Source organism: Balearica regulorum, chromosome 2 (assembly GCF_011004875.1).
Source record: "Balearica regulorum gibbericeps isolate bBalReg1 chromosome 2, bBalReg1.pri, whole genome shotgun sequence".
Taxonomy (NCBI): domain Eukaryota; kingdom Metazoa; phylum Chordata; class Aves; order Gruiformes; family Gruidae; genus Balearica; species Balearica regulorum.
In genome coordinates, this window is record NC_046185.1 from 43,108,603 (window position 1) to 43,396,960 (window position 288,358).

Here is a 288,358-nt window from a genome sequence, read left to right on the forward strand (position 1 = left end):
CTCTGAATAAATAGACAAATAAATGAATGAATGAATGAATGAATAAATAAATAAATAAATTCCAGGTTTAAGCAACCAGAATGATTGAGAACAGCCTCGCTTTGATGACAGCATGCTGACTTCCATATTATGTATGAAAGAAGAAACTATTTCCTAGAATTTTTAAAAGGTTTAACACAGGATTTCTTAAATTTACATTTATAATTTAGAAATGGATGTCAGTTACCTTTCATGTTGCTTATATATTATTATATTATATTTTAAAATATAATCAAAGATAAACATAGATATATAATGAATGATAGCAGAAGACATAGACATATGGGAAGACATCACAGGAAGCGAGCTTGCAACCGGGCTTTGTACAATGCTGACAACTCTTTCATTGCCATTGTGCATGCAGAAACCAACCAACGACCAAGCACTTCACATTTTATGATAAATGGGAAAAGCATTTATGGAATGCCTAAGGGGATATTAGCATGCTCTGTGACACTGTATTTAGGATGTAATTAAGAATCTTCAAAAGTTTGAAGAAGAAAATGAAAACTACCATTTTCTTTCCCCTTTTGCTTCACCTGTTTAAAATTAATTCAAGCCAAGCAAAGAACTGTAAAACAAAGATTCAGCCACAGCCCAGAAAGTTATGACACTGCTTTGCACTGCTCAGTTTGGAAGAGTTTATGGACTTTTCCAGACTACTGCTTTTCTTCATGGAGAAGAAGTCCAAGGGACCATTTTAAATTGATGTATGAGCAAAGGATGTTTATATTCGCAAATACATTGATAAATACTAACAACCCACCAGGACTAGATGGTATTCATCCAAGACTTCTAAAGGAACTCAGAGGAGCACTTGGTACTTCCTTTTTTCTTATTCTCATCCCGTTTCCACAGCTGACAAACTACAGGATGGATAGATGCAATATAACTGCTCATATGTACTTAAGATGAGGGAATCCTTTATTTTGTATGATGAGTTTCGGCAAGACAGTACTTGGAGTTGCTGGGAGAATATTAAATGATCCAATGAGCCAGTCAGAACACGGTTATATTTTTTTCAAATCCTTAACATCATCAGCAAAAGAAAGTGAGACACTCAAGGGCTTAAATGGGCAGAAATATGTCACCTAGATTAACCTAATAATATATATAAAAGCACATCAGGAAAAGTGGATAAGGAAAAAAGAGTTAACCGATACTGGACCCTTAATGAACACTTTCAGACTCTGTTATACCTAAGAGTCTATGTTATGGTCTTCAGGGTCTATATTTTAGCACCCAGCTCCAGCTCAAGGCTTTCTCTGTAGTGCAATAATAACAATAATAATAGCAAAATCCTCTAGCCACTGCCCTCTCACACAGATCTTCAAGGACAGGATGCAGCAGGGAGAGACAGCAGAAGTCTTCTCTCCACTACAGCCTTGGCTTTTCCAGCTGATTGAGTTATCTCTCTGCTCCTTCCAAGGCTCCCATGAATGCCAAATGCCTGGGTTTTTTGTTGACCCGGGCAGTCTCTTTTCCATGCTGCATCTCCGTTCCCCGCGGAGGCATCAGTGATGTCAGTATCTGCCCAGGCTCTCCATAGGCAGAGCAGGGTGCTGGGAGGAAAAAAGCAAGGCAGCAACCTTGCTGTGCAGCAACAGCAGAGCGCACACAAGGTGGCACCTCTGTCATGTCTCTGTCTTTGGCAGCAATTTTGTCCAAAAATTGTCCCACTTGCAACGGATGGAGATTAACTGACTTCTGTGCCAAACACAGCATAGATCACTGTATGCCATGTGGAAGAGGCAAGTTTGGGGTTTGGCACTAGTCACAAGCTAAGTATGCTAACTGCCATGTCTTCCAAGCAAGACCTGAGAGAGAGATTCTTATGCTATTTCAGGTTTTCTTAACAAAGTGTAATCCCCCAGTAATACGTGCTGCAAGGACCCATGATGTGCTTGACATGAAGCCCTCTGCTGTGGTGGTCCTGTTAGTGAAAGTGTTGAGTTGTTTATACCTCAACCAGAGAAGTTGTGGATGCCCCCTCCCTGGAAGTGTTTAACGCCAGGTTGGATGGGGCTTTGGGCAACATGGTCTAGTGGAGGGTGTCCCTGCCCATGGCAGGTGGGGTGGAACTAGATGATCTTTAAGGTCCCTTCCGACCCAAACCATTCTGTGACTCTATGATTCCATGATACATGGCTCTAGATCCAGGGAACCAAATCCAAAACCTGATTTGTACACTGTATACGTAGAGAAAATAATTTTCAAATACCGAAGGCAGCTCCTGAAGGAGAGTATTCGCTGTTATAATGAAAAACAGATTAGGAAGGCATTATTTACACTTGATAAATCAGAAATGGCATCAAAGAGAGCTAGTATTACAAACTATTAATGAAAGACATAATAATGAAACAAATCACATAATAGATCACAAAGAAGTGATTCAGTGTAATGAATACTGATACTAAGTGAACTGTGCACTCTGGGGATACAATTTCAAATCCATTCCAGTGTGTGTGGTAGCAGCGTGAGCAAAAAGAGCACTTTTAGAAGAAATTGACTCTGTTCCATTGCTCACTCTGATCACATCCACACCTCACGTTAGCTCTCCGTTTGATGACGTATAAGGTAGATAAAAATGAAACTACCTGCCAAGAGCCATTATATGTGTTTATTATTTTTTGTGTCAAAGTAACAACTGAAATCCCATCACCCTTGCAGATATTGGCCAACATTCCTCATTTCACAGAATAATGTGAGTAAATAAACATTAAACATATTAAAAAGAGCGCCAGACAATATTTCATCAGCACAGATTAGAAATTCATTTAATTCTTGTAATTATAGAAAGCATGTTGCTGCTACAGAACATGGTAGTGGCTCGAGGGTGAAACAGGTCTAAAATTCAGATCTTCATGCAGATTTTAAATTTTGGACGAACTAAATGTGGAGCCTTTGATTAAACAGAGACATGCCCTATGTAGCTTATATATGGTATTTGTATTCTGGTCACACACATGAAACTTCAGGTGGTGTGCAAGTCATGATTTCATTTCAGACTTATCTGTATCCTAAACCCTTCCTGAGTCAATTCTGGCAACGTCAAAGCCTACCAAATCAAATAATAATTTATGCATTTATTGCTAAATATCTTTCTATTTATTGTGCATTCTCAAACAGATTTGGGCTTGCTTTTTTTTTTTTTTTTTTTTTTTTTTTTTTGGAAGTAGAGGCGTTCACACATACAGCCCTGGAAAGTCAGTTAGGTGGCTAAGAATGGGCACTGCAAAAGTCATCAAGCTGAGCAGGGAGCTGCCTAAGCCTGCCAGTAAGCTATTGCAATGTTACTGATAACAGCCTCTCTTAGGAGACCCTTTGAATCTAAAGGTTCTCAGCTGAGGTTCTGGCTCAGCTACAAGATTTTACAATCAAATGTCAGTGGGAGGCTTACTGACACAGGGTGAACTCCCGAATAACAAATTCTTTATTACTCTCTGTCATGGTCTTATAGAAAAAGGAGGCAATATATGGTAACATTGAAGAGTTGTACAATTTGTTTGGAAAATGATTTCAAGAAAGTCTAAATGTTAATAAATGTTGAAATTGAAACAGATTTACCAAATTAATAAATACTGACAGATTTGACCAAAGAGCTAAATTTAACTTTCCCACAAATTATTACTGAAACAAATATTTGAGTATGTTACTACATATGTCTACCATTATGAACGCTCAGATCAAGCCCACAGAGCCATGTTACAGATTTAAATTTCTGTTTTCTAAATTTCAGTCATGCAGAGTTTTTGAGCATCTGTAATAGGATTGGAATGCGGTGTTCACATTAGACATGTTTAATTTACTGTGATATTTTTAATGCATTGTTTTGACATTCCTTCACAGTAATTACAATACCTTCAGAATTATAAAATACAAGTAAATCAAATCATCATGAATTTGGTGAAGCAGCACACTCAGAAAGAATCAGAAATCAAGCAGCTATGGATAGAGTTGCACTACAGTGCAGCCATCACTTTCATCCTCAGCAAGCCACCTTAAGGGAAAAACATAAAAACCTGTCAGTGATACAGCACATATAAAACTTAACAAACAGACAAATCATGAGAGCCTGCTTCTGCACCTTTGGATTTCTAGGAGAGTTTTTACATTGGTTTATGCAGAAGCAGTAACCAACCTGAAGAAAACAGTGATTTTTTTTTTTTTTTTAGTATCTATATATGCATAATTTAAAAGTGTAATTAATTTTATAAATATATTTATGAAATATGCATTGATTTTATTTGTTGGTCATATAGGTGACAAGAAGATTGTTTCGCTGAGTGGCATAAAATCAAGATAATTTAGAGTAAGGAAACCTGTTCTGTGATAACAAGTTATTGTCCATGTATACCATTCCAGGGGCTGTTTATTTCTCGTATCTCCTTGTTGGCTCACAAAATACTGAGTTGTATGCTGATCCCTGCTCCATAAGAGCCTATGGAGGTTTTACTATTGACTGTATGGGAAATAGGCCTGAGTCCAAAGATCAGGTAGGTTGATGTTAACTGGAACCATGGAGGCAATGATATTCATTTCCAAGGAGAGTTAAAAAGCTTCTAACACTTTTGCAAGACTTATTACAGACCACCTGACGTGATGTCTACTAAAGAGCTAGTACGGGAGGGATTCCCTGCCAGTATAGTGTTAATGTAGCTCACATCTGAAGTTGCACTATTGAAGAGCTGGGAGATGTGGCTGATGCTAAACAGTTCCAGGCTGAAACACAACTAAACTTGGCAGATAAAATTGCTCATGGAAGTCCCAGAGCCAAGGAAAGGTGTGAGGTGTAAGCTAGACAATGGGCATTTAAATTAGTTAGTAAAGGATGCCCACCTCCTTTCAGGTTTCTCAGTGATGAATATGTTTTAGAGACAGCATTTGTATCAGAGTCCTTTCTTTGTGAATGAACCCATTCCCCATTTACACAGCAGGCTATGAGACGAGAAGCTCCATGTCTTGGCTGGAACAGTTTCCTGTATATGAAGAGTGCCCTATAACCTCTGAGTCACTGAGTACTCTGGCGTGGACCTCCTAATCTCTTCTACTGAAATTCTCCTATTTTGAGTAAGTAAGTCGGTATACATTAAGGTATACACATGACTAACCCACCAAGGTCCCAGTTAAATGTCCTAGTCAGCAGTCTGTAGAAACAATCTGTGTCAGTCACTCCCCCACAACAACATGATTCAAGTTCTTGCTCCAAATGTGTTTCCTACATTTCTTTGTGTATTTACCATAAGACTTTAAATAACATTGAAAAGAAAATCTCTGGAAAAAAAAAATGTTTGTTGCAAGCTGCCTTTTTCAAGAATTGTCCTCTGACTGGTGTGGTCTGAGAACTCTGACAAGTAAAAGTGGTGGAGTGACATCAACTGAAAATCCCATCATGGATTGTGTAGCGCACCTGAGTGATACTGTGGCCTAAGGACTTTTGGTCATGCCCACTAACCTAAATTTAGGTATCGAGAAGATTAGGTAGTACCTGAGCATGTGTTTGGAAGAAGTTTAATGTTGTTGAGTTTGGTAACAGCTACACATTCTCATGACTTAGAATCCAAGAGCTAAAAAAATGTTGCTTTTTTGGGTTGAGGATTGGGATTTGCCTCTATGAATTGTCAAGTTTACAGAAACATTTAAGGTAAGGATAAAATTAAATATTGTTGGCTACCATTTCTGTTTTCAGACCACCAGGCAACATCCCTCTTTCTAGATATAGGGAACTTGTAAATTTTCACACTCGTCTGTTCTCCAGATGCATTAAAAGCCTATTTTACACTTAGAAAGACATGAACGTGTTTGCTTCTGTTGTTTACTCTGAAATGCTTTAAGCTGTAAACTGTATACTGTAGTGAACAGTCACTCCAAATATACCTTTCGGTTTAATTTGCAACTTCTGAAGGTGTATTGCCTCAGTTTGGTGCAGGCTGAAGTGGATCTTCTTTTTGTACGTTAAAAGCCCTTTACCCCAGCACCTCTTTATCCAAATAAATGTCTAAATTTAGATCATTATCCTCTTACATTATGTTGTAAAAAGGTTTCTTTTATCTTTACCCCGTTTGCTGAATGTATCCTAGACCCATACTAAGCAGACATCAAAACAGAAGGATTTTAATGTTGCTTTTGCAGAATAAAATAAAAACCCACTATTTTTTCTTGATTTGTATCTATACTGCCATATCCTACCATCCTCCCACCATCCCATATTTCTATTTCTCTCCCATGCCTGTTTGCATACCCATGATATGCTCGTCAGGGCTACATATGCGTTAATATTTGTGTAATAGTTCACCAAACAGCTTCTATCTCTTGAAAATGGTATACTAATATCTTATCTTGGAAAAAGCACTCAACTGTGTCTCTCCCTCCTACAGTCATCCAGTTTTAATAACTTGGAAAAATATAGTGTCTTCCTCTAAATATTCTTTTGACCAATTAGTTTGAAATTGGCCAAAGGGTTCAAAAGTTACTGGGGATGGACTGATAGGAACACAGCACAGTTAAAAAATTGGTACGGTTCTAGGACACCCGAAAAGAAACAACTGAGAGACTAAAAAAACTACTATTTATTCTTGTTAAAAAGAAAACAGCACCTTCAGAGTGATGATGAACTGATCTACTGACCTGTTACAGTTGAAGCAATACACTGAATTCCTAGATGCATCTGTGATTTCTACTTTTTCCAGAAACCAGCCACTTGCTGTACAAGGAAAAAAAGAGCAAATTTAATATAACCAAAACACAAATAAAGCATAAGAAAGGTTTCTGATTTCATTTCCAAACCCTGTGTAGTTCAGTACTTTCAAATGTATTCAATATCAATAATAAAACTGAAATGTAGATAATTCAAATTACTACCAATTTCTCTCAGTTTTACAGAGAAGGTCTTTGATGTTTTTGACAGAAAATATAAAGGAAGATTTTTATTACAACTTAACTCATTTTTCCACGTGGAACAGAACAGGCAGTAAGACAACTGACATGGAGTGCATGGTAATATTGAATACATTCTGGAAATCCCATGATGCCCCTTTTGGTACTCTGAAGTACACCCCTCTGGGTGCTGATTTTCAGTGTTCACCAAACAATAAAATCAGATAGACTTTGTCAATACATGCAATTTCTCTAGTGATAACCCAAGCCCTTAAACAATAGGAAAACAGAAATTCTATTACTTCTTTCTAATTAATATATTTATGTAAACCAAGCGGTGAATCTGAATGCTGCTTATAGCCGTATTTGTTCAGCAGCAGTGATTCAGGCCAGCACTCATACCTGTTCTAGCTTTGAGAATGTATTTAATATCTGCTATAATCTCCTGTGTTGCTGTGTGAAAAATACCTTCATTACTGTGCTACAGAATTTTATTTCATAGAATATTAAAATATGAAGATTTTTAAAATAAAATTTTATTATAGAAATACAATGTTTGTGCTGGCATCTTTAGTCATGTTTGCCAATGCAAATACTTAATGACAACATTTAAAACTAATTACTGCTAGTAGCTGAAAACATTTTGGTATTCTTTGCATGTCCTAGAGATAAAATACTATATTCTAACAAATTATTTTGGTTTTCAAATATTTCAACAAAGTACTAAGTAGGCTAAACCAAATAAAAATATTTGTAAGTAGGATAAAAAATATCATATAAAAATATTTGCAAATTGCAGCAATTTAGATAAAAGGTAAAGGCATAGCAATGTTTCTCACTTTTCATGGACGTTTTTAAACAATTAGCTAGTATAACTAGGCCATAAAGGTGCCTACATTTTTCATCTTCAGTTCACAAGAATCATTTACTAATATTATGAAGTACTTTTGGAACTCTTTTAATGAAATCTTGTGAATGGTTTAATATATCATAGACCCTACTTAGAATATATCTGACCTTTCATGAAATCTCTGTAATTCAGAGTCAAGATTATCAGCAATAAAAATTTGCAGTCTCTCAAATTTACACGGCACTTTACAAACTAATATAAAGGCATGTTTGCTCTTTTGAAAAGTTTAAAACCTAATGCTCTGTCCTTTATTGACAAAACTCCAGCAGACCTCACTGACTGAAATCTCCAGGTATGGAGAAATCTAGAGGCAGCCAGGAAAGATTAGCAAACAGATGAAACATTTCAAAGATGTGTTACATTTGAGGATGCTTGTGAGGATTACAGCTCATGTGACGAAAGACACTTGGAGACAATTTCAGAGAAAAAATTAAGAGGAAGGTAGTCATGGATGTAAGATGAATCAACACACACCAGCTGTGCTAGGAAGGCAGTATTAACAGCTATGTGATGTTGATCAGGACACAGAGATGAAAGACAATCATGTTGTTGATAATTTGGGACCCAGGAAATACATGTTCAACCTTTATTTCCCCTGCAGACTTCTGTGCAAAATTCAGAGTGCTAAAAGTCTGCCAGTGTGGTCTGTGGTCTTCCATTCCCAGATCAGTTCTAAGTAGAATTGTGTGCAGGTACAGCAGCTAACATGAACGAAATGAAAGTCAGCAGGAGGATTTTACTTATTATAGGTATTTCAACAGGTTTAGTGTTTTTCTTTTTGAGATTTCAATACTATCATCACATGTACAACATGACTGGGTAGTTAGAAAAAAAAATGTTCACCTTTTGACTAAATAGGAACTGATATTTTCAGAATTTTGCTTGGTTCATTCTAGATACAACAAACCCTTGCCGCCTTATAGTGGCTCATGCACTTAGATAAATCAGGTTTTGTTAAACCTAAACCTATTTCTTTCAGATAGGTTAAGCAAAATTCACCTGACCAGAATATCTCAATACAATCAGACCTTTTTGACTCAAGCTGTACATTGCCTGCAAATTCCATTTATGCATTTGTATATCTCTAGGTTATTTTGGCACCACTAAACATAAGATCAAAATATTATATGCCCTAGTCTCCCATGTTAGTTTTTTGTAAAATTCAGGTTTTAGAGATTACGTGTAATACACTATACATACAGTTTCCATTGTCATGTGTGGGTATGTACTGTAGCCACATCCTAACTTAACATGAGGGGAAGATCTGGTGCACAGTAGTATTCTCCTCATAGTTTAGCTTTCACAAGAAGAAAAGCCGTATTTGTGTTGGTGGGAGCCACACCATGCTTTGACCAGAGTCCCAAACTTGCCTAAACATTTCTTAGATGATGTTCAAAGAATGGAAAGTTTAGCCTGCATTTTGAAAATTCAATCCTACATTAAGACATCTAATAGGAGTTTTGGCTGAGCAATGTTTGAAGGATAAAACCTTCTGAGGTTTATGTTAACTAGATCTCTGTTAGAAAAAAAAATCAAGATAAAGTCAAGGGAAATGTGATAGAGACAGAAGGAGCATAAACAAGAGCAGTCAAACTGACCTCATTTGTATACAGATTTGTATTAGCTAGCTGTAGCAGTAGCATGACTTCAAAAACCTTGCCAAACATCAGGCAGATCTTTAAGCAGAAGATTTTTACAAGGCTATTGAACACATGCAGCATACTCACCAAATCCTTTCCCATCATGACCAATTTCAATTGAATGTAGGCTTCCTAATTTTTTTGTCTTAATCTTGAATGTATCAACCTTCAATATGAAAATGCAGTTATTAAAAATAATATACCGATATCTGGAAACTTACACACTTGTTTAGGTCAGTTCTGAGACTAATTCAAATATAATAATACCAATTAAAATAGGTTGTTGACACCTGATCTGGTTTATTTTCCTTAAGGAAGATCTGTGGTATAGATCCTCTCCTAATAGGTCTCAGCTTAAACACGAAAGATTAACTTTTCAACTTATAGTAGGACAATCCCTACCTCTTTCCTGACTTTCATATACCAGAAAAATATTTTTGCTTTCCTAGGAATTCTCAACAGATACAGACTTCTAAAATGTTTTCAGTGTATGATACACAAATACATGTTCAAGAACATAAAAGATAAAGGCTTTTACTACACGTACCATTTTCTTTCTCAAATATTAAATATTTTAATTTAAAATATTACCTTGTTTCATATTACAGATTTTTTAAAAATGACATCCTTTTTTCATAAGACATTTGACATCACTGGCTACCCATTCACTTAGCTGGATTGCTAACAGGATTTCCATGTATCTACTCTTCTTTTTCAAAGACCAATGGCACCTCCTGTGTAGTACCATGCAAAATGAAGCACTACTCAAGACACTTTCTTACTTGCTTCTTGTGCCTATAGGTAACTAGATTTATTAACGTCCTCAGTATGGAAGACAATACACAAGTAAAGTTCTTTTAGAAGATATTCAAAGACATCCTGGATGAAGAAACTCTGCAAGTAAAAAGATGTTTAGGACTGCTGGAGATAATGAGGTAGATCTCATAAGGAAGATATTTTAACTGGACTTTTAATTATTCAGTCATTACCTTTCAAGAAATCCACAGGAGAGAGATATGGAAAATATATTTATTTCTTGCTGCATAAGTGTAACCATCATTATACTCCATTGCGCAGGTGGTGAGCAAACAGAGCAATTCCTTTGATGGAGTAATGTATTTATTAAAATAGAAGAATATTCTGCTAAGGTACTGGGACATCATGCAGAGAATCAGCATTCTTATGCAAATATCTGTATCTGAACTAGAGGTCTCTGGATAGCCTAAAGCATGATAGATATCAGAATCAGATTGGTGTGCATGGTTCCATTTTGTCTGGTTATAGGCTTATACATTCAGTGAGGATCAGAGCATCATTTTCCATGGCAAAGTAAAATGATGGGATGAAAGAGACTGATGTATTCTCAAGCACAATATTCAAAGTTTGTGCAACAGCAAGGGATATTGCAATATATATCACCTTGCTCCTCAACAGCAGCATGAAAGGGCTGCCCCTCTCCTTCCCTTCGCCTCTACAATAACTGCAGCTCCATGTTGAGCCCCTTCTGAAGCCCCCAACGGCCAAGGCAGACCATGCTGTGGGGCAGGATGTCTTGACCAGCCAATGAGTATGTACCCCCAGTTCCTGAAGGGGCCTACGGGAAAGATGGGGAGGGACTGTTTACAAGGGTGAGTAATGATAGGACAAAGTGTAATGGCCTTAAGCTGAAGGAGGGCAGATTTAGATTAGATATTAGAAAGAAATTCTTTACTGTTAGAGTGGTGAGGCACTGGAACAGGTTGCCCAGAGAGGTTGTGGATGCCCCCTCCCTGGAAGTGTTTAAGGCCAGGTTGGATGGGGCTTTGGGCAATGTGGTCTAGTGGAGGGTGTACCTGCCCATGGCAGGGGGGTTGGAACTAGATGATCTTTAAGGTCCCTTCCAACCCAAACCATTCTAGGATTCTAGGATTCTAGGATTCTATGGTTCTATGATATATGCACATGCACAGGTAATGCATGTTGTGTATTTCAGATCAAGGAAACGCATAACTGGGCAGATGAGTGGATGCAATATGATGTGTTTGGGACCAAGAGACAGAAGAGCAAAAGAGTCAGCTAGATATGATACAAGCAAAATGTCCCTTGGTTAATCTGATGAAAAGGCGAAACACAGAGAAGCTGAGACCGTATCTCATCTAGTGATGTGAAAACAGGATAAATGCCTTAAGTTCTGTAAAGAACTTGCATAAAGTTTGCTTTCCCAGTCCAGAAATGTACACATCCTATAAAATTCATGTACTCACCTTTCCTCTTTCAAAGGGGTTTCGATGCTCCAGTGGCTGAGAGAGCTGAAATACCTCAGATTTGTCCTCATTCCCAAATAAAATAATATGCACGTTGGCATCAGTCCCTGCTCCCCTTTTGTCACCTGTGTATATTTTAATTGTATACTCTGTCAGATTGTTTGCTTGACTTCCATCTTCATGTAAGTTGTTATCTATGTCATTCTTTTGTTTGTCTCCTCTAATAACAAAAGATACCGGGATTTCTCTCTGTATTTCTGGCTTATTTGCATCCACATAAAATGCTCTGAAAAACAAAACCACTCATGTTCTTGTGATAAGTAAATCATATGTTTAATCAAAAAAATCCTATGAATTTATGTGGGACAGTTAAAGATGGACTTATTTTTAAAATATCCATTGACTGAACTAGTCTGTGACAGTCATTTTAATTCAATGCCTGCTCAGTGCTTTCAACTATTAATTATACTATAAAAAAAAAAAATTAATGACTAGCTTTACATAATATACTTACTCATTCACTTCAAATACATAGATGGGATGCTCCTTTACAGCTTCTTTCACATGCAATTTTTTAATGTCCAGTTTGCAGTCTACAAAGAAGGAAATAAAGTATTGTGAAAATGTTGTACTGCATGTCAAGGAATTAGGCAGAGTCTGTTGTTGATATAATGGTGTCATTCCTACTACATTAAAACATCATTTATTAATTCATTTATGAATACCAACAATTGGGTTAAAAATCCTGGAATCATCATAACAGTCCTAATTTTGTTCCTGTATGAAACCTCAACTTAGACATTTAGGAGCAAGCATTTCTTTTGTCTTATTTTGTCTTAGCAAAGGAGTGTTGTCCTCACCGTCCTTGGACAGGCATGCAGAAAAGATTCAGCATGACTCAGGCAGGCATATTTGAGTAGGAAGAGCAGAAATATGTATCTGGTAGTGCTTCCTCCTCAGTGACTGGTTGACAAGAGGGTTGGAGCTCCACTCCATATGCAGCACAAAGAGGATCTCATGAGATGGAAGGTACGAATGAAGTTCAGCAACTTGCTGTATACCTCTGCTTATTTGAGAAAGGTGGTTCTCTAACACTTCCTTTTGAATTTTCTGCTGGGGACTTCAGCTACATGCTGTCTATAACACTGGCCTGAATCTCTTGTCATTAGTTAGTCATGAAGACTATTCATTTTACCTTGTCTTCTATTATTTGTCCCTTCAACCCTGTTCAGCAAACTGCATTCCAATGTCTTCTACTACTGTCCGAGACCCTTTAATTATATCAATAGGAGTCTAAGTTAATAGGCTCAGACTCCTGGAGAGGAATCCAGGACATCACGTTGCACTCATGATCTGCCCAGACAGTGCATGGAAAGAGTCAGAAGCTTCAGGAAGGGATTTCGAACCTTAAAAGAGATTTCAATCTTAAAAACCCGCTCAAATACTGGAAGAAACATAAACGCATTAAAGCAACACTCTGCCTGGGCTGACCAGTCCTGCAGCGTATCTCTGACTTTATACACTAAAGAGCTTTTGTGTTTGGGGATTTTTGGTTCAGAGCCTTGGTCCAAACTAGTCTCAGTCCAAACAAGTCTAGATACAATATGGACGCTCTTACTCATATAAAGTGCTTTATCATCTAAGTAACTCCTCTGGAAGAAATGTATTACACAGCTGCCCAATCCTCTTTTCATAACACACACAGAGTCAATGAGCCCTGAAGTCTCTCCTTTGTGAATCGTGTTTTCAATCCTGACCAGAAAAATCTTGCGTGTCATGCTCTCTGCAGTGCCCTTTGGCAACATGCAATTGCCATATTCAATGATTGTCAGTCAGACAGACAGCCGTAGTTAACTTGTACAACTGAAGCTGTGGGAAATAAAAGCAGTGAGCTCCATGCCTTGCTCCCCAACAGCGGCACGGCAGGGCTGCCCCTCTTCTTCCCTTCCCCTCTGCAGTAACTGCAGCCCCACATTGAGCCCCCTCTGAAGCCCCCAGCAGCCAAGGCAGACCGTGCTGTGGGGCAGGATGTCTTGACCAGCCAACCAGTACGTACAGGCTTACTGCCCAAATGTCTTTGACATCTACACACATTTTACAGATTTGGTTGAAATTGGGTGGTGAGTCTAAAAGGTTATTATGAGAAGCCAACAGATGGGCAAACAAAAAAGAGAGAGGGAAAGTGCAAACACAGAACCCTTGTTTTCCCAGAAAACTGTCTGAAAATGTTCAACTGTAACACATAGTAACAATTTGCAATTATACAAAAAATTTCATTAAAGGACTTTAATGAAAGTCTTGAATGTTCCTTAGTAGCATGATAGCCATCCTACAGATGAGGCAAAGAGATGTTAAATTACGACAATCTTAATGAAATTCAGTGACAAAACTGCTGACTGCCTAATAGGGATAAAATCCCCCTCCGAGTGTCACAAGGAGAAAACAGAACAGGTGGGGAAAACAGTGAAAATAACTGAATCACAGAAGGACAATTAAACAATACCAGTATCTTATGTGAGTTATTATTATTCTCCTAGATCACTCATTAATAGATCACATATTAATCGCAAAATATAATTATTTATCTTCATTTTCTGGTTTTCTTTCTTGTATGGAAAGGAATAGTTTACTTTCTTGATGCAATAATGATATAGCCTTTACATCCAAGGATTTTAATGTGTCAAGATGCAGGATTTTGCTTTATAAAATATTACCCTTTAGCAAAAATAGCCAAAGGAAATTAATCTGTATTTAACTCTAGCAGTGATTTCATTGCCTTTAACAGGAGGCTAGCTGTGTGATTCACATCACTGACTTTAGAGAGCAGCAAAAGTACTTTACCTGTTTTACTGCTGATCAAAAGAACAGCTTTCTCCAGTTCTCCCAATTCAACAGCATCCACGATAACTACAAATGACTAAAATAAAATTATTCAGTATTACTATCTTAAAGTGTATTACTTAAGTATATAGGAAGATTTGAAAATAATGTATAGAAAGTGCAAGAATGGATTAAAGGATACATTTTAAAGTACTTTAAAACAGAGTACCTCATTGTTCTCTCCCTGCTGGACATTCTGCAATGACCAGAGAAGGGATCTGTCCCCTGTGTCACCGTGAGTACCATATATACATGCAGTCATATGCACCAAATTTCTCTCACTCAAAATGTTTCTTGAAAATACTGTTAGATGATATGTAACCACTGCAATAGCAAGCAGGAAGAGATCTTGTTAAGACTGTGCCACAACCTTGCATAGCTACTTGACAACGTAGCAATGTGCAGCCAGATGTAATTAAACATTCAAACACTTGAAAATGATACTAAAATTCAATTTTTAAATTTTTTTCCTTAATTTTGTCCTGTAACTATAAACACTGGTGATGCTGACAACTTTACGTTAAATTAGAGACAAGCATGCTTTATCCTCTTTATAACAGTAGTACATTATGGAAAAATTACCACAGTCAGTTGCCTTTTTCTTTTTAATGGCAAATGCCTAATAGACAAAATCCTAATAAGTCTCAGGCTCAACAGTCCATCCAGAAGACAGGGTCAGAGAGAGGACTAGAGACAGACGCACATCTGATGTAGCTCAGGCATGATCTTAAATGGACATCTTATGCCCATCATGGCTGGAGGTTCCAGGTGAGTCTGGCCAAGGCAAGTAAGATCTCCTGTCTTATCACGGCCCTGTAGTCAACTAGGGATTGAGTTGAATGAACTTTGGATCAGATTATACAGTGGATAGAACCATCAGAGTACCTTGTACAAAGAAGGGGCAATTGCAGGAGACTAATGTAGGCAAGGGAAGAGGGCTAAAATGCTTAAATGGTGGTCTTTGTTCAGGTAGTAGGATCCGGCCATCGTAGGGCAAATGTGGGTAAGTAAGTAAGCTTTTATCTCCATAGTGTACTGAATAGATTGGAGAGGGGAAAGATGAAAGAAATATCTGAAAAGAAGTTACATGCAATAAGAATAACAAATATGAATGCTACAACTCCATTAATTTTATAAAATTCTGATTATTTCATAATCTCAGTGTGAATTATGGCTCTGTGTTAACTTTGTGGAAATAATCAACTATTTGAAAGTAGCATACTACATTTTTTATTTCACCTTTCCACTATTTAATTGTTTTGCCTTAAAAACTATAATAGTGCAAAATTCACCTTCTGTGCAGCCCTGTATGTGAGAGAGAGAGAGCGCGAGCGAGAGAGCGCACCGTTTCATCCCTGGGGATTCCTGAGGAATTTCAAAGGAAGATGCAGTGAAGAGAAACTATTTATGTATATACTCAGCTGGAGAACTCTCCCCATTAACACACCCAAAGGCACATGTGTGCACAGCCAGATCTCAAGGGTCTGCACTGTATTTTATCAACTGTGTTTTGATGGTTTCAATTAGCCATTAGCATATGCTTCGTCACAATCCCTAGTACAAAATAAAACAAAGGAAAGGATAACTAAGAGATGAAACACTAAGGCACTCTATGAATGACAGAGCTCTATCTGAAATTTAACAGCACAAAGCTTCTGGTTAGGGTGATTATGATCAGCTACTTTCCATTCCAATTAACAGAATACTGGGTTTGCTTTTAGCTGAGAAAAAGAAAACCAAGGAGAAGATAAATTAGATTTAGAAAGCTGACAGAAAAGCAGATCTCTTTTGCACAATAAATTGCAAGTATGTTTGTGTGTAAAGGATCAATTTGAATTCCACGTGTGCCGCCTGCTGTGGACCCGCTTAAAGGTCTTTTGGACATAAAATGGCAAAGATTTGGGGGAATTTGTTTTTTCACTGTCCTAGTTTTTTTCTTCACTGTGGTTACAAATCCCTCCTTGAAGACTTCTAAACCACACGTGGAAAGAAATAAATGCAACAGAGTTGAGCTATTTTGTTTGTTTGTTCTTTTACCTAAACAGATAGGTAATAGAATACCTATTCTTTTGTGTGTGTGTGTGATTATTTTTGTCTCTTGATCTCATAGTATTGTACAAAGAAGGAAAATATTAAAAAAAAACCCCAAACAAACAAAAATATCAAAAAAAAATACCCCAAAACCACAAAGAGTGGGAAAGTGATTTTTTTCAACCAAGAGGCCAGTGACAGAGCCAGTGTCAGAACCAAGGTCACGAGGGTTCCAGTCTCACTGCCCATTTAGCAAGCACACTGCATCTTTCTCTCACCATTTCTGTGTGCTTGTACATGTACCCTAAATACTTCTGCATGTGACAGCGATCAGTCTTTTGCAAGGGGCACACTCATGTCCTTTATGTTAATCTGAAGGTCCTCTTTGTTTCAACCTTGTGTATAGAAGATGAAAGCCATTAAACCCTGTTCTGTACTCACACTGTGCAAGTCTTCAGGTGAAAATAACACCTCTAAGCAATATAAAATCTAAAGCCTAAATACAAAATTTAAATTTTCAGTCCCAGCCAAAATATGCAAAAAACCTTCAGCCCTTGTTAATTCTACTGAGATTACTTGCATGTTTATGTTTAGACACATGCAAACACCTCACTGAAACAGGGCCACAAATTCCAATCCAAAGCGTATTGGGGTAGTTCGTTTAATACCTACTTCAGCTCACTTTGGATGAACTGACTTATTCTTTACCCAGGTAAAACTCATTTGTTTTCTGCATAAAACTCAGAATATTAAGTATCATTATTTGGTCTGTTTATTAAATTGAGAATTGTTCTGTTATACGGTGGCATTCAGTAAGCATCACATTAGAAGAATATGGAAGATATGGTGGATTTTAGGTGAAAGGGTTTCTTTTATTTTGCTGAACAAAGCTGACATATGTAAGACAATTGTTGAGGTAATTTTAACAGGCATAAATATTTGGAGTGTATAAAGGTAATAAAACTGATGCTTATATGTAGTTTTGCACTGTTATTTACTGAGCATCTTTGTTTGGAATGTGCAAACAAAAAATAGCTTAATAGTAAATGAGCTATAAAAATCATGTTGTTAATGTCAGTAATATGAGCAGCTGAGGACCAAACAAAGGAGAGTAGAAATATTACAACATTGCAAGAAAGGGATATCTCTTATAAATTGTCCTTTGTACCATATAATAATCGTTCCGTGCAATGAAATGAACATTGCGTTTCCTACTTTATGGTATAGAAATTAAGCTGAGTGGATAGTATTTTCCTTCATACATTTTAAATTCTTATCCAGACTTTATGAATCATTAAATAAAGACAATAAAATTTTCTGTTTTGATAAAGGCTTCAATTGTAATATTAGGACATGTTAACCTCCTGGACCACTCTACCGCTTTAAAGTAGATTTATACCTACCAGAAAGTGCTTCTTTTAACGGCCACTCTACAGGGAATTCAATCCATCTGTCTCCATTAAGAGAAAGAGGAAGTGTTTTATTTATGGTAAGACTAAAGGTATCCAGGGTTGATGTGTTCTGCATTTTAAAGTGACGAAGAGACAACTGGGATATGCTGTTTTCCAAACTCTGGAGACCAAGTCTCACTTTATAAAGCGTTCCCAGATCAGATGGTAAATGTATCTAAGAAGCAACAAAAACAATGAGTTAGCATCCAGAGATATACAGACATAGGCATAGCTAATTTACAGGAACAGGGGAAGTTTTCTCTAAAGGGGTCAGCGCAGACCTAGCCCCATTTGAGTCAGTCTTGGTGCTAAAAGTCCCATCGAGTTCAAAGGCAGCAGAACCAGATTGACTGTAAGCACTTATGGAAACATTAGCTTTATACTCCAGGGGCATTCATTGTAATTATTCTATCAAATTCAGATTACATACTGCACTGATTTCTAAATGTACCTACTTAATGTTAATAATGTACCTACTTAATGTTAATGCTATTTAAATTGATATGCATTATTAACTATGACTATTTGTTGACAAAAAAAAAAAAAAAAAGACAAAAAAAAAAAAGCTTGATCATCATGAACTTAGCCAAAAATGGAAAATGAAATCTGGTGTGCAACTTAAAATTTCAGTTCTGCTTTTCTTGACTATTTAAACAATAGTATCTGCAATATTTACAGCACTACATGATTATTTCTCTTTAAAAGGAAGCTCAAATAAAATTTAAATATAGACAAATCTCTATATTATTTTACATCATATGTTATTTGGTTCTTAGCCTGATGTTCCACTTTGTTTTCCATGGAAACCGGATTTGACTTGCCGTTGCTTCCATAAAAAACCATAACCAAGTTGGATATATTTTCTGACAACTTTTCAAAGTCTGTTTTTGTTTCTTCTTGATGTTTTGTGAAATAAATCCTCCATCTGCCTTCTGAACAAATAAAATAAGGAAAATAAAAAGGAAAAAAGAAGATTAAAGGTGTTTCTGTTTTCATACATTAACCAAGGTACCTGAGATAAAATTCCTAAGACATATACTAGTGTACATGGGGAGCATTAATATATAAGCATTTAATCTGGGTGTTGATCAGCTCCCAAAGTATATTGCCATTTCTTACTATTACAAATGGGAAAATATTGTCAGTACTACCAAGTGTAATGACGTATTGTGTTGAAAATGTTCTCACATTATTATTTCAGAACTGATGAATAAAACAGTCAATGTAATGGCAGAAGATATACCTGAATTCATTTGTTCTTTTCCTAAAGGCCAGGCAGAAGTGCTCCTCCTCTCCTGAATTTCTAATTAAAAAAAGATTGAAGGCCAAATTAATACTTTTGTAGAACAGTGTCTAAATGATAATAAATGCCTGTATTCATCTCCAGTGAGGCAATTGACTGAGTATTATATCATTTAGATTAACGATTTAACTAGGAAGTGTAGAATGTGATTTTCTACCTAGGCATCATTTCCTACATACCACCCTATTTAACGTACTGACTCTAGAGCTAGCTCTTTACTATGAAACAGTTATAACATGAAGATTCAAGTATTTTTCATTTTAAAGCATTTCTGTTTCATTTATACAATTTATGCCTTGGATGAATCAAAACTAATTGGATGGTTTTAATGCCCATTTTGGGGCCTCATGTTCCTCCCACTGATATCAGCTCCCATTGATTTCAGTGGGATTTGATATAGACCAAAACTACTTGTAAACATTATATAGAGGCCTGAACCAAAGATGAAAAGCCTTCTTTTGAGATCACAGCCAAGGTTGGACTTGCCAATCATTGTCTAAGAACACTCATAGGAACACTTTCTCCTTCTACCAAACCAATGCATTCTGGTAGAAATATATTTTTTTTTAATTATTTGAATAAAATCATGTTATATAACCTTAAATACACTCAATAATCCCAACAATCAATCTAAAACAAAATTGAAATTAATTGCTTTTGGCCAATAACACCTTCCTCTTTTTCTTTCCAGGTTTCAAATGATCAAAAGCTAGAGATGATAAAACAGACGAAATGGATTGCACTGGAATTCTGCTCAGTCTCAATAGGCTGCTGCTGGACAAGCACCATCATGCCAAGGTGGATGCTGTGAGTGTTAGGAGGAGAAGAACTAGAATATTGTCTGTAATCTAAAGACTCATCTATAATATCTATTTACTTCTCTTAGGGGCAGGATCAGTAGAAATACATCAGGCTTAAAGGTACATACTGGGCTTCAGTTGCCTGCTCATCTGGTTGGGGTGTGCTGTGGTTCCCTCCTGGCTTGCACACTAGATTGTGTTTGTATTGAAACCACGGCACAGGGAGGGAGGATGCACGTTTCCTTCTTGTCTTGACAAAGAGTGCAGTCACAGGCAGTGGGGTCAAAACTGCTCCTCTGTGGACTGATTACCCACGCAGTATCAGCCAAAAGTATGTTCAGTTTCTGGCAAAAGCTATCCAAACATTGTGGGATAAATAATGTAAAACAGTCTTCTTGAATACAATGGAGACATTTTCTCCACTGCTTAAACGTAGTTTGCCCTACCATTTACCTCGCTTTTACTGTGTCTCGAAAGTAACCAGCAGAAGTATTCGAAGCTTAAAAATTGTTTGCAAGTGGCAAAGTAAAAGACTTGGAGAGGCAGCAATTTGTAAAGAGAATGTACCAAATTCGTTGCCATTTATGCCACTGTAAATCTGGAGTAACAAAGCAGAAATTATCCTCTGGCAAATAGTGTTATTAAATAGTACTAAAACGCAACAGCGTTCAGACACACTAATTCCCTATGTAATGGCAATGGTCTGCTGGAATATTTTAAGCCATAGCTTGTTTATAGAAGCAAATCACATAGCTGCATTCTGCAGTTTGGAACAAATTTCTTAGCAAATGATAGTTTGAAGATAATATTGACCTGTGGCATTCAGAGCTACTGAGGCAGATCTTTTTCCATCGCGTCTGTCTTTTAGCCATGTTTGAGCCATAAACAATGTTTCTGCCCCTGCAGCTGCTGCCTCTTTCACAATAATCTTCTCCAGAAACCAGTCAGAGCCTTTTCCTTTTTCAACCACCACCACTTGCAGAATCCCAACATCTACTGCTTCCACTTGAAAAACATCCACCTGAAAAATTCAGAATCAAAAAGACATATGGAAATAGAACCATCAAACTGCACACAGCCTTTTGCTTTATTGAACTGCCTTTATTTTGATCACAAGGGGTTTTTTCCATCTTATTTTCTCCCCCATCCTCTCCGTCCTGCTGAGGAGGGGAATGATAGAGCAGCGTGGTGGGCACCTGGCGTCCAGCCAAGGTCAACCCACCACACCAGCTTGCAACTTAATGACACCCACCATGAATTAAAATATTGAGCTCAAAATTGCAGATAACGTATGATGACCTATTTAAAAAAAAAAAAATCTCTGGAAACAGAAAAATTTCAAAATTATTTCTTCAGCTCTGGTCTTGATGGGTTACCTTTAGCTTTTCTTTCTCATTTTTCATTAATACATGTACATTTGAATGTGTGCGTGTGTGTGTGAACTACACCTTTCACAGATTCCTAAAAATAATCACCAACCTGTCATTGAATTACTCCATGGCTTCTTCTAGACTGAAAGGTAGTGTTAATTCAAAAACTGATATAGTGCATCATCTAACCATCACATCTGCACCGCCCCCCTACATTTTCATGTCAAAGGGGAAAATGAGAACAGCAAGCTGAGAATAATTTTAAGGAAAAAGTGTTAAACAGGCACTTGAATAGCTATACTTCCTTATGATGAGCCACGGTTATTAGCTGCTTAGTAAATTTAGACTGGCAAAAGCATAAGATGGAAATGAAGGTTCTCAGGATAATGATGTCCTTCAGCAGAAGAGCAAATACATTAGAAGGGCTTAAATTCTAGATGGAGTGCAGGGAAAGAGGCTTCTCTTCACATTTTCCATAGTAAAGTCAAAAAAGTAATGTTTAGTGTCAATGCTACAATTATATTTTATTACCTATTGGACTAATTCGATGATTGAATACCATTAATCCGAACTCTTAATTTACCTTAATTGTGATATGAGGTTGATCACCACTTTATTCTATCTGTAATTGGATTGGTAAAGTTATAGCATCATGCTTGAATAAACGTAGAATGGCTTGTTACACTTATTTAATAAAATGTACTAAAAATGCACATGGCTAGAAGATGGGTGAAAAACGCAGATAAACTCAAGTAAGAAACATACAGACTCCTGTCTCTGTTAGTAAATAAATATTTCCAGTCCCCAAAATGTGAAAATGTGTCTTAAATTTACTGCTCATCCTTGCAAATGGTTATGTTTATACTAATGCATTATTTATTTTATTGGAAACATATGAAGAAGCTTTTGTCAGATTAGAATACTCATTAGAATAGATTTATTTTTAAGAGAAAAGAGTTTTCCAGAGGTTGACTAATTTAGTGACACTATCATCAGCATCTCCAAAAAAATCTATTGCCGGTGATCCACTTTTGGAAGGGAGAGAGAGTTAGGAATAAAGGAAAAATACAGACAATACTCTGCAGACTTCTAGACTTGTGCTGTCTCCAGAAGAAAGATAGTTGGTTTTGACTTGCACTAAGCTTGACAGTTAATAAAGTCTATTAAGCTAGAAATCTTCACAAAACCGCAAAAGTACACCATTTTCCATAGCGTGAAGGATTCTGAAAGCACGTAATAACTCAGGTACAGCATATACTATGGGTTATTCATAAACTGAATAATCCTGCCGCAGGTAACAGAAAGTTTGTATATATAGGTAATGCATGAAAGGTTTTCCAAATCCTTTTTCCTCTGAAAATAAGTATATTTTGGCTGAATAAACATTTGTGAAAACTGTGATGTTTGGTTTGCATTAGACACACTACTTCATCATTTGCCGATGTGCAATTTAAATGGGCCCATTTTAGATCACATAAAATCTCAGAAATCCATGGTCAAATTTGCAGATGATTCAACCATCTAATAAATTTCAAGGTGAAAAACTATTAACTAGATGAGGAATTGTAACAACTTGGGTAAACTCACTTCACAGGCAAGATTACATTTTCTCTTTATGTGTACATTTGAAAATCTGTGTGGTGTAATGAGCTTTATTGTAGTCAAGAGACCAAAAAAGAAGCAAAAGAGCAGCAACTATAATTGTTAGAGCCAGATGACCAATTTGATAGAGACAGTTTATTTGCCAATTTTAATCCACTTTTCTCCTTATAAACTGTCCACAAACAGACAGATTATGACATATATTTCATCATAATTTAAAGAAATTGAATAATTATTAATAATTTAGCTAATATTTTTGTGGATTAATTTCAGATTATTCATAAAATATAGGAAATATTTGAGTTGTTGACAGGTCTTGTATGTCACATGATATTCTATCTCTTACTTGATTTACAAATGGGGATGTTTTAAGTTACTGGAGGCTTAATTCTTCTGCAAAAAGAGAAAGAGAGAGGGAGAAAACACATAGAAGATAGGCAAACCTACAGAATATAAAACATTTCTTTTTCATTTCCCCTTAGGGAAAAATGTTAATTGTTTTTTAGTTACTACTAGCAAATTAGGTTTGAATAGAGAAAAGTCACCTTAAGTATTGATAATAATATATATTGTCTAATTCAGCAGAGCTTATATTGAATTTTCTCAGAATAGTATTAAAACAATTTGTGTGGATGTACAGCCCACTAAATTTTCTTAACTAACACTGTCTGGAGAAAGAAAGAGATTCTCCAAGACTGAGCAGCTGAGACTGATGGTGGGAGAGCCATGCATCCTCTATGACCCAAAAGAGCTCCCCTAGTAATACCAGAATTGACACTTTTCATATTTCTTGGATAAGAAAATAAGCACTGAAAAATTCCTTAAAAACGATCATACCAGCAACCCTTTCAGACTATTTAAAGTTTATTTTTTTGTTAACTCCTTTTCTTCAAAGGTTTCTTTTTATCCTGGGACCCATGTTTTGAGCATTTCCTTTGAATCTATGACCCAGTTTGACTTTATTCAGTACTCTTCAGTGTCAGTGCTGGGAACTGGCTGTAGCAGTTGCAATAGCTTTTGTAACAGAAGAAGCATTTGAACAGTCACTATGCAATATTTACCTTTATAAATGCCAATCATTTTATAGGCTCAGTACCGAGACTTGATGGTTGGTTAATGACGATATTCCCAGCAGAACTGAAAATGGCAAGTCAAGACACACCATATGCTTAATTTCATCAACCTGTATGCACAAGTGATTTCTCATACTGCTAATGTTACTATCATTTTAATAGGCTTTTATTGGAAAAGGAGTTAGAGTGTCTAGATAAAGGACTTTTTCTATTAAGCTTAGCAAACCTATTGATTTGCTGCCTGATTATTTTGATCTCACTTGTTAATCTGGAGAAACTCCACTGAAGAGAAGAGAGTTTTAGCTAGCACTGGGAGGCAAAATAAAAGCCTCTGTAATGCTGAGCTCAAATCAGAAACAGTCTCTGAACATTCCTGTAGAAGGAGATAAATGAGAAAAATAACTTTTGCTGAGACGTCCCCCTTCAGACTGTGGTCCCATGAGTTCTTCCAGTTGTGCTGAACTGAACTCCTCCACCCTGTCCCAAATGTTTGTCACATCACTACCTTCTCTTAGAGGGAAATTATCACCTTTTTAGCTGTGCCAGCATAACCATACAATCAGCCTCTCTCTAGCCAAATTTTATCAAGACAGACCAAGTAGAAAAGCCCAAATTATCGAGAATATTAATTGCTTAAACCAAATCAATGTTTGAACAGAGTGAATGTATGTCACTGTGCCAGCAGAGTGAAGGGGTGGAAACGTTAGGTGTTAAGCAGCAGTGATGACAAGCACTGGTAGCAGTACTGTCTTGGCCCAGCTCAGTGCAAGAATGAACAGTGCCTCTGACTATGGCCTCAGCATCTTGTAATCTGTGTTCTGTACAAATGCTTCTTTAGAAATAGGGGTTTCCATGCATCTAAAAAGCCAACCCCATATTTCGTCCTAAATTCACGTATTTTTGCAAGCGTGTTTTTGTTTTCTGTTAAATTCTCATCCAGAAATTCATTGAAAAAACTTTATCTTTACATGAAAAAATTAGATTAATTTAAATTGCAGTGAATGCATAATTAGAGGTTTCTGATAACCTACAATTATCATGGTTCATCCATCTTCAACAAGATTAGTGAAGAATAAATGAAAGAATAGGGGCAGTAAAAAAACCCATAATAATATTTGCCCTGAAATGACCTTGTGTTAATTTGCTTAGTATAACTGGAACAGAACCTTTTTGAAACGGGATTTGTATTCATAGAACAGCAACAGGAGTAAGAAAGAATAGTAGTACATTATAATAATCAGCAGCTATGAACATTCAACTAGCTTGTAAAAGACATTTCAATCAGACTTAAAGTAAAATACATTTAATAAAATGCAGAAGGACTGCTACAGAGACCAATATCATCAGCCACATCCAAATCTGTAAACACACATTATATTACACAATAGAAATGAAAAAAAAAAACCCCACAAACCAAACCAAAAAACCCTAAAGACAGACGTCACTTTGGACAAACTCAAACCCATTTGATACAGCCTGATTGTTGGACTGATTTAATAACAGTCCAAGTTTGAGATCTGGTTTAATAGGCAAAGAAAATAGGATGGATGTAATTTTCCTCAACTTCAGTAACACGTATAATTATGTAATATTTTGATTAAGACACTGTAATCCAATATTCAAATGATTCTCATGTGGGCTCAACCTGGCTGATAATGGGACAATAAAATGTCTAACTGGTGAGTACCCAAGTGCAGCTGTTAACAGAGAATATTTTCAAGCAAATTTCATTGTGGTGAGGCTAATGAATAAGCTTATGCTGTTTAGGATTTTCATGAGTTAACTGAAAGAAAACAAGATTTTAGAGATGATGCAAAACCAATTGCTAGCTATGACACTTGAAGAAGTAGGGTGCTAAATTGAAGAGTGCTCTGAAAAGATTTGTGAGAGTTAATAAATTACTGTAAAGCCTGCCTTCCAGTGAATCAAGCAGTCCAATCTGTTTAACTCGTCAAAAGCATACTGATTTGTTTATTGTCAGAAATATTGTCAAAGGTAGCAGAAATTTGGTGTGAGTGGCCTATCCAGGCTAACAGTCAAAAGCGTGACAAAATCCAGTTCCTAGAAGTTAAAGTTTGACAAATTTAGACAGAAAATAGCATGAATCTTAAAAAAAAAAAAAAAGGATAGTTTAGCTTTGAAAAAACCTTTCAACTAGATGAGCACTTCATCACTGGAAGCTATTCATTCTGAGTTAGATACATTTTCTAAACTATTTAACTTCAACTGAAGTTAATTCAGTTCTTACTGCGTATTTTACTGAATATTTTCTTTGCTGAAAAATGCAGACTTGGATTGACCATAGCTATTTCAATTTTTTTAATAAATCAAGCTAATAAAGTCAGCTGTATTTTATTTTAAAATTATCTTGTTTATTAAAAAACTGAAATAAATGTGGCATAGAAATCACTCACCCAGCTTTGCCTATCTAAAATAAGTCTATAGTCAGACAATTGGTTAATTTCCCTGCAAAATCTTGAGAAAGCAGTAGGTGTACTTGGAGGATAATTCATTTCATTCTAAGATAAATGTCCAAATAAAGGGAGAAGGTAACCACCTCCTGGAAGCATCTACTTCACTCCCTTTCTGTAGAAGAAGCTCAAACTGTCATGTTAGAAGAAATATGTACGTTACAGGCAACTAAAGCTAGGTGAGATGTATTTCAGCTTCAGAAATGTAATTTATGTAATTTATTTTTGAGCTCTATATAGACCACATACAAGTAATTAATTTTAGTGTTAATTTTGTCCACTTTTGAATTTTTGGCAACAAAGTTTTACACTTTTTCTTGCCTGCAAGAATATGTCAGGAAAGCAAAATTAATTATTCACACAGCTCTAATCTGTTGGCCAGTGTTATGTAGGCAAACTGGGTGATTGCAATGGTATGTTCTAGCTCTGCCTCCTATAAATCTATTACTAACTGACTCTAAGTACTGGTTAGGAAATACCATCCTGGAAGTATCACTGAGAACTGCACATGGCTCAGAAATTTGCCACTGTCTCCTAGGGTTATACAAAGCTTTAGTTATGTTCATTCTTGTGCTTTTCTTCTGAGCGTTTCTGAGAACCTCTACCAGTCTTTCCTTCACTATGATGGCATTCCATATTTTCCTAGTTTCCATCTGAATAATCCTTCTACTTCATGACCAGATCATTTTATTGTTCACTTCTGTACTACAATAACTTGGCCAGCAGCCTCCCACTATGATTAATACATTTGTGATCAATGACATTTTGCAATTATTTAATCATTATGTCAGATATGCTTTCCGTAAGAGAAGGTTTATCTGCAGTTACACAGTTATAGCATTATGATGTGGTGTGGATGCTGCAGACAAATACTGACTTCCTAATAGTGGCCATAGTACATTGTCCCACATTCGGCCCTTTTTAGTGCATTCTGTCACACGTGGATTTTTTCCTGAAGTTTTTTTTTTTTTTTTAAATTGCCAATGCTTAATCTATAAGTGAGTACTGAAACTGAACACCAACCATCACCTCTCGCTGACAATTTTTGTGTGTGCTGCAGTTACCATGGTACCAACCTGAGCAGTTGATATCTAAATATAGGGCAGGATAAAGGATCTATCTTTTTAACAACTAATAGAATGAAGTAAAAATGCACAGAGATTTTACTGCTTCAGTAACTTAGAGTACTTAAAATATTGGAGATTAAAATACTTAAATATCAATCAACATATTCAGTGTAGTTTACTGGCTTTGATGGAATTGATCTGAAAAACTCCACATTCCTAAAGAGGAAATTTATGGATAACTCACAGTCATATGACAGAACATGCAGCAAGTCTATCAAAGACCGTATAAAGAAGGATAAAGAATTTCATTCACTGAGAAATGTTGGGTGCCAGAAGCAATATGGAGATACCGTAAGGATTTCATACATCTGGGCCCTGGTTTTTACAGAATGTCTACATTGAGAATACTTGGTTCAAAAAAGTGTTTGTAGTGTGCAACATTTATCAGACTTAAACTGACTCATGAAGTATGTATAAATACTATTAGGATTTCATGAAAGCTGAACTGCTGAGATTGCTTTGTCTATCCTTACAGTTTTTAGGAGAACATCAAACAAGGCATGAATGTCATAGCAATTTGAAAGAGTACGGGTTTTGCAGCACTAGTCCTCACACTCATTTGTCTGAGTAGATCACCAGAAGCTCAGCTCTCTTGGTGACAGTGCTGCTCTCGCAGACATGGGGTAAGCTACAGGGAGCTTACTGGTGAATTAATGTTATCATGCACATTAGTTTATATCTACAAGTGCTCTGATGGGTTCACAGGTGTAAGGACTTTCGAAAGACACAAAGCAACTTTTCAGATGTAGGAAGCTAATTCAGTCTTTTACTATCATGTAACTCAGCTCATGTATATAAAAGACCTGTTAAATGAGAGAAGCATATCTTCAATCCACTGCAGTCCCGTGAATATTGTGGTGGGTTGACCCTGGCTGAGGGCCAGGTGCCCACCAGAGCCACTCTATCACTCCCCTCTTTCATTAGACAGGGGAGAAAAAGTACAATGAAAAAAACTTACGGGTCGAGATAAGGACAGGGAGAGATCATTCTCTAATTATCATCACGAGCAAAACAGACCGAACTTAGAGAGGGAATTCATCTTATTTATTACTAAGCAAAACAGAGTAGAGGAATGAGAAATCAAACCAAATCTTAAAAACACCTCCCCCCACCCCTCCCATCTTCCCGGGCCCAACTTCACTCCCGGCTTCAACCTCCGCCCCCCTCAGCGGCACAGGGGGACGGGGAGTGGGGGTTACGGTCAGTTCCTCACGCGGTGTTTCTGCCACTTCTTCATCCTCAGGGGGAGGACTCATTGTTCCCCCGCTCCAGCGTGGGGTCCCTCTCACGGGAGACAGTCCTTCACGGCCTTCTCCAACGTGAGTCTCCTCCACGGGGTGCAGACCTTCAGGAGCAAACTGCTCCAGCGTGGGTCCCCCACGGGGTCACAAGTCCTGTCAGCAAACCTGCTCTGGCGTGGGCTCCTCTCTCCACGGATCCACAGGTCCTGCCAGGAGCTTGCTCCAGCGCGGGCTTCCCACGGGGCCACAGCCTCCTTCAGGTGTGTCCACCTGCTCCGGCGTGGGGTCCTCCACGGGCTGCAGGTGGAATCGCTACACCCCCTCATCCTCCCTCCATGGGCTGCAGGGGGACAGCCTGCTTCACCATGGTCTTCACCACGGGCTGCAGGGGAATCTTGCTCCGGCGCCTGGAGCACCTCCTCCCCCTCCTTCTTCACTGACCTTGGTGTCTGCAGATGTTCTTACATCTTCTCACTCCTCTCTCTGGCTGCAAAAGGCGCTCTCTAACTGTTTTTTCTCTTTCTTAAATATGTTATCACAGAGGCGCTGATTGGCTTGGCCTTGGCCAGCGGCGGGTCCGTCTTGGAGCCGGCTGGCATTGGCTATATCAGACACAGGGGAAGCTTCTAGCAGCTTCTCACAGAAGCCACCCCTGTAGCCCCCCCGCTACCAAAACCTTGCCACGCAAAACCAACACAAATATTTAAACATTTCTGTGCATTTCTGCATTGCTAAACTCTTGTTTGTAGCAGCCCTGACATTCTGTGAGACTAACACCATATTTTGATGTGATTTCTAACAGAAACACCGTTCCAGTTCACTAGCTGTTACTATATGGTCAGGGGAAAAAATATTGCAAAGAAAAGCACATTTTAAAATGTCAGAACGACTGTTAAGATTCAGAATGCAAATTCTGTGCCTGTTACACTACAAAATCCCCTAAACCACCAAGTCCAGACTCTCTGACTGCAGGGGTGCTTGGCACAATATGTGATTGTGTTGGTATAGAAAGAGACATTCTACACTTGAGAGCCTTTTTGGAGATTACTTATAAAGGGAAGAAAACACTGGGAAATTTCCAAAACATGTCATGAACAAAATGTTGCTGCAAAGGCAGGAGTCTTCCTTGCAGTATCAATTTTCACTTTGTCAATTAACCAAATACCTTTGCTGTATTTTCACTGAACACGGAGCAAATCAAGACTTTTCTGTGTTTCTCTATTATATATCTACAAGGAATTTCTTTTTAGGGCCCTAAAATATTCCTATGCTGATATCTACTTTTAGAAATATAAGGATACTGTGTTACATTCACACACTGCTCCTATAAAATGTCAAATAAGTAATGAAGAGATGGGTACATGCCAGCTCTGATTCTTACTCCGTGAAACAGAAAAATTCTGTACCATACTGAGGTAGACGCCAGTACTATAAAAACACCCTTCAAATTATGAATCTTTGTAGTTCATTTCTGTTCTCTTAGGCAACATTTCTGGATATACACCCCTGGTCCCTCTTCATTAAAAACTACTAGTCTGGAAATCAGATTGCTCACTTGTGGAATTAGGATTTAAGGAGAAATCCAGTAAAATTTACATTAAACTAACTTTACTCCCTGAGGACAAAAGGAGTGCAGCTCTAAAATAAAATTACATCAGCTTATTAATAAACCATAATCTGAATTTCAACATTAGGGAAAACAGACATGCCTTTATCAAAACTGAGTACCCTCATCCACAAGTATTTAGTCCCTTAAAAATAAAGGTTTAAACTCTCTCACTTTCTTATGAATAAGCATTTCAAGTAGGTAAAATCCAGTAAGTTCATGACCTCCCCTCAACTCCCACTGAATTAACAAGGCTGGGGGTAGTTAGGAGCTGAGCTCCTCTTAATCCCACATATCATGCCTCTGCTCTGGTTATTAATCTAAACTGATTTACAAGCCCACTTCCTTAGAGAAACTCCAACACTAGCAGAAGAAAATAGTTTACTGTGTGATATTGCTAATTCAAAAAGGAGACAGGTTAGAATACCACAGTCACAGTATTCACTGAGATTTCGGAGAGGTAGAAGAGTGCACACACTGTAAGACAGGTAGCACTGTCTGTTGTAAAATATGCTCGGCATTTCTGGTTGCAAGACATAGGTGTTTCTTTTTCTAAACTTTAACTATTCCAACTCAAATTCTCTGTAACAGATGTTTGTTTCAGAATCTTTATTAAATTGTTTTATTCCTCAATTTTTTTTTCAAATAAAGATCTGCAGAAAATACAAAAACTTATTTCATTCCATCTTTAAAAAAATCTAGTGACCTTTTTAGCTGAAAATTTCACTACCTCTATCCAGAGCTTCTGACAGGAACTAGGTTTCGTGTCAAAAAGACATGCGTTTTGCTGTAAATCTGCCCATGTTTCTGCAGCACATTCAGTAACTAAATTCCCTCTAATTTCTGTCTATACTGACAAGGCTACAGGCAAATGCATCTCTGGCTGCTATGTTGGTCTTTGGTCTACACCTATGAGCTGCAACTCCTCCACAGTGAGTGAATGACTCTTCTGGGTAGACCTAAGAAAACTATGGAGGGTAGTGGCTGCCTGTCTGGAGGGAGATCAAGAGCCAGACTGAGGGGTAGACTGGCAGTGGAAAGGCAAAAGCCAGGGAAAGGCGCCTTAGCTTGAAGAATGGCATGGGAATAAAAGAGTTATTAAAGGAAATTGAGTCTCTTTGTAGCTCTATTGTGAAGCAAATACTCAGGAAAACCACTGGCATGTCACTGAAGACCTTCAATATTTGCAAAATTGAACCTAAAAGCACTTGATACAGCCACTTTACTACTTGTCAGTATTGTTAGCATCAGCTATATAAGTATCAGTATTTCCCACATAAGACAGACAGAGATATTGATATACACATGCACTTACAATCACGAAGCACTGCAACTGGACTTTGTAGACTCTAACCTACTCCCACTAAGTCCACATGAATTGAACTGGGTTCTAAAAGTGCAAAATATAATGCAAAAATTATAAGTATACCTTTCCTTTAGTGAAATTATCATCTCCTTTTCTGATTAACTTTCTTCTGCCAGTATCTCCCAAAAGGCCTTGCAGCACAACATACACATCTGCATCTGTTCCTGACCCAGGGGACGCTCCCGTAGTGATATAGAGAACATAGCTTTTCACTGTTGAGAAAAAGAGATCAAAGGTTTACCAAAGTTTAATCAGTTAAAAAATATGTTACGTAATATATTACTACTATTATATTTTAATTTTTGGTCCTGCCCAGAGTGATCAAAAGGCCAAACTATATTATAATGCTTAGAAAAGCACATAGAAGCATGTAATTAAAATTTAAGAACCACTATTATAATGAATAATAAGCTAAATAGTTTGTAAGTGGGCCTGAAACACAGGCAGAAGAGAAAATGAAACAAAAATAAACACATCACAAATTGTTATAAAAACATATAAATTATACTCTACCACACACTTGCATGCATTTAAATATGTAACACTCCTATGAAACAGTTCCTAGGCTATGGATGATACCACAGTACTCAAAAAGCACATCTCTGCTCTGAGCCTCACGGAGTTCCGGTGATGCTGAACTCTGTCAGAAAGATGGAAACTTTCCACTTGTTACTTGGGAGAAGAGACCCACACACACCTCACTACAACCTCCTTTAGGACAAGAGGAAACGGCCTCAACTTGTGCCAGGGAAGGTTTAGACTGGATAGAAGGAAATTATTTTTCACCAAAAGGGTTGTCAATTATTGGTTGAGCCACCATCCCTGGGGATATTTAAAACAAGCATAGATGTGGTGCTTAGGGACATGGTTTAGGGGTTGTACTTGGCAGTGCTAGGTTAATGGTTGGACTTCAGGATCTTAAAGGTCTTTTCCAACCTAAATGATTCTATGATTCTATTCCATGATCCTTTCATGGTAGTTGCAGAGAGCGATCAGGTCTCCCCTCAGCCTCCTTTTCTCCAGGCTAAACAACCCCAGTTCCCTCAGCCGCTCCTCATAAGACTTGTGCTCCAGACCCTTCACCAGCTTTGTTGCCCTTCTCTGGACACACTCCAGCACCTCAATGTCTTTCTTGTAGTGAGGGGCCCAAAACTGAACCCAGCACTCGAGGTGTGGCCTCACCAGTGCCGAGTCCAGGGAGACGATCACTTCCCTGGTCCTGCTGGCCACACTGTTTCTGATACAAGCCAGGATGCTGTTGGCCTTCTTGGCCACCTGGACACACTGCTAGCTCATCTTCAGTCGACTATCGACCAACACCCTCAGGTCCTTTTCTGCCAGGCAGCTTTCCAGCCACTCTTCCCCAAGCCTGTAGCGCTGCATGGGGTTGTTGTGACCCAAGTGCAGGACTCAGCACTGAGCCTTGTTGAACCTCATACAGCTGGCCTTGGCCCATTGATCCAGCCTGTCCAGATCCCTCTGCAGAGCCTTCCTTCCCTCAAGCAGATCAACAATCCTGCCCAGTGTGGTGTGATCTGTAAACTGACTGAGGGTGCATGCAATCCCTTCGTCCAGACCATTGATAAAGCTATTAAAGAGAACTGGCTCCAGTACTGAGCCCTGGGGAACACCACTTGTGACCGGCCACCAACTGGATTTACCTCCATTCACCACAGCTCTTTGGGCCTGGTCATCCAGCCAGTTTTTTACCCAGCAAAGCGTATGCCTGTTCAAGCCATGAGCAGCCAGTTTCTCCAGGAGAATGCTGTGGGAAACGCCATCAAAGGCTTTACTAAAGTCTAAGTAGACAACATCCACAGCCTTTCCTTCGTCCATTAAGAAAACAGTATATTTCCTCATGTTAAGTGCTCCTTGGAAAAAGGAGCAGCATTTGTAAAGATTTAAATACCTGTGGTCTTCCAGGGGAAAAAAAAAAAAAAAAAATTATTTAAAAGACAAAGAGCCTTCACAGGGAATACCCCAGCAGTACTCTTCTCAAATGCATATTCAAGGAGCTTCTGCCCAACTGGTTTTTTTGAGACTAGGTTTGAAAGCGCAGCAGAAAATACAAGGAATACACAGATTTCTTGTGCTATTGATCTAAACCCTTAACTCCTGGGAAACACTTGGAAGAGACTGGGATATTCTCATGGCAGAATACCCATTTAAGACAAGAGCTCTTCCATTGTTCACTAACTTTGGTTATAAAACCTCCTAAGAAACACAGAACAAAATTAAAAAACTCCAATCTTCAGGTGATCAAGGCACAACTCGCATGAAGGAGTTTTATGACATATAACTGCTAGGTCACAGAATAAGAATGTCTGAAATTCTAGAAACACAAACAGATGAGCTTCTGTTGTGAGGGGCCATGGATCTCCTTCTTATCTGAAATTACAGTATGAGAGTTATTTCCTCTGGATTTCCTTTGTTTCCTCTGGGAGACAACCAAATCATATTATTGACAAAAAGCTGAACTCTGAATACTGTTCAAAACTTTTTTAATATTTTCAGTGCTGTATGCTCACTCTTTTATGATGTGATACAAACTGATACCAATCAGGCTTGAATGCACAATGCTCAGTTACAGGGACTGAGATTTCTTTTTTTTAAACACTGGAGTGGATTGGACCTAGTCATGCCTCACTAGCTAAAATGGATAGAAACGATCTGCTAAATCCTTTGGACTGCTCTGAAAATCTTAGCTATCATCACTGACCAAATATTTTCCAGTGTTTCTGATTTGTGACCAACCTGCTGGAAAAGGAGAGCCAGCTGTGAGAACTGGAAGCTCAGCCACTCTTCCTCCTTCTTCATCTGCAAAGTTGCGACAAAATGGAAATTCTAGAATATTTTTACTTTCTCTGTGCTGAAGCTTTACCTTAGCAAAGAGCAAAAAGAAATACCTTCAGCATCTGTTGTGCTCTAATAGAAAATGTAGCAAAAGACATACTATTAAACAGCTATGACACATCATGTCAATATTAAGAAATAAGAGGAAATAAATTTTTCTAAAATGTTTTTGAAAGCAGCCTTTTAAAAGAGGAGGAATAGATGTCTTTCCCAATTAAAAATAATTAAAATGCTGTCAACATTATTGCTGTAGAGACTGCAGTAAGGGAAAAAAATATTTGGAATAGTTCAAAAAGGTTCCTTTGTGTAATCTATTCATCCGGCATATGGAAGAAAAAGAAGTGTTGATATGCCCATTTCAGCGTGTGAGAAATGTCAATATGCCACAACATTTTTCAGTGCAGAATGTTTTCTCATTCTAAGTAATGGGAAAAATAAAATGAAGTGTTTCTGGAAAAAACTGAAAAACAGAAATTAAGAATGGTTTATGGCACATATATATATCTGTACATATGTATCATATGAATATATAGACTACATTGCTAAATATTTTTAATCTCTATTAAATTCTGTATATAAAGTAATAAAAGGGTGATCCTGAGCTATGTAGCTTAGTCTTACTGTAAGAAAACATATTTTAATAATGAGGTGTCTTTCTTACACTCTGGTACTACCAGCTACACTAAGAGATCAAGTACCATTTTCTAAACTATTTAAAAGTCTAGACCAGACACCATATTTGAAAATATGTTGCAGAAAGTAGCCCTGCTTTAAAAAGGGCACAGAGAATACACTCATACATTTCTTCATGGCCTAACTCACTAAAATGACCAAACCCTTAACCCAGTAAGCTCAATCATCTTTTGTTAGCAATTTTCACTGGGATAGTAGCATTATTTTGTCTTCAAAAGACTCCTATTATTTTTCATTATGACAGACACATTGAAAAGATTTTTTAAAATGCAGTGTAAAGTATAATGTTAATACAATTTCCCTTTTATACTAAACATCTACAGTGTCTTGAAAATCAGATTTCATTTACTGGGCTTTATTTCTTCAAGAAGTGAAAGAAGAGGGAATAAAGATGTTAGCTATTACAGTTACCTTCAGAAATAAAACATATCTTAATTAATTTTGTTCTGGACATTAGTTCATAATTATTTCAATTTTCTCAAAAACATCAAGAGAATTAGTTTGCAGTTATGGTTATAAAAGTGAGTTCTGAATCTAAATACAGAATTCAACCAACTGCGTTTACTTCTGATAGAAAGGTGAAATCTCAGACTCTCTGAGACGTGCAATCTTATAAAATCGAAATAAAATATCATAGAAATGACCATCCTGGTTCTAACCAGCAGTGTAAATAAACTGCTAAGCTGTCTTTAATAACAGATATTATCCACAGCCTCTGATACCAACCTAGTTATTTCATACAAGGATTCAGTTGCTCCTGCTATGGAATCCATGGAATAACAGAGGAAATGTCTTCCTAAAACCCCAGTATTTTACATATAGCCCAAAGCAGGAAAATTTTATTTTCTGTCTAATCCCACCTAATGTAAATGTGCATCTTTTCCTTACTGATATAAATGATATTGATTTTTTTTCTAACTCAAATTTGAGTCATTGTTCTGAGTTAATGAAGTAAACCAGGCTAATAGATGTCACTGTTTTCAACTGCCAAGCTTCCATTCTGAAATTTTTACTGTGATCCACTGCCTCTCAGAATATCCAAGAAACAGTATTAATTAATTTTATCAAAAGATTTGTTAGATGACTATTTCATCTGGCTATGGTGATGAAATTAATAACCTGTCTGCCATTTAAATGTCAGGGGGTTCAGTTCAATAATATCACATATTGGACAGGAAAATTATTTTTTTCTCCAGTTTTTAATGAGAACAAAATACAAGCATTAATGGACAAAAGTGTGTCTGCAATTTGAAAGATGATTCTTTCCCTTAGACTTCTTTTTATTTTGCCAGCATAAGAGGATAAAGATATTTTTTTCTATAGTGAAGTGCCACAGCAATTTCAGTGCGATGTCTGATTTTAGCTTCAGAATCTTGGACATCCGAAGAAAGATTGTCACTTTTGCTATTCACTTCTTTTTTTCACATGCCAGCTTTAAAAGCAGGTATTTTCATCAAAAGGCATTTCTAGTGTCTGGCTTAATTATCTGCCTTTGATCACTGAGTCTACAACATGTAACAGCCAATTTGGAGTTATGTAAATACTGTAATGTACGCCGGTGTGTACAGTTCTGAAAAGACACCACTGGATATGCTATAGATGATGACACAATAGTATGTATGCCCTGCAGAAATTAATCTAATTTTACAAGATTTTTGTTATTCATAGCTATCCTAGTAAGTGTTTTGAGCAGTCTCTGAAGTTGTCACTTACAAGTCTTGTCAACAGGTGCACTTACTTTTGTAAATTAAAAATTATATCATTTCAGGCAGAACTGTAAATGGGAAGCAATAACAATAGAATAATAATAAAAAAAAAAAACAGGAGACTTTTACAATGAAGACACAATAAGTAATTGCTTTAGTTTTTCTTTTTTACCTCACGGCTATGCCAAGTCTCTCCTTCTCCAGCTTCTGCAATTTCTAGGCGAACTTTGAATATAGTGTTGAATTTCTTATTTAGTTCAATTGAAGTCTCATAAATCTGCTTTTTTTTAAGGGATCCTTTGGGGAATATGACTGAAGCACTGGTACCTTTTGCACCACATACAGTTAGAGACATTGTAGGATTCATGGAACTAGAAGAATTATCACTAGTTGTGACAAGGACATCCCAAGTCCCTGTTGAAACAAAACAGTAGAAAAAAATTAATCGGTTTGCTGAATATCCAAAATAATACAGCAATTTGTAACAGCCTGAGTGAGTAACTAGCAACCCATTCCCACCTTTGCATGGAGATAAAATTCACTCATTATCATTGATTTAGTGAGAAGCAGATTTGGACACCAGCCTTTCCGTAGTGGTAGCTGACCCTTTAGAAATGGGCCAGTCCAACAGCACTATGCAGGTAAGACTGCCAGTTCCCTATTAGAGACTTACAAAGAGCCATGCCAATCTGTCGATTTTTTTTCCTATCATAAATGTTTCCTAAGATGATTTAAAATGTTTTTTCTTACTAATCACCACTCAAAAGGAACATATTTGCTACTAGATAATACTGGTTATTAGGTTTGCCTTTGGTCAGGGGAGGGTATTTTTTCATTTTAACTTTTGAGGAGCTACTTAAACCAGAATGTTAAAATTTACTACATATCTTCTATAACAAGATGCTGATGAGATAAACTGGTTCAGAGCTTGAAATGTGATATTTTTATCACAGATCACCAGAATTATCGTGCCAGCAAAGCACAAAACTTTATCCATTTCTTCTGTGAAGAAGTGATGTTTGCTGAGAGATTTAAAATAGTCCTATATAGCAACTCATAGATTTGCCTACTTTAAGGACACAGAAAACACTCAAACCCAGCAGTTTCACTTAAAAATAAATTTAAAATTATATTGAAAAAGACTAGTGGGTTGTGTTCAAACTAAAGGTCTGGTTTGAAGCACTTAGTGTCTTAAACATTCCAGGTGAATTGGCAGTCACTTGAAGGCTCATAAGGACTGCAGACTGATATCAAGTAAGCTCCTGAGTAAATTCTGTAACTCTATACTGAACAGACATTTAGTTAAACCTCCAATCAGCAAGACAGTTTTCAGGATCAGAAACTTGTACCCATCAAAAAAAAAATCCCACTGATTTAGCTAGCTTTAACATTTTTATTCATGTTAAAAGAGTGTATGGACATTTCAAGGCTATCAAAACCATGTTTTACATTTTTCCATTTTTTTAAAAAATCATGGCTCCTACAGAGAGGCTTTGGTCACCTGGGCTGGTGCAGGTTTGAACATAACCATTTTTTTATTAAGATAACTTAACTCTATGCAAAGTGAGGCACAGTATGGATTTAATAATTTCAAGTAGCTATTTTGAACACAGTATTTTACTTTGAGTAACGGAAACAGTGACTTTCTGAGTTTATGTCCATAGTCCTGTAAAGTCCAGCTTCCTAACCACAACAGACAAATCTTTACCTCCTACTATAAACTAATGCAGATAAAGCTTTATTGCTTTAGATCAGGTGAGGATCTGTGTTAAAAATGCAGGACTTGGTGAAGGTAAAAGATTAGTACTCATCATCTTTAAAATAATCTAAAATAACTTTATGGATAATCATAAACAGCTACCATTTTTATGTCTATGAACATTAAATATAAGTGAAATCAATGATATCCATGGAAAAAATGGAAGACAACTGAAAATCTACCCTGTTCCCTCTGACATAATCCAAGATTTTTTAGCCTTTTAGTACTGAAATATTAAGCCTTTAAACTATCAATATATAGCTGCCTAGGAAGACTGAATGGAAGGACTATCTCTGTTGGATCATACAGTACCATACATTGCTATTACATGCTAACTATATTGTATAATCTCTGATAAATTTGTCAAGATCCAGTTTAAAAGCAGGTACATTAAGCTTCTTTCCTTTTCTTTAGTTAAGTCTAAAAGAGACGTATGATAAAAATTCATTCTTTCTTTCTCAGAAATCTTTTAATTTTCACAGAATGGCATTAAAGGACTGATGAAACCCATTTATTTTTATGGTAACTTTGTCCGTTACCTTAAATAACTCTTTTTCCCTCCTTGAATGTGTAAGCTACCATTAATTTGATAGATCATAACTGTGTCCATTTTGAGCATTTAATTTCCTAGTCTGAATATGTCAAGTTTTTTCAATGCCCTTTCACAACAAAAACTTTCCATATTCCCAGTCATCATGTCTTCTTTACAGCTATTCCAGCTTGAACAAGTCCTTCTGGACAGAGGTGACCACAGTTGCACACAGCGTTCCTGGTGAAACATCATTGTTTCTCTGCAGTGGCATTAATTCTTTTTGATCTTTTCTGATAATGCCTACATAGATGGTGGAATCACAACTACTTTACTCACAGCCACATCACATTACTGTCTCAAAAATTACCTTGCGATCATATAACAAACCTAGGTATTTCTCCTAGCCATGTCCTGCTGATGAAGTCTTGTAGCAGAAATCATTACAAGACATGGGGATACAGATCCAATACAGTTTTTAGTTCCAATACACTACTTAGTTCCTAATTTCAAAAAAAAAAAAAAAAAAAAAAAAAAAAATCAATGGAAATTAGAAACCTGTACCAGAATTAAGAGCTCAAATATTTAGTTGGGTTTACACCTAATTGTATTCGAGCTTTGTGCTACAGAATTCAATTCCATTGCTTTCTTCCAGTTCTCAGTTTATCACACAACCTCTTCATCTCCTGATAGTACTTCAGCTTTGTAGCACCAACAGATTTCATCAGCATATTCATTCTCTCTTCTCCAGCTCTTTACAATTCTTCCTTTTACTCCTACTTTCCACTTTCTTAATATTAACTAATAATTTCCCATAAAGAAAATAAAATTCAGTACTGAAATTTAGACAGATTAGATGCCATTACATTTCTCTCACTGGAAAATATTTCTAAAGAGTATTAATTTTGTTTTACCATCTATCTTTACTAAAGTCATGATGCATTCCTTCTTGTTTCCTATTTGCCTCTATTATCTTAACTATTCTTTTCTTCAAAGTACCTTATAAAGGTTTGCCTGAGACCGATTACTAGGTCTATAGTCACCTACATTATGCTTTCTGGTTTTCAGATGGAGGTATTACCTTTGCTATTTTCAAGTCATACCTTTTGTCTTCATAAAATTGTTTGAAATCCTTGCTATTAGACCTGCCATTTCATTTCCCAATTCCTTCAATATTCTGGGCTAACAGCTCCTTTGGTTGTCTCTATTTGACTACATGAAACTCAAAGTACTATGTGCATTTCAGATTTGGTGATTTCCAATAACCTCATTCCCATTAGTAATTTTGGTTTTGCTTCCCTTGCAACATTATGGTTCCTTAATGAAAACAGAGATTAAGTATTTTTTTTGTTTGGGGATTTGACATCACCTTCAGTCTGCACATCTTTGCAGGTTCTTTTTATAAGTAAATGGTTGAAGAACCTTTACTATTTGTTTTAATTCTTTTATAAAATCTGACTCAGCTTGACATTTAGTAAGTCCCATTGTATCCATATACTTTCTGACCTCGAAGGTATAGCTCTCTTTGCTGATCAGTCTTTTATTTCTCCATTCCTTATAGGCTCTCTGCTTACTTGTCATATTCTTTCTAAAGTTATTATACAACCAAACCAGACCAGAACTGTATCAATAGATACAGAGCTGAGTATTAATAATCACAGACTTGAATATATTAGCATGTCTGCTCTCAGATTTTTGAGGACTATGTGTGAGTAGGAAATAGGAAGGTAGATGTTTTCACATAGTTATGTTCAGACACTAATTAAGGTGCATAAACAAGGATGCAAGATTTCTCTCACTTTTCACATTATCAGTGACAAAAGATCTGTCAGACTCTGACCAGCCTTGGCCTTCTGCTCTGAATTACCCTCAGGAGACGCCTGCCTCGCTCTGTGGATGTAGGGCACCTATGGAATCTACTTTTTTAGAGAGCTGGAATACTCGCAGTGGTGCAATACAGCTATTTCTTATTCTGAAATTGTCACTGCTCTAGCTGCTCATCCTATGCTTATATTTCCATGGTATTCTGTCCTTCTGTTGTCTTAGAGACATTATTTTTCTATTTCCTTAGATGATAGAAGATATTTGCTAGTGGACTAAGCACAGGTAGCTAAATATGAGGATACACACTACTAACCGTGTCTGCAAATATGTATAATATAAAACTCTCTGAGCATAAAATGAAACATCCATGAGCATAGAAATTAATAAAGATCCGTTTACAAAACTGTTGATATAGAATGCAAATTCACACCTTCAGATTAAACTTTACATAGTTGGGTCTACCAGTTCTGATTCAGATTTCATAAATGGACCCAAACCAACATTTTACACCTCTTCAAAAAAAGACATGTGAGAGAGCTAAGAAATCCAGTACCCTGGCAAAGCATAAAAGACTTACCATGTTTTCAGTGTCTAAGTTGTTTCTGAATTTTGGTCTTTTTTTCATTAAACAATTTGCATAGGATATTGGGTTCAGGTCAACTAGCTGTTTGCAAGAACTTGTGCCATTGATGTAAGTAAAAAAGAAAACTGCAAATAAAAGCAAATGCTTTCTGCAAATATATGAACATATGGGAAAATCTCATTCTGCTAAAAGTTTTTGTATCTCTTCTTGTGATTTCATCACTGTTGCAAGAGCCTTCTGCTCTGCATTGAACGCCATATGGAACAACCTACCTCTTTCTGCTTCAGCTTTTTTCTAGCCTCAACTAAAAACATAGTTCCTTCATTGCTTCCATCACTTAATATCTCCCTTCTGTTCTAGTCTTTCTTCCCTGAATATTATAATTGTATTTACCAGCTCTGGAAAGTGTGTGGAAAGGCAATTTATGTGAGAGATGCAACTCATATTTCAGCTATATTATTTCTATGTTTTCATTTTAGTCTTAAAAATAACCCGAAAAATAATATGAATTACAATTAAAACAAAAGCTGGAGGGAGCTTTGATGATTTTGGACCTTACCATTAATCTTTCCTGTCAACATCCCATTCCTGACTTTTCCAAGAAGTTTCAACATTCGTTCCGTCTGTGCATCACCACCTCCACTGTCTAACCATTGCTGGCAAAGAAATGCGTATTGGCCATCAGTCTTGCCTGATTCATGGATGACAATTTGATCCAGGTACCATCCAGCTCCATAACCCACATTATGGTGCTCAACAAGCACTTTGCTTAACTGTCCAAGGTCTACTGCTCTCATTTCAGAGATACAAACCTGAGAAGGTAAAGACAAAATTAATACCAAACTGATTAAATCATATGTTTTCTCATCTGTCTTGAAGATTATGTTTGGAAAGACAGATTCCTTTCAGAGCTGAAGTATCTTTGCCTTTCTGATAGTAAAGATATTATAGGCTGACATTCATATTTGGAGACCCTGTTCAGAACATATGTGGACCCTTGAATATGTGCATTTTTCCTTGTTCATGATCACTGCATCCCAGGCTTTATTATGAAAAATGTCCCACTCTTCTGGGTAGAAAGAAACCTCTGATCATTAACTTACAGAAGTGTCATGAAAATTGAAGTTCAACCAATCTCTCATAACTGAAAAAAGGGATTGCTTCAAATAACTGGATATGCCTAGTAAATTGAACTTTGGTTTAGATAAGGCATTTTTTTCCTAAACATTTCAAGTCTTTTATATTCTAAGACATCTTATTTTTCAAATGGGAAACGTCATACTATTCCACTCTGAACAGAAATACCAACACTGTTGATGACTATGCAAACAAAGGAAGATACTGACATTAGAAACTATAACTAAGGCTGTGCACGCATACAGGCAAGAATTGATGTGCTCTTTGGATGTAAATAGACATCTGTTTAAATATTGCTACGGCTACAAGTAAACAAAAGCTAAATGGCAACTGCACTAGTGCATGTTGGGATGAATATATTATGTGAGAGAATGAATGTGTTCCGTGCAAGAGATAATATGAGTGGGTGGGTAGATACATGGGCATGTGTGTGGGTGACATTAAAAAAACCCAGATGGATAGTAGAAACAGACCCTATAATTTTTATTTGTTGCCAACCAATTTGCCACCAGGCAGGAAAAAGCATGAGGACCAGAAAGCAACAAAGAAAGAGATTATTTTCAGAAAAAAATTATGTCATCTGGTCCATTCTCTTGTCTGTGTCAGACTAGTCCCTACAATGTGCTCAGAAAAAAACCCATCAGAGTTATTATTCCTATCACAGCCTTAGGACTTCCAGCATTCTTACCTTGTTATATCCACGGTCTCCCCAAACAGTTACCATGGCAAGTTATACCCCTTCATGTAATGCATATGTAGCCCAAAATAGGATCTAGCTGTGAGGAACATCTTGTAAATAACTTTTTGGGAGGACTCGTTGCTTTTTAATTTTATTCTTTGTAGTTTTGAGCCAAATACAATTTTCTTGTCAGTCTACATGACCCTTGACTTAGAGGAAATAGCCTGTATTGCTAATATTCATGTTCCTTCACAGCTAACTCTATCTGAAAAAGGGACCTATCATTAGTCTCATTCTTTGTGATAATAATTAACAGTCATTAGACAACAGTGGTCATAATCACCCATTGTTATCAATGAATTCTCATAATAATACATTAAATTGCCTACTCCCTCAGCATTAGCAAGAATGTATTTTTGGTTGATGTCATTACATTTCTTTTTTTTCCCCTCAGTATAAAGACATTCTGAACTGCATTAAACACACTACTGGAAGTGTAATTAATGAAAGCCAAAAGGATTTTATTTAAATTGTCTTGCTTTAGATAAAGTGTTAGCTAGGCAAAATTACAATCCCCATTTATTTAACCCATTAAAATTGTGAAAAAGTTAGACATACAATTACCTAAACAAATACAAACCAGCCTTGCTTTCTGCATTAATTAAATCAAATTTTCCATCTTCCGAGCTTTTCCTTATATTCCAGTCCTTTATCAGTCAAGAGAGATCCTTTTTTTCACATCTCAAGTTTCCTTAACTTTGTTTTCTTTGCCTGTCCATTCCATATTTTCCAGGCATATTACTGATGTAATCTTCTCTCTCAAGACAGCTTGCCCTTTACATCCCTTCTTTCACCTTCTATTCTTAGATACGTTCACTAAAACCTCATTCTGACCTTTTAATTAATCTGCTTATATGTAAAAAGAATGTAAGGCTGGTAGTAGTACATCAGATTGCAGATCCATCTAGTCCAGTATACTGTTGCCAACAGCTACCAATAACAGATTTCTAGGGAAGAGTTGAAAAACAGGGCAAACATATAGAGATGTTTCTTGAATACAAAAATCTCTCAGGCTTTAGCAATTTGTGGTTCAGAGATTTCCTGACCCAGAGATTGTGTCTTTGCACTTAACAGCCCTCAGTGGAAAGTTGTCTTCCATGACAACGTGCAATGGCTTTTTGCACCAACATGCATTTTCCCATCTGCAACATCTGTGCGAGAAAGTAAAATAGATTAATTACGCACTGTGTAAAAATCCATCTCCTTTTGTTTTGAATCTGCCGCCTGCAAGTTTAATTCAATGCTCTTGAGCCCTTGTATTACATGAGAAAGTAGAATTACTCATTTTTTTTCTATACCATTTTATATTTCTTCTCTCCCTCTCATCATCCCTTTTCCAGGCCAAACAGTACTTGCTTAGTTGTTCCTTGTATGGAAGATATTTCATATCACCTGACATTCTTCTTGCACTTCTTAAGACAAGTGGATCGGAACAAAACACAGCATCTATTATGCGTCTGCACTAGAGAACTAGAGAACAGTGGCATGACTGTATTTTCTGCTTTGGGGTGGCTGGGTTTTTTCCTTTTTCTAATAATTCCTAAATATTTGATCTGTTCTGTTTTCCTTTGGTTTTGCTTCTACTGAGCACTGGGCTGACATCATTACAGAGCTATCCTAATGCCAAGGTCACTTTCCTATGGGTATAACCTATTTCAGAGCCCATCATTTTGCATGCAAATTTAAGGGGTTTTCCCCCTCACAGCTACTGCTTTTGATTTAGATACAATGAATTTCATCTGCAATTTATTACCTGGTCACTCTGCGTGACGTCGTTCTACAATGTCTGACACCAACTTGCATATTTATTACCTTAAATAACTTAGTATCATCAGAACACTTTACCATCTCATTGCTCAACACTTTCCCAAGAACCTATTGCACAATGAAGAATATGAATATACAAAATATCTAAGCTGAAGAAAAATTTCATTGTCCACAGTACAAAAATAGCTCACCTTAAAAAAGGATCTGCTTGGGAAGACACTCAGCACTCTATTTGCTCAATATAGGGGCTCTGATTTCTTTAACTCTAAGAGCTTTGTCACTGACTCTTTATTAATGCCAGGCTTGAAAGTGCTGCATAAATTATTTCTTTTTAGACCTCTTGTCCAGGTTATGTCACAAACTATGTACCTTTATGTCTTTTATTAAGTCTTCTAATTGCATATAAACATTTGCCCTCAAAAATGCCAAGAATTAACCTGTATTTTTAATAATATCATCCAGGAAATCACCATCACAAACCGCTTTTCATAGCACAGTTTGGACTAAGGCAACAGGATTCCACAAACAACAACATATTTTAAAAAAAAAAAAGGGGGCAGGTGGGTGTGGAAGAGACTATAAGAAAGAAAAACATGCCTAAATACTTTGGGTGGGAAGACTTTGGCCAAATTATTAAATATCTCCCGATGCATAATAATTTCACTAGGTACAAGTACACTAAACACTGTTATGAATCTAGAACTGAGTTATTGCTGTGAAAAGCAGAGATTAAGCATATTTTTAAAAGATGTATTTAATTTTCTTCAGTAGTAAATAAAAAGGAAAGTAAACTTCATTGAAATATATATGCTTACCTCTTTTCATTTTTGCCTAAACTATTGTTTATCTTCATTTTACAGTGGAAAATGAAGTACACAAGGAAGGTAAAATGATACATTCAGACCATCAGGTAAACCAGTGGCCGAGCCTAGAAACGAATGTAGGTGTCCTGCCTGTGAGTGCTCTATACACTACATCACACAATCCATTTAGAGCAACAGTTGTCTGAAGATGGTACCTAGACCTGAGCCAACAGAACTCTGACAGAAAGGAAAAAGAGAAGCAGAGGAGGTGATGGCAAATTTTTAAAGAGGTTGCAAATGTATTACTGAAGAGTTAGGAAAAGATACAGGAAAGTGTAAGCAGGATGATTAAAGAGATATTATTCTACACAAGGAACAATGAATAATCCAGCAACAAAACAAGTGTGCAGAGGATAGATGTCTATAAAATCAAGAACAGCAAAGAGCGGGTGACAGAGAAAAAAAACGTTCGCCGTATCTTCTAGTAAAAGAAGAAAGGAATTCAGATGAAACTAGTATGTGGAATTTGTCCATAGGCTGCAGATTCATACTACCACAGGAGATCATGGATACTCATCACATATTTAAAAAGAGTTTACACAAATTCATAGAAGAAAAATTATCAGTGACTATGGGCCACAAGGATGATATGGCTGGTTTCTATGTTTCTATGCTCGAGAAAATATTTTGATGTTATGAAGCAAATGAAGTAAGAATTATCTAAGGGCAAGGCTAGCAAAGCAGTGGAACAGGTTGCCTGGGAAAGTTATGGCACCTCAGCCAAGAGAGGTCTTAAGAAATGGTATGAAGTGAGTACAGAGGATCTTGCTTTATTATACAGTGATCAACTGAAAAGTCTCTTTAAAGCCTATCTAGTCGTATCCCCGCTGAGTCCAGGGTATGTGTGAGCACGTTGTGTATGTATAATCATTGATATGGTAATTAGCAAAGGCTGACCAGAAAATCTCTCCTAGGATTTATCTTGAGCAGTCACAGTATGTTTACAAGCAGCTTTACCTGTTTGCAATTCTATATATAAATGGATTAATTAACATATAGTAGCTAAAACATTTAAAACCTCTCTTTCAACTATATCTGGACAGATTTTTTTAAAAAGCAGATTTTAAAGGAGCAGTCACAGGAAATAGCCCTGATATTTCTATATCAGCTTCACAAATAATGGAAAACTAAGCCACGGAATTTTATAAATTGTTGGATTCAATTCCAGTTTCTAAGAACAGTTATTGATGGCTTGTGGGTTTAAAATGGAACTATTCTTAAACCATAATCCTAATTCAGGTAAAATGTCTATATTTAGTAAGCTACACGTCATTTCTGCAGGTTATCATGGCATAACACAAATGCTTGCATTTGATAATTGAAAAGAAATATGGTATTGGAAGAAAGTAATAAAATAAAACACATTAAGCAAACATGTAAGGGAAATAACTCAGTACTAACCTGTCCTCTTTCAAAATTTGAGTGTCTTAGTCTCCTTTTGCAGGAATCTCCCTGCTCTCCAAATACTGTGATAAATACATCTGCATCAGTCCCTGATGCAGGCAATGTTCCTGTACGAACACTGATCGAGTAAAGAACTTCTGTCACGAAAAATCAGTGATACAAGACATTACCAAGACTATTTAGTAATGTAGTTACCAAACATTATAAACCAATTTATTTTAGGTAAAAGATTCATTTCAAGACCAAGGAATGAAGTTATAGTCATTGATGTTAATGTTCTCTCCTGAGTTTCATACAGATTGCTAACTACCTCACAAGAGCACAGTAAGGTGTTAGAGATGAAATGTCCCTTTATGAATCAATGTAACAATCCACGCTTACATTACAGATGTTGTAGTTCTGGAGTCTTGTCCAGTGGTCACTGAAATCAACTGAAAGAATCACACTGATTTTATCAGGCTTTGTAAAAAGATTTGAATTCTTGCAGGAATTAAAGGTCTTAAATTGAGTTAGAATTTATTATCAACTCTAACATTTCACCAGAGAAAAAACACAGATATAACAGATGAAAATCACTTTTTGTTATGGATCAGCTGAATTCTGTTTTAGTCTGGCATTTTGATAATTATGGCCAATCTCAATTAATATATTCAGGAGAAATGGCTCAGCTATTTATGCAGATATGCATTGTACTATTATTTATACAGAAATGCATTGTTATTATTCTTCACCACAAAAGATGGCTTGCCATGACTTTTAGCTTATGATATTCCTCAAGGCAGCATCACAGATTTTTTTTATGGGTTCTGTAAGATCTGTGAAGAATTAAATGCTATAACAGACTGTTAAGATATATTTCCATTTGCAGTCTAGCCTTCAGTTAGATATTGAATGCAAAACATTTTAAATATTTTAACTAAGACTTCTGTTTATAGGCTATAATGAATGACAATTCTTTACTAAATATTTTATAAAATACAATCAGAACAAAGGAAGATGTTATCATGTTTTAAATATAATGATGAAATGAAACAGAGCTTCTGGGGCAGATATTTATTTTTTTTAAAAAATCTGTGATTTAGTCCCTCACCAAGTGTAAATCATTCAATTTTTGAAAATTTCAACAGAAATATACTAACTGGGCTTTGTGCATTTTTCAGACTTTCAAGTTGGTACTTAAGCCTAGTGAAAACAATACATGCTAGTTTTTTTAAAACAGAAAAAATCTTGAACACTACACATTATTAAAGACCACACATGATTTGCACAGGTATATTGAATGAATCTTTTAAAATCATTTTGAGTGGCTTTTTTTAATATATACATAAAATGCTTGGCAATCTTGCCCATTGTGTTCATCCCATTAGGCAGCTCACAATTTTGTGTGTGTGCATTTGCTCATGCATTTATATTTTAGTTCAGCAGCATACCCCTGAGTGGTGGCTTGTCTGGCCTGACCACTGCTAGCTCTGTCACAGTCTCAGATCCATCTTCTCCAAACAGACATCGTGCTTCAGTGTGAAAGCCCAACTCTTGTTTAGTGTCCAGGTCTTTTAGCCGAAGCTGCAGGCAGAAGCAGAAGAAACTAATTTACCTGAATTATTTTGTTTCCTATTTCCATCCCAAGAGAAACTGACATTCCTTCCTATTGTTAACACCTGCCCACACTTTATAAAAGCTACCTGATTCTGCATAACATGAGCTACAGTAGTTGCTGCAAGCCACTGATTCTGCAGCCTGATGTTTATAGATGTATTCTTCATTGCATATTGACACAGGCATAGGACCCATTTGTAGGGAACCAATGAAGGATACGGATTAAATTGATCTGTATATACTTGCAATTTCAGAATGTGAAATGAATGAATACAGTTACATCAATCTTAATAGCATATGCCCATTTTGCAAAAGCATTTGTTTCGCTGATTTTTATTTGTTTACATGTGATTTGCTATATCCCAGCTAGGATTTTCAAAGTTGGCAAAAAATTATGTGTCCAGTGGCCTTTGGGGCTCCATATGGAAATAAGTTATTTGAAGAATTAATTCGAATAGAAAGTGCAAGCTTAGATCCAGCTTCATTCCACCTGACTTTAAATACTCAGCGGAGACTGAACAAACTAGGTTCCAAATTTGTGAACTTAGAACCTCCAAACCAACTGATGAAGCACACACAGCCTTGGGAGCCCATCTCTCCTAGCTACTGAGACAGTCAATGTGGAGATAAGATTCACAGGAGGGCAACTCAGATCATGAACTTTATCCTAGGTCAGGTTAGAAAACACAGAATGACAAACTATCAAGCATATGCAGAAACATTTCTGGTTACTTATATGCAGTACTGGACTTGACACATAGCTAATGACTACAAGTTTGCAGAAATGGTTTCTTCAGGCTTTAGAATCTCTTTGTATAGAAATATTAGATCCAAGACATTAAAAACAAAATGAAACAAAGACTTAGTTTCATCAAGGAATAAAGTTATTGAAATACTTAGGCAGAGATTCCCAAAATTACTATGGTGACTTATTACCACTACTGACACCAGCAGCAGCAACAGAAGTTTGTGGCTCGTTGTACAGGATACACATACCACTGTTTGGAAATCCTGAGTATAGATTTCCTTACATAGACTTCAATACAAGCTTTGCAAAGCATAAATATTTATATAATTGAATTATATAATTGAAATTATTAAGAATTTGACAGTTCCACTCTTAAAAATTTTGTCACACTGTCTTGCCCTTGAGTTCCTAGAAATGTAATTACTGAACATTTTCCATTCCTGCTTATGCTTTGTGCCCAGTGCTTCACAAGATCAGGCACAAATCTTCCAGGTGAAAGTAAACAATTGCCCATGACCATTTCCAGAATTAAACCATTAATTACTTGAATAAACAGTGGTTTTCTTTAGGTAATATAAATTCCACTAAAATTTCAGCCAGTTGTTAACCCATTTTTTGCACTTGAAATAACTGAATTTTCTCACATTAAATGTCTAACTTCTCATACAAAAATATCCTCCCTAACTTCTGTCAATATAAACATCTCTAAATATCCATAAGTATCACAAATGCCTATCCATATTAAAATTGGACTAATGGTTACCTGCCTATGCAGGCAGATGACCTGCAGAAACTGGACTCAAAAAATGTGATGTGTAAATTTATGCAGACTTTGGTCTTAAAAGAAAATGTACCTGACAAATTCTTGTTAGATGTAAGATTACATCCAAGTGTGAACTTTATCTCCAAATTATATAGTGTTTCTATATTCTATACAAAAGTAAAAATGATTTTGTACTTTATTTTGGAAAGGGCCAGAAACTATTTTTGAGGAAAGAAAATCTACTTATTCTATACTACATAAATCTTCAAAAGTTACAGAAAATACATAAATTTTAGCTAAGATTATATCATTTTCTACAGAAGTGTGCAGAAAACCATAGATCAATGGGAAAAACTGTTACTCTGAAGCTGCTATAAACACCACAATAGAGAAAACAGAGAGTAGCAAAAAGAGCGTAGGGACTTTATCTCCTTTTCGGCCTTTGTAGGTTCATCTGTGATCGGAAACTTCTGAAACTTTGCCTATTACTTCTTTCATTTAAGGAAAAAGCAAGGAAGAGAATTCTTTTCGATTGGGGCTGGGTTTGACCACTGATTCATAGTGAGCTTACACATACTGACTGCCTCCTGTAGTCTTTCTATTTCTACACGGCATCTCTATTTTTTACAGCACTGTCAGAGTCCTATTAAAGCGAAATCAACTTGTTACATTTTAGATTATGCTTCCATGTATAAATAACTTATAAACAGACTAATAAATGAGTAATAGATGTTATAAACATATTACTGGCACAAGTAATATATGTTACTGTGGCTTTTGTTGTGGGTTGTAAGTGCACAAGTAGAAGAGACTACACAGGTCTACAGCAACCTGTTGACTTCCTGTTGGTTGTAACAATTTACAGCTACTAATAAACCAATTATTAAATAACTTTTGAAGTACTTAAAAGTATGAACAAAAATCACTTCGCCATTTGCAGAGGGTTGTCTTTTTGAAAAGAAAGCAGAAAGCAAACTATTACATGTATGAATTTTCTGCTGTGTTTTGAGCCACCAGTTCTGGAGGCTGCAATCTTATATTACATAATCACACTGTGAATATAGTGAGATATTTTTTGAATGCCTTATCAAATGGCCTGGAGATACATATTTAAAATGATAAATTAGTTTTACTCACATATTCTTTCCATTCTTGTAGCCTATTCTGAGACTACAAAATTGGCCAACAAAGCACACATTTGGGGAGAAAATATGAACAAGGTAAACTGCTCCTCTGTCCTCAGAGGATCTCATAAACTCAGACTTAATGTTCCTTTGAGTACCAATTCAATAAACCAATTCAAATTTTAGCCTGGAATGCAGCTATCTCTACCATTTCCCATCAGAACAATTTCTGGACTGTTTATTCATTTAGGGAATCACCCTTTCATCTTTTAAATCTACAGTAGGGGTAAGGTACTGTGTGGCCCAGTTCAGAAAAACATTCTTTTAGTATCTTCAGTATAATTCAATGCTATGTCCACAATGCTGTTTGGGCCCATGCCTACAGGCAGAGCTCATTACCACAATTTTTCTTTGCATTAACCTTCAGGTTTAAGTATTTTGCCAAAGCCCAATTATTATCAAGCCAAACACCTTTCTATTCAATCTTCCTACCCACCCTGGGGAAACGTACTCATTTAAAATCTGGTTGAATTGTAAGATTGACAGCATTAAATCTTTTCTCCATTCCTTTCTATGAGACATCTTAAGTGCGTATTAAGCTACAATCAGATGTTTAAGGCCCACTGATGACCGTGTTGTAATGAATAAATACTAAAGTATCAGCCTAATTGGTTTCCACAAATAGGTTGCTCTGTGTCAGGACACTGTTGGTATTTCCATGCAGGGATTAACATTTCCTAACATCAGAAGAAAACACTGCCTTCCATGTCATCACGAGCTATGCAGAATGGATCTGCGCATCAGTGAATAGGTATAGCTATATGCACTTCAGCAGGCTCAAACAAGGTAGATCTGGCCACAAAGAGATCTGGAAGCTGTAGGCAATCATCTGTAGATACCAGGTAACAGCCAAGAGATGCATGGCCTTGCTAGTGTGGTGCAAAGCAAGGTTAACAATCCACCTCTCCACAGAAGATATTTACTGGTATTACAAAGAATATTACAAGTTTATATGCAGTGTATATGGAATACCTTGTGAAGTTTAATTCCTCTTCCCAAGCATGGACCAGATAACACAAAGGAAACTTTTGTTATATCTCCAATATCACCAACAGTCAACTATTAGAAAAATAAAGAAAAACAAGTAACTATATGTTGTATGTAACAATTTGGATTACATACTTTAAGGCCAGGTTAAAAGATAAATAAAATAGTAAAAATACTAGTCAATGACATTAATGTTAGGGTGAGGAAGTCCCATTAAGAATGCAAGTTAATTTAGACTCACATTTGTATCACAATTTATGTTTATTTTTAACTGGAAGAATTGGCTGCAGAGGCTAAGCCAACGTATGACAAGCAAGGAAATGCATGACTAATTCTATATTTCCAAGACAAATTCATATTATTATTCTTTTCTCTTCACTTTCCTATTTACCTCCTCTCCATCACATCTTCATTCTCAAACTTGAACTGCCATTTTGAACTCAAGATGATTTTTAGCCCTGGCTTTTGGTTCTGTTCTCAGTGCTCAGAACAAAGGATGGCTGTTTTCCATAAGTCATATTGTATACTGCAGCTTGTAGCTTTTCATCTTACAGCAGTTAAGCAAGTGATGTTTATATTGCCTTTTTGCAAAAGATGGTAATGACTTTTTTTTCCCATGTTTAAGAATAAAAACCTTTTGAAAGGTGTGATCTGGGTTCACACACATGTCCAGAAGCTGCCATTAACTTCATGTGCAAACTATCAGAATTGATATTTGCCCAGGCCCAAGCTCATTGTAAAGAGACACAGGTTCTAAGTAGTGAAAACAGATTAATTGATGTTTGAGAAGCAGAACTTAAAGGAAGTATGGAATAGCTTCATTATTTATTGCTTTACTGTGAGGCCTACTAGTCTTAATTCAAAGTTAATGAGACTTTTCATGTCAAAGTTGGCATTTGCTCAAGAGAGCTTTCATAAGTTATATGCATGCGCCCACATGTGAGAAGTGCTATTTAAGGCATGGAGGTATAAATATTAACTCTGACAAACAAAAACACATTCCACACAACTTCACATATGTTGGCTACAACTCTTACTTTACTACAACTATTTGGTAAGATTTATGTGGGGGAGGGGAAAGAAAAAAAAGAAACAAACCAAAAATGGATTATCATTCAGATTCTGAACTTTCTGTGCAGGGGATTTCCCTTTTCTTCCAAATACAACGATTTGAATATCAGGAACATCTTCTGGTACTTGTGTACAGTGTACCCATGTTTGCCATTGTCCTCTGCTTTTATTATCAAAATTTTTTGTGAGAAGAGATGTCACAGATGTTTCTGCAATGAAAACAAACATATATTCAGAGCCTGTGTCTAAGTTATAAGGCAGTATAAGGAAACAGATACAAGATTACTTTGCCTGGTAGTGCTGGATTTAGCAGAGGCAAGTCAGGCAACAAAGCCACAAAACCTCCATTACTCATTTTAGCCCTGTGGAGGTGTAGAAAACCAGGCCAGCTGCTTCACGAATCCATGTCACACTCATGCAGGGGCCATGCCTATCTTCTCTGTGTTGTTCCAAGGACAGGATACATGCTGCCAGAGGATACTCTTTCAATACTACAATTTCCATCTTCTCCATCCCAGGCATAATTTCTTCTTTCTTGTGTACAGTAGGCGTGATTCACCTTGGTTCAGGCCCCTGCCCCTCACCACTGGGGTACCAATGCTCAGTTCTGCCTACGCTGCGAAGTAGCCTTGTACTGGCTCTGTTCTGCACTGCCATGCAGCAGTGATTCATGCAAGTGAAGGACATTTCTGCTGGTATTACCTTTAAGTGGAATTGCCACTTCCACAAAATCTTTCTTGGAGCGTTTATTGATCCAGTCATTGTGAACAAAAATATGTGCAGAGAAAGGGTAGAGGACTTCTTTTATAACAATTTTTTCCAAGAACCACTCATCTGATGATTGAAAATAAACAGAACATTATTAATTTATACCTTTTAAGCAACGAAATGTTCTGTGTATGCAGTCATAATTGTCTATCTTTAGAAAATCAATAAAATGTTTTCTGTTGCTGGACTTTTTAAAGAAATAAGACTTCTGAAAACATATTGCCTGTGTGTGTATGTCTTTCTGTCTGTTCCCCTACACTCCAAAATTTTTGACAAAGTATAGAAGTCTTAAAGTTTTTACACATCTTGTGAAATTAAACATAAGGATAGATTCGATTTAATGATCTATTAATGCCCCAAAGGATGGAAAGGCTTCTGAGATCTCTAGGCACAAGAAGTGCCCCATAGGAAATGTTATTATCAATGTCCTAAAGGAAAAAGGATTGGGATTTCTACCACATTAGTCACCAGAAAATCCACTCAACACACAACTTTCTTTCTGGTGAGGTTCTGTGCTACCTAATAAGGCACAAACTTCAGCTGAAGGTTTTCTCTTGATTGAGATCATTGTGTTGATTCTCCGGAAACAAAGCATTTGAAGATTCAGACTTCTGAGTCTTGGTAAACTTGGTTATACTGCAAGTCTTGGTGAAGTTAATGAAACTTTGAAGCTAATGAAGTTTTGATCATTCATTTTAATGTTACCATATAGGAAATATATGGGAAATAAATAATCTCCAAATCAGTTTTTATTTTTATGAGTCTGAGTTTAACCTACAGAGTCATCTTATAGTCTTGGTTTTTTGATAAAGATAAAAGAACAAGAGACATATCATATTCTGGAACAATCCTATCTCCATTATCAACATTATCTGCAGAAGTAGGATATCTGTAGAATCTCTGTTCTGTTGCCTCTAAAAAAACAATGGGCCAAAATTGTAGCCAAAGTATTGAAGAAAATATAAATTCATGATGCTTCTTGCCGTTATTTATTTTTAAGAAGTAAGCAATTTTCTTTAACTCCAACAGCTGCTGTGGAGTCGGAAGGAGGACAGGAAAAAAATGGTGCAGGAAGTGCAACCTTTTTATCTGTCATTCAATCTCACATACCCAGAATCCCTTTAAAAAAAAATACATTTTCTATGGATTAGAAGAAAAAAATCTATGAGGCCAGAATGGCCTTTCTTCCATGTTCCCCTTCCCAATCTGACGAACTGATTTTCTGTTCTTATCTTTACCTAGAAGCATTTAGTCCTCAAAAAAAATCTCTTTTAAAATGAAAATGTCCATCTTCTAAAAATGGAGAGGAAGAAAAAAATGTCAAAAATGGCAAAAGCGTGATGTCATATTGCTTCCCGAAAAACAAAAGCTTTGTTGACTGTACTCACACATATACATAGTAAATTTTATGGAGACAGCTTTTGCATATAATTTTACCATTTTACATTGTCATGACATTTACTAGGAATCCTTTGCACATTTTAGTAAATCCAAGCTGGATACTTGGCCAGTGTAGTCCAGCAGAAATAATGAACTGCAGAAAATGGAGAACAATTTCAAATTTTCTAGAACTTTTAAAAAAACACTTGTGATTTTTACGCTTAAACTTAAGACATTTCTGAAGTTCTAGCTTCTCCTAAATCTGATAATCTACATTATTACTACCATACATTAACTCAAAAAATTGCTGACCTTTTTTTAGACTCTTAAATCCAACAACAACTTGGTTCAACTTGCCAAGGTATACTGCTTTGATTTTGAAAACATCCACCTGCAATATGAAAATAATAAAAATAATTTAGTTGAACTTAATGTGTATCTGCTTTTGAATGTTTATCAGTTTAGTCTTGTGTGTCTGGTCATTGTTTTGTATCTCAATGGAAGCAAATTTATCTTGTTTATGCCATTCCAGTTTCTTTGAGTTCGTAATTAAACATTACATGCTATAACTGATATTTTTTGATCCAGTTAATATTATGAATTATGAATTTCAAAATGCTGCTGTATTTAATAGGAAGTAATTTTGGAAACATCAGATACACAGACTAGCAATAAAGTGCTCATTTCTAGTACCTTCATGGGCTGAAATAACCAAATCAGATCAATTACTACTTGTGTTGAAAGTTACTTTGATCCAGAACCTAACTCCCAAGGAAACTGATGAACAATAGATGTCTAATAATTCTGAAATTCTGGAGCAATTGCATTTTCACTAAAATTCACACTTAAAAATTGTGGAAAAGTGGAAATTAGGCAGGTAAATTGGGAATGAAGTGAATAGTATTGGGTTGAAACCTTGGGAAGGTTTCAACCGCTGTGCTATTTGGATAAGCATTTTTCATTGACATCATCTCAATAATACATCAAATTTTCCATGTACAACATGCTTGCATGATGAATAGATCTCATGGAATCTTTCCTTTTTCTCCTACTGTAAATCTTTGTAGTATATACACCTTCTTGCATATGCATGTTTGTCGTCATCTTTGCACAGTCATCCTCCTTCATAATCAATGGAAAAGCTCACATAAGTATGCACACTGACACTGGGGACACACATTGCTTAAAGTGCGCACTTGGTTTTTTTGAACTGGGCCTGAAGAAATGAGATTTGGAAATAAACTACTCATGAATGGATTCTTTTGGGAAACCAGCTGTGGAATAAAACCTCCATGAGTAAGACTGTTCTATTTCTTGTGACTTCAGGAGCTATCCTGTTGTAAACAGATGCAATTGTCTTGGAAAGGCTGAGTTGAAAATGCAATTTGAAGACAAAAGTTGGGGACCAATTTAGAGGCTTGAAAACAAACAATAAAAACATATTTTTCCCATAGTTGCTGCCAAGTACAATGACATACAAAATTTCATGCTAAATGTGAGAACCATATTGATCACAAGAGTCATCCAGAAAAAAAGAGCAAAGACTAAGAACAGAGAATTAGGCATTTGAGGGCAAGTTGTAGTAAAGAAAACTGTGAGAGAATTAATACCCAAACAGTTGTTACTCAACATCTTTTCTATAAGAAGAAGATTAGGGTGATATAGCCCAGGATATAGAAAAGCCCTTTAAAGTTTCAGATGAAGGATTTAGCCTCCTGAACAGGCCCATTCAAAAACTGACGCAGACTCTGGATTATCCAGAAAAAATCCTTGTGAATTTGCAGATGAGTTATATTTCCACTGGAGTGAGTATTCACAGAAGTCAGTTGTATTGCTGACATATTTTTCTCTACAAGTTTTATTCTTAAAGAAAATTTAACATACATTCTTACAAATAAATAAATAAATAAATAAACCTCAGGACAATTCAGTTTTTTTCAAAGAAACAGGAATACTTTATCCATTGTAGCAAGCAGTCTTGCAGTTTAGATTTCTATGAGGTATTATCTTTAAGATATATTCTATGTAACTATTATCTATATCACCAAAAAAGATTAATCTATAAAATTTCCTACATTACTCCTTAAAGCCAGATGAGCCCTACTGTTCTGTCATTATTATTTTCAGATTTATTTTGTGAAGTCTGAGCAAACAGTTTGATTAGTTCTTGACAAATATGACATTGGGCATGCATATTCTCTTCCGCAATGGAAAAAGAAAATATAAGAACACAGAGGACATAATGACTAACAAAGATTTAGTTTGGTTTTCATACAAAAACAACTGAGTCTTCTAGAATCTTTAGCAGTAAAAAGAAAATCAGATAAAATAAACAGAGACGTGTTTAAAGAATAAATGAAGCATATTGCAAGCAGATTTCTCTAGATTTCTGCATCAGAGAACAAACTAATCTGGGTTGGCTGACAACAATTAAATACTCCCTCACACCTCAAAAGAAGATTCCTATGTACTTTGCAGTGATTTTATGATTCTCTCAAAACAAAAATATAAAGTCTTCCAAATCTAAACTCAGAGCAAACAGTAGGGTCTAGTAAAGTATCAGCTAGACATTTCCTTTTGATCTGAAATAGATATTTCCTTTTGATCTAAAATTTGTTTTAGTTACTTTGTTCTTATGCCAATAAGTACTCCAGGAATTACTCTTCTAAGAAAAGCCCTTTAAGCCTCAAAAAGCAAAAATATGTTTACCGTGTTTAAAAGCAATAAATGGGTGGAAGAACTGGAAACATGCAATAATAAAACTCTGCTTGGAACACTGACATTAGTGTTCAGGAATGTTAACAAGAAAAGGTCATGGTCTAAAGTAGGTACAAAGGCAAGATATCCTGCAGAAATATTATCACTTCTATCAGTCAGGCATATTTTAACAAAGCATTGATACCTCCCTGGTCTTAAAAGTGTGGAATATTAAAATAGAGCTTTTAGAGTATATGTAGTCCAACTCAAAATTACTTCATCAACGTAACTGTTTCACTGTTGCACAATGCTGATGATGCTTAAAAGCAACATGTTACCCATGGTGACAATCACCTTTTAGTTACGAGAGGAAATTATGTCTATATGGAATACACACAACGTGGCTTCACTAAGGGCAAATTGTGCCTGACATATTTGGTGGCCTTCTATCATGGGGTTACAGCCTTGGTGGACAAGGGAAGGGCAACTGATGTCATCTACCTGGACTTGTGCAAGGTATTTGACACTGTCCCGCACAACATCCTTGTCTCTAAATTGGAGAGACATGGATTCAATGGATGGACCACGTGGTGGATGAGGAATTGGCTGGATGGTCGCACTGAAAGAATTGTGGTCAACGGCTCAATGTCTAAGTGGAGAACAGTGACGAGTGGTGTTCCTCAGGGGTCGGTACTGGGACCGGCACTGTTCAACATCTTTGTCGGTGACATGGACAGTGGGATTGAACGCACCCTCAGCAAGTTTGCCGACAACACCAAGCTGTGTGGTGTGGTCGACACGCTGGAGGGAAGGGATGCCATCCAGAGGGACCTTGACAGGCTGGAGAGGTGGGCCCGTGCGAACCGCATGAAGCTCAACAAGGCCAAGTGCAAGGTCCTGCACGTGGGTCAGTGCAATCCCAAGCACGACTATAGGCTGGGCGGGGAATGGATTGAAAGCAGCCCTGAGGAGAAGGACTTGGGGGTATTGATGGATGAGAAGCTCAACATGAGCTGGCAGTGTGCGCTTGCAGCCCAGAAAGCCAACCGTGTCCTGGGCTGCATCAAAAGAGGCGTGACCAGCAGGTCGAGGGAGGTGATCCTGCCCCTCTACTCCACTCTCCTGAGACCCCACCTGGAGTACTGCGTCCAGCTCTGGGGGCCCCAGTACACGAGAGACATGGAGCTGTTGGAGCGAGTCCAGAGGAGGGCCACAAAGATGATCAGAGGGATGGAGCACCTCTCCTATGAGGACAGGCTGAGAGAGTTGGGGTTGTTCAGCCTGGAGAAAAGGTGGCTCCAGGGAGACCTAATTGTGGCTTACCAGTACCTGAAGGGGGCCTACAGGAAAGCTGGTGAGGGACTGTTTATCAGGGAGTGTAGTGACAGGACAAGGGGTAATGGGTTCAAGCTGAAGGAGGGTCGATTTAGGTTAGATGTTAGAAAGAAAATCTTTACTGTTAGAGTGGTGAGGCACTGGAACAGGGTGCCCAGAAAGGTTGTGGGTGCCCCCTCCCTGGCAGTGTTTAAGGCCAGGTTGGATGGGGCTTTGGGCAATGTGGTCTAGTGGAGGGTGTACCTGCCCATGGCAGGGGGGTTGGAACTAGATGATCTTTAAGGTCCCTTCCAACCCAAATCATTTTATGATTTTATGAATATAAAACTTTATTATTTTGGATACTCTGTCCATGAAAGGTTTTATGTAAAAGACACAGATTTGGTTACATTTTTCCTCATTGTTTTACCTGCCCTCTAGCAAAAGTGATCAGGCTGTTTCTTGAATTAAGCCATCTTTTCCCCGAGTCACTCTTTTCTCCTTGTATACGAAGATAGGCCTCACCAGTGGCATCTGCTTTCTTCAAGTCTCCCGTGTGCAAATGGATTGCGTATTCCACAACTTCAGGAAAAATACACATACAAAAACAAAAAGTCAGCAGGAGAAAATGCTTCTTGTCTTCTTGCACAAATTTAATTTGAATCCCATACTGTGCCACAGAACAGGGAGCACAGGTCTCTTCAGTCCTGGTGACATACATAACCAAAACACATTCCTGCTGCATAACTCCGTGTTTGGCAACCCACAGAACACAGTTTTGTTCTGCTTTGACATGACTCCCAGAAAATCAGCACTTCTGCCCCAGCTGCTTGGATCTCCTATGTACTGCCCCCTTCCTTTAAGGTAGGGAATCCCTTTGTAAGAAACACTTCATGTTTACATGCTCTTTGGAAAGTTTATTCATATTTCTTTGTTCCTTCCTTCCCTCTGTATCATTTTCTCCTTGAAATGAAATGAGAGCTTACACTTATGAAGTGGCTTAGAAGAAAACTGGGACCTGATTGTCTTAAGCTTTAAACTCATGTAATTATCTCTTCATATTTAAAAAAAAAAAAACAAACCAAACTCTTCATATTTTGTATCAGAACCTCCCATATACTGTATAATAACCCACAAATAGAGATCAGCTAACTGAAATTTGAGTTTAAAGGAAAGCATTCCTGATTTTCCCAGCTGTGGTCATTGTACGGCAATTAGAAGAGACATCTGTGGCCACTATGTGGAACTTCTGCTTCCTTGCCTCTTTATGACAATATACAGGGGAGTGATGTAGATGAGAGCAGATTGTATTAATTCTGAAGAAACTTCATGGAAAACTCCTATGTTATTTTTTTTAATTATCTGTTTTAGCCCCTGAGTTTATCATGGAAACAGGGAACAAGGAAAACTTGAACAGAAGCAGGTCACAATCTTAATGTCGATACTTATTTGCATCATTTTAACAAGGAGCCCAGGAAAAATAAAAAGGGTTTTTGGGGGGGTTATTTTTGCCCCCTAGTGTTGTAAACCTGCTCTTACTGAGCTTACAATAACAAATCTGTGCTCAATTGTATAATGCAGGTGCTGTCACTTCAGGAATTTAACTTTGGTGGATATATTAGGAATATGATCCTTACATAGTCATCAGGGAAAGGCAGGTGCTGTAGAAAACACCTCTGATGGGTTCCCACATATTCTAGGGATAGATGCTAAAAGTTATGAGTCTAAACTTAGATGGTCTGAATGTTCCTCTACTTCCAACCACAAACATTATTTCAACCTAAGAAAAAAGCCATTATCTTGCAGCAACACAGGTTTGTAAAACACACCTTTCTAATATTTTTCACAAGGAGGAAACCATTTTTATCCACTGTAAAATGCAAAGTCACATTTAGGATGTGAGAAATAAGCAATGCACATGTACCAAGAATGTATTTAAGAATGCATATATAATCTCAAACTTTTTCATCACAAGCTTCAAGACTGTTTGTTTGTTTTTTTTAAAGGACTGAGCACCCTTAAAATCCAACATTTTACAAGTACTGAGCTATCTTTGACTACTCCAAACCATTCAGCCCCAACTCCCACAGCCTTCATCACTGGCACAGTAAAGCAGATATAGACAACATCTAGACTATGTGACAGTTACATGCTGGAGAAGGTCTTCCAGCCTCACTCTGCCACTTGTCCCTACCTGGGACGTGGCTGGTTGTCCAACGTCTGCTTTCCCAGGAAACGTATGTGTGCAGAGAAAGGAAACAGTGCTTTTGACAGACATGAAATCAAGGAGAAACTAAGAAGCATTTTCAGTCTCATAATTGAGGATACAAGCCAGAGAGCACTGAAATAAACATTATTCAAGTCTGATTTACATCCTTCAGTCTCAAGTACATCACAGGATACACGAATATCTGAGTATACATCTTGGAAACATCTGATATTTTCAGTACAGTTTACATCTTGAATCAAATTTATTCTAACATAGAAATGGCCCAATTTAACCAAACTGTACATCCTTTAAAAAGATATAATTATGAGAAATTTCTGGTAGGTTTAAGAATGATTGTTAGAACCCAGAAGCTAAAGCTGTCATTTATTTTCATGCGTAGGTGATTGATAGGAAAACAGGGAGAAGAAAAAAAATAGTGTTCTGAGGATATTTATTTTTAAGCTTTTCTTACAGCTCGCTTTTTTCACAAGTTGGTGCTATTCATATTGGGTGTTATAATCAAAAGACCTGAATTCAAATATTGTGACATCTTATACAGCTATTTCTTTACATGTTTAAAATAAAAAGGTCACATCACTGGAACAAGGGTTCTAGAGGGTGGGTTTGCATACTGATTAAAAAATTAATATCTAAAATGAATAATTAAATAATAAGGGCTGCATTGGTCTGCTACTAAAGGTATGCTCATTGCAATAAACTTCTGAAATATCTGTTTCTCTTCATCTTTTACTACATGGGGATGACATTAGAGAAAACCTGTTTTCTGAAAAGTAACTTTCACTTCAGCACTATTTACTTCAGGGACTTCCTCTGGGATTTTTTTTTTTTAAATATCCTTTAAACCAAGAGCTGAGAAAGTACTTGTAATTGACGGCATCACTCATGTTTAATAATAAGAATTAACCAAGAGTTTTCCTAGACTAGAGCCCTAACATATTTCATCCCTTTCTTCAAGGCAGTTAAATATGCACTCCCAGGTGAAAGACAAGGCAGCTGCACTAAATTCAGTGTGGCTACACAGACTTGCTCGTGCTGGGGATCCAGATAATTCAAAGTGCACGAGCTGTCCAGGTGACTCTTTGGCATTTAGCCAAGGACATTTTTGCTTTTAGAGGAATTAGGATATGAAGGCAAGACTCCGTGTTATTCATCTAGAGTGTTGCCTTGACTGTATACCTTGGTCATATAAGCAGATTCTTTGAAGTCAAAAGGTTATTTGTGTGAATAAGATCAGAAGAGTTTGATGCACAGATCTGATCACTCATATAGGATGGATTAGAAATCACAGTGCTCACAATCACCTTTACTGTTTCTGTCCAGAATCACCAATATACTTAATCATGAGCTTATATTTAATCATACAAGTAGTATTCAAACGAGATACACACTGAAAATTAGAAACATATCTAATGCTTTTGCCGAGTCAGTATTTTCAGCTGAATCTGCTGAATTTATTGATGCATAATTTAAAGCTGAGTGTAGTCACAGCAAATATTTCCCATTAATTTTCAAAGGTTTTGGGTCAGAGAAAGGACTTCCACTATTTAAGTGAAAAAATATACAAAAAGTAACGCCTATGAAGGAAGACATAACACAAAAGAGATGACGGGAAGTGGAGTAAAAGTTTTTAGGGTGAGTTTGGGACCATTCTGACTATCAGATGAACAACAAACCCCAAGCAAAAAAACCTACTAAAATAAGATGTTCTGTTCAACCTTGCCATTCTTTGTCTCTTCCCAATTCTATTTATAAAAGCTCTATTTCAGATGTAAACCAACATAGTACGAAACTGAAAGTGATCACCTAATGCTCATTAAAAAGGGGAAAAAAACCCATGAATTAAAGATAGGACAGAAGGTGTTACTTTGAATTTGCCTTTTTTGACGTTGTTGAATTTACTATGTACTATGTATTCAAATATAATTTATTGTGATAATTCAGTAACATTTGCCCACAGAACTCTCCATAGCCTTTCAAGGGTGAACACGTTAAATGATGCAATGACATCCTTTCCAAATGTAGAGTTATAGTTAAACCTTTTACACCATTGTGATTTTAGCTTTGTAATGAAATCAAGCAATGCAGGTAATTTTTCCAAAAGGAGAGGAAACAGTAAGAAAAACTGTGAGGGAGGAAATGAACTATCAAATGAACTCCTCTTCTCCTGTTGGAGCTCTCAAGACCTTTTCTTTACTGCTCTCCTCTGTAGCTTGTCAGGTTCTCCAGGGAAAGACAAGATGGTAGGGATAAGAATGCAAATGGGGCAGGGTAGAGTGCTGTATTTCAGAGCTGTTGGGTTTAACTGACAGGCGCTATTTTTTAATAGACTTCTGCAAAAATTCTACTCTACAAAATAGTAAAATAAATAGAAAAAGGCAACGTGGGGAATGAGTATGCAAGAGGCAATTGTCATGATTCCCCACTGAATCAGTTTTGTTTTTAAATGAATGTTAGGCAACTAAGAATCAAAAGCGAGCAGAGTAGGCAGGGACATTTTTAAAATGTTCAATTGGTTCTAAGGCAAAAATTGTGGAAAACTAACTTTGATGCCTAATCCTGCTAATTTATCACATAAGAAGTCTAAAAAAAATTAAAATCACCCTTTCTGTGAAATTAAATGTTCAGGACAAGATCCTCAGCTGATGTAGCCACACTACTAGTATGCTCAAGACAGTGGAGCAAATCAGTTTATGCCAGTTGAATATCTGATCTTATTAATCTAGTCAAAAGTGCAGGATTCATCTAACCTACATAACAGAGTATGGTAGAAAGATGCCTGAGTGAGCAGGAATTTGAATCAGTAAATGTAGGCAGAACAGTGTGATTCACTTCACCAGCTCTATGCCTGAGCCAGCATGGTACATGCCAGTTTGGTGCCATGCTTGAGCTAATAAGCCTAATAACTCAAAAGACGACACTGACTGAAGCATCTATAAACTACTTTCTTTTGGAAGATAACATGAAACTTACCATTAACTTTAATGGAAAAGGAAGTATTTGATAAATATGAGCCTCTGGACTGAGTTGTATCTGAGAGAGTTAAGTATCATGTAGTGAGCAACTACTTCTCCGTGCTCAAACACATCATGGTACGCTGCTACATAATAATGATCTATTGTGATTAGCAAAGCAGTGGAAATGTTATACTTTATCTATTAACTGTAAAAACATAAAGTTGGGTGAATTTTAATAAAGATCAATATGTTTGTTAATACAGATGTTTCTTACTATAGATATTAAGCACAAACTCTTCAAGTTCTTATGTTAACAGACTTGACTGGGGGAGGGAGGAAGAGCAGGATGTCAGTAGGCTCCATTAAAAAGAGAAGGTAACACCGATTTTTCAATATTTTCTTTGACAGATACCTATTGCAAAGTTCTTACTGTAGCTTCAAACAGCTCCTATTGCTATATAATTCCTGGTGCACGTCTTCAACTGCAGTCACAAATAATGGCATTCTAAAAATCATCAAGAAATTATCTAGAAATCATCAAGAAATATGGAGTCTAGCAGCAAGAATTTCTAAAATGTTCATTGTTATTGTGTGCAATGACTGTATGTTAAGATGCACGTCAATGTCCTGCATGGAATTACTGCAAAATTATCACAGAATTCATCAAATATTTAATCAATGTCTTTTCATCCGAAGTCCAAAAAGGTGCATGATAAATAATTTGGCCCAACATGCAGATAGACTACAATAATGTGCTCACAAATACTAGGATGGACAGACTAAAGAAAAAAAAAGTCAGAAAAATTATTTGCTTCTGTGATACCAGCTAATATCCAGAATACAAATTCAGTTCTGAGATAATCCCACAGAACCTCATGAAATTATGCAATAAAATAATTTGACCTTGTTTTTTAATATAATTGTATCTTGGAAGTTACCTATAGTCCAGGCTTGAGCACTCACTTTTAAGAAGAAATATTTCTACAGATGGAAGAAAAAGCAATTTCAGAGATTCACACTTAAATTTTACTTATTTTTGTTTGTTTGTTTTTAAGTATTAAGAATAGATACAGTGATAGCTGATAACTGTGGTTTTACTGGGCATGAAAAATCATCCTCATGTCCCACCAGATGAGGTGGGATATTCAGGAGACATGGATAGAGGATATATTTCAGCTAAGAAAGAGATGAAAAAAAAAGGAACAAATGTGTCTGTAGATGCAGGAAAACATTGGGAGTGGCCACTGCTTTTAACAAAGGAATTGCAATTTTCCTGAAGATTACAAATTAGTATAGATATGTATTTTTGCCTTCTGAAATCTCATGGAATCACTTAGTTTAGAACAGAAGTGATTATATTAGTATGGTCTTCATTACAATCAGGCAATTAACATTACTGATATAGGTTACTGTTTATATGGATGCTTAGTTTTTAACATTTACTTTGCTTCCTACAAAGTTACATACCTGTTGTTTGCTTTGTCTGAGGATAGCAGTGATTGATATAATTCAAAATTATTCCTTTGTTTTTATTTGTGTTTATTCTATCAAGACATTCATTAAAGACATTAATTTCATTTTTTCTCTAGTAATCAAACTGGAATACAAGGAAGAAGCTGACAGAAATTTTAGACTGTATTAGTATTAGGGCTACAAAGAATAAAACTGATATGAACACTTCCGGCTGTAGATCACTGGACTCCACAAAAAGGTTTGTAAGAAACTTCCTGGATTAGTAGATACTACCCATCTATGGAATAATTTTTGAGGAAGAGTATATATGCATCTTTCTCCTAGAAATTTTCCAAGAAAAACACCTTAACTTTCTAACATACCTCAAAACTGAATTGCTTTACAAATCAGGATAATGCTGCCTGACAGTATCTCCATTTGGTTCTTAGCACAATAGGGGCTTTGAGATGTGCCTTCTAGAAATCTTTTTTTTTTTTTTTAATTTCTGGAGTTTTTATATGTAGTTAATCATTTAGCAATTTTGAATTCTGAAAATAATTACCAAGACTTATAATTTTCCCCAGTTGTTCATAAATGAATTGGGGAAATAGAGCTTTTTAACAAGCTCTTATTATATTCAGCATTGTATTGGATGTATTACATCCAACATCCAATGTTATTTTGAATCTGACAGATTAAATTATTTTTTCTCAGTAAATCAGTATAAGACTACTAATTGTTTAAAATTATGCAAACCCACACAAAACCCAGAGATTTAAAAGGTCTTCAGTGTTTTATTTGTTCAAGTTTCAACCTTAAATGGGATGAAATATTTAGGAAAATCTCCTTAGAGAATAGTGTGCAGAAGTTCACATGAAATATTTTATTCCTTTTTCTGGGCTGCTTCCATCTTTTTCTATTAGTTTCTGTTTAAGCAGAACACTCTTTGTACTATAGCCTGTAGCAATAAACCTCTTAACTGTCACTAAAAGCTTCAATATATGATCTTTACTATCCCCATCAATCCTCTTTATTCTAATGAGCTGGATAGATGGGAAGCCTGTTCTTAAATAGCTAGCGATCAAGTTATCAGTATGCAATTGGTTGCTCCTCTCCATATTCCTGGGGGGGGGGGGGGTTGGGAGAAATCACTTTATTATCTCTCTGGCATCATACAATTCACATGTGTTTCTAACAACAGAGAAACGCGCGGCTTAGGATATATTTTTGTGGCATATTACTTGCTGTGCTATAAATTTCTCATCAACATCAATAAAACACTCATGCAATTGATATTCTTGGATATGTCTTTGCCAGCTAATTGCAACACATTTTAAAAATTCTATCTTTGTTTTGTATGGTGTCTTTGCAATTCTTTCATTCTTAAAAAATTTGCTGTGTTTCTAGGTCACACACATTTCTTTGTGAGTAGGAAGATTCAGGTAATATCACACAGTAGATGATATTTTGCACACATCTTCAGCTGACAGAGCGCTAATTTGAAGAGATAATAAATAATCAAGAGCTAAAACTGGAACGTCATCTAACATGAAATAAACCAAATCCTATGCTTGGTGCCAGCAGTTACAGCATCTGTCATAACGCTGATACCAATGATTTCTGTTTTCTCAGCTTTCTTTTGTGATAAATGCATGTGCAAAACCATCATTTTCCTTAATAACAAATCCTTGTGGAAAACCTCACACAGTATTTTAGACCCAAAAGAGATATACTGGTATTCCAGTGACAGATCCTGACCCCAGTAACAAAAAAGGACTTAGCTTACCGGGCAAAGGCTCCTGATCTGCATAGAGAGCTGGCAGTTCCACACATTTGTCTTCATTAGGGTTGAACCAGCAGTCAAAAGCTAAATACATTTCTTCCCTTGTGCCTGTGTGCTTCATGTGCAGTAAATCTAAGTGCCATGGCTGTTTTAGCTCGCTATGTGGGCCAGTTACCTGAACTTTGTATATGAAGCCAATATCTGCCAGTTCATCCTATGTGAGGGGAAAAAAGAGAAGATGAATGGATCTCGTTCTAATTATGCCAGATCCAATGTAGCTGACAGCTGTACACAACAGTTGAACAAACTTCAGTAGTTAAAGAATTGGGGCAGATTTATAGCTGCTACTACTTTTCCCCTTTCCAATCAATACAAAATTGATTTACTAACGTGAATGAGGAGATGGGATGCTTGAGGTTTGATATCAGGGAATGAGTGATGGCAGTCACCGATGAAATTTGTACACAAAATAAGGCACTGTTTTCATATATATTACACTGATTCAGTAAACTATTTGCAGACACAGAAGCTTTAGTCAATTTTAAAAATTTTGAACACTATTAGAAATACTTTTAATACAAAAACAGTGCAATTAACTATAAATTTGAGCGAGAATTATTCTGATTTTGAGGAAACATCCAAGAGATCCTCCATCTTCACCCTACATCATGTTTCCATATAAAAGCTCTCCATTAAAATCTTCCTTTTTGCATTCATGCCTGAGAAAAAAATCTAGTTCTACAGGTGATAATACAGCAGCTCTATGACATACCATTGTTTGACTAAGTGAAAGTAGAGAAGGCCTTAGATAACTATAAGTATTGCTTTTAAAGCAGTGTTTTTTTCCCTGTAAGCGAAAAAGAAGAGAGCAAACAGGAGTCTTTTCCTGTTCCTATTCTCTACTTCTTGTATTCTTTCCCCTGCTCTTTCATTTCAAATACTGCCCAGCTAGCAGAAGTGCATGTGATCTGACTTCAGCCTTTCCTCTGACAGGGCACTTCCAGTTTCATGCTATTTCTTTATATTTAACAGAGGTTATTGAAAATAACTTAGAAAACCTTTTGGGTGCTCCTCATTTTAGATCATGTTTATGGCCTAGGCTAGTCTGCTTAGTTCCTCTTTCATTAAAGAGGAACATCAAAAAACAGCCAATTATTTGTTTAGCTCAATTATTACGTTCAATTTACCTGACTAGCAGGAAGAAGAACCAGGAAGCAGTTTTTTCATTCACAACTCCAAGACTGCTTTCTGATGAACCCCAAAATTAAAAGTAACATATTTTCACTCACTCTTTGGGCTTTTTGCCAAGGCTCTCTTCACCTTTTTTTTTTTTTCTTCCCCCTGATTTTCTCTTGCTACCTGCTTCAGCTGTTCCAGCAGTCAATCCTGAAGAAACATCTCTCAGGATGTGCCTTCATGGGTATATTTCTCTGATGCAAGCTGGCTTGTGAAGTTCCCGCTTCCCTGTCTGCCCACTTGCTCCCATTCTCTCAGTCCTGCCTTATATTTGTTTCTGCAGCTGCAGGATGAACTGACCAAGATTAAAACTAAGGCTGAGGGACCAATCAAGGGTAAAATTTCCACTTTTCTCACAAGATTCAAACATATCCTCAAAACCCACAAAGGACAACAGAAGGATGGAACAAGCAGCACAAGAACAGGACAAGTGGTAGTCACACTTCCTTTGAATGTTGTCATCACTTCCAGCACTTTGTGTCTTCAGGGACTTCCTGAAGCAGAGGAGGTGTCTGCAAGTGTTTACTTTCAGGTCAGTTCCAAATTCAATTGAACTGGTCTTTCATGGAGAGCAGAAGCCAGAAAAGCGTAAGGGTAACACAGTGTTGTCACCGGGAAGGAATTACAGCTATAAGAGGGAAGTAATATCATCTGTCATTGGGATTCCCAATAGCATTGAGAAAAGAAGCAGACCACAATTCAATGAAAGTGGACCTCAGACGCTTGTTAACATTTCAGCTAATGGGCAATAGGAGGAAGTAAAGACAAACGATGGAAGGGCAGAAGAACTGAATAAAGAAGGAGAAAACTTGTGGGTAAAAAGGAGCTGATCAAGAGGAAAAAGAAAGTGATAACGACAGGCAAAAAAACCCAGAGAAACCACATAAGAAAAGGCAGTTAGCCTGGAGAAACATGGTGGCAGGGATAAATAAATTACATTAAAGAGAAAAATGAACTTTCTGCAAGTTTTGTCTCAGGTGTGACTCTTTCTTCTCCATCATCATTCCCCAAAGCTCTATAGTATCCCATGGCACAGTCTACATTTACAAAGTACTTACTCTTGTGAGATCAACAAAGCCTGTAAATCAGTACCTGCAGCATGGTATATACTGTGATATGCACCAAGGGACCAATTCACTCACTTAAGCATTCTCAGTATGAGACTTTGGGAGAATCTGCTCATTCAAAAGACATTGTTCAAGCGACAGTGTTACTACCTACAAACAAAAATGATGACCTGTGCCAAACTACACAGAGGACTTAAAAATCAATTTGGTAGTTTAGTTTAAAGAAACAATTTATCTCAGAATTAAGAGGGTTATCAGCTACATGATTCTTAGGTTTTTCTTTCAATAGAGAAAGGTTGAAGTACTTTGATTTGAATTGCTTTTCCTGTAACTTGAAGCGGCAACTTTTTGTGCTTCAGGTTGCCGTAGAAGATAAAAGAAAGGCATATTGGATCCACTTCATTGCTCAAGTCAGATCCAGTGATGTCCATTATCCAGAGACCTGATGACTTCATGTTGATTTCAGGCAGTTTAGGACTAGAAATCAATCTCATACCTTTAAAAATGATCAAAGAGAAAGAGGAAAGATGACAGCATGAGAGAATGGCATAATGTAACAGGACCATAGCCTTTATAGTACACAAATAAAGCTCTATTTGCAGGTTATGTTGTATCTATAGCAACAGTTCACTAAGAATAACACATCAATACCTTTATTATATTTTTTGCCAAGAAATTAACAGCTTAATGTTTTTTCTGTGTTTAGAATTTCATTTCAGAGGTATTTTCTTGATGCCAAGGTATTTCCTGTCATGTTTGGAAGTAATTTCTAAAAGAACATTCAGTCACCTTTTAGAGGTCTAATTAATTGTTTTTTAAAAAGCAATCAATGTTACTAAAACCAATTTATCTTTTACAAGCACCAACCATCTGTAGCATGTAGGCACCTAATGCAAAATGGATAATACCAATGAGCTCCACTTGTAACTAGATCTTCCCTAGCAATATAACATGTGCTGTAATAGTGTGAGACTGACAGGTAAACCTATAATAAACACACAAAAATATTTGCCAGATACTCAGAAGATCAATATTACTATCTCCCTCTCTTTTTCTTTATTAATTGCTGTCATCCTTCATTTTCATTCTGGTTTAACCATTCTATGGGATATGAAAATGATTTAATGGAAAGGAACTACTCAGTAAAACGTACTTTCAAACATACTTACAACTCAGAAAAAAAACCACACAACTGAGTACCTGCATATTTATCATGGGCACTTCATAGTTTTAATCTGGTTTGCTCCCTCTGGACAAACATTTACTTTACATGGAATTGTTTTCACAGGACTGAAAGAAAGAATCTTTTCTACTAGTTCTAAATGGCCAAAGGTCCTGCTGTAAGTGTTCTTTTGCCAAATACATCCAGGTTTAGATTTGCACAACTTGTGGCATAGTGGGCTTGAAATGAGCAGAAACTGTGCATACCAGAACTGTTGCTTTGTGATGTGGAATAATACCGCAGGTAAAGACTAGGCTCATTTCACCAAAGTAACTTTTCTCTGGATTTCAGCTGAGATTCTAAGCAACCTGACAAGTAGTGCATAAAACTTGAGCTATTTATCTCCACTGAGGCACACATCCCAAACTCTAACCTGCTTTAAATCTTTCATTGCAGTGTGCTATATTTAATTTGGAAGGCAAGTGTTCTATATGCAACACATTGACAGGATGGAATTTTATTAACTTTGACCTTACCAGATGTGTTTTTTCTGTAATAGTAAGATCAAACTGAAAATTCACATTTTCAACAAAAGAAAGATACTATAGAGATCTGAAAGAGCTGCAGCCAAATTTAAATGTATATATATACACATGCACAGATAGACCAGTTTTGCAGAAGAGCTTACCAACTGTCACAACCTCACAAACAGTCTCACATAACCCCAGATGAGTATCAAGCCAATTCCACCATGGGAAGACCCATTCTTTGTCTGAGTCTTGTGATTCCTTGACTGTTACCATCTTGAGGTACATTCCAGCCCCATAGCCTTCTCCATCATGTCCTATGACCACTTTTTGCAAATGACTCAGAGAAACAGCTTCTACCAAAAATGAATCCACCTGCAAAAAAAGGGAAATACTTAATAAAACATAGTTTGGACCCAAATATTCTTGAACTTCAGGGAAAATGTAGTCCTGGATTCAGCTGACGATTTAAAATTTGTGGGGTTTCTGGTGTGGGATTTTTGGGTGGGGTTTGGGTTTTGCTGGGTTTTTTTTTAATATTTAGCATAACATCTCCCCTCTGAGTCTAAGAAAGAACACGCTGGTTACACCTAACATTGAATTCCACATTTATCATTAACAATGCATTGTAACTTCATTTGCTCTTTGGACAATATGGATCATTTCAACAATCATTTCATGTTACATTAAAATGCATATACCTCAACCTTCTGACAGTCAAACAGTTATGACAAGATTTGAGTTCTAACAAATTTGTATCTTTCAGGGTACTTCTAATTTCTAAAATTTGTCATACAAACCTAGATATATATTAACAGTCCTAAAGAAAAGTTGGAAATCTAAAAAGAGAATGTTCACTCCAAGACAGCTTCTAAATTCTTCTCTAATAGTCAGAAAATCCTGTCTTTTTGTTTTTGTTACAAAATGAAAATAAGTGGAAACAGCAAATGGAGAAAAGAGTAAGCAACAGAAAATAGGAAGTTAAGGTGAAGGTGGAGAACAATTTAAGCAAAAGACAAGAGATGGGAAGGGAAGTAGAATGGAGAAGGCAGAGTAAGAAAAAAGAGAAGGGATGAGAATAGGGACAACAAAAATATCAAGATAAGGAAAAATGTGAAATGCAAAGAACTAAATTATATGCCACACTAAATTATTGCTTGTTCTGTAAAAAAGCCAGGTGTTCTGTATATGGCCCAGCCTAGGACCAAATGGACCTGATGGTAGCTTATGAAGGTCACCAAGCTTATGAATAACTGGAGTTTAAACAGCAACGTCTAGGATTATAATTAACATCATATAAATATTAATTCAATAGTAGGAATTTACCAAACCAGATGTCAGGGCAATTAAAAAAGAAGATATTAGCAAAGTGATCTCTAAAAAATTTAATACTTGCCAAATTCCTATGTGTTGTGTCTGCTACTTTTTAAATAAAAATATTGGAGAAGTAGATTTTCTGCTACTACTAATAAAAGTACTTTCATACAACAAAAATATTGATTTATTTTTTTTCTAACAATAGCCAGGACCCAACAGCCAGATTATAAGCAGAAATCATTAACTTTCTTAATCAAGACATTTTAAGAAATAAATTTTTATATAAAGATAGATTAAAATACTTATCATAGAGTTCTATCTTCTCTATATAGGCATAGCCCAGACATATACACAGAAAGCTGGAGAGGGACTGTTTACAAGGGCATGTAGCGATAGGACAGGGGGTAATGGCCTCTAAGCTGAAGGAGGGTAGATTTAGATCAGATATTAGGAAGAAAACATCCCTGGAAGTGTTTAAGACCAGGTTGGATGAGGCTTTGGGCAACCTGGTCTAGTGGAGGGTGTCCCTGCCCGTGGCAGGGGGGTTGGAACTAGATGATTTTTAAGGTCCCTTCCAACCCAAACCATTCTGTGATTCTATGAAACAAAATTTAGAAATTCTCTCCATTTGTTACTGATGCCACTTTAACCCTACCAAGTGTTGTGGTAATTATCTAATGAAATAATTTCACAAAAGTCTAAATACACAAGAGAAGAATTTTATTGTTATTGGTCATCTAGAAACACTGTTTTTAGGTGTATTCTCTTCTTTAAATGGAATTCTTGTCTTTTGCCTAAACTTACTGACTAGGCAATCAGTCAGTGTTTAATGTGGTATTGTGGTTACAGAAACATCATTGACTGCGAAAGTCTCACAACAATTTCTGTAACTTATTTCAAATCATTGATATTTATTTCTTTGCTACCTGTGCTGGTAGCAAAGAATTACTACTTCCGTTTGGAATGGAAGAAGTAAGAAGCATGATCACAGAGGTTCTCCCCTACTTTCTATGTGCTCATACGGAGCCTTTATTATCATGTGGGGATGTTCTTGTATGGGAAGGAAATCACACTGGCATTGTTCTGCTGTGAATATCTGAAAGATACATTCTGTTTCTAAATTCTTGCACGTTCTGAGCAGGCATTAAGTGACACTTAATATAGTACTAACCCCTTCACATGTAAGACAACTTTTTTTGTGCCATTACCTTATTCCTTTGAAATTTTCTTCCTTTTGCTAAAGATGTATGAAGTTTCCTGACACCTGTGTCTCCTCTTTTTCCATAGAGAGTGATATAAACATTTGCAAAAGTTTCTGCCTCCCAGTGGTCTCCAATATGTACAGAGACAACATACTTATAGACTGTACACACACACACAAAAAAAGTGTACATAAAGCTGATTAAGTACAAGGTGCACTTAAAAGAAAACAACAACACAGAGCATTTAGTAAGGCTACTGCTTGCTTTTATTTCTGCAAATACCAAAAAATCTACTACACAGATTGAAATAATCAGGTTACTTTTTATGAGGCTGATCTCTTCATGCTAAGCTCAGTGAAGACTTTCCATTAATTTCCTTAGAAATTCAGAGGAAATTGGACGCGGACAATTTAGACTTATGCAGCTTAGAGCTACTAATACTTAGACAAACTCTGCACAATTCTATTTTACTGTGAAAGATCTGGAAAATAAGAACTTACCTAAGTTTGTTCAGGGACTGTTAGAAATTGAATTATCTTTGCAGTAGATAATAACTGTCACAGGTCAAAGAATAAGACACTATGCAAAGTTTATGGAAATTAGAATAGCAGAGACACATAGCATAGCATCTGAATGCATGACATGACATATAAGTATAAAAATTTAGAAAATGCACTTATTAATTTAAGGTGCATGACAGGAGCTATAAACTTTTTGCCTCTATAGCGTTCCTGTATAAATGCACTTCTACACAGTCAGATTGGATTTTCTTCTGAGGAAGATAAATAAATTGCATATGTATTCATACTCATACAAAAAGAATAAACTTTTTTCAAATTTCTTCTTTAATGTACAGTCCTGCTGAATTCACATTTAACTAGCATAATGCTACAGTTTCTTTTTAGGTCACGAACAGGTTTGAAGTATTCAGGGACCAGAACTTCTGGAACTTTACTTTAGAAAAGCAGTCATGTCTCTAATTACTTTTATCTCATGTGTAACTGCTAACTTCTGAACAAATGTGGTACTTCTATAGGTCTTCACATTCCAAGGGCATCTCTGAATATACTCTGAAACTCTCAGCATGTCAAAAAATATTCCTTAGGGAAAAACAAATAAAAAACTTTTCTCGTACAATGAGGCTTACTTCTGATACTGGTGTTAGTAACTAAAGCTATTATAGGCTAAGTAATTCAACAGTAAGTCTAACATAAATCATTTCCATGGCTTTGAACATGTGCTTTATCTTTAAAAGTATAATTATATTGTTCAGTTTTGCACACTTAGAATCATACAGAAGATTTAGCAACTGTGAAAGCCAATATGTGACTTAACTGGAAAATTAAAATTTCTTAAGTGGTCAGCATTTTTCTAGTGCATTTATGAACGTAGTTGCAATAGAGCCACTGACGATATCACATCCAGACAAAGTGCTGTATTATACCTGCAGCATTGATTTCTTTTCAAGAGGTTAGTTTACATTGTTTATATCTTCTCAGTGTTCTTACCTGGTAAAGTTTTCTGGTCCTCATTGACTGCAGGGAATTCTTTCACCAGCTCCTTGTCTTCTCTATTAAGAGAGAGCCAGCAGTTACAGTCAAAGTTCAGTTCTTGTTTTGTGTGTAGCTCTTCTAAGTGAAAAGACTTCAAATGCCAACCCTCAAAGCTTGGCACATCATCACAGCTGACCCGAATCTTGTATACATCTCCCAGATCTCTAGTCTCAACCTGCAACAAATATCATGAGGAAGAGTATACTGTCAGGGCTGGTTCACTCATAGAGTTTTTTCCCATATCTCTGTAGAATTCCTAAACTTAACATTAACCAATGGAAAAGCTGAATTGGAGGCTGGGGTAAGTGTGATGAGAGAATCGATCCTTCTCTTTTTCATGGTATGATCATGGGTGAGATTGTCTCCCTTATCTTTCTCTGTTCCCTTATTAATATTGTAAGCATGATGCTCTACCATTAGGGTAAGTGAAGGTTAAAATTAGTAACATCTGTGCATTTAAGCTCTTTAGACAAAAGGTAACATGTAAAGCTTTGACCCTACTGGATAAAGAGAGCATTAATTTACAATTAAAGGTTCTGATATCAGCAGTCAAGTGAGGTATTAAAATTAATGATAATTACTACAAGCCTAGAAAGTTTTAACTAAATTCTCATTTGCAAAATGATTGGATTTAGAACATGAAATTACTTTATAGCCAATTCTTTGGAAAAGAGAAGGGATACTTCTGCATGAAAGTAAACCACATGAGAAATTCAATAGCTGGTTGTTGACGGTAGGCTTCCGTGACATCTGGTTAAACCATCCAACCTAGGACTGTGGGAACTAGGATGATCAACCTGCATCAAGCGCTAATGATCTGCATGGCATTAACCACGCAGGGTAAGTCTTCTGAGCACGAGGAAGTGGAGTGCTGCAGCCTTTCACTGGGCAACTGCAAGAAAGACAGGGTGGGAAGAGATTTTCGAGTGAAACAGAACATAGAACTATTCTTTTATAATGGTAATGATTATTTTTTCAAAGGATCAGACCAGAAAATGTTGTCAGTGGCCTTGTTCTCCTTTCATACTGTTGGGGTTTTTTTCCCAGACTAGTCACAACATAAGCTTTGGTGACTGTTGCGAGGAAGTAAATCCTTTGTGCACCCATTAGCTTCATAGTAAGATACTGAAGTTAGTCTTGCACAATTGTGCTCTGGGACGACCAGAGCTCCTAAGACAGAGTACAAGCTCCTAACAGATTAATTTATTCTGCTTCTCAACAGAGATCTGCACCTGACAGCCCTTCACTGCTGATCTAGCTTGCTTAAAGCTAGTTCATATGCCTTTGCACAGTGGAGACATACATCTAGGGAAGTATTAGGCACCTTATTCTTATTCTCACACTGATTCGGGAATAACCATGTAAAAAGTGTGTTTTTGTCATTTTGGGATAGAGTTGCCCACCCTTATTAATAAATGTTATGTGGATAAGAAATAGTAAAACATCAGAGTATGAAGAAGAACAGTTAATTTAAAAACTAGCAAGCTGCCAACATCATTTTACAGGAGCTTGAATTGTTTATTGTGTAGAACTTATGAAAAGAGGCCAATGGTAGGAAGGAATTGCACTTGATCACTTAAAAGATCCCTTCCAGTTTGAATTTCTTAAGGCATGTGTCATAAAGCGTTGCCTTCCCACTCCTACAAAATTTCAGGATTCAAGACATTGTTCTCTAAGGATCAGGGAAGAAAACCCTCCCACTGTCTATATAACAGTGCCAAGGCTGCAGGGAATCTCTCAGCTCCTGAGCTGTAACTCCACAGTACCCACAACAGTCACACAGAAGTAGCTTTACACTGAAAAGGCCACCAGACTTGTCCCCTCTCTAAGCCTTGCCTGCCCTGCGTGCCTGGATGCCATTGTGCATACAGAGCTTAAGGCTGTCCAAACTGCACATGTGAAGGGGGCTATGCCTCTTGGATCTACCAGGTACTCACAGATTCCTGACTTGGTCTCTACCATTGCACCATGAAAAGGGAAATACGTAGGCAGAATTTCACATCAAGAGTTTTTCATTCATGTATGTGTATGCTGGAAAGTGGTCTAATTCATCCTAAAATATACAGTCATCTCTTATTAAACTTAAAGGGAATTATTTGGGTTTATTGAGAGGAGACCACACAGGTTCTTCACCCATCTAAACTATGGTTCCTTCACAGGCAACAAAATAATTTCTTCGTCTCTTTCAGAACCAGAGTACTGACTTATAAAATCATTACCTGCAGATTTTTTTCTTTCTTGTAGATGGACCTCATGACTGTGTCACACAGCTACTTTTAATGCCGTGCACAACTTAATCCATAACGTTCTGTGGTTTAGAGTTGCAACATTACAGAACTTGGTTATTTTTATATTACAGGGCAAGCTGTACCTCACATTTTACTTTGTCTACTGCTACCCAAATTTGCAATTCTCTGGGCTTCTAAGTTGTCATAAAGACATACATTATAATCCTTGTAGGAAATGCATGGATGGGATATATAGGAAAATAATTTTCAGAATACAGGACAGACTATATAAAAGCTGTTATTTTCCCTTTTGTTTCTAGAATCACAATTTCAATCAATTCCATGAGTGCCTTTGAACCAGCAAACACTAGTAATCATACTGTCCATGATCCATTGAATTAAACAACACCAACTATTTTCAACTGAGTGTACTAGATATTTCCCCTCTTTTCATGGGTTTGATCCCCCCCCCCCCAGTTCTGGCCATTATTATCCTTTCTGTTCAGCTCCATCATTGTAACAGAGCATTGCCATGACATCACTCTTGTAATCCTTTTCTGAGCAATTTAATACAATCAGCTTCCCTTTGGAATATGATATCCTATCTTTGATCCCATAATTGGCTTTTCCCTCCATTGATGCCCATTAATTGATGCAACATAACCTTCAAAGCAGAGACAGGCAAATAATTCATCACAAAGTATACATCCAGTGAATATCCTGGGTTTTAAGCTTGCATAATGTTTGCAAGAGGACACTTTACCTTGTTTTTTATTCATGATTATAATTTTTTAATTAATTTTTCCACATTTATTTCTCCTAAACAGTTTTATGTAATATTCAGTACTTGAAATCTGAGCTGAATTGGGTGTGATTTGTCATATACTAAATAACACAGTATTTTTTCCATTACATGATCGAAGGAGCATAGCTCTTATAATCAAGAGGATGCCCTGGAAAAGCCACTGGGGTTTCGAAGTTCTCAAGAGACAGGCAAATGATGAAGATGATTAGAGAATTTTATAACATTTTAAATCTTTTCGTTTTTGACTCACGCGGGGCTTCTCCAAAGCCATCATGCCTAATGCAATTAAAGCTTTGTAAAATTTACTGTTTGGGTGTTTAAATTAAATTCTTTATCATTTCCCTGTACATAAAAAAAGTACATAAATACTTCTAGTTATAAAGGGTGCGGTCAAAGCATCCTAAAATTCAGCTAAGCAGCTTTCTGTCAGGAACTCCAGAAATCCTGCTACTTGTTGTTTGGTACATCATCTCATGCTGTGGAAAACACATGGAGTATTGCATTATGTGATTTAACATTTTCTGTGACCTTCATAGTCCTTAGCACAAAATACATTCTGTATTCGTTGTGTATTTATGAACAGTCCTCCTTGCAGAGCTCTGTTGCTTGTTTCACACTACCTGTTCTAATGCTACAGAGAGTAGTTTCAGGGATCCTAATCCCATGATCTATCAGTTGATGTATCTTTGCATTTTATGATTCTCTGGATAATAGAATGTGCACGATACACTAGGATTCTCCAAAGACATGCTCTGACAAGCTTACTCTGTAAGTAACCTAGAAATACTGATGACTGGGAAAAAGATATATATACTTTACAAATTTAGTCATTCCATGCTAGGTTAACAGTTGATTCTAGAATCACCGGAATATCAAGGAAAAAATTCTACAATTGCACTATCAGTTTACTTTCATTTTGCCAGTTATTTTTCAATGTGTTTGTTCATTGGAGATGGGACGGTTTCTTGCCATGCTATCTTCAATGCTAGAACTCCCAGCAGATTCGATAATATTGACACACTCACCTATTTCTCAATTTATGTGTTAGAACTAAGGTGTTCTAATTAAATTTATTCTTATTTAAGCAGTTCACCTAGTGTAATACAGGTGCCTGAGACCACTGAAACACAACAACTGTACCTGATAGCATGCTGCTATTTTATCTCTTACCAATTTATTCTTCACACTTGCTATGTGCAATTAAACTACACCTGCTCTTTCATAGGAGTTGGTTAGAAATATTTTGGATTGAATAATCATTCTGAACACGATACACATCTGTGCACACATTTGTGGGAGAGCACCTGGAAAATCAGGAATTTACATGCCTTCCTGTCCTCAGTGTGCAATAAATGTATCTCTGAGGTCAAAATTAAGCTTACTGTTTCAAAACGTGAGCTGCTTATAGCACGTAACTTGTCGTTCTTTTTACTGCATTACATTAGTAAGGACATTTGTCTATGACCAGGATCTTGGGGGGTTTTAAAAGTTCATTTACTGCTGCTTGTTGGAAAGCTGAATTCACAGCTTGTCCTCCTTGTGATATCATACTCGTGCCTCCAGACTGCTGCTGCAGTGGGAGAACATGAGCAAATCTTCTGCATTCTTCTGAATAGCCATAGTAAGAACAAAGAAAGGGAGAGTAAAAAGAAACTAGGTTTTTTAGCTGAACCAGCTAGAGAAGATATGAAGGTATTTATGGAGATATCTGTGAATCCCCAAATGCTTCTTTATATCAGACTTGCTATTCTGATTTCCTTAGAATGCCACAAAAACTGTAAAACACTGTAAGCAATGTGGCAAAGAGACAAAATTTCATGCACAGTAAACAATGCTCAAATAGTATTAACTTCTTCATACAAAGCAACAAAACAAGGACACTAATAGCTAAGGGGAAAATGTAGGCACTAACCCAAAGCCAATCCAAAGTATGAACAAGCAGTTAGAAAGCTGTTGGAGTGGAGGCCCAGTACGATGGATATAGTACCATGGTACCTGGGATAGTAGACTATGAGGGACAACCACAACTGACACATAACAACCCTAATTTCTCCAAGCGTAATACTCAGTCACTGAAATTAGGCAATCTTAACAAGGAACACATGCCATTTGGGAAACTACCAACAAGTTGGATGTAGCAGAGGTCTGCTTTATGGAATGACGCTTGCCAAAATTCAGCCAGCTGGTGTGGTTGCTCCATACATAGATTCTGCCTCTGTTGACCTCTTCAGTTTATGTCGATGGCTTAGGAAGCTCAGTGTGTTCCCTGTCTGTTTTCTGATAAGCAGCTGCTTTCTTGTCTTTAACAAGTGCCATTTATCTTTTCATTTACTCCTCGTAAAGTTCCTAAATTGCTTTAGCTTGTTATTTAAATTAAAAATTCAGCCTGTATCAGGTCATTATGATGGAGCTTTGACAACATTTTCTAAATGTAGTTTTGCCATTGTTTTCAGAATGTTTATTGCAGCCATTGAAAAGTATTCTGAGCTTTATAAAATTGCCTTGAATTGCAAGCTATTTCTCTCATCTCACTGGCTAGAAGCTGTGCTGCATGCCAATCAACAGAATTTGCAGTGACTTAACCTAGAAAGCCAGGACAGAATGTGAACATTAAAAAGATGCCTCAGATGAATCCTCTCAAAGCAGCAGGATGCGTGTCAGGCGTACAGGTAGTCAGGACTGTCTTAGGGTTGATTTTAATACTGGCCATGTATATGCTATTGCTTCAGGGTTCATCACACTTTGATATGCGTGAATGCATTCTCCTGTGGTTTACGATTATCCAGAAAAATCCTCTGCCTGCTGGCCTGAGAGACAGAACTATTTTTGGGGAGAGTGGAGACTGCTTTACAGAGACTGAAAGAAAGGAAAGAAACGCCCACTTGTGTCCTCAGAGAATACTGTCCAATCTCCATCTTCTGCATTCTCAAATAATTGTATACTGCCTTTTGTATAAACTGCGACTCAGGAATCTTTAGAGAATTAGAAAAAATGCAAGATGAGCTGATGAATGCAATAAATCACACAAAAGGAACCATTTTTCTCCATTATACATACACTTGAAGGCACTGAAAATCAGAGAGGACACTGCAGCTGGTTGCAGTAGAACAGGACTGCCAGCAGAAGATAACCCAAGATTTAAAGTTATATTATTCTATCTTTGTAAATAAATACGTCATTTCCTCCAGCCAAACTAACATTCCATATGTGTGTATATATATATCTTTCGGTTAGAGAGGAATGCCATTATAAACTTTGTATACTACTGTATATTTACGACTTACAATGAATTCATCTGTTGCTCTAGGTAGAAAGCATACATATCCTGGGGTTTGTGGCGAAAGCAGAAGCTCATCACTTTTGCCCTTTGAGCCATAAATCACAAGGGTCCTTTTACACTCCTGTGGCTCTGGGGAATCTCCATCTGTTTGAACCTGCACTCTCCACTGTTGTGCTAAACAAAATAAAACCATCACATTTTTAGTATCAATGGCAGAGAGTAATGGATATTTTTGTCATTATTACAACAAAGAATTTAAAGTTTACTATGAACTTATATCACGTTTTCTAAAAATAGACAAATAGACATTTCTTCTCTTGAAGATAATTATAACTTAAATAAGACTTGATAAACGTAAGACAACTGTTGAAGCAGGTACCCAAGCAGAAATTAACACCAAGGAAACAGCAAAAAGACTATTTGGCTAGGTCTTTGCATTCTTTACAGCAAAATAATTACTTTAATTGCAGTAATTAATTTAATAAATTTCTGTTCTTAAACTGTTCATATGTAACATGAAAAAGAAAATAATATTTTGAAAGACTTATATGTGATCCATTTGCAAGAACTGCTGGCTAATACACAACTAGTTAAACAATGAAACTTAGACCTATTTTCTCAGATTTGTCTAACCTAATTTGTCATGTTCAGTCTGCTCCTTTGTCAGATCGGATCATGCATTAGGGTTGAATCCAAAATTTAGGGAATTCCAAAGAAGTGTTTGCACTGACCTCAGCTCATGGCTTAGGCCTTTCAGAGATTCTTTTTGGTAGGTGACCTGTACTCATAACTTTTGAAGTCCAGAATGCAAACAAGAAGCTACAGAAAACCAATCCAGGTGTGGAAAAAATACTGTGTCTTAGATGGACAGTATAGATTAGAAAATTACTTAACTGCTTAAATGTGAATCTTCCCTTGCATTCAAAAGAATTATTTGTAAAAAAGATGCTTGATCCTGCATGGCAAAGGGAACTTAACAGTGGAAGGAAATCAAAAGCCTATGTTTTGCCTGTGACTGGTACTGTGAGAATATGGCAATTTGATAATGGGATTCATATAACAGAGAACTATTTTGTAAGTGTGTGTAAGCCTACAATGCAATGTCCTGACAAAATAAATTTTGGAATAGTTTAATTCAGAAATAAATTGGATGTGATTCTTTTTCTTATTGTACTGTGTACTTTTTTCCATACCTTTTATTTTCCTCCACCTTCTTGGAGATGGAGATTGGGTTAAAACCTGATCTGGTTTTCTTGATTTATTTTCCCCCAGTGTTTCACATTGTTTTCTTTAGTTAATTCTGCTTTCCCTCTTCTTATAGAAGCTTTTTCTGCATTACATCTGACTATTCCCTGACTCTTCTGGGCTCAGCTACAAAACAGCAGGCAAATACACATCTCACAGTCAGTCTGCTGAGTACCACACCAGTTGAAAGGAGCCTTCCCTCTGAACATTTTTTTGAGGTCATTTCAGGAATGAGTCAGATGTAGTATGTGGAAGATCCACACTTTGCCTAATGAGGAACTTTTGTTGTTTGATACGTGTGCCAGCCTTGAATTTTATCTCCTTGTGCCAGGCTGGCATGTGGTACCCTTCAGGGTGTCACACTTGGTGAAGTCAAGCATCGCTTGAGCTTCTGGTGTTCCTGAGCACTCCGTGTGTTTATGAGCAGATTCAAATTTTTACAAAGACTCCCGACATAGCCCTGAACTTATCCTCTCCAACCATGCCCCATTTTGAAGGCTGTCCCAGGCGCACAGCAGAGGGGAAATTAAGATAATGTTGTATTACTGTGTTTCCTAGGTGACCTTTTTTTTTTTCCTCTCTGTAATGTCCCTCTGCTTCAGGAGACAGCAAGCCCCAAGTTAAGAGAAAGCACGGATGCATAACTGTCTGTTTCTTGCTCATAGAGGCAGCATGTTTAGAGAAGGTATTTCAGGCAAGGTGATTTAATTAATTAATATCCATGATTGTGGTTTTAATGATTATTTCAGAAGAAAGGCTAAGACACCGGTTGGGAGTTTTCCAGGAAATAAATCAGTGTTTAACAGATTTAAGGCCTCTTAGCATCTGTGACTGTTTGTTCTCCTACGTTTACTTTTAATGTTTCTACAATTTGGTAACTGAGCTAACTCAGACTGACGGCATTTTCTGTCAATTCAGCAAATTCATTTAACCTGCTTATGCCAGAACAAGAAAAAAAATGTTTTGTCTGATATTATATTCACTTAGACAGCTACTTGGTAAGGATAGCTGCACCAGACGGGAGACTGATGCCAAATACCTATTGTGTTCAGTGATTTCTTTATCTCTTTTCAGGATATTCTGAAGTCCTCAGTAAGTTCTGAAAATCAGATAGCTGGGCTTGACTAGGTCATCTTCCGCTTTTCATAGGCATGACCACATTAAAAGAGACTTTTCCCCTGATACTACTGAACTGTGTCAGCTTTCTTTCAGAGTGACTAGTGTGTTAATGTGTTATTGTACTTTTAGCTTGTGTATAAAGGTACAGCCATTTTCTTTGAGACATCAGTATGACGACTGCTAAAATGAATGGTGAGGGGAAAACAGACTTCCGTGAAAAAATATCTCAGAATTCTCTCTTTTCTAAAATAATATAACCAAGGATCTGATTTCACATTGCAGGTACGTATCCAGAGATACATTTGAAGCAGGGGCCCTTTTCCTTCCAGAAAGTCTTTTAAACACCAGTTTCGAACCTGAAAGATGCTTGCAGCAAAAATGTGAAAATCAAACCTGCAATGACTTCTGCACATGGCAGACTGAGCAAGGTAAAACATAAAGTCAATATTTTCTAATATAATTTAGAAAACTGAAAAAGGAAAGCTTTTTTCCCTGTTTTTAAAATACTAACAATTTCTGTGTTTTCAGAGGATTGCCACCATTGTTTTTACAATACATTATTCCAGTTTTTTTACTCCAGTGCTTTTTTGGTCTTAAGATCTGGAATCGCATTCACACTTTGCTAGATGTAGGAGTAGGTTGCTTACTTCCCAGAGACTGTAGAAATCTGTGTTGTCTTGAGGCAGAGCGATCAGTCTGCTTATTTTATTTTCTCAGGAAGTCCAGCCTCCACCTGGCAATATGTACTGTCATTGCTTTTTAGAAGCAGGACCAATCCATTGACAATTCAGGAATTCTGTGATTGTTTTTACCCCATTAACAAATACTGGCAAAGTAGGGAATAATTTAAAACCAAAGGAAGTCATGGGGGAATTTACAGCATATTTTCTCTGTTCTTATGAATTTTCTATATGCCTCAATACCAACAACCTTGCACAACAAAAGAATAACCAACCTAGAAATATCTCTTAACTGAACTCCATTCATCAATGTTGAACCATATTTTATGGACTCCCCACAAAAGCCCACAATACCACAGAGCATGCTGCAGAGACCACATTACAGGAACCCAGCTCCTTTTAACTGACTGCAGTGTGGACAACATTGGAATATACTATGTCTTGTCTCCTTGCTATGAGAGAAAATCTTTTATTACGTGTTATTACGAAACTCCACCTATTTTGAAGCAGAAAAGGAAAAGAGAAAATGGAAGATGGAAATAGTAAAGTTTCCCTTCAGTGCAGGAAAGTTTTAGGGTGATGTAAAGTCAAAACAACTTCATCATTTGAGAGCTGAGAGCAGCTATCCATTTCCCCTACCAAGGCAATCTTTTTGTCTTTTTCTCTTGCATCAAACATGCAAGGTGGAATCAAGAATACAAATAAATCTGTCCTTATGCTTGACTTGCCAAAGCCTCTCTGTAGTCTACAGATGTACAAAGGTTGCTGAGAAAACTTGATATGGGCATACTGCATTTTGGCAGAATCCATAGCCACAGCCAGCAGCAGCATTCACAGGGGTCTGGGGTTTATGCTTCAGTAAAGCTGGCGTAATGCCTGCCTGCCCGCAGAAGGACTGAGAACCCTCAAGTAACCTACTTTGCAATGATGACTTTCAAAGTCTCTTCTTTGGCTAGGTGGTTGAACAGTTTACCAGCTTTATCCAGAGAATGAAATTTCTGACCTTTGGAGTGACTTCCTGTTTTGTTTTGTAACCTTTGTTATAGATCTTACCTAAACATATTGATCTTATTCTGAAAATCACAAAACACCACTGAACTATGCCAATCAACTTTTCATAGCTTTCCCAGAAGCCCACTTGCAGAGTGCAGCTCGTACATAATATGACCACATGAATGCATAAAACATTGGCTCCCTAACATCAATGCTGTTGTTGCCTCTTATTCAATAAATGTATATTAAATGGAAAGTTTTCACTTCCACTGTGAGTGGAACTGCTTATCACTACTATCTGCTCTACCACACTACAGCTGCTGGGAGAATTTAAGGCAATTACTTCTCCTTCCAAGACTATGCATCTCTGGAATTTTCTCTTATCGTCTGTAACCCTGGTACTGTGTCATGATGGATTGACACAGAACTGAGACACCTTTCCAAACCTCTTGTGATTGCTACCCTCCTATAAAGCTCAATCTTTTCACATACAAAGTCCATGAGATAACCAGTACAACACCACAAATTAAACTATGAACAATCCTGAGATCAGTCCTGCTTATCTTCTTTTTCACATAAGGCATAAAAGCACGATCTCTCACCTACCTCAGTTCCTCATTGGAATGAACCCCTGGGTAAAGAAAAGATGGCTAAAGAGCAGTTTGAGCTAAGCTGATGCATAGCTAATTGGCAGAATAGCTCCTAAAAATGTTTTTCTCCTCTATATCTTCATTATTCAGAATGTCTGATCTCAACGTAAGAAATCAGCAGACACTCTTTGGGTCCTCCTGGACATCTTGACAGTGTGACATTTCACAAACTGATTAAGAATAAGCCACTCCTTTCTCCTCATAATCAATATATAGTGCCTAACAGCTCTTGACATGCACAGACTCTCAGCAGTTTGTGCATCTGTGCCTGCTTATTATAGCACAATAAAGAAGCTGCACTGGAAAAAAAAAACTTAGATTAGTAGTAAAATATAGTCTATTTTCTGAACATAAGGTGAAATAGATATTATGGCTGCATCTCTGAACTATGCACTTAGCAGAATGCAGAATCCAATTCCAAATCACTCTTGTGAAAATCAAATTTCTCTGTGTGAAAGCTTTTACTTACCTGAGTTAATCAGTCTCCTCATGTCAAACTTCTGTTGCCATGGAACAATAAAGCTGTTGGCTAAACTGTTTGATTGAATGCAAATGATTTAATTTTCACTGGAACTGGAATTAGATCGAGAGACCAGGACTCATCCTACAGAAGGCAAGTCACTGTTTCCAGAGTCAAAAGTAAACGCTATTTTTATTACTTTAGTTTCTCCCATGCAGTTCCCAGACACAGTTATACAGAATACGCATTTGCAGTTAAATGTTCATAAAGTTATTTGAGTCAATCTGTTTCTCTTTTCTGGTTAGGGAGAAACTCAAATTTTATTTTTGAGATAGTATCTCAAATTTTAAACACTTGGGAGGTACTAGTGTGTTACAGTGATGGGGCTGTCTTTGTAGGTATAAAAACAAACAGCTGATTGGGTAGATTTTTATTAAAATCTTTTTACTAATTCAAGCAGATTTAGCCAACTGAATGCATATACTACACTTAGCTTCACTAACGGATCTGGAGTTTAAGCCTGCATTATTTCTGGCTACTTCAGGAATACCCTGATGGATTTTGACCTGAAAATGCTTCCACTGACACTTCATAACACATTTTTCAACTTGATGATGTTTGCTAGGGGACCTGTCCCCATGTATTAAATGACAGTGACACTGGGATAGACAAAACAACACTTGAATCTCTTCTCACAGGAATTCCTGGCTGATTTCAGGACAGAATAATGTAAATACAAAGAAAATCAGAAATGGTTTATGAGCAGCATGTTTTTCTCAATTATCTATAAAGGCCCAGTTCTTTCTGTAAACCACTGCCCACCAATTTGTCTTCATTTTCTCTCACAGTTGATAGTTTACATATACGATGAGGACACTTGCTCACATATTTGTCACTTAACACTGATTTGCAGATTAAATTCAAACAGCAAAAACAATGGTGTAGAAAACTACTCTTACCTTTAAGGAATGCCGTCTGTGAATTGCCATAGTCTAAAATATGAACAACAAAAAAAAATGTGAATAAGCTTTATTATCACTTTTCTTCTTAAGTTACGGTCTTATTCGGAAGGGTTCTTCAGTAATAACTAGGCATTAAGTATACACTATATTGTTATAACATGAATTTTCTTTAACAAAATACTTACTAATAGCAGTTAGCTCCCTCTCAGTTTTCCCATCATCTTGACATTCATCTAGCCATCTTTCATTGCAAAACCAAAAATAATCAGATTAATAAAAATTATCAGTATATTACAAGTAAGAACAATTACCTTCTCCCTCCCACAGCATTTTTTGTACTTTTTTATCAAATTATGCCTTTAAACTACTTCCTAGATTGAATTTTCTTTTATACATTCATCATAGTTGGCCTTATTCATCTTAAGAGATTTTGGCTCACTCTCCTGCAGGCAAACAGGAATTTTCATGGCAGCTGTATGAAGTACTATAGTACTGTATGAAATACATTATATGAAATGCTAAGTATTTACAGGATCAGAGACTCAATTGTACATTTGGGGCATTATATAACCTGCAGTAGTTACTTATAGTCATTGTACTTAAAATGATTTATAACCCCTGCAAGTCTGGAAGTTTCTAAAGCTTCTGTAGATCTGCAGAAATGAACTGAACTTCTCTTTTATTTTCCTTTTCTTTTATACTGACGAATTTAAGGATCTTTCCTGCAATATCATTTCACTACAAACATACCACCATACTCTTCAGTTGATCCCCCTTGCTGATATAGTGACACTTTACTGTCTTTAACAATCTCATTTATTTAAAAATAGATAAATTCATGCTCCCTATCAAATTCTATTTTATGGGCTCCTTGTTGATGTTGCAATTGTTTAAACCCAAGAGTCCATACAAAACTCTATGAATAAATCTCATATGCATGAAGTCTAAACTCCACTGTATTTCAACTATTGTTGCAATAAATAGCTTGATTAACTTTTGTGAGCTCTCTCCTCATTCCCTCCTAAGAAACAAAAGATCACTAGCAGTTTCTAAAAATAGGATGTAAACTTTGACACATTGGCAGCACACTTACACTGCAGGCAAACAATGACAGGACTCCTCTAGTTCTATATATAATGTCTGTAATCTTTTCCTGAGAGCTTAATAATTTTTTTTTTTGACAAAGCAGTTTTATAGAGAGCCCAAGTGTCTTCATTAAGTATCCTTCCCTTTAGAGAAGTCTCATAAAATCTCCCTGTAATTAAAGAAACAATCTCTCTCATCTACTCTTCCAATAACCATCCTTAATACACACCAAACCAATTTAAAAGCTTAATAGCCAAAAAGGAAAACTAAACCAAAAACCTGATGATTGGAATAATAGTTCTGAGTGGCGTAAATGGTTCTTAGCAACTCATTTCCAGGAACCTTGCTAACTGAAACCCTGGGGTTTTTGTAAACAGGTAGGATTCCTAGAGGAGGAGAGCTGTCATTACTGAACCCCTAAAGATTTTCAAGACTTGAAGGCACATTTCCCAAAATAACCTGGAAACTATTTCAGCCATGTAACCCAAACTCACAAATGCCAGAAACCATATACTACAGACTATAATTAGCTAGATCTAAATTACAATTCTTCATATTATTTCTATTGTATTAAATATACTAATATAGAAATAACACCCAGAAATCCTTACTTTCATCTATTGGCTTATTTTATGGGTTTGGGTGTGGTTTTTTTCTGTTATAGCCATATGATTCAACTCAATGACTGCCAAAAGTTAAGGTTGCAGTTGCCTCAGGTAATAAAAAATTTGGAAGAATAGGCTGTTTAGTAATTGTTAGAACTGAGAGAGTCAAGCATTTTCCAATATGGCTCATAACAGCAAAATTCTAGACCTAGTAAGACAGACAAGTAGAGGTTTACTAAATGAAAGGAAATATTGTATCTCTCCTTTAGGAGAAAAGTTACAGGTCTTTCCAAAGATTTCCAGGTTGTATATAAGGTTTTCAGTGACTGAAAAAGAGAAACTGAGCAAAATCAGTACAGCTAGATCTTTACACATAATACTTTTTAAAAGATTGAGAACTGAAAGCTTATTTCTTTTCATATGGTCTCTGTAAAATTTAAATAAAAGATCAATGCATCTTTTCTCCTATGCAATATTTGGTTTGGGGCATTAGGCTATGACTGCCTCCTATACCAATACAGCAACTTCGTTCTTTGTCTTCAACGGCAAAATTTTGCATTCCTTATATGTTGAAACACTCGGGCATTGCTCATACATCTAGGTGATATGCACATGCCTGTTCTGCGATTTTTTTTCCCCTAGGTTGCTGGCAGTGTAACAAATTCTTTTTCTCCATGAATGGCATACCTATTACAAGGAAATACAACCTCCTGAGCTTCCTTTCCTTCATTATGTTTGATGACAATCTTATCCAGGAACCATCCATTGCCTGTGTTAAAATGAAAAAAGTTTATCATGTGAAATAATGCATTTTTTTTAATAAATCTAAAGGAAAAAGCCCAGATTATCTTTTTCCAGCAGAAACATGTCATATTAAGACAGCTCAGCTAAATAGGTAAGATATATTAACAGAATGAAAGCTTTATTATTCTGTGTCTCTCGTGAGAGGTACAACGTTAATGCTCCTCTGCCTTGCTCTGTTTTAATTTTAAGAAGGGTGTTGTTTTTTTCCTTGGAGACAAGTATAAGCATACACCTGTGAACTGCCAATATCATTCACATCCCAGCCTACATCTTTTGATTCCTTGTGATCAGGTACAAGAATGTTGAGACAAATCTGTTTATGCAGTTAACTGAGATCTCTGTGAAAGCTGGAAATTTTGGTCCTCTGTGAGTGAAGTTTTTATTGCATATATATAAGCGCATTAATTAACAAATCATTAAGACTACCCCTCTTATTTGCAAGTGGACTGGGGCTGCAGCTTTGGAGAGGTTTTGTATGTCTAGGTACTGGCAACTGGGAAAATTGAGGATCCAATGATCCAGGGCCAGCAACTGGATAGGCTGAGCATCTAAGCCCAGCTACTGGAGGCCTTATACATCCATACTGTATACATATTTGCCACTGATGGACTGATCAGCTGAAGAAGGCACCAGGATAATGCCATTGGTGCTGTCTGTGTGCGTGTGAGTGCCGAGGTCCTGTCTGTGTTGATCTGTGTGGCTGGCCATGTGCATACCTATATGTGTTTTCTAAATGTGTTTGTGTGTGTGTCTACTGGGAACATGTACTCAGGCTTGCTACTAGTAGGACCTGCGGGCATGGAGCTGTGCAGCCTCACTTCTGTCAGGCTGCTGAATTCCTCCTCTCCCTAACAGCAGTAACCACTGCCACATCCACGCTGATCTCTTAGATCACTTCCAATAACCATCCCAGTGACTGGTACAGTTCTCCTGCGAAGCCCTTTTCACGTATACTGTTCTCACTGTGTCTGCACCACTCACAACTTGTCATATTGCTCACGAGGTTTTTCCTGACTCATACCATTATTTATCAGCACATCGTAACAAACCAGCATGAGGGATGTTTTGGTCAGAAGCAGACAACTGTCCTATTTATTCTCTTGCTCTGCCTCCCTGGCTGCATCTGAGTCTGGAAGTCCCCAAAAGGGGACTTCCAGCAGTCTCTGTCCCATAGGGGCTTGCCCAGGCAGTGCATGGAGCAGAATTGCATTTCCCCTTCAAGACTTCAGGCCCAGGACACTCTGCAAGCTTCTACTGTCACCCTCCTATACCTCAGATGCTCTTTCTTTGGAAGGAGGCTACTAGTCTGACCAAGATTCACCAGCAATCAGGCAGGTCACTTTGAAACAGGCCAAAAAAGATGAAAGGCACTGCTTCTGTAAATGTACAGGTATGTATGGAAGATTTCTACAAAGAAGGTTCTTTCAGCAGATAAGACACATCATCTAGTGACTCACAGCTGACCAATGTCAAAACCCTGCTGTCTAGGACAAAATTCCTTTTCTTTCCTCATTCACAGTGGCTGTGGGAGAAGATCTATGCTCTGCAGCTTAGGAACCCCAAAGAAAGCATATGCTCCACGATCCTTTCAAGACAGTCTCCAAATCAAGACTAAAGACCTTCTGCCCTGTCACTCAGGCAAGTGATAAGATTAGAAAAAAGGGCAGCCTCACTTCTAAAGGAGTCATCTTTTCTCCCTCTCAACCCCAAAACATTGGGTCTCTAGATGGTCTCTCTCCTGACTCACCATCCTTTTCCAGCTCTCAACCCCCCAGCCAGGCTTATCTTGAGTTAGTTTTGGATACAGTTCAAAAGAGGTCTGTGAGATCTGTCTGTGCTGAGGACAATGAACAATCATATTAATTACTGAGGCATAAATTTTTTTATACATAGAATTCAATCCATTGTCCTGGTTAGACAAAAACACAGATTTTGAACTTCTTTGTCAAAGAACAGTTTAAGATAACTGAGTCTGGTTGCACGTTTGTAATGCTGATCCTGTGATATGGCTATGATGCTTATTAAAGGAGAGATAAGAGAAGAGAGTATGGTATGGTGTCCTGGGGCACACAGTGTAGGTAGGCTCCACCACACTGCCTTCTGTGTTGTGTCTTGGCCTACTAGGATGGGAAACTCTCAGATATGCAATCATCCATATTGCTGAAGGCAGCAAACTCTAGAGAACTACAAAGATAAGAAGAATCAAGTTCACATCCTATACCAATGCTGCACTAATAAGCCTACTTCTGTAACAGTCACAACTCTGCTCAGAGCCTTAGACAGTACAGTCAGCAAGATGGCTGTTGCTTGAGGCCATTTCAGAACAGAGTAGGGTAAAAGTGCTTTTCTCATCTATTATCAGTGCGGCCCTGAACTGCTTTAAAAATCTTTCTCTTCACTTGGCTTCTTCATAACCACTAATCTGCAAACGTATTTGCAGTGTTCAATTCTTCTGTGAGAAGCTGCTAGAAGCTTCCCCTGTAGCCCCCCCGCTACTAAAACCTTGCCACGCAAACCCAACACGGGTACTTTTAAATGCGAGCTTTCTCATCACTTAGATCATTTCAGAGATGCACAACTCAAAGGCCTGTATCAAAAAATCATCTCATCACAAAATTATCTCTTCTTTTTCTGAAAAAATCTACAAGCTGAAATCAATGTCACTCACTGGAGCAGCTCCACATTGACTTGCACATATTAAATAAATAACAAAATCTTCTACCATTGCCCAAAGCAGCAAGGACATTATGCTACTCAAAATCTGATTGGTAGTAAAGGTGGTATTGAGTATCTTTAATTCTGTTCTGGCCAGTCTTCACTCTGTTTAATGAAGGACTGTTTTATCTGTGTAAGTGACACTTTTGTGAGTTTTCTATGTGCGAATAAATAGTGCTTTCTTATAAATAAACTTGAAAACAAAAAGTGGAATGACAGTATTTGACATTAAACTCGTGTCCTTTTTGCTGTCCATTACCAATGCTTTTCACCATCCCATCACAGTGACCAGTCTGTGGGAAGACTTTTTATCACCGCAAGACCTTCTGTCACATTTTGTATGAAGGATGAAGGATAAATAAAGTGCATTGTGTTTAAAAAGGACTTGAAAACAGATTGGTCTCTAGGAAGTTAAATCCTACCTGGACCAGCTCCATCATGGCTAATCAGAACTTTCTCCAAGTCTCCCAGTGAGACAGCCTTTATGTAGAAAATATCCATCTGTGGAACCATACAAGGAAAATGATAAAGGTCTTTAACACAGCTATTCCTTTGACTGTCACAGTATAAAATAGGGGTTTTTTTCTTTTTTTTTTTCTTTTTTTTTTTCTTTTTTTTTTCTTTTTTTTTCTTTTTTTTTCCAAAATGAATATTGGTCCTGGTCGAACAGAGAGCATCTTTTAAAGTTTTTTAACATGAAAAACACTTTAAAATTACTCCACAGAGACAGCACTTGATTTCTTTAGCATGACACAAGGTTTGGTTACAAAGAATTATTTGGTCATCTCTTTACTATATTTTCTAGTCCTATCTGCTTCATCAGGATTGGAAAACACACTTGGGAATAAGGATTTAGAACTTGAGTCAAAAATTCACAGTGATCTGTTCAGGAGAACAAAAGTGTTATTGTTACCATTTTACCTATATGTACAATATAAATAACCAAGAGTACTCAAATTCTACTATCCAATACTCTCAGTAAATGATTGATCCAAAATCAGTAGATAAAAATTATTCATATGATGTAACTCTGTAAATAATTTTGAATACATAAAATATGTGAGAAAATGGCAAACTGCTTGAATAAAAATTGTAAATAAAAAGATTTTTACACTTCTTGAAGAAACAGTTTGCTAACCATAATTTACTCCTATTGATCAGAAGCAGCAATGGTTTTACTTCACCTGTCCTTGTCGGAATTTTACATTATTATTCTTAGATCTATGGAGCTTCCTTTTGCCAGCATCTCCTCTTGTCCCAAGGAGGTTGATATAAACATTAGAATCTGTTTCAGCACCAAGTTTATCACCCGTGTATATGTGGACCTCATACACCAACACTAGAAAAAGAAAAAGCTTGAGATTATCCTTGTAGTTTGCACATGATTCAAAAGCTTTCTCATCAAAATTTTGCTGGAAGACTGTACTGCCTTTGAAGTTTGAAAGTACCAACAGCTATCCATGCATTTGTCACTTCCAGGTGCAAGCCTTGTAATTCTCTGCACAAAAATATGAAAATAACAAACTTTAAAAAATGCATTATGCTGAGTATAGCTGTGCATTGCTCAGCAAAGCAGCCCATCAAGCAAGTGTTCCCTAGTGCTCCATTTTCTTCTCTCACTCCCTGTTGACTATTCACAATTTCAGGACCTAATTCACAAAGTCTTTCTTGGCAAGTTATCTGCAGATCACTTAACTGTGCCTAGTCATGGTCTCAAGTAATAGCTATATTTCACTGGTACCAAGGCATTTTCAACCTCCAGATTTGTACAAACCAGAATTTTCTGGGTGGTTAACCTTAATTTCATCTTGAAAGGAGAATAGCAGTCACAAATCCTAGGGTTTTTAGATTTTCACCTCCCATACAATGGGCGAGCTGATGAATGGACTCCTTTGTTGAGAAAAATAGGATGCTGAACTTGCATGTGAAGGTTTCAACATTTATCACTAGTGGATGCCAAAACTTTTAAAACAGCTCTCTGTTAAAATATAGTTACAACTTTTTAATGTCTCTCCTTCTAGTCTAGACCAAAGTCTGACACACAAAAATACACACTTATCTTCAAAGAATTTTTTGGAATATAATTTTGCACCACATTAATATTATCTTTATAATTACCCAGATATGCAAACTTCTTTTAAAAATAAATATTTGTTGTAATCACATACTATTATATTTCATTTCAGGTTTTCTCATTATGACTTTTTTTTGAAAAATCTTGTTTACATCTGAATGGCAATTTTTCCACGCAGTGTTTCTATTCTAATCACAGCTGGCCATTTCTGCTGCTATGTAGTAGATCACAGAGGAGGTTACTGTTTCACTAATGGGTAATTTTAATAGTTCTTGGAAGTGATGAAAGGTAGTAGAAGCCCTAACAAACACAATTAAACACTACTTTTAAGAAGGAACTAAGATGAAAACACAAAGTTATAACAAAATGCTTGAAACTGGACAATATTCTACAAAAACTAATTAAAAGACTATTACTCTTAAACCATCAAATAGCTAGTAAAATCTGATATTTCCATAAATTTTTAATTCACTGGACCCTAAGACAGCTTATAAAACTCAAACATCATGTCATCCACCATCATTGAAGAACAGTTATTTCTGATTCCCAGTGGAGAAGCTAAACTAGTGGTAAAATAACACTGCAAATACTTAAAGGAGAAAAATAGCCCCACATACATTAAAAGATAGGAAGGAAATGTTGATAGATAGACTGTTGTATGCTTAACCAAATTAGGATGTTTCTTTTAATCTGTATAAAATTATTCTAAACTGGCAAAGACAGTGTATCCAACTCTTTATCACTATTACAGCTGTGACAATATGAGTGGTGTCCCTTGATTGATTTTATTATTTTCCGTAACTGCAAGCATTCATCATTGCAGCTCTCACATCCATGCATGAGTACACCAACACAGCCTGTGATATAGAATTGATCTCGATAATACACAAACATCTTCAAAAATTTGGCAGAGCCTTATAAAAACTAGTTTCAAGGTTTTTAACATAAAAACATCATGTTAAAACAAATGGTAGATATGAATGGCAAATAACAAAGATAAATGGACCTGATAATTAGCATAATTGAGCTATATATCCTAATGACATTTTATATCACAAGTCTTAGTGTAATAACCATGTGCAGATTAGCAGCAGAACAATATAAGACAAGAAATTAGCCAAAGGACAGAGGATAATGGGTGACAGCAAACTGTGAAAGGAAACATGCAACAAAACAACAAGCCACACTGATCACGAGGGGGCAGATTGTTTCACAGTGTGGAAGGAGAGAGGTCACATTTCCAAAAGAAAACCTAACAAATACATTCATCTGTGACCAGCCATTTGAGTAATGGGGCTGGACTGTCCATGGAGCAAGGGGATTAGTAAAAGCAGTGACATATCAACATGAAGTTTTCCATGGTTTTACATTTTTACATTCTCAATTTTGAAAAAGCAAAACTTCTGTGGGAGCTAAGGAAAGGGTATAGACTGTTTATGTTATGACTGCTGATATACAAAGATTGGTATCTGTATTACTTACACCTACAAGTAATTTCCATGATCAAAACTGCAAAATTTAAGTAACTATAAGCATACTATAAGCATACTTTTAAAGCATATTCGAGGCTTTTTTTAAGAAGCCCTTTAACAGTAAATGATTACAAGAAGAAAATACCAACAAGTTCTTTCATTTCTGGAGTGAGACGAAACCAAATGTATTAAGAACAGGACACAAGAACAGAATAAGAGATAATTATAACGCAACACAAAGATATTAACAGATAAATAAATGGTAGTTCCTTTTGTAGCACTGTGCATCTCTGTGGTAACCAGAGAGATGATAATGATCTAATCAAATACAGCTTTCTATTGCTACAAGCCTAAATAAATCAGTCTGAAGTAGAAAACATGCACATGTTGAAATGTGAAGAACTGGAAAATATTTTCCATAGCTCCTTGTGACTATACATCTCTCACCGTCTGGAAAATGTTAGGTCTGGCATTTATTTAGGCTACACAATCTGTGTTACATATAAAGGAACCTTCTTAACAAAAAGACCAGTTTGTGCTTTAAATTTTTGTGCAAATTAACAATACGGACTGCTATATTAGGATAATAAATGGAATGTTCATTTCCCTTAGCTCGGGTGTTTGTTACAATGTATTTTATAGGAAACACACAAAAAATTAAGCAACAAAAATATTCTCCAAATCCTACTGTATATGCCTACTTAGAACATGCCACTATACAGAAATGCTTGGTCATTCATATAAACATTCACTAAATGGATTGTGGAGGTTAAGCCTTTTCTGTACAAGCGGAAACCTAGGCACAGACCAGTGGATGCAATTTTTTTTCAAACTTTGTCAAGAAGTTCCTCTAGATCGCAGAACAGTTACAAAAGGTGCTCGTGATAATGGCTCCTGAGCTACAGATACCTTAAATATAAGAACAAGAAGGATGATGCACTCTGTAGCAGGAAAGACAAGGTGCACCAGTGGTTTGATGAGCACAGGGGACAGATACAACCAAATCTCAAGAATGAACCTACCAGTTGAATGTGCTGCTGAGACAGCAAGATTCACCATATGTGAAATTTGCCTGTTTATAGCTTTCTGTATATTGTTCACAAAACACATTTTTTGTGTATCGAGTAAAATAAAAAGACCTTAGAAAATATGTTCAGCCTCTGTGACTCCGGTTTAATTTCCTCTGATAAACTGACCTACTCTAAGGCCCCCACTGCTGCCACATCTGAAATGGAGAGCTGCTGCACTGCAGTAAGAAAAAGCCATCCCAAACCTGAGAACTGGAAATCTGTGGCCTGTTCCTCTTTTCTGTAGTAGCAATTTCATTTTACTGCACGCTGGCTTAGTGAAACCACACCAGCTGAAAACTGGGGTGACAAAGCAGAGACGTAGGCCCAAAGGGAAAAAAAAGGAAAGAAAAAGTTGAAATTATATCATAAAACCAACCACTCAACAGAAGTCAGGGAATATTGTTTAAGCATTATGAGGGACCTGTTTGACTCACATCTAGGCATCCATCTAATGTGGGGCACATCAAAGTAATAGAAGAAATATCTTGAAAAACACAATCACTTTGATAAAGGATGTAAGAGGATTAATTAATACAAAATAGGAAAAAAATCTCAGCTAGCACTCACTAAAAAAAGAAAATGACCTTTCAGAAAATGAGTGATTGAAATCTTCAAATTGCTAATAGAGTAACTTTATATAAGCTCTATAATCAAACAGAAAACTCTGAGACAAGGATGCATGGATGAAACAGTTAAAATAAGGGAGGTAAAATGTTTTCAGGCAGAGGTAGAAAGCTTGTAAAAGGCTCCATGCAACACAGACATTAAATCAGTATAATGACTATGATTAAAAAAAAGGCATATCAAACATACTATAGGAGTCACTGAGCAGTCAAGTGTACAAGTACCAAATTTATACTTGCTCAGTCCATAAAAATGCTACTACTGCTACCTCTGGAGATGTTATCATGACACTTTAGGTGGTTTTTTAAGTCCCAAGTCAAGCTTCTGGCATCTATTGAGAACATGAACTACCTGGAATAAAAAGGAGAGAGAAAGGAAGTTTTGTTTCTCTGGTTCTGAAGAAAAGGTAACCTAAGGGCATACTAAGGGCAACAGAATGCAAATGAGAGAACCCTTTTTCCAGACTTCTTACTCTGAGCACCAGAATCAGGGTTTCCAATATAGAAGGCTGGTGTATTCCTGATCATTCACCAATGAAAAGAGTTAGTCTGGCCCCAATGTGCAAGCACAGTATATAATTCTCATTTCCTTCTGAAGGAGCAATGTACAGAATTCAGTGACTTATGACATTTTCCTTTGGAAAATATAAACACTAAGCAAGAATTGCAGCTTGCTTTGCATTAAAGACTAAGTTAATATTTTGATATGTTTTGGGAGAAGAAAATAAACCTGGTAGAATTAAAGAAGAATTTATTGGTAAGAATAAGAAAATGAAAGTTTTCACTGCAGAAATATTGGTCTTTTTCTGCTGACTTAGTATAAACTACTGGCCTATTATCAATTCTTTGCAAAGTAATTCTACCAAAAGAAAAGTACAGTCATTATTTTAGAATTCTAGTTAAGAATAGATTAATTCAAGATAAATATCACCTATTACTCAAAGTACATTAGGTAAGCTTTCTCCACACTACAGCTGTCTGAGCCTAATGACACTAGTGTGCCTTCAACAGCATATTAGTTTGAATCAAGAAACTGAATCCCCTGGTGGGGCCTCCTTACCTCTTTCTGGTTTGCAGCATGGAGTGATTTTAGAGCAAAAAAATAGATTCTTTTTGGATGAAATTAGACCAGAGGATATGTTCCAGGAACACCAGTGATGACAATCTTGCCACAAATTGGCAGTCAGTCCATGGGAACATGCTAGAACAGGCCCAGAGTAACTTCCCTCTAAACGCATGTAAGGAGGACATTGGAGCCGTAGCTCATTGGATTTTTAGCACCAACTGCTTCACTGCACAAATCCACTCCCATCAGGCTGCTAGTGTAAACAGACAAATTGGCCAAAGAACACAAAACGTAGTGAGATGGTAAATGATATACAACATTAAAATTGTCAAACTGTTTCTACTTAGTCCTCCCTTAATGATAGTGATCCAAGATATTAGTACAGTATTACACGGTAATAAAAAGTTTCTGCCTTTTTTTTTCCATGTGACGTACCTGCTTGAATGAAGCTGTCATTTTGGCTCGATTTGTTAAACAGCAAGATTGAATCTCTGTCATGTGGTTTTATAATTTTTCTATTTACTATCCAGTTTGCACAAATAGTGTTTGGCATTTTGCTGTGACACAAGGGTAAAGATTCAGATTGGTGTGGCGTTAAGGCTAAAAGGGAACAATTTCTTACTGGTTTCTGAGGCATTATTTTCCTCAGAAGTGATACATACATTGAGGAGACATTGGCCCATGAGAACCTCATGAAGTTCAACAAGGCCAAGTGCAAGGTCCTGTACATGGGTTGGGGCAATCCTAAGCACAACTACAGGTTGAGCAGAGAATGGACTGAGAGCAGCCCTGAGGAGAAAGACGTGGGGGTGTTGGTGGAGGAGAAGCTCAACTTGACCTGGCAGTGTGCACTTGCAGCCCAGAAAGCCAAACACATTCATGGCTGCATCAAAAGAAGCATGACCAGCAGGTTGAGGGAGGTGATTCTACCCCTCTACTCTGTTCTTGTGAGACCTACCTGGAGTATTGCGTCCAGCTTTGGGGCCCCCAACATAAGAATGACATTGAGCTGTTGGAGTGAGTCCAGAAGAGGGCCACAAAGATGATCAGAGGGCTGGAGCACCTCTCCTGTGAGGACAGGCTGAGAGAGTTGGGGTTGTTCAGCCTGGAGAAGAGAAGGCTCCAGGGAGACCTTATAGCAGCCTTCCAGTACCTGAAGGGGCTTACAGGAAAGCTGGTGAGGGACTGTTTACAAGGGCATGTGGTGATAGGATGAAAGGTAATGGCTTTAAACTGAAGGAGGATAAGTTTAGGTTAGATATAAGGAAGAATTTTTTTATGGTGAGGGTTGTAGAACAGGTTGCCCAGAGAAGTTGTGGATGTGCCCTCCCTGGAAGTGTTCAAGGCCAGGTTGGATGGGGCTTTGGGCAACCTGGTCTAGTGGAGGGTGTCCCTGCCCATTGCAGGGGGGTGATGAGTCAATTCTGGAGTATCTATCTGACTGCTGGGGTTTGCTGCCTAGGGGTGTAGAACACAATATGGGACAGGGGGGAAGAGTATTTTGGGATTGCACAGGACTTATTATGGGACATTTAGGGGAGGAACCAAAGGCAGGGAAAGGGATGGATCTAGGTGATTTGGGGAGGAAAAAATGTGGGAAGATAGAGGGATCAGGGGATGAAAAGGGCTGGACACAACAGTTTGCTGGTTAGTATGGTTGTCTGGCCACGTCCTGCTCCTGATCAGTGCAATCTGTCCTGTCTTATTAATTTGCTTTCTAACTCTTTTCCTGTGTGAAGGACTCTCTGATCTATGTGTGTGTATGCATGTGTGGGTATGGGGTCTGAGTGCCAGCAACTGGACTGGGACCCACTTTGGGTGCCACATGACAGCAGTTGGAGAGACCAGAGGGAGTGAAATTGTCAGTGACTGGAGAGGGACCAGGGGTCAGAGGCCCATGTCTCTAATGGTGAGACCACATGAACAGCTGACTGTTGGAGGGACCAGGGCCGTCCCGACCAGTTGCCAATGACACCACTAGTGGACCTCCACCTTCATTCAAAATAAAGTTTCTATCTTATTTTCATTGAGTGACACTTAAGATTTACCTAGTTCAAGACATGATCACTGATTTCCAATACCTATCGCTTAGAAAATAGTTGAAAAATTTTTCTTTGATTTTGTGCATCACAATGTAACTAGGGGATGAAACCAAATCAACAACAGCAACAAATAAACAATCCAATACTTGTAAAGTTTGGTAAGCTAAAAACAATGTATGGAACTGCCAGAGAAAAAGTGAGACTGGGTAGAAGAATCGCACAAAAACCAGGTTGGAACAGACCTCCAAGGATCATCCGATTCAACAGCATGTTCAGATCAGGGACAACTTCACAGGCAGATCAGGTGAAGTTTTTAAAATCTCCAGGGCTGGAAAAGCAAAAGTGAAGATTGAATAGGAAGAGAAAAAGGAGCCACAGACCTAGAAGCCTTGGCAATGGGGAAAAAATAAGAAAAGAAGGGAAGACAAAGGCAGACATATATTAGAGGCCTAAGAAACCTGAGTTACGTATGAAAGTTGAGACTGGTAGGATGGAGAGATTGAGAGAGAACTGAAAGCATCTCTTGGAGTAGGGGACCAGATTAGTGTCAGATTTTTGCAGTGGCAGAGGACAGTCAGAAAAAATAAGAGGCGGTCATCAAGGTGATGAATTTGGATGGAAAAGAAGAGATTTCAAAGAGGAAGGTAAAGAAAAGCTAACAGAATCAGGAAATAACTTAGGATTTGCAGAAGAGAAGCTAGAAAAAAAAGACAAGGACTCAAGTATCAGCTTCAACAGTTTGGGTCTCTGTTGGGTGCATAGTAGAGGTTGGCTGGAGACAGGGAGGAAAAGTATAAGGAAAAAATTACCCTTTTTTCTAAGAGAGAATTTGAGTAATAAAGTGTTAAAGAACAGCAATTAAAAAACCAGTGCCTTCTGAGCTTAGTTTATATTTGTTCAAAGTTCACATCACTTTTATAGTTAAGCAAATTTAATAGCACTAGAAGATACCAGATTGAATTGAAAGTACAGGATACAAATTACTAAATCATATCAGATTATCATTAAGTAATAAGTAGTACATCATTTGTTCTGGTGGAGAAAGTGACTTGATGTGGTTTGTCCAGTATTTGTAAGCAATTAGCTTTTAAATGGGAAATGCAAATGGATAGTGTTTCATTTGCTTGTTCTTGAGAAACTAAATAGGAAATCCTTGGGAGGCCTTGCTGAGTTTATATTGATATTCAATTTCAATGTGCCTGAACTCAATAATTAATGTGTAAAATTTACAATTTCAGGAAATTTCCAAATCCTTTCTAATGTATCTTTTCTTACAAACTTGATACATATATTTTAATAAAGATAATGTTCCTGCAAAAGCAAGGAGAGATGCAGTAATATATGATTAGAAAGGAAATATGCTGTTTTAAACACATCCCAAACCTTTGATAGAACTGACTTGTTTTTTCACATACAAGTACATAAATTGAGTGCACCTATCAGAATATTATATGAATGGGTATTTCAGACTGCATAATTTAGATTAGAGTTATTGATGTTGAATTAATTGGTTGTACAATTAATTGGCTTTTGCACTATTTTTCTATTGCGCCACCATATTTATGTCGATGTAAGAAATGGCATAAGGTACTGTGGTATTTGTTAATGATCATAGGGCCTGGTTCATGCTGCTCAGTCCTAGGTTTTAAAATCTCTTATTGAAGTGACTAAATACTCTGCAGAACAATTAATAAAAAGAAAGGAGAGATAAAATGTGAGCTGGCACATCTGTATTTCTCAGTATCTTCTGGCCTCTGTAATCCCCTTTGACCTTAAAACCCATGGAAAACATTCACACATCACCAGTCTTCATGTATTTTCAGGGAAATATATTCCTTTAAGTTAAGACTTTTCACTTGTTTGATACTTTCTTCTGAAATTATTTGATTGTCACTAAGTGCATGATGACCCTTTTTTATGTTGAATCACCGATTCCTTGCAATATTCACTGCTTCATTTTGAATACAGTTTACCTGAATGACAGCACCAATCTATATAAGACCTACCACTGTCAGACTGTATTGTCTATCAGCTGCATCATTGTTATTCTGTTAATGTAAAAAGAATTCTATTTAAAAAAAAGCAAAAACATCATGTTAAATGATTACACTGGCTCCCTATTCCTTTGTCGAGGCCTGGGACTTTTTAAATAATAACTTCATATAATGGGCCATTTCCCACTTCCCTTGAAGAGAACAAAGTGCTCCAAAACTGTGGCAAACTTTGAAGCACCAAAGAGCCACCCTGCTGCTAACAATTTCTAGATTAATGGCTCTGACTTGAGTCTGATTTGGAAAACACGTGTATGATGATTCAGATCAAGGATTTCTGGTAAATAATATTTTAAGCAGCACAAGGAAGGGTGATACCAAACTTGCTAAAAGGAACTGGATGTCACATGACATTAAATACCTTGATAATTTCTTGATTTCCTGCCTCATGTGTTGCTCTAAAGAGCAGAATTTGACAGTGCTTTAGGGGCATTCTGAGAGACAAAGAATTTTATAGAGGTAAGATGCCCTAGCCACAGCTATTATTCTGATTTTGTGGAGGAACGGAGTGGGATAAAATGAGTAATCCCACCTCTGTGGAACTAGGAAGCATCTGGAAGGAATTGTTTCATGGTTATGCTGGCTTTTGGGCAGTCTGCCCTGGAAGAAACATGAAAAGCTGTCATATATTCACGGGATATGGCTACTGAACACATGATGTAAAATATTGAGCACGTACATGGCAAAAGCTCCTTTGCAGGGTTTCTTATTGCCACTTCTCTCCATGTATCACCTTCACCCTCGTCTTCTGCAAGCCAGCACTCCATGGGGAGACAAATCTCTTCTTCAGAAAGAGGGACTAGTCTTTCAAGTCTGACTTCCTCCAGGTACCAACTGGGATCATTTCCACTGTTGTCATGGCCAATGCGAATTTTATATAGCTGCCCAACATCCCTGAGATTAATCTGTAATGACAAAAGGAAAAATCCCAGATTTTAATAACAAATTATAATGTTGTCTTTTAGCAATCCTTCTTACACTGGGCATGCAAACTAAACGTGCAGCTAACGTAAGCTAGACTAATGGGGTTTTTTTAGAAAATGAAGCCTTAATATACAATGAAACTCAGAGCAATCAAGCAAAAGCATATAGAGTAGTCTGCAAGTGTAATTTTATTGACTTCAGTACCGTATTATTTAAAGTTACTAAAGGGCTCAAACAATCCAGTCTGGTTTCAGATCTCTTGACAGAACCCAGTTTGTAGTGATATAATGTAAATCTCTATTTCTAGACAAATACTTTAACAAACAGAAGTAACTTCAGTCATTGCTGTATGAAATAATATATTTTGCACTGTGCATGGTTATATCATCAGCAGAACCCTATTAACTATTCCTACCACTTATCAGTCTGCTATGGCCCACTTTTCTCTTTGTCTTCTATTTTTATGTGCATTGGTGTCAGGGTTAACTGTTTCTGTAAGTAAGTAAGTGCTGACACCATACTGCAGCAAATTTAAACAATAAAACATGACTGTGTCACATTGAATACTGCAGCCCTGGAATAAGAGACACTTTGTTTTGGGCTGCAGAAGGTTTTTTTGAGAAATACTGATGGCAGGAACCTAAGCGCAAAAGCAGGGTTAACCCCTTTCATTTTCAGTGATGTGTTTGAAAGCTCATGGTATTGAGAAAAAAATCACAGAGAAAAAAGGAAGAAAAAAGGAGTTGTTTCTTTTACCATTATATCAATTTTGTACTGTTTAGCATCAAAACAAAAAGCAAACAAACAAAAAATGGATTGACAAGTAATTAACACCCACATTGCCCCAGTAGTCAGAATCACTAAAAATTACAAACTAAGATTTGTGTTTAAAGGTCCATTGGGTCTGTTCTGGAAGGTAATATTAATCAGTCTGCCCCAGAGTGAGAGTTTCCCCTTCAATGTTTTTCGCTAAGGAAGACTACAAGGTAATGCTCCTTTTCTCTGTGGAGCTGGGAAACGTCAGAAACACCAGACACATATCCCTTTCGCTCTTTTGTTTAAATGTTTTCCTAGGCAATGACAGAGAGTAGCGTAACACTGACATTTCTTGGTCATGAGGACCATCACAAAAGAGAGTCTTGCGGCCCTAATTGATCACCATTTCCTTGCATCCCTGAAGCAAGCCTGGCACAATTCAGTCTCATAGGATGATATCATGACACATATGCCAGTGGTATAAAGTCTGAAAAGAGTCACACTTATGGCCAAAGTAGTAGGTTTTCCTACATTGAAACAGTATGTCAAAGTAAGAGGTGCTAACTGAAGGTATAAATGTAACATTAATGCAATAAAACCATGCGCGTCAAAAATATGCTGCTAACACACACAGCAGAACTACAGCAGCAGACAAAAAGCTCCATGAAACTATCCACAAATGTAGCCAGAACATAGGCTAAGCTGCCATAATAACCCTGTCACCCAGCCACAAAGTAGAGACCTCTGCAGTGGTCAAATGACTGCTAAGGCTGCCTTGCAAATAAATATAACAATATATTAGAACTCGCACCCTTTATTGGGAACTAAATCAAGTATAGTATTAGTGAACAACAAAGGTGGTGCTCTCCTGAGGTCTAGGCACTGGCTGCCGTTTGTGGTGCAGAAGTGTTAGAGGGCAATTTAGTAAATAAAACATTGAAACCTTGCGACCTCATGCCCATGATTAAATTCTGGCATAACTCCTGTTGAAAGAGGAGTGTCACAGCCATCTTTGCATACAGTGTTCATTCATTTCAGGACCAGGAAACTCCCTTGAAGAGCCTCTTTTGTCTTCTGAAACACCTAATCAGTCATTCGGCTGTGAAGCAAACTGAAACATTATTGATAAAAAAAATCCTGCGTATCTATAGGGGGTATCATATGAGTTGGCTGAAATGTAAAGCCATAACTTTCTTAATTATATTAATTTTATTATGCTAAAATGCACTTTTTTTCAGAAGGAAATTGAAGATGGGAAATATGATTCCAGGTGAATCTACAAAGGTTTTCAACATTGTAGCTGATGTTTGGCAGACCACTGGTACAACTGCAAAGAAGAGCTTACAAAAATAAGCAGAAGTTGGATAGTGGACCAAGTAATTTGAAAAAGGAGAGGGAAATGATGAAGCCCATTCATCACCATGCAGGGACTTCCTGGTACTGGATAGGCAACACAGCAATCCAAACCCAATCAAATGGAGTTTCAAGAAAAATCAGTACAGAACAGAAAGCCCTGTCCAGACTGTTAGGTTTCTCCAGGAGATGCTCCCAGATGCAAGCAGTTCAATTAGATTCACTAAAGTCCTGTTCAGCATCTCTAAACATCCCTGAGTTTGTGTCTTTTCTATACTTCCTATTCATCCCTAACATTTACACTCTTAAAAGAGGGCACAGTATAACTAAATTAAGGAAGTTATGCCCATGTGCTAAGTGGGAATTTGTTCAAAGTGGCAAGTCAAATGTATTTGCTTGCTTTCAACTACAGGATGGAAGAGTATAAAGCATTTCTGTCTACTAGATTCACAAGTTATTATTTTTTTGGAATGGTAAGCTATGCAGGACATACAGGTAATGGCATATTTCTGAGACTGAACAGTCTCAAAAATAATTAAAAACACAAGACTACCTAACTAATAACATGTTTAATGTTTCTGACTAATTGTTTATGGGTGTTCTTGGGGAAAAAAAAATCATGTTTCTTTTTGGGTGGAAATTAAGGCAAGAATGTCAATGGCAGAGAGCAAATCAGCTGTTTATGATGTTCTGGAAGACATATATAATACAATTACAAATTTAGTTTCAGCTCCTGTTGTAGTTTTGGGGGTTGGAACAATTTGTCTTGCTGTCAGATCAGATATCACATTGGTCTTTCAGCAGTATTGACTTGCTAACATGTTACTTTTTGCCAATTGGAATCCTGTCAAATGTATGTCAAATTTTCCTGTTGCAGTGAAATGCGGATGAAAATAGGTAGAGCTAATGGTATTTTTTTGCCAAGATAAACACTGTATCTTGAGGTTGCTTCTTCATTTCCAATATTGACTAAATCACCTTGAACTTCTGCATGACTTGAACATAAGCTGGCATTTATAAATCTACTTTTGCAGCCAGAATATTCTGTAAAAAGTTGTAGAGCAAAGTCGACTGTAGAGCAAAGTTGACTTTGTTGCCCTCATGAACAACATGCTTACAAAAACCTTAGTCTAGCTGTTCTCTATTAGGGCACCATGGCTGCAAAAGTAACATTCCATTTTACATGGAAACAGCCTTTCTGACAGAACTGCAAAAAATGGCCATGAAAAAAAGAAAGGATGGGTCCCGGAACTAAAGCATCACTCTGGAAATCAGGCAACTAGATTCTGTTCCTGGATCTGATTTAGGCTTCCTGAGAAACATTATATAATTCACAAGCCCTCTTTGCTTCACTTGCTTACCTATACAACAAGGACAATATTTACATGTCTCTCACAGGGACACTGCAAAGATCTCTTCATAAATTTTGAGATACTCAGAAAAAGATACAAGTCCAAAATTCTGTATTTTTTCTAAAATTTTCTGATCATTTCAGGTTAAATGCTCTTTTTCCATAAGTCACTTGACAAATAAAAAATTATCAGTGTACCAATACATATTATTGTAAAAACTGTCCACCACTTTCAAAAGGGCCACATTTTCAGAGGTAGCCACACCCATATTCTGAATGTTTGCAAGCAGTTAAACAAGATTAGCCTGCTACAATACAACTATATACTTTGCTCATTGCTACTCTTTATTTTTTTGTACAAGCATAGGACTAAATTCTCTTCTTACCAAGGCAGTGAGAACATTCCATCATTTATCAGCAGTCTTGGATAACCAGCAAGGTCCCAGTTGACTGGAAGTTAGCAAATGTGACACCCATTTACAAGAATGGGCAGAGGAAGGATTTGGGGAACTACAGGCATGTCAGTCTGACCTCAGTGCTGGGGAAGGTTATAGAGCAGATCATTTTGAGTGCCATCACACGGCACATACAGGACAACAAGGCAATCAGGCCCAGTCAGCATGGGTTTATGAAAGGCAGGTCCTGCTTGACTAACCTGATCTCTTTCTATGACAAGGTGACCTGCTTAGTGGATGAGGGAAAGGCTGTGGATGTTGTCTACCTAGATTTTAGTAAAGCCTTTGACACCGTTTCCCACAGCATTCTCCAGGAGAAACTGGCTGCTCATGGCTTGGACAGCTGTATTCTTTGCTGGGTAAAAAACTGGCTGGGCCCAAAGAGCTGTGGTGAATGGAGGTAAATCCAGTTGGTCACCGGTCACAAGTGGCGTTCCCCAGGGCTCAGTACTGGGGCCAGTTCTCTTTAATAGCTTTATCAATGATCTGGACAAGGGGATCAAGTGCACCCTCAGTAAGTTTGCAGACACCATCAAGTTGTGCGGGAGTGTTGATCTGCTTGAGGGTAGGAAGGCTCTGCAGAGGGATCTGGACAGGCTGGATCGATGGGCCAAGGCCAACTGTATGAGGTTCAACAAGGCCAAGTGCCAGGTCCTTCACCTGGGTCACAACAACCCCATGCAATGCTACAGGCTTGGGGAAGAGTGGATGGAAAGCTGCCTGGTGGAAAAGGACCTGAAGGTGTTGGTCGATAGCCGGCTGAAGATGAGCCAGCAGTGTGTCCAGGTGGCCAAGAAGGCCAACAGCATCCTGGCTTGTATCAGAAACAGTGTGGCCAGCAGGACCAGGGAAGTGATCGTCCCCCTGGACTCATCACTGGTGAGGCCACACCTCGAGTGCTGTGTTCAGTTTTGGGCCCCTCACTACAAGAAAGACACTGAGGGGCTGGAGCATGTCCAGAGAAGGGCAACGAAGCTGGTGAAGGGTGTGGAGCACAAGTGTTATGAGGAGCGGCTGAGGGAACTGGGGTTGTTTAGCCTGGAGAAAAGGAGGCTGAGGGGAGACTTGATCACTCTCTACAACTCCCTGAAAGGAGGTTGTAGTCAGGTGGGTGTTGGTCTCTTCTCCCAAGTAACACACAGTAGGATGAGAGGAAATGGCCTCAAGTTGTGCCAGGGGAGGTTTATATTGGATATTAGGAAAAATTTCTTCACTGAAATGGTTATCAAGCATTGGAACAGGCTGCCCAGGGAGGTGGTAGAGTCACCATCCCTGGAGATATTCAAAAGATGTGTAGACGTGGCACTTAGGGACATGGGTTTAGTGGTAGACTTGGCAGTGCTAGGTTAATGGTTGGATTTGTTGACCTTAAAGATCTTTTCCAACCTGAACAATTCTATGACTCTATTTTCATTAAACAATGCATTAGAAAACTCGGCCTACTTTTTGTAATTGAAGCTTAACAAAGCTCATATTTTACAATTTGTCTCTAAACAGAAATTCAAATCCAGGTTTATCAGCAAGACATCCTTCCTAAAGAGGATGCAAAGATTAAATTTTAATTCAATTTCTAAATGAGCTATGCAAAAATTCTTTTCAGTCCCTAGCATACCTATGGTATTTTGAATGAAGTCAGTATCACCTATTTTCATGTACTTGAGATGTTTAACTACGTGAAAAGTAAAGAGTTCCTTGGCTCTCACTAAACAGAAGAGACTGTTAAATGGAAAGATACTTCAGTAAAAGGATGGAAAGAATATATGTAATGACTCCATTTCTCTTTTATAAACTGAAATAAGTAAAATAATGTCACTGTATTCCTCTTGTACAGAAAATATCCTGCAATCTCTTTGCAATAAACTCAGGGTAGCATGAAAATCATTTGGATAAGTCAACACTGCAGAAGCAGTTACACTGAAATCCCAATGTCTAACACAACCACTAGAGGCTATGCTTGACAGACAGTTATTAATTTCATGTAAGGGCATCTCATTAACAGAATTTCAGAGAAATCATGTGCAGCAGGTGGATTCCCAAAATAAAGAGAAATCATCAACTGCATTAGTTTAATGTCTATGGCAAGTGCTTATAATGAAGAAATCTGTGGAAGTAGAAGATATTTTTAAATTGTGAGCATGCAGCTGGTAAATGTTGCCAAAATTATAACTAATGTACCAGTGAAGTATCCAGGGTCCACCCATGGTGCTTGCATTTTCCAGTTGTCTGAATTCAGACAATTTGTTAATTGTGGCCAACAAACTTGGTATAGTTACACACTAATTCAAGAATTAGAATATATCACAGGTGCTCATCTAGAAACTTAACAGACAGTCTTGTGAAAAAGGTGGATATAGACATGTAAGGATTAAGATTAAAGGCCACACAAAAATTGGTGTAATTTTTCCCCACTTCATACTTGCTTCAGTCACAAACATAAGCTGAGTTAACAAGTACTGTTCGTTGCACACTGATGGCTAAACACTTTCTTTCCCAGTCCACTCAAGCTCTTTTCATCCTGTAGCTAGTCCAGTATCAATACTCACTCACTCACTTGACCTTCCTATACAGGCTAACAATGTGCTACTATTCACTAAAATGGATGCCAATTATCTGTTACCAGGTTAATTAGAGAAAGGAAATGTCACATTGTTGTTACCTGCTAAACTAATGGTATTAACAGACAGCTTATTTTTTCCACTCTCAAGTACAACAAATGGGAAAATGCTTTCAGAATAACATTAAAGCTCTGGAAGAAATTTTCTTCTACTGTATGGTTAATTAAATTATGCCAACACCAAGTATTTACAGTATCAGGGTGTTAGTTCTGAAAGCAAGTACAAAACTTTCATGTTAGGAGAATGTAGCCACTTATATATCTGAGGTTTTTTCTGAATAATCTGTGCTTTTCCAAGTCAGACCAGGGGCATTTTACCGGATTTGAAACTTTGCACAGTGCTTAGATGGGGAGCTAAAACACTGCGTACAGGAGGATGTTAACTGTAATATAGACTAGCACTGCCTGTAAGAAAGCTAAATAAAAGTAAGGCCATGTAAGAAAACTCAATCTTTACTTAACCTTCATCACATGCATGTACATCATGCTAACAGAATAATGTTGTGGCTGGACAAGTGTGCCTTGTGCATGAAGAAGTGATGCATGATAAGAAAGATTATGCTGGTGGGCACATAATAATGCTTCAAAGAGTTTGAAGGCACATGAAGATTCATTTAAGAAAAGGTACAGAGTAGTCACTGCAGATAGTCATCTCTAGGTCTAGACCTCTGAGTTACTCTTCTTTTGACTGTTGATTCTATAATACCCTCACAGACTATGAACTGGCCTCTGCAATATGTGTCTGTCATTTCCTGGCAGATTTACAGCAATATTTATCATTCAGGCATGAAGTCATCAGCTCTGAAAAAAAAAAAAAAAAAAACAAAAACAAAACCAAAACATCTAACACTGTCTTCTCCTAACATTGTATGTTATTGTGAGCACATCAGACTTTGACTTTCTGCATTGCCTTCCTAGGGCTAAAGGATTTTTTTTATATCTTCCTGACATAAAGGTCAACAGCCTTCTGGGCTGCAGTAGGAAAAGTGTTGCCATCAAATCAAGGGAGGTGATTATTTCCCTCTACTCAGCCCTGATGAGATACATCAGGAGAGCTGTGTCCAACTCTGGGCTCCCCAGTACAAGTGATATCAACATACTGGAAAGAATCCAATGAAAGGCCATCAGTATGATTAAGGGACTGGAGCATCTTTCACATGAGGAAAGGCTGAGAGAGTTGGGACTGTTTAGCCTGAAGTGGAGAAGGCTCAGAGGAGGATCTTATCAGTGTGTATAAATACCTGATGGGAGGGACTAAGACGACAGAGCCAGGCTCACCCTAGCGGTAACCATTCAAGAGGTAATGGGCACAAGTTGAAATACCATAAATTCCACTTAAATATGAGAAAAAAAAAAATGGGTGAGTGGTTAAATGTTGGAACAGATTACCCAGAGAGGTTGTAAAGTGGGAGATACTCAAAAGCTGACTGGACAATGTCCTAAGCAACCTACTCTAGCTGGCCCTGCTATGAGCACGGGGCTGGACTAGGAATCTTCAGTGATCCTTTCTAACCTCAACTACTCTAATTCTGTAGCACTCAATGCAATGGCATCACCTTATTGACATAATTATCTCTAGGGTGAGAACCAGATTCAACATTGCTAGTACTAAGAAATCCCTACAATGCACAGTGAAAATAATTTTTACAGGAGATAGAACTGTTAAAGGGCTGTCAAAGAGCTGGCCATATAAAGTAAGTGTCATCAAAAACTTTATCCCTTTATCATCTTCTGTTTCAATCCAAGATAAATTGATCTCATCTTGTTTAGCATAAGGCCTGTACCGTATAAAGTGTCTATTCTCTTTATAGAGTTGTATCAAGCCCAAAAAAAAACCAAAATTATTTTTAAGATCAAGAGTGAGAGAATAAGCCGCACTTTAGTCATACCACTCACTTCTGAAAAGTGCTCAGATACTGAGATGATGGGAGGCACAAGAATGTGAATAGATTAGAAAATGGCTGAGGGGAAGGCAAGGCAAGAGCATGGATTAGTAAAGGCAGAAGCTGAATCTGGGCACTTGACATTGGAAGTTGAGGGAGCTCTTAACAGGGAGACCTTTAGCAAAGGAAACTAGTGTTACAAAATTTCAGGAACAACAATCTGAAGACCTGCAAGGGGACTAAACAGACAGCATAACCCGGGAGAGAGGAGTGACTTGAGAGACAGACAGGGTTTTTAATATGTATTCATCTTGGACTTGTGTTGCCATCAGGTAGAAAAAAAAGAAGTTTTATAGATATATGGCTGAAAGTTTAAACTTGAAATTGAGTACATAAAGTTCTCTCAAGAACCTACCTTAGCATGGAAAAACACATATAGATATATATACCCTCCATACTGCAGAATTTCTGAACAAGTAGTACCATGTTCACTCACTCTCATTTCTTGGAAATGAGATGAATTGTGTTTTTCTCTAAGATTGTGAGTTCTGTACAATCCTTCTATGCTGTTGGAACAAGCTAAATTTTGCTTCATGCACAGCCTGTAGCTGATGGAGATTGTTTTACATACTTCTTCCTTTTATCTCAGTGAGGACTGAGGTTCATGTTGTTAGCACATACATTTCCTAGAGAGATGGACAGTTTCAAGTGGAGTTAAAACCAGCAGTGTGACTGTTTTATGCTGCCTTAAGCATATCTGACTAAAGCCTGGGTTTCTTTAAGTTTTATTCAACAGTTTCTGGACCTAAATGATAATAATGGCAAACAGGTACAGCCGGAAAATAGCAGGACACAAGCTATGCCCAGCTTTTAGGCATCGCCCATCCCATGATTAAGAGAGTGGATAGCTGCATTAGTGCTTGCGGTCACTTTTGCAATCTTCTCACTTGGGAAGAATTCTCGCTGAGTTCATTACAGACTCTTTTATTTTAACAATGGGAGGAAAAGCATGAAAATGGATTTGTTTCAACCTATTTTTATAGCATTTGGTTTTCTCCCCACTGCTTCTCATTTTACTTTAGAGATCTCAGTTTTGACTGATTAAAGAATGAATATGGATCCAGGGTACAGGAGTGAAAGACACGCAGTGAAACATGACAGATTCTTACAGTCCGTAGGGCTGGTTCTAAAGGAAGGAGTGTCAATTATTAACGCATAGATTATTTAAAACTACTGAGAACCAAAATGAAAAACAACAGATAAACTTCTAACTATAAAGTCTCTGTGTGATGCAATACAGCATAAGGCACACCTGATGAACACAATGCTTTACAAACAAGGTATATGAGACTGGAAGGAAAACAGCTGGGTTTAACACTAACCACCTCATCACAGGAACACTATTTAAGTGTTATGATCAAGTATCTCTGCAAGTATTAGTAGGAGCCCTGCTTTTCATCTGCCTATCTTACTCTCTGGCATTTTGCCCTAATAGATTATGACAGTGTTTAAAGGACTGTTTATACAGATGAAGAAACTTTAAATAGTGTAACTGGAGAGGGCACCAGCTTTACAAGTTAGAGAAATGGGCTTGAGCAGCAAAGCTCACACCAGTGACGGATTCCAGTTTCCAATTCTCCTAAAAAAATCGTGCATATTCCATGTCCCATCTTGCAAACAAGGAACAACTATCTTCCTTACAAAGACAGCCACCAACTACAAAATATAAGGTTAAAGTGAAGATTTTGAAGATTTCTTAGGAAAAAACCCAGCACTCTTAATAGCTTAATATAGTGTTATTAAGATAAAACTTGACAACTTGTTGAGATCAGCAAGACTAACACTGCCCTAAAGAGATTGCAGAGCTGATAATGAAGCAAACTTACAAAGCGAAGCATGGAAGAATTCTTGTTAAGGAGGTGCTAGGTCCTGCCACTCTCACTAAGGCTTGCATCGAATATTTTGAAAGCAGACCTACTGAACCAGTCAGTGATTTTACTGACTTCATTATGACTAGAAGAGCAGGACTTGTACCCAAAGGTATGGAATTATTCTGTATAGAAGTAATAAAGTTCAAGAGATTGTAGCTGGCTTTTATGGAAGATAATAGGCTTACAGTCTTCTGCTTAGTTCTCTTTGACACAGAAGGGAATATTTGGCACGGCCAAACATTAAAAGACAACTTATAAAAAGAATTTCTTTATCAAACAGCATCTACACTCAGAGATAATTTGCCATGTTTCAAAGAATGGCAATCCAACATACAGGACTCTGGATAATATAGTTTACAACATAATTAAAGCTTCAGTGTCTTGAGCAACTCAACATACTGCCAAAATCAGTATTTTTGAAATACTGAGAAATACTCGGGGACTGTGATGACACTAGAGGAAAATGCAGGAAACAGATCACAGTTCTGATGAAAGCTGTAACTTATTGTAGATTGATGTCCCTCTATTGGAGGAGGAATGACTCTCAACAGAAAAATTATGCCCTAAAAACTATGCCTGAATAGTAACAGAAGCAGAAAACCATAGCCTAGAAGTAGTTTCTTTGTACACACAGGAACAATTACAGAGCAGAAAGGGAAATCCATCAAATTTAAATTCCTTTTCTTTCCCATTCCCGTATTGTTCATCCCTGACTTTCCCAGCTGGTAGGAAAAATTGCTAAGCCACAAGAGCAAATAGAGTGTAGTTTATACACAACTATCTTGTAAGAACCTAGAACCCAAGAACCCTCCCCATCACACAACAACTGTAAATTAATTACCTTCAGTGAATTTCATGTGCCACCATCATACGGAACTGTCCAAGGGCAATAGCCTTGTTACATGCTACCCACGTTACACTGGAAGTCGAGCAGTTTTTAATCTAATCTACACAAACCTTAATCAGAGATAGCCAAACTTAACGAAGTTACACCAGCTGTATACAGCAATACAAGCAACATCAAAATCAGATTCTAGATGAGCAACGAAATCTCAGGAGTATATGAAAACTTGATTTACTCAAGTTTTAATAACTTTCTTTTTTCATTATTTTTAACATTACTGAATATTCATTATTTACTTTTCAGTACCCAACTTACTATACAGTTAACTGTACTTTCTATCAGGCTACTATTCTTGATTTTTATTAAGATAATTCAGTATAGTTTTGCCTCATTCTCTTCTTGCGGGCCATTATTCTGTCATTTCTTATGATTCTATCTGTGACCAAAGGGATTTTGAAATGAGATGGTAATTTGATGGTTTTTTTGGGACATGATTGTGTTTTATTTTTTCCATTATATTACACTGAAGTCTTGCAGCTCGCTGCATCAGTTAACACTTTCTTAAAATAAAAAAAAGGTTACCTGGAGTTTCAAGAGGCGTCAAATATCCAGCACATTTCTACACAAAGACTGCAAATCTTAGCCCATTTAGTCAAGATTTTCCCCTATGTACTTAACAGATTAAACTAGTGCAATAGAAAGCCATAGGGGCTATGCAATTTTTCTGCAACTCCACAGTTTTTAGCAATATTGATATTATTACACTGTACTCTTAATGTTGGAAGACTGCAGAGTTACAAAGTGCTGAAATATCTGGAAAACATAGCTTCCTTTTGGATTAACAAAAACTTCGGCTATCTTATTAAATTGAGAAATTGGGGGGGGTGATGTGGCGAAAGGAAGCAAAATTACTTTATCTGTTCTTTTCTTTCTCTCCTCATTGACCAGCACTGACGGACAGTTAAATAAGTGATTTTGAGAAATAATGGATGGACAGTAATCTGGTCAACCTTGAAGTCGTTAGAATGGTGTCGTCAGAATTGAGGGAGAAGCCTCCTCAAGAACCTCTGAAGTTTAAAGGTCTTGTTAAACGTGAATTTAAAAGTTTGATTACAGAATTAGATTTTGTAAAAGGTTTAAGTGATTGACGTGGTTCAGCCCCAGCTGAGCACCCCACGGCCGCTCGCTCACCCCTCCCCGGCGGGATGGGGAGGAGAACAGGCAGACAAAGGCAAAGCCCGCGGGCTGGGGTACGGACCGGTTACTGGGACAGCAAAGGGAGAGGGAAACAGTCAACAGCAGTACTGATAACGCAATATACACAATGGGTGATAACAGAAAACAATTTACCAACCGGACGCTCACCACCACTCAGCCTGTCCTGGAGCCATGCCGAACCCGTCCCTCCCCAACTAGCCCCCTTTTATGGGAGCATGACATCGCATGGTATGGAACAGCCCCCTGGCCAGCTTGGCTCACCTGTCCTGGCTCCTTGTGAAATTAACTCTATCCTAGCTGAAACCAGGACAGTGAAACTCCTCAGTCCGGATTCATCCCGCTTCAACTGCATCAAAGTGCTGTGCCTAGCCTCCAAGCCTCTTCCAGGCTTTCAGTGGTATTTCACCAAAGAAAAGCGTCAGACACAAAGACCTAGGTACAGTGTAGAAGACTTAAGCCTGGGTGTTAGTGTGGATAGCAACAGATCATCAGAGCTCTTTTCCAGGTATCAGGTCTTGCTCTGATGCTGGGAGGATAACAATAATGCTTTGAGAAACATAGTGTTACTTCCAAAGAGAAAGAAAACAAACAAATATTCTGGGTACTTTCCTCAATGAACTGAATAAATGAGTAAGAACTTGCTGTCAGACATAATTAATTAGCTGAATAAATATCCAAGATGATCAACTAGCCAGAATGATTTGAAAAGGAACACTTAAATTTAGTCTTCAGACAAAAACTGATTTCACCTTCCTCTTTTGATATGAGATAATCTTAAACCAGCATTATCTGCAAATTTTGTCCAAGTTACTTTAAACTTAAATAAATGTTAGGGAAAGACCACCATTGACTTGTATCTGCAAGAACTTACATATTTATACTTCAAACTGGAAAAAAAAAAAAAAAAAAAAAAAAAACCACCAACAGAGAAACTTCCTGTCCGATGTCTCACTGATTCCCCATCATCTGCTTATTATGCATAAATTATTTCAACCTAAATGACATATAGCAATTGTAACAATTGCAACAGGTACAGTCCTGAGGAACTATAGGAACTGGAAGAAATTATAGGAATTATAAGAACTTGGAGAAGCCCTGGAAAATGTCATGCTTCTGAAGCACCTCTCAGAGGTCTCTCTCAAGGAGAGGAATCTCACCATTTGCTTGGAGAAGTAGAACATCACTAGTCTACATCACCTGAATTAACCTAACCCGTGTGATTGGACTCTAGTCCCTAGCCATCTCCTCTTTCCTTCTTACCTTCCCCAAGGAAAGGTTCACACGACAGTGTCCTTCAGTTCCTTCAGAAGCCTGAGGAAACCCATGGAGGAATTTACAGTGAACACTTCCAAGGAGGGATATGCAACACGAGTCATAGCCAGGACTATCTTATTACATCAAAGCAAAGGACAGGCAAAGAAAGCTTTTTCTACCTCTGCAAATGAACAACGTCTAGTTAAAACTTGCACATCAAGCAGATGCAGATATGAAGCAGATTCTGCTTGATGCAGTTCTGAATACATTTGCTGATTCAAATCTTACTATCATAAAAGTCAGACACTCCCTCAGAAATACTTAATGATCCTTACATAGTGCTCTGAGTCCTTTTAATTACTGCTATTATCCAGTTTTGAGAAAAGCTATTTTGCATATGCTTTGAATTCTCCAGTGTTCATATAACTACCATACTATACCTTAAACGTATCTTCACTGTTGGGATTAAACAGCTGGTGTTTCCCAGATCCCAGAATAATAGGACCAGAAGCTTTGTTTTCTCCATAAGCGTAAAGGGACACTATTGCTGTTGTGCCAGCTGTTTCAAAATCCCCAGTGACTACAGTAATCTTCCAGTCTCCTTCTGTAAAACAAAAAATAAAATCAAAATGCTTTTATAACTGTTACTGATATGTAGAAAGTTACTTGAAAGATATAAATAAAAGCATAATTTAGCCCTGGGACCGTAACTGTGCACCTAAAAAGTAGTGATGCTGGGAGAAGCAACAGAAGATTGACTAAATGCTACATCCTTCAAACTCATTTTAGGCAAGTTGTATAACTTTAAAGAGTTAGGAGGTTTGCAGCATACTAAAGCTGGAAATATGAACACAGAGCCTAGTGAGATTTCTAGCAATTACCCTGGCTCTGTTTGCCTAGATGGAGGCATGACATTGAGATTAGCATGAAAAAAGAAAGATTTTGGAAAAAATTCTGACACTAAACAAGGACTCTTTAGAAAATCATTTTATATAAAGCTTCCCTGATACTAAAAATGTCATCTCTGCTCCCATACAATGCACACAAGTTATTTAAATATCTGAAAGCAGCTTAATATAAATCTTATTTTAAAAAAGAACAATTCACAATTAGAAAATGCATTTCTACATCTGAAAAGCTAGGATCTCACACTCTCCACCCCTCTTTTGATTGCAGCTTTTGCCTGTATGAAACTTGTTCCACTTAGTGACTTAAATTCATTTTGTGCAAGGCAAACAACAAATGAAATACCAGCCCACAGTCATCTTATAAATAAATGACACAGTGTACACTGCAGTTTTATTAATAGAAAGCTGTCTGGTAATGCCTGCATGAATTAAATCTGTTGCCTGACAGCAGTATTTATCTGGGGCCAGACCCATTATCCCTCAGTAATTTGCCCCACAAAGACTGAACTAGAGCAGGAAGTTTGATCTCTTCTTTTCCAAATTTTTGATGTCTGGCGGACACCTAGTTTTGGAGGGTGATAGATTTTTAAATACACAGAAATACACAGCTGGGAATTCAGAAAACAGCAACAGCTCATTTGATCTGATCAATCAAACCTAGTCAGAAGGTCGAGGGAAGTGATCCTGCCCCTCTACTCTGCTTTCATGAGACCCCACCTGGAGTACTGTGTCCAGCTCTGGGGGCCCCAGTACAAGACAGACATGGAGCAGGTCCAGAGGAGGGCCATGAAAATGGTCAGAGGACTGGAGCACCTCTCCTGTGGAGAAAGGTTGGTGTTCAGCCTGGAGAAGAAAACGTTCCAAGGAGAACTTACTGCAGCCTTTCAATATATAAAGGGGGCTTATAAGAAAGGCAAAGACTTCTTACCGGGGCTGGCAGTGACAACACAAGGGGAAATGGTTTTAAACTGAAAGAGGGTAGATTTAGATAGGACATAAGGAAGAAATTTTTTATGATGAATGCAGGAAGGCACTGGAACAAGATGCCCAGAGAAGGTGTAGATGCTCCATCCCTGGAAGCGTTCAAGGTCAGGTTGGATGGGGATTTGGGCAACCTGATCCAGTGAAAGATGTCCCTGACCATGGCGGGGAGGTAGACTAGATGATCTTTAAAGATCTCTTCCAACCCAAACCATTGTATGATTCTATAAAGGAAGTGAACCACCCAATTTCCACTAAAAATTGTCAGACTCCAGCTTGTAACAAACTCTTTTGTGGTTTTGAAAATTTGCATCCTCACAGCTTACTCTATAGACCCCCTCTCTTGACAAAAGAACCATAGCACCAGGCTACAAAAGAATCAGCATCAATTAGAAGGGTGAAAAGCTTCTATACACTGAAGGTGGAAACAAAGAGCATAAGGCAGGGACTCCCTGTGCCATAAAAAAGCTCATTTACTAAAAAAGTCAGCCTCTTCTGTTTTCTAACAATATAATATTAATTCCTTAAAGACAAAGTTCCTTTGGACCATTTGGCTGGAAAATAAGGACAATTCAATTTACAAGTGCTTATGAAGAATGGTGTAGATAAAGGATAAGATATGACACACTACTCCTAAAAATTCAAAAGTAATTCAGAAACACATATTTATTTTAAAGCAGGCAAAATGTATTTTCTTTTGGACTTGTTCATTGTCTGATGTACTGTACCTGAAGTGGTTTTGATGGCCTTTTCTATTCTATTCTATTATCCTCTTCAAGTGTCTCTTTTGTTAAGCAATGCAGTTTCAAAACAACACAGTTGGTACTCTTGAGACTGCATATTCTAGCTCAACTCCTGCTTCCAAAGGATAAGTGTAGTATCAGTAAACTATTTTGCACACTAGTACAACTCCCAAGGTAAAAAAAAAAAAAGGGAAGCAAAGTTCCCAAAAAATATGATAAAAAAGAATTTGTTTGCATTCCTCAATATTAACTTTGAGGCTTGTTCTTTTTCTGGAAACAGACAGGGCTCTGTGTTTGAAGGACAATGTTGGTGTAGGAGAAGAAACATAAAATTTCTAATCTCTTTGATGCCAGGAATCTTCATGGCATTCCTGCATGTTTCCACATAGAAACTGGAAACAGTAAGTATTACAAACACATAATTCTCATTCTCTTTGACATAAAAAGCTAGTTTTGTTCTGATGAGGTAGAACACCAATACTTCCTTAATGACTGAAGAGGAATACACACTGAGGAGAGAAGAATACAGAAAAATGTGGAATGAGGTGACTTTCATTTGGCCTACATGGAGGAAAGGTGCAACCTCACACTGAGCACATCCCTGGGGGCATCAGAAAGTGGCGCCTTACCACAGGTGACTTTCTAGAAATGTTCTTTTTTTTTTTTTTTTTCCTAGAATATTAAAAACAATACAATACACTAGCAAGTTCTACTTTGATGTCTTGATTGATATAATAAATTATAAATAAACATTTTCAAACTTTCTCCCAACAGCTTCTAAATTATAGTTCAACCTACAGCAGGAAGTAGTTCTCACAGCTGAGAAAATGTGTTATTAAGAAATGTAATTTAATCTGTGCTGGTTGCAAGGATAGAAAAGTCAAGCTGAATAAATATGAAATCACAGGCAAAACAGAAAATTAAAAACTAATAATGAGAACAAAACTATATCTAGACCATGAGAAAAGATTATGGTTGAAAATGTTAACTAAAAATTTGAAATTAAGATAGATCACCAATAAGTACTAGAAAAATATGAATTTTCAAGCAAATGGAGAGAAAATTAACATTATGGAAAGAAAAATTACAGAGTAAAAAGAAAGCATAAATAAAATGATTTATTGTTTAAATTAAAATGTGAAGTTCAGAGTTTACTAAAATATTCAAATTGTGTGCTGCAATTAATATTTTAAAATAAATACAAATGCCAACAAATGTGTAAAGCAATTAGTTCTGAAACAGAAACAGTCTTCATTAAAGACAGAAGACTAGAGGAGCATTTACCATTTGCTTCTTGCATTTTCAGCTGTTGATTTATTTGAAATTCTGCCAAAAAAAAAAAAAACCAAACCAGTTAATAAAAGATGTTATCATTTAACATTAAAGAAAAGGTTTGAAAGAAGAGATGAAAAAGACATTCTGTGGTTCTAGCCAATACAAGAAAACTTGACTTCTCGTTCATTCCCTCATTACTTTCTTACTATCACCTATACCCGTTATGCAATGCAAACGCAAAATGTATTCTCTCAGAAATATAACACAGGAAGCTGCAAAATTGTTAACTCTGATACTTAAAGTGTAAATTCAGCCCAGATATCTTCAGAGGAAAAAATTACAACTTACAGATCTTACTTCCATAAAGTTACAGTAAAACTTACCTTGAGGGTATAGCTCAATTTCTGAATGAATTACACCTTGGGACATAAATGGAAGCCACCTAAGAATAAGAAAGAAAATAAGCAAGCAGGTAGGAATCTTTTTTTTTTTTTTCTCTGCCATTTTACCATAGAACTGAATGATCCACATCTTATTTTCATACTGAATACATATAACAGAAAAGGGTTTCTACCTCTAAAATTTCGGTATTTGATTTGATAGATGTTAAAGTAGAAATTATTTGACCCAACAAAGAAATTCATTTGTGCAAAGGTAAGAGCTGTGTAAGTAAAATATTCCTGTGTCAGATTAAGAGACTCATGTGGCACAACTGTGCTTATTTGTATAGCTAAACAGAAGAATATGGCACAAAACATTTTTTTCAGTACTGTGGGTTGAGTGCTAAGTATAATTTGTATGTATCGCAGTAGTTGTTAAAATCAAAGTTCAGTGTTAAAAACAAAGATGGAATAAAATATTGCTCTTCCTTATTCCTCCTACAAATTGAGGACAGATAGATGAGTCTCAAAAAGTACACATGAAGGTAAATATTGGTTAGGTTTCTTAGGCATGTTACTCTAGGCTACAGATAATTTTGAAATCTTGTCATGCAGAGAACGGTTTACCAGCTCTTGTAGTTTCCTCCTGCTTGGTAAAAAATCAGCTGGTTTTCTACAAGGGAAAATAAAAATCAGAAAGCTTCTTGGTTGTTGGGTTTTATTTACTTGGTTCACTCCCTTGGACTATTCAGGAATGACCTAAACCATTCAGTCTCCTACAAAGCCTGTTGGGAATCCAGTGTAAGCTGAGCAGCATGAGTCCAGAGCAGCTTTTGAAGGTTCCTTGGTTTTTGTCTTGAAAACATTAATAAGTCAATTCATATAAGAACTAGTCCCTAAGAAATAAATTTTGTCTTACTAGCCAATTACTTATTTATATCATTTTTGCTAAAACCTGAACACACAGGTATCTTCTGCAATCCTAAATGCTAAGAAGTGTCAGTCTGTAACTAACAAATACTGTATAATTGAAATCCAGTGAGAGCTGTTGGATGTTCAGCAATGAATATCAGATTTTAAAGTCAGATAAAATACTGATATTTCCTCAGCTATATGAGAAAAAATACAGCATTTTGTTTATACCCTGGATCACAAAGTATCAATGTAAAATAAATCTATGAGGCTGAATATTAATAAATTAGAGAGATTTCTCGAGGAAAAAAGCCCTCCCCCCTCCTTGAATAGAGCACAATGTTTCAGCTTTACATTTTTGCCAACATGGAAGCTACCTTTGACCTCCACAACTGACCTCTTTGAACCCTTTTTCAGTGCGGTACTTCCTCGCAGAAAAGTTATGAATGGAAAAAACCCTCTCTGTTTCTTCTTGATGGTGTCTGTCAATGAGTAATTTTTGCTGATCAACATCTGATGTTAATTACTACAGAATTAATACAGCAAAGTGCCCTGACATGCATCATCCCTGAGCCCTGTAACCCACTGGAGGACGGCTATGACACCGAGTTGATTTTTCATGACTGAGCTGGGCAGCTGGCGTGATTTCTCTGTAGAATTTCCTGTTAGGAAGTTTTGCCTATATTTTTTTAGAAAGGTAGCAACTACAGCTAGCAACAACAGCTGTCTGCAGCCAAATCTACTCCAGAGAAATTCTCACTCTTATACTACCATTTAAAAACATATTACTGATTGAAGAAAGATCTCAGTTTTAGAGAGTTTTATAAAGGTGAGAGAGCATCTTTATTCCTGTTTTTGAGGATATTATACCAAGAGTGGCAAGAAGGTGTTCAAGGTTATAGAATTGTTTAGGTTGGAAAAGAGCTTCAAGATCATCAAATCCAACTGTTAACCTAGCACTACCAAGTCCACCACTAAACCATGTCCCTAAGTGCCACATCTACACATCTTTTGAATATCTCCGGGGATGGAGATTCAACCACTTCCCTGGGCAGCCTGTTCCAATGCTTGATAACCATTTCAATAACGAAATTTTTCCTAATATCCTCCAATCTAAACCTCCCCTGGCACAACTTGAGGCCATTTCCTCTTGTACTATCACTTGTTACTTGGGAGAAGAGACCAACACCCACCTGGCCACAACCTCCTTTCAGGGAGTTGTAGAGAGTGATCAGGTCTCCCCTCAGCCTCCTTTTCTCCAGGCTAAACAACCCCAGTTCCCTCAGCCGCTCCTCATAACACTTGTGCTCCACACCCTTCACCAGCTTCGTTGCCCTTCTCTGGACATGCTTCAGCCCCCAATGTCTTTCTTGTAGTGAGGGGCCCAAAACTGAACACAGCACTCGAGGTGTGGCCTCACCAGTGCCGAGTCCAGGGGGACAATCACTTCCCTGGTCCTGCTGGCCACACTGTTTCTGATACAAGCCAGGATGCTGTTGGCCTTCTTGGCCACCTGGGCACACTGCTGGCTCATATTCTAGTGTGTTGTCACATGGTCACATAGTTTCTCTACACTTCCTTCATTTCACTGAAATGATGCACATAACCATGAGGTAGACTGCAAAACTGGAAACTCCAAGTGTGAGATTACCGTAATATTTTTTCAAACATGCAAAATACAATGCGTATCAATTTACTTTTAAGATGCTAGTTTAATAACTTAAATGGAACAACCACAAAATAATACTGACTTTTGGGTATCACATTTGTCTCTCTAACAGTGATCTGTTTCCGAAAGAGAATGAATGTTACTTCTGGATGGCGAATCTGTTGTCTTTCCCATTTATAAATACACTTTAACTTAGAATCTTTTTGTGTGCTTTTTATTTCCTTCTTGAATACGTCACTCACAATTATAGCACTGATCCTTGTATGATAAGGCTGCATTGGACAGTAGTAACAAAGTCACAATACAAGCATTTAACCTTTGATATGCACCGTACAGCTTATTAACTGAAGCAATCTGTTCTGGAACAAGAAATTTTGTGAATTTTAGGAAACCGCAAAATAATCCAAGTTTGTCCTTTCCTGGAACATTCATATTTTCATATTAGTACATTTCTTGGCATAATACTGTTGGTGATATACATTTAAGAATATTCTTGTAAAATGTACCTTTCACAATTGAAAACATATTCCGAGCTGTTCTCAGCTTCTCTGACAATGACTTTGTCACAGTACCAATTCCGGGAGTTGGCATTAGCCTCACAGCGCAACAGCACCTTCTGCAGTTTTCCCAGAGATACAGCTTCCACTTCAAAAGCATTGATCTAGAAGACAGAGACAGCACTTCACAATTTGCCACCACTAAGTCTGAAAGTTGAAGTATTTTAAAAGCCTGATTAACTCTCACAACGTACAAAGATTCCTGCTGTTTTTAATGACAGCTGGACTGTATTCAAAGTGGTTGGATCTGAAAAGATAAATGTCTTTTGATTATGAATCAGAGTAAATGAGACAACACAACTAGAATCACACTGCAGTAATAACCCCAAATAAATTGTTTTTTTCAGCCATCATCCAAAATGCTGTATGCAACCCTTCACTATTTTTTCAATATCCCACAATTTACAATTATTCTTCTCTAGCTAAGAACCAGTTAAAGCTATTCTTTCTTTTGTTGATATTTATTTAAAATACCGATTTTTCTCTTCCTTTTCTCTTTTTGGTCTCACCTCCTCTATTTGCATTTTATTCTGCTGGAAGAAACTGAAATCTGAGATGCAGCTTTCGCCTTGTTATTCATTTAGGCTTGTGCTTACGGTTGGCAAAGATTGTTTTCCTAGGAGCACGAAGCTGAGCAGGTGAAAGGTTCAGGTTGGTAATTTTCTATCACAGTAAAAAGCATATAGTTTTCTCTCTTTAAACATAACAGTCCAGGACACGCTTCTCAGTAAAAGGAAAACAAAGGAAAGATCTACATTGGAAAATGCATTTCTGTACAGTTCTCAGTCCTTAGCAACTGGCAGAATTGAGACTGCCTGTGCAACTTTAGTTCTCCCTTGTGTATATGTAATATATGATCACAAGCTACTCTCTCTGAAGGATCCCTGCCTCAAATTGTGCACAGGCAGGACTGTAGCTTTTTAATACTTCTTTTTTATCTGCATTATCTTTATGACTCTATGCATTATTTACTGCAGCCACCCAAACAGTTCAGTGAAGCAGAACTGATTTCCCCAGTGACCTCACTTTTGCACTTTTTCAATAGTACCCCAGTTTTCTGCAAATGCTGAAATCTATTTTTTGAAAGGCCATCTGCATAATGTTTCATTTTACCTATACAGTTAATGCACAGAGATTATTGCCAAAAGCTGTCAAAGATGCAAAGTAGTTTGAGTGCTCAACTGAGAAACAGAGGGCTTAGTTTATTGGCATATTTAGCATTTCAAAGAGCTTACTATGTCCAGACCAGAATTGTCTTGGAACAAACCCCCGTTACAGCTATGGTTGCTCAGAAAAGTTAAAGTGGTTAGGCAGCAAAACAGAAGCACACGAAAAGTGGTCATTCAGGGAAGCTTTACTGAAGTGGTTTGCCTAATATCATGTAGAATACCTGTGGCAGGGATGAAATCAAGTTGTTCAAGTCAACACTCAACTGCCTGTGTCATAAAATGATATACCCCAGGCCCTGCTCTGCCTCTCCGTACAATCCGCTGTCTTGTTCACCCATTTCCATAAGAAAGTGCGCTTTGAACCACCCCTAGTCCCTGTATAAATAATATGCTGAATTTACTATCAGTCTGGCGAGAATAATCTACCCAGAAAACTGCACTTAAATTCTGAATTTCAATTGGAATAGAATTGCATATCTAATACATTGGTAATGACATAAAATATATTATTTAAGACAGTATAGAAATGTCTGAAGGTTGCCAGTGCGTTATTGTTATGCCTTGCATTTTAGATACTGCTTTTTAATTTCTAATTAAATGTTTCACTAACAGCTTGATATCATTTGTTAGACATACAAATGTTAGTTCTCAATAGCTCACAGGGGAAGAAATAGGCTTAATAGAAGGTCATAAGAATGCTAGTGGCAGAGCTAAGATTAAATTCAGTAGTTCCTGAAATTCAACCATACACTACTGCAGAAAATCAGCATGATGTATATTTTCCTTATGGAGGAGATAGGAGGTAATTGAAAGAAAATTTACTTTAAATCTGCCCTGTATTAATCACAATACTATACTATTGTCCATTAGAAGAAATACATAACAAACAGTCCTACTAAGATCTGAAATCATGGAACAATTTCTGTGCACTTATTTGGAGCCAGCTGTAACTCATATTACCTCACCAGAATATGTTTTAGATTCATAGGCACCACTTCTCATCATCATAGATGGGTTCTTCAAATCATTTTTCTTCCCCTTTTCCTGCCTGTGTTTTCACTCATTCTAGTCATTCCTGGATCAGTAGAAAATTATTTTCCTTAGTTCTTAAAAGTTATTTTGCTAAACCTCTTTTTATTAGGAACCTGTTAAGACCAGTAAAAGTTACTTAGTTATATTTATATAGCTAAGCAAATTGTTTCTCAGACTTACCATTCCTCTCTGAAATGTCACTGGTATACCAGATTTATGCAGAAGTCTTAGACCAGAATCTCCTCTTTTTCCATAGATACACAGATAAACTGCAGAATCTGTATCAGCTTGCTCCAAGTCACCAGTGTAGACATAAACATGGTATAAAACAACTTCCGAAAGGAACCAAAAGAAGAAAATACAAGTTATATGTAATCACAATTCATTTTACTCACTATTCTAGTTTAATGGAAACAATGCCAGCTAGTTTGATTTGCAATTAATTTCCTGGAATATATTCTCCAGAAATCAGTCTAACTATCTGGTTTTAATATTGCTAAGACAACATTTAGGAATGTACAGCAAATGGAATATAATTCAGATGACATTGATACTGAAAACCACGTAACCAATATAAGTGTAACCATGCAACTGAGAAGTACACACGTACTTGGATAGACAGGTTTTCCAGCTTCCACTACTGGAAGTTCACAGAGAAAATTTCTGTCATCACGATTCTTTGACAGCCACGTGTTTGCTGGAAAATTCAGCGTTTTCTTGCTCTTTAGGTGTTGCAGTGTCACCTAGGGAAGAAGCAACTCCAACTATGACTCAGTTCATTCTTTCCAGTGTTTTGCTTCTAAACAGCAAAACATAATGTTGTATATTTTTTTCTTCTATCTCAGAAAACAATGAGACGATCAGTAAATATGACATAAAAAATTGCACTATGAAAACATTTTTATTTTGGCCACTACTTTGTAACTTGGCTCATCACTTTAGAGGATCTTTAATCTGTGATATTGCAGCTGAAACTGCCAGCTTCTATTCTTTGAATACGTCCTGGACTTCAAAATTATTCTCGGAACAAACAAATTTGTAATTGAAATTTGCCTTTGTGCCATAAGAAATGTCACCAATTCTGATTTCTCTCAGGGAACCACCTCCATGTAACATTCTCTGGAGTACTGAAGACTGAAAACTTTCTGGTAGGTGAGTTTAGGTAAGACTGCGCCTTTGGAAGATGCGGAAAATTGACACATTTTTGTATTAAAATGAAAACAGGATGAAACTCGTCATCTATATCCTTCTGAACTCTGGCAAGGAGAGGATATGTTGAAATACTAAATCAATTTGGCTCTTCTACAGCAGAACAAAAGACAACCTGGGTGCCAGCACCCTCTATATATTCCTCTGAAGATAGAATTCAAATTCCGAAGTTATTTGCCACTGTATCTTATGATATCTGTCTTACTGTTTTCTATAACTAAGCAGTCTTTCCTCTCTTTTATGAGAGCCATTTTTGTTGGTATTGAATTATAACAATGCTTACTACAGTTTTTTCCATAGGACTTCACCAGCAAAAGGAAATCAGTGCCAAGAAATTGTCTTTCTGCAGTTGTGTTTTGAATAGCTTACATAAACCTTGCAAACAAAATTATGAAAATAAGTATTCACATTAAATTCTAAAACTTAGGAAATCAGGACAATACATGCATTTATCTCACTTTTCAAAAAAAAAAAAATTTCAAGTAAAATAAACCCTTCTTTTAACTCCAAAGCATGTATTTATTCTAATATTATATACTTTTGCAGCACTGATTCTTAATCTCTACTGTTTATTGGCAGAGCTCCCCCTGCTGATCCATAACAATCACAAATATTAGCTGATTTGTCAGAAAAACACAGCTTGCAACCTAATTTATTTCTTTCTGTGAAAAGAAACATTTGAAATCCCTGGGGTACCCTATGAAATTTGGACCAAAATGTTAAAGAAATATTCTGTAACCACCAGGATGAAAAGTAGGATTCCTGCAACCATTTGAGCAATGGAAATATTTATATTTACATTCAGTTTTGCTACGGTTACAGTTAAAGCCTTTGGATTAATGTAAAAATCTGTTATTACTGTGTAATTCTGGTTGTCTAAATCAGGCTTTTTAAGATGAATTAAAACCCAAAGGATAAGCTTGTGTCTTTTACATATTCAAAATAAACAGAAAACAAATACTTATATACAATTCTGAAATAAATCTTACATGGAGGTCAGTGTTAGCAAGAATTTAATATGAAATTATTCTGGTCAACATCCCTAAATATCATGAGAAAAATAGAATTAAAACAGAAGCAGAAAAGAATAATTAATTCACCAAATTGGAAAAACAGCAGTTTCTTTTTCCATGAAAATGAGCTATGCATGGGTCAATTAGGACTAGACTACTCTTACGCAAACTTTGTTCATTGTTAACATGTAGTTGTCATGGGATAATTGTTGCTCCAACATTTTCAGTTTTTCATAGCTGGAATTTATAGCTAGAATCTCCCTAACACACACTGAAGAGTACAGGCGAGCTTTCAGAAAGCAAAACTTGGTAGAACCCATCAATACACTAAAATTCCTACCTACGAACTAGATGAATTAGGAATAATTGCAAAATAATGCTACATATTTCCAGCTCTCAAGAGAAGGACCGTCATCCCTAAAGCAACCTAAGACAAAGCAACAAGAATGCAACACAATCAGCATTTTTTGATTTATTAAGCTGTGGCTTCATGAAAAGATGGGCTTTTAGTTCATATAAAAATTAATAAGGCAGGAAAAAATGACTATACAAAACCTCACCCTTTGCAAGTTCCATTCTGATTGCTCATTCAGTAATCCATCAAGTTCAATTCTTATCTTGAAGATATTCCCGATGCTTTTTATTTTAACCTGAATAAAGCCAGAACAATACAACATATAACTAAAGACAAAACCATACAAAACTTACTCTTTAAACTTGTGTGGTAGAGGCTGGATGCTGATTAAGTAAGGCCATGCCTTTCATGCAATCTAACACTCTATTCAGTTCGTGATTAAGACATTTCAGTCTCAGTCTCCCACACATATGGAAGAAGCAGCACCCTAATGGCAAGCACAGATCTATGAATACTATGCCTTAAACTGTTACAGGACATCGGGGGGGGGGGGATAAAACAAAAAAAAAACCCACCATCAAAACAAAACACAACACCACCACCACCATTTCCCTTTCTGTATATTCAATCACATATGAAATAACTCAAAAATCCAGTTCTCATTGATGCACGAACTGCATTTGCCCTGTATTTCTACATTTTGCTGTTCACTCAATTTGGACTATATTTCTGGAAAAAACATAGCTACATCACATGTGAAAAACAATACATAAAACTGTATCTTTATCTTTGCAGTTGGTTCCAGATTTCTCTGAACCACTGTAGTATCTGAGTGTACAGGAAGAGCACACAACATTTGATTGGCAGATATTGGATTAAGGGATTCAGAAAAGAGATTGCTTCTGTTTTGTCTAAGCAGATTTCCACCTGAGCCCCAGTTTGGCCAGATTATAGCCTAATGAAATTACAATGCTTGCCAGGGAAATGATTTGGCAGATATTTGGACTCTTCAAAGTTTGAAGAGTAAAAAAAGTTGGTGAGGGCCATTCATGAGAGAAATGAGGAATACAAAATTAAATCCACTAAACCACAGGTCCCAAAAAGCTACTTACATTGTAGAAAAAATATTTTCATTTCATTCTCTTAGAAACACCTACTAGTATATTATCCACTCATTCTTCACCTTCATTAATAAAAAGCCCTCTTCTCTTTCCAGAGGTCAGAATTACCTCAGTTCCTATATCAGCTTTTATCTGTCTCTTTGTGCTTTTGTATAATAAACTTTTATTATATAATCACAGTGTTACCATGCTTTAGTCAAAGATTTCTAGCAGCAAACAATTTTACCCTTGTTTTCCCTAACGTTGAAATGCACTCAGTAAATTGCCATGGTTGCCTGAGAAAGAATTTGTGGAATTCACACCTGTATTTGTACTGGTGTAGTTGCTACATTGACCTGAATTTTGTTAACAAAATAAATGCTAACTCCAGTCTTGTAGCACTGATGTGACAATCTTGTTCCTGTCTTTTCCATCGGCTTAAGAAAATAGCTTTGTTCTGTGGAGTCAAATTCTGATATCTTTGCTTATGCTGCATAATATTTCTCTCTGTAACTAGTCTTATTACAGGTAACCTGGAGACTTCTGGATTATAGCAGTAGTAAAGTAAGGGTATATATACAGCTTGACTGAGAAAACTACTATTGTCATTTCCCACATTTCACAAACTAACCAATTCACTTCTCAAGTAATATAACTGTTTTCTCATTCACAGAGCTGGTGATCACTGAATATACAGTGCTGTCGTGTTGTCTGTTTATTCTACTGAATCCCTCTTTAGCCTTTTAGTTAACAAAAAAAAAAAAAAAAGCTACATGATCATTTAATGTATCACTACAAAACATAAATGTACTGAAGTTTGTCAGAATGCAAAGAATGACTTCTGCCTAGGACAAGCAGAGATCTCCCAGAAGAAACCCTCTGCTAGCCTTGATCTTTCCCATACCCATCTTAGAAAGGAATAAGCAAGCAACGACTACTTACATGGGTAAGGTAAGAGACGAAAGGCCACATATGAATGGTTTTCATGTCTCATTATAGTTCTACATGAATTTTCCATAGTTGGGCGTACTGCTGATAAAATGAAAGGTTAAAGAAAGCTGATTCCAAATTGCCTGATTATTACAGGCTTTTGGAATCTGCTTTCTTCCTAGAACTTTTGGCTAGGGCTATGATTAAGTTGATCACTTTAAAAAATAAAATTTGGTATCTTCTACTCTAGAAAATATCAGTGAAAACATGTCAAAGATGCAAATGGTAAAAGGAAGATGCAATTTTTGAAGTCCTGCATTCTTATCCTGATTTCAAGACTTATCCTGCTAAACAAGTGCAGGATAAAGTTGAAAGGGGAAAAAAGAAAAAAAGAGCTCTTACTCATAGGCTGCTGCTTTGTGGATTTATCTACTGCGGACTAAAGAATGAAAAGCACTTTGGTGACATTTGCTGTTTCATGCCCGAAAGCAATAGTGTCAGCATGATGTAAAGAATCCTAGTAGTAGCCCCAGGTGCTGAGAGAAAGATTCTAGTCTCTTACAAGATCAATATCCACAGTGCACAGCCATAATGGGCAATATCTATTTTAGAGAAGAGAAATTGGTCCATCTCTTAAGAATATATGGATTAACATTGCAAACATGCCATTACGCAATGTTGCTTATAAATTATTCACTAATTAGGAGAACAGGATTCCCCGTGGATCATAATATATAGCTTACACGCTTAGAAAATGAACATTACAGTTGGCTATCTTCCTGCCTATGCCCTATTCATAGAGAGTATTATTATTAATATTATTGACAGTAACAATCTTGGTTTGTCCCAAGACTGAATTAGAAGAGTTGATGAGTGCAGAAAAAAAAAAAAAAAATTTGCACAAAAACTGAAAAATGTAACTTCTTCTTCAGTTAGCTGAAGACAGCAACGTGTTATATGCATCTCAGACAGAAAGACTTAAGCAAAACAGAAGCTTTAGCCCCTTTGGTAATTTCCTCTCAACCTACCTAGACATAATTTCCTTGTTACAATAGAGGTAGGGTTGTTCTTAAATAATAACAGAACTCTTTGTGCTTTTGAGACATGATAACATGTAGTTTTTATTGGGCTCTTAGTAATTCCATAGGTAAAGCTTCTGGCATTTCAGCTGTTTATAATATGGTGGCTGAAAAAAAGGTTTTCTTCCTTAACTGAACCAGTTCCACAGTATAAATTTATAGTACGCTTTGAAAACTGTATGTATGAAGATTTAATTACTAAATATCCCTAAATGATGTACAAGTCTTACATCAGACATGGTTTGTTTAGGAGTGGCTAGTTTCTAAAGCTAGTTTCAAATCAATTGCCTTAAAGAAATTAATTTACGCTTGCAATAGTCCCATTTGGGCTACTATATGAGGGAGAGGGGGTTAAAAGAAAGAGTATTTCCTCTGTTGCTAAATATATGCACCAAACTGATTTAATGCAGAATTCAGAGATATTAGATAGAGATTTATTTTATGGAGTAAACACAAGAGAAAAACATTTTTTCTTTTCACATGACAGAATAATCTTTGGAAAGGTACACATTAAAATAATGTTTTTAGCCTTCATTAGCTACCTGAAATTCATCCTCCTGCCTGGGAAGAAACAGCTGCTTTCTGTTGTCCTTGGCAAGAGTTATTGGTCCAGCTACTCCTCTGTCTCCATATATCCAGAGAATGACATTTGCTTCAGTTCCTGCATTTCCTGTCAGCATTGACACTTTCCATTCATCATCTGAAGGAAGGGGATACTCACCACCTTGGGGATTTCTCATTTCCTCTGTGAAATACAGAACATTAGTGGGAGATGAAAATCGACATGAAACTGCCAGTCGCTGTTGTAACTTCAGCACATAAGAAGACCATAGCAGAGAAGGGGGATTGTATTTTTTCATGGCAAGTGAGATATTCTGAAAAGATAGATTTATGTTTCTTGTCTAGACCAAAATGTACTGATTAGTTGAGCTACAAGAATCAACTGGAGAAGAACAAGTATCTCTCACGTGCACTATCTTCTTATTATTCTTTATTCATATTCTAATGTAGAGCATGGATGCTATGATGCAGAACTATGGCCATTAAATTAACATTTCTGGTTTCTTAGCCTGACATTCAGGAATGAGTGGAATTACTTGTAAATACTCCTCTAATGCCTTGTGTTGGGACATTATTAGCAGAATCACATGTCTAAGACTAGAGAAAATTTTCATTTCAAATGGAAAAAAAAAAGACTCAGGAAATTAACTTTCTTCAAGCTAAATATTAATTAAATACTGTAAAATACTCAATAAAGAGCACAATATATCCTTACTCAACCATACTTATGCATACAGTGCCAGCATTTGGGCTAAGGCAAGTTCTGCATGAATGAGACAACAGTAGCACAGTACCATTTTATGAATAAATTTCACAGTTCTAATGTTGAGCAAATATAATTTTGGAAAACATCTATTTCACTTTACAATAGCACCTGGTGATATTTCAGCTACCCTGAAGAAAAAAATATCTATATATGCAAAGATGTCAAAAAAACACATCTGCACATGAGATATGAAAAAATAGACCCTCTTGGGATGAAGGAGTATTTTGAGTATTCTAATGAAAGTGGAGTTTACAAACACCAGATGTCTGGTGTCAATAGTGGGACTGCTGACCAGGAAGTAGTCTCCAAAAGAGGGAGTCCTTGCCCCCAAGAATTTATGATCTGTCCTGACACAAGAGGCAGATATAAACTCTAAACCTGAAAAGATGAACCAACACATTGCCTATATGCTGTGTCCTGCAGGGGTTCCCAAACTGCTCTTTATGAGGCCTTTGCATTGACTGCAAAGAGACTTTTTAATATGGTAACCATAATGAATATAATCTGTGCTGCAGATTAATTTTCTTTTGTATCCCCCAGATTATTCTTCATCCATTAAGTAGCTTTCTAAGAACCAAGCTGTTGGAAGCCAGAGGCTCCAAACATGTAATGGAATTCACATACAATTTTGCAGAATTCATGAATAGCCACTGATAATGATTTGTTGAAGAATTCCCAATGCATCACTATGTACGTTCCTGTTGCACTACATATCTTGCTATCAGACCCCTTTGCTTTTTTATTTACTTGATTAAAATATTGTACTGGGTTTCTCTGGGATGGAGTTTTTCCCTTCACTTATTAAACTGCCTTTAACTCGAAGAAAAAAATAAAAATAAACCCAAAATACCTACAAAAACTCACAATCTAAAAAAAAAAAAAAAAACAAAACCAACCCAAACCAAATAGAAAAACAAGTGATGCAAAAGCAATCACTCACCACTAGCAGAATGATGCTCAGCTAATCCCTGAGGAATGACTACTTTGGAAAAACTCCTCTCCAGTTTTATTGCTGAGCATGACAACATATGGTATGGAGCATCCTTTTGGTCAGCTGGGGTCAGCTGTCCTGGCTGTGTCCCCTCCCAGCCTCTTGCAACCACACACCCCCACACCCCACTCGCTGGGAGCACAGAGTGAGAAACAGAGATGGACTCAGTGCTGTGCAAGCACGGCTCAGCATCAGCTGGAACACATTGGTGTGTTAGCAACACTGCTTCGGTCACCAGCCGAAAACACAGCACCAGACAGATGGCTGTGAAGAAAATTAAGTTGATCCCAGCCAAGCCCAGTACCAATACTAAACAAAATAAAGTAATAACTATGACAGAAATTTGCAGAATTTATCTGACTGTGCTTTGTTGCTAGCATTAAAACATAACTTTGAAGGCAAAGTGAATTGACATTTGCTTCTTAATAAACCTTTATGAGCAACAAATTCCACATCCTGCTGAAATATTGCTGAAGCAAATTGGGTAAGTGAAGAAGGATAGAATCTGTACTGAGACATGGTCCTGATCTTCCCTTTAAGTTTCCTCAAATGTCATTTTTATGACATTAAATAAATGCTTTTTTTTCTTAAAAGTTGTACTTAAAAAAGGAATTATATAATTACTTGGATCATCAAGTTGTCCTATAGATTAAATCAACATGGTAACTAAAGCACTGAACCTGAATTATGATCCACTAGCATTGAACTCCTAACTGATGTGAAATAATTGCACAAGAAATTGCAAAGGAATTCAGATCCAGTACAAAGTTCTATAATAAATAAGGACTAGCTTCTGGAATCAGGGGAACTTTCATCCCTGGTAAAGACTCTAAAATTCAGTTAATAAATTTTTAAGAAATTCAGAACTGTAGTAGTACGGCTTTTACAGCTGTGTTTCTAACAGTAGTAGTATGACTTTGGAATGGTTATAGTAATTTAGAAATAAGCAATAGTGTCATAATATTCACTGGTTTTATTGTATTCTTCATTATGACTGAGAGCAAATTATTCCGAAAGAAAAAAGAAAATCCACACACCAAAAATAAAGGAAAAGGCAAACATCTAATGTTTCAGTGACTGAAATAACAGAACTACAGCAAAGTAGTTGCTGTGGTATAATAAATATTTTTGAGAAATTGACTATATAACTTTCTCTAACTGTAGTTACCTAGCTCCTTGCCTGTAACTCCAAAAGCTAGAGTTCCTTCCAGCTATCTAAACCCACATCTTTCTTACAGCAAAGAGATGAAAATTGTCACAAAACGCACAGGTATTCATGAAGCATAAGGAAGCCCAGGCTGCTCCGTATGCTTAGCACAAGAATTCCATACTCGGGCTATTGCTGCCCAAAGCAGCTACTGCAACCTCAAACTACTACCTCTTGGAAACAATTATAATTCACAAACAATCCACAGGCTTGGAATGCTTTTTGCCTCATAATTTACTGGCTCTTCTTACAAATGGAATTCAGTGACATTGATTTGCTACAGGCTAAAAATATTCCAGGCTGAAAAGAGGATTTGATGGTTACCCTGCATTAGTCATGGGAGTTTACACACTTCACGACACCATGCTGTAAATCTATTGCAACAGAAATTCATTCTGATAGGCCTGCATGAGAATGATGAAGTCACAATCCTTCACAGAGTTTCATAAAAATAACTTTTTTTTAAATTTACTTACCCTAAATCTAAAGTAAAAAGAAAATTATCTTGTCCCAGAAGATCATATGATTGAGTGACAGTTTTGAAATGAACCATCAGAAAAATTAATCTCTGGAGCGGAAGCTTGGACAATAAAGTTTATGCATTTTTATTATGCCTTTTTGTAACAATATTTCCAGTGTAAAGCAAATAGAAATGAGATCAGATTTTATTTCTATCTTATTTTCTTTTGCAAGTAAAATATATTAAAAATTAATAGTAGCTAACAGCATTCCAGACATACAGGAAAGGAATGTGGAGGGTATAGAAATAATTTCTCAGAGATATAATTTTTTAGTACCAAACCACAAAGCTGTTCTCAACGTCACAGACTGCACTGGTGTCATGGAAGCTAATGACCTCTCCCCTTGCTTTCACTGGCACACGCAGGCGTGTTTCCACCATTGAAATTTAAACATGATTTGAGAAACACAAGGAACAAGCAAAGAGGAAACCCGCAGTACCAAGTCATTTGGGAAATCCCATAAGATTCTTGCATGCTCACTAGCTGATACATAATATGACACAAGCCTATATTTTCAGCAGGACTGTTGATTTTGGCTTGCTTTTGCAACTGGTAATGGAAAAGTAAAAAGGAATTTAAAAACCTCACAATTTTTTATTTGAGTTTTTAGTGTCTTCATCTCCTTTACCCCTAGACTTGTGGTCCTCTAACCATATACATATTATTTCCCTTCTGTTTTGATTGATCTTGAGTCTATAATGTGGTGCCTTGCATGAGTTTTAGTTGGCTTGTCTCTGACACCCACTTTAATATCTCCATACTGTGAGCTCTTAAGTAGAAGCTGAGACCTACCATCATCCTTGTACAGTTAAAGAACTTTCTTGATGAACAGAGAACTCACACGGCAACAGCAGAAGCCCCAACTGCCATAGCACAGTTTTCATTTAATTAACCCTAAATCAATTATTATTTGTGAAAACAACAACCAAAACACAGCTACCAGTTAGCAGACACAGACATAAGACAGATGGCATGGCCAGCCTAAGGGTTAATCTGCTCTGAGTTTGGATGCTAAGAGTGCTGCAATACAAACATCACCCTTTTTTGAATGTTAACTGGGAGTGAAAAAAGCAAATGAGTAATTAATGAATATCAGTTTAAAAATTAAGGCTCACCTCTACGTGTCAAAAGTCAGTTACTTTTAAAGTATTCTAAGTGAAAATATCTTACTAAAAATGAGCATTTTCTTTGAAGGGCAGAGTAACTTTGATATTTCTATTCATTTTGCATAAGCAGAGTCCACATTTATGAATGTCAGAAATACTTCTTAAAGTGCTATAGACTCTATGTAACCAATTTCACGGCAGATATTGCTTCTATAAAAGGATCCTTTGTATTCAACCCTAAAAACATCCAGCTTCTTTGAAAACAGGTTTGATGGCTTGTGTATTGTTGCCATGGGTTTCAAACACAGCATCTCAAGTGCTGACAACCCACAACACTTTAGGAAGGCTTTGTGACACGATGATACAACATGAAGTCTGATAGACTATGAACGGAAAGTGAGTGTTTTGAGCTAAGAATGGAAACAACATTGCCAGAAACAATGAACAGTAGTTAATAATAATCCGCATCTATGCTTTGAATTGAACCAGGTTACTTTGGTTCAATTGAATTTATCTAAAATCTTTCCTGATACTTCACATTATACCCTATGAACAGGTATGCCGTATTTGACGTGTTGTTCACATCGCCAGACTTTTCATGTACACTTTGAAAGAGCAATCTGAGGACCAAGTTCCAAACCAAATCAGCAAGCCACCTGAATTATTAGCTACATGAATGCCTTTGGGACTACCTCTACTCGACTAAGCATGTCTCCCATAGTGGAAGCTTTAACATAATCATGTCTTTAAAGCTCACTCAAGACAACATATTTTTCCATCATGTGAATGTGCCTCAATGTGCTGTGTGCAGCTCAGTAGTTTCAATTTATCCCATCTGCTTTTTATGGTGATGTGACACAATTCAGGCTGTGCAGACAGGGTCCTTGGGTACGTTGAAATAAAAGAGAGGCAAGAAGCAAACATGATCATCCCCTATCCTTAAGAGATGCATCGTTCCCCGTTTTGTTTCGTTCCTTAGTCATACCTTCTTTGGTTGCTAGGATGCTGAATATTCCTGTAAAATTTTTGAATTAGGGAAGTCATTGACTTAGACCATTTATGCAACTTCTGTAGCTAAAGAAGAAAGTGGTTCTTTTATTCTAGTAAAACACATCTGATAGACTATCACTCCAGAAGCATGACCAGAACATTGTTTATCTATTCCTACCAGCCTAAACCTAGGCATAAAGCTAGCATGCAGTGCACCAAAACCTTACTCTTTCCCCCAAGGAATTATAAAGCAGAAAACGTAAGCGTGAGAGAGAGCAAAAATGGGAAATATTCCATTAGTTTCAGTGAGCTTTGGATTGGGGCCTGTATCATATCAATCTCTTAATTTCCACAGAAACAGTCCTTATGATAGATGGCTAGTTATTTTTTAAAAAAAAGGTAATGTGAAATTACTCTACAGTTACATGCTGATTGTTGCCTTATCAATAAACGATATTCCAATGCCTCTTTTAAAAAACAATAACCGACAACATGTTTTATATTGCATGTATGCATGCATAAGTCTAGAAAAGTCTAAAAAAGCTATTCATTGTCTTTCCTGAGGTAAGTCACTGCAAACGTGCATGGAGGGCAGACATAACACAATGCTATATCACAACTAGTTGCTTACTTGAGGGTGGAAAAGTTGAAAGGCTTTGAGATGCTGGCTTCGGGGCTTTTGCTGGTTGGAGTTGAGATTCTCTGAAGTCTTTCTTCTCTTGACTGGGTGCTGCAGATGTTCCCATAGGCTCTTTCCGGCCAACTGAAACAATGAAATGTAAATTCTGTCACTAGCTACAAGTCATTTACATTTTCTTGCTCATAAGATTCCTGTATGTTCAGTAACAACCACTAATAACAAATCTTACAACGGTTCAACACAGTGGACACCAAAATCTTTTCTCTATGTATTGCACAGCCACTAGCTTTTATTAGCTTTTATTGTTAGCAGCATGCCACAAACAGTGGAAAAACTATGGCATACCAATAAAAGTCCATTTACTGCTTTGAAAATCTAAGTAACAACTTAACATTGATGTATGAATAAAATGACTTGTTAAAATGTAGTTTTCCCCAAGATAAGTTTCTCCACCCCCCTGATGTTTCCTTTCTTAAGAGTGGGAATGCTGAAATGAAAACTGCTAGATGCCATTTCTGGTAACATGAAGTGGCAAACAGGCAATCTTGGCTGCTCTCATAGAAAATATTATCTCCTTTAATCTTCCTTTTACCGATTAACAAGGATTCAAGAGAACTCAAGCCTGTAACAAAGTAACAATTAGCTTTATTTTAATAGCATCAGTAAACCCTGCTTTGTTGAGAATTTCCGTTGAAAACCCTGCTCTTCCAAAATATAACAAAGGAAAACACTCTCCTCTTTTCTACAAGAACACAGTGACCAAAATGTTCTTGTCACCAAGTAGGGACTGAATGGTAGGGATGCTATTACAGTGACTTCCATAATGCTTCTGTATATCTCGGTCACAATATGTATAGAACAATTAATAATAAGACTAGTTGTATGTTTTGATACTTTCCCTTGGCTGGTCAAAGCATTCAAGATGACCCTGTTCTGCCTGTATCTGGCAAAAAACTGACTGAATTCTCAGTTTTGAACCGATGGTCAGTTTAGCATTTTCATGAGATGTTTCATTTCTTTCTTTCTTGTACAGAATACAAGTATTGTAATTCCATCCAAGTTAGTTGGCTATGTTTGGTAACCAATTGTTCACCAAATTAAAAAATTCATTCTCCTGAAGGAGAAGAGACAAGCAGACAATCCAGTGACGGTGATCCAGAGTGTGCTGAGAGCTAATTTCTGAGTCCTGGCTAGTTGACTAGAACAGGTCAGCTCCCTGGTGAGGGAGCTTTCTGACTGCAATAGCTCTCAAATCTGATTATGGGACAGAAGAATCACACAATCAATATACTGGTGGGGAAAATACAATGTATTTGGCACCATTAAAAAAGAAACTGAATACTGCCAAGCAGGCCATCTCTACACTCTAACTACATTCCCTATAAAATCAGGAAAGACTGTGGTATATCTGACAGCAAGACATCTCCCAGGCTTCCATAATCTGTGGCCAGAATGGCGAACAGACCCAGGAAGTCAATTCCATCTCTAACTTCCTACCTGTTTCAATTCTTATGCTCAAAAGTTTATTTGCTCAGTAAAAAAATAGATTTTTTCTGCAACATTTATTGTTATAAAAAGAAAGAAATTAAGAAAAATTAACTAGCTACATAAGTGTGGCCACAATAAAGTTTTCACCTTTAAAATTACTGAAACACAACAAAGGAAATGGTGTCAATCTAGCTTTTACACTTTTGCTTTGAATTTGTTGTACAGAAACACTAATCACTAAAACAAACTGTAGGATATTAAGAAATTACATACATTTGATGACTTGTGGGTAGAAAAAAATGTTTCTCTCTCCAGTGTTGATGACTGGCTTAGTCTGCCCATCCGGCAGGAGACCAACATATATCCCTTTATTTTGCACTGATTCTAGACTTACAGATCCAGTTTCCAAATTCTTTTCAATTTTAAAGTGACAGTATTCATCACCTGTGCCCTAGGAAATTGAAAACAGAAATGTGAATTCAACAATTGAATTGATGTAGCTAGGCAAGCTGAATCTTTCTTAAGACTTAAATATTACTAACTTCTAATAACCTTTCAAATTAACTTTAGGTTCTTCACAATGTCCTATGTTTTTACACACATACATATATATATATAAATATCTTGGCCTTGCTTATTCCTTTGTGAATAGAAAGACAAATCACATAATTTGAGTAAGTGAAAGATCACATATGAAGGTATTCCAATTTCTGTTAGGATTTAGGCAAAGTCTAGGATATATTTAAAGGAATTTCCCACTTAATCAACTGACATCTCAATTATTCACTAGTGGGTTTTATCATCAATTTATTTAGAGTCAATACTACTTTAAAGCCCTGAACATGTTTGTGCTCTGCCACATTCAAAAACAATTATATCAGTTCATATCAGCAAACAGACATAGGATTAGTAAATATTGGTCTAATGAGCAAATACTAACGTCTCATTCCCTTTTTGCTCTCAAATGTAAATCTGCAATAGTTAAACTCCTAACAGGTGGAGAATATGATAGATCCAAATATCAGAATATTTCAACCATCCCCCAAGCCTAGGTTTATTAGTAAATATGCAGGCTACTGGTGAGGTATTTCAGGAATAAACTCTATGTGTTTGCCTGATGGAGAAAAAACCTCAGATTCTTCATTTCAGACAAAACAGAATCATTTGCAAGAACTATGATGTCAACATCACTTCATCATCTTCCAAACTCACACTAGTATAACTGTGGTTGTTTAATAAAAATGAAATTAGCACAACAGAATCTTGACAAAGAGTCATCAACTATCTAGTAACAAATTTTAACTACATCCACATTCTCAATAGTTTAAAAATATAATCAGATCTTTATAATCAAGTGCCAAATAGACATGACAGCTTCTCTTGCTGTATTTTTCTATCTTTCCTTGGGCAAATCAAGGAAAAGATCTGAAAATTTTAAAATATCAACAATGTGTTATCCCATTTTTACCCAAGCAAGTAGAAAAATATTCTCTGCTATCACTGACAATTTACTCAAACTATCTGCAGAGGGAAATACAAACAAGAACTGCTTACTGTTCCATTACACTGGTCATCTTTGATCTTCAGATACATTCTTGGGTTTCTCACACTTTCAAACATGCAGACTCCAGAGCCAATTTTATGCACCTTCCAGTAGGATTCCTGCTGCTGCTGACCTGCTCCGCTGCAGCTCCCATCAGGTCTAAGGGACAGGGCCTGGCAGAGACTTGTGTTGAGCAGAATGATGGCACCATGGTGAAACACACCCTTCAGATCAGAGACAAGTCCTTTCTGAATAACACAGCTTTTCTCCTTATTAAACTTTGACATTTATATTGTTTATACTGATTTATTTTAAGCACTTATCAATGCATTTCTATGTATAAATTTAAATGCATAAGCCCCAAGTAATTCAAGTATACCTCCAGCTTTTGAATATTTGCTGCTTTCTGTGCAGACACTAACCTGGATAGTGGGAATCCTTCCCTACTCCACAGCTTCCCTGCTTTTGCGGGTTCAGCAGCACAGCACAACATTCAGAGCACAAGGAGTGCGGCAAGTTAAGGAACTTGTTCTCTTTTCAAATTAAGTAATTCCCCATGCAGCTCTCCTGTATGAACCTACCTTCCTACTTTTGGAAGGTTTACTAAAAAGTTGAGAGATGCACCTTCTCCGTGTAGCAGCGCACCCTATTTGCATGTACCAGCTGCAGGATCAGCCCCAGAGGAGGGGAAAGGAAAACTTCTCAAGTGCCGCCTACCTGTTAAGCTGTAGTTTAGCTCCACCTGGTGGGAGAGGATCACTCTTTTAGCTTGCAATCCTCTGACATTTGATTAGGTACAACCTGCTTTATAACAGTAAATCTTAGAAGAATCTTCTTCATTTCCCTCTGCCCACCTTACCTTGACATGCACAACAAATTCTTTGGAAAGTCCAGCATATCCTGTTGTTGTTTCATCAGCTACTTTGCCTTGAAGATTGAATATGACAGTGTGACCTGGGTTCCTGGCCGACTCAAGAACAGCACAACCATTTGGTTGAAGGTGAATGCAGAGCTCACAGCAAGTCTTGTCTTTGCCCTAACAAAGTCAAAGTAGGAATAATAAATTATATTAAATAGCAGACATGGCAAAAGCCAGAACAGAGAGTATCAAGACAGAGTTTCTGTATTGTTCAAGCTTCCACAACATTACCAGTCTAGTATGAAAATGTCTTTATGTTTTTCAGAATTGCAGTCCTTTACCAAAGTCTTAAAATTGTGGCCTCTGGAATTTCAAAACACAGAAACACTTCTTCTTAAGATAACACAGATCTGAGGGTAACATGAAAGACACCTGCGTGCCTCAATCAGAGACACAGTTAAGAGTCAGCCTACAAATGCGGCAAAGAAAGGTTGGAATATAAAATTGATGTAGACAGGAAATGGATGACAGCAACTCTCTGCCACCAGCCATCCTTCGTTTGCCTCAGTGTTTCTCCTCATTGATTCATACTTTCTCACAGAAAACACTTAAGGAGTCAGAAGTTTTACGTGTAAGTGCACAGCATTGCGCTATCCATGCTTGTCTGTTCAGGTTTGCAGACTGTGTGACACAATATACAAAATAAATTTTTAAATATTTTATCAACTCCATCATCTCATATTTAAATAAAACTAGGCTTTTAATAAATGTAAAATACTAATAAGCAGCCTAAGAATTTAAGACTTCTGGCTTAGACCATCTAACATTTTTTCAGCATTTTTAAGACTTCAGTGAATCAATATTCCTAAGGAAAACTTTCATTTCCAAGGCACTACCTTCTGAAGAAAAAGCTTCATACTCAAAAAACCTATCTATCAGATTCAATATACTTCTAAAAGTAAAGGAAAAATTGTATGGATTTTAGAAGTGGTTGTGAAACAAGTGAGCCAGCATGTCCTCTAAGTATAATTAAGTACGTATCATAAGGTCAATTGCAATTTTTGTATTGCCATTTTGTTTTATATTTACCTATCTTAATTCCAACAAGTCCAAAAAGTTTTAAATGACCACATTTTTCACATTCCCTGGGAAAAGGAACATCTTGCACAACTGAAAATAAGAAAACTGAGATCCAGATTTTTGATAGGTTGCTGAAACTCATAAAGCATGTCAGTAGCAAAGCAGAAAAGAGAAAGTTCAAATTTAAGTACCCAGTTAATAACCTCTCTGTAGTAAGATACACTGCCATGTGACAGACTGCAAGGGGTTCTCTGTATCAGAATTACACTAATGAACGCGAACACTAGGAAGTCCTGCAAGGAGGTCTGACAGTTTGCCTGGCAGCCTGACACTATCCCTGTTGAGAAATCTAACTCTACTGAGAGTACTCTATTCCCACTAATGCCAATGCCCATCACATAAGAGAGGAATGGGACCAGCTTTGACTACGAAATTATTCACTGGGTAAATAAGGGGAAGAACTCAAAAAAGTGAAAGGGAAACAGCTTCTTCTCTCATCAGTAGAAGAATTTAATCAGAAAGAATTCATTTCTACAACTCCATTTGCCTACTTGTATTCTGCAAGTGCTGAGAAAGAAAGGCAATAGTAAGACTTTGAAGATGGGATGAAACAAATCAAAATGGATCAAAACAAATCTGGAATATTTCAGTTGGCTTATGACAGGCATATTACTTAGAAAAAGATGCAAAGGAAAAATAGGCATTTAAAATCAATCCTTAGAATTTATACTTATGCAAAAAAAGGAAATCATAGAATCACAGAATAGTTTGGGTCAAAAGGGACCTTTAAAGATCATATAGTCCAACCTCCCTGCAATGAGCAGGGACATCTTCAACTATATTGTGTTGCTCAGAGCCCCGTCCAACCTGGCCTTGAATGTTTCCAGGGATGGGACATCTACCACCTCTCTAGGCAATCTGTGCCAGTGTTTCACCACCCACATCATAAAAAATTGCTTCCTTATATCTAGTCTAAATCTACCCTCTTTTAGTTTAAAACCCTTACCCCTTGCCCTGTCACAACAGGCTCTACTAAAAAGTCTGTCCCCATCTTTCCTTTAACCACCCTTTAAGTATTGAAGGCTGCAATAAGGTCTCGCTGGAACTTTCTCTTCTCCAGGCTGAACAATCCCAACTCTCTCAGCCTTTCATCATAGGAGAGGTGCTCCAGCCCTCTGATCATCTTTGTGGCCCTCTTCTGGACTCGGTCCAACAGCTCCATGTCTTGTAATGGGGCCCCCAGAGCTGGACGCAGTACTCCAGGTGGGGTCTCACAAGAGTGGAGTAGAGGGGCAGGATCACCTCCCTCGACCTGCTGGTCACGTCTCTTTTGATGCAGCCCAGGATATAGTTACCTTTCTGGGCTGCAAGCACACATTGCCGAACCATTTCCAGCTTTTCACCCACCAGTATCTCCAGGTCCTTCTCCATGGGGCTGCTCTCAATCCCTTCATCTCCCTGTATTGATACTGAGGGTTTCCCCAACCCATGTGCAGGACCTTGGACTTGGCCTTGTTGAACCTCATGAGGTTCATGGGCCCACTTCTTGAGCTTGCCCAGGTTGCTCTGGATGACATCTCGTTCCTCAGGCATGGCAAAAAGATATGAGGACATTCCAGGTACTTTGTCAACATGTGGCAAGCCAATATAAATTACGACTTGGCATGGCCTGGTATTCCTGCATCAAATCATTTAGTCTGTTAAAAAATCCTACCAAAGAGTAAAAAGTAAACTGTGAGAAAACAGACAAAACCCTATATCTAAATTTGCCTATTGGTTGGAAATTTCCTGGATTCACTTCTGCAATTCTTAGCTCTTTATCCAACTGGAAGAACAATTATTCTTTTTGAAACAGATAATGAAATGTAATTATGAAGGAGAAATCAGTAACAGCATTTCCTACCTTTCCAATTACACGGCCATTGACAAGAGCAAGAGCAAGACATGGCATCTGATGACTGCTGAATATATATATATTTCTCCTTTTGACGTTTACATCAAAAAGACCTAAGAGTTAAATGAAAAATATGTTAGAAGTATGAGAGTATATTAATTAATGTTTGCATTTAATTGCAATTGATGATTTATCATTTTCAAGGGAAAAGAATCAATCAATGTTTAACTCAACAGTTTGACCTCTCTGATCAATGAATCCCCTCGTTCCTTCAGGAAAAGGCATCTAGAGACTACTGTCTACTTCACTGCCTTGAGAAGAAAAACCTGAAGAACTAATGATAAGGAACAAATGTCTTTTGATCAGCATATATGTATTTAAAAAAAAAAAAAATCCATAAAAAGAAGCTGAGGACTCCAGTGTAATGAACTGGGCTATAGCAATGAATTGACATGATGAAAAACAGATCATGTAGGGAACATAAAGCTCTCGGGTAGGAAAAGAGAATTCATTTTCTCTGTATCTATATTAGAATTTCTAAAGCAAATCTTGCAGCATAGCTCATGACTTCTAAAATTTTAAATCTGGCCAATTTTCCAAGCAATTACCTGTTATAGCTACAAAATACTGATGAAAACTAAAGTAGTGCCATTCTTATTGTTCCCAGCAGTAACAGCAGATTTTTTAAACTGTTCTACCAGTACATTATGTTGCCCATTTGTAAGGTGCAGCTGTCTCTGGAGGACTCCTGTATGTATCTATACACTCCTATTAATGAACTATACCTGGAAATTTGAACTTGTTAGCTTAGATGGATCTAGTTACGAAAGACTGTACCTGTCCTTGCTATGGCATTTCTGTGGGAGCATTAAACTGCAGATGACAAGAAGTTTCTGTCTGGTAAGTGAAAGCCAGTCACAAGATTCCATATGAGAGGTTTTTTGTGCTTGATATGTAAACCAAGCATATAATTTCTGAGTTCTTATAGCCATTAATACATGTAAATATTTTAAGTAAGGAAAATGTTTATTATAATTATCTACTCCTATTCCTTACAGGAGTCACTGTATGAGATCACAGTGAACTATAAAGTCTTCCTTTCTCGTATCTTTTATGCATACATCCATATGAAAAATACTTTACCATATTTGTTTTTCTTGTCACCAAGAGCATCAACTCTGCTGTCTGGACTGAGACAAATGAAGCCATGGGTGAGCCTGTTGTAAAACTGAAGTGTATTGCCTTCCTGAAATTTCCACTTTTCTGCAGTCCACTAGTTTTGTAAACAAAAGCAGAAAAGACTTATGAGAAGATGATACACAGGAATTTAACGTACATGAGAACAACTGACCTGATTTCACTCAAAGTATAATTTGAATGGTTTAAATAAAAATAAAAAGGTACATTCTTACAGTTTCCTGTCTCCTGAGTTCCAGCTCTTGTCCTGTACAGATAAAAACCGTGTAATTAATTTAGAGAGCATCCTCATTCCATTTGACACAGTTGCAGTGAGGCTGGGTTCTCCCCCCGCACCAATTTTCACTTACTTCCTGGAAAAGTGCTGGTATCTGTCACAGTCAGTTCTCTAGCAATATTGCCATCATCCTGCCCCTGGTCCAGCCACCTGAAAACCAGAACCCATTTCAGTAACATAACCTTGATTGGCAACTCCCACAATACTGTATACATGGCACTTGCATACTGATAGTTCCTGTTCTATTTATTAAAGTCTCAAGGCTGACAAACAGCAATACAAATATCCAGCTTTAGTAAAAAGAGATTGACTTTGGCAAAAATGGCTTTGTTCTAGATGAAACATAAATACATGCTTTCCTGGACCGAGGTGCAAGAGCCTAAGCCAATTGATACAAATCAGAGAACTCGTATCGATCCCAGTTCAATAACAAAGGGAGCAGTGGTCATGATGTTTGCTCTTCCTGTCTGCAAGAAGGCTAGAAAAGGATGCAAACTGTTCCATGCCCTGAAAATCCCTATACAGGGAGGCAAATCCAACACAGGCAGCAATTCTACCATGTCTGAACCATACCTTTACAATGCCATTGTACCTGCTTCACATCTGCTTACATAAGTTAAGTCTAACTCCATTTGAGTGAAAAGGATTCACACGCTATGGGAGCAAGATCAGCAACCACGGCATTGGGCTCTAAGAATAACCAGCACATACCCTGTATTTTTCTGCCTGAAAAGGATTTGAACTGTCCCTAAATTATGTATGAAGCTAGCATTATAGATCTCTTCATAGCAGTTCATCTCATCTAGAATACAGAATCAAAATTAGGTCAGGGAAGGATGAGGTGCTGTATCTGATAGGCAGCAAGCCCTTACTCACACATAAATCAGTTTCAGTGTGCACATCGCTCACTCCGAGCTGTCTCAGACAGTTATTTATTCACTCCGAGAAGCGAGAGGAGGAAATAGAATTGAGGTGCCACTGGCAAGCTGCAGCTAGATTCATACGTGACTGGACTTTACCATTCCTAATATTTGCACTGATTTTTATCAATTATAATTTTTCCATAAGGTGTTGAGGATTAATCAGGCATAGATAAAATTACAAATGAGCTATAGAACAGAATATTCAGAACGGCAGCATCTGCAGGGGAAAAGGTGGGGAAGTTAGGATTGCTTCACATTACGTTGCAGCTCAGTGACAGACTGCAAGGCAAATGAGAAAAAGAGGTGTGGTCAGGCAGCTGTGCTTGTGATGGCCATTTCACAAGATATTAAAGTCTGATTCTGAGCTCATGGAACCCCAAGTTAATCTCCATACTAACTTCAGTAAAGTAGGATCAACCTGCTAGAGAGACAGCAACCTGCTTTTCTGAAAAGCCTTGCATCGCATGACATGGATGAATGGACAGACCTGCTGGTTTCAGATCCAAGGTGCTGGATATGGGGAATGGGTTGAAAAAGCACATCTTGAATAGTTTGCAAGGCACAAGAATGGAAAGCTCCCAGGCAGAACTTTTTATTGCTTTTTCATTAGCTCAAATGCACCAGAGATTTGGGGCAGGTACAACTCAGCTGTAAAAAGAATCAGACCACTTCAGCTCACTTTTTAGGAAACACATAATTTCCTTGACAGGACATCTCAGAAGAAAAACTATGACTAATTACAAATTTATTAAAAACCTAATTCAAATGAAACACCACCAACCTGTGACAAAGAAAAGTATAATCCAAATCTGTTAGAGGATCCTTGATTGTAACTTCGTCCAGAAACCAGCCGTTTCCTTAGAATAAATTTTTTGGGGAAAAAAAGTTAGTTCATGAGAGGCAGATTTAATAAAGTCTGAATTCCCATGGCTTCCTCTCTTCTACTGGAACTGCAAAATCTGCAGCTCCGCTGGCAGGTTGCTAGAGTCATGGCTGCCCTGATGGCTGGAGAGATGACTGCACCTGCGCTAGGTCCTATAGAGCTTGCTTATGGGCCTGTAAACTGCTAGGTCCCTGTCCGTCTGTCTGTCTGTCATGGCCCTGGGTGCTGCACATCCCTTCATTTAACATAGTCATTGCATAAGACTTGTTTGTTTTGCCAATCAACAAGATCAAAATAAATTGCTATGTTTTAGAATATTTAGGCTCAAGAGATTGAAAAACAGGTCTTGTGACTGCAAGAAATTTGAGTTTCACCATTAACTGGGTGTCTAATGACAAGATAGCATAGCCAAAATCTCCAACTGCATCTTTGCAGTGTAACTGATAATGCTAATCAACCTAAAATTATACTAGCCCGTTTTATCTATAGCATAGACTGCACAAGATATATTCAATGCCTTAGCGTGCAGACACTCCCCCTCTTCACTGTTTTTCCATAGGGATTAGTTGAAAATGTCAGAACATTAGCAGATGGTGTCTTTAACATAATGGTTGAGAGTATACTGAAAGTGAACAAAAATATTTGAAATTTGTGATGATACAATAAGGTAACTGTGTCACTTGAACAGAATCCTTAGAAGCCTCTGTCTTTCACTTCTAAAATATTTTCATACATTGAGTTTTAGAAATACATATTGTATTTCAAAGAAAAGGTTAATAACTTTGCAGGCAATATTCAATGACTATATAGAGAGATTTCTGACCTGACCCAAGACCATTGTGTCCTATAACAATCTTGTACAAATGTCCAAGGTGTACAGCTTCAACAGCAAAGATGTCAGTCTGCAATCAATCAACAAAATTTCAGTAAAATCTAAAAAGCAGAACATTCTTCAGCTGTGGAATCCCAAAGACCCATAAACCCATAGAACTCTTCTGTCGAGATCATCCTTTGAAATATCAGCTAAAGATGAGGTGAGAACAAACCAAGAAGGATAGATTTCCTGAAATAAAAGTAGTATGTAAACCTTATCACTCTGCTAATGAGAGTAGTTCCATTCAAGTGAATGGAATCAGAGTCAGAAAAGAGAAAACTGCTGAAAGCTTAATTGGCTAAACAATTACAAATTACAGCAGATTTCAATATTAGAAATGCAGATATAAAATGTAAAGTTTTGTTTTCTCTTCACTTATTAAATCACATTTTTAGAAGAAAACCAAAAGTACACAGCTTATCTATTTTCTAAATGAAAATTCTATCTTCCAACAGCACTGGTATACCTTTAGAAAGTATTTTTGGCTTAATGATGGAATTTTGGGGAAATATGTCTTTTCTAATAGCACTTTGCTAATAGCACCCACCTGAGAGAGAAAAGCCACTTACTTGTCCTTTTAAAAATTTCTTGGGTTTCTGTGACCTGAGCAGCTGTCTTGATCCTGTATCACCTCTTTCTCCATAGACAGAAATATAGACATCAGCCTCAGTTCCAGCATTCCACAGTTCTCCTGTTGTCACATGCACTTCATAGACAGTCACTGACAATAGAAGATGACAACCTTTCATATCACAAACACTATTAGAGTTACATTAACATCTAGCTGTGAATATATGCCTGTAGAGTCCAAATACATATGTGTCAAGGACAGTTAGAGTATAAAATCTTAAAAATTCTATTCAATATTAAGTAAAATAATGGACAAATTTGCTTTGATGTTACATTTATGCTTTTTATCCTAGACTTCTCTAGGGGAATGCAAACCGAATTGAACTTTAAATGCACAATAGTATGTCTTTGTTCTGCAATATCATTTGAAATCATCATAAAGCTGAAAAGTAAATAACATAAATCCAAGATTAGTCTCACCATAAGTGTTAAGATCAAAACTGTAACAAGCAACAGGAGCCATTAATGTTTTGAATGCACTGGTTAACCAAACAAGCAAAATCTAGTACCATACTTTTAGTTTTCTAGGATCTCAGAACTCAGAAAGCTGCATTGCTTTATTATTTTACTGATTCATTCAACAAGATAGTATAGACTTCCTTTATTACATTCCGTATGGAAATTCTTTAAAGGCTACAAATTTGGAAGGAAAAACCTAGGACTTAAATTCAATAAACTGGTGATTTAATAGACATGGATAATGCAAAATAAAATTAAATTTGAGTCAAAATCCAATGAAACTGAAATCAAGACTATGACACATAAAAATATATATCAATAGAAAACTGTGGTCATTAAAACGGAGATGTAGGAACCCCATAAAATTCAGAATTAAGATAAAAACATGCAATTATAATCTTCAGTAGAAACATGGGAAAGGCAAAGTTTACGCCAACATACAGTAACGATATTTTGTTAGAGCAAGTGAGATGCACAGATAACAAAAGAGGAAGAGAAAACCTCAATTTCTGGCACACAAGCTCTTCCAGACATAGATGTCCTTGTACTTTTCTGTCTTGCAAGTAGAAAAGAGTTTCTGGGCCATTGGGTTCAGAACAACATCAACATTATTCAATTATCAGTTTCCACTTGAAATATGTTATGAAGCTTCACTGTAACCCTCTGAAAGAGTTTGCTCCCCCATCTCACTCTCCTGATGGACAAATAACTTTTAATAACAAGTAAAAAATTATTCATGATCAGTCCCAATCTGCAATTGTGTTAAGTGGCCGTTCAGCATTTACAATTTTTCCCTTGATGGTTTTGGTTTTTTTTATGATTATCTCACATTTATTTACATGGCATTTGTGTGCAGGTTACTATACAAGCTGTCTTTAAAGATTTTGGTTTGGATAATGATAAAACAGTAAGCACTCTGCACAGGTTATTATAATGTGCCCACACAGAATGCTAGTGCTTGTTTGTTTCTAGCATCAGAGCTAACTCATTTTGAGATGATGGCTGGATACCTCTAAACTCCATGGATGTATTGCACCATAGCCATATGCTAGTAATAAGTCCAACAGAGGCTTAAAATAGGTAATGGAAAATTCAAGCAATTTTCACAATTTTTGACACTTTACCTCTTATAAGCCTAGGGATCATCCCAGCTTTATAATAAGTATTTATGAGTATTTATAATGCTTGCAGCTTTTATCCTAGGAAATAGTGACTCTTAATGGGATGTAGCTACGTCAGGGGAAGTTCAGGTTGGACATTAGGAAAAGGCTCTTCCCCGAGAGGGTGGCTGGTCACTGGAAAAGGCTCCCAAGGGAAGTGGTCACGGCACTAGGCCTGTCAGAGTTCAAGGAACGTATGGACAATACTCTCAGTCATTGTTTAGTTTTAGGTAGTACTGCAAGGAGCAGAGAGTTGGACTCGATGATCCTTATGGGTCCCTTCCAACCTGAGATATTCTATGATTCTATGTTTCTTTCCTTTAGATATTCCATTGGAAAGTGTGCAGAACAGAGATTAAGAGAAGGAACTGTATTCTTTATATCTGTTTTTGTCTGTAAGTGTAGAACATTACAGACTCGTCATTCTGAAATTAAAAATGTAAGGGTTAAGATTATTTACAAAATTTAAGTATTTCCCCTATGCCTATGAATTATGAGGCATAAAACAGGGAGGTAAAACACATATCTTTTTTTCAGATCAGCTATTATTATTTGGACAAAAGCCAGCCACATTTAAGGCACAGAAGCTTTTGACAGTCTTTAGCTAGCAGCATAGTCATGTACTATTTTTACCTACAGTACACCTGTCTCAATGCTTAAAATAGTTTTCATTTAGTTAATTAATACTATATTTTACCAACATGATTTAGCATGTCACCACCTGATTTATTTACTTCCCCAATTTTTTCTTTACAGCACACACATGAACAGGTACCCCATGAACAGACCATGGCAGAGGCAGAGAATTCATTTCTCCAGACCAACAATCCCATGTCTAAGAAAACAACGATTCTCTCTATTCCTACAATTCCCTCGTTCATTAACTATCTACTTTCCAGCTTCTGCAAGAAAGCAAAGGTCGACCAGCCACCAAACACTGTGTAACTCTGATTTATCCCCAGAAAGTAGTTCATCATCATATAATTAAAGATTGCATCATAAAACATGAGCAGAAGGGGACAAAAGTAGGATGGTTGAGGATAAAAAGTCAAACAAATGGTGCTCAGTCCCCCAGTATTAGAGCCACAAAGTCTCTGTGTAATAATTCTTAACAGTTTAATTTAGACGTTTTTCCTTTGAATAAAAAAGGCTGTTAAATCAGAAAGTGTTTCAGCCTCTTTTTATTCAGAAATTGGTTTTAAAGTGCCTCTCATCATTTCTCTTTCAGATTGAATCCAGACCTCTTCACTGTTCTGTTATCAAACTATCTTCTCTGAAGTTAAAAGCTATGTCCTCTTTTTGCTGTCTCATGCAGAAATATAATATTGGCAAAAAGACAGAGAGGCTGTCTTTCAATTACTAAGTTAGAGATGAAACTGCCTTCTCCAAAGCCTTCAGCATGACCCCTCTTATACTGAGGCTGGCAAAAATGCACAGAAGTTCTTTTCTTCCTCTCTTGTATGAGGGAGAAATTGTTAACTACAAAATGCAGATTGAGAGGATGGTTTAAGAATGCTATTCTACTCTACGATGCACCAAGATTACTTGATAATAAAAATCTTTCGTTGTATCTTTATCTCAGAAACAAGGAAACATCCTACTCAAAGAGAAGAGCCTGAAAATTAGAAGGTGGGTAAGATCAGTGTCCCAGAACATTAAGCATTTGGGGTAGAACAAATACTGCAAGTAGGGGATTGGAGCATATTCAGTATAACATGTTAATGATCATTAATTGTTTATTTAAAGGTAGGGGGATGGGGAGTGGTGGTGTTTGGTTTTTATACAAATGTGCTTGTATGTCCCCCTACACTAATAATATTAAAGTCTCCGGACCACAGAGACCAAACCTATGAGGAAGCAGGCTGACTGCCTCGGAGGCTTTTCATGCCCTCAAGGATATGAAGATCATAACCACTCAAGATCAAAAATCATTGTGGTTAGGGCTGGCCAGCCTCTACAGCATTTGATGAGCCATTTGCAGCTGCTAACTACATCACTGGAAGAAAACTCTTCTGTTGTTCTTTTTTCTCTTAAAGATGTATTAATGAGGCACAAACCTGTTTTTCTGCTTTTCTTTTCAGGCTCTAAATCTCAGTGCTCAGTCATCATAGATGGTCATAAATACAGATCTGGGCCACCTGGCTTTTTATAAAGAGATTGACTGCCCCAAGGTATGTCTCCCACATCCATGGGCCACATTCTGGACTGCTGCCCCTCAATTTCATTTATATCCTCTTCCTCTAGCCTGCACCCACAACAGTTGTTACCACAGAAGTGTCTGTTACCATTTCAGTTTTGCCAGATCAACACAGAGTACCTTAATCATACCACCAAGCATGGCTATAGCATTAAACATTCTGAAAAAGGGGGTCCATAGTTTTTAGAGAACTTTGAATGGAAGTTTCTCTCATCCCATTAATCTTGTCCTCTGCAGTTGATATGATTTTTTGGGCAAGGGAAGAGAGGAGGGCATGGAATCTGTCCTAGGTGGATCTTACTCTAGTGAAAGTTCCAGCACAAGTAATCCCGGTGTGTTATGACTATTACCCCTCTACCATCACACCCTACAGGATGGGAATCTGCACCATCATTCTTGCTCCCTCACCCACATCTCTCCTAGGATACATTGATCTTGCTATGCCCTTGTACTTTCCTTAGGCCAGAAAATAAAAATGCCATTGGGAGAGAAGCGAAGAGCAAGCACAGACTTTCTACCCCCTTCCCATTGCTGAAGCAGAGAGACTATATAACAACGACATCCAGCATGGGTTACAGGGATTGGTAGGGTAGAGCAGGACAGTAAAACACTATAAAAGCAGCAACACCCAATAATTTTTGTATAGTTTGGCATCATTCATCTTTAGAATTACAATGCAATCTTTACGTGAGTAATGGAGATTTAACACAGCCTTCTGAAATATTGTTAAAGTTTTGTTTCACACTCAGAAATTAAAAGTATTCCGGAAGCCTGTCGCAGCCACTTACAAGAAAGAAACTAAAATAGCAGTTACAATAGTCATACTGAACTATAAACCTCAGTTATTGAAAACAGAGTTCATGATCTGACTCATATATGATGGCTTCATGGTAGTTACGAATATGTGAGGGTCTTTACTATTGCCTCTATAAGCAAACACAAATGCTGAAAATCTTGCCAAAGAATGAGTCTTTCTGAAGGACCCATGAAATTCAAAGCATTAAAGATTCTCCCATCTCTTTTCCAGTGATTCTTAACCTTTTGCCTGAGTATACCCCATAACCACAGGAAAACAACACAGAAAAAGTGTTGTAGCAGCCAAAAAATAATAGAGGTCCTAATGAAAAATAATGACCTCGTCTCTATCGGCATCAGTCTGTGGCCTGACTTAGCTGATGTGGTATTGTGCTTACCTGGAAGAATAGGCTGACCCTGCTGTAGAACAGGAATCTCCATAGATATTTCCCCATCAGCCTGGTCCCAGGCCAGCCATCGATGTGCAGGGAAAGAAAACTGCTCCCCTGAGAAAAGGTTCAGCAACTGCACCTAAACAGCACCAAGAATTACAATTTAAGTTGCTGATCTCAGTCCAGATAGAACAGAAGATGAAATATGTGGGATGATGTTGAAATCGGTGCAGGTGGAGATCTGTGGCATGACTACAAAACCATGGGTTTGGGACGTATCTGCTCCCTGGATACAATTGCCCTCAGTCTGACTTTTCACTCAGATTCAAAAGTGCAGGGCAGAGTAACTCAAGCGCAGCCAAGAAAGAGGGTTTATCAGCTTGGACGCAGTCCCACAAAATATAGCTATGTTGTTCCAGCTGCTATATCCATGTGGGCTGGCACTACATGGCATGGCTTACCAAACACGAAAGTTCTCACTGGGAAGCTTGGCAATGTTTGCATTTATCTTATTTTCTTATCAGAACAGAAATTAACATGTTTTGATTCTTCAACACTGCTTGTGTAAATAAACCATGAAAGTGCTAGCCCCAACACCACTTTGCCCCACACAATTTTCTTCCATGCCCAACTTCTAGCATATAGCAGCAAAAGGACAATATACACACCAGCTGAAGAAGGGAAGGAAGTCTAGTTATTTTGCACTTCAAAGAATTCCTTAGTAAGCACCTCAGAGGCTGCTGTATATTAGAATAGTCCCTGATTAAGCTAATTTATATGACTATCTACACTAGATTTTGGACCAGCAAAGAGAAGCAAAGACACTTCTACCTGTAGTTTCACTCCTGCTCTGTGCATTGCAGAATCTAATCTCCTTAATCCGAATATTGAACAAATTGGGAATTACTGGAAAAAAATTTTACCTATTACTGGTTGAATACTAAACTTTAAAGAAAGAGATTCATCTTGTCTGAAAAACCTAGCACATCTTGGCCTGTCAACACCTACTGATGGATCTTGAAAAGGGAGCTTGGATTAGTGAAGCAGCACCTTTGTGGTCTTTCTCAGGCCTGATACTATCTCAGTACAGAAACCATGGGATACTGATGGAGGACTAGCATGCCTAACTGCCAGAAAACCTCTGCAGTTGTAGACAATGCTCTCTTAATTCAAGATCTTCCAGAAAAAAGTTGGTTTCCCAAGGAACAATGATGTTAAGCATCTGACAAGCCCACTCTAGGTTGTTTCTCTTCCATGCAGTCTAGAAATCAGTGGCAATACTCCTTTGGCTCTACCGTACAAAATACTAGGTTACTTGCAGAGTGTGTTTGATTCAATGTATTCCTTTTCTTTGACTTTCTGTCCAAAGTTGCAAAGAAGGAATTACCTAACCATGGCTGATGAATCACACCCTAAAAACTGTGCCTGATTGAGATTTGGTAAGGAGACAATTAAAATTTGTAAGCTGATAATCAATGAAACACACTGAAATGTTGAATTCTTGTTTTAAAATTTTACTATTGATTTCATTTAATATATTCTAGCTGGGAAGTGAGAAGGGGAATAATAACGTCTCATTTTTTCTTTCCTTTTTTTGGTCAGACTTCTTCAATCTCTCAATTTAAATGGGTGTCTTATACAAAGCAGGCAGTGCAGCCTCTATTCACAAAAGATGGTGTACAAGAAACCCACAAAGGTCCATTTGTTGAGTCAGATTTTATGATAACCAAAACTTCTAATACCAAGACTAAGCATACAAATGAACCTCTTCTGTAAGAGAAAACCCATTGTTCTCGTCTAGCTTCTCAATTCAAATACACTTTATAAATTGCTGGTAACCTGTTCCTCTGTCTCACAGGACTAAGCTATGAGGTATTTTCCACCCTTTCACTGCTTCCACACACACATTTATGAAAAGAAAACCAGCAAGAAATGGAAGAAAAAGGTATCTTAAATGATATTCTGACTCCAGGATTCCCCAAAACACAGTACAGCTGGAAAATACCTAGGCTTTATAATCGGCAATGATCTCCTGAATTGAAAGAGATATAATCCCTATAGTCCTAGCATGAAACCTCTTAGACTGATATGACCAGTGACACAACATTTCAATGTAGACATGCATTGGCTCAAGGTATGAACTCACAGGATATTGCCCAAACTTCAGTTAACACTGCCCAGACCTTACTTACTCTTCATTCTGAGAGTTAGTCCCAGATGAAAACAACTAGTTAAAGCATCAAATAGCCACAGGGTTTGAACATTGATCAGTGAATATTTAACTTCAGTGGACACTTTATATTAGATAGATTTACCCTTAAGTATGATAATAAAGAGTTTACCAGCAGCTTCTAAGGCCCTTCATAAACTGCTGTCGCTTAACTGAAGGATAAGAAACTCTGGCATAAAGAGGGAAGTGTTTCAGGCCTGTGTAGCATATCATTGGCACACATAGTACACAACTGATGCTGAGGATAAAAGCCAGATCCTTTCATTCCCAGTCCAAAAACCTATAAACTATGCTTCATGAGTGAAGCTTAAAACAGAACTAGCTGACTCTCTCTGCTTTATTATCTTTGCTTTACCTGCATTAAGATCTTTTTTAAATAAGGGGGGGAAAGAACCTGTTATTGTATTTTTCCCCTCAGAGATGAAGAACTAGAACCATTTGCAATGTAGCTCTGGTGCTGTGCATAATGATCCAGCATCAGCCACAGATTTGAGGAGGACTTGGCTAGACTGAGTTCAATGACTTTCTGGGTCTCAGCAAACTCTAGACACTCTGTAGCATACAGACTGTAGAAGGCTCAGACTACAGCAGCCAACTTAAGCAGTCTTTCTTGCTGCCCAGTCAGACATTTTTAAAGAAACATGATGTACAGCTTTCACTAAACTGCAAAGCAGCAGCCAAGACATACCATCGTGAGCTGCCTTTAATTCCACACAAAAGCAGTCCTTCATAAATAATGTCTTAAATGAAGCTGTAAGCATTTGATGAGGCCAATACAATTATCCCAGGGATTTTTTTCTGATTCGTATTTTGACTCCACTGTCATAGTGACTGCTTTTTGAAAGATAAAATTCTTTCTCACTGCTTTTACCTCTTCACAGTGCCAGGCAGGGGAGTTTCCTGTATTTGTATGTCCTATGCGTATTTTGTAGAGATGTCCTATATTTCCAGTATTAACCTGTAAAAGAAACACAACTGATGAAACACAGAACATTTGTTAAAAGGAAAAGACATAGAATCATAGAATCATAGAATCATAGAATCATAGAATCATAGAATGGTTTGGGTTGGAAGGAACCTCAAAGACCATCTAGTTCCAACCCCCCTGCGGGGGGCAGGGACACCCTCCACTAGACCAGGTTGCCCAAGGCCTTATCCAACCTGGCCTTAAACACTTCCAGGGATGGGGCCTCCACAACCTCTCTGGGCAACCTGTTCCAGTGCCTCACCACCCTCACAGTAAAGAATTTCTTTCTAATATCTAATCTAAATCGACCCTCCTTCAGCTTGAACCCATTACCCCTTGTCCTGTCACTACACTCCCTCATAAACAGTCCCTCACCAGCTTTCCTGTAGGCCCCTTCAGGTACTGGAAAGCCACAATTAGATCTCCCTGGAGCCTTCTTTTCTCCAGGCTGAACAATCCCAACTCTCTCAGCCTGTCCTCATAGGAGAGGTGCTCCAGCCCTCTGATCATCTTTGTGGCCCTCCTCTGGACTCTCTCCAACAGCTCCATGTCTCTCTTGTACTGGGGCCCCCAGAGCTGGATGCAGTACTCCAGGTGGGGTCTCAGGAGAGCGGAGTAGAGGGGCAGGATCACCTCCCTCGACCTGCTGGTCACACCTCTTTTGATGCAGCCCAGGACACAGTTGGCTTTCTGGGCTGCAAGCGCACACTGCCAGCTCATGTTGAGCTTCTCATCCATCAATACCCCCAAGTCCTTCTCCTCAGGGCTGCTCTCAATCCATTCCTCACCCAGCCTATAGTCGTACTTGGGGTTGCGCCGACCCACATGCAGGACCTTGCACTTGGCCTTGTTGAACTTTGTGTGGTTCACATGGGCCCACCTCTCCAGCCTGTCAAGGTCCCTCTGGATGGCCATGGTCCCTTCCCTCCATCGTGTCGACCACACCACACAGCTTGGTGTCGTCGGCAAACTTGCTGAGGGTGCACTTGATCCCACTGTCCATCCCACATGCCACAGAAATTAATTTAGTAACTGTCAGGTGACATTTTTGTTTAGAGGAATTAAATATTCTGATATTTAAACAAATGTTTCCAAAATATTTTGCTCTGGATAACCATTAGAAGCTTGGCTCTTTTGAAGGATAACCCTCAAAATCCTGTTGGCCTGCCAACCCCATTTAAATGGCTTCAGGAAGCTGCTGTAGCTATTTTGTTCCCAACTGAATGCTGGCCTCAGTGCAAGATGAATACAGATTGTATGTATGACTAAAAAGCATCAGTGTCTTGACCCTAAAACCTGGCTTAGTTCAGCATCTATACCACTGACCTGCTTTCTGTCGCCCAGGCACCTCCTATATACCTCTGAGTTTCTCCCTGCCCCTCCAGGAGGGTATGCCTTACAAGTTCGGAAACAATTATGTTCAGCTTTGATGTTTCTTTTTACAAATCATTTCAATTAAATCAACTTTAAAAGCTGTATTTGAAAGATTAGCTTTTGGTCAGGCTGGATGAGTATGTCCAGTACAGATAACAGGGTGCTGAGGGAATAACTTTGAGTGCAGGTTATTCAAACAACTAGTTATGAACTTAAGTGTAGAAACAGAAAGCTTATCTTCAAGGAACTGGAAACACACCATGAGTGTGTTCCCTCCTTGCTGTATCATTTTTTTTCTTATTATATAGTCTGGATTTGCTATCCTTCTGTTGTCTCCTGTAGAATTAATTCTCATGTTTTCATTTACAGTGTAGAGGTGAGTGTGAACTGAACTTCCCTGAACTCAGTGCTATAAACAATAAAGAGAGCAGTGAGGACAGACCAGAGTTAACTGAGATCTAGCATAGAGCACAAGCAGAGAGGCTTTTCTCTTTCTATATGTTTCAGAGTAATTGTATTCAGTGCTACGGATACTCACCGAAGAGGGGAATCCTAGGTCCCAAACCAGGGACTGCCTCTATATTTTGCATTTAAAAGTCATTTGAGGAGAAATTAATTGCAATAATGGGAGCAGGAAACAGAGCCAACAACATGTATTGTGGGAGAGTATTTTTATCCGTCAGGCACCTGGATTCTTATTTGATCTACTCCTTTCAATCTTATATTTGGGTTTTTTTGATATCACAGATGGAGAATGGCATGCTATTGGAGGTGCTGGATTCTTCTGAGAAAATCAGGCTGAAGAGGGCTAAGAACTGCATTTCCTATATCCCAAATAGCTACAAGGTTACTGTGAAAAAGGTGAAGTCTTCATCAGTACTGTCATCAAATACCACTGCTCAGAAGGGGACTTGCTGTGCTGGATGCTAACAACGGAAGCAGCTGTTTGTTACATGGCCCTATAGGTGACACCTGCTAGAGTCACCCACTGACAATTCCATATACATACTCAGGCTATGCAGGTTTTGAGAAGAGACCTATTCTACCTCACTTAAATCACCATGCCACAAGACTGATGGAGGATAAATTTGCTTGTGTGTCTGGGAGCAGAAAAAGCTTCAGGTGGACAGACTTTATTACAGGTATAAAAATTGCCATTACTTAAATAAAGCAGCAGGTATTTAACAAAGTTAAAAATTTACTAATTCTTCACTTCCTCATTTTTAATATTGTAGCCCCATTTCAAATTTAAAAAATAAACAAGTATCTGTTGTCCTATATGTCTTGGTATTTTCTTGTGCACTATGTAAATTAACCACTGGTTCTTCTTAAACAGACAAGAAATATGTTGGATCAAATCAGCTTTGGATAGGTGAGTGAGGAAGGATACTAAATTTAGTTCTACATTTAAATCCCATTTCTTGTTTCCAGATATGTGTACATTACCAAAAACTGACTGTCTTTTCATCACATAGATTTTGAAATGTCATGCAATGTGGCAGGATACAAGAGGGCAACACAATGAATATATATTACTTACTGTGAAGATGTCTTCATTGCCTCTCTGAAATAATTTTCCCTCCTCTCCATCAAGAAAAATAGGCCCCGAACTGCTGTGATCTCCATACAATGTAACATAAACCTTTGAGCTTGTTCCTGCAGATGGCATATCACTGGTGAGGACTGACACTTTCCATTTCCTAGCTATCAAAACATAAAAAGACTCACTGAATTACTAAACTCAAGATTCTTAAGCAAAATGCATTTTAGTAATCAAAATTCTAAATAATATCATGTCAATGAATACAGAAATACCTATTTCACAAAATTACAGCAGGCAAATATTGAGTTTGCTATGTTGGCCAAGCAAAATTCAAGAAATGTCAGGTTTCATTCACATCAAATTTGCACGAATGTAGATCACTTTTCAAACAGACTTTTGAAATATTGTATTAACTTGTATTAAATATGGCTTTCTATTTACTTAGGACATATCAGCTCTGCCCAATGCAGTGCTGTGCAATGACAGCCACGCAGGCTCTCAGCAAGCTAGCTCTGGAACTATAAGCCCATCACTTCAAGCATTAAGGTCTCTCAAAGCAGATTATCTCTGCTGGAAGACACCTCTTCCAGAAAGGATCTCTATCTCTGCAAAGATGGGCTGACCTCTCTGTGATGGGCCACACAGTTGTAACAGCTTGTTTGGAATCCATCGAAGGATTACCAACGTATTCCTGCATTGCAGTGTTGGCGTTATACTCTGAGATACCACTACTCTTTCTATGGTTAAATTTCATAATTATCAAGACCAAGTATATGGATTTAGGCTTTGGTTTAGTGGAAGCAGAGTGTCAATGGCATGGAATTAAGGGAAATAGTATCACTGAGGGATGGCTGATAACAGGAAGGAATATTAAGAAAACACCCTCACTCCCAGTGTTTCTACACAGCCGATACCCATCTTAAATGGCATACATTTAAGCACCTCCCAAGCTTGCTAAGATCATTTTGCACCACTGATTAATATCACTGTTTCTTAAAGAACTTCCTTTAAAGTACAGCAGCAGTAATAAAAGGGCCTTACAGACTACAGAAGCCCCTGTCATCTCATGACTCATCTATGCTATACATTTTACCTGTAGTACTGACTTATCCCTCCATCACAGTATCTTTGATCCTGTCTGCTCTGGCTAAAACACTAAGAAATAATATAGCAATGATGAGTGAGCTCATCATGATATGATGAATGTTGTGTTTATTGACTATTTGAGATGCTTAAAATAGATCTATGGGTCTTAAACCCCAGGCAATAAGCTATCCTGCAGTTCTGTTGTGAGGTTCAGCGAAAGCACTTTTGTTTTGAGTGTCACTCAGTATTTTCAGTGCTAGCCATGGGCATTTTCTTAAAGGAGTCAGTGTATGTTGACCAGGTTGCATACACAGAATTATGCTGCAGCAGAATATTATTTGAGGACTAGTGAAACCAGTGATTTGAGGAATTTGCATTTAGTTTTATGTGGCATTGTGGAAAAAATAAGGTAGGATTCATATCTTTACTTGCTCATGTTTAGCCATGTCAAAAAAAAAAAAAAGAAAGGAATTTTAAGAAATTAATAATTAGGCTGACCTAGGCATGGTGGATGTCAGTATCTTTCTATTTAGGAAACAAACGAGTTGAGAATATATGTCCTCCCTACCACTTAGCAGTTATGTTTGAATAATTAATACTGCTTTTAATAAAAGGCAGTAAACAAGGCACAGTAAAGGCACATTATGAAATCTAACATATTAATGATACTTGATGATAGATTTTATAAGTCTTGTTTGTGTCTTGCTATAACCATGGGGCTATACCTATTGAGGAAATTTTCACTTCTCTGTGGCCATTGTGCTTTGTGTGTAAAACACACATTCATTGGGAAATGCAGTATTGTAGAATCAGTAACTATTAAACTAGACATTCTCTCCCATACTTTGAGGGGAGAGACAGGGAGGCATTAACATAATACTTGGTTCATCTTTGAGGACAAACCTCAAGACCTTGAAATTCCACAGTAGTGTTCTGACATCTACTTATTTGTTTGGAAAATGCTTGTAGGTCATGACCTGAGTAGAAAGCGTGAAAATTTTAAAAGACAGAGACAGAATCTGAGAGAAGTCATATTGTTTAAAAGCGGGCACCTAAAATATATTATTATGAGAAATTTGGAATATATACCACTACTCAATTTTAAAGAGATACTTTTAAAGCAGCACTTTTCTGAAACTACTGTGAATGTGCTGCCATAGTACTAATGCTTCCTAAGTAATTATATTGTCATTATTCAATAATAAATTGCCAAACAGCTACCCTTACCAACAGGTTAAACTTCCTCATTACAAGAATTGTCATATCCTGAACACATTAAACTGAAAGAATAGGGAAAAAATAATAACTGTAAGACCTGAGGAGGAGAAGTAACCTGCTGAATCACATTTTCCAACATCAGAGCAGCGTGACCCGTCTCAAAAGTTACTGTAATCTGCTTTTTCCACAGCTGAAGTTAGCTTGCTCTTTTTATTGCAAAGGGGGCTCTTTACCCTATCCAAAGCAGTGTCTGCTCCAACTTTCTGTGAGCCATGACTGATGACAGGTGACCATATAATCCTCCATGTTAATCTCACTTATAACTGAGAAATTAGCATATGCAGACAACATCTGTGTCACTCTTTGTAGGTGTACCTAACCTCTGGTTTTAATTTAGTTTATTAAGGCAAGAAAATTGCATTAAATAGTCTTATTCTTACAGTGGATTAACATGGTAATCAGACTAATGATGTTTCGTAACATCAGTGCTATAAAAGTGATTAGTTTAATAATGATAATTTAAACAATTAAATGGTCTTGTTTTCTTCTCACATCCTTAGAAATAAATGCCTTAAGCATTTCAGAAATGGAAACCAAGAAATGATACCAAAATATTGCTTCTATACACTGAAATTGAGGAGCCTAACATTTCTGAGAAATCAGTCATTTCTTGTTAGTTTTTTTGTTATATACACTTTTAGATATGCGAACCCATGTCATCCAGCTTTCTATATATCACACTAGAAATAGTGGTTACTATAGATCACTGTGTGCCATAGCTTCTTCTCCAATACTCTGTTTTCAGTTTCTTGGAGCCTTTCCAGTTAATAGTTTCCAGTGTTCACCTCTACCCATATGCGAATATTCACTGCAAAGTCAGTAGAAGATGTTTGACCATTTTTTTCAGGTCAAGGGTAGTAAAGATACCCACTAAATTCTCTATTATGTAACTGGTGTATATATATAAGCCTGTCATGCGCTGGCAATGACATATTTGAAAATTTAATTGTGAGATATTGTTGAAAGTAAAAATGGAGAGGAAAAAACCCAGAAAATACTGTATTTAGAATAAATGCTAGTCTTGACAGTTATTGAATAATATTTTTGTATTATTAATATTTTTAATCCCTCAATATTTATATCGGTTCACAATAAAATTAGTCCAGAATGCCTTTGATTTAAAAATAGCAAATTTTCAAAACTAAGGGAAGAGGTTAATGAAATAAATTTAACTGAAATAGCAAAGGAAAATTTAAAAAAAAAAAGTAAAAATATTATTTAACCATACACATTAAAAGAAAATAAGCAAAGGACTATGTACAGTATGTGCTGAATTTGAGAACACAAACTAAGTATGCCTTCGTAATAAAGTGAATACTGCTTATTTTTTTCCTTTTTTATTTTTTTTTTCTCCCCCCCCCCTTTTTTTTTTTTTTTTTTAATAAGAACAGTAACATACAGTGATTGGGAAATGTCAGCACTGTTGACAAGGATGTGTTATGGAATGGGAAATTTAAAATGGAAAATCAGAATGGGATGAAGAGTGCATGGAGTTACTAAATCCCATGTATCTTACACCAGTGCAATACTAGGTAACGTTTTTGACCAAATTTTAAGTGAACAGACAGTTATCTCCAGATATATACAGCTCAAGAGAAAAAAAGATTATTAGCATCATTTTACTGCAGATACATGGCACGAAGTGTCCAGACTTGCATTGTTCAAGTACCAAATCTCCTTCATGATGATGATAATTCTTTGTAGACAAGAAAATTACAGTAGCTGTAATCTATCCAAGCATTATATGAGAAATTAGTAGCTAAAATAGAGAAATGGATTAGTGCAAGACTGTAGAGTAACTAACTAACTAAATGGGAAATTATACATATTTGCAGAAATTAGAAGTATTAATTTATAGGGATACTGGTGTTGGAATTTATCTAGATTTCATATTTTCATCAATACACTGCATAAAGCAGGTATTTCTGTAACACAGTTGCTAAGAATTGTCAAAGTATAAGAGGATCAGAAAATCCAGACTACTAGAAAAGGGATAATATATAACAGCATAAAGTACAAGGAAATGCATTTTAAAAATACTACCAAAACTTAATGCCATGAATTGGGAATTTATCACTTAAAAAAATAGAGAAAGGATTGAGCCATTGATGTGACTGTAAGATGCACCAGGAAAGTGTTTTCTAAGTAGAGAAATTTTGTTGTCAGTGTCCCAGAGTTCAGAGAGACAATATTTTAAATACTGCATAAAGTTCTGGCAACCGTATTAAATATATATATATATACACACACACACACATATTTATATATAAACTAGAAAAGGTCCTGAGAGAGACAACCATTATGATTAGAGGAAATATACAGAAAATGTTTATGTAGGAGAAAAAGTTAAGAGAATGTCTGATTTTATTGATACATATCAAGGACAAAAAAGACATATCTAAGTAAATGACAACGATGGCTTTGGGACACATGTATATAAACTAACCATGTCTAGGCTTAGGATAGAAATTAGAAAACAGTGAAGACAGACATCAGAGGAAGGACTCAAGCTCTAGAACATCCCTCCAGTGGAAGCTGTAATGACTATAGATAATGTTTTTAAATGGGATTTAGTAATTAAACAGAATTACTTACCTAATTGTGTGGTTTCTTTCTAGCAGGAGGCTAAACTAGATAAATGGAAACTTCCTGGAACTGTGATCTATATGTTAAGTTGGCTGTTTCTTTTTTGATAATGACAAGACAAAACCTGAATTCCTTCTAGAAGAATGGCATGATCTATATAAAGTCCTTGAATGCCTGCTGAATTGTTTTCTATCCTGTTCTTTACACATTATTTAATATGCTTGTCACTTCCAAGTATATTTTATCCTGGCTTGTTCAGAAAGACTCTATGCCTTTTGCAGTTAATTTGCAGAGTTAGGCTACCTATACAAAGTAGCTCATATTGCTCCTCATGGCGTTTTCCCCTTTGTCAATCAGTACGTTGTTCTAGTCACCAGCATTATGAGGTTTCCTCTTCAGCCTTCTCGCAATCTTACCTAATGAAAGCAATTTTGTTTTATCTGCATATCTCAGCCACTTAGTATTCTATATCCTCCTTGAACCATTAATGAATATATAAACCCTATGACAGTATGGTACATCTCACTGTCAACCTTTTGTCCTGCTCTGAGGCGACCATTTTATTCCTTCTCTTTCAGTTTAACATACTCAAATCAGAAGCAAGTCCTGCAGTTAATATAACAATCGTTTCACCACTTGCTGTGGTCTCTGCTAATTGTAACCTCCAGGCAGTACCTCACATCTCACCTTCTGAGTGCTTAGTTTGCTCAGTAACCCTATAATAAGCATCTGATTAAAGGTTCTTGAACCTTGATCTGAAAAAGTTAAGGTGCTGTGAATGCAGCACAGGGTGCTGTGAATTCAGCAGAAAGACTGCAAGTGATGGAGAAATACATATAGCTGTTAATTTGCCTGTCTAATACTTAGATATTTTTTACAACATAGAAGCCTGGTACTCAGAATGCTATATGGCATTTAGTAGGATTCTAGTAATTTCAAGCTTCATTTTCCAAACATAGGTTTTATTTCTGTATTGACTTGTAAAAGGATGAAAAAATACCATTGAGACTCTTCATCTGGAGCAGTTCTAAAACATGCAAAGGAGGATGCCAAAAATGTGGAGGTGGAGGGAAGAACATCAGAAACAAGGTCAGCATAAGAAATAATACACAGCTATTTGGTTTGAAATATATTAGATGATATATGTTGCTTTAGGGTTGTAATGTTAGTTTATTACATTGAATACACTGCTTCAAACACCAGAAAAGTATCCATTATTTATGGGGAAATACATCTGCCACTGGACTCCTAAAAAGAATTGAAGAGTGCTTCTAGGTTTCCTACCTGTACTGCAAACCCCTTTTTCTCCAGATCCAGCTTCTGCTTCCCCTCCATGTGCCTTCTGTCCCACAGGGAGACAGTCAAAGCCTCTGGGCCAAAAGGCATTTGTGTCAGCCTCTAACTAGGTCCCCAGTCTGGATAACCAAAGGATCATGATCCAGGGCTTATTGCATCATGTGCATGCCAATTAGTCTAGGCAGAGCCTCCAAGAGTACAGAATGGCCAAAGTCTCATTCTCTAGCTGAAAAATAGCACTTTCCTTCTTCAGGTATATCTCTGACTTCATTGACATCAAAGCAAGATACTATGCAGTGTTAGGGATTAAAATCTAACCCAAAACCTGAAATACACTGCCTAATCACAATATACATAAAATATTTTCCACTTTTATATTTAAAATCACTTACTGAAAACTGTAAACCATACGTAAGTGCTTACTATGCACACATAATATTTAAAAATGCTGTAAACAGATATCCAAAATAATTCTAATAACAGATTGAAAGATCCTGAAACATATTCCACATGCCTTGGATTCTCATAATACAACATATTTACAAAACAAACAAAAAAAAAAAAAACCAAACCCAAACCAACAAAAAAAACATAAAAAGACATGGACCACTTCTAAAGTACAGAAGTTAAAGAACACACAACTAAAACTTGTAGTGTACGTATAACAATTTTAAGAGTAAGCGGTGCTGCCTCAGAAGGGAATATGGCAAGGGCAGTCAGGAGGTCCATTGACACACAGTCTCCTCTCTCAGTTCCTGTGGAATCCCAGCGGCAATAAATATGCTCCTTTTGTACTGTCCTCTGGGTAAAAGCGGCAAACTTCATTTGGGGTCTGGATTAACCTACATACAGACTGAAAGATCTCTTTACTCACATAAATATTCTGAAGTTGGCCTTCAAAAACTGAAATAGCAATTTGATTAGGTTAATCTGTATGAAATTAACATGACTGCTGTTTCCTACTTTTCATTGTATTACAGCATGTGAGTAGTGTATCCTACTTTGCATTTCAAATTAAATATACCAGTTGATTTTGTTCTGGAAAAAAGTATGTCTACTGAAAGACAATTCTCAAACCCTTTCTCAAATGTCATGAAATATAGGAATCTTATCTTAGAACTCAGGCAAGTATTTTGCATTTCTCTGTTCTAACAAACAGTAGTTGTTTCTCTACAAATGAGATGGTTGGTATATAACTGAATATCTCTGAACAGATAACATTTCAGGGAAAAACTGTTTTTTAACCAAGAAATCACTGTCTTAGAAGAACAGCTTTTCTTCCTATGTTGGTTCCCATAAAAATCTAATTAATTACCTGTATTTCAGCAACGATATACAATTGTGATTTATATTTATCTAGGTTTGGGCAGTATTCACATTGGGAGTTTTACTGGGTGTGGCATTCAGCAGTTTATTTTGTGATTATTTTTTTCTGAAGATACTTTCACTAATCTAATGTTACAGAAATTCCAGCGTCTCTATTACAACTCTTTCTCATCCTTACTATTTCCATTGTCTATTGTACAAAAGCAAACTTCGTTGTCTTCTTCTTCTTTTTCTGTAGGAAAGGCATTTTCAATTTTCAGATCTTCAGAGGCATTACGTTCACTGTTATTTAAAGAAGTGTCACACTTCAGAAATGTTTCAGAATGACAGGTTTCTGTAGGATCTGCCAACATGGGAGAAAATTTTTCTCCAACAATATGACTTAGGCTTATTCTTAGGGCTTGGCATATTTTTGGCTTTCTATTGGGTAGCTCACTGTTTGTGCCTCTCACAAGATCACTGGGTATGTGTTTGGATACATTATTTTGACAATTGCTGACTTCCATGTGTTTTACATTCATATCCTCAATAACGTGTAACTTCCCTAAACTGCTTGTGTCTTTCAGAGTTGAAGATGCAAGTATTCCAAAGTTACTAATAAAATCTAAGGTGTTATTAGCATAAAACCTATTAAAAATATTATTGGCAATCTTATCGATACAGTTACTCTTCAAATTCACATGATTATTTTCATCTGTTATTAAATCTTCACCTAACCATTGTAAATGTTCACTCTTTTTGGCCAAGAAACATGGACCCAGCTGGTTCTCAATATCAGATGCCTTTTGGTAGGCATATCCTCTCTGTTCCTCATTAATTGGTGTTACTGTTACCATCAGTATTGGACAATGTTGGCCACATATAGCATGGAGTTTATCTAGAGAATCTTCTTCCTGAAGAGCACTTCTGTTAGCATTACTAACATTGGTTGGCTGAGACTGTATGGGTTCATCATTTAAAGGTTGTTCCAATGGATGCACCTTGTTATCAGGCAATCTAAATTCTACAGATGTAAAGGCTGGAAAATTGGTATCAGCCTGTGTGGAAAGATGTGTGGAAGTAGAACCTACCATGACCGATGATTTGATCGTTTGTTTGTTCGCTGCAGGAAGGGAAGTGATCTTACCATTGCGGCTAGGTTTGTTTTTTGTACTTAAGTCATCCTGAAACGGGTCTGAATCACTATTATGAGGTATATTGAAGTAGTTGCAAAAACTTTCAGAAGGTTTAGCCATGTCTTCAAGTTCTGAAGAAGAGATTTCATTGAGGACTGGGTACTGATTCAGATTGCCAAAGTGCGAATATGGAACATCATCACTGTTAGTATCAACGACTGTGTCTGTGGATGTTGTTTCCAAATTACCATACATTCCAATCCGTTCAGGTGGTGATCTTCTTATCAAATGATTTTCTTTGAGAAGCCATTTGCCTTTATCTATCAATATTCCTTCACCTTCATTAACTTGTACACTAGGTTGATGCTGCTGCTTTGGAGATTCCCCTGAATGACCATTAATATAACTTGTCTTTTCTCTGTTAAGGGTAGGTTGTGATGTTGGTAAAGAAGTAATTTCTTGTCTCAATGTACTGTCATCTTTGTTTATGTTTACTGGAAATTCTTGTGATGGTAGTGAAGAATGTGACAGTTTCTCTGTAGAACAAGACCTAGGCTCTTGAGAAAAATAAATGGTTTTTTCCACCACTGCAGAATGGAATTCTTCAGTATCCTTTTGAAATACTTTTGACATATAAGGAAATGTTTTGTGAAAGTCAGGCTTAAATGAAGCTTCCGTCTTGCCATAAAGTCGTTCAATAGTTCTTTTTACATAGCCAGTATTATAATGTTTTTCAAGTACTGCTTCCTCCCCACTTTCATTGGTCAAATCACTGGATGCCCTAAAGTTATAATCACTCTCTTCAGTATCTGGTCTGTAATCTGACCAGTCTGAAGTAGCAGGACTTCTTAAACATTTTTTTGATTGAGAAGTATCTGAACACATTTTATTCTCCAGTTCTTCTACTTGCAATTTCTGTTCTCCTTCACTCATACCACATTCTGTAATTTGCTTTGATTCATAACAAAATGATAATGGAGACACTGTAGACAACCTCTCAGAGGTTTCCTCACAAGTGTCTGCATCTTCCTTGTCTTCCTGGACAGAATAATCCTCATTGTTATATTCTACAGAGGTTTCAACAGCTAGTTTCAGTTGGTTATTTGTTTTTTTGTCATTACCTGCTGACCTTGGATCAATTTTCTCATCTTCACTTTTAACAGTAGCAACATGTATAATATCTTTCTCACCTTCTAACTCGGAAATATCATGATCTAAAATATGACTTTTATCATTAGAAGTTACACTATGCACTGTCGAGTTAGGTTCTACTGAAGTTTCTGACTCTTCATTAGTGAATGATGCATCAGTGGTTTTATCTTGAGATTTTTTATATAGGCTATCAGGCATTTCTTCATTTCTTTCAGGTGGCTCTATAGCTGATACAATGCTACAGGTATTCGAATTAGTATTGGCATATTGACCATCTAGCTGTGTTTTGGGAGCACTCAAGTCTAAAGTCTCTGTTTCTCTACAACGATCTTTCTGTATATCAAAACAGTTTTCTAATTCACCAGTCAATTTTAGAGCTTCTTCAGAATTTACACTGTCCTTTGGAATACAAGGCTCAACTGATTTTTCTTTTTCATGCAAATGTATACCATTATGAATTTCACATATGGGTATATTCTCATGGCAATGTGTGGAGTCCTGCTTTTTGAGTTCCCTCCTGAAGTGTAAGAAGTTATTTTCTGTTGACCGTTGAAAATGTGAGAAGGCAGCCTTCAGTTCATCAACTTTTTCTATGACTGTTGTTTGTTTCAGAAATTGTAACTGTGTAAATATTTCAGAACAGCTACAGGTAGTTTTTTGCACATCATCTTTGATTGTCCCAATCAAACTCTCTCCCAGATTCAGTACAAGTAGCCAAGCTAGGAGGACGTTGGAGGAAGAACCAAAAGCTGAAGGAGAAAGATCTGAAAGGCTGCAAGCTTTTCCTGTACATCCACTACGTTCTTTCTGAAGACCAAGCAAAGTTGATTGTAGTTCATGCAGCAACATGCTAGACATGCAGTTATTCTGAACATCAATTGCCACTTTCTCATTGACAATTGCACAATCAACTTGAACAGCAACTTCAGATTTTTTTCTTACACATAGATTTGTATCTTGAATATCAAATTCTGACATGCTTTTATTATTGTCATGTGTTTCATGAAACAAGTTTAGCTTACCATCACGATGAAATTCTGACTTTAGTGAATACTTGGCTGCTTCTACTATAGTTGTATTAGCATGAATCGAAGAGTCAGTTTGGTTTTCACCTGAATCCTTGGCTGATTCTTCTAAAGTTCCCAACTCACAAATAGGCTTCAACGTTTTTCTGGTTAAATTATGTTCAACTAGATGGTTTTTTCCAGTCACATGCACTTTATTTGTGATAAAACTTGTTTCTTTATCTATAGAAGCATCAGTACTTCCTTCAGGAAAATGACAGACATTGCTATTCTCTACATTCCCTTCTTTTTTATTTATAGGGGGTAAGACAGAATTTGGTAACAAGTTTTTCAGCCAAGTTTGGACATAGTTTTCAAGTGAATGCTCAACGACTTCCTCTTCAAAATTCTCTTGTTTTAGAGTCTCTAGTGTAATGGCGCTCTCTGACATGTGTAACTTATTTGCACTTGTACTTAGATTTTTCATCATCCTCTTTTGCTTTTTCTTTGATGACACATTTTCTGAAATATTCTTATCCTTTTCTTTTTCAAAGTTAAGATTCTTTGGCACTTCTGACAATGGCTTTGAAATCACTGATGAGTCAGGTGTCTGTTCTAAAGAACTGGTTGTGAGATATGTGCCTTCTCTTTCAGTACGCAGTGTATCCTGACTGAGTTCAGATTCATTGTTCGAATCAGCTGTCATTAGACCTTCTTCACTCTTTGCAGATGAAACAATACTATTTTTTTTTCCTGAATTCAGTTTTACCTTGACCAACTTGTTCTTTTTTCTTGTTTTTTTATTAGATGATAATCCATTTTGTTCCACTGAATCCTGGTGATAGAACTCTTCAGGACATATGCTTTTGCCTGAATTGACAGATTCATCACTGTTTTTTACAAAAAATTCCATTCCTTTTTTCTGAGATATTTCAGAATAATTATCCATAGTCTCTGTTGTAGAATCCTGTGTGGTTTTGCTTGTGGTATGTATTCCCTCGCTTTTAATTATCCCTGAAATTTCTTTATCTTTTTTATTTTCATGTGTACCTTGCTCTAGAGAGTTAGATGATTTTCTTTTCTTCTTCTTCTTGGTGAGGGAAGATGCAGATTGGCTGTCATCAATGAGATGTGTTGCCATTGTGGATCCTGTCCTGATGCTGCTTTGATTCTCACTTTCAGTAACAGTAGGAAAGAATCCATTTGTTGGATTTCTTTTCTCAGTAGGAGCTTTACTACATGGAGATACCATCGTCTTCATCTGGCTATGTCCGTGACAGGCTGAATGCACTGAATCTTGAGAAATAGGTAATAAATCAGTAGCTTTGCATTTTGCTCCTTCTTTTGACTGACATAATTCTGAATATCTAATGAAAGAACTCAGTGATCTTTTGATTTGTTTAATATCACATGACTCATGAATGTGGTCTGCTGAGCCTGGCCTAGCCGCCTGGTAAATTTTTGGTGATGGTATGAAACCACTGATGTTAGCTTTGCAGGTTGATACTAACCTATTATATGTACCTTGTTCCACAACTGATTTCTCTAATATATTCTGTACCAATTCATCCTCGTCAGGCACTTCTAATGTCTCCCTATTTGTGGTTTCTATTAAATCTTCACTTTTGTGGCTTACTTTAAAAAGCATTTCTTCTTTTATATTCTCTGAAGAAAGCTTCAATAAATCATTGTCACTTGTCTCACTAAACTTTGGATTACTGACACTTGATTTTTTTCTGCTTGAATGAGCTACCATGCAATACTCAGATTTATTTTCTCTGTTCTGTATTTCCTCGGTATAGGAAAACTGTCCTATTGTCTTCTCCTGGACCTCTTTCTCAGATACCAAGGTGACACTTTCAACTACTGCTTTCTTTTGTCTAACACGTCTTGGCCCAGGGGTGGGAGGCCTATAAAAGCGAGGCCTCATATTATCCTCAGGCACATTGTTTATATCTAGATCTGCAGAACTGTTCTTACAGATATTACAATCAGCAGTTTTTAAACCAGACTCTGATTCTTTGTCTGACACTGCTGCATTGAAATCCTGTAATGAGTCTCCCTCTTCTTTATTGTAGCTCTTCAAAAATGTAGCATCTTTTGGTTTTATACATTCTGATACATTTACATCGGATAAGCAGTCTTCTGCATGCATTGCAGAACTGCAAATGGCGATATTTTTGTCATCAGAAAGGCCAGCACGACTTACAGTGGTTGTCCATTTAATAGTTTCTTCCTCTTTAATTTTGAATCGAACTTTCATTTCCACTGTGATACTGCCATCTTGATTAAGGTGAACAGATTTCTCAATGTCATCTTCATACTGTGCCACAGATAATTCTTCACCAGTAACTGACTGATTTCCTCCTATATCATTTTGACTGTCAGGAACATAGGAAGAATCTGAGTTGTTATCATTTGAGTTGTTATCATTGCTGGACCCTTTATCAGAAGAAACTGAGAATATCTGAGATCTTGAGCTAGAGCCCACTTCAGCTCTCGCTACCAATAATTATGTTGAAAGAACCCAAATTCATTCAGTAGGTGGACAGTAGAGCAGACAAATATCATGTATAAGGATCCAGATGATGAGACAGCAGATAGGCAGCAAAGGAAGAGGAAAGAAGAAAGGAGAAAAATTAGTACAAAAGAAGCTAATGAAGTGTGTTTATTTTACCAGGGCATTAGAAAGTAATGAGAAAAACGTGGCTAATCTTTCTGTTCATTTTAAGAAGTTGTTAGAGAGACAAATATAACCAATTTTAAATAAAGAATGAAGCATTTAACTACTTTTCCATTTAATATTATTTTGCAACGAGTTCTTTCTAATGCCAGAGCTATAGCCGTATTTGAAGCTCCAAAGCCTAAAGAAGTACTAAATGCTCTCATTTTATACTTAGTTGGGGGATGAGGTTTCCTTGAACCTTTCAAGGGATTCACAGGCCCTCACTTCTTTGGGCTTCAAGCTACCAACTTTACTTCTTCATGCCTTAGTAATCATTAATATATCATTTCCTATTAGTTCTTACAATTAGTGCTAAAATGTGTCAGTCAAGATGAACATATGTCTCCCTGGGCTTAATCCAACAATCTACGGCATTTGAGTAATTACTGTGAGTAGTCACTGACATGTGAATAAAGGGTTGAGATCCGATCCCCTGGACGAACCTCTACAGAGAAGTAAACACTGAACCACTTGAACATCTTATATAATCTGAATTTAACATTCTGATATTTTATGCTACTATTCTGTAGATGATGATGCAAAACTCAGTAAAGCCAATGAGAATACATCCAGACTTCAATGAGTTTTGAGTATGGCCCAATATGTGTTTGCATATACATTAAATATTCCCAAAATATGTTTTGATTACTCTGTGATAACTTGGCTTTTAAAGAAAATTATCTCTCATCTCTCTCTAGCAGTTGTCACTGAAGAGGTGAGAGATAAAAGAACATAAGATAAAAATAGTTTTGCTGTCTTCCAAAAATTTTTGTATGTGCGAGGCAAACAGCGCATGTACACCCACACAAAGACATCCACAACTGCTACTGGTAGCTAAATATATAGGAGCCACCATTTAATAGAAAGGTTTCATTTGCAGGAAGGTATTTTAATACATGTAATATTAACTTACCTACATTGCTTGGATTTAACCTTTTTTTTTTTTTTTTTAGCTCAGGTGAGTCACAAATCTCCTTATATCAAGACTTTCACAGTTAACATATTACTATTATAGATACGTGTCTATAATTTCAAGCAGAGTGCCTTGCAAGTTTCCCAGGCATATTCTTTACCATGAACTCAATCAGAAATAAAAGTTTGTACTAACTCTGCTAACACAGACCAGACCTTACACTTCCCAAAGTAAAAATCTCACCTTTTCTGTCTCGGGAAATGGAATTGGAAGAAAGTGCCTGAAATTTGATTTTCCAGGCTCTCACATCATCGGTGATGTCTCCTACACAGGATACTTTTGAATGTCTCAGGTTGAAGACAAAAAGAGGGTTGTTTTTTTTCTATTGCTTTCTGTAATTTCTGTTTATTAAGGATTAGAAGAAGGAGCTTAGATTCTCAGCTACTCACATTTTCTACCATTGCAAGGCTTAATCTCTGGCTCAAAGCAAAGTTTGGGTAGGATTTTTTGTTTCTGCAGAACTTTCATTCTCAAAATGTTCCTATTCATCCTCTCTTGACTCATTAGTTATGCTCTGCAAACAGCTCTCAAACTGTGCAAGTCAGAGAACATGAAGGTTGAGAACAACTGAAAAGAATAGTTTGGTGCGGACATCATAAACTGTGAGGGATGGATGTGGAAGAAACTCCTTCAAATAAATGGAAGTCAAGCGTCTTATTTATCAATATGTGCTCCATGACACAGTCAAGATTGCCATGGAAAATCTCAGTACAGAAACAATTGTTCCCTGGGCTCTCCAGTACAGCATGCAGCTCTATCAAGAGTACAAAATAACTCTGGATTAAATAAGTTTCCCCCTAGACAGTACCTCTGCCCTTGTGTTGGGTTTGCGTGGCAAGGTTTTGGTAGCAGGGGGGGGGTCTACAGGGGTGGCTTCTGTGAGAAGCTGCCAGAAGCTTCCCCTGTGTCTGACAGAGCCAGTGCCAGCCAGCTCCAAGACGGACCCGCCGCTGGCCAAGGCCAAGCCAATCAGCGCCTCTGTGATAACATATTTAAGAAAGAGAAAAACAGTTGGAGAGAGCTTTTGCAGCCAGAGAGAGGAGTGAGAAGATGTAAGAACATCTGCAGACACCAAGGTCAGTGAAGAAGGAGGGGCAGGAGGTGCTCCAGGTGCCGGAGCAGAGATTCCCCTGCAGCCCGTGGTGAAGACCATGGTGAAGCAGGCTGTCCCCCTGCAGCCCATGGAGGAAGGATGAGGGGGCGTAGAGATTCCACCTGCAGCCCATGGAGGACCCCACGCCAGAGCAGGTGGAGACACCTGAAGGAGGCTGTGGCCCGTGGGCAGCCCGCGCTGGAGCAAGTTCCCCGCAGGACCTGTGGCCCCATGGGGGACCCACGCTGGAGCAGTCTGCTCCTGAAGGTCTGCACCCCGTGGAGGACCCACGCTGGAGCAGTTCGTGAAGGACTGTCTCCCGTGAGAGGGTCTCCATGTTGGAGCAGGGGAACGATGAGAGGAGTCCTCCCCCTGAGGATGAAGAAGCAGCAGAAACAACGTGTGATGAACTGACCGTAACCCCCACTCCCCGTCCGCCTGTGCTGCTGAGGGGGTCGGAGGTTGAAGCCGGGAGTGAAGTTGAGCCCGGGAAGATGGGAGGGGTGGGGAGAGGTGTTTTAAGATTTGGTTTTATTTCTCATTCCTCTACTCTGTTTTGCTTAGTAATAAATTAGATGAATTCCCTCTCTAAGTTCGGTCTGTTTTGCTCATGACAATAATTAGTGAGTGATCTCTCCCTGTCCTTATCTTGACCCACAAGCTTTTCGTTACACCTTTTCTCCCCTGTCTAGTGAAGGAGGGGAGTGATAGAGCGGCTCTGGTGGGCACCTGGCCCTCAGCCAGGGTCAACCCACCACAGCCCTACAGGATGCTCTAATGCTGAGGATTCCCACATGACCCAAAGCTCTGGTACCACAGCATTTTTTCCCCTCAATCTCAGGCTATTCAGTTAGCCTGGCTTTTCTCCAACAGCTCCTCATGTTCTTGATCATCCACTGGCCAGTGCACACTCTTACTGACCTTGTCAGTGGCACAACTGCATGAGTAACCAAAGGGAAAGTACATATTTATGTATCCAAAAAACATATATCACAGCCATGAGAAAGGATGACACTCTGTTTAGACAAAAGCACCTTCAAAAATATGATGAATTTGTGAGTGGATGGGTGCTATACTGTTTTTCCTGCTTATGTGGAGCATGGGACATGGAAAAAAGCAAAAGTCATGACAATGACAAGTCTAACATCCACTTGCTAAGGTGAGTTCTGAAAACTGCACAAAAGTTTTGCTCAAGAAGTTCAGCCAGTTCAGAGCCTAAAGTAGCCTGTGCTTTCTCTTTTACCACTGTTGTTATTAACTGTGGCACCAAAATTTAATAACAATGATGATCAAGTGAAGTAAACAAAATATACTTATAGATTTGCATCCATGTTCTAAATAAGTCTGAAAAATAATATGCATACTAGCTGAGTACTTAACAGAAACTTACATTTTTAAAAGAACATTAACACTTTGATTTTTCTTATGCTTATAGAGGAGTCAGAGCAGATGATAGAAAGCTTCAACTGGCCTTTTTGAATATCCTTGATCCTAGTAAGATTGTCACGGTTTATGTCTTCTGTTGAGATAAATAAACCAATTAATAAAATGCAAATTAATTCAAAGAACTTACTATTTTCACTTTCTGACTTGGCATTTGCTTTCGGGTACACACGATTTGCAATTGCAAGCAATTTAGCAGGCCGTGAATACCCAAGAGAATCATAATTGCTTGGTTTAAAAGGCTCTCTCCCTGCCGCGACTACAGCTCCAGAGCACAATATCAGGGCCTGAAGATTAGGAACCTGGGGAGAAAAAAAAAAAAAGTAACATTAAATTCTGTGCCTTAGTAACAGCAAAAAATAATGTGAGAGATTTATCCCTTTCATGCTTTAATATCTTCACTTCTTAGTCTCTACATTAGTTTGCAGCAGGCTATTAAATATGTATCATCGCACAGAATTAATTTTTCAGTTCCTGTAAGGCAATTCCTATCTCTGTGAGGGTATGTCTTGTTATATAAATATATTAGAAAAAGACTTCAAGAGGCAACTTGGATCCAGATCAAAATTTTCATATAATTTAAGTGTTTGCATATTTAATTTTGTTTCATCATTGCACAGCGACTGTTCATAGCCATGAAATAAGAATATGCATTTGGAGGTAGATATACATATGAACATGTATTTGGAGGAAGAAAGGAGAAATTCAGAATACACCATGAGTACTTGACCTGTACTACCACACAGGAATAGGACAGAATCACAGAGCAGTATAGGTTGGAAAAGACCTCTGGAGGTCACGTAGTCTAACCCTCTACTCAAAGCAGGTCTGACTGGATCAAGATGCTCAGAACCTTGTCCAACAGTTTTGAATTTATGTTCCAAAATATATTGCACGATAAGGCTTACAAACAGCACTTCACTGGTATTACATATAATGACTTATACACTGGTATTACATATTATGAATATTACATATTCATATTACAGGTGATATGGAAAATTTCCCAACCTATTACAGAATTCCACCAAATGGAGATTGGAACACAAGATTTCCCTTGAACTCTTGGAGCTCTGCATCGAATTACCTGTCTAGATATGCGTTAGGTATAATCACAAGTGCTTTTCTGTGGTTAAACAACACACAGATAAAACAGTGAGATAAAATTATTTAAAACAGCATGTGGGATGAAAATCAGGATTATTAGTGCTGCATTATCTGGGTTTAGAGGTACAAAACCTGGTCCATGGTTTGAAAACTATAATAGACAACCAGGTGTCACAGTTCTAAGTTATTAATGGCAAACCACTCTGCATTTGTGTAATGATAAAATATGTGTGGCTATTAGAAGCTACTTACACATTTTTAAAACATTAAAAATCACAGACAAACAGCATGAAGACTCAAGGAAATTTCTGTGTAAATGGTTAAAATATAGAATTGAAAGCATGCCTGAAACAGGCCTGAGTAAGAAAAAGAAAAGTATTTTTTCATGATGACTTAAAGTAAAATGTCCTCACTTGCTTCTCTCTGATCACAAGATTCCAGTATATTTCCTCCAAGCTAGTAGCCTTTCTGAAGGTGAAAAGGCATAGAAGGGAAACGACTGAAATTCAACACATCAGATCTTACACCAGGCCAACGTCCCAAGCTTATAATTGAAAAAAATCACCTTTTTAATTAAAAATAATCTAGAAACAATCACAGAAAAATTGCCGGTACTCATCTTTATTCTCACCTTTCTGCCATCAGTGGTATATAGTTTCACAACTGGGTATTGCATTAACTCACTCATATAATCCAGAAAGGCCTCAAAGGTTTGTGTATTTTTCTTTCCCAGAACTACGGTGCGCCTGAGTCTTACATCCCCATTTTTGTAAACAAGCATCTTTTTGGGAGTTGTTATTTTGCTTTCTCGATGGCCAAATCCATCTTCATTCTCCCTTGCTAATTGCACAGCTCGACGGCGAGCGCTGACGGGCCTACTGATCTGCCAGGGCAGCGGCTTTTTGCTAGCCTGTTCCAGGTTGATGGGCTTCATTTTCCTCTGATGGGAGCAAATATAAGATTTTCCATCTTCAAGATCCTCCAAATTGGTGATGCTGTGTCTCCCTTTTGGTGTACTAATATTCCTTACTCCAAAGGGTAATGGGACCCGTTTGGATAAACTATCCAGCAAGGCATCAAATGTTTTGTAAGACCGGTTGTTGATGACCATTTTGATCCCATTAAACTGAGGATCTCCACTTTTATAGAAACAGATCCGTTTTGCCACAACAGGTTCAGTAACATTGAAATGGCGCGTGGATAAACTCTGTTCACTCTCAGAGGAGTTTGGCTGATTCACCGAGTAACTAGTTGAAGGTGTTTCACTCATTTTGACAGCAATCTGGAAGAAAGAGGAGATGGATGTAAAATTTTTCTTATGACTAGTAATAATACAGTCTTCGCTTTGAAAGGTGCAGAAAGAGAATTTATAAGAAACCAACAGCAGCAAGTTGTGCCAAAAATTTTTGGATTTAAATGGATCCAAGCTGTTATCTCTAAATTCCACAAAGACTCCAGTACTGTCGGATTAAGTTAGCATAACTCTACTTGCAAATATTCCCAAAACTCTCCAATGCAATATCAAACCTCTTATTATTTTTGTACAAGAGACCTTTCCTTAGAGGAAGGTACTTTGTCAGTCCAGAATGATAACTAGATGTTTTCTTTCTTGAAAATGCAGATAATGACAACGTTTCATATTTAAGATATTAGCAAAATTCTTATTAGGAGAGAGCAACTTGTGCCTAGGCATGAGCCATATTCAGTTCAAAATAACAAAACTGAAAGACAATACAATTCATTCTGATCTCATGTACTGGTTTTATACCAGGGCAAATCCACTGGAATCAGAAAAAAGGCTCCTGATTTACTTCACTGTAAACCATAGCAGAATAAGGCCCAAAACATGTTTTAGAGTTAAGTTGCATCATAGATGGACAGATCATTTGCTTTTCTATTATAAGTTTTATATTTCATGATACATAAACCACTACAACATTTGCATTTATATTGAGAGGAAAAAAACTACTGATCAAATAAGACCTTTTTAATAAGAGAAAAGTCTTTAAATCCTTTCAAAAGACACAAAAATGTCAGGTATTCTTCGATAGAAGTAGCCTTTAAATTGAAACATTTAAATACCCGTCTTTTAAACAATAGATTATTTCTGACAACCATACCCATAGTCATCATGCTTGAAAATAGAGCACTCTCACTACAATCTCCATCTGAATCCAAGCTACACACAGATACTGTAATGACAACCCTTTAAATGAATAAAATCACTTTATCTTAATGATTGGCTTGCTTTGACTGGAACACAGGGTAGAAATGGCTAGTCAACTCTAATCAGCCTCAAGGAAGCAGTTTTAGTAGAGTTCTACTGAAAAGCCTTGTAGTAGTCTAAGGGAACATGTTTGTCATCAAAATATTATAAATTAAACTCTTTGACAATGTCACCTTGATGTAGCTGCCATATTGACTAATGGAACAATCTCTTCTGGCTGCTACATATTTTTCTTAATGAAACTATGGAAAACAATATTTTGACTATGTTACTACTATACATCAGTTCTGAAACTGATAAGAAAACATTGCTATTTTTCAAAACAGTCAAGGTTCAAATAAAGTCAAATTTGACAAGATTTTATCTTACTGTGTTCTTACAGCTTTTCCAATAATGCACTGGTTTCAGTTTGCATGTTTTTTCCTTCACTAAGAGTTAATAATTTTGTTATTTTGAACAATGATCAGAGCATAGGAAGAAATGTCACCTTTTAATACATTATTTATGCTGTAGCTAAAACTGAAAAATAACCAAACAACAGGACTGCACTAGAATGATGTACACACGAAGATTGATTTAGGTAATCACAATTCCATTTAAAATAAAATTTTTAAAAATTTAAATATTTTTAAAATTAACTGTATGCATTTAATTCAGGAATATGCAGGACAAAAGTTTTCAAACCTGGCTGCAGCAATTTATATAACCCAGTCCATGATGGCTAGTGAAATGGCTTACTTTCTGTGGCAGGGAGGAGCTCCAGTTCAACTGAAATCAGTGACAGTTATAGTTGCTCATCTTTTTTGACACATCTATTCATTAGCTGCCTAAATTTTCATTATACTTCTAAACTGAGCAGTTGACAGGTGAATTAAGACTAGGGACACAATCTGAACCAGCCATTTTATGCTTCGTGCGTCATTCTGTTTATATTGATATTCTTAGAGGAAATCCATAAATGCATTTTTATTGCTAGCTGCAACACAAACTTTCCTACTCTCTTTGCAGAGCAGATGTTCTACTCCAATGAAAGTAGCAATGACAGTAGTAAAGTTCTTGAGTGAACTGAATGTCATGTTACCCCATTTAACTGACCAAGAAGACCTGGGCTTGCTAACAGAGTCCAGTCCAGGATCTCCGGGGAAGAGGAGAAAATAGTTAAGATATCATCAATAATGAGCAGAGACAGAAATGAATGGACATAGCTCCTCAGCTACTCTGTACTATGACTTCTCACCCTTTATGAAAATGGAGTGGAATTTCATCTAAATGCATGATTATTCACTCTTACAAAATAGGTGGATTTTCTCATGAGACTACTGATGATAATCGCTTTTAAATTAGCCTCTCAGAAGCTGTTCTGGATATTTGTACTTGTGTAAAACATTCAGCTATGTAAGCATCAACATTTGAAAGAGAAATACAATACATTTTACATAAAGATAATGATTAGACTGAGTCTTGACACTGTGGAAGTAGTGAAATCCAAAATAAAGAGAGAATACACATATAAAGAAAAAAGACAGTTTTCATTGTAAACAGGAAATAATTTGAATTCACAAAAGTAACTTAGAAAAAGATTATTTCCTTAGCAAAACATAAAATGAATTATAAAACAGATAGTTTTGGCAGAGAACTGATAGTTGCATAGCACACCACGTAGAAAAGAACTGATGGTTGCATAGCACACCATGTATGAATACATTCTAGTATTAATTTTAATAGTGGAAATTGCTTATGCATCTTTCAGATACCTTATAAATGCATCTTACAAATAGCAAATATTTCAACAAATGAATAAGCAACATATTTGGAAGTTACTATTTCATACTACAGGTTATCACACTGTAATAGCTTCATTTCATCTTAAACATAGTATTGATTTTCATACTTAAATGATTTTATTCTAAAATTAAGAAATAGCTGATATTATATGATACAGAATGTCTATTAAAATATTTTGGCAATTATAATGTTAAGAATTTTATTCTGCAAGAAAATCAAACAGATTTCAGAATTGAATTCCTTTGCCTGCATTCTGATAAAAAAAAACCCCACTCATTCACGTTTTATGCACAAAGCTGTTAAATTTTATAAAGCCACTAAGTGGAACACTTTGTTCTAAATATATAAGAATATGTCTAATGTCACATAGCTGGTAAATATTGCAAATAATTTCATCATACTCACCCACAGTCACATCCTATGTAAATAAAAGGTTAGCTTGTTTTCAGAGATTTATAAATTGTACATGTGATTGTCTATGCCATATGAAATGAACATCCTCAGTCTTATTCCAAGCATGCTCAGCTAGAAAAGACATCATAATCCATTTGCTTAATCTGAGCTAATGTTAATCACCAGACCAGGTTCACCTCAGGTAGCCATTGTTCAGAGCATTGTCTAATATTTCATTCAGCAAGTCCTCTTATATTATTTTTAAACTCTACTTACCTTTTTAAAATTTCATTTATATAATTTTCTGTTTATTTAGATTGCTCAGGAGACTCACAGAACCACATAAAATAAAAATGTGGCTGGGGAACGTAGGTCATTTAATCTATCTTGTTATCAGTACAGGGTTATCCTCCAAACTAAATTCTTTAGTGATATAAACTTTAAATATGCTAAAATGGAACTTCTACTACTCACTTTCTAAGACTATTTATTAACTATCTCCTGGCATTAATTCTTGCTTTTGTTCAATCATTTAGTCAAGATGATCCTCCTTGTGCTGAAGATTCTCCCATATTTTCTCAATTCAGATATCACAGTGAAAACAGTTTCACAGTTTCTTTCACAACAATCAATAAAACACAACAGTGTGAAGGAGTTTTGTCATCCATGAGATATTCTTCATTTCAACATGTTGGAAAAAGAGCAATGCAACAATTATAAATGTATGATATGGTTTATGAAGAGACAGGATTACTTCTAACTGTAGCTTAGCTATACCACAGAATGTGGTTTTTTTCTTGTTCCAACGGAAATAACTATGTCCCCGGATGGTAACTGTTCCATCTAATTGCTACCAGATGTATAATCTGATTTGGAGCTTCTTTGCTTAATCGGGATTACAGCAAGCTCTTGAAAGTGGCTGTGTAGAATGGTAAGAAAAACACTGCTCAGTAGACACTACCACTGCATGCCAGAATGACTTTTTCACTATTTTCCCTAGAAGAGAGTTAAACATTTGTAGAAGGTTTAAAGTATCATTTCAGTTCCACTTTCGTAAGATGCATAGGCACAATCATTAAATGATAATTTTGCACAGATATTTTGCTATAAACATTGCTTTCTTAAATATTACATTAATATAATTATTTAGGTCCTTAATCTATTTTAGCTAATGTAGTGCTTTTATTCCAGTCAGTATTCTGTGGTTTACACTTGTTCAGAAGATGAACAAGTCCAAATTCTATATGCTATTCTGATGTCTTATAACTTAACCATTTATACAGGACTTTGTATACAATGAATTTTCTTTGAAGTGCAGGATTTAAAATATCATTGCTACCCTCATTAGCTTTCCAGTGCACCCAAAGCCACTTTCGATAACCAGCTAATCCATCTGTAGCTTCCATGTAGCCCTAGAATTTGAGACCCAAGGGATGTCCTTCTGGAGGTCTCTAAGAGACTCCTTCTGGGACCTGGTGAAGATGATAAAGAAGTGTCACCATTTGACAGTGTGGCTGCCCCCTAATTCTCTAAGACTTCAAAAGGCTTACAAAGCTTCTGTCCAGGCATATGTAACTTAAAAGTTCTACTGCATTCCTTCTTGTACTACAAACATTCCATATATTCTGAAAAGATAGAAGAAATCATCAACTTTATAGTAAAAATCACATTGATAGGAATTATGTTTAATTCAGACTTAAAGCTAACAAGCCACAAAAAAAATTATCACAGTCCTATAGCAATCAATATCAACACAAAAGCACTTTTCATCCATTCATGTGAGCAGTTTGTTTAGTATCAGAACTGAGAACTGAAGATGTGCTGAAGATAAACAGGCACGTAATTTAAAAATGAGAATGACAGCAACCCAGAATATTGTAATCCTGCTTGCAATTAAAATAGGACCCTCTTGGTCCTATTTTTTTGTAAGGGTTATTGACTGGTCAATAAGTAAAATTATGACCATATCACTGTGAGGCAGTCGCTAACTTCAGTTCTTGTCTCTCACTGAAAAGAAAAGAGAAAAGCTCTCTTTTGATGGTGAACACAGGGACAGATAAATACAAAGGATCTACTCTAATGACCACAGGCATCAGTGGCAGTTTCCCTTTCAATTCCAAAGAGTGTCCTGTAGGAAGACCGCAGCATAGAGATGGCCAGCTGAAGGTCCAGTGCCTGCGGTTAGCCTGCACCACCATTCCATACAGCAAAAGGCCTAGGTCAAGCACCATAAGCAAATACTTGGCTTGCAGTCCCTGGGCTGAACCAAAGCTCAAGTGGAAGCTTTCAAAGTCAAGAGAAAGTTTCTAACTGGCTCCAAAATTCTTTGTATCAGCCCAAAAAAATACAGCATCAAAATAATTGTAAAAAAATTTTTTTCATTACTCTTTCTAATTTTGATTAATAACTACTCCTTTTCTATGGACTTCACTTTAGTAACTGAACTGATTAAATGCTACAAGTACCTAAATATAACCCAACACTTTCCACCTCATTCTATGAGTCTTTAGCGTTTCAGCATCATATCCAGGAAACTGATGCCCAAGAAAGAAAAAATATTTTAGCAATTACATTATCATATTTGCAGATATATTCTTTTTTCCTCAGCAGATAACCAGCATCCCAGGTTGAGAAACATAAGCAGCCTTTTCTGCAGCATTGTCCTGAGTCAGAGCAGGGTCAGAACCGTGTGCGATGTGGCCCTCCCTGCCTGGCAATCCTATGGCCCTTGAATGACACCCTTTGTTTAAGTCGGCGCCACATGGAACAGCAGCTAACGCTTGACTATTTTTATCATTCAAGTGTGAGTCATTTCTTTAAATCAGTCACTTGCTACACCATTACTGTTGACCTCATGCCCCAAGAAAATGCTGATAATGTGCCTTATATTTCCAAGTCCCTTCAACCTCTTATACATCTGCTTTTTTTTTTTTTTTTTTTTTTTTAATTGGACTGTTCAGTAAGGTATGGAACTAGGAAACTGTTATCAAGCTAAAAAGGAAATTATCACATTAGAAGCAGGGGCCTGGGTCAAGTTCCCTTCAGTGTGCCCAGCCTGTTTACATCCTTTCCAGTAAAGCCTTCCAAAAAATGTGCCACTATTAATATGTTACTACTGATAAGATTTTGAGCCATTGCATTACAACAGCATTTTAGCGTTTGATATACATGAACTTCTTATCAAGTTAATCCCCACAGACTTTTATTCATTAAATTCTCCAGCATAGATTTGATAACCAACAGCTGGGGATGCAGAATGAGAAGAAAGAAAAAGTATGCCTCTGGGGAAGAAAACAAAACAAAACCAGAGCCCTGCTTTTAAGAGAGCTCTGCCTGGATGGTTAGATGGACTGTGAAAGTCCTGTTTGAGCTGTTCTGGTTTCTGACCACCACTAAATTTAACTCAAATCTGAACACCTGTTTGCGTTCAGAAGATAGCTTCCTGTGCAAAATTTCTGGCCTGCTAGAAGTACAACTTGACCCATCATCTTTAAGTGGGTTAGAATTTCATTCTGGAGTGTACGGCTTGTCTCAGAGTTAAATGCATAATCATTCTCAGCTTAGTTTTCCTTATTTTCTTGCCTCAGGTGTATTTAACTATCTATACTTACCTTCTGTTCTGTAAGATACACTAGCTGAAGGGAAGGGTCAGCCATATTTTCATTTTTTCTGAGTATGGGCATCTGAAAAGAGAGACATCCTAGACTACATTTTGCTTTGTTTGTATTACATCTACATAATTCACTGCAGTGATATGTAAATGCTTTAAAAGCATCTAGAATTCTTTAAACTGGAAAAAGAATGACTAGAAATTTCCCCCTATCCCTAGTTTTCTTCTCTGACAACATTTAAAAAATTTCTTTTCTCCCTTGAATATTTGCCTTCATGACCCTCCCAGCCCTTTCACCAAATTAATAATGCAGCCACCTGTACTGACCTTAATACACAATGATTTGTAAAAACCAGGTATGTTACAACTAACTGCAGATCTAATTGGTGCTGTCAGCTTATTAAAGATTGACTTCTTCCTGTATTATTTAGAAAATTCCTGTGTGGACCTTAATGTTTTACTGAAAATTTCACTTGTTAAGACAGCTAGGGTTGTCATACATTCTTCTTTTATACTCTTTTAACTTCCTTGTATTTCTTACGAATCTGTTCATTTATAACTATAATTCTTTGCATCTCCCAAAGAGCACAGTCAAAGAAAAGGATTAAGCAGGCAGCACATGAGTTCCCTGGCCAAGCTGTTATCAGCGTACCTTGAAATTTAACCCCACGTGCCTCGGTTTGTCTATCTATCTGAAATTCTGTGCAATGACCTTGCCAACTGTCCTATTGCACAGAGACATTGTGAAGTATAAGCTAAAGAAACATCATGAAGCTCCAGCAGCATAAGTGAATGAGGGACAGATCTTTTGGTTCCTCCTGGAGGACATCATAAAATCCTTTGCTGGGGTCTGGTGTTATTTCCCTGGGGTCTGGTGTTATTTCCCTGATGGAGTTCAGAGGCTGCTTTTAGAGAGAGTGAGTTCATAAATTGAGGCCAAGAAGGGAAAAAGACAAGGCTTAGACATATTCTACAGCTTTGCCTCCTACAAACACTTTAAAGTCTTTGATCAAAATTTACATCTTCAAACACTTGCTCTGATCTGCTGCCTACTCCTGTAGGTACCCAGGCTCCCGAGGGTCCTAAATTGCTAACAGTAAGCTTTGCTGCTGGGCACGTGTACAACCATTCCAGCTCCGACAACACTAAGCTGCTTAATGTCTTAGCTTTGGTGCAATGCACAGCTCGTCACTGCTTTGCCCATCTCACCTGAAGAAACCTGACCGTCCCCTCTTACAGCCCAGGCAGCAAGCTGTTGCTGTCCTCCATTCCTCCGGCTAGTAGTTCAAGAGCTCTCTTACCACTCCAGAGGTCCAGTTCACTGCCTGATGTAGAGCAAGGATTTAAGTCCATATAACTTAACTTTCAAGACAGTGAACTAGCTCAATGCTCCTTCTCCTATCTAGGCTTTATGTAAGAAAAGACTGATCTGCGTACAACCTCTAGTTCATAGTTACAAATGACCAGTGGCGAGACACACCTAACTTTAAGCCTGGGTTTAGATACCCATTTCTTTGACAGACATGGAAATAGTATCAAATATGGGCCCCAATCTAAAGGCCCTGCATCTGCCCAGGATCCAGGAACCAAGATATCTAACTTGAACCTGAGGATGCCCGGAGGAAACAAGCCAGCCACCTCCAGTGTTGTATCACTGTGCCCAAATCCCCAGTATGAGCCTAGCTTACTCAGTTGTGTTAACTGTAGGTGCAAGCATGATCTAAGAAAATACAGGTACTACTGAATTACATTTGACTGTCATACTTGCAGTACTAGATGTAAATAATGGAGCTGAATGCATGTTCCTAAAATCAATCCAGGATTCCCACAGTGAGTTTTAGACCTGAAGACGGTCACCACTTCTATTACTGTAGCCCTCCAGGATACTTGGTTTTCCCCCTTCTACATTTATTCTCCCCTATATTTATATACAAATGCTATAAGCAGATATTTCTGCATATACATGTTTATATCTAACTAAATATATATAGATACACATAGACACACACACACACACACACAAACTCTACTCAGATATCTTCAGTTACTTTTACATCCTTCGGATTAAATTGTCATTTTCCAGTGTCTTGGTTGCATATTCCCAGCCCTGTTGTTTCCCTTTCCTTTTGTTTTGATTTGAAAATACATTCCTCTAAACTCCCTCACATGCAGGGCTGGTGTTTTACAAAAGGACTGACTTTATACATGTATTGAATTTTGAGCAAATTAGATACATGAATTGTTTTTTTCTATGAAGACATCCGGCCTGTATTTCTGCATTGTATTTTTGGCATAGTGCCGGTTTCTAATCTCAGATAATATTAAATAGTGACATTAGATGGATAAAGAATTTTGGATATATGCTAAATAAAAAATAGAAAGGCAATGTCCAACTCTATCTAAAAACAGTCAAACCATATTAGGTGTTATCACCACCAAATTTCCATCTATCATTCTTTTCCTCTATCTAAATGAAGCATCAGATGTTGTCAACATAAATTTTTCTACACACAGTAATATTGATTAAAAATTATACATAAACATAATGGTACTACTTCATTTTAATTAAACTTTCTGTAGTAAGACTATGTATTTTTCATTTAATAAAAATATTTTGGTATTGATGTCATTCATTTTTAATCAAGTTATAATTAAATTAACAAAAGCAATTAAAATATTTGTAAGTAGGAAGTCTGTGAGTTACATACATGACCACAGACAGAATGGTAAAAAATATTGCTGCTGCCTTCAAGCAGTTCTAGGGGGGGGGGGGGGAGGAGAAAGAAAAAAAAAAAAGAGTACTTTAAAGTTTCATTATGTGAGGCACTGAAATTAGACTAGATAAGGTATGAAATTTTAAATATTTTTAGAAAGGAAAGCATACATTAGCAAGCTATAGAATAAGTGACCCACTAATATTTTTTTATGTCTCTTGAGTTCCTTTAGTCAAATCTTTTACTTTGTGCTTGACACAGGTACAATGCAGTACATGTAATTTGTCCTGTAAAGGATCTATTCATTTCCCCACTTGAAAGATTGATCAGATTGATCCCTAGAGTGATCCTTGTGGTCATTCTCCAGTGAAATAACATTGCAAAGCCAAGAAAGAGCAGATGAGGTAACTTAGAAGGCAACATGTCACCTACCATGAAAAACTAAGGAAAGGTCAGTGATGGAAAGGCCTGGCTGTCAATACAGTTTTATAATGTTTCTGCTTCTGCTGCTCCATTACAGCAGAAAGTTGATGCATTTTCAAGCTTTCTTCCTCTTACTACTTTATCCTTCATCTGAGACAAAAAACCCCTCCTTTTCCATCTCATCAACTGTTAGTTTTTTACTTTTTCCCTTTATGAATTTTATCAGGGAGACAAAATCTCAAAATTCATAAATTGAAAAGAAAAAAAAATCTACAATTAATTTTGAACCAGCTGAAAAGTTATTATTTTCCATAATATTGAAGCGTTTAAATTTGTACTTTTACTTATTTTAGATTTTGAAAATATATACTCTCTTTCTGCTTTTGCCCATTCTGTTTATCTCACTTCAGCTCTGCAGCCAACCACCCATGCTCCTCTTTCCTCTTGCCTAACACCGCATGAGCACACCCAGGAATTTTACCCAAATGTATTTCTACTCTTTCTGCTTTACTTGCCGGATGAGGAGGACTGCCACGCTGCATCAGCAGCGCCCTTACCAAGCAGCTAGCTCTTACCTGCTCTGAGGTGTCTGGGGAATGTGACTGCATTTGGAAAGGAGGTATGCTCGGATGCTCCACTCCCCTTCAGGATACAGCTGCATTATATTGTGCTATTCTGTTAAATGCATTCATGCTCTTCTCTTCAATATACTGACTATTAAGCAATATTTTCAACTGATTTTCTAATTTAAAAATGACAATTTTTAATGAGTTAATTTTTTATATTATTGTCCCATAACTACTTCATCACAATTTCAAACACTAATTAAGAAAAAAAAATGCTCAATTTTTCAGATCATAATGAAGGAAAATAGTATTCTTATATAGATCTAACATGGTCTAAAGGGATGCTGAATTGGAGAGATATATTCAGATGAACACCTTGGAACCTTGTGACAATGATGACATACAGGTTTGTATAATATGGACAAAGAACATGTGCTTTAAATCAATATTGACCTTGCTTCCCTGAGGCTCTAAAGGCACATTTATGTAGTTACACTTTTCTTCTGAAGCGCAGCAGCTGACTCCCTGTTTTTGCAGGAACTCTGCAGAGATGCAGAAGACAGCACAAGGCCTTAGAGAATAAAAAACCAGCACAGAAATACAAAGTCCCCTCCAGAGCAACCTCTACTTGGAATCATAAACCTAGTGGCATTTCAATTGGAATGCGTTAAGAAAAAAAAAGCAACTTGCAAAAAGTTATTTGAATGTTGCTGAAATAAACCAGCATTTGCAAAATCACCTCTGATCAGGTCACCAGCCAAGGTCAACCCACGGCAATCCCTCAGGAGCCATGACAGAACAATAGACCCACCGCACGGAGCAAGCGGCCAGGCGCGCGGGCTCTGCCGCTCTATCTCGGCAGATAAGCAATCCTCGGGACTTCAAATAAATCACGGGGAACAGCTAGCGGAAAGAGCGATGTCGGAGAGATCTCCTCTCATGTTTTTCTTAGCAGAGTGCCACAGGGAAATACCCAGATGCTGAAGGATGTCTGTTTACTTAGAAGAGACTGATCTAAAAAGAAGTGACATACTATAATCTGGTCACGCAAACTGTCTCTAAGCAATTAGACTGTGTTATTGGTTTAATGCTATTTTGGGTTTATTTTTGCTTTTGGGAATTAGACTTGCTCCTTGAAAAACACAGTATGTGTTTTGCCACGTTGTACACCCACTTATGATGATATCAGAGGATATTGTAGTCATTGCATCATTTTTCTAAGATATATAACCTCACACTGAACTGAGTTACTCTTTTGTCTTTTTGAACCACAGAGAAAAAGAAAATGTAATAGGCTTTGTTCAGACTGTTCTCTGGATACTAATCCTTAACTTTTATCTCTGTTCAGAAACACTGTAGCAAATGGGGGTGCAAAGTCATGTTTGTGTGGCCTCATTTCAGGGCTAAAAATCAAATTTTCATTTAGATATTTCTTTCTTTTTATTGCCATTGATATTCCTTAAATTACAAGTTTTCACAGACTTCTCAAAGTAAAAATTTAAATTGAGAGATAATTTCTAACACACCTGGATTTGTTTATACTGCAATAAATAACGAGCTTGTTTGAGAAAAAAGCTCCCTATCAAGATGTAATTTAAAATAGCTGCAATGGCAAGAAGATGAGACAAAGGAGTACTAATTAATAGCAACATGTTTGTACTCTACAAAAGGAACTGGCTCAAAATAGGTTGGGGTTTATTTGTGAGATCTATTTCTACCAGCTCGGCAAACTAACGTATTAAACAAGAGCCGTACTGAAACCCGCTCCACAGACGTGTGCACACCCATGCACACATCTTGGCTTAAAAAAAGTACAACAGGAAGTATATTCCTGCAAGATAGAAATGACAAGCGTTATTCCTGAGACTGATGCACCTCTTAGTCACATCACGATTATTCCTTACAGCAGAATCGAGATAATTCTGTTTAAACTGTTTTCAGGTGAACCTTGTGATGAATTCCTCCTTTTCTCTGGGAGACCAAGCAGTTGTGAATACAGCTCAGCTGCAAAGTCCTTCTCATAGTCATCTCAAGTTTCTCTTTGTTGCCTTTCAAAACATTACCTCTACGCTGGTTTTAAAATAACTCACAGTCATTCTCCCACATTCTCACAATCTGTTGTTTCATAAACCACTTAAGTTTGTTTTGCTTTCTATATTTAAAGCTTTTTTATAAATATATACACATTTTGAGAGAGAGAGAGAGAGAGAAGTAGTATATCCATTGAAAGAGGGAGTGTGTTTGTTTGTGCTGAATATCCCAGCAATAACTGAATCTAGATCATATTGCAACACCACAAAACTTACATTAAGGAAATGAAGATGCCATTAAGTATACTATCAATTTAGAAAATTAATTAAATATGTTCACAAGTCCTTCCTTATTCAGAAGAACAATGACACATAAGTTTAGCATAAATGTCTGCACAAATACAGCTCTGCATACTACATGCAGTAGTCAGAAATACCTGTAGGGATTGGTATATTTGTATGCCAGCCACATTCCAGGGTTTATTCCTCTTACTTAGCGTACGGTTTCTGAAAATTGAGGGTCTGCAAGGTCAGCCTATTTTTGTATCAATATTTATAAACTTTGAAGATCAAGTGAGAAATTTTGGATATCTCTTTGGAAGAAAAAAAGGGAGATCTTTTTTCCCCTCGTTTTTCAAACAGAGTCACAGTTTAGTTGTAAAACTTTCCTACTCTTCTCTTTTATCAGTGCTTTCTGGCCCTTAATTCCTATCATTCTGCTTGAAATTTTACCACTATTATTTACCATTTCTCAGAGTATTTGTGCATTTTCTTAATTTTAAATATAGCAGAGCTTTGTTGAACTGATTCATTTTGATTTATCTTTTATCTGTCTTCAATAATGCAGTTTCATTCTGTACTGCATGTGGTCTCAATCCCATTACATACACTATGCAAATAGGTAAGAGATATCATGATATAAAAGTTTTAATGATCACTTTAAGTGAGAACAGAAGTGTAAATCTCAAAGTTGGAGAATGGGATCATGGAAGAGATAGTGATGATTCATAATTGATATTCTGCTCTCAAAAAGCGTGTTTAATAGTTCATAGTAAAAGCTGTTCTTTTATACATATATGTATATACTCCAAATAAATAAATAAATAAATGTTATTAGCTAATGGAATGGCTTTTATATGCTGTCAAGTTAAAAGATTTGTTACTTCCTCAACAGTCTTAGACTACGCTATCTGTTATGGCATATAACAAAGGTGTATTCCCCGATTTATTTTTAAAAGCACTATTGTCAGAGTTGCAGACAGACAAGCTCATGAATTGGGTGTCGGTGTCAAGGTTTTGGTAGCAGGGAGGAGTGGGAGGAGGCTGAGGCTGCCCAGTGCAGGACATAGCTGATTCCAGCCAGCTCCAACAGACCCACCGCAGGACACAGCTGAGCCCATCAACCACGTGTGGCACATCTGTGATAACATCTTTAAGAAAGGGCAAAGATGCTGAACAGAAAAAGAGAGGAGAGGAGAGGAGAGGAGAGGAGAGGAGAAGAGAAGAGAAGAGAAGAGAAGAGAAGAGAAGAGAAGAGAAGAGAAGAGAAGAGAAGAGAAGAGAAGAGAAGAGAAGAGAAGAGAAGAGAAGAGAAGAGAAGAGAAGAGAAGAGAAGAGAAGAGAAGAGAAGAGAAGAGAAGAGAAGAGAAGAGAAGAGGACAGCAGTATGAGCACCAAGGCAAGAGAAGAAGGAGGGGAGGAGGCACTCCAGGTGCTGGAGCAGGGATTCCCTGGTAGCCCCTGGAACAGCCCACACTGGAGCAGAGATCTGAACTGTGGCCTGGGGAGACCTCATGCTGGAGCAGGTTTTTTTCCTGTAGGAGTGTAGCTCATGGAAGGACTCACACTGGAGCAGAAGAAAAATGTCAGATGGAAGGAGAAGCTGAGAGGATCTGTTATGGGCTGACTGTACCCCCCTCCCTCTCTGCACTGCTCGGGGGGGGTGAGTGGATGGAGGGGTCTGGAGTGAAGGAGTGAAGTTGAGCCTGGAAGAGGGAGAGGAAAGGTGTTGGGTTACAGTTTGTCTTTGTTTCTCACTACCTGAATCTATTTTCATTGGCAACAAATTAAATTCATTTTCCCCAAGTCAGGATTGTTTTACCTACAACAGTAATTGATATGCAATTTGTCTGACTTTATCTCAACCCATGAGCTTTCTCACGCTATTTTCTCCCCCTGCTCCCCTGAGGAGGGGAGTGGGTGAGCAGCTCGGTGGGTGTTTGGCCCTTAGCCGAGGCTAACCCACTGCAGCTCCCCAGGAGAAACACAGAATTCAGAAACTGCAGCTCCTCGCTTGTGCAATTCATCTAGCTGAAAATCAAGGTGTTTCATGAGAATTACTGCCTCATAAATATTCCTTTTTTAAACACAATGCCTAGTAGCAGCAGATGTAGATAAGAGACAAATGAGGCTGAAAATACTTTTTGCCTTAGTTACCTTCAAAGGATTCTGAGCTAAAATCCTCACTCTTATAATAGTAAGTCTTTAGTCACAGCGATATTTCCCTTGATATTGGTGGATTTCAGACAACCAGTCCCCAAACTGACAAAAATTGTATCCTTCGGCTGAGTAATCCCATTCAAGTAAATGGAGCTAATAGTGTGACCAAGAGTTTATAACCTTAGGCCACAAAATTGGAGCTCAAAGTTGTCTAAAGTGAAACCGTTCAGAGGAAATGTACCATTCAGTGCGTTTCAGGACTTGAAATGCTCAAAAAAAAAAAAATTATGAAGCTGTCAGATGATATCTTATTCTGATATTTTCTAAATGAAATTTAAGTTCTTTGGTTTGAAGACACTTTTCTTTTAGAATCTTACCATATGTTTAAAATGGTAAAAAAAGAAAAGATCACAATCAAAATAACGTATCAAATCATTTAAATGAAGTATTTCAAACTTAACAGAGCTTTTTCTTCTTGGCTGGTTCCCAATTTCCTTTTTTCCCTCTTTTGAGATTTTTAACTCTGAGTTCACTAAAATGAGGGAAAAAACCCTGAAATCTCAAAAATACTTGCATGATGGGAAAAGGCCATGTTCAGAATTTAACATCACAATCAGGATAATGATCACATCTTAAAAAGTAAATGCTGTTTTTCACAACATCTAAAACTAGAATATAAAAATTGAGTAACTGGGAGACTGCCGCATGCCAGCTGACATAGGTTGGCGTTACCATCCTAATGCCCAGGGACTCGTAGCAAATTGCACCAGCAGAAGATTAAGTGGATCTTTCTGTGATATTATAACCATGCCATTCAATTAAAGTCTACGAGCAATTCAATATTACTGATGCATGAAAAACTAAAACATGACTTTAAAAATGCATCCTCACAGTAACAGAGATGCTCAAAATAAAGCCAACAAACATTATTCAGTATTAAAAGTACTTTTATGAAATGCTTACTGCACATTGCTCAAAGATTAATATTTTTATGCTGGCAAATAGTGATGTCTCTTTAATGCAAACAAAGTACATGTCAAATCACTGCTTCAATCTTTTCCTCTTCACACCAATGTCAGTAATTAGCCAATGCATTTCAATTAAAAAGGCAACTTTTTCTATTTAAAGAAAATTGAATTTAAGTTCACATGAAGTCACTGCATAACAAATATGTATCCATCTAAGAGTCAAATTTAGTCACTACATTTGCTTTGAGAATATGTGCAATAAGAACAATAAATTCCGCTCAGATCAGAATCCTGGTGTGAGGTCAGTGGACAAATACAGAAAAAAAATCTTTGTACCAAAGTTTATGATGAAGTAGTAGCACTATGTTTCCTGAGCTTTTATCTTGTTATTAGTATCCTAAAGTAGAAACTCCTATAGCATGAGTAGTTATTCACAAAAGAAAGAGTTCTATCAAAACAAGCTGCCTCATAGGGACAGAGACGACACCTAAGAGATCTGTGACAAGATGGAACAACCCTGTCCACTCTAGGGAGGCAAAGCTAAGGTGAATTCATTTCAAGCAAAAAGAAATACTGATGCAAAATCTGTATAAGGAAAAGAAGCCCATATGGTTTCTCCTCCAGTCTTCTGCTATGTCTTTATAAAAAGGAGAGATTTGAGTAAACTAAATTATACCAACATTGAATTTGGCCTAGTGCTTCCAAGAGCTCTCTGCTAACATGTAAGAATGAGAGACTGACTTGTTAAAGCACAAAGTTTGGAATATTTCTGGACTACATTCTATTGCAAAATGTTCTAGGTTGTGTGATGCTCAGGCATACTTCCCATCTCAGCCCCTATCTCTGACAAAGATACGCCTCAAAACACAGAAATCTGATAGGTCTTATTTCACAGTCATTTGTGATTCTATATTTGCTTGTATTTTTAATATCAGACTGACAGAACAGCTGTAAAGGGGTACTTTTGAAATGTCATATAAAATTATTCATATCACTTAACTTCATCAAGTAAGATATTTATAACTGATGATAAAATTTGCTCCTGTGCTAGTACTGACTAATATTGTCTCCACCCATAAGCCTTTTGCAGCGCCTCAGTTCAGTTTGTCTTTGATGCCAGAGCCTTATCTATGAAACGAACCCATCAATTTCCAGACAAAAACTGGAAAAAGATTAGCTCCCTCCCTGTTGAGATAAATCACTTCCCGGTGTATTCACTTGCAGACTTCAACATTTTTCATATGGTTTTCACTCTGACTCAATCTGCAAAGGAATGTTAGCTTCAAGAGAATTAATACTTGTGTGATACAAACCTAGAACTGCAGCTCAATTTTCAGAAGTGATTGGTAGCATTATTCTTTAATGACATATAAATTCAAGTAACTGTTTACTTATTTCACATGAATGAGTATAGTGGGTTTTGAGCCAGGCAAAAAAGGAAGAAAAACACACTTTTTGCATGTGTTCAGATTAAGCTGATATAGTTAAATTTTAGAGGATGACTTTAGAAACTCGCATTGTAAAGCTGCAAATGTGTTTATGATTCTACGTGCGAATATCATAGCACAAACACAGATCCCACAAACTTCTGGAAATAGTCCAGTTGTCTAGCACCCCAGGTCCCCATGCAGAACCTTTTCTCAAGTATGATAAATGCTGTGCAAATTCTTGCATTTTAAAGGCAGTAATAATCTTTCATTACTCCAAAATAGATGAAAAATTAGGTTAGAGTATACAGTCAAATGCACTGAATTATGCATATGGAATAAAGAATGTTGTCCTTTTTTATAATAAAGCAAGTTCCAGTTAGTCCTTTAATACCCAGACTAAAATGTCTGTCTATCAAACATTAATTTATCTGTTACAAGTGCCTCTTGAGACATACGAACAAGCAGATATTAGTGTCCCTTCAGATCATTATAAACAGACTATTAAGACATAGTTTGTGAGGGTTTTGGCATGGAATCACAGAGCAGCTGAAGTTGGAGATCGCCCAGTCCAACCCACTGCTCAGAGCAGGGTCAGCCAGAGCAGGTTGCCTGGGACCATGTCCCGACGGCTCTTGAGTATTGCCAAGGATGGGACACCACAATCTCTGAGCAGCCTGTGCCAAGGGTTCGCCACGCTCACAGTAAAAAAAGAGGGGTTTTTATATTCCAGTGGAATTTCCTATATTCCAATTTGTGGCCATTGCCTCTTGTTTCACTAGATATCACTGAGAAGAGTCTGGCTCCATCTTCTTCACCCCTCTCCCATCAGCTATTTATATGCACTGACAACATCCCCCCGACTTTTCTCAAGGCTGAACAACCCCAGCTCTCGGCCTCGCTTTGCATGTCAGATGCTCCAATTCCTTAATCATCTTAGTGACCCTTTGCTGGACTCACTCCAGGATGTCCACATCTTTCTTATACTGGGAATTGTTTCTTTCGTTTACTTTTTTCCTTGCACCTTTAGTTTTGAAAATATATTTTTCACACACAAAATATCCACTACAGCAGAGTAAACTTTGTTCCCAGGGGTTTTACCCCCTTAGGCTACAGAAAAGAAAAGTTCTTGGTACAATTTTATTGCAAAAAGTACCTGGGAGGGGAAGAAAAATTGAAGTGATCAAACTAGCACAGCAGAGAGCTCTGCTTTAAGGCATTCACTTGTTCATCTGTGTCCAGGTAACAGTCTAGAGGTGGAATCACATTTTCACATGTCCTTTTCTGGTGCAAATGTATCAGATGAGGGTCAAGGTGTCAGGGCCACAGAAAGGGCTAAAGAGCAAGAGCTGCCTTAGGAATGGGAGGAGGAGAGACTCCACTGCTGCTGGAGCTACCTAACGACAACAACATCTTTCCACAGGCTGACGCCGGACAGAGGATTTGAACGCAGAGATTTTTAACACGGACGTTGGCATATAAGAGAAAGAAACTTGTTTAATGATCAGCCTATTTCCAGAAGTCTAAATAATCCTGTCTAAAATTCTTTGTAATCCATAATCACCCAGCAAGTAAACTAAGGTACAAATGGCGGCAGCATTTGTTTTGAGTTTTATTGCCTCGGGGCTTTAGCACACAAAATCATCAACTAAGAGCATTAGATATCTAACACGCACTCACTCACAATCTTTAACCCTGCAAAAGAAAGACAAGGATAGGCTTTGTCATGAGATATGTTTGTATAACAGCTGTTAGAAATTAAGGACCAGAGAGCTCAGTTTGAGAACAGCAGCAAACCCGTGACAACAAAACTGTGTCTGAATCCAAAAAAATTAGCTAATTATTTTTCCTCTACCCTTGTTGTTACTTTGATGCCATTATTAAACAGTGTGCAGGCAACTCACACAACAATTTGATTCTCATTTCTCACTGAAATAACCACAGGTTTAAAAGCTGATGCCTGAGCAGCTCGCACAACAAGGTTGATGAACATTCAAATCCTGGTTCTGTTAGTTTTGAAAAGACTAATTGGAAAGCAAAGAGCATGCATCATCTCAGCTGATATGTGTCATGCTGCTTTGAAAAAAACTGATGATTGATTTTTCTGAACACAGGTAAGCCATCTGGCTCAGTGGGCATCCTCCCTTGTTACAAAATGGTCACAGTCTTATTTCTTTAAATTTTGCCATGGCAGAGAGGTCACCAGTTTAATGTCACAACCTAAACCACAAAATACATTTTGGGTTGTCTAAAGTTAGCCTATCTGTAGACAAGACTTACTTCCAAAAAACCCTTATGTCTACCAAAAAGTGAAGCTGGAAATATGCTTTGCATTTCTCAGTCATAAAGAGAAGGATGCAATAAAATAAATAAAATGGTCTGGGATTTCTACACAAGTGCAACACTAACAGTCATTGTAGGTGGAAAAAAATTACACAGACAAAAACTTTCCATTAAGTTTTAAACCAGCAATTACAAAAACTGAAATTTGCTGTGTCTGAGTAAAACAGTCAAGACTGATCAAAATCCCTTAAATTCCCTTCAGTCCAAAATGTAATCGTTATGTGAATATTTGTCCATTACATCAAAGGTATGAAACTGCACTTGTCATGATAGTGTATGTACATTCACCAATATTGCAATGAATATTCTGATTCTCCTGTGTCACGTGTTGTTTTCCTCTTCCCAAAGGCAGAAGTATGCATGATGCAAGCTCTTGCTTTATGGCAAGCTTTAAAAGAGGCTTTTGTTTTACATACAACACTACAAATTTTTAGTAAATTCTGGATTGGAAAAATGAACTTTCTTCTCATAGAAAACTGTGCCTTTTCTACTGAAACCTTGTCCTCAGAAGATGAGAAAGTGAGAAGGGTGGAAGCTGGTCTGTTCACATATTTGAGCTAAGTCTAAAAAAAGTTATTTCTAGCACAACTCCCATCTTTTTTTATTCCTTTTCCAGATGAAGGATGTTATTGCTTTGATCTATATTTAAGATGGTCTAAGTCCAGGCCATCAAGTATCTTTTAGATAAACTGATTCAAAATTCTACGGGAAGCCAGCAGAAGGCAAGCTGGCATGTTCACAATACATAGGGCTGCTGAGGAGGTCTCCAAGGGACTCCATGCCACTTTCCTAAGCAATGATGTCTAGGTTGATCACGTGTCTACAGACAGACCAACATCCAGGCCACAGTCCATCAAGACAGAAGAAAAATCTAGAATGAACAAGGAGTACAGAAGTCCTCAACTACAAAGTTAAAGGGTAGGTTATGAATGTGTATCTTTTACCCAAAGAAGACTCATCATGGGCAAGAACTTCTCAGTGTCTCCCGTTCACTAGTACCACATCCCTCTTGCTCTGCTTAAGCTTCAGTTACCTGTGGTTTTATCCACAAACTAATCCGATTCAATCTTCTGGGCCAACATGCTAATAAATGTAGAGCTGTAAATGACCAAAACAGGTAGAACTATGCCCAATGAGCTCCTACCATCTGAATAGTTCAACTTCTAGTACAATACCTTATAAATTTATCTGACAGAAAGACCCAGTGGAATAAAGTACTTCAGTATCTGGTAGCCGTATGTTTGTAGCCTGGCCTGCCTGAAGTCAAAATTAAAGGGAGGCAAACGCTTAAGTGGTTAACAAGATCAACGCCTAAAGTTTGGGCAGGCAGATCATGTGCAATTGTGGTGGGTTGACCCTGGCTGAGGGCCAGGTGCCCACCAGAGCCGCTCTATCACTCCCCTCCTTCACCAGACAGGGGAGAAAAGGTACAATGAAAAAAAAAAACAACTTACGGGTCGAAATAAGGACAGGGAGAGATCATTCTCTAATTATCATCACGAGCAAAACAGACTGAACTTAGAGAGGGAATTCATCTAATTTATTACTAAGCAAAACAGAGTAGAGGAATGAGAAATAAAACCAAATCTTAAAAACACCTCCCCCCACCCCTCCCATCTTCCCGGGCTCAACTTCACTCCTGGCTTCAACCTCTGCCCCCCTCAGCGGCACAGGGGGATGGGGAATGGGGCTTGTGGTCAGTTCATCACACGTTGTTTCTGCCGCTTCTTCATCCTCAGGGGGAGGACTCATTGTTCCCCCGCTCCAGCGTGGGGTCCCTCTCACAGGAGACAGTCCTTCATGACCTTCTCCAACGTGAGTCTTCTCCACAGGGTGCAGACCTTCAGGAGCAAACTGCTCCAGCGTGGGTCCCCCACGGGGTCACAAGTCCTGCCAGCAAACCTGCTCTGGCATGGACTCCTCTCTCCATGGATCTACAGGTCCTGCCAGGAGCTTGCTCCAGCACGGGCTTCCCACAGGCCACAGCCTCCTTCAGGTGTCTCCACCTGCTCCAGCGTGGGGTCCTCCACGGGCTGCAGGTGGAATCTCTACACCCCCTCATCCTCCCTCCATGGGCTGCAGGGGGACAGCCTGCTTCACCATGGTCTTCACCACGGGCTGCAGGGGAATCTTGCTCCGGCGCCTGGAGCACCTCCTCCCCCTCCTTCTGCACTGACCTGGGTGTCTGCAGATGTTCTTACATCTTCTCACTCCTCTCTCCGGCTGCAAAAGCTCTCTCCAACTGTTTTTTTTTCCTTCTTAAATATGTTATCACAGAGGCACTGATGGGCTTGGCCTTGGCCAGCGGCGGGTCCGTCTTGGAGCCGGCTGGCATTGGCTCTGTCAGACACAGGGGAAGCTTCTAGCAGCTTCTCACAGAAGCCACCCCTGTAGCCCCCCCCCCGCTACCAAAACCTTGCCACGCAAAACCAACACAGCAATGTTGAACACCTTCAGCTACTATCCAACTTAGCATGAGTTGTCTAATGTAGGAGCTCTCAACTGTGGCCTTACAACACTCTTTCTCCCCTGCCCAAACTTTTCTAGCTGTTACTCTGTTCAGGCTTCCTGTAAAACATGCCTTCCATCTGTTTATCCATGGCAGGATTTGCATTATTTCTAATTGCAGAAAAATTTCCAAAGTAAAAATTAAAAAAAAAATAAATTAACAGCTTTACGAAATAAATTAACTTTTATACAATTTATTTCTTAAATATTTTCATTAAGATGGCAAAATGCAAATTCATAAACATTTTCAAAATTCAAAATCTAAATTATGTAAATGGTAAACAACCAGAACCAGTATCATTCAGAAACACAAAACTAAGGAGAAATATCTAGATTTCTGATATGACTAACTATAGAGAACAAACTGATTTGTCAAGTTTCTTAAACCAGACAAGTGAAGTTGTTAAGTGGGAGAAAATAACACAGTTAGTAAACAGGAGTTTCTGTTTACTAAAGTAGTACACAGAGTGGTGCTCTGAAAGTGCAATATCTTAAGCAATGCAAAAATTACAAAATGCTTTTACCTAAAAGTTTACAATGCACTAGAGAATCACCTGTTCAGGGGATTCTGATTGACTGGTGAAAATAATTGCCGCTTTAGAAAACAATTTCAACTTAATCTGATCAGAATGAGCAAATACATTTTATTTCTAAATCTTTGTAAGATTATCTTTTTTTAGCTCTTAGTTCTTGCTTCAACCTTTTCTTCCTCTAAATTTTGAGATTTAAAATAAATTTAGGTACCTGATTTGAACAGTGAAGCATATTGTTTGACTAAAGCCCTCAGCACCTTCCTGCAGAGACATGAGGTCAAAATATATTTTACAATAAAGTGCAAATATAATGTTGAACATATTACATTGGGTCTTCTACTAGAACAAAAGACAAGTTTTGTTCTGAATTTGTCAAAATGTACTCTATGAATTTGGGGACCTAGATCACTATGTAACAACAGGACATTTGCTGACCGAAGAGCCTAACAAAAGATGCACAGTGGATATTCATTTAGAATGGGACCAAAGCATCCTCACATTGAGGAGAACACTGCTTTGTCAGAGAGAGCTGTCAAAGGAACAAAGGGACAAACTCAAAGCTGAACTATTTTTATGATGAGTGGGCCTGCATATTCGAACAGTTAGGAAAAGTACAACATTTTTACTGTTTGGCAAATGTAAATCACTGGGGAGAAAACCCTGTATCACAGACTTACTGTTTTCAGCTGTAGGTGGTAGGCAAAGAAATTGTGGGAGGAAAATATTTTCTTATGTTGTTGATTGTCTTTGGTCTTTTCAGTTAGATTGTTTCCCATTAATTTTTGTATTCCTGATAACTACGTTGTTACTGAAGCACAGAATATATTCATCACATCTTGGTGGCATTTAAAAAGATAAGGCCCAACGCTGAAGTACCTACAACCTACTAAAGAAATGTATCGCAATGAGCAGTGATGACATGAAACAGAGCAGAGTGTGCTTTGCCGAAGGGGCAGAGGAGGCACGTACAAAACAGAAATTATGCAGAAAGTGCTGCTTTCATGGAGTGTTACTCTGAAAGGCTGCTGCTAATGTGTTATGTGTCAAAGAGCTCACCCTAGCAATTGGAGGTAGAAGGTATCTTAGACAGCTCTGCCTTGACACAGAGTCTTCAGAAATCCTTCAGTAGCAAAGTCATGTGGATAGAATAAAACAATCCTGTTGGGTCATCTGTCAGTAACAAAACTGGGGGGTGGAGGAAAGAGAGGTTGCTTTAAGTCAGCGTGATAAAACACCAGGACTGAATTGGATCTTCACAGCTACAATACCCATTTTATGTGCTACTATCCTCCCATATCAGAATGGCAAAAGCAAGGTTTTCATCTTTGTGAAGAAAAAAATCTTTGAACTTAAGAACTCTGGGGCTAATCCAGACCAAACATCAGCTTAGCCAGAATCTCTGAGCGTGACCAGCAGCAGAGTCTCAGAGAGGAAGACCATGAACATAGCAGCTACAGATACTTTCTCTGGCCCATCAAACTTACCAAAATTTGGATTGAGTGGCATCCTGAGTTGGAGGTCACTTGCAAACCATAAAGTTCAACAGCTGCTGATGAATATATTCTCCATTAGCTTTTCCTTATTCCTTCATCTGTTCATACTTTCGAGCATCCATGACACCATACGGCAAAATCTTCACAATTTCAAGTTGGGGAGGGGGGGAGGGAGGCAACTTTTTCCTTTCAAATTTACCACCTGAAAACTACATTGGGAAACAGCAATTAATTCTCAACATCACTCCTGATTGACTTAATTTGATTGATTTGACTTTTCTCTCTCATTCCTTTTGGTCATCCCTTTCCCTCTACTAAACCAGCACAACACAGCTGAAGTTAGATTGAAGGATTGCACAGACCACCTGTTACTCACCAATACAGTGAAGAATCTACACGTTAAATGGACCAGAAAAGAATTCCTGAAATATGCCACTAAATTTATCACTTTCATGAAATCTGGAGAATTATGGCCAGCACAATGCAGCAGAGCAGGACAGAGACAGAGAAAGGAGTTATCAGGATATTTTTTTGAATAAAACTCTACTCTCATTTAAGTGTCTAAAATAAAGGTGCAGTGCACACTTTCAGTTTCTTGGGAAATGCACTCTATTTTACCAACTGCTTTTAAACCATCAGAAGGTACTTCTTCCGTGTGTTCTCAACTTTTGCCTGGTTTGGTTTGAGGTATCTGTTTGGACTGCCCACAGAAAATGTGCATGTTAGATAGAAAAAAGAATGAAATTTTACAACTATTTACTCATTTGAAGAATTTAATTATGAAGACAAGAAAACAGAGCCCATTCTTACAGTTCTTATACGATCTGTTTTTAGTCCTAGCTCTATTGTTACAACATAATTGGTTCCCTGCACAACAACAAATACCTTTTCTGTGCTATTTCATTATTCAGGTAAAATCTCATGGATGGCAATTTGTGTCACTAAATATTGTACAACTATGATTTGAAAAGTCATTCCCAGGTGATCTTTATCACATTTCAGAACGCAAAATGCAATCACAAGCTATATGGTACCAATTGTGTTCCCATGTTTAGTTTACAGTTTCTAAGGATACTATTTATTTTGCATGTTCTGCCTACACAAGTGATACCAAGGCAGTAGGATACATACAAAGAAACAGAAAGCATGTATTGCCATGGCACAAACTGTAAATGCATTGAACATTCACTTCAACAAGGTGGGGCTCATTAAGATATCTTTTTAAAGGTTTATAACTGTACAAATAAGCCACTTGCTTTTAGATGTGTGAATAAAATGGTTTCCATCATAGGAAATAAGATAACAAAAGTTGAGAGTGTGTGTTTTGCTACCATTAGGTTAATTAAGATAACTTCAGCGCTATAAACATGGATATAGCTATGTCATTCCCCTTAGTACTAGCAATCACCCCTAACCACAATCAAAAGAAGTAGAACATATTTTCCTCTTAAACATATCAGTAAGAGTTAAATCCACCTAGCTACTGTGTCTCCAGTCCCAAGTTAGGTATCTAGGAACCTCATGGGAGAATTCAGCATCTCCAGAATTGTTTGTTGGGTTTGTCTTTAAAGGCAAACATAAACTTTCTGTGTTTACACACTCAGCTTTGAAATGCATGTCAGCTCCAAATCTATGTCTGCATAGCATAGCTGGAGAAAAATCAAAAAGAATGTACTGCTGAGTTCACTTCTGCGATAAGGCAGGTCCATACCATCCCACATCTCAGTAATATGCATTCACTACTGCCTATTCTGGAGCAATTCATGGCTTTTCTTCTGGATTTTGTCCTACTTGGCACAAGTAATTTCATATTTCTAAAAAATAAATTCAAGTTTGACTCTCAAAGAAACCTCAAGTCAGGTCTCTGTCACTCAAAAGCAATACAAAAAGTTAATATAATTCATGTACTGATTTCCATTTTAATTTACTGGCTCCAAAAGACAGTTCAGTGATCGCGTCATCTGAACATGCTCTTTTGTCTTTGTTCGCTGGCAATGGAGATAACAAAACACAAGTATCTCTACATAAGAATGATCAGAAGACAGAAAGACACAGTTTTCCCAGCCCAGCACTCTGTAGGCTTCTATACAATAAGTTATTGCAACAATTTAGCCATATTAAAATCAACAAAATTGATTGCTTTACACAAGAGCAGCTCCTTCAATCAAACATCTTTCATCTCAGGAAGCCAGTGTACCTATTAGCCATAAGCTGATACCTTAAGGTAAACTGACTTCATGTGCTGTAAAACAAAACTAGAGAAGCTGCCTGAAGGTTCCACATACCCAATTAGATGATCTCCTAGTCTCCTTTATGACCTTAATCCTTATGGTTCTGTACGTTTTAACATTTCTAAACCATGTCACTTACTTAGACTGAAATATAGGATCTAGAAAGTATGGCAGATAAAAAGCTTCTATCCCTTCATCACACTCTGCCTCTCCATATTTCAACTGTGGGTGCTGAGACAGAAACCATGTTCAACGAGTTGTTCATACAGTGCCTAGCACAGTAAGACCCTGATTTCATCAGTACTACATAGGCTTTGCTGTACACAAATACATACAACTGCAGCTGTATGTTACTCTGTAGTGTTTAGAATGTTACAGTTTTCCTGCATAGGTAAGGATGGTGTATCAGCATGTGCTGTGTGAAAGCTGTGACAGCTGGTAAAGCAAGAACTGTGTAATTTAAAAAACAATATGAATAAATTCCAATGGAAAGAATATACCTGCTGCTGCCCAGTGCAGAACACCTCGAGCAGACCACTGGAAATCAGTGGTAAAGGCCAGCTAATACAGCATGCTAATCATAACGTCTGAATTGAGAAGTTTCTAAAGCAAATATCTGGCATCTCAAGAGCTTCAAGGTTTTTCCATCACTAATCACACAGACTCAGAGCTTGTATATTTTGTCACTCCTATTCCTGGAGGAGGTGCATAGCCAGAGGTAAAATCTCCCAGAATTATAGCTCAGGACACAGAGAGATGGAGCATTTTGCTGCACGTCTTCCAGCCAGGGTTTTTTTCTTGAAAGAAAGAAGAGGCTTTGGTGCCTGTTTTTCAAGATGTATCTGGCCACTCAACAATTCTCTAGTGTTGTTCTCATGGATTTTGGATGGAACGCTCTTAATATATTTTACCAGGCTGGAAGAATCCATGAACCTGGATTTATAAATATATAACAGCACCGATGGATAACTACCAGTGCTTGGTAATGTACATTCCACATTCAGCCAAGAGCCAATAGCACCACGTGGCAGGACAAAAGAGAACAAAACAGACAATCACTGTGCTTAGGCTCGCTGCTGGCACCATGAGAAATGGTCCTTTTCATTAACTCAGTAAAACATGGGAGAAAATTTACAAGATAGGCCACATAAGCCAGTCAATGGTTTTGGTTTGTCTATATGCCTATGTGGTTTAGGATTTTTCAAAAAATTGTAAATCAAATTTTCTGCAAATTAAAGCCTTTTAATTTCATTTGTGCTGTAAAAGTGGGGAAATACAACTCTGAAAAACCCAGTTTTCACAAGGGCAAAGTATTTTATGTTGACTAAAAATGCAAAGGAAGAGTAGCTGGGACTGCAGTTGACAGTTACAAAGGAAAGTATGAAACTGTTCTTTCTTACTTATATATTTTATACTCTAACAGAATGTGCAACTCCCAAGCATGCCCTATAACTTTTTAACTGACATCCCTTAATATGATCTATTCTGAAGTTGTATTCATAATCACTAACACAAAATTTTTCAAATACAGGCACTTAAGGTTAAACATCTAAATAAAAATGGTCTTTTTTTTTTTTTTTTTTTAAAAAGAGGCTGTCACTGAAGTCAAAGAAAATTGCAAGGCCTTGGATCTCATGGAGATAGAATTAACCAGTAAGAAAAACAGATATGAGGTAGTGTGATTAACTTTCTTAGCCAAATTTAAAAATACCCATTTTTCTTAAGGCTGACAGAGAACATGTCAGGTAGAACAATTAATACATTAACAAATTTAACATTTATCACAGTGTTACAAACAAATATTTTCATCCCAAACTCTTCCCAAAAAAACCCTGAAAAAGTATAATACGCTGCAGTGTAATCAGAATATAAATTCATCCTGATATATTATTACTCTGTAGAAAGAATCATCAGGAAAAAGGTAGAAGAGGTATTACCTGACCCTCTGGAAAGCAACTTAATAGCCACCGAGGTCTCTGAAGCACTATAACATGTGAGAGAAAAATCAAAGTTACATAGCTGGTATTTAAGTGATGGATACTGCTTCTTTCCTCTCACACATGTTCCACCTACAGTGTGTTTCAGATGTTATTGCCCTAGCTGAAAGCAAATGTTGATGTTAGTTTAGTATCATTTTCTTTAGTACCTATAGCAACAGCAAACATATTATCAAACACTTAAGCAACAGACTGATTGCTCTGTTATCATAGTTTCAGTTGTTAATCTTTGAGTGGTGTATAAACGACTGATATTCTGTAACATGTGTCTTCTGTACTACAAACTTTCCCTTGTTCAAACATTTTATTTTGCCATACAGTTTGACACTGTGGAGAAAGATTTGATTTAAGCTTTTAAAAACATTTAAGATATATAAGATCTTATTCCACACCTCCAATACTCACATAACAGCTTATGGGTATCATAAAGAGTTTGGCACTTCTTAAAAATCTGATGTTATTTATTAATGAGATAGATCAATTACACTAGCAAAGACAGCATGCAAAACATTGCACAAACATTAGTTAGTGACTGTTTATAGCCTTTTCATGAGAAATTTTATTAGATGCATTAAATGCAATACATGGAAATGTATTTCCGTGGAAATCCAAGAGCAGATTTATGAGAGTTCAGGAACAGTTCCAAATCCTACACCCAGGCCAAACAATCTATGCAAATTCTCAAATTATGTAATAAAAAGCTATGTTGTGTTACTCATTTTGAATTACATGACAGATACAATAAGGTATTACTGAGAACTCCACTGAGGAGCACTGTAGTTTAGAATATTGTTTTATTTAAATTGCTGCAGTTACATGAAAACAGAGGAACGCTCTGGTGAATCAGGGCATAATATAACACCTAAAACACATCACATAATATATTCATATTTCGGTGTGTAGATGAACCTCTTGTCTGATACAGAAACTGGTTTCGAAGAGCAAAATACCAAAGCATATATTCTGGCCAAATCCTGAGGGTTTTCTTCTCCTCTTTTCAATATTCCTTGCAGATCTTCTTCCCAGTACCCAAAGACAAGGAAAATTTCAGAGAAGCAGAAAATAGATTAAAACTATATGAGTTCCAAAATTAACAGAAATCCACTGTTAAAATAAATAAGTAGGATGATAGCTTGAAGGCTTTGCTCATAACATTTTACTTTTTAATAGAGCAAGGATTCCTCCTTCCCCCATCGCTTATCTGATCCTCTTCAGATCTCCTCCCACATCCTACCTCTGCGTTCCATCAACGGGTCAGTAACAGACTATATTTCAAATGCAGGAATAAAGTAGCCTCTACCTAATCTAAGTAAATGACTGCAGAACCTAGGTAACACCATAACTCTGCATCCGCCCCAAGCTTCTCTCCAGTTTAAAGAGAGGACCTGCTGTTGAGATGGGATTATGGAAGGCAAGGTGTAAGAAGAGACAGTGTGTGTACAGCCTGTGTCTAGGCAACAGCACCAGTTATCTCAGTTTTCTTGTGACTTTCATAGCCTGTGGTGTCTTCCATAAAATGTGACAATAAGTGAGAGTCTCAGCTTCATTAAGAATAACTACACCTCCACTCGTCTTAGTCACAAAGACAGTTCTGAAGAGAACTAACCTGGAAGTGCCCTGACAACTCACAACCCAGGTGCAAATAAATTTTAAACCAGCAATTCTTCTTCTTAATGTCATGATTTTCAGATGCTGAATGGTGACTTTAAAGAAGCTTGAAGATGGCAACTCTGGACTTTTCCTGCCAGTGGAAGGCAACAATATTTGATATATGTAAGAATATATATTGCAGTATTTCTCTGGGATAGGTAAATGATCCAAGTGCTATTTCCTATTCTGATTCCCCCCCTACCGTTTAACTTCATGTAAATAGTGCATGTAAAAACTGTAGGGAAAAACTTTATCAAGTAGCATACAGAAAAACAATCAGAATACTTCTATGATTCCATGATTCTATGTTCAGAAAAACAGCAAGCTGAAATTGTAGGATATGGAAAATGGACACAAAGTGACAAAATCCTGGAGCTCTGCATCTGTGGTTTGTTATCAGAAGCTCTCACAAGAAATCTCTACTTTCCTTACTTACCAGTTTATCTGTTGTGCATGATGATGCAGTTGCGAAACACGCGATGGACAGTTTCTACAAAGAGCCTTAAAGAAAACGGAAGCAGTGCCACCCGGAGGTGAAAGAGAGCTTTTCATCTCCCGTGGCATCAAGGCATCTAACTTCCACCTTTTACAGCAGCTATGACGACACCATAAATGCAAAAGTCCCTTAATGGTCTTAGAGTCCTGCAAAAGAAATGGTCCTTCAGAGCTCTCACCAGCGGGTGGAGGGAGGAGTGTAATCTTCACTGAACCAAGTCCTAGCCTAAATTTAAAGTTCAGTTTCACATACCTGAGTCCCAAAGCTACAGTAAGGGCAGAATCTCACAGTTCATGTAGTGGCACAGGAAATAAGTCTCGTTGCTCTGTTGGAGGGCTGTGCGTTTGTGCTGTGCTATAGAAAACTCAGCATTCAGACCTTTCCTCCTTAAACATGCTGCCCCAATGAAGTCATGTGAAACTTGTCCCCTAGCCACCTTAGTGGCCCTCCACTGAATACACATCAGTTTATTGTTGTCTTTCTTGTCTTGATTGAAGTGAGTCCAGAGGAGGGCCACGAAGCTGATCAGAGGGCTGGAGCACCTCTCCTATGAGGACAGGCTGAGAGAGTTGAGGTTGTTCAGCCTGGAGAAGAGAAGGCTCTGTGGAGACCTTAGAGCAGCCTTTCAGTCCCTTCCAACCCAAATCATTCTGTGATTCTGTGATTCTGTGATAGGGGTCCCAAAAATAGACACAGTAGTCTAGCTGCAAGTCAGATAAACTCTGCCAGGAATGACCCTACATTCATGTGAGGAAACTGCAGAATCCCTTGAGGTCCTCCTTCATCTGTTGACACTGACTGATGTACAGTGTAACATACATGCCCCAACAAAAGTAAAGTCTGAAGAGGCCTACCCCTATCCAGGACTCCATTCCCAAAGAAAAGTCTATGTCCAGCACCTATAACAAGGTACATGCACTGCCCATCCCATCAAAGCTTGTTCCCAATAAAAACTCAAAGTGGCAGCAATCTTTGCAATGTAACCTGTGTTGTATAGCACAGTGTGGTGGCATGATTTGTTTCTAGAAGTATCTCTTGTGGCCTCCCTATATGGGACATCTTAAAGTCATCTTTAGAAAAAGTCATAACAAAACAAAATAGAAATAAAAGATAAATAATTGAAAGGGGAAAAAAAAGGAAGAAAATGTTCCATGTTGCCAGAAAACAAACGACTCCTTCCCATTATCTTCATTATTGATGCAATGAGGTAAACATCAACGCAATGTAATGAAAAAATAGGAATGAAAGTAAAATAATGGTAGAATAAAAAAAGTAAAATGTGGTGTTAAGGTAAAAGAGGAGTTATTTGGGTAAGTCTACTGATGCATCAGGTCAATTTACTAAGCTGAAAGACAAGTCCTACTTAGCCAAATAAGAATTGAGAGGAACTGTACAGTGCACATTTCCCTTTAATGAGAGAGGACAGAGTGTGCAAACCCTGAGTCATGTGGTGGCACGAGGAATTGGGCTGAAAATCTGTAAAGAGATTATGCCCAGTGTGAATGTATATATGGACCAGCACTTGACACAAACACTTTTTGCCAGACTTCCACTGATATTCCATTATTTTAGAGAATGTTTCTATTTCCATTAAGCAAAATTCTTTAACAAAAATATTCCTTCAGATATTTTTGTGTGAACTTCTAGTTAGGCCTGGCAAAAGGTATTCCTAAAGCATTAATGCCTACTGCCTCAAACTACAGTCAACTGATAGCAGAAACAAATTCACTGGTTTTGTATTTATTCATTTCAAGCAAAAAGAAGATTTTCAAGCACAGCTGCACCAGTTTAACAGTTAAAAACTGAAGGATGTACACAAATGGAGATACTCATCCCCCTGCTAGCCTTCAGCCCTCAAGCACTTTCCATTTAACAAGTGATGTAGCAAGTCATCCCGTTGATACCCTGCATTCTAGTAAATACCATATGAAGTTATACCCGTTTGCAGGAGCGAATTATAGAATGACAGAAGATAACAGAGTCAGTGGCACTTTTAACACCTTTCAAATTATCTCTTGCAATCAGGGTGCAAGTCTCATACAGCAGCTGTTTTCCTCCAGAAGAAACCTGTGGGATTTTACCAAAAATGTAGTGAGCTGCTCTGTGTTTTTCCATATTCCAAAACTGCCAGATGGTTTCTGATTCCTAAATCTAATTCTTCCCATGTCCTTTTAACAAGATCTATCCTGAGAACTACAACAGCATGAAACTTAAAAACTTGAAGAATCAAGTATTGCCAAGCCACTCAATGTTGGGGCTTTGATGGCACTAACAGGGCTCACTGGCCCTGACTAGCTTCCCCCAAGACCCCCACCCTTCCCAGGTTCCAGGACCACATCTCAGCCCCCTGGGGCCGTCAGCCCCTGCCCCAGCGACAGTGCAGCAGGGATGGTCTCCAGTTCCTCATGGCCCTACTCTGCCCAACCTCAGCCCATCCCCTCCCCAGGGAGGTGCCCGATGCCTGGTGCTGCCCCAATGCCCCTGGCTGCCCCGCTCCTGGCCGGGGTGGTGGGACAGGGACAGCCTGGGGACATCCCGCGGCTCCAGACACCCTGGCCCCAGAGGGCCACCAGCCTGTGCCGCACCCTGACATTCATAAACAATTAAATAGACAACCTCTTAAATCTACTGAGATAGCTACAGCACTATTTATCTACTTAAAATCAATGAATGGCATAATAGTCCCAGTTGTGCAATTCCCGTAAAAGCCAACACTGAAGTACACAGGCACAGCGACATTATTGCCTGTCAGATGCTATATCTCAAATCTCTGTCACTGCAACTATCTCAAATGTGAGAAAGATGAAGGCAAAGTAACATGAGAAGGAAGGCTATTTGATGAAAACAACAGTTAATCTTTACATATATTCTGTTAAACTGTACAGTTGTTTTTTGTTTATTTAAAAAGTTTTCTGGCTCAATGTGCAGTGTAGGCAGCTATAGAAGACAGACTGTTTCTACAGTCCTGTAAAAGTACACTACCAAAAATAAATGTGTTAATTATGTTCTGAAGGTTCTGCTACACCACAATGAAAGTATAAAGAAGACAGAAATTAAGACAGGCCCATACGGCTCAAACTTCCAGAACTGTGAGAGAAATCTGCCTCTAAAAGAGGATTACACCTAAATCAAAAATATTTAGATTCACGATTTCAAGTTGCATAAAACCAGACATGTTTTATATGGCTTTAGACTGTCTCTCCTTTGTTACTACAAAGTTATGTGCAGATTTGTAAAGACTTTAGAATTAATATTAGCATCACCTCTATAATATGCTGAGGTTCTATGCTCTGAGTAGTAAAGATCCTACATAACACCTTTTTTTGAGTAAGGAGTGAGATCAATAAGATGTCATATGAAACTTGCAGTCGAAGGTGCATGTACAGTGGCAAAACCAGTATAAGCAATACATATTGAAACAATGAATCCCAAATGTTCCCTTTCCCTCATTTTATTGATGATATATTGATGATATAAGCAGCAGAGTATACTGGAGTAGTTGAAGAGCAGTGAAAAGAGAAGGCATGACACAGAATTCAGAAAACAGCTTCCAAACACTCTGCTGCTCCCTACCTTAACTTCGGAGGGTTTCATCCTCCCACTTCAATTTTAAAACAGGTCAAATAGTCCGGAAGACACTAAGCTCTGTCAGGACACTTGACTCGGCGCCACAGTGGAACCCAGCGCTTAAAACAACACAAAATTCCTTACAGCTCTGTTGATGCCACCCTTCAATCCAACTGATGGCCAGAGCAGGCACAGAGAAAGCATTCATCTTAACAGTTAGAACAACACGTTATTATGACTGTTTTAAGGGGGGGACCTCCCTGTTGTCAGAGTAAGTGCTTCTCCTTCAGAAATCACTCTCTGCTTCAGAGAAAATACGTAGTTGGACAAAAATACCGATCTGAATGCTTTCTTCTTCCTCCTTAGGAAGAGGAACTAGATGATCTTTGAGGTCCCTCCCAACCCAAACCGTTCTGTGATTCTGTGATTCTGTGATTTAGCTGGAATCTGCATCACAGATATCAGTCACACATCATTAGAGCTTTATGCCAAGACAAGTAAAGGTAAAAATATGTTCCCACTCTAGAATCCCACTAAGTGATTCTCGTAAGTCTGGCACAAGACTAGGCTTACTCATCTCAGGAAGGGCAGAGCTGGGATCCTAGCTCATGGCCACTGAAGAGAAACCTTTTCTCTGAAACAAAGATCATCTTCCATAGCTGTAGATTAGTCCACAAAATTTCCACAAGCAAGTACCACAGAGGCTTTGGGGTTTGCCTGTACAGTGTTTTCCACCTCACAGAGGCATTCAGCTGCAATGAAGTTAAATGAAATAGCCAAGAGTTTCCCATTATTTTGTTTCTAAAAGACAAAAAGCATACATATCACTTCAGTACAGTTATCTGCAATGGTTGCACACTTCTGTCTGTATACAAACATTATAAATCGTCACATTTGAATAGCTTCCATCAGATGCAGAAAACAGATATGAGACCCTGCTAGCGGTGGGCCTGCCCAAGCGCAGGAGCCATAGTATATCGTCACATTGCAAACAGCTGCTAAGAGAGAACAGGCTTTTCAAGTCAAACAGAGACTATGTTTAAAAACAAGCAGTAATTCACCTGAATGAAAAACATTATGTATTTATCACAGACCCAACATTTACATCATGATTAATAATAAGTGCTAGGAGCATCTCTTTAGTAGTCTACTCTTAACCTGTTTCTTTTCCTATTATACATATGGTTTCACCATTTTTGCTATCCCAGGACAGCAAAATCTAAAGGATCAAATTCCAATTTTTTTTTAGTGAGCAAGCAGTAGCATACAGTGATAATAGTTTTAGGCACACAGCTACTGAATAGTTAGATCAGACTTCTGTACAACTAGACTAAGCAGAAAATCCATCTAGCTTGCAGCCATGACATTCAGTGGGGAAACTCATTAATCTCACTTCTGAATTTCCTCAGCAGTAATGTCTGCAGACCTTTGATGAAATCAGTCAGGCTTGGCAAACAAGTGTATTCACTTGGGTCATGAGAGAATTCCACACCCAGGTTTGCCAGACCTAGTGCTACAACTTCAGCCAGGCTTATCAGTCTAACAGAAATACATCATATTTGTCTTCTCCTTTCTCAAAAAGGGCCTTTCAAAAGACTCACCATGTCATTGTTACTCCAAATTCTGTTCTTCTGTAGTATTTGTTAGTCCTCTTGAAATCAGTCCAGTGATGCTCATCTCCCAAATAACGGTACTCTAACTGTCATATGAAAAAGATGTTGCTGTCTCTAATCTCTAGTTCTAAGTCAACGAGTCATTGAAATACTGAAAGGCATTCAGCTCTGAAATCAAAGATCACAACATTTAGCATATTCCTGGTACTCCAAAATATACATACATTATCAAGACTATTTACTTCATTATTTCTTGATTCTCATTCCAGTACTCTGCACAACACCAAGGGCTTCCCTCAGATGACCAAGCCTGATGCTTGACCACTCCAATTGCAAGTGAAAGATAGCAAGGAAGATCTGTTTTTAAACAGGCAGGGACAGGAAGAGAGATGATATTTAGGGTTGTGGGATTGACATTAAACTGTGTTTGGAAATAGCAGACTGATGGAGGCAGCCTTCTCTACTTGACCTGGACTGAGATATCTCTAATGTTTTCAAATATATTTTCCCTAAAAAAAAAAAAAAAAAAAAAAAGGTAAACATTAATACTAATAATACTGTCACACTGAACTTTAACACAGTCTTTCTAAATCTCTAAATGCAGTGCTTTGGGAAAGTGTATTCCTTGAACTCAAGGGGAGTTACTTTCTACAGCTGTGATGATAGTACAAATATAGAACAAAATCCAGCAGGCCTCGTACAGCTATTTATACTGCTGGGATTTACCCTAGTGGCATCTCCCAGGTTCAGTTACTGAATTCAGGTTTAAAATTTTTTAGTGCACAGATTGCCTTTCTTTTTACTCTACCGTTAGATTTCCTCGACTAACAAAGTCATTGCAAACAGCATATTGATTAAAAACTGCCTATTTAATAACATCTGCTTGCCATGATGACTTAAAACCCCTGGATTCTTTTAAAAACGTTTATATATAGGCTGGCTGCTGAGCTATACATACTGCAGCAAGTCTTCCACCTGCTGGACAAAAGGCAGCACTAAGCTTCCTTAACAGGAAACAGATGCAACAAATATCTGTGAGCCACACAATGACCCAAAAAAAAAAAAAAAAAGCAACATCAAGGTTCCCCTGTTCCTGTCTAAGTGCATTAAGTAAATAAATAAAGGTGAAAATGCAGGCCTCTGATTAAAAGGATACAAAGAGGTCAAACCTTTGCTGCTGAGGAGGAGCTGGTCTACTTTCCCAATATTCCTCTTTTAATACACTCTTCCTACAAGGTCTCTTTATTTGTGCTTTTACAAAGGACTTGCATTACTTGAAACAGAAATACTACAGGTCTTCTGTCTTTGGGGTTGTTCTGCATTGAGAACTGCCCTAATAAAGCAAGTAGAGAGATTTCCCTCTTTGTCTTCTTTGTCTAGCTCAGGTGGTTGGCTAAATCAGAACATCATGTATTCTGTGATCCTAAACCAGCTGAACATTTGTCAGATCCCCATGTCCTCAAGCAGATTCGGACTGGATGCCAGGCTGAGCACTGAGGGCTTTTTTACTCCCAGATCGCCCGAGGGAGGACTCTTCCCCTGCCTCCTGGGGAGATGAGGGATGCAGCTGTGGCTGGGGGGGACGCTACATGGTGCTGTGCCCGTATCTCAAGAAGACATGAAAAAGCCTTTCAGCAGTGTACAGCTCTGTACCAAACTACAGGGCATTATCCACTGATTCAAAGAAAGAGAAACAAGATCTTTACTAAAGTTCATTTAGTTCTTTCAAAGCTCAACTATTTTTTTTTATTCCATAGCTTCCTTGGAGAACCCCCACAGCATTCTTCCCTGAGGTATTGCCTAAGCCTTGAGCAAATCAAGGATGCAAACGGAGAGGCTGCAGGTCTCCTTTGGTGTTAGCCACGCTCCTCTAAAACCTACTCATCATCAAGGGGGGGGGGGGGGGGGGGGGGGGGGGGGGGGGGGAAGGTTGTGAAATTGCAACTAAAGTTGGGAAAAGATGGGTTACAAAATCTTGTGGGAGTGTTCAGAGATCTTAAATGGGATTAGCAGGCATTGCCAATGCGACCTGAGCTGTAATATGGGCTTTGTAGTTTCTAGATCTTGAAAACAAAAGTTTTCTAATTTTTGGCACAGAAAAATTATACTCATTACACTGCTTTCAGCGATAACAAATATGAACAGGGCTCAGTGTTATGAAATTTATGTTCAGAAATTAAAGACCAAATAAAAGGTACAGATGAAGCTGGTTGGAGACCTCATATTTTATGTTGCCAAAGGCACCACAAAACAGTCATCTGCATATATATATATATATGTACGCATATGCATGCACATGTGTATAGAGATGCATATATGTATCAGCTACCTTAAAAGATTGGTTTCACAAAGGTAAACATAGTTTAATGAAACTAGTTGCAAGAAAATATTTTTTAAAAAGCATAATAATTTGGAAATGAGCCAGTTGCTCAAGAAGCCACAATCTGAGAGACAAATAATTTTGAAAGTAAATAAAATTACATAGAAGGAAACTAACAGCAATCATAAAAACCAGCAATGAAAGACCTGTGATGAGAAAAGACTGAGAATAATTTTTAAGTAAACTAAGAATAAAGGCAAAGTAACAGTGTGGTGCGTTGACCCTGGCTGAGGGCCAGGTGCCCACCAGAGCCGCTCTATCACTCCCCTCCTTCACTAGACAGGGGAGAAAAGGTATAACTAAAAAAAAACTTATGGGTCGAGATAAGGACAGGGAGAGATCACTCACTAATTATCATCATGAGCAAAACAGACTGAACTTAGAGAGGGAATTCATCTTATTTATTACTAAGCAAAACAGAGTAGAGGAATGAGAAATAAAACCAAATCTTAAAACACCTCCCCCCACCCCTCCCATCTTCCCAGGCTCAACTTCACTCCCGGCTTCAACCTCCGCCCCCCTCAGCGGCACATGGGGACGGGGAGTGGGGGTTATGGTCAGTTCATCACACGTTGTTTCTGCCGCTTCTTCATCCTCAGGGGGAGGACTCCTCTCATCGCTCCCCTGCTCCAGCATGGAGTCCCTCTCACAGGAGACAGTCCTTCATGAACTGCTCCAACGTGAGTCTCTCCCACGGGCTACAGTCCTTCACAAACTGCTCCAGCGTCGGGTCCCCCATGGGGTCACAAGTCCTGCCAGCAAACCTGCTCTGGCGTGGGCTCCTCTCTCCACAGGGCCACAGGTCCTGCCAGGAGCTTGCTCCAGTGCGGGCTTCCCATGGGGTCACAGCCTCCTTCAGGTGTCTCCACCTGCTCCAGCGTGGGGTCCTCCATGGGCTGCAGGGGGAATCTCTACACCCCCTCATCCTCCCTCCATGGGTTGCAGGGGGACAGCCTGCTTCACCATGGTCTTCACCACGGGCTGCAGGGGAATCTTGCTCCGGCGCCTGGAGCACCTCCTCCCCCTCCTTCTGCACTGACCTGGGTGTCTGCAGATGTTCTTACATCTTCGCACTCCTCTCTCCAGCTGCAAAAGCGCTCTCTAACTGTTTTTTTCCCCTTCTTAAATGTGTTATCACAGAGGCGCTGATTGGCTTGGCCTTGGCCAGCGGCGGGTCCGTCTTGCAGCCGGCTGGCATTGGCTCTGTCAGACACAGGGGAAGCTTCTGGCAGCTTCTCACAGAAGCCACCCCTGTAGCCCCCCCACTACCAAAACCTTGCCATGCAAACCCAACACAAACAGTAATACTATAAATTCTCTGTGATAATGTGGACACAGCAGAAATGTACAATGAATCATTCATTAACCTGTTTTATGCAAGGATAATCAGATGCAGTCATACCATAAGGGTACTGAAATTCTATTTTATTTCAGTGGTAATGAAGGAGGTTTCTGTAAAAAAGTTGGATATTTTTTGATCGAGAGGTTGGGACCATGAGTTAAAAAACAAGTGGAAGAGGAATTCTGAAGAATGTCTCACAATTTTCAGGTCAGAAATGTGTGTTTACATTAGATCATGGCAACTGGTTTGATAGATTTTTTTGATGGCATTACAAGTTCGGTTGATAACAACAAATAGTGTCAGGGCAACATATTCAGATCATCAAATGAAGGCACTTTTATACCTGCTCCCCCATACTCTGTGCTGGCCAGCCAAAGGCCAGGCCGGCTGTGTAATCCCCATCCAAAAGCGGTGGCGCATGCTTATAAGCAGGATACTGCTCAGCACTGGACTAACATAACGACACAGTATCTGGATATAAGTGGTGTTTTTCATGGAACTCCATAGGATCAGTTCTTTTCTCCTCCAACTTAACACTTCTGGAAGAAAACAAAGTCTTTACAGAAGATGTGAAGGCTAGGGAAAAGGCAAATAACAGAAAGGGTAGAGGTCACTGATACAGAGCAGTCAAGATCACATGGTAACATGGACACAAGCAATCCCAATGCATTTTAAGATAAGCAAATGTAAAGTCATGCATAGGAACAAAGACAATTACTGCTGCTCTGGTAATCAGAAACACTGAAAAGGATTACCAAATAGGCATGGATTTTTAGAGAATTCTGTGCCCAGAGGGGCTACTGTGATTCTGGGAAGTTTAAAAAGAGAATATGAAGCAGGAGCAGAAAATAGGAGCACCAAAGTTCCATTACCTCTGTGTTTGGCAGTGCCACATCTTCTTTTAGAAAAGCATAACCTGACGTCAAGTTAATGAGTTGAATTGAACATTGATCAGCTACAGTGACATCAAAGACGAGTACAGGAATGATTCAGAGGTTTGATGATGCAGGACTCCAGAGACTCAATCTTTTCAGCTTAACAGAGCAAAGCTGAAACAATGATTTGATCACATTCTTTAAGTACCCAGATGGAAAACACTGGCACTACAACATTTTTCAGGCTAGCACGATACAAAGATACAGCACGACCCAATGGCTGGAAGTTGAAGCCAAAAATTCGGAAGAGATAAAACATAAATGTTAATAATGGCAGTACTTACCTGTTAGTTAAAACAATTTTTCTCCAATATTGAATAATAAATATCTAAGACTGTAAGCTTATTCTGAATATAAACAAAAATTGGTGCACTTATATAAAATATTAATACGTTGTATCATGTATTATTCAATTCTGTGTTAGCATAATTTTCACTACAGGACAGTTTTAAAATTACGATTAGATTAAGAGTATCACATTGTACTATATCTAATTAACAATTGCATAAAGTTGACCTATTTTATTAAAATAGACAAATGGTAATAATATTTGTAAAAATAAATAGATTCAAGATTCAAATGCCTAGATAGGGTCTCTGTCAAGGTACAGTTCAATTTTTGACCAAAGACTACCAACAATGTCAGAGAGTTGACTAATTTTGCTTACACTTCCAAAAAAAACCTTCCTCAAGCATAGGCAAGATCTGGAAAATAATACTGCCAAAAGATATGTTTTAACAAAGGAAAGGGGAAAAGTCCTTAGTATAAAATTCTTGGGAAAGCTTGGATAAAGTTTTTGCTGTACGACTCATGGAAAAAATATATTGGGAAGATAATGAGTAGGTAAGCAGATAAACATCCTGTTTTATACACCTCAGGTAGCTGAAACTCTCAGTATTTCATTTGCAGAAAGAAAATTAAATATCTACAATATTTTCATATCTCTTAATGTATCAACATGTGTGCATTGAATGCATTAAAATGCTATTTACTGGCAATGATTTGCATCACTTTGTAAATTCTCAATTAAAGCCAAAACAAAAAGGTTAAAATTAAAATATCATTCCTGTCCTCAAAGATCAATTGTTTGGCCTTTTTTAAACTTCCTGTTTTGCTGTATAGGAACTCTTCTTTATCACACTCGTTTCACGGAACATGCTATTATTGTTTTGCTTTGCTTTACTCCCCATCAGCAAAAAACTGCTGCACCTGAACAAGACACTAAACCCCTTTTCCATGCATGTGTTCTCACAGAATAAACTGACATCAGTAGATTGTTTGCTTTTAACCCTGACACCTCCCCGACCTATTTTTGAAACAAATTTTATTTTAGGATGTCCTGACTCTGATACTAAATTGGAAACCCTGGTGTGAATTTTATAGAACACTATTTCCTTTTATAGAGGATGTTCACAGCTAATCTGTCATCTACGGGGCAGACAGAGGCCAGAAGGCTAGGAAACCAAGACAGGTGGCCTAGCAGAAGCCTGAAATCTAAACTTTTTTTGGCATTTTGTGCTAAATTAAATTGCAGGGAATCTGAGTATTTTCTCACTGTACCTTGTTCTATTAACATTATAAAAAAGAAAAAAAAAAAAAAAGCTCTGTAACAGAATAGGCAAACGTCAGTCAGAAAAACTGTCTTGTAGAGCAGCTCTTCCCCCCCAGATAAAGATGGGCAGCAAATTCCCGGTTTCCCACAGATCTTTTCCCAAGAAGTTGTGCCAGGAAATGAAGAATCTGGGTTTGTTCAGTCTCTCCGCACACACACCCTCCCCAGCCCTGGAAACTCCTACTTGTGCTTCTATGTTTTCAATATGCTTTTAAAAAATGTATCTACATAAAGTCAGCAAGTGATGCCAATCCCCCTTCATTCTATTATTATTAATAAGGTAATGAATGAAATTATTCTATTAAGTATCACTTTTTAATCATTAGGAACTTGTTAACTATTAGTTTTGTACATTGCCATCTGACTCAATGTAAATGTGTGGCAGCATCGTCACCAAAGCAGCCCTAAACAGAAGGTCTTTGACTCCTCCCTTTCCATAGCACGTCAGCCGTCTCCAGGAGACACACCGTGTGTAGTGCCATGCTCCTTATATCCTGGTAAAACAGAGTGATTTTGAAAACAAAGCACACTTTGTCCTTGTGCAGACAAGATAGCGTGGAGATGTGAGACCAAAGTCTGAAGGAGCAATCTCGAGTGGAGAGCAGGAGCAGAAAGAAACGGGTTACATTAGTCCACGTGGAGCTACTGCACCGAGATTGCGCTTAACTCCATGAGCTCGTTCATTTAGGCGGAAATCAGGAACGGGATTTCTATTGAGCCCCACAATATGCAATGTAGGTATCACCCAAATTATGCAGTGGAAACTTTCTCTTGCTGCCAGCTTTAACAAAAAGATGTGGAGCAGCAGCAAGTCCTACTTGGACTTATGATGACCCATGAGCTACTCAGCTCAACACTCGCAAATATACTGTATCCACGGAGAGTGAGGTTTCCCCACAACTCATCAGAACAGTATGGAACACCTAAATATGCTCCAACAGCACAATTACTCCTCTTTCACATCAGCCTGCCATTATACTGAAGGTCTTTATTTGGGCACCCAATTTGACTTTGAAGGCATCAGTTAGCAAGTCTTCACAGAAAAATTCCTCCTGAAGACAGTGCTTTACAGACAAGCAGCAGGCTTTAACTTGCTTAACAACTGTGCTGAACTCAAAGGTAAAGGAAGAAATGCTGATAAAGATACAACGCAGAGTAGTTTACTTACTGAAAAATTCCCCATTTTGAACACAGTAATACTGTTTTCTACTGTTATCATATTAAAGGCAGATACCAATCTAGTATTTGGGGAAGGGGCTTGCAAAGCATAGAAAGAAAATATAAATGTCTGTGTTCATGTGTATGTCTGCAAATGGGATGGAAGTACCTGTGTCAGTAAAAATAATTGCCACTACAAAAAATAACTGTTCAGCTGCATTACAGTGTTTCCATTTATTATCTACAATATATAAACTATTTTACTAAAAAGGATACACACTGCAGACAAAGCACAGAAAATGAGATAGTAAGTACATTTTGAGAAAATTCCTGGCTTTCTGTTCCTGGCAATTTCTGTCTTCTCAGACACGTAAAATAAACATAGCTAGACTGACTTCAGCTTTTTTATGGATTATACCCTACAGTCCCAAAATCTGCCAAAATTTGCATGTACAGAGAAAAGATATCAAGAATGAAACAAAAAAAAAAATGTTTTCCCTGCTGCATTTTTCTACACTATTCCACCTGTTAGCAGTTTCTCACAGGAGTATCTTTTGTTCTTAGAAGGATTACATTATTTAACTTTTCATTTTAGACTTCTGCTAGCAACAGAAAATGAAGTATTTTGTCCATCTAAAACATGCTACAGCATCCTGAAAATGCATCTTCTTAGTCAGTAGGTTTTCAACACCAAGTTAACTTCTGCTTTTCACTTGGGAGTTTTCTGACTACAAGAATAGGATGTCTGGCAGAGATGGAAGACAAACTTTATGAACTTGAGAATCATCACACTTGATCCATAAATGCTGAACTAATAGGCTTTTTGACTGTCCTTCCTCCCAGTGGCCCTATACTCATTTTCAGCACAAACTTCCCCATCTCTTCTTTAAGGTAAAAGTAACAGTTCTACTAACTAAAAGGTTCTGCAGTGATTATAGATTTTCCATTTGCTGTATTGGCAGCATCCTATTTTAGATGTAATTTATGTTATCATCTTAAAACATGCTTTCAAACCAGTTAAACATAATTTGTCAGCAATTATGCCCTGATTTTGGATTAGCATGTCCTTTGTTAATTAGAATAGTCCCCTAATACAATCTTGCCAAGTATTTTAGCTCTGGAGCTTGTGAGCCCCTAAGCTATCATCAACTCCACAAGTTTCTTAATTTACACCTGCTGAGATAGGATCAGCAGACTTGGGTTTGTTTAAATGAAAATTTCTGTTTGGACTACAGACCGAAGCTGCCTACCCACGGGTGTGCACATCGGGATAAACAGCCACCATAGGTGGCCACTCTCCGAATGAAAAACATTGCAGAAAGTTGGCTGTACAGATAAAAGAAAATAAATGAAGGCATACTACAAGACAAGCATTTGCATTTACTGCATTTCAAACAATACAAAGATAATTTTGTTAAATTCAGCGCTACACTCCCATAAGCATTATAAAACTCTTTAAAGATGAGGTATTGTAATGATGCGCGTGCATCTATGTGAGAACAGTAATACAAGACCAAATCTTTCAAAACTGACTGGCAGTTGTGGTGTTAGCCTATTTGTATCAGTTTAATACCTTACTTTCAGGAGACCGTTTTTGAGGAAAATGAATCAGACAAAATCATTTCCACACATATGGCATAAATGTAACTAAGAGTATTTTAAAATTAATAGGAACTTTCTTTTCAGGTTTCTTATTAATAAGCTTTGACTTGAAGGTCAGTTTTCAGTGAATCTTTCTAGTAGAAAGAATCAAGAAGTCTGTTTTTCATTAATTATGAAAAAAAAATTAAAAATGTAATTTCCAGAAGGTACCCTAATGTTGGTTTTAAAAAAATAAAACAATCAAGAAAAAAAATCAGAAAATAGCTTTGTTTTGTAAATGAAAGGAGTCAAGTATTATAAAGTCAGGTTTCCAACTAAAGAGATCTGCATTCGGTAAAACTTAACATGATATCATCACCTTTTCTGCAAATGCATTTATGATACTAAATTAATCCAATCCAAAATGTTTGGATTACTCTTAAGAAAATGTACTCCTGACTTACACTGCCTCCAGATTTAAATATTCCATTGCGACTGGCTATGTCAGATACTTGATTATATTGTTGGTTTTTCTAATATTAATCAACTACCATGTTTGATTTAGAGATTTGCTCCCTGCTGCAATGCATTTAAGTAAAGTTGGCAACTAGGAACATAACATGATAACCTGTCCATGTGAAAGGTTAAAATCAACAATTACAAAGCTTTTAGTTGTGAAAACAACCAGTAAATCTTGAGGCAAGCCAATAACATTTTCTTCTATTTTCTCACCAATTAAGTGAGAGCCTCTTTCCTAGTCTGAGGTGCATGTAGGTTATCAGGTGTGTATGTGCTTTTAGGATTAGCCGTGTTCGTGGCAATACAATTACCCTGAGGAACTGGCAAGAGTTTGCACAGTCCAAGTCCTGCATTTCCATGTTCCATTCCTCATGTCACAAAATACTACATAGCCATTTGATTTCGACTGACTGCTGCCTAAACGTTCACCCACAGCAATAATTATGATTCATGGCTAGAGTGTATCAGACAAGGTCAGTAAATTGAATGGCTTACCATAAGTCATCTCGGTTTATCAATCTATTCACTAGGCATGGAAAAAATTCACAAACACATGGGGGCAGAATCAAGAAAAACATCCACAATGGGCAGGCTTTATCAGCAGTGGAAAACAGTTCTAGGACCATCATATTTTTCCCTACAATTCACTAATTATTTTTCTTTATAAAGAACTGTTACTGCAGTGGTCCTATAACCAAAAGAAACAGTGTGGCCAGCAGGACCAGGGAAGTGATCGTCCCCCTGTACTTGGCACTGGTGAGGCTGCACCTCGAGTGCTGGGTTCAGTTTTGGGCCCCTCACGACAAGAAAGACATTGAGGGGCTGGAGTGTGTCCAGAGAAGGGCAACGAAGCTGGGGAAGGGTGTGGAGCACAAGTCTTATGAGGAGCGGCTGAGGGAACTGGGGATGTTTAGCCTGGAGAAGAGGAGGCTGAGGGGAGACCTGATCGCTCTCTACAACTCCCTGAAAGGAGGTTGTGGCCAGGTGGGTGTTGGTCTCTTCTCCCAAGTAACACACAGTAGGATGAGAGGAAATGGCCTCAAGTTGTGCCAGGGGAGGTTTAGATTGGATATTAGGGACATGGTTTAGTGGTTGTACTTGGCAGTGCTAGGTTAACGGTTGGACTCGACGATCTTAAAGGTCTTTTCCAACCTAAATGATTCTATGATTCTAAGGACATGCCCTTCTCTGTTCAACAGCTAGCACTTTGCTACTAAGGAACTCCCTAGAAGAGACAGCTAACAGAGGTACCAAGTACTTCATTTAATAGGCACTCAATCATGGAAAATAATTATGCAATAAATTTTCCAGGTAGGCTGCAGTGGAAAAGAAAAAAAAGGAAAGGTGATTTTTTTTATATATTTTTATATACATAAATACATTCACACTCGTCTCCACTGTAATGCATGCATACAACTGCACCCTTCTGATACTTAGTTTTGCTCCCTAAATGTTTTCAAATATTGTAACTCCTCTTAACTAGGTATGAACTGAGTAGTATTGTCCCTTCACTTAAATCTCTGACTTTCATCTACAGGTTTATTCCAGTCACCTGTTATGGTTGGTCTCTTAATTGCCATCTTTCTGAGGTGGAGGGACCTTTATATTGTGCATGATTATACAGTATCTAGTGTGGGACTGGCATCTCTACCACAATGCAGACGATAATCTTAAAACAACTAGTCACGTTATGAAAGTAAGATATCAAATCCAAGCCAATTTTGTTTTGACAATTTCCCACTTGCTGTGCAAGATCAAATGTAAATTGAGAGTCTGATCTTTGCTTTAGAAAAATTTTCACTTTATATTTGCAGAAACAACCATGCAGTAGATGACCCTAGCTTTCTGGGCACACATTACAGAGACTGGTGAGCTCGGGCATGCTCTAAGGACAAGGTGTGGCCCTGAATGTATGAGTCTCCACATTAATGAAAATGTTAATATAAAAATATTAATTAAAATGAAAATACTATTATAAAATGGAGTCATATGGAGCGTATGTTGCAGGAACAGATGATGGTGATCCAACACCATGTGGCGCTCCCTGTGAAATACTATGTGAACTATTTAACAAACTAACTTCCATAAAATTACACATCACCTAATGAAGGACACAGTACATTCGCTACCACTGCTAAGGGTAGGTGCCTGCTACTGTACAGATGGTCTCAGGATGGGGAAGAGTGTGTGAGGTTACTGAAGGTTACTGATGGATGGGATGTTGAAGATGTCTGAGGGGGGCTGAGTAGCTGGGATTAATTTAGAGGAGGAAGTGAAAAGGGAGGTGGTGGAGTCATTTTCCATACAGCCGGGTGAGGGGAATGCCTGTGAGGAGACAACAGATAGGAACTGCCTGTGGTTTTAGGTGCTGCACATAGTTCCATTCTTTTCCTGTAGTCTGTTGCAAACTGTTCCCTCTCTGCTGGGATCCAGCTCAAGAAACGAGAGAGCTGCTCTACTGTCATACCCTGTTAACACATTCTGAGAACTTCGTGCTGTTTTGTTGATAAAGAAAAATATTAAAATGCATGTTATGACAATCTCTGAAATACTGTTTGTTCACGCTTACCATATTTTACATTGTGCAAGCAATTGCTTACATCTAGTACAATTCCATTATGCATTGAAAACACTACTAAAGTGCTTTTTAATGGTACTTTATTTGTGTTGGGGGAGGAAATAAATTGGAATAAATCATTTTGCCTTGTGGCCAGGGAGATCAGCTGATCTCCATCCCTTCTTTTGTGAGCAGACATTGAGCCTTCAATCTGTACTTACAAATCATGTTTTCAAACCTCTGCTCCCACCCCCAGCTTCTCCCTATCTTTCTTCAAGGGTGGCGTGCAAACATAGATGCAGTGCTCACCTGAGGTCTGATAGCTACTTCATGTCATGAAATAACTAACTCCTGGATGTCATACATGTTCTTCTTCATGCTTGTCAAGATGACCTCTGCTTTTTTTCACAGCAGCTTTGTTGACCTAGATCATTAGGAATATGATGAGAAAAGAAAGAGCTTAAGGTAATATATTTTATTTTACACTGCAGGGGACTAGGAGTGTAACTGCAGTCAGTTATTATGTCTCAGCTGAGGTGCATTAACTCCCCACTAAGAAACAGCAACTGCTCAAACTGTTCTGACTGAATCATTCATAACCCCCAGTATTCTGTTAGATAAGTGGCTTGGTTCACATGCCGCTATTGCCTTAAGATTCTCACCCTTCTCTTTTTTAACATCATTCATAAAGTCAGTTATTCTTTTCTTTATAGTTGTGCATTTATTAATTTGTGCTTTTCTTAATTGAATTTCTTCTTGTTGATCTCAGGCTATATCTCCAAATTTTAACTTCTAGTTTTATTCTTTATAATGCTTGCACCCTTTCCAGATTGATAAAATCCAGAAATTTTGTGAAGTATAGTCTATATTCATCTGACTCATTATTAGAAGCACAAAATAAAGAAATGGGCCTCTATAAGGATTCAATCTAAGATAACTTTTCCATTTATAAGTGAAGGTACTGATAACTATTCTTAACTGTGATTTAATCTGGACCGTATCTCCTCAATTTAACAGAAAGTAAGATGTAACAACATCAAAAGTTCTACTACCATCAAGCTATATCTACTGCTTCTACCTGAAACACTCAACCACTTACTCTGCTAACGCAGGAAATCATGTTGAATTGACAAAATTTGTTCTTGAAAAATGTTTGCTTTCTTTTAGTTTCTTTATCCTCTCACTACTTCTAATGTAGTGTTAATTGTTTCTTTTAATATCTTTCTGGTGATCAAAGTTAGGCCAAATTATTTGCAACCCTCCAGGTCAGGCTTTCCTTAAGAAAAATACTGTTTGGCCTTTTTCATTCCAGTGAATCTTCCTCAGGATTGTGAAATAGAATGTCATGATTACTCTAAGTTATCTCCAATTTTTAGATTATCCACCACTGGTTTCCACCAGTTCCCACATCATTATTTTTAGAAAATTGGAGATTGCATAACTATCACTTTTGAAAATTTTACTACCTGTAGCAGTATATAAAACTATTCATTTAATGGCCTAGTACAGACAAAAGCCATTACCCTCCCACTTGAATACTTTTCCCCTCAGTTCTTGACTACTGTTATTTTTTTCCATTAGTTGTCCTTCCTCATTGCTTTGCATTTAAAATGCTATAAATACAGCGCAGTGGTACAGAGGTATGGTCTCCTTGTTCATGCTGTAAGACGAGAGAAATCTTGTTTGACAAATGAGCTTTCCAAGCTGTGACGGTCATAGTTAAAACTTACACTGTTTACCTTCCTGTTATCAAGGATAACGGAGGTAAACGTTGGAAATCAGTTAGTTTCTCTTGCTTTAAAGTAAATCATGAGAACTCATGGAAGTTACAGATATTGGAAAATATTTGTAATTCCTGGATATTATTGTAGTTCGAATTTAGGAAGTATGAAGAGTCAAGTTAATGTGGTTTGTTTATATGGGACGTCACAACACTGTTATTGTTATTCACCACTTGGCGCAAAGGGAAGCTTGGAGTATTTCCAGACAACCTACAAACTGGAGTAATTTCATATAATACTTGAGACAGCTGAAGAGGTAGCATCAGAAATGGGTTTTTATCTAGCTCAGACACTGAGATTCACTCCCAGGTATTAACTTGAGAACACTTCAGGTCTATGATACATTCAGCTTCAAAAGGAGCTACTTGTACTGTATGAGCAATCACATATTCCGGCCAAGAACTGGCTCTCTACCAAGGTGCTGCTCCACAAGGGTGCAGGTCTTCAGAAGGTCCTATGCCATATCTGCCAGTCTCGTGCTATTGTCTTGAATATCCCCAGGACATCTCAAATGGCGTCAGACCCTGGAGTTTAGGCAAGTATAGCATTATTTGGAAAGTATTTGGGTCACAAAATCCATGGAAGAAGAATACATTTCTCAGGCTGCAGATGAGAACATAGCACACAAGAACAATTACAAACTTTTCCAAAACTCAGGGATAAGCTATGGCCTTATTGCTGGTGTAAATTCAAAGGCAAAGTTAAAGGCAATCTTACTGTCAGCTAGCTACAGAACGTTTAAAAGTTCTGTTGCTTTTTTGAGATGTTCAGTTACTTTGTCCTTAGCAGAGGTAAAGATTCTCTAAACCATGAATAAAAGTGAATAGAATATTGTAAAATTTTTTATCAGGCCAAAAGTCTGAAAAAGCTTCTGAAAAGATTAATACGTACCACAATATGTATCTGTCTACAAGGTTTGTTAACCTTCTCTCTATGAAACAGGAATACAATTTTACGTGTGATAGATCATAATGAACAGTCTGATGGCTTTTCTCTCAGATCTCTAACTTCGGTAAAATACAAAAACGTTCACATTGACAAAAGAAGATGTGGTGAGTTAAAAAGGTTCTCTAATAACTTTGTGAAAATGTATTTATTGTGGTTACAGATCACCAACATCATGTTTCAGACTCTAACCCAAAAAGGAGTGTCATTAATGGCAGCACCGCTGTTGCAGAGATGAGCGATAACTTTGTTACGGTAGTTGAAAACCAAAATGAAAGACAGATTGCTTCTCACTACCAAGAGCAACTGGCAACATTTTCTGAAGGTATTGAATGGCAAAGTCAGTAATGAAGGAAACAGAGCAGCAAAGGAATCAAATCTTTCCCGAAGGAAGAGGAGACTGCTTAGTTGCCAGGCTGCAGAGGTGAGGAACAGTGTAGGCTACACTACAGAAGGAATCCTGGAAATTTCTAATATTTCACTTAAGGGAAAATTCTAATCTTAGATGCACTGCCAGCCACACTTGCCAGCAGCAGGTCACAACCAAAAGAGGCTAAAAGCAGCCAATACTTTTCGGATGTAAAATAAATTCTTAGCTTAGCTGCCCTGCTAAAGTTTAGGATTTGTGTAGTTATTTCTCCAATACCCAGGTAATGTGCATACAGCAAATTATATGAAGGCCATTTGGGAACAGTAAAATGAAAATTCTTGCCCAAGGATGTGTGTTGTAGCCAGGGACTGTTACACAAATAAAGGAAACAGCACAATTATGTCAAGGTTGTCAGGCAACAGAACAAGCCTGAACATGTTATGTTGTGTTACTGCAGTAGGTGGCTTCTCTACAGCAGTAAGCCCATATTGATTGAACTATTAACAGAATGTATATTTTATTAGCAATAAGTAGTCATTCTGAATTACTGTATGCATACTGAGTCAATCCAAATAGCTCATCCTGACTGGCAGAAGCAATAAGGTTGTTAGGAATGCAAGAATATTCATGTCTAAATTGCCCCTAAAGAGTTTCAGTTGTCTGGCACATTGGATTTTTCAAATTCTGCTAAAACTAGAGAGTTATCTACAAATACAAGCAAGTGATTTGCACTCTGCTTCTAAACACAGATTACATACAACACATTGCAAATTTTTTTCATAAGGTATAGAAATGAAGATTATGCTACTACAAATCGTTATCAAGCGTTATTTATCCTTTCTCAGCCATCTAGTGGTCATGTTCCCTGGCGAGATTTCCCCTGAAGGCAGGCAGCAAGGCTGTTTGCATCAATCTAACTGCATGCTCAGCCTGAAGCTTATTGAGGGAGAGCAGTTATTCAGGCTCCATTGTGCATATTTTATTTTTTCTTGTTATGAAAAAGATACGATAGATGAGTTGTGAACTCTGCTCTACATTTTTAAGAGGAGCAAACTTTGAAGCCAAATTAGTAACAGCAATTATTGCCCTGCAAAAAAGTTACAAAGTGCTGCTGTTTTGCTATACTGGGATTATAAAGAGAGGGTAGTGCTGCATAGACCCAAATTCTCAATAGCATTTAGCTGCTTCTCTGATGGTTTAGTCAACAAAGACATACTGAAAGCTACAACTCAGATGCCACCTGACATGCACTTGCATGTCTACCATGAGCCACAAGGCTCCCAGTGCTGACATAAACTCAAAGCAGACAAGTTTCTGCAGCTATGGTTCCATGAACAATACCGTCGGAGCAAAACTGGACTAAACCCAAAACCTAGTAATTTAACTTGGATCAGAGTTATTGGTTTTGTCACCATGAAAAAGTTCGTGGAACTACAACCTCAGATTTGTCACTTAAGGTGATGCAGCTCTGACATAGGATTTTCAAACTGAGTGTTTTCCTTTTTTAGCAGTGGTGCTCTGAGCTTCATCTCCTTGATACAAATTTTTGTTTAGAACTTTTACTTTCCATCTTGCCAAGACTCTCAAATTTCTAAAGAAAGAGTTTCACTAAGTGACAGGCTGTTTGAAAAATCATCTGTCCTGAGATTAAATTAATCTAGATGAAATTTTTGAGAGTTTTGAAAGACAAAGCCTATTTTTCTAGATCTTCCAACCAGAACAGACGATAAGTGACTACATAAGCCATAAATATGCCAATCCACTCAGTACAACGAACCCCTCTGGACTGAGGTAGCTATCCCCCACACTAATGACACAGAGTAGAGGTGATGCTACACTTGCTGGGAAGGTAGTAAGGAATGCTTTAGGGGCTGTAATTGGAAATCAGACTCTGCTCATGTGGATGAAACACATCCGCCTCTCTGAGACTCCTTACGGGACGATAAGAAAAGGCTGAAGGACCAGATCTTTTTTCAGGCACTTCAATTTATGGCAAGAAAATAACAGCCTTGTTCTTTTTCACATCTCCTGTGGGGATATCCAGACTACGTATGAGTAAGTATAAAACAGCAGCTTATTCCCCAAGACATTGCCCTGACCTATTCAGGAGGAGTAGAATAGAGCTTCTCTTTTTTTGCCTCAGCTTTGCATGTGTGTTTCTCATTCTGCTTTGCAAGAATATTTGTAGTGAAATAACATAGGAAATTTTGGCTGAGAACAGAAGAGATAGCACTTGTATCTTGACAAATTCTAGCAAGTTTTCCATACATTAAATAGTTCTCTACAGGTTTAACCTGTAATTCCAAATCAACAGTGAATCAAGTTCATTCTTTTTAAAGCAAGCCCAGGACATTGTCAATCAAGGTTCTTACGTCAATATTAGTGAGTATTTTTGTAATATTAGACTTTCAGACATCATACCCAATTCGAAAGTATGAAAAATGGATACATAATGCATTCATCTAATGGCAAATCTGCTTCACTTTGCTCATGGAAACCAGTCACTATTTTTACTGTTGATTTTAAATTAGCAAAATGATCATACATTGACATCTTGAAAGAATATGCATGTAATCAAGGAAATATATGTAGTCTAGCGTCATGGTTTAACCCCAGCCAACAGCTAAGCACCACACAGCTGCTTGCTCACTCCTCCCTGGCGGGATGGAGGAGAGAATCAGAAGAGTGAAAGTGAGAAAATTCATGGGTTGAGAAAAAGACAATTTAATAGGGAAAGCAAAAGCTGCAGACACAAGCAAAGCAAAACAAGGAATTCATTCACCACTTCCCATGGGCAGGCAGGTGTTCAGCCATCTCCAGGACAGCAGGGCTCCGTCACGCCTAATGGTGACTTGGGAAGACAAACACCATCACTTCCAATGTCCCACCCCCTCCTTCCTCTTCCCCCAGCTTGATATGCTGAACACGACATCACATGGTATGGAATATCCCTTTGGTCAGTTGGGGTCAGCTGTCCTGGCTGTGTCCCCTCCCAACTCCTTGTGCACCCCCAGCCTGCTCGCTGGTGGGGTGGGGTGAGGAGCAGAAGGGGCCTTGGCTCTGTGTAATCAAGGTTCAGCAGTAACGAAAACATCCCTCTGTGTGTGTTATCAACACTGTTTTCAGCACAAATCCAAAACACAGCCCTATACTAGCTGCTATGAAGAAAATTAACTCTATCCCAGCCAAAACCAGCACATCTAGCTCACAGAAACTTACAGAAGTGAAACTTTTCATTAAAGTAATCAAAGGATAAAACAAAATCAAGAGTACATAACCTGACTATACCTTAGACTGTTCTCCAGTAAATAATACTAATCTGTGCATTTGAAACCAGAATTTGTATTGCATCAGTCAATCCAAGTCCATGAATTCATAAATATTGGTTTACCTTTCCAGTTAATTTGAAGACAACCTTTAGCTACAAAAACATATTCTAATATTTTTTATCTTTGTTCAACAGGGGACAAATTTTTGTTTTAAACAGGATGTGTGCAGGATAAATTTTGTTTCTAAACTGGAAAAACAAGAAGCTTTAAAGTAAATCAGACACCATAAAGTAATTCCACAATGCCTTGGAAAGAACCCAAGACTCGCTGGTACCTAAATATATTCTCTATGGGTAAATGGAGCAGCCACCCTCTATGTGAACAATAACTATATTCCCCTGATAACTCCATGGAATACTCCATGAAATTAGTTTTTTCTCTGATAAGGAAAAGGATGGAAATTTATTTTTTTCTAATTGTTGCTTATTAAAAATGCAGATGATGTTAGAATCCTACATCTACATGGCAAAATTTTATTTTCATGAAGAACTTTGTTTCTAAAACTTCAGCATTTTTCAGTGTCAGATACATGCAAATATTTTGTATCATAGTACAGCTATGACATATAAATGAATTATTTAATAATGAGAGGAGATATCCATAACAAAAGAACCTCAGCAGCTCAAAAATTTTTACTTTGCTCATTACTATTTCACTATAGGTGAAATACATTCCTACAAGAAGTCTTCTGAAATACTATGAAAACAGCTTGAAACAGAAACTTCAAATTTATCTCATTGTGAAATTCCTGGAGACTGCATCAAGTTTCAGGACAATCAGTGTTTTAAATTCGTTAATATCTCAAATGGCATTTCTAGATATGCATTAAAATGGTCTGTGTTTTTCCTGGTGCTCTTCATTTTGAGTTTCTTTTTACGAAAGAACTCATAAGTTCATGATTAGTGTTTCAGTTCTGTGTCAGGTGGCATATACCATAACCTTTGGGTGTTTCAGTTCCTTTTTGTAGAAAGTTTAAAACTTATGTCACTAATATTCTAAGAGCTGTGGCACTTACAAATTATAGCAATACATGTAAATTATAGTCATGCTTTGATTAAATCTAAGACAGACACCTTAGAACTACATTTAGTCTCAAAAATTAGAAAAGATAAAAGAAATAATGAGAGCATGCTACAATGTAGTACATGTTTTTCAGTTGCAAGGTCTTCCATGGACAGTAAGACACCTAGTGAAAAATTCCCTGTCTCTACACAATCATGTACCCATTTAATTAAATATGTTTTTAAATCATTGGGGTAAGCCAATGTGCGTATTCATAACTTACCTGACAAGAAGTATAAATTAGCCGTTATTTAGGACTATGCTGCCATAGATAAATTGTTTTCACTCCGATAACTATCCTAGGCTTCTCCACTTTATACTGCAATCTATAACACAGAATTAAAAATCTGTATGTCAATTTACATTAATGTAGTAATCATTCCACATACAGCCATAAATGTATTGGTTATTAAAACACTTAATATATTTCCTTGTCTGAAAATCCATATTCATTTAAGAAAGATTAAGATTTTCAATAAGCAAATCAATAGTTTTAAGAATATCTGCAAAGGAAACAATATTATTCTCACTATATTAGAATCATAGAATGGTTTGGGTTGGAAGGGACCTCAAAGATCATCTAGTTCCAACCCCCCTGCTACGGGCAGGGACACCCTCCACTAGACCAGGTTGCCCAAAGCCCCATCCAACCTGGCCTTGAACATTGCCAGGGATGGGGCATCCACAGCTTCTCTGGGCAACCTGTTCCAGTGCCTCACCACCCTCACAGTAAAGAATTTCTTCCTAATATCTAATCTAAGTCTACTGTTCTATTCTCCAGGCTGAACAACCCCAACTCTCTCAGCCTGTCCTCACAGGAGAGGTGCTCCATCCCTCTGATCAGCTTCGTGGCCCTCCTCTGGACTCGCTCCAACAGCTCCATGTCTCTCCTGTACTGGGGCCCCCAGAGCTGGACACAGTACTCCAGGTGGGGTCTCACCAGAGCAGAGTAGAGGGGCAGGATCACCTCCCTCGACCTGCTGGTCACGCCTCTTTTGATGCAGCCCAGGACACGGTTGGCTTTCTGGGCTGCCAGCACGCTTTGCTGGGTCATGTTGAGCTTTTCATTCATCAATACCCCCAAGTCCTTCTCCACAGGGCTGCTTTCAATCTATTCCCTGCCCAGCCTGTGGTTGTGCTTGGGATTGCCCCAACCCACGTGCAGGACCTTGCACTTGGCCTTGTTCAACTTCATGTGGTTCGCACAGGCCCACCTCTCCAGCCTGTCAAGGTCCCTCTGGATGGCATCCCTTCCCTCCAGCGTGTCGACACACCACACAACTTGCTGAGGGTGCACTCAAATCCCATAGTGTGCACTCAACTCAAAAATTAATATGGAAACTAATCAATGTGGCCTCTGTAAAACAGTTCCAAGGAATAAAAAATAAAATAAAATAAAATTAAAATAAAATAAAATAAAATAAAATAAAATAAATAAAATTTTATATATGTAATTTAAATGTTTAAGAGAATCTGCACACTGATTTCCAGCTTACCATACTGGTGGCCTTGGATGTATGATGACCCTTGATTTCTTGTGGCAGAAGAAAACACAGTCCCTTTAAGAGTTCCAGAAAGGTGCTCTGATAACCTGAGTTGATCAGGACAGCCAGAACTACAGGAGATTGACATGTACACCACTTACCAGCCCATAAACTCCTCACACAGCAGCTCCAGGAAACCAACAATGAATCAGGGCGAGGAATCGTACTTCAGTCCGCGTCACGCACACTTTGACATCAGTGTCAGAGTAGCACTGCACAGGCAAGCCCCAGCCACCCAGCAATCCGGGCAGCCACAGAAACCACCTGGGTACCCAGAGCACACAAGGGAAGCTGTTAACCACACTACACATAACCAAGAAAGTGCTCTGTGTAGCCTGTGAATATAGGACCCATTAGATTATCCACACATAGAATTTTTTGAAAAATATTTGTCTTGTGCTTGAACCAATACAGCAGTTTTAAATTATGTTCCTGTTCCTAAATTAGTGCTGGTAAACAGCCCAAATGCCCGAGCATTATACTTAGATGATATTGAATGTGGTGCAGATAGTGATGTCTGCAACTGAGGTAATCTCAGACTTTTCATTTCAAGAACATGAAGTCAGTTTTCTATAGGTTTAGTGACACATTTGGACCACAAATTTTTCATCCCAGACGGTTGGCTCTAGCAGAGTACAAAAGTTTCAGCTAAAAATGGTCAGATACTTCTGAAAATAAGGCTAGAGAAAATATGTTCTTTCAATGGTATTAAATCAATCTTAGGACCCTTTTGTAGTATGGTTTTAATATTTAGCCTGGGATAGGCATTGCCTCAGTGTCAGAGGTGTGACTACCATTGTCCTCTGTGAAAAGCTGCCCAAGTTCTAAAGTTGAAACTCCAAAACTGAAACCATATAAACTCTGAAAATCACAAGGAGGAGCACTGGATCGTGAAATATGAGGCAGGAAGGCAGGAGAAGCAGCTCATAAAGATGGAGCTACCTCATGGGCTAAGAGCTGGCAACAACAGTGGGAGGAGAAAAAAAGAGGAAAGATGAGGAGAGGTAATGAGGTAGAAAAAAAGGACACAGTTTGGGCAGGAACAGAATCAGGAGATACTGAGGAGCACGGGTAAGGATAAAGAGAGTGAGGAACTATGGGGGTTAAAGCAAAAAAGGGGGTTAAAAAAGCAAAGAAATTAAGAAAAGGGACAGAACATGGGTAGATTTCAGACAAAGGGAAAGAGCTTGGTATTTTGAGCATGGAAAGAGGATATACGAACAAGGCAAGGGCATGTAGGCTGTTACGGAAAAGGAAAAATGCCAATGTGAGAAGGAACTAGGCAAAGAGTATGGTATAAGGAGACAGTAGGAAAAGGAAAGGTACAGAAAATACAGAGGCAAAGTAACAGCTGTCACTCCAGAAATGGGAATTGAACCAATTATTCCACAGCTCCAGCATTGTTTTGTCATTCTGCACGATTATCTCAAAAACCCACTGACAATGTTTGTTCCTCAGTCTTCACCTGGTGGCAGATCAAAATACAGGCTCATATAGCAGGAGAGGATAAATGATGTTATTTGACAAGGCATTCCTCAGTTGCTGCTTCATTTCATACAGGTGATAGACAAAATTCTAGGAAGAAATCAGTATTAGAAGGCAGGCAGCAAATGGAAGAAGGCACCAGAAAGAGAAGAGGTCAAATGAGGCAGGAAAACTGTCACCTCAAGGTTAAGACAATTTAACGATACTTTGGAGAACTGCATCCTGTAAATATGAGTCACAAAGTTCTAAGTAATAACAGATTTCCTTTGAGATTGATAGCATTGCACCAGTTTCATTTCACCAAGCAGTCAGTTTGAGACGGTGTGCAGAAGCGTTGAGCTCTCATAACTGCAACTGAAGGCAAGGGGACCTCAACTTGGGAAGGAAAATGTGCTGTAAGTGCTAGAATTATGGAGAATTTTGGTTTCAATCTTCATGCATCATTTCTGTGTCAGATATGGATTAACTAGGTTGGAGTTCCATAGAAAAATCTGTTTATCATTTACAATTAATGCTTACATCGTAACATTACTTACTAAAGGTTAATTACAGCTGCACTGGTAACATTAATTCTGGATGTTCTTTGTTTAACCTTACTTTGGGATTTCCTAAATTAAGCTTACTTTCTTTCCTTACTTCTACTGGAGGATTTTTATTTTATAACATAATTCAGCTAGATACTTCAGCTATACTACTATTGTACTATAGAAAAAATGAGTCTTGGGACATCTGTAAGAAATCAGTATATAAAAAAAAAAGCAATACAAACAAAATTCATGTTATTTCAATATACCTAAACATCTATTTAAAATGTGAGTATCTAATGTTTATCTTTGCTATTCTTTTATGGTTTTTAGAACAACATTTGTGGAACGGCATGAGCAAGAGCACCTCCTACGGTTTTAGCAGTCCGTAACTGAAGGAGGGTGACTACCACAATGGTCATCTAGGAGCCACAACTGGACTACTATTAAACTTATACTAGCCTATAATAGTAACATGTTCAAGGTTTCTTTCCGGACAAATACATCATATTAAAATAACAATGTCTATGTTGTTCTTCAAATACTGACATACATACAGTCTTACTTCCCACCTTGCACCCAACACTCTAATATTAGAAACTTGCTACTAGCCTTCACGCTTTCCTCATTGTAAAGTTGAGGAAAAAAAAGTGTTATAACAATCTGAGGCAACCACAATTTCAAATGAACTTTATCAATATTACACTTACATGCAGTTAAAAACTGTCACTGAAGACAAGTGAAATACCACTTTCTGAATTAATAAATAAAACATTATCTGCTCAAGTATATTTCTACCAGATTATTTGCAGCTGGCACATAACAGGTGTTCAGAAAATAGACACCATACAACTTTTATAAAAATGGATTACACAAATAGAATTTTTGCTGGATTTCTTCATCCATGACTCAGTAGTCTAAAAATCTAGTGCAAGATGTAGTAGTACACTTACCTAAAACTATTTATATTATTAATGTCATTGATTGTTAAAGTGACATTAATGACATAAATATTTTTAGGTAAGTATACTACATCCCTCAACATTGATATCACTTTTGAATTGTCATTTGCAAATTAAAGTATTTTAAATTCTCTACTACAAGCCAGCCAGCATCTTCCAAATGGAAGAGACATCAGAAGCATTGTTAGCTTTACCTTCACCTGACAGCATTACGATGAGAACGAGACATCATTGTACTTTTGCACTGCCAGAAGTGCCACAGAGCAGTACAGCTGAAGATGCTAAAAACCCTCCGGTTTAATAGCTATGTGATACAGGCAGCTGATTGAGAGCAACTGAGGTGAGCATTTAGGCTAATGTGGGTTTGTTTTCTCCTTACTCATATAAGCCTATACCCCATGACACAAAATGGCCTATATCTACTTAAAGGTAGATGGCAGAAAGCAAAAGAATTTGTAAATACAGTACCAATGATATTTGTGAATCATTTGGTTCAAACAGAAATCACTGTGTAAAAGAAAATCACCTTCACATCTATGAGTATCTAAATCCAATGGGCTTCCAGGCACACTTTAAAATCAGTGTCTCAACTTACCTCGCTGCTTTTGTTACAGACTATAGTTTCAGAGAGGAGGTTTTTCCCAGTGCATTAATAACAATCGCAAATTCCAGTTGGCACTTAAACCAGAACAAACCTGCAAAAAATTGCAGGTAAGTACAGTCACATGTTCTGTACTCCAAGATACAGCCAGCAGCAGAGGTCTAGCCATTCAGCTATGTAAGAGGAATACAGCCCGACCTGGGAACAGACCTCTTCGGTCCTGGAGACCGTTTTAGAGCCATTGTTATGGTGACAGAAAGTGTCACACAGTGTCTGCATTCGCTTTACTCCAACTCATGACTGATTAAACTTTAGATTAGTCTCCCTAAAAGGCCATGTGGTCAAGAAGAATGACAGAAACACCTGTACATAAGTTTATTCTCCTGAAGTACAAAAAATTTAAATATAGTTAAAAACAGCTAATAAAAAACGTATTCTGGGCAAACAAGTAGCAGTGCTGATGTTACAAGAGTAACAGTAACTTTGGGCATGGATGTAAAAAAGTTAACATGCCAGCACCCCAGTCGAAAAACAGTTTGAAGGATGCTTTTAATCTGCACCACAGAAGCATATTTCTGCCCAGAGGGGGGGGTGCGAAGCTCTCCCGATAAGGTTCAAATAAATTACATAAATAGGAGCGGGGCCGGGCGCCTCCCTGCCCAGTCCGTGGCGTGCCCCCGAGCCAGTCCCTCACACGTCGGGGTAGCCGCAGTAGTAGACGGCGGTGCTGGCGTCCGACACGGCCGAGGAGATGGGCCCCGCTCCCTCGGGCGCCGGCAGCCCGGCGGCGTCGTGGCCCGCGAAGGGCAGCCCCAGCTCGGGCTTGCAGGCGAAGCGCAGGTACTGCTCGAACTCGGTGCGGTCCACCTCGCCCAGCAGCTCCTCCTGCGGCAAGTGCTCCAGCTGCTCCCGGCACGGAGCCGCCTCGGGCGGCGGCGACGGCTGCCCCACCGCCCCCGGCGGGCCGCGCCCCGGGCCCGGCGGCTGGCAGGCCTGCCCGTAGTAGGCGTGCAGCGGCGCCGGGCAGCCCAGCAGCCCCTGCAGCGAGCCGCCCGGCCCCAGCGTCTCGCCGGGCGGCAGGTGCCGGCGCAGCGCGGCGCCCGCCGGGCTCTCGGCCGCCGACGGCGGGTACTCGGCCGCCGGGTGCGGGGCGTAGCCGTAGGGCACCAGCGCGCACTCCTCCTGCAGCCCCGCCGCGAAGAAGGGCGCCTCGCTCTCCGCCGCGTCCAGCGGCGACGGGTCCGGCGTCGGCAGGCTGTAGCCGTCGAACCCGGCGCCCAGCGGCGGACAGTCCCGGTAGGGGCCCGCGCCCGCCGCCGCCGCGTAGCCCTGCTCGGCGTAGGGCAGGCCCAGGGCCTCCACGCACATCCTGCCACCGCCGCCGCCGCCGCCGGCCTCGCTGCCCAGCCCGGACCCCGCCGCCTCCGCCAGGCCGTGCTGCAGGAAGCCGCTCTCCACCCGCTTCAGGCGCTTCACCTGCTTCCGCCGCCGCGGCCGGTACTTGTAGTTGGGGTGGTCCTGCATGTGCTGCACCCGCAGCCGCTCCGCCTCCTCCACGAACGGACGCTTCTCCGCCAGCGACAGCGCCTTCCACGATTTACCTGCGCCCACCAGCACCGTCAGACCGGCTGCCCACCGCCGCCCGGCCCCGACAGCGCCGCCCCCGCCCGCAGCCCGGCCCCCGAGTCCCGAGTCCCGGCCGAGTGCGGGCTCCTCGCCCTCCGACCCGCCCGCCGGCACCCCGCCACCCCCGGCCCGCCAGCCCACGGGGGCCCCCGACCCTCGCCCGCACCCCGACACCCGCCCACCGGGGGGGGCCCTGGCCCACCGGCACCCTGGGACCGCCCGCCCGCCCGCCGGCCGGCACCCCCGCGCTCACCCAGCATCTTGCTGAGCTCGGCGTTGTGCAGGTCCGGGTTCTGCTGCGCCAGCCGCTTGCGCTCGTCCTTCGCCCACACCATGAAGGCGTTCATGGGCCGCCGGATCCGCGCCTCGCTCTTGCTCCGGCCGCTCGCCGCCCCCGACGGCGCCGCCTCGCCCTTCGCTTTCCCCTCGCCCAGCGGGCTCAGCGACTCTGCCCACGGGCAGGAGCCCATGGCCGGCATCATGGTAGGCAGCGAGCACCGCCCCTGCGCCTGGTCGTCGCTGCTGGCGTAGCCCGCATCGGGGCTGCTCATCTCGGGACGCGCCGCTGCCGCCGCCAAGGCCGAGAGCTCCGGCGGGGCTGCAGGACGAGCTCGGCGGTCGGACCCCGCTCGCTGCTGGCGGCTGCCGGCGCCCGGCCCTATTTGAGCTGCGGCGCGGCCAATGGGGCCGCGGGGGCGGGCGCGCCGCGGGGCGGCCCCCGGGGCTCCTCCCGGCCCGGCCCGGCACCTGAGCAGGTCGCAGTCGCCTTCGCGGCTCCCACTACTTCCCCTTCCCCCCCCCAACGGGCTGTCTCGTCGACACGACGCGGAGATGATTCGGTGCATCCGCGCTCCCAGCCGCGACGGCGTAGAGGGAGAGACTTCTTCCCATCTGGCTGTCGCCGTCGCTGCTCCGCGGGATCCTCTCTTGCCTTTCTCCCTGTGCTTCGGCTCCTTGGCAAGTTGGTTTCATTGAGCCACGATGTGTTCAAAATTAATCTGACCCTCGGAAGTTCATCGGAGTATTTAGAAATGCTGTGAAGACAGCACTGTTTGTTTTTCCTAAAAAGGTCTTTTTGGGTTTTTTTTTTTGCGAATTATTTTTATTGCTGTCCGAATGCCATCATTGTGAGAGTGGTCCTGATAAGTGGGATATGCTCATCAGCTGTAATAATTCTCTAATTTCAAGCTTTCTGGTATTTGATCGTGTTTTCAATCGCACCAATAACCCTATTTTTGATTGAGTACCACGGAAAGTATTTTATTAGTGCCATAGTTCATGCAGGGTGAATGCATAACAAATATGCCCATGAACGAGCAGCCGAGCAATGTGCAGCCTTGGTATGACCTGGAGTGTAACTCTTGGGCCATTTTCTTATGCAGCGTTATTGTACAAGCCGAAAACATCCATGCCTTTGTACATGAAATTTCTGCTTCTTGTTTAAATAAAAAGGCCGTGCAGTTACAGGAGAAACAAAATTACTGAAGAAATCGTGCCCTCATTACTTAATTTGCCGGCCGCTAACGATAACGCCTTTTTTTGTTTGTTTTTTTCCCAACAAGGCACGGTTTTCCGTGTCAGCCCCTCTCCGCCGGGTGTGCGGCGGGCGGCGGGGCTGGGCGGGCGGTGCTCCCGCCGCGACGGTGCGGTGACTCCCGGGCAGCGGGCGGGGTCCGGAGCACCCCTGGCGGGTCTCTGCCCTCGGGCAATCCCCTGTCTTCTCTCCGCCGACCGACACAGGAATTATTAAAGGCATCTTACATTTTCTTGCCCGGTACTTCTGTGTTCGTGTTTCGCTTGAATTCGAGGCTACATAATTTTGTGTTAGTTCTTAACGAAACAGCGCTGACATAAGTTATTTGGTGCTTCGTCTTCCACATGAAGTGCGGAACTGGGAAGCTGGAGAAGTGAAGATAAATGTCTGCGGGCTGGGAAGGAGCCGGGAGGCGGAATACATACTCGAGGAACTATCAAGCGGGCATTTAATGATAATACTGATAATTATGTCGAGTGACGTTTGACAGGAATCCGTTCCGACAGAAAATACCTGAATATATATTAAAACCCTTTAAACTGCAGGAAAGAATAGCTTTTCCACTCCGGTTTTCAATACACGCATAAAAATTATCACTTGTATTCTTTAGATATGTATTTTAAATTTCCCTAGTGTATAAATACGGAGCCACTCCGGTTCGCTGCTGTAACTGTGAGTCGATTTTTAGGGAAAAAAATGACATTCTCAGGGGCAGGGGCGGGGGACGGACGGACGGACGGACGACAGGACCTGTCTTACAACTCCGCATTGCTTTTAGCGGGCTGCCTTCGAGCCTGGAGCCGCGCCGTTGCTCTTCCAGGACGCCTATGCAGCGGCCCCGTCCTCTCCCTTCACTCCGTTCGTGCTGTTTGGCAGCGGGACAGAGAGGCCACCGCGGGGCTTTGCCACCAGGAGGCCACCAGGCGAGTGCTAGCCCACAGCCCACGACAAGTCGCCCCGTGGATCCTCCACCCGCAGGCTGCGTACCAGCCCGGTTATCCTGGGAACTGGCGCCCGCTGTCCCTGTCTGGGGCGTGCTGACGAAGAGATGGGTGCCAAATATTTGGGCAGGAGACACGCAATTTCACGAGGATGCTGCCGGTTTTCTTCAGCAGACACGAAATGGGTCAATCGGGTCAAATCGTAGCGGACCGGGTCAAAGCACCGTCCGGCGAGCTGGGAGACAATTCATTCACGGCGCGTAAAAACATGACGGCATGAGTTTATAAGGCTCATGGCCTAAAGCAGCTCTACCGATCATCATCGCCATCAGCAGCTCCCATGCGTACGAGTGATTTCCGAGCGCCAAAAATAGACATTCAGCAGCATAAAGAAAGGCCATTAGGAGAGGCGGCAAATAAATCACATACTCCTCAAAAAACGGTGGCTTTGAAACGAGTTTTAGAAATAATATAAGCATGCAATTCCACGCGGTCTTTAGCCCCTTGGGAGGCCACAAGCGCCTATGGGACACGGCTATCCGGAGTGAGAACAGCTCATTAGGTAGTGTCGAGATCAGCGGGGGGCGGGTGGTTCTGCACCCCTCAAAACTTACCCTTTTCCTACTCGAGTGCCAACGCCTTCATAACCTGTCGTTTTACGGTGCAGAAACTGTTTGTTCCAGCTGACAACTTTTTTTTCCTTTTTTTTTCTTTTTTTCAGAAGGTGTAGGCTTTGAGGTGTTTTTTTTTCCAGTCCGATGGATAAACCCCAGGATAGATCCATCCAAATTAGAAGTCAGTCAGCTGTCAACAGGAACAAGGAGAATCACATAGCATTTGCTGTGGGACAGGATTCACGTCTTATTTGAAATCTCTTTGTGCCGCAGACCTCCTGCGAGCTCCTGAGTAAATCACTGAGGGTGACATACACACACTTAAAGCATCAGAAAGTAGCAGTCTGCGAGAAGCCTTGGCCGGCCAGGGCCCTGCGTTAGGTGCAGAGACAGTTGCGGTATTTAAGAGCCTCTGTTCGAACACACGGAAGGTGAAGGAAAGTGTCCTCTTTTTGCAGACGGGAAGCTGAGGTACAGCGATTGAGCTCTTGCAGGCATTTAATTAGTCATGGCATTCATTCTCTGTTTAACGTTAAGCATGCACGGGTATGTAAGTACTGGAATTTACAGACCTGTCCATAATGCACCTTACTCGTCAGCAATAGTTAGCCGCTCTCAGGCCCTGCTGCGTGACACCTAAGTGAAGAGCCCGAGGAGGTATTTGCACTGCTTTGCTGTCCTGTTTGAATCGTTGGGCGATTGCAACAGAATTTGGCAGCGGGCCTCAAGGGAAAGCGAACCCTGAGGGCTGCGGGAGGCTCACAGAGGTGAGGCCCCGGCCACGCAGCCGGCTCTCACCCGTGGGCTGCGAACCGCGGGTGCCGCCAAGCTGCGGGCAGAGCCGCGGGGGACGCGGGCGGGGGGGTGCCGGGAGGGGAAGGACGGTAATCCGTCCGTCGTTATAACGCCGAGGACCCTGCGCAGCCCCAGCTCCGGCCCGCCCAGCCGCTTCGGCCCCGTGCTGCTTTCGTCAGAAGGCTGCGAATGACGTGTAGCTGTCGCCCGCGCTAGGTGTGCCCGTGCCGTTTGCCCCGGTGTCATTACCCACTCCTGTGTGGCTGGCTGTGGTTTTCAGTACGCCTTCCCGTGTGGGCATGCTAGAAGCAGGATTTTTATATGTGCTTCACAGGCAAGGGAAACAGCGGGGAGACAGGAGGGGTTTATTCCAAAACAAGAGTAGGGTCGCCACGTAAATAAATAAAACTTGTCTATAAGGAAAAATTGTACAGGAGTATTGCTGCTAATGTCTTACTCTCTTTCTAATTTGAAGGGCATGCAGCTACCAGAAACGGTCAGAAATCCGCTAAGTTAATGGTGGGTTTTTTTTCAGAGCACAAGACCACTGCTCCTGACATGGCCAGTCCCAGCTACTTTAGAGAGTGTGTTTTTATTCTCGCCTCCTGACTCTTCCCCACCACCTGCCCGGTATAGGCGAACCTTGAGCTGGTTTTAATTCAGCACCTTTGTCTGAAACCTCTTTCTCTCGGACTAGGCCTACTTACTTTTCTACTGATTTACCTAAGGAATAGAGAGCACACGGACACACAAAAAAACCCCAAAACCAACCAACCAAACAACAAAAAAACCACCACCAAAACCCCAAAGCGTGACAGACACCCACATAAGGAGCTTGGCTGTGTTAGGAAAAATCGAGATCCCACTACGGACCTCTGAAAACACGATGAATTGGTAAGAGAGAGATTTAAAAAAGAGCTGCATACCTTCTGGGCACAAGTGGCCGAGTGAGCTGCAGGGAGCACTCACCGTCCCTGTGGGAAGGGGCCTGAAGGTGCTGCCCTGCTAATGCCGTTGTTCAGCTGGAGAGCGGCTGTTCTGGCAAGGTCAGAGGAGCGTTTAAAGATGTCACCCTGTCTTTTTGGCTTACTATTTGGAAACCAGAACCGCTAAGCGAAGAGCAGACGCGATTTCCAGGCAGCGAATTGCCCTGGGTGCGGTGCTGGGAACGGGTGGCAGTGGCAGCCCCCCGCGGGGCTCTGCGTGAAGAGGCCAAGAGGCCCCTCGGTCTGCGGGACGTGCTCGCAGCCTTCTCCACAGCCTCCCGAGGCGGGTAGCCACGGCTTCCACCGCCTGGCAGCCAGATCCGTGCCGTGGAAAATACTTGTGAAAGGTAATTAATCGGGTTTGGGTCCTTCTTTTAATGCCCGATTTTCATGGGCACTCATGGGACGTGAGGAACGTTTAACGTGTTCAAAAGGGCTACAGGGAAGATTTGGGTATATATCATTCGGAATCGGAAAGTCAAGGCATGCTCTACGGAACATAGGGCTTGGATGGAGCTTCAGCTTTGCTCCAAGGATATTGGCAGTGCATAAACCTGCCACATTTTTGACATGTTAAAGAAGATTCAGACAGTTCTCACGGGGGGTGGGGGGGTGGGGGGGTGGAGGAAGCTACACATCTGGATACACACAGGAAAATAATGTTCCTTAGATTTGAGCCTGCAAAAGCTCTGTGCAAATGCTTGTTGTAAGATCTGTCTATATGTCATCATCACACACAGTTCTGCACTCTTGTCCCAAAACCTTTATATATATTCAACACAATTTATTGTCAATCACTTCCGGTATTATTATAAAAAATAAGTAGAACGTTTTCAACCTTCGTCATGAACCCGCTTACAGTTTCAACTGTCTGACAAGGGGGGGGGGGGGGGGAGGGGTGAGGAGGGCAGCACAACCTGCACCTAATTGAAAAATCACAAAAATGGTGGCCAAACTTATCAAAAGCATAATCACGATTTGTTTCCAAAAACAACGAAAGCGGCCTCACTACAGAAAGCTGCGAACGTGTACGAAAAGGGCAAAACGAATTTAATTTAATCCTGTACGTTAAAACCAGATAATAAAATGAAAACTCAACCAGTACAAACCCGTCGTTTCTCAAGTACATTTCTTGACTGGGTTTGCCTACCTGTGCTTAGGAACACGTTATAAATGTTTCCAAATGAAAGTGTCAAGAAGACAGCTAATGTCCTTGTCCTGAGGTATCACCTCATTCAGGAATACATCATTTTTCTCGTGTACACCTGACCAGAGGAGTGAAGAGAGTGGCAGGGTGGGTATTTCAGGAAGATTATTTGAAAAGTAAAATGGGAAGATTGAGAAACTGGAGGGTAGAGTATTCTACAGAATACTAAGGGTTTGAAGGCATTTTAATTCAATACACTAATAGTATGCAATTACATAGTCGATTTTTGCCAATGAGGCTCGAAACTCACTGACCGAGGCAGGTCGCATCTGGGTCTGTTGACGCTATTTTATCTTTCACCAGTTCAAACATAAGCCTCTTTAAATGTAATTTGAAAATGCACCCTATTTAATTTCCCGTCCTCATGGAAGACAGGTTAATCAGTGGGCAAGTCTGCCACTTCGGGCTCGACCCCCTCCTCCCCAGGGCTCAGTTCCACAGCTTTATCTTGGGAAGCAAACGACCCAGATGACTGTTACCCCTCCTCCCGATTTAAGCAATAAACATAATGAACGTATCAGTCCCACCCCACAGCTGGACCCAGTCCTACCATCTAAATTAAGCCACTTTTTTTTTTTTTTTTTCCACGGAAGTTTAACTGCAGGGTGCGTATTTGTCAACCACAAAGGTATTTCGATCCATAGCCGCGATGACGTAGCATAAGGAATTTCTGTAGGAAAGAAAGGGTAAGATTCTTTGAGGTAAGGTTGAAGGTGCCGCCGTGGCTGGATGCCCGAGCGGGCTGTTCCTGGCCGGTCTCCCCCTTTAGAGGCTTGTGTCAAGATTTTTTACCTACTTTGAACCCTGATTTACTGCTCTTTTTCCCCGCACCGGAGATCTGGTACCCCCTCTGCGACCCCCTTCCCCGGCGCACTGAGAGCAGCTACTGGAGCACGAAAGACATGGTCTGCGGGGAGGTGCTTTAACCAGCGCTCATCCGGCCACTTCAGCAAGGCACTATTGTTAAGGGCATTCAATGTGTCCCCCATTGCATTAAATCCAGACTCAAACCATAACCTACTTCGGTAAGAGCTTTCTTACAGTCTTTTTATACTTTAAACATAAAATGGGTCACCTTTTTTTTTGTTGTTTGTTTTTAATTCAATCATATTAATCAACCGATTAAGAAACCGCCAATAAAGGTTTGTTTTGGTTTTTTTTTTTAAAAAAAAAGAACAACAGTGTGGAGTAGACAGTTTGTGAATGCTTAAAGTTTTGTTTATAATTCGAGCAGGAGAGACGGAAGAAGACCATGTCCACAAAAAGGGTGACAGGACCTAAAGCTTAGTGAAAGCAACATTAGTAAAAGTAGTTTAAAAAGCAATAATAATCGATTACAAAGGGCGATAACATCTCTTTCAAGAGATATCAGCGACCAGTTTTATTATTTTCCCTTTATTTGTAAAAGTGCAAAATTATTCTGTACAAATCCAACATATAAAACCCAGCACTCTGTACAACATTAGAAAAGCATATGGATCTCTAACAAGATCTCAGAAATTGTATTCCACGTGTGTAACTAGTATCACGATTCCACAGCAGGAACAGTTTTATACGTCACTGTCGGACAGCGATGGCAAGACGTGCACCACCCGGACAGCGAGATGGCGCGTCGCCTTTTAAACCTCGAGCAGGTCACGGATACCCTGTCAGTTCTCAAGATTCAAATAAATTACATAAATAGGAGCGGGGCCGGGCGCCTCCCTGCCCAGTCCGTGGCGTGCCCCCGAGCCAGTCCCTCACACGTCGGGGTAGCCGCAGTAGTAGACGGCGGTGCTGGCGTCCGACACGGCCGAGGAGATGGGCCCCGCTCCCTCGGGCGCCGGCAGCCCGGCGGCGTCGTGGCCCGCGAAGGGCAGCCCCAGCTCGGGCTTGCAGGCGAAGCGCAGGTACTGCTCGAACTCGGTGCGGTCCACCTCGCCCAGCAGCTCCTCCTGCGGCAAGTGCTCCAGCTGCTCCCGGCACGGAGCCGCCTCGGGCGGCGGCGACGGCTGCCCCACCGCCCCCGGCGGGCCGCGCCCCGGGCCCGGCGGCTGGCAGGCCTGCCCGTAGTAGGCGTGCAGCGGCGCCGGGCAGCCCAGCAGCCCCTGCAGCGAGCCGCCCGGCCCCAGCGTCTCGCCGGGCGGCAGGTGCCGGCGCAGCGCGGCGCCCGCCGGGCTCTCGGCCGCCGACGGCGGGTACTCGGCCGCCGGGTGCGGGGCGTAGCCGTAGGGCACCAGCGCGCACTCCTCCTGCAGCCCCGCCGCGAAGAAGGGCGCCTCGCTCTCCGCCGCGTCCAGCGGCGACGGGTCCGGCGTCGGCAGGCTGTAGCCGTCGAACCCGGCGCCCAGCGGCGGACAGTCCCGGTAGGGGCCCGCGCCCGCCGCCGCGTAGCCCTGCTCGGCGTAGGGCAGGCCCAGGGCCTCCACGCACATCCTGCCACCGCCGCCGCCGCCGCCGGCCTCGCTGCCCAGCCCGGACCCCGCCGCCTCCGCCAGGCCGTGCTGCAGGAAGCCGCTCTCCACCCGCTTCAGGCGCTTCACCTGCTTCCGCCGCCGCGGCCGGTACTTGTAGTTGGGGTGGTCCTGCATGTGCTGCACCCGCAGCCGCTCCGCCTCCTCCACGAACGGACGCTTCTCCGCCAGCGACAGCGCCTTCCACGATTTACCTGCGCCCACCAGCACCGTCAGACCGGCTGCCCACCGCCGCCCGGCCCCGACAGCGCCGCCCCCGCCCCCAGCCCGGCCCCCCACTCCCGAGTCCCAAGTCCCGGCCGAGCGCGGGCTCCTCGCCCTCGGACCCGCCCGCCGGCACCCCGCCACCCCCGGCCCGCCAGCCCACGGGGGCCCCCGACCCTCGCCCGCACACCGACACCCGCCCACCGGGGGGGCCCCTGGCCCACCGGCACCCTGGGACCGCCCTCCCGCCCGCCGGCCGGCACCCCCGCGCTCACCCAGCATCTTGCTGAGCTCGGCGTTGTGCAGGTCCGGGTTCTGCTGCGCCAGCCGCTTGCGCTCGTCCTTCGCCCACACCATGAAGGCGTTCATGGGCCGCCGGATTCGCGCCTCGCTCTTGCTCCGGCCGCTCGCCGCCCCCGACGGCGCCGCCTCGCCCTTCGCTTTCCCCTCGCCCAGCGGGCTCAGCGACTCTGCCCACGGGCAGGAGCCCATGGCCGGCATCATGGTAGGCAGCGAGCACCGCCCCTGCGCCTGGTCGTCGCTGCTGGCGTAGCCCGCATCGGGGCTGCTCATCTCGGGACGCGCCGCTGCCGCCGCCAAGGCCGAGAGCTCCGGCGGGGCTGCGGGACGAGCTCGGCGGTCGGACCCCGCTCGCTGCTGGCGGCTGCCGGCGCCCGGCCCTATTTGAGCTGCGGCGCGGCCAATGGGGCCGCGGGGGCGGGCGCGCTGCGGACGGTGGCGGCGGCTCCCGCTGCGGCGCGGGGCGGCCCTCGGGGCTCCTCCCGGCACGGCCCAGCACGGCCCGGCCCGGCACCTGAGCAGGTCTTTGGCCCGGCGCGGGCAGCGTTGTGTCCGCCCCCGTGGGACCGGGGGGATGGTTCGTGAGAATAGACAGCGGCAATCGTAAGCGGCCCTCAGACTTCAGCCCTGCTCCCCGCAACGGCAGCAGAGACCGGCCCGCCGAGGCCGTACGCTACCGGACTGTCATCAGGCGGAAGGGCACAACACTGACGAGTGGAGACACGAAAGAGGTGGAAGAAACAGATTATTTCCAGCCCTACCCAGATACCCCGTAGCACCCGGGGAGACATAAGGGGCTGCTTTTGTAGGCAGACTTGGAAAGTAATTCGGGAAGAATAAGCCAAGTCATCATCTGTATCCCGCGCTTCAGCTTCCTACCTCCTAGTGCCACCTTAGCGTATTTTACCTCGTAAGCCCATGAAGGATGTAAACTGCGTGGGGCAGTGGGATACTGAATCCACAGGAAAGCCTGTGAAATACATCCTATCCCACTTTTTCATACTTCGTATTGAAGTTTTTCAGTATGTAGCGTAAATTGACTTAGTTATTATTAAATTGAGCCTTGCAGTACGTATTGCTCGTTGCACTGCCTTGTTCAGGATTTCTAATTTGCCTGAATAAATAAACTGTAAATACAAACTGATGGTTGTAAACAAAGCCCGTCAGTTCAGAATAAACACAAATTCTATCTTGCTACCATTTATGTTCTTCTTTGGCATACAAATTAATGTAAAATACCGCGTTTTCACAGGCGCTCTGATTAATATTTGCATTGTTATGTGGGGCTATTAAATGCATCAATGCTTATTTGAGAAACCGCTGAGCTTTAAACTGAAGATCAAAGAAGTTTATTTGGTTAAGGACACCTTTGTTTGGGTAGCCACTTCGATCAAATAAACCAATATTGTTCGAATTCACGCTGAAATGAAACGAATGAAGCCAGCATCACCATTAACTTATTCTAACATTGAATTTCCTGTGTCATGCAACGTAAAACCTGCTCCTTTACATTTGACAGCCAGTAGATATTCTAAAAAGAAGAAAACCGCAGCGCCCAGGACTGCCACCGGGGAGGATAATTCTCGAGGCAATTCTGCATTCACGTTTTCTGCTCCCCTCTGTTCGTTAGCGATTATCAACAAGCGATGTATTTCCAGGCTAATGGTGTCCTGTATTTATGCCTGTTGCGAAGAGTCGAAACCATTGCCAAAAGACGAGTATCTGTCTAAAACCAAGCAAAGAGAAGGATTTAGGGTGGGTTTTGTTGGGTTTTTTTTTCCCCACTCCGTTCAAACACACGCACTAGTCCGACACGAGAGGCTCCGCTTTCCTTCTTTGTATCAGATGCTGTAAAAAGCAGGGGAGGCGAAAACAATGTTCCTAGACATCTGCATGTGTAAATTGGTCTCATACTAGTATATCATAACGCCATTCTTGCAAAAGTATAATGTATTTAAAATTTATTGTAAAAGAAGTCCATCGGGACATATTCCGCTTGCAAAGCCGACCGTCATCACAGAACAGGCGATAATTACCAGGAACGCTCGTTAGGAATTAAGTACTTTTTAAATCGTGTTTAGTTCAACGCCTTAGGGACGCTACCTTAGAGCGTACCTTTTTTTTAAGGCTGGTGTGCCGGTGCCTTTAGTTTTATGGCTGAGGTTGTGACATTTCCCGACCCGACGTGGTAGGACTCAGAGCCCTTAATCCCAGGCCAGCTGCCCGAGGACAGGTCACGCACCCAAGCACGGCTCATCCCCAGAGAAAATCCGGACTTCAACAGAATCCGAATCGTGCCTGAAGCAAACTCACGCAAGAGGAAAGCGTGCGTGTTTTGCCCTGCAGAGAACAGAACGCTCAGCTGAGGGGAGAAAGCAACACAAAAATGAAGGCGGCAACAGTGCGCTGCCCTAACGACGTCGGTGCATTTCCAGTGACTTCCAGATCAGTTCCCAGTTCACGCCGTATTACTGACTCGGACAAAACTGACCGCCTAGGGGTTTAACGCGCAGAAGAGAGTATTACCTTATTTATGAGCCGAGCTTGTTAAAAACGCCAAACAGTCCCTTTTACTCTATTTAGCAGAACCATTTTCGTGAGGCAAAGGAACAACTCCTGCAAGAGCTTGCACTGAAAAACTTCACCGAGTACAGGGACTGCTTACAAATACATTTTACGGCAATTTTGGGGCTGTCACTTCCAGCAGAAAAGAAAATGTTTTTCTATATAATGAACATGAGGTAATAAACTAAGCAAACTGCCGCTGACTTTGTTTGGGAGATTTGTGCAAACTCTTTCTACAGCTCATTGATCTGGGATCAAAGAAAGAAAGGTGTGTTTTGAATCTAAGCCGAGAAAGTAAAAGCTCCCTGGTTTGTACAGAAAATGTTGGCAGTTTGTGACCCTTTCGGTGCCCCTGGTGTCACAAATACCGCTTTTCTCGCTTTCTGTTTTGACCGTTTAGGTATTTTTGAGCTGTAAGTAAAGCACACCGCACACCGCTGATCCTGATTCAAGTTGCGCTCTCTCCTTGTACCTCACTTCCCTGAAGCGCTTAGCAAAGAGCTGCTTCTGACGCTCCTGAAACCTTCGTGGTCGCACGACTCCTGGGGTCATTCGTTAACTTTCCCAACCTAACAATGCCGCCGAGAGTTCATCCTTCTGATTTATTGACCTTTTAAACCCGCCGGCACACAGCTCGGGGGCGCGGAGCGGGGATCCTCCGGCGAGAGATGTGTTTCTATTTCAGGTCCATTACAGAATGCGGTGTTGGAAGTGGTGCTCCCAGCGTTATCAGAGTCGACCACAAATGCCACATGAAAAGCAGCAAACATCCGGAGGGTTTCCTGCAAATCGAGCAGTTTCTCAAGACAAGAGCTTTTTTTTTTTTTTTTTAACGTGTATTTAAAGGCAACACTCTTTGCCTCTGTGAAGCAGTTCAAAATACTAAATGAAAGCAGCCCAGCCCCACAAGTGTAAGAAACCTCCCCGAATGAAGACTTTTCGGGACTTTGCGTTAGGAAAGTGCGTGGATCAGAGAGGCCCTGGTCAGGAATGCCCCACTATTGAAAGGAAAAAAAAATCAAAAACAAAACAAAAAAAAAAAAGGAGAAAGAAAAATGTCCCTTTCAGAAACTCTATCGAAGCAACGTTAACTACTTTACAACAAATAGTCCCCAACATTTAAAAAGCTACTGGTTCGCCTGCGCCAGTTTAATCTGCAAATTGCTTTCTAGCAAATGCCCACGAACACCGAAACCCGCAAAAGACTTGTTGCTCCTAACTGCGCGCAGCACCCAGAGCGGAGCCGCCTCTGGAAACACGTACCGTCGCCCTGGGCTTGGCAGCTGCGAGGGACGGACAATAGGCTGGGGGAACAGCACGGTCTCGCACAATAAGCTGCCTGCATCTGTGCGCGGCTGCTTTGGGGTGCACTAAGCAACACTGTCCCCGCATTTTAGGACCGAAGGGCGTTCGGCGGGGGGAGAGGGACGTGCGCGATTCCCGCTCCGAGGTAAGAGCGCTTCCGCCTCCCGGCGGACACGAGTGGGGTCCCCCCGCCGAGCCACCCGTCCCGGCCAGCAGGCTGGGTGCCAGGCGCCCCCCTGCACCGCAGCGGGCGGGCTCGGGGCCGGGCAGGGCGCAGGGCATTGCCGGGCAGGAGGCAGCGCGGCTCCCGCCCCCGCGGCCCGCCGTCTCTCCGCACCCTGCAACTCGAGCTGCCCGCTCGGCCCCTTCCCCCGGCGCTCCCGCTGGCTTCCCTGGGGGGCAACCTGCTTTCCCGCAGCCCTCTCTGGAGGACCGGAGGTGCGGGGGAGAGCCTCCACCGTGCCTTCCAGGAAGAGGTTAACTTTGCCGCCGACGGGACTGCTTAGGCTCGGCTTTCATGTGGCTGTAACGCCTTCCCTACCCCGGTCTGAAGACATAAATCAAATGCATGGGAATCAACGGGAAATGACATGTTTAACTGACACGAGTGCTGGGTACTTCTGTGATACCTATTCCTGACAGATAATACGTGGACCCAAACAAATTCCAATAAAGTCAATGACAAATGCTGCTCAGTTCCAATGACATCGAAAGGAAGCCTAGAAATGGCACTTTCCTAAAAAAATAATTAAAAAAATAAAATCCTTTGTCTAGATCCAAGGCTCATTACTCATTATATTCGTACATTTATCTACTCCTTTAATATAAAGATTAATTCATTATACTAAGATCACAGACCTGTTGCGTTTTCCTCCGTAAAATAAATTGACAACAGTTTGACTACATAAGGAGTTCCCAACTTCATTACAGTTTCGGTGCCCTTCGGTTTGAGAATGAATTGCATAGGACCACGAAGCAGTACATTAGCTGGGGCCAGGCAGAACCCCCCTACATTGGAATTTCCAAGAACAGAAATCCTGTTAGTTTTCATATTAAGTACATAGAAGTCATTAAAAAAATAATAAAATAATGCTTTATACAATGCTGGAGCCACTCCAAAAGATCAGGGATCCGAGCTAAACAATTTGACCTAACCTCTCTGTATTTATGCTGGGTTTATGTCAGTGGAGATACTGCAAACTTGTCCAAATGTAAGATTTATTCTGACATGCTAGATGCTGAAGTGATGTCTTAGTGAAGGACAGGTCATGTAAGTGTACGATTAAAAAACGGACACCAGTTACACTGGACTGAAATAAATTTCTTTGTTGGCATCACACAGCTCGCAGAGTAGCCTTAACAAGGCCAAAAGAACGAATGTCATAAGATATTCTCTAGAAGGTGGGCTATGCTGCTGTATATAAGCTACTGTAGCCTTGTAGTGTATATTTATAAATTGCTTGCTTTCGTGGGTAGCAATATTTCACAGTGATTTCAAAGTGTAAAGTGTTTTGTCTTTAGCCAGAATAAACTTGTTACATTATACAAATGAGAAAGTAGCTGGGCCTGGAGCTGGGCAGTTACTGTTCCATCATGCTATTTATTTACGGCCACAGAAGAGATGATCTGGGATTTTAGCACATGGAAATAATCCTATGCTAGCAGTTTAGCAGAAGCATGATAGTGATACTAACGAAATTATTAAGTGATAATGACTAAATCCAAATATCAACAACATGCCATCTGCAGTTCTGATGAATCAGCAGCGATGAACAAGTAAGATCAGATAGAAATTAAGAATGCATTTAAACCCTCAACAACACTAAAGCAGAATAAAACCTTTTTCCAAGATGGACAACGATACATTTATTTTTCAGAAAAGTCTCTGCTGTCCTTTCCTTCCCTTATATTGGATGCAGTGGTAATGTTGTTAAAAATACCAGCTCTTACATGACCAAAAAGGGCATTCTTTATAACCAAGACATATGAATACAAAAGTTGATGCTATTTTTTGCAAATCAAGTTATCAAATTGGTTAAGGTTGTAATTTTAAAATTTGCCCAGTGGAGATGCTCTGGACTTTCGTTGTATCTCTGCAATTACATTCAGTGAGTAAGTGCACTAAACTTTTTACATCCGACATGTATTTAGGTAAATTAACTACAAAAAGAAAAAAAAATAGGTAGTTAGAAGGTTCAGGAAATGAATTTGGTTTCACTTCTTGATAGCTGCAAGTGTTTGTTTTTCTGATTTTTATATTCCTTGATTACCCTTAATACACAAATAAAATTTTAATATTAATTATTTTAATATTATTTAAATATTATTTTAATATTGTAATATTATTTAAGATTCCAATAATGTTCCATTGAAACATCATATAAAGTCGTAGATGATAAGAAAAAGACACTTGCACATCTTCCAAATCAAAAGCAGTCAATCTGATCATATTTCTAACACTATTTACCAAACTTGTAGCACTTCCAGTGGCAGACTGTAAAGCTTGCTTTACAGGGCACAATGAAGTCTACAATTTCCCTGCCTCAAATCTATTAATATTCAATGTTCTGAACACCTTTGACTTCCACTGAGCAGTGAGAGAGAAGGGAACTCAACCCCTCGTCGGATTATGCCTGCCACAGCTAGGAACTGTAAATAAAAAAGACAACTTAGCTGCAAAAAACTCCAAGCTAAGTTGAGCAATACAGAGTTTTTTGATCCAGTCATCATTAGTTGGGCTTGAGATATGTTTAGAATAATCTAGCTGCAGTTCAGCAGTCACACCTATTTTACTTGCTTGGCCTATTTCTGTTTGAATAAAACCTAAGAACCGAAAGTCCCCTTTCCTCCTCCTTTGTCCTCTTAACATCACCTTTTTATCTTCACAACACCCTTTGAAGGGTATTTACTGAAAGGATGAGAGAGCAGTTATCACACAGAACTGAAAACTTAAAAAAAAAAAAGACCCAGGAATTTCAATAAACTTACTCAGTAGTTAGAGCAAGAAGTAGAGATCCTCACTCCTACTGCAAACAACCTGCAAGATCTAAGACAATTTCTACCCAGCTATCTCCAGTTTACCAGTTCCATTAAGATAGGATGCCTTTTTAACTGGGCTCTAGATGCAAATGTTGCAACATCATTTAATTTAGAAACCTTGCTTGGATGACAAATTTAATGACCTTTTCGGCTTTTAAGAAATCAGTCAAATCTTCTTTAGGGTGCAGTTTACGTAGTACCTGGATGTACCATGTTGACAGCCCTCTAGCATTAAAGCCTGGAGATGTTTGAATCAATGAAGCAAGATGCATGACTACAGAGCTTTAGTTTCTGGGTTTACATGTGTATAAATATACTTGCTACAAAAGAAAGCGTATTGTGCTTTTTTGGTTCAGACCAGCATCCTGCAAACTGTAAAGATAGAAAGTTGCTCAGCACAGGATAAACTGCAAAATGCCTAAGAAATATCAACCAACTGCACTGATGATTTACTAAGGCCAGAGTTAGAACTGAAGCACCCCAAAATTATCTTACACAACCGTAATATCTAACTTTCCATAGGCATCTGTTTCTAGCAGTTACTCTCCTCGCCTTCCCTCCCAGTTAGTGAAAAATTTCAAGATTTACTATTGCAAGACCTATGCCACTTCAGGAAATAGACAACGAGTGTTGACAGTTGCTAGCAACACTTTGTGTGCCAGTGCATGTGGGTGCTCAAGTACTGTGATAGTCCATTTAAAAATAAAATCTGCACTAAGAAGCCAAAACACCTAGGTAGTTCAGTTGACAACCACACAACCACTCACCAGAGGGAGCCCATTTTCCCCAAAAGCCAACATATGGAGTCCAGCCAGGATGCTACCTGCTGAGGCTTCAGAACTACCCCTCTAAAACTCTACAGCTGCTGGGAGGAGCAGCTGCCAGCCAAGGGAGCCACACAGACATACCTGAACAGGGAAGTACGGAGCTGTAAAGGATTGTGTAGCTGCTTGATAAATACTTTCTGCAGCACAAAAGGTACTTTAATGAAGAAGATGCTACATTTGCCTTTCAAATGGAACATTTCTGAGGGAAATCAGCCATATATCTGCACATGTAAACATTTTATATTGTCCTAGGTAGCCTCGTTACTGTTTGTTAGATGATATTTGTGATATATTGCCATTGACTACTTTAAGCCAAGTTCTTATACAAAAAGTATTACTTTCTCAACAGAAAAATAAAAACTTGTCAATGAAAGACACTTCTCACTTTACCTTTCCTCAAGGGGAAGAACCAGACTTCTAATGTATTAGTAATTCTCAGATATTCTTTAAAGTCCAGCTGAAAGACTTTAGTAATCTAACTTGCATTGCAGCTAACCACAGAAAAAAGTCTGAGCTTATAGCCAGTACCAGCACATGTCCCGTTCAGGACCTGCAGCTCCTTCTAGGGCCAGAGTGTGTGTGCACGATCAATGGCTGGTACAGGGCATAATATAGAGGTTTCTTGGCAGCTTTCAGAACCCAGCACAGCTGCAAAAGTTGTTTTTTGGTGGGGTTTTTTGTGGTTTTTTTTTAATCTTAGGCCAACTAAACACAAGATCCATTTAGCAGTAAAACTACTCTGCTGCCTATCTAAACAGGAAAACCTTGCTAGTGAAGGCTTGTTACATCAGCAAGCATGTGTTTCTGGCACTACAAGATTACCTACAGTTGCATACCTCCTGGTATCTGTCCTTTTTTTCCCTTCAATATCATGAAATATTAAGTCACTACTTTTGCTTTTAATGTCTTTGTTCTTCACATGCTTATTTCTTAATTACCAATTAATACATTTCCTCAGCACTTTTCTTTTTGCAGATACTCCTAGCCAGCAGTCAGTAGATGCCACAGCACAGACCTGAACTGATAAGTAAAAATCAAGCCTCACTGATTGTGTCCGTTCCATAATGAGCAAATCTAATGGTCCAATCAGTTTTGTTGGGGGGGGGATGGATTTTTAAATCTCATTTTCAGGTTTGCAACAGTGCAGTCACACATTTTTTGCCACTTTTCAGGCTAATTCAATAGCAAAATCCAAGAAACAAAGATTTGATTTGGGTAAGTAATAGTTGTACATAAGCTGGTAATTAATAGTTGTATGAATGATTTCAAACTAATTCTTAGGATTTTCTTTGCAGCCTGTAGGTTCAGAAACATTCTGAAATACAGTCAACTCATTTTTATTTAAATATGTAATTACAGAACTAAGGCTGGATATATCACCTGTCTTTGGCAGGGTTTCATATGGGGCCTCACTGGTCTGTCAACTTTCCCTAATCAGATACTGAAGCTTAACATAGGACTGGCCACACACTAGCCTATCAAAACTTCACTTTACAGGAACATCAAATTCATCTGAAATTGAAACAAGAAGATAAGATAAAGTTATTCAGTTACTAAATTACATAGAGGCATGAGTATGGAATCTGGGGAATCCCTTTGACAGATGCATACAGGGTTTATGTCTCAAGAGAACTCTTACTGTTAAGCACACAAAATGGTGAAACATTCAATAGGTATTTTTTCCACTAAACAGTGAAGTTCCATAACATTTGATAGTATGCTTATTGATTTTATGCATGTGCTCATAAACCACAGCCTTTTATGTCATTGGTTCAGCCTGAAATTTCAAATTTCACATTTCGAAATTTTTTCAAACAAAAGCAACCACTGCTGCTCATAGTTACCTGCAAGTGGTTAGTAAACATGAATTATCATTTTCTTATTCAAAGAAAAAAATTATTCAAAGCTATTTTTTCTTTTGCTAGAGATTTTCAATAAAATAATAGAAATTTAAGAAATCTCTATTTGAAAACCAGTAGATCGTGATACGCATTCAGATGCTGTCCCAAACAGAAGCAGAAGATTACTTGCACAGCCCTTGCAGAAATATTTTTCCTGCTTACTGCATCTGTACTTGCACAGGTTGAGTTTATTTGATTAAAACCATAGTGATGAGAAGAGGTATACGACACATATTTCTTCTTACAGTACTACAATTAAAAACTAACAGTGTTGCAGCAGTGAGTGATTAGACAGCTGCAATGGCACTGCTTACAAAAACTTTAAATAACATGTAATACTGAAGTATATAGTTGCCTAAGATGTATACTTAATTAGGATTAAAACGTGTTATTGTAAAATTAGGGACACAGATTGCTGATTATTGGCTGCTTTGACAAAGCACAGATTATTATTCATATTTACCCACATAAGAAGAGTTTATAGGTTCACATATATTTAGTGTGATTTCACCTACAGAATAGCCATACATTACAGTCATTGTTTATAGACGTGTAGGTCAAAATCTATCCTGCAATACTAAAATAAGAGGTGAGTAGCAAGACATATCTGTATGACAGAATTTGATAGGAAATATTGTGAATAAATTAGTTTTTCAGCTCTGTAAATTTCAGTGATATATCTTAGTAAATAACTTCCTCAGTTAAATATATTTTTACAGAAAGAATTTAAATAATAATGTGAATTAAATACAATACATGGCCCTAGAAGGAATTTGGACATATCACTGGGAAGATCACAAAATGTTCAAGGTTATGCTTTAAATTTCTAGCCAGAATCAATAAATCTATCCTAGTTACTTTACAGCATGATACATTCACTAGGGAAAGTTGTCTTTCAAGAACCAATTATTATCCACTGCTCCGTTAAAAATAAATAATTAAAAAATAGCTAACCAGCTTTAATCTTAGAAGAAGGCTTGGATGCAATGTTAATAGTATTAAGACATTTTTTCCAGAAAGTAAACAAGTCAAAATCAATTGTATAAATTCCATAGCAACAAATTATTAAAAACCCAAAGTTCTCAATCCAAAATATTTAACCACCTTTTTGGGTAAATCTAAGAGGAGGAGCTCTGACCAGATCCCAGTTCCATGGAATATCTGCATACCTAAACAGAAGAGTGGTCCAGTAAGGAAGAAGCGGAGAACTACCATTTCAAAAGACTCTGAAGGATATAAAACTGAGACAGCACACCAAGACTACAAGAGTAGCTGCAGCTTCACCCCTTTGTCACAAGCTAAACTGGACATTTTTTTGAACAGCCATTGTATCAAGAACTAAAGCAAGACAGTAAAGGGGTTATATAGCACTCCTTCAGAGTTCCTATGTGACTGCAACACTAGATGATCAACTAAAAGTCACGTTTATCAGGCCTCTTCCTACTGCTCTTACCTTGTAATTGAGTACATTCTGAAAAAAACCTCAACTTTTTCCAAACCTAGCTTTTGTATACCATCTCACCACAAATGACATTTATATGCTATTTTTCATCCAATATAATACTGTTCTGGACCTTTGGGAACTCAGGACAAACAGATGGTCTAATCTGTGTAAAGCTGCAGCAGAGCAGAAGGCGGCTGTGGATCATGTGCCTCTCCCTTTCCCCTCTCCAGTTTTAAGTGCAGTTCCATGCTGAACCTAAAGATGCTGGTCTCAAACTCCCTTTCTCCCACATTCCTGCTAAAACTCTGAGGGAATCAGAGCATCATGAGGATTCTGTAGCAGATTCACCTTTGGTGGGATGACTAGTCAGGGATTAGCAATAACAGACTGATTACAGTCAATTGGGAAAAGGGTAAATCAATGGTCCAAAAGAAAATGAGTAGTGAGGAATCCAAGCCAAATTTAAACCTTCACTTCTATTGTGCATTCTGTGAGCTATTCTGGAACTGCAGCTTAACTCTCCTTTCTTCTAAGTTTAATTACCTTTTTCCATATTGATCTTAGAAAACTGTAAAGTGGCAAATCATGCAGATAGACCAAAAATGGCTATATTTGTATATAAATCAGCACTTATTGTATAGTACGCATGACTACATAACCAATACTAGTGTAACTGATTTTTTTTTTCATTATTTTCACTATAAAAAGCACAATTGCAAGCTGAAGTTTGATATTTAAATGGGTACCAACATCTCTACCTACAAGAAAAGCAAGCTAGCAAACAATGAATAGACAACTGACTTTTTATTGTTACTCTACTAATAAATAAGTGAATGAATAAGATGTAACTATTCCTTTTATAAATTCTATTTGATGCCAAAATAGACAAGATACAAAATTATTAGGAAAAACAAATTAAGAAATATTGAAAAAATAATATATACAGTTAAATACTCAAATTTGGATAATACAAAATATCTTGGTGATTTGATAAGAAAACATTTTTACCATTTTATAAAAATAAAGGTATTGATACTGCTGACTAAGTATAGGTCAAATTACAATTTGAATAGTTTCTTTTGACTCTTTATAGTTTTGTTTACACAGTGACTTCATACTGCCTAATTTTAGGCTCTTATCTTAGGGATTTGACATAGTTTATTAAAGATAAGTAGGAAGAACCCCATGGGAATAAATGCTGTATTTTTTTATTTTGCATTTTTAAACACTGGGTACTGCCACTTGTGAATTATTAAATTACAACTATACCCCTTCCAAGCAACAACTACGTTTTTGTGATAAGGATTCCCTTTTATATAATTTGCATAGAAATTTTGAATCCTTCAGGATACAGTTCTCTATAAATACATGTAGTAATTAGAGATACACGTTGCGTGCACTAAGTTTCACAGATATCTTTTTTCCTTGTAATAAAACTTACACAGAGAAGAATTTCCACAGTAATTTTTTCATAAGTATTTTCTTTGTAAAACGAAAATGAGAGATTGTTTATCAATGGTTCACTAGCAAAATGGAAGGACAACTAGACTGGAGTTTTACATGGATCAACCAGTAGTAAAAATAAACTTTTTACCAAGGTGACTGATAGAAGATGGCATATATTTATTAAACTTGCAAACTTCCAGCAAGTGAGGAGGGGCATGAAGGAGTTTCAAGAACAAGACCGTAATTAAAATTATCTTGAAAATTACACAAATGGCCTAAACATAATAGGATAAAATTCAACATGGACAAATGCAAAGTATTTTAGTGAGGCATAGGAATAATCTATGTTAAAGATGAGTAACTTAAAAGCAAGAAGCAGGACTGAAGAAAAAGATTTGGGGAGTAATTGTAGATGACAGTTTAAACACCAGTGAGCAATGTCATGCTGCTGAGAGGAAAAGAAGAGAAAACATTCATCACACTGGGCTATGTAGACATACATGTTCTGTGGAGCCCATGAAGATTTCCTCCTCAAGGAAGAGGAGACAAAATAACTATCCTTACATTCCTGATGGTTGGTGCAGTATAGATTAATATCTACAGAGGATAGGACAGAAAATCATGAAATACTTAAACTGCATTAAGGAAAATAGTAAGTCTAAAGAAGGTGAAGACAGTGAAGCAGTGGAATATATTGCTTATGGAGAATATGAAACCCTCCAGTTTTTATACATAGAGAACAAGCATGTTTTAAAAACAGGCTGACAAATACCTGTTAAGAATGGCACAATTACAGTTGATCTTGCATCAGGTCACAGAATACTGTTGAGGCTGGATGGGACCTCTGGAGGCCATCTGGTCCAACCCTCCTGCTCAAGCAGGGCCACCTAGAGTCAGTTGCCCAGGACTATGTCCAAAAGGCTTTTGAATATCTCCATGAATGGAGACTCCACAACCTCTCTGAGCAATCTGTGAGGGAGCAGACTAGTCAGCCCCTGAAGTTCCTTCTGTCCTTAGTTTTTTAAACTTTAACGAAAAATTATGCTAATATTTACCTTTGACTTTAAAACTAATTTGGTGGGGGTTTTTTTTCATTCTATACTTAAATCCTTGTTTTGCTATTCAGTTTCATAGTAAGGCTCTGCTCATTTATGAATTGCCATTCAGAAACTGCAGAGAAGACAAATCATGTCCTGTGTTACACTCAAGCCTCAACAATATTTAATAATCCTCTCTGTAGATCCCTAAAACAAAATAGTGAATTCACCAAGCTGACCTTAATGTTTCTTGCATGGAATTTAAAAAAAAAAAAATTCTAAAATAAAATTCAGTAAATAAATCTTATACCCAGGAAGCATGCAAACAAATAATCTCTTAGCAGTGTTCCTCTCAGGAAGAAGGTATGACTATGCAATTCTGATTTCACATTGTGCACTGAGATTATGCTAATTCTTCACGGTTTAATTTTCAACCTCATTCATAAAGTACATTAGTCCCATTGGTCAGCCTTGCGATGAAGAGAAGGCAGGTGTTCCAGTCATTTTAGACATCAAATGCCTCATAAGCTATTTAAAATTTCCAGTGAAAAGGACAGAACAAATCTTCTGCAGACACTATTACTAATTGCTCACATAAAGCTGTAAAAAACTAATGTTGAAATTTATAAGGGATACAAAATGTAACTATATGTTGAAAAGCTTATTTTTCAAGCAAGTTTCAAGGAATTTTTTCTAATTCAAATGTTGGAGTTAAAAAAATTAAAATCAATACTCAAGTTTGAAAACCGTCACAAAATGAAAATTACAGAGATATCTTTCAAGGAAGCGTACAGTTTCTTCCTCACTTTTTAACAATCCAGAATCATATATGTTTAGTATTGACCTTGCAATTTATATCTAAGTACATGGTGATTAACACAGGTGATTAACATCGCTGTAAGCATCTCTATCCTACCACGGTTCTGTTTTAAGATATTCTGCTCCATCCTAGAATACCTTTCCTAAATAAACTCCAGAAGGTAAATACTTAAGACAATAGCCAATGAGGGGTGAATGAATGTAAGAACATCAAAGGTTCTCTGAGAGAGCTGAACTACAAGAGAAGCTTTGAACCCAGGTTAAAATGTCACAGGGTGCTACCTGAGCACTGCATTTATCAATTTAATTCCTTCAGAATCAACAAATAAACTTTGTGACAAAGATAAAGAAAATTTAAACCTGTATTTCTTAAAGCTATCTTTGAAGTTGTCTTGTATCTTAATGTATAACTACCATTTTAGACACACATTTTAAAACATTTTAAAAATTTTCCCAGCAAAGTAATGAAAAGATGAAATCATATTGAGTGACAGACACCCCCCCCCAACCCCCCCTGCCAAATTACCATCAAATGACAGAATAATAGTAGAACTATTTTTCATTTTATTAGGAATTGTGGGAAATAAATACCAGTTTTCTACTCAAGTAGTGCATCTCTTTTCCAAGATGAACAGCAACAGACATTAAATATAGAACTTTATCTAACAATGTAAATTACATTGCAGAAACTCAATTAATGAGAAATTCTGGGCACTAAACAGTATGCCAAAATATATTGACCAACCTTTTAACGTAGGAACCTAAAACTGTGAATCTAAGTATTAGTAGCTAAAGCCTGGTTTCCATTCATATCTGTCCTTTAAATGAAAAGATTTATTTAATTGGTACAGTAATCCATAACTGAAATGTGTTTCTAAAAGTCTCCCCCCAAAATCACTCCCTTTACTGAGGTATCTAAAAACTATATTTTAATTTTGTTAAGTCTTGGTACAATCCTATCCCATTAAAAAAATGCTAAGTCTCAAACCCTCCCTGTTCACACAGTGGAAGGATGGGCAGACAGCCCCAGTTATTGTTTTTCTTTTTCTTTTTTTCCCCCCTCCACTTTGTCATTGTCTGAACTCCAGCAGACAAGAATACTGGCTTCTGATGTACAATGAAGAGGGTGAGGAAAGGGAAGGTCGGCTTTCTCATGCTTCCCATAATTAGAAGAGTCAAAGAAAAAAATTAGCCTGTGAAGATGTAACTGTAAATTATCAAAAGTCATATACTTTTCAGAAGATGTATGCATAGGAATAAATACAATGGAAGAATATATTTGCATGTTTTTGGATGTTTTTGGCTCTTTAGAAAGGGTACCAACTTGATTTACTGTATAGAAATTTTGAGTGAAAATTTTTAGTTCTCTTAAAAAACCCCAAAACCTACTTGTATTCTTTTTTCTCTCCCAGAGCACACCAAGAATGGTCTCAAGAACTAGTGAATACAGTAATTAAAAAAAAAAAAAAAAAAAAAGTTCTGGTAATAGTCACAATTTTAATAACTCACTGCTATATCTAGGCAGGTACATTCACAGCATCGATCACTGCTTTTTCCACTTGTTAAAGAGACTAATGTCAAATCCCACATAAAAACATGGTTTCAGCAGAATCCTGCTACTTTATGTTTGTAATTCTATTTCAGCCTATTGCCCTCAGGTGTTTGGAATCAAGTCAGTGATGAGTTTAACCGGGAAGAATATGTAAAATACACAACAGTTTTTGAAACAGATAGACACAGAACTGACATTGAAATAGTACATTTCTGGATTTTTTTTTTTTTTTTTTTAATACCAATAAGAGAATAAGGAAATACATACTGTACCTTTGAAGGAGTGAAGGGACCTAAGTATCCCAGCTGATGAAACATAGAAGATTAATAGACAGTGACAGATTCTAAAGGGCATGGCTAATTTCTCTCAAGTTGTAGGACTTGGAGTACTGTGGTGGCCTGGAGTAAGGTACAGATAGAGTGTTTTATTCTATAGTCTGTCATGCTCAAACACCCCTTCCCTGGAGAAGCTGTGTCTATGACCAAGGACAATGTAGAATGTTTGTTAACAGACTTATAAAAAATAGTGTGAAAATGAAACAGCAAAAATCCACAGGAATTATTTTCTCATGGGTATTAACAAAAGAGAAGTTTCTTGAAAATTCCTTTGAAGTAGTAGAAATTTCGTAGTTATGCAAACAGTATATATTTTCTGCAAGTATCACGGAATCTGACAAGTCAAGACTCTTTCCAGAAGTCTTTCAGCCCAGCTTCAATAAATATTACACTCTAACACATACATTGTTATGAAAAACAGCCTTTAAATTGGACCCTCACGTTCAAATGCTTCCTTCTTGAACTCTGACAAGCTTTAGTTTTTGGTATGATTTTCTGATAAAAAACTTGTTCCAAGGCTCTTTAGGAGAGAGATATCACTGAATTTTAATCCAAAGAGTTTATGAACATTATATGTACATTCTTGTTTGAGAAATACCTGGCAACAATGCTGCATAGCAATTCCAACCAGACTATCTGTGTAAAAGATAAGCAGATTTAGCCAAACATGCCTTTATCCGGGATTGCAATGCATACAAAGAATCCTGAAAAACTTCCAACTTTAGAAATTAGCTGTTTATTTTGGAGCACCTATATCAATAACACCAAAACATACCACAAAGGTACTACCTGCTCATCTGCCTTACAAAATTGAAAAGGAATGTTGTGCTTTTAAATCTGAGAAAGAATAAAATAAAAGGAAATGAAAATGAACTGTCATATGTAGATCTACACAATAAGTAAACAAAAAGAATCTAACAGCTAACTTACAAAGCCTTTAATTTTTGCCACCACAACAATTCTAGGATGTTTTCATGTCTGAAATATTAAACTGTCTCTGCGCTTTTGAAAGGAAAATTATTCTGTCAATACCATCCCATGTCTTCTCATATATCCTAATCCTGTCATCTCAACTTCTCAATTTGACTTCAAGGTGATGTTAACACCTTTATGCACTAAATGAAGCAAGGTACCTTTTGAAATGAAGCCACATCTACTAAGCAGGAAAAAAATAAAAGGATGCAAAAAGTTACATCTGCTTGGCTGACAGCTATATAGCTGGCCATGGGCTGAGAACCTGCCCCAGCATGGAGCTGAGAATTGCATCCTAGAGAGTAGACACAGGAGCTGAATACCAACATTAGAACAAGCATCTTCTTTCCAGGTAAGAGCCTTTCACTAGATATGTTTCTTTGGGTGTCTGTTCCACTATTAGTCACTCTTTGGCTCATGCTTTCCTATGACATCCTAATCAGGTCTACATGGACTATTTAGCATTTTTCCAGAATTCCGTTCTTGTATATTAGAAATAGGATGACACATTTCTGACTTTGTTTAAATGTATGCCCATTTTAGCACATGGGGATATATTGAAACGTACACCCATTCTAGTCATTAACATGACTATTCTGATTTTACTTTTGTTTTATTCATTGTTATTCCAACATCACAGTTTTTCCATTATAGTGTAAAGTATGTTTATTTACTGACCATATCTCTTTCCTAGCAACCTGGTTTGTTTCCCTTTTTTTTTAATTTTTTTTTTTTTTTTTTTTTTTTATTCTTCAGCCTGAATTGGACTTATGACGACATGAATAAGATTGGATTTACTTATGACAACATGAATGGTACCAAAGCTTGAAAAGAGAAATCCAAATCTGTGCAATATTTAGGCTCAATTCGCCCTTCTACATGCAATATTCTTTTATAAAACAAGATCCTGAAAGCAGAGATCTCCAAATTCCACTCACAAAAATGGCACATTCTCTGTGAAACTATTCATTGTAATACTGTGTTTTTTCTACCAGCTAGTCAAAAGGGGATGTAGTTGGGATGCTTAAATGGAAATAGCTTGATTGTCATACCTCATATAATAAAAATGGAGTGTTTCAGAAATGCAACACTAATGAAAAATTCATAGCCAATGAAAAGTAGGAAACAAAGGGTACCTGCCGCTGGAACCAGCCAAATGCCACCAATATACTAAATAAAACTTGGAAAACTTTTATTGACTAGCAAGCTCAGCATGTTGGAATAATAAGGAAGTTTGGAATTTCCTCTCTCATTTGGAGTGTCTTTGCAGAAATATCAGCTGGTAACTACATCAGACTGTGCTATGTATAGCTTTGTTGATTTACAGAGGTCTTTAGAAAGCACACGCCCAATGTTTTCCTTCATATGAATAACCCTTATAGACAAATTGCCTAGCATACCCAAAATCTGAAGAATGAGAATGTTACTTTTTAAAGTTTAAGCCATTAAAAAGGGTACTTGTTTAAGTTCAGCGTTATCAAATTGAGGTAATCTACCAGAATTAATTTCTAGTTATGAAAGCAGTTCTCCAGACTTCCAAAGGACAACTTCTTGCAACACAAAGAAAGAATAGTTATGAAGAAAAAGAGGAATGCATTATTTCATTCCAATCCCTACCATTAATGTAAATTATCTGCTTTATTTTTTTCAAAAATATACTTCCTTTGAGTTTTTCAACAATGTTAACTCATTTTTTAAACTTATTTTTGGTAATGCTAAATGAAAGGCAAATGGAAATATGAAAGAAAACGGAAACATTAAATAAACAATTGAGTGTTCTTCAATTAGTTGCATTACAGCAGTACTTTCAGAGACAGGGCATAAAGCCTATCTTTATCAAAACACATTCAAGAAAAAAAAGGAAGATACACTAAGTATTATTACTCCTTTTAAAGTTATATAGAATAGAGATAGAGTTTAGATGATTCACTTCATGTCACATTGGCAAATCTGTGGCAGAGGTCCAATTAAAACTTGGTCAGATGAAGAAAAAAATGCAGTCAAGTGATACTCACACAAGCAACTTCCTTAACATAAATACATGGTGGCTGCTCTGCAACACAGTAACTCATCTCGCCCACTCAGCTTGCTTTGCTCCTTCCCTCTTCACACGCACAAATTTTGCCCAGCTGCGAATGGGAGAGGGTGAGCAAAGGAGAAAAGAATCAACACTGATTTCTGAATAAATAAACACACAGCTCTAATAAATTAACATTGCTAATAGAACAGAATTTACGTAGTAATTCAAGTATACCTTGTTCAGAAAATGCCTAAATATGTTGAGTGCAAAACTGCATTTTGGCCTGTATCCTGCACGATGCCTACCAGCCATGGAGAAATGTTTAGCATTTCTATTCCTGCTCAGCATTTCTGCAAATCTGCAGATTATTTTGAAGTTACAGCAAGCTTCAAGGAAAGAAGTCACAGATCTACAGATAACAGAATGATTTCTGAAAGCCATTATCATGACTTCTCTTTTAGCAATAAATACTGTGTGTATGATGAAGGGCTTACTTTCCCAGAAGTGCTTGTGGGACTTCAGATTGCACAAAAGGGCTGTGAAATGTGTTTCCCTCAGTTCTGGCTCTTTGGTTCCTGGAGCCTCAGGTCACATTCAACTCATAGTTCCTATCAAGCTTTTCCCAAAGGACCTTTGGGCTCCTGCAGTAGCCAAACTTCCCTGGAACAGGAAACTCTATTTACACTGATGTCTTAAAGCCTGGTGCTCATCCATAAAAGGGAAAAATAATACTTTTAGGAACTGTATTTTTCTTAACCTTTAACAGACCACAAGTCTAGTCTAAAACGTACATGCTGTAAAAGTGAGTTTTCAAAAAACAAGAAAAACTGTTTCTGAATAAGTAAAAAAACTTATTTCCCTGAAGTGCCTGCAGCATTCTGACAGTATGCAATATCTTGACAGAAATGTGAAACAGAAAAATACAAATTAATTTGCCAGTTTTCACTGTCTAATATGAAATAAAGACCATTCATAAACATTAAAAGAATAAAACATTAATATCTTTTATCTGCATCATTTTTTCAGGCAGGTTTTTTTTTGTTTTGTTCTGAATAGTGAATGAGCAAAGTTCTATTTCAACTATCCGTTCACAAGGGAGAACCAAAGCCTTCCTTGAGGAAAAGCCCTTACAAGAAATTCCACCAGGAATTTAAAATAACCCTCACAATGGCAATGTGACTCCTGAGCAGAAAGATCCTGCAAGATCTGCTTTATATGTGATAAATTAGAGCAGGTTACTGGGAAGGTGAAGTAGAAGTAGCTACTTTTCCCTGCTTGTATTACATGTTTCTGTTCCTCACCACCCTTCATAGACTTATTTCACAGACAACATGCATTACTTCCATTTGTCAAGCAGCTTTCTTTAAAAAAAAAACCTGCCATTTTGCATACAGGAGAGCACTCAATTACAAAGTCAACATGAGGATTTTTATTTAAAAAAAAAGACCCACTGTGACTTCATCTAAATCTTAAGATGTTTTTAAATTTGAAAATAAGTTTATCTTCATGCAGATATAAGTTTTGATTTGCATTTTGATTACTTCAGTGCCAAGATCAGACTTCCCTGCATTACTACAGCTTATAATCACATCCTCTGTCTTTCCTTCCCTGTAAAATCTTTTGTTTATTGCTTTCTTTTTTGCCACATCTAAAGCGAGTAAGACTGCCAGCTCTGTAGGCTTCTGTAAAATGCCTAGCACTTTACAAACCACATAAAATAACAGTATCAGCCCTATGCAGGATTGGTGTGTTGAAGGCTGCTTTGAGATACTGAGAAAAATCCTTCTGAAAAGCTGCCTGAGTTGCTTGCATGAATGCTATGGAAAGTAAGTCAGAGTTCAATGCTGCAGGCATCTGAGTTTCCATATAAAAAGCCTAAACTGTGAACTTTGTGTTCAGACTGAGATTTTGTTTTGAGAATGTACTGATGTTTTCAGTAGATGTTCCTTGATTAGCACTAGTTTCCTTCCAAAATCATTGTATCAAACTGAATATCTACTCAATAAGGTAAGATACTTCACTTTTGGATTCTTATTCATATTTTTACATAAATCTACTTTCCAAATACAAACAAAGAGATTTCAACTCCTTTGTTAAACTTCATTTAGGTCAGCAAAGAAATCGAGGTGCAGATGATGCATCTTTTAATCTATCTGTAAAGAACATGAAAGATAATGGTGCTGTTACAGTAGTATATTCCTAGTGATGACATTATTTTGCTTGAGGTCAAATATTTGAGGCCATCTATTACAATTTCTGGTTTAAAGCTGAAAGTTGAAACGTGCAATCACCTTTCTTACTAAGAATGGCAAACAGTATCTGCATGATGTTTTCCAAATTATATTTTAATGCAACATCATTAATGGTTTAACTATGACTCCTCAGATGGAGAAACCTATTTAATTTGATTCCAAGTGCTGGACAATTCTTGGCCTGAGACTAGAAGTCTTGAGACATAACAGTTATACTCTAGGAGGTTAAAGTAAGCAGAAGGACACAGGGGTTTTCCATAACTTTATTTCAGTTATCACAAGGACTTGACAATGTAACGTCTCTAATCTGTCATCTAGGAAATGAGTAAGGTCCCTAAAATAATTGGGAGTATCCCAAGGTGAATAAATGTAGGTCTATGAAAAAAAAGAAAAGATATATTATCTCTGTATAAAGTTACTGGTTTCTTTATCTTGGCATTTGTCCATCTCTGTCTAGTTCTTGTGCTGAATTCTCTTATCTGTCTGAGCCTCATCATCACCTCAATTCTACAAGCTCTTCAAAGAGGCTGGTTAGATTTTTCATTACTTCCTATTACTACATTCTTATTTAAAGCTGAAATGTAAGAAGAGATAAACTTACTATTAATAGCAAATCTTTACTAAAATTCTGTTCTCCCTCCAGATTTTAAGTGTCCATAATATTGTGCATGAAATAAGAGATATTGTTTATTACTATGTAAATGTTATTTTTCCATCTGGATCTTTAAAAAAAGATTAATATCTTTAATTCTACCAGATTGTTCTGTTTTACACTCATTCTTTTGAACTTCTGATTATTTTCTTGATTATAAAACATAAAGTCTATGATACCAATTACATAACAGGTATTATCCAAACGCAGGCTTTTGGGTTTCAGTTACAACCTACACAACAAACCTGAAAATGTATCTCTTTGGTTAAACATACAAATGGTGTTACCAATTTAAAGTTGAAGTTGAGCGTGTTCATAGGCCTTTGTTCTTTTAAAACTCTTAATGTACCTAACAGACTGAATTTTAATGTGAACATTTGTAGTTTACTTTCATTAAAACTACTACATAAGTGTAACAGGTATTGATACAGATTAAAAAATACTATAATGACCAAAACACCCAACTAACAGTGTACAAGATCTGACAAATTTCACAAAGGTGGAAAGCGGTAACATCTAGAAGAATAAAATGTCTGATACAATATATATCCCTCTTTTTAGATATTTTTCTACAGAATGGAATAAAATATTTAATATGTTCTGTTTCATATGTGAAACAGAGACCTAGAAGCCTCAGCTCTGAACTCCCTTTTCTTTCCTCTCTCATCTGCTCTCCATTTCAAGTTCTGAAAATATCTGGAAGAGTACACCCAGTGCAATTGCATTATCTAGACTTACCTCTGTATTAATTTGTACCAAAATTCTATATCTTCAACATGCAACGAAAACATAGATTTGCAATCTAAATCACGTAGTGCTTGTCCATCTCTGAGGAATTAATGCTTGTACATCATAGTCCCAAATACATATTTTTCTATCCACATATGCAGTCACGTTTTGAGCTATCTTTTGACTTTCTGCAATTGTTTGTTACATGTTTTCAGTCACAAAACAAAGAGCATCTAAAACAATTGCTTTAAAACTGGCAATCACTACAATATGTAGGCAACTGTATCAACTGGCAATCACAACAGCTAGTAGCTTGAGCTTCTACAGGCTTATACACCTAGACAAACAAAATCTAGCTTCAGAAATTCAAAATCTACGGTTAACAATTACAATTGGAAGGTTATTTTCTAAATGACAGAATACAGTCAAAGAGATTTTCATTTAGTACCTGGCTAAATAATATGTTTGTCAAACATCTAGACCATGGATCTAACAGCTTGGAGTCATATTTAGGAAATACTAGGCAGCCCATGTATATCATAGAATCACAGAGTGGTTTGGGTTGGAAGGTCCCTTTAAAGATCATCTAGTCCAAACCTGCTGCTGTGGGCAGGGACATCTTCAACTAGACCAGGTTGCCCAAAGCCCCATCCAACCTGGCCTTGAACACTTCTAGGGATGGGCCATCCACAACTTCAACCAGACATTCAAATATCCTAAATTATATATCTACCCCTAACATGAATGATTCCCACCATGTTGTATTTCAGCAATATAACCCCATGCATATAACCCAGCTACCCTTACTTTAATGTTATCTGGACATTAGACAGATAAAATAGTTCTCTGTTCCTTCACTAAAAGACCTCAGTTCTGTCTTTTGGTGGGCACAGGACAATTGCACACAAACGTATCACATTTAGCTGACTCTCTCTTGAGATGCTTAAGATTTCAAGCTGCTCTTACTCCCATTTGGGATGTTATGCAAAAAGCTCCGAGGCTTTAACAAACAAATAAAAGTTCCAGAACTTGTGAGAAAAAAACAACCCTATTTGTAGTTAAAGTTTTGTAAAGTTTTTAAACAGCTTTCTACCATTCTTTCAAATAATTTCAATTAATATTTCAATTTAGTGTTTCATAAAGCTGTACTGTATGAAAACAAGACTGCTGGCCCCAAAAACTTATCATCTAAGTGTTTATCTATGAATAATTTTGCAATACACATTGTATTTACGTGCACAGGCACAGAAGAAAGGCATAAAATCAACAAATGTTTACTGGGAAGTTGACCGGACATTACTAAATATTGTAGTCATGTCTAAGTGCTATGTTAGTTTATTTTTAAACTTCTCATGTACTGCATTTAGGTGATCAACTATTGAACTGGCAAACAAATCTCTTCGTGGCAACTAAACTTTATGAGCCTTTTGCAAAAAAGTGTATTTTAAGGAAGGACATTAAAGAGGAAAGGGTAGAGGTATGGAATGGGTTTGTTTAAAGCTAGTAGTCAAACTGACATATAACATGACACTACTGACTTCAAATATTCACTAGAGATAAATTTGGAGTAGGAATTTTAAAGTAGTTTCAAGTATTCCATCATTAGACACAGAGAATTATTTTATTGGAACCTTTTCAGAAATATGAGGTCTCAGTCATTTCCTCTTCCTTTTATTCCCTCATTCTTTATCTTAATTTATAGTGATGTGTTTACAATAGTAACATAGTGATACAGACACTGGTTAAGCAGCAGGAACCATCTGAAAGTGACTTCATCAGCCACATGAAGACTACCTTTTGCACTTGTCCTTGACCTGGGCATAGGAGGTAACACCAAAGCAGGAGGTCTCACTAACGAAAGTCAAACCATTCATGAAATTGCCAGCCTAAATTGTCTGTTATTATAAAATCTCCCAACAACTGTATAACCATTCTTTTGGGGTTTTTTTTATTATTATTATACTAAAAAAAAAAAAATCTAACCCAAAACTTAAAAAAAAAATCCTTCCTGGAATTTCCTCTTCAAATCTTTCAACTCTTAACTGACTGAAAATAGTAATGTAATAAGTCTGACCACTTCCCTTCCTGACTTGATTTTAGAGGTGAGTAATGCTCAGGTCTATAAAGATTCAGTGCTGCAAAAAACCGAGCTTGCGTACACTGCTGAAAGGCCTCAGATCAGCTCCAGCATATCATATAGAGCTGTCAGTTCTAGTGGATCTGATTCCCATTTATTTCTAGCTAAATATTTAAACCAATGGCTAAAATGCACTGATATTTAGAAAATATTGTATGTAAATATTATACAGGGATAAAGGCAGTTGAAACATATATCTGCACTACAATCCAAAATGGAACTCTAGCTTGTGTTGACAGACAAGTCAGTTTAAAACAGCCTAGGCCAGGTATCTATAAAACCCCGGTATCACAAAGTTTAACATCAGCTGCTAAGTCTAACTAAGCTTCAAGATAAGTAATGGCTAAATCCTGTGTTACCAATTCCCAAACGGGCAACATGAAAATAAGCTTCAGTACATTTAAATGAACAAACATGCCATCTTCAGAAAGAATTAAAGGCATGTATAGGCAGAAAAAAGGGACGTAGTTACAAATACAATTCATATATTAAAATGGACTCTACAGAAGGAACAAAAGAAAACTTGTCCCCTTTAATTAATTCGTGTTTCTGTAATCTGATCAATGTAGATTAATTATTCAGAGGATAAGTATCACTTCCCTTTTATGCTACAGAAGTATTCCTCTATAGACCTTGTAAATATGGTTTTGATTTTGACATACATCCTAATAGGGCTGTCAGTCGTATATGTACTTTTACAGAATGTCATGCATATGATTGAGCAGTAAGACAAGAAAGATCTAGACAACTACAGTTTGGGCTTATGCATACATAACACTGCTAAGTACACTGACAGAAATTCAAGAAGGAAGAGTTTCACAAATCAGTGAAAAGCTCTCTTTAAGTCTTCATTTAAGAAAAGAAGCATTATAAGTCTTCAGATTGGAAAAAAAAAATCAAAACAAAATAATGCCAAACTGCTTTAGTGTTGTCATAAAGTCTAGGTCTAACTTGTCTCCTGAGGAATGCTTGTGGCTTCCCATGAGATAAGCTCTGCCATTCACTTAGACAGTGAAGCTAGAAAGTGATAGCCAGTTTCTCGCTCATCTGAGCAGACTTGGCAGTTAGCATGCTTCAGTAAAGAGCTAAACTATTTCACTATCACCGGTCTTACACATGTGAGCATTACAGACATGTCTGCATGAGGCTGGCCAACAGACCAACTTGGGAGGTCCCTACTATAACAGGAAACCTATAAATCTATGAACATACTAAATACCCATCCATTCCTGAGATTATCTTTTCAGATAGATAGATATACAGCTATTAAACTAACTACCATCACTTTATATGTTTAAAGTACAATTACAGAAACAAAACCATAAAGTCTCTCATGTTCATGAGCTACTTCTCCACTTCAAAGTGACATAAATATTGTAGTCTGAGGATCCTTTATACTACACATTTTTAAAGATTTTAACTAGGGAAAGAATCGTAAAAATGTTGTGTGTTATCTGGTGAGTTGGAAGCAGCCATGGATGTGACTTTATGAATGGTTTTCTTGTCAACTTTCACATTTTGTTTTAGATGCTTTCCAGAAAACAAATAGAAATACATGGATTTTTTTGTATGGACAAATTCTTTGCTGAAAATATTTGCTTATATCCAATGTACATGTAGTTACAAACACTTCCCATTTTGTAAAAATCCTACAGAAAAATAACATTCCAATTGGCACTTCAGAATGGGGGACTAAGTAGTCTGATGGAGAAATACAGAAACTACACTTCCACCAGCAATAATGCATGAAACAACCTCATAAACTTTTTGTGTGAAAATGATGGGGTTTGTTTTTGGGTTTTTTCCCTGCTTTTATTAGTAAAATTAGCTTAAAAGAAGCTGAATGATCTGATCTTACTGGCATGCACCTAATTCTAAAAGTACAGTTAGATTTGTACAGACGGAAGGGTTACATGTACAGACCCAACTGCAGGAATGAGTTTTAAGTAAACTAGCAATACATGTGAAGACACTTGTTAATAAATTAGGGTCTTCATTTCTATATCAAGACAATTGCCAAAATAAGATGTATGCAGCTAAGAAAATACTTTTCAGTACTTTATTCATTCTAAGCAATTCAGCCAACAGGATTGCAGGAAATTAGGGGCAAATTACTTTTTTAAAATCTAAAGAAATTAATTGAAATCTGATAAACTACTATAGGATCAATAGAGAAATTAGTAAAAAACCCATTCATAAAAGTGATGAGCAAGAAATGTATGGTAGGTGACATTGAACTAACTCTGATAAAACACCACAGGATCTTCACTATCAACTTAGAATGAGCAGGACCTTGATTTTTTAGGTCTTGTTTTAACTCTGTGTGCACTGGTTTTACTCTACATCTATATAGCTGATTTCATCATCTCCATCCTATGTTTTTATTTACAAGCATCAGCATTGGGAGGGCTTGTCATACCCATGGATCATAGAAAAAGCACTGCAACCTTCCTTTCTGTAACGGGAGCTATGGATTTAGACAGTGATCAAACGATAACTACATGGCAAATACTCAGTGTTTTCCTTATTAGCAGGAAACCTTCTACACCTGAAATTCTACTAAAACTTCCCTGAGATCTCAGTCAGTGTCTGTCATTTATTCATTTTAAGATAAAAAATGCAATGAAAAGTACAGAAGAATTTTTTTTTTTTTTTTTTTTTTAAATCTAGCGGACAGTAAGCACTGTAGAGAAACACCTACCTGAAAAATTCCTTTCTATTTCTTTGGTATGTCAAATTGAGATACTTGGTGTCATCTGGTAAACATTCTTGTGTTAACACAAAGCTGCCCTCCTCCAAATAAAGCCATATGATTCAAACTATGTAGAAAAAAACCATGTCACATTATGGTGATTGCACCAGCTTGACTAGTATGAATTATAACAGACTCTTTTCTGAAAAAGGCAAACGTTTTAAAACTTGGGGCTTTTCTTTTTTAACATCTCATTATTGCAGAAGCCCCAGCATTGGCACTGTAGACATTACCAAAACTAGAGCTACTGTCTTAAAAATTTGACACTTCATTCGACCTGAATTATCCCCTCTCTCTACACCTCACTAAACATAATGGCCATTCTCTTACTTATTTATGGAAGGGAATATTTAAGACTAAGCAATAGTAAGCATGAAAGAGATTTCCTTCTGGCAATGAGATTTGGTTACTGCACAGAAATCAAAGTAAAAAGCTAAGCTTTTTAACTACTACTCATAGATCCTATTTCCCCACTCCACCAGGAAGATACTCTACCAGACACATACGTAGTTCAAATGAAGCTGAGAATCTGACCCATCATACCACAACACACACACGAACACACACACAAACACACACACACACACACACACACACACATATATATATAAAAATCTCAATCATAAATTTTCTAAATCAACTGCATCTTTAAAATACATCTATACTAAACAGCTGTAATAGATTCTAAATTAAAATTAATGGGAATGTTCATTAAATATTCATAAATCAGTTGTTAACATTTCATTAACATCTTACAGAAATTGAGACTGTATTATTCCTCATCATCAACAGGCACATAACATACCTCAAAAGCAAGAGACAAAACCGAGTCAGAATCACGCATGACAGACAATATGAGACTTGTTCTCAGGGTTTTGTGTTTTTTTAAAGATGTTCTGTAAAATAAAAGTTCTTTTCTAGTAGGTTTCTGACCTTTCCTACCCATAAGATAGTTCACATTAAATGATTCTTCATAACTTCTCAAATACTTACTATAAGTAAAATTAAGCCAAAGAACAGAAGAATTGATTTTAAACATTCTGCTCCCTTTAGACATAATTAAAATAGACATTTATTGCAAAGAAGTGTTATATTATTAAAAAATGTATATTATTTTTACTATAAGTCTCTGCTGGTGTTACAGAACCTGAAATAGAAGCTTATTCTCTTTCCCTATGTGACTCATGATCGTGTCGATCATGACAGAAGACACTAAAAATACAATACATTACTGCATGCAGTGTCTGTAAAACCCAGGAAAGAAGTAGCTTTAGACATTTATACAGCTAGTCTGGCGACCGAGTGCTGGTGAGTGTGTCAGCAAGCAGTGGAAAGCGGACAGTCTGTGCTGGTGCTATAAGAACAGGAAGCATTGAGAGTTTCTGCAGCGGTGGTTGGGCTGAGATAATACCATTGTATAAGCAGGCTGAGCAGCCTCTCCCAGCGCTGGGAGCCCAGAGCCTGGCGTCTGGCTGCCTGGCCCCCAGCCAGGCCGGGCCCTGGGCTCTGCAGGGAGGGCGGCTGGCCCTCCGGCAGCTTCGCACACAGCCTGGGCCACACCTCACCTTGCAAAGGAAATCTGGCGAGAGCTCCAGACTTTATGACTTCTTCTTTACGAGTCCCCCCCCCTTTTTTTTTCTTTTTTCTTTTTTTTTTTTTTCCACTTCACTCTGGTAGTGGTATTCACACTGGGCTCTCAGGGAACTATTTAAAGTCACAAGCAATAAATGAGCTGATGACAGGATTATTGGGAAAAGTCATACTTTGCTACCCCAAAATGCACATTACATTCCTCTCGTTTTTTTAAACAGTGGCAAATTACTATCACCACCACCCAACAAACAGAATAAAAGATTCATTTCCACAGGCAAGTTCTTCAATCTTTTAAATTTTTATCCCCTTTAATTCTAGCAGGTTTATTTAAGATATATGTTCTGTTTAAAAAAGACATTGTTCTTAACACACAAAGGAGTTCAAGGATGTGGCATCAGTGTGTTCCCACCCACCGTTTGCTCTGATGGTATTAGATTCTCTGAAAAAAAACATGGAAGTCCCAGTGCAAGTATTGTGCTGAGTATATTTTAAAATCATGTGTTTCAGTAATGGTAAATCAAAGATATTCAAAGTCGAATAAAAGCTTTCCCTTTACAAAATCTATGTGAAAAAACCACCAACCAACAAATAAAATATAATATAGCACAGCCAGCATCTACTACCTTTGTTCCAGAGAAGCAACATTTTACAGTCCAGGCGGCTTCCCCAAGAGCACCCCTTATATGCCTTCCAAACATCTACACATATACATAAGTGCTCAGATTTAAGGCTCTCCTTAAGCATTCTGTTGAAAAGGCACCAATGGAAAAACAGTAGGTACAGCTAATTAGTGAGAATGCCTATATTTGCCTTTTCAAAAATATCAGATATTTATTAAAATCAATAGAAATTCATGTGAGACTAGGAATAGATTTCTGTATCAGCATTAAATAATCTATTCCTGTTTTTACATTAGTTAGCATTAAATACATTCTCAAACAGTATGCAGTACTTCATAACTTAATTTTATCATAATATAACAAGTATTATTTCAACATATGAATTACCTTCCTGTACCTCTGTTATAAAAATATTTTACAGAACCTATTATTATTAAATAATACCAATTCAATTGGTATAGTAGTAATATTTGATACAGCAATAATTCTGGTTAGCAACATAACTGGAGTTCACTTTATTTTTGCAACATTATTTTTATGTGTTTATCAAGTAAAATCACCACAGCAGCAAGCCTTCAGTTCCTAAACAGCATATGCAAAGGCGGTCCTATATTTAAGGTGCTACACTGAACCTGGATCTACAGAAGGGCTTTGTAGAGTAAGACTTTGTCCATGAGAGGTATAATCCATACATTGTGAAGCAGCAAAAGTCTCCAAATTAAAACCATTATGGCTGAGTTTAATAACAGTTCACATTTTGAGACAGATCTCAAAAATAAACGACACTAACTTTAAATTTAATGTTTTAAAAATATTTTTACTTGTTTTTTTGAATTTTGAACCTCTAGGATTTGCATTTGCAAGCAGCTCTGTAATCAAGACAGTGAGAAGAATACTTTAGTATCACATCATATTCTTTAAGTCACACTACATTCAGATGAAAGGCTTCAAAGGAAACCAAAATAACTTATTTAAAGCTTGGTTTGATTAAAACAGTTTAGATATATTCTAGAAGAATATAATAGCAATGAAACTATCTCACATTTCTCAGCCAAACCAATACGGGCATCAAAAAAGTGACTCATTATAAAAGAGGTAAAATTTTAAATATTTTGTTGCATGTATCAACATATTCAAACTACTTAAAGAGTGATCAACATTAAAAAAAAAGTGATGAGTAATTCTGGACATCAACTTGATACATCTTAAAAGTCTAATTTTTGGAGATGATTGCTCAAGTAATACAAAAAAAGCCATTGCTTATTTTTGAACAATTGAGAACAGAAACTAATATACAGGTTTCTCTTGATTCCTCTAAAAGTTGTAGTAGAGATGAAGTCCCAAAGGGTTAACCTCTTCCTTGTCACACCTATTGTTTCTATGGAGTGACAAAACAGAAAATCTGGTAGCAGCCTAGACATGACCCTGTAGTAACCCTGCTGTATGCACTTCTCTGATTGTCTCCTTTGGACTGATACAACTGGTTGTCCAAAGATCCAGTAAATATTTGCATGCACAGAGTAAGGTAGTGGCACTTTCCGTGTAGAGCTGGTAACAAGACACAACATCTCAGCTCTGTGTCAACAGCGAAAAACAAACAGTGGCTGCTAGTGGAGAACATCAACTTTCATGCAACAGTCAATGCTCAGGTACTCATGACCGTGACCTATACACTTTATCACACTTCGATCTGCATTGTGAAAGCAGAGACTACAGCGGTGGCTGCCCATAGTGTAGCCTTGCAGGCTCTCTGGCCCGAAAGGTATCTCGCTGGTCCTCTTCTCTGTGTTTTTCCTGATCCCTTTAACCACTTGATGCAGACACAATAGAAACTACATGATGGAAGATGAGATATATCTATGTGATTGTTGATATCGAAAACATGTGCCAACTCTAAAATTCAGCCTGCAATCCAAGGGCAAACATGAGAGTTGCACACATACTAGTATTAGTGGTAGAGGAATTAGGCAGCAAGGGGCACTATAAGCTTAGGCACTGAACAGATTAAAATGCAGTCAAATTTAATGAAACGCCTGAATACAGCATTTTACCACATGCACCTAGTTTGCTGTGCAGGAATAATCCTATTTAAACAACAGTAGCAATGTTTTCTCTACCTGAGCTGAGGCTCCTGGTCTGCCTTAAAGTTCTACCATCCATTCTGAACAAAAGCAGAATAACATGTTTCAGTAAATCATATGTGACTCAAACAGTAAGAAATACTTTGCTGAAGGGAAGTAGCTCTGTGCAAGAACTTAAATTAAAATGTGGGCTTTGTAGAGTCAAGAACCTAACTAATCTGAGATCAAAAAAAACAAATCAAAAATTTGTTTTGCAAATTCCTTAACTAAGACTTAATGCATTACCATTATTAATTGCCTGTTTTTCTGCAGCCTCCCTCAGAAAGAACTTTGGGCTGGAGTTTTGTATTGATCTACTCATATAGTACTTTTAACCAAGGATCCACATTGCTAAATATCTTATATTGATGTTTTAAAGTATTAGTCTTGATTTGAAATAAAAGTTAAAGGAAACTGAACTATCAGAGGGAGGTCAGAAAATACTGTCCCTTTCCAAGATTTTCATAGTTTGACAACAAAGACATCCTAGCCCAGGCTAAGTGCAAAGACAGCCCAGGTTTGTGCAACTTCAGTGAAACTCTTGTAGTTTTTGGCAAATTTTGGATCTCTACTGGAGAACTTCAAAAAGCCATTTTATTACAATGCATTGCACAGCTGTGATGACGACGCAGACTGTATTTGTATAGAAATCAAAAGAATGTGAGAGCCAGATTCTGTTCTATCATTTTCTACAGAATTTATTAAGAGCAGCTTGCCAAAACATGCAGAAAGAAAACAATAAATCCTCAGCAAAATAGGTAGTTGTCCAAAGGATGAGAGCTGGAATGGTGAAAGAAGGAAGGTTCTTTAATAAAAAGAAGCCATAATCAAGTAAGAGAACAGGTGTAAAAATAAATGTTTATCATGAGCTCAAGAAGGATTAGACCAATAAGTAGTTGGAATTCTTTCATCTCTGCCCTTTCACCCATACAAGTCTCAGTTACAGCATTACAGGGTTCATGTGTGACAGCTTGAATGATAATTTTAGACCAAAGTGGTTGGCAAGGATTTTTGTGATCAATGTCTTGCAGCGGTTGGTAGCTTCAAGAATGTCAGGAAGTAACACGCTACAGAGCAGAAATCAATATTCAGATCTGCAAGTAACAAAGACCACATGGCACTTCATCAGGAACAAAAAAACCCCATAGAGCACATGACAGAATGGGATCAGAGCAAAGCTAGGGAGCCAAAGCTTCAGTGTTTTGTGATTACAAACAAGGGGCGGTTTATCAGATTATTGTTTTTTAATATTTTTCAAACTGTTTGTAGCTGGACATCAGTGTCACAACCATATCTTCTTTTGCATGTTCCCAAGGTTTTCCTGGGTTTCCTCCTCTTGTCAGCACTC

At 38.3% G+C, this 288,358-nt stretch overlaps 4 protein-coding genes and 1 non-coding gene across 5 annotated transcripts; all 5 read right to left on the reverse strand.

The window, feature by feature from the left end:
- Positions 1 to 2,584: 2,584 nt before the first annotated feature.
- RP1 (RP1 axonemal microtubule associated) lies at positions 2,585 to 212,300 on the reverse strand. The gene is made up of 59 exons (XM_075744095.1): positions 212,161 to 212,300; positions 183,165 to 183,815; positions 181,557 to 181,728; positions 164,347 to 164,510; positions 161,337 to 161,423; positions 158,242 to 158,374; positions 153,172 to 153,323; positions 152,552 to 152,630; positions 151,627 to 151,702; positions 149,996 to 150,072; positions 149,861 to 149,892; positions 149,592 to 149,721; positions 148,458 to 148,561; positions 145,475 to 145,651; positions 144,627 to 144,839; positions 143,346 to 143,523; positions 141,576 to 141,707; positions 135,345 to 135,547; positions 131,899 to 131,988; positions 129,727 to 129,859; positions 129,297 to 129,448; positions 126,865 to 127,019; positions 123,781 to 123,839; positions 123,407 to 123,448; positions 119,931 to 120,094; positions 105,587 to 105,812; positions 95,694 to 95,848; positions 94,932 to 95,010; positions 91,678 to 91,759; positions 89,485 to 89,540; positions 89,297 to 89,329; positions 83,195 to 83,364; positions 76,833 to 77,052; positions 75,331 to 75,485; positions 72,967 to 73,180; positions 71,422 to 71,612; positions 68,817 to 69,027; positions 60,825 to 60,976; positions 56,696 to 56,774; positions 54,938 to 55,069; positions 54,263 to 54,444; positions 53,150 to 53,236; positions 49,317 to 49,449; positions 47,884 to 48,023; positions 42,536 to 42,788; positions 37,454 to 37,695; positions 34,784 to 34,910; positions 32,093 to 32,241; positions 20,987 to 21,194; positions 19,314 to 19,373; positions 18,824 to 19,002; positions 18,023 to 18,245; positions 14,758 to 14,912; positions 14,550 to 14,625; positions 12,223 to 12,301; positions 11,709 to 11,994; positions 9,553 to 9,631; positions 6,667 to 6,742; positions 2,585 to 4,039 (listed from the first exon to the last, which is right to left on the reverse strand). Exons 2-59 carry the CDS (start codon positions 183,801 to 183,803, stop codon positions 3,985 to 3,987), a joined length of 8,487 nt encoding a protein of 2,828 aa, XP_075600210.1. The 5' UTR covers positions 183,804 to 183,815; positions 212,161 to 212,300; the 3' UTR covers positions 2,585 to 3,984.
- LOC142600846 (U6 spliceosomal RNA) lies at positions 54,611 to 54,714 on the reverse strand. The gene has a single exon (XR_012834370.1). It is a non-coding gene; the product is annotated as a U6 spliceosomal RNA (small nuclear RNA).
- On the reverse strand, positions 172,077 to 179,358 carry LOC142600815 (oxygen-regulated protein 1-like). Its single transcript, XM_075747175.1, has 4 exons — positions 179,280 to 179,358; positions 176,243 to 177,694; positions 172,988 to 175,636; positions 172,077 to 172,924 (listed from the first exon to the last, which is right to left on the reverse strand). Exons 1-4 carry the CDS (start codon positions 179,356 to 179,358, stop codon positions 172,077 to 172,079), a joined length of 5,028 nt encoding a protein of 1,675 aa, XP_075603290.1.
- Positions 212,301 to 244,593: 32,293 nt separating the features above from the next.
- On the reverse strand, positions 244,594 to 246,413 carry SOX17 (SRY-box transcription factor 17). Its single transcript, XM_075747095.1, has 2 exons — positions 246,113 to 246,413; positions 244,594 to 245,834 (listed from the first exon to the last, which is right to left on the reverse strand). The coding sequence occupies exons 1-2, from the start codon at positions 246,408 to 246,410 to the stop codon at positions 244,924 to 244,926; spliced, it is 1,209 nt and encodes a 402-aa protein (XP_075603210.1). The 5' UTR covers positions 246,411 to 246,413; the 3' UTR covers positions 244,594 to 244,923.
- A 6,693-nt stretch (positions 246,414 to 253,106) lies between these two features.
- On the reverse strand, positions 253,107 to 255,169 carry LOC142600729 (transcription factor SOX-17-like). Its single transcript, XM_075747096.1, has 2 exons — positions 254,869 to 255,169; positions 253,107 to 254,583 (listed from the first exon to the last, which is right to left on the reverse strand). The coding sequence occupies exons 1-2, from the start codon at positions 255,164 to 255,166 to the stop codon at positions 253,676 to 253,678; spliced, it is 1,206 nt and encodes a 401-aa protein (XP_075603211.1). The 5' UTR covers positions 255,167 to 255,169; the 3' UTR covers positions 253,107 to 253,675.
- Positions 255,170 to 288,358: the final 33,189 nt, after the last annotated feature.

Bases quoted from the DNA above. Each gene is read 5' to 3' on its own strand.
- LOC142600729 (XM_075747096.1), bottom strand. From the start codon at position 255,166: ATGAGCAGCCCCGATGCGGGCTACGCCAGCAGCGACGACCAGGCGCAG. The intron at 254,584-254,868 runs GTGAGCGCGGGG...TGGTGGGCGCAG, and splicing joins CGAGCTCAGCAAGATGCTGG to GTAAATCGTGGAAGGCGCTG.
- SOX17 (XM_075747095.1), bottom strand. From the start codon at position 246,410: ATGAGCAGCCCCGATGCGGGCTACGCCAGCAGCGACGACCAGGCGCAG. The intron at 245,835-246,112 runs GTGAGCGCGGGG...TGGTGGGCGCAG, and splicing joins CGAGCTCAGCAAGATGCTGG to GTAAATCGTGGAAGGCGCTG.
- RP1 (XM_075744095.1), bottom strand. From the start codon at position 183,803: ATGAGTGAAACACCTTCAACTAGTTACTCGGTGAATCAGCCAAACTCC. The intron at 19,374-20,986 runs GTCAATATTATC...TTTTTTAATTAG, and splicing joins AGTAGCTCTGAATGCCACAG to AAATTCAGGAGAGGAGGAGC. The intron at 4,040-6,666 runs GTCAGTAGATCA...TTTTCCCTTAAG, and splicing joins TATTGCTTCAACTGTAACAG to GTGGCTTGCTGAGGATGAAA.
- LOC142600815 (XM_075747175.1), bottom strand. From the start codon at position 179,358: ATGAAAGTTCTGCAGAAACAAAAAATCCTACCCAAACTTTGCTTTGAG. The intron at 175,637-176,242 runs GTACACATGAAA...TACACATGTCAG, and splicing joins ATCTAACTCTCTAGAGCAAG to AGAGCGCCATTACACTAGAG. The intron at 172,925-172,987 runs GTTCTACTTCCA...TTACATCTGTAG, and splicing joins CAAATCATCGGTCATGGTAG to AATTTAGATTGCCTGATAAC.